Below are 265701 nucleotides of genomic sequence, written 5' to 3'. Positions count from 1 at the left end.
ATAATTAACATTCCACAAAATTCACTCATTTTAAATATTTTCAACTTTTATATGTTAACTTAGTTTTGAAAAATAAAAATGTAAGGTTAGGGGGTTCCCTGGTGGTCCAGTGGTTAAGACTCGGCGCTTTCACTGCGGTGGCCTGGGTTTGATCCCTGGTGGGGGAACTAAGGTCCCACAAGTCTCAGGGCGCAGCCAAAAACAAAACAAAAAAAACAAATGTACGGTTAAATTACGCGGTCTATTGACAGACTCCTAGACTAAACTTTAATTAGGCTCCTCTGACTAGAGACTCTTTTAAACTCTTCTAGACCTGGACCTTGGCCTTCTGTGCCTGTCCTGTCCTTGCCTGCCCTGCATTGTCCAGTCTTAGCAAAGAATCCTGCTAAGTCAGTTTAGGAGCAATCCCCCAATTCTTGTTATCTGATCAAGGTCCTCATCCCCACCCCACCTCCCTTTGACATCTAAGTCCTTGACCTCCCCTTAGCAAGAATCCCTTGAGATCTCCTCTTACAAATTTTCACCAACAAGCCCTTCTCTCTGCTGGCTGTAAATCCCCAGCTATCTTTGCTGTACTTAGAATTGAGACCCATCCCTCCCCACCTATGGCAGTAGAGTTGACCCTTATTACAAAAAAGTCTTGAAGGAAATCTTCCTTACCATTTTATCAAGTGTCAGAATAATTCTTTTCTTTAGCACTATTTTTTACAACTTGTGCATCTTTTTAAAACTTAGTCTGGTTTTTAACACTGTGAGCGATGATTATAAAAGTCAAGAAGAGTGGTTACTTTTGGGGGTGAGGGCTTGAGATTGGGAGGGGCCCCATGGAAGGGCAACAAAGTTTTGTTTCTTGAACTAGAGGGTGGTTACAAGGGTATTCGCCATTTAGTCCTTTTTTTGTTTTGTTTTGCTTTCTGGTTTTTTTTGGCCTTGCTGTGCAGCCTGCAGGATCTTAGTTCCCCGACCAGGGATCAAACCTGAGCCCCCTGCACTGGGAGCACAGAGTCTTAACCACTGGACAGCCAGGGAAGTCCCTCATTGCCTGACTTTAGAGCCCGAATTATTTTTTATTTTTATTTTTTAATTGAACTATAGTTGATTTATAATGTTGTGTTAGTTTCCGGTGTACAGCAAAATATATTCTTTTTCGTAGTCTTTTCCACTATAGTTTATTAGAGCCTGAATTACTTTTACAAGGCCATGCTTCTGTGCCTACTTTACTTATAGTTCCTGTCCAAGTGTGCATATAGAGTGTGTGCTGGTGTGTAAAGCTCCTGCTCCAGGTTGTGGGGAATATGAAGTGATCTTGAGAAGGCTATCACCCCATAGGGAATCATTTTCAGTAGAAAGATGTCCACATACACAACTATATATGGGGCATGCTCTGATATAGACCAGTGCTACTCTAAGTGTGGTCCGAGGACCAGTGACATAAGGTAAGTACAGAAATTCAGAGTAGGTATTTGGAAACTTACAGCAATTTGAGAAAGCTTGTCTGTTGCATCTAATAATGAAAAAATTAGATGCGAATTTTATGTCTATTTATATTTCTTTTTTCTAGTAATTTATTGTTATAGATTTGTACAACCAGATCAATCCTTGAAGGATGGGAAAGAGCACTGATAATCACAGAAACAAAAGTGATCCTTCACCAAAGGAAGCTTGAGAAGCACAGAGGCCTCATCAGTAGCCTAAGAACAATGAAGGGAAGAGACATATGCGACCCAATAACAGGTAAAAACTTTGTTTTTCTATCCTAACAGGGCTTTGCACAAGTTAGGATAAATTGGGAGATTGGGATTGACATATACACACTACTATATATAAAATAGATAACTAATAAGGACCTACTGTACAGCACAGGGAGCTCTACTCAATACTGTTATTACCTATATGGGAATAGAATCTAAAAAAAGAGTGGATATATGTGTATGTATAACTGATTCACTTTGCTGTACAGCAGAAACTAACAGAACATTGTACATCAACTATACTCGAACAAAAATTAAAAATAAATAAATAAAGTTTTAGAACAAGAATCAATCTCCCTTTGAATGACCTGTTTTCCATTGTGGTCCTACAGAGCTTTCCTCAGGTTCCAGTGTCAGTTCTTTTCTTTTCTTTCTTTTTTAAATTTTTCTGGCCTGCACCGCTTGGCATGTGGGATCTTAGTTCCCTGACCACGGAACGAACCTGAGCCTTCTGCACTGGAAGCTCAGAGTCTTAACCACTGGACCGCCAGGTAAGTCCCCCAGTGTCAGTTATGATCTGTATTTCAGTGTAAAAATTTAGCTAACATTACATTTCTAATATTTTTAAAGTTCTATTAAAATGATTGTAATTTGCAATAGGTTTTAGGAATACTAAATGATAGATGTTAAAAGCAAGGAGAAAACAAGGCCTCCACTAAAAAGAAATGACAAGTAAATGCAGTGCATGATCCCAGATTGGATCGTGAACCAGGAAAAAAAGTTGCTACAAGAGACATTATTGGGACAATTAACAAAAGTTGAATATAGACTATGGATTAGAAAATAATATTGTATCAAGATTAAATTTTCCAATTTTGATAACAATACAGTGGTTATGTTCTTAGGAAATACACTCTGGGACTTCCCTGGTGGTGCAATGGTTAAGAATCCGCCTGCCAATGCAGGGGACACGAGTTCGATCCCTGGTCCAGGAAGATCCCACATGTCGCGGAGCAACTAAGCCCGTGCGCCACAACTACTGAAGCCTGTGTGCCTAGAACCTGTGCTCCACAACAAGAGAAGCCACCGCAATGAGAAGCCTGTGCACCACAACGAAGAGTAGCCCCTGCTCACTGCAACTAGAGAAAGACCATGTGCAGCAACTAAGACCCAACACAGCCATAAATAAATAAATAAATAAATAAATAAAATTATTAAAAAAAATCACACACACACACAAAAAGGTAATACACTCTGAAACTTTTAGGGGTAAAGGGGCATAATGTCTGCAACTTCCTCCCCAATGATCATATGTATATGTTTATATATATAATATAATATACATATTATTACATGTACATGATTATGGAGCAAATAAGGGCAAATAAGGCAAAATGTTAACAATTGATGAATTAGGTAAAGGACATATAGCAATTCTTATATGAAAATAAAAAGTTATTTAAAAAATAAATAATAAAGCCTACTGCCAACAGATGTGGACAATTCTGATGTGCAGCAATTCCTCATGCTTCTCACGAGTCTTTGAGTTTTCTGATACAATAAGTCCCAAGACCTGTATCCTGGGGTTAAATTGTGCAACCAACTGATGGGTATGGTTATGAAACAATAAAAAGATAGAATTGTGAAATCATTGGCAACAGTTTCCCCACAGTCCCAATAAAAGTTAGCAGCTGTGTCCCAGGACTGGCCCATCCCTCTTGATAGTCATGAGCACTAGGATGCCCTTGTCACCATGTCCTCGAGCTCCCTTTCAGGAGTCTGAGATCTAAAAACAAATGCCCCAAGTGAGGCCGGCCTTAGTGGGGGGGAAAAATGACTTTGTTTTAAACACTCTGTCTCCTATCTTCTTTTGCCTTCACTATCTGGCAAAAGCAGCTGCTTCTTTGCAGTGTTGTTTTTTTCCCCTTCATGTTTGATCTAGGCCTGTTGTTTCTTCTTCATCCGGGCCCCTGGATTTAGCCCCCTCTGTCTTTATATCCACATCTGCAGCCGTGGTTCATATCTCTGAATAATCACAGTAGTTTTCTAGCTCAATCGAAGGTTACAACCAGATATGGCCAAAGGGCTATTTGTTTTGACAGTCACCATGTTGGCCCATCGGTGTCTTAAATTTTATATAATCAATGGAATTGTCAATATTTAATCAGGGGAATTTACAGAATCTGGATTTCCAGTTTCTCTTCAAAGATCAGAAGGTCTGGCCATGCCAGGGTAACAGTAGATCAGAGATATAAACTGGGACATTCTTTAGGCAGGTAGATTCTTCCAGTTGGCAACAATCTCCATCTGGTCCACTGCTCTTTTGACATGGCCTGCAGGCCCCACGAGAGATTTAAGTTTGCAGCTTCTGGGTCAGAGGGTCTCTGTGGTAATTTGATCACAGCCTCTCTGACTGCTCTATCAGACATTATCTGTGTGATGCCTCAGATTCCCTAGTCACCTGTCTGCAGAGCTCTAGTCTTCCTGTTTCACCCAGCTGCCCTGGCAGCACATCTGCTGCCCCAAACCGACTATCTGGAGTTTCTGGCTCCTCTACACACCTCTGCACTCACTGGAACAAAGCACCATGCTTCCTACGTGGCTGCCAGAGGCTGGGTGGTGCAACCCAGAGGGGCAGGCAAGTTCACTCCCCCGTAGAGAACCATAGTGCAACAGAGATCAGAGGAGGAAAAGAGCCAGTGAATAAATGGCCTCTCCTCCTTCTTCCCTCGGATCAACTATTTCAAGGAGTGGTTTCTCTGTATATAGCCTGTTCAGAGACATTCCACATAGTCTAGCGGGTCCACCTGCCAAGGCTGCTCTGAAGCTGTAGCCAGTGTGGTAACACATTACCTTGTGTTGCATCTCATCCTTCCTTTCCCTCTTTGCCTCTCCTCTCTCTCCCACTGTCATGGGTTTACCTCCCAAATAAAGAATGAGCACTTAGTCCTTGCCTCAGCCTCTATTTTCTAGCCCAGGATAAGATAATTATTTGTTGAACATGAAGAAATTACTCTGCAGCCTACCGTTGCCTGTACGTATTTCTTGAACTTTCTCTAACCGTGGATTTTGGGGAGGTCCTCTTAGATTTTCCTTTTAGGACCATAGGTCACAACTCATTCCCAATACAAGTCCCAGATTTGATACCTCTTTTGTAATGAAGTAATCAGTGCTTGCACTAGCTGAAGGAGTTCTTTCCTTCTAACAATTTCCACACCACTCTACCTACATCTAACTTATGACATTTATCTTTCTCTGTGTTATGACCCTTTATGGTCTGTGCCTTAACTCAGGCCCTCATATTTCTTTATTTAATTTAATTAATTAATTAATTTTATTTTTTTGTAGGGGGCATGCCATACAGCTTGTGGGATCTTAGTTCCCTGACCAGGGATTGAACCCAGGCCCCCAGCAGTGGAAGCATGGAGTCATAACCACTGGACCGCCAGGGAATTCCCAGGCCCTCATTTTTCTTGTGGAGATCACACTGAGGGGTCTCCTATGCTGTTATTTGGCCTCCAGTCCCATCACTTTTCTTCTCCCTTGTAGTGTTTTCTTCGCCCAGAATCTTCTTCCTTTGTTCATTTTTGCCCCCAGCAAACTTCTATTCCATTTTTTCAGGCCCTTTAAAGGAGTTCAACAATGGCCTCTTGGGGCTTCCCTGGTGGCGCGGTGGTTGAGAATCCACCCGCCAATGCAGGGGACACGGGTTCAAGCCCTGGTCCGGGAAGATCCCACATGCCGCAGAGCAAATAAGCCTGTGCACTACAACTACTGAGCCTGTGCTGTAGAGCCTGAGAGCCACAACTACTGAGTCTGTGTGCTGCAACTACTGAAGCCCGCGTGCCTAGAGCCCCTGCTCCGCAACAAGAGAAGCCACCGCAAGGAAGAGTAGCCCCTGCTCTCCTCAACTAGAGAAAGCCTGCGTGCATCAGTGAAGACCCAACACAGCCAAAAATAAATAAATTAAATAAATTTTAAAAAAAGAAAAAAAGAATGGCCTCTTGCAAGAAACTTTCCCAGACTCAGACTAGATTAGTGCTATAGACTGAACGTTTATGTCCCACCCCCAGCCCCCACCAAATTCATATGTTGAAACCTAATCCCCAAAGTGATGGTGTTTGGAGGTGAGGTCTTTGAGGTCTTTGGAGTGATTAGTTCATGAGGACGGGGCCTTCATGAATGGGATTAGTGCCCTTAAAAAGGAGACCCCTGGGACTTCCCTGGCAGTCCAGTGGTTAGGACTCTGCTCTACCACTGCAGGGGCCCAGGTACGATTCCTGGTTGGGGAACTACGATCCCTCACGATGCGTGGCCAAAAAAAGACTTCAGGGAATTCCCTAGTGGTCCAGTGGTTAGGACTTGGTGTTTTCACTGCCGTGGCCTGGGTTCAATCCCTGGTCAGGAAACTAAGATCTCGCAAGCTACCCAGCCAAAGAAAAAAGGAAGAGAGAGACTCCAGAAAACTCTCTTGCCCCTTCTATCCTGTGAGGACCCAGTGAGAAGACGGCCATCCATGAACCAGAGAGTGGGTTCTCACCAGACACAAATCTGCCAGCACCTTGATCTTGGGCTTCTCAGCCTCCAGAACCGTGACAGATAAATTTCTGTTTATAAGTTACCCAGTCTATGGTAATTTTGTTATAGCAGCCTGAACCCACTAAGACAGTTACCCAGCTCTCTTTGGGGCCCACACAGCACTCTTTCCAGCTCTGGTGGTGGGTAATTGAAGGTTTACTTATGTCTTCTCCAGACTTTGAGTTTCCTTAGGAAAGAGGTGATATTTATTTAATACAGTGCCTATAGGTTCACTATAGTTTAATGGAACAAATGAAAAAACTACAGATGTCTTATCGCTACTCGACTGGAAGTTCCTTTCAGTCGAGGATATATGTCTGATTCATGCTTGCATTCCAGTGCCAAGGGCAGGACCTGGTATAAGGTAGACGCTGAACAGTGTATTGAAAGAATGAATAAATTCATGAAAGAGAATTTGTCATTAAAGTCACCTGGGGGACGCTGGCTCCTTTAGGGAGGAGACACTCTTGGGCACAGCTCTAGTGAAGCTGAACAGACCCCCGAAGCAAGGGTCAGCCACTGTAGACATTGTCTGGTTTCACTTCCATTTATAAATTGTGTTGAATTATCATGGGAAGCAACTGTTCCCTCCACCTCCACCTGCCCACCCACGACTGTCTCCTCAAAGGCAATTCCAGTTAACCTTTGCTGCCCCACACTCTCTCCCCAACTCTTTTTTTTTTTTGGGTACGCGGGCCTCTCACTGTTGTGGCCTCTCCCGTCGCGGAGCACAGGCTCTGGACGCGCAGGCTCAGCGGCCATGTCTCACGGGCCCAGCCGCTCTGAGGCATGTGGGATCTTCCCGGACCATGAACCCGTGTCCCCTGCATCGGCAGGCAGACTCTCAACCACTGCGCCACCAGGGAAGCCCTAAAATAATATCTTTAAAATATATGTATGGCATAAAAAAATGATGCAGTGAATGTTCCCATATTCACTTGCATCCCCTCTCCCTCCTGTGACCCTCTTCCAATTCCATGTCCTTCTTTCCGCCTTACAGGAAACCACTCTCCAAAGTTTTTGTTTATGGCTCCTTTTTCACTACAGTTTCACCCTGCATGTTTGTATGAAATAAGACTGTATTACTTGCATTCCTAAATAATATTTTGTGTACTTTAGCATATTTTTAAACTTTTAGACAAGTGGAATCATTCTTTTTTTCTTTTTAAGGTTGAACTGTGTTGTTATGTGTAGCTGTAATTCTTTCATTATCCTCTGCTGTAAAATATTCTCCTCTGCACACATCCTCTCTCTCTCTAAAAAAAAAAAAAATCCACTCTTCTGTTTTTAGACAGGTTATTTCTGCTTTCTGCTATTAGGAACTGTGCTGCTGTATCATAGCCAAAACACTTATTAATTACAAAAGAAAAAAAAATGAAGTGGAGAAAATGGATACGACCTTAACAAGGTAGACAAAATTAATGTCACTGATAAGGTGATAAGGTAAGACAGTGTGTTCCTCCTGTGACAGCTGAGAAGGATGGTGTTCTAGTCCAAAGAGCTTAATCTGAATCTATTCATGAGGAAACATCAGAGAAGCCCCAGTGAAGGGCTTTTTATAAAATAACTGGACTGTGTTCTTTTTTAAAATAGATTTTCATTTTTAAAGCAGTTTTAGGTTTGCAGCAAGACTGAGTGAAAGGTACAGAGATTTTCCACATACCTCCCATCACTACATAACCACAGCCTCCCCGCTATCAGAGTCCCATACCAGAGTGGTATATTGAGTACAACAAACGAGGTTACTTTGACACATCATAATCACCCAAAATCCATGGCTTACATTAGGGCTCACTCTTGGTATTTCACATTCTGTGGGTTTTGACAAATGTTTAATGACATTTATCCACCATTATAGTATCACACGGAATAGTCTCACTGCCCTAAAAATCCTCTGTGCTGTGCCTGTTTATCCCTCTCTCCCCCCAACACCTGGCAGCCACTGATCCTTTTACTGTCTTCAAAATTTTGCCTTTTCCAGAATGCCATATAGTTGGAATCATACAGTAAGTATATAGCCTTTTTATATTGGCTTCTTTTAGTTAGGAAAATGTATTTGTTTCCTCTATGTCTTTTTTGCGGCTTGATAGCTCATTTATTTTTAGTGCTGAGTAATATTCCATCGTCTGGATGTACCACAGTTTATTTATTCATTCGCCTATTGAAGGACATCTTGTTTCCTTCCAAGTTTTGGCAATTATGTAAAAGGCTGCTATAAATACTTGTGTGCAGGTTTCTGTGTGGACATAAGTTTTCAATTTATTTCAGTAAATATCAATGAATGTAACTGCTGGATGATATGGCAGAGTATGTTTAGTTTGGTAGGAAACTGCCACAGTGTCTTCCAAAGTGGCTGCACCATTTTGTATTCCCACCAGCAACGAATGAAGAGTTCCTGTTGTTCTACATCCTTGTCAGCATCTGGTGTTGTCAGTATTTTGAATTTTGGCCACTCTAATAGGTGTGTAGTGGATCTCATTGTTGTTTTGGCCTGTATTCTTATACAGTGTCAATGGTATGACAAGAAAAGCTGAAGGTTCAGATTCCAGAACACTAAGTAGAAGAGATAGCTAGAAACAACACAGGATATTGGATCACATCCTGCCCAGGGGAAGAAAGTGCTGTAAAAGACATTATTATGGGGCTTCCCTGGTGGCGCAGTGGTTGAGAGTCCACCTGCCGATGCAGGGGACACGGGTTCGTGCCCCAGTCCGGGAAGATCCCACATGCCGTGGAGTGGCTAGGACCGTGAGCCATGGCCACTGAGCCTGCGCGTCCGGAACCTGTGCTCCGCGACAGGAGAGGCCACAACAGTGAGAGGCCCGCGTACCGCAAAAAAAAAAAAAAAGACATTATTAGGACAGTTGACAAAACAGGAATAGGGAATATAGATTAGTCCTCCATCAATGCTAAGTTTCCTGAATTTGATCATTGTCTTAGTTTAGTTCTTAGGACATACATATCAATACTAAAAGATTAAGGGGGAAGTGACCCCATGTATGCAATGTACTCTCAAATGATTCAGAAAAAAGCATAGAGATAAATATAGAGAAAGTAAATGTGGCATAACTTAGCAATTTGTGAATGTGGATGAGGGCTATATAGGAATTGTTTCTACTATCCTTTTAATTTTTCTGTAAATTATTTATTTGTTTTAAAAAATATTAATTTATTTATTTGGCTGCACCGGGTCTTAGTTGCGGCCCACAGGATCTTCGTTGCGGCATGCGGGATCTAGCTCCCTGACCAGGGATGGAACCCAGGCTCCCTGCATTGGGCGCACGGAGTCTTAGCCACTGGACCACCAGGGAGGCCCCTCTATCCGCATCTTTTTTTTTTTTTTTTTTTTGCGGTACACGGGCCTCTCACTGCTGTGGCCTCTCCCGTCGCGGAGCACAGGCTCCGGACGCGCAGGCTCAGCGGCCATGGCTCATGGGCCCAGCCGCTCCGCGGCATGTGGGATCTTCCCAGACCGAGGCACGAACCCGTGTCCCCTGCATCGGCAGGCGGACTCTCAACCACTGCGCCACCAGGGAAGCCCTTTCCGCATCTTTTGATGCACACATACAAGTTTCTCGAGCGTATTCTTTTATTTATTTATTTTTAAAAAATTTTGGCCGCACCGCACTGCTCCCGGGATCTTAGTTCCCCCACCAGGGATTGAACCCACGCCCTCAGTAGTGAAAGCGCCGAGTCCTAACCACCGGACCGCCATGGAATTCCCTCTCCAGCGTATTCTGAGGAGTGGAATGACAGTCATAAGGTGGTGTGCATCTTCAACTTGATTAGTTTAACAGTTTACAAAGCGCCACTGACATCCTTATTAATTTTATTTATGAATTGTCTTTCATTGAAATGAGGTCGTCGCAGTGCCATCAAAGTGTAGGCAGTGGACCCGCAGGATCAGTCTCACCAGGGTGCTGGTTAGAATCGCAGATCCTCAGACCCCCATCCCAACCAGACTTGCTGAATGAGAAACTCTGGGGTCACGGTCCAGGAATCTGCGTTTTCACAAGTCCTCTAAGAGATTCTAAAGTGTAAGCAGCGCTGATCTATGATCCATTAGGGCCGCGCCTGGCTTGCAGACCGCCCTCTTTATAAAGGAGCTAACCGTGGATCCCAGGATCACGGGTTAGATCGTGCAGGAACTAGAGGGCAGCGCCCCTCCCCAGGACACCCACTCCGCGCGGGCAGTTTCGCCCGGACCCCCGGATTGGGTGGGGAGGGGCAGCCGGACGGGGCGGGCCGGAGGCTGGCGTCCCCGCCTCCCCAGCATTCGGCTCGCCGCGTCGCTCAGTCCTCCCGCTTCCTTTCCTTCTCGCACCCCTCCTTCCTTCCTTCCTTCCGTCGGGAGCGATGGAGCCGGGGCGCCGTGCGGCCGCGGCGCTGCTGGCGCTGCTGTGCGCTGGCTGCGCGCTGCGCTCCGGACGCGCCCAGTACGAGCGCTACAGCTTCCGCAGCTTCCCTCGGGACGAGCTGATGCCGCTCGAGTCGGCCTACCGGCACGCGCTGGACCAATACAGCGGCGAGCACTGGGCGGAGAGCGTGGGCTATCTGGAGATCAGCCTGCGGCTGCACCGTCTGCTACGCGACAGCGAGGCCTTCTGCCACCGCAACTGCAGCGCGGCGCCGCAGCCCGAGCCCGCCGCCGGCCTCGCGCGCCACCCGGAGCTGCGCCTCTTCGGGGGCCTGCTGCGCCGCGCGCACTGCCTCAAGCGCTGCAAGCAGGGCCTGCCGGCCTTCCGCCAGTCGCAGCCCAGCCGCGAAGTGCTGGCCGACTTCCAGCGCCGAGAGCCCTACAAGTTCCTGCAGTTCGCCTACTTCAAGGCAAGTCCGCCTCGCCTCGCCCCGCCCCGCCCCGCCCCCAAGCCTAGGCCCCGCCCCGCCCCAAGCCTAGGCCCCGCCCCGCCCCAAGCCTAGGCCCCGCCCCTTAGGCCCAGGCTCTGTCCCTCGGTCCTGGGCCGCGTCCCAACGCTCTTTCTTGACTTAGTTCTTTCCCACCCCGCGCTGCCAAAGGACGCCTTCAAATCCTGTTCCCCCTATTCTTCATCTTCAATAGAGATGAAAATACTTTTCTTGAAGGGTTGTTCTGAGGCGGAGAACATACATAGAACGCCTAGCACAGTGTTATTTGAAGACAGACTCCTTTTTTGGTATATACGGTTAAAATCCCATTTCTCAAGTGAGTGGTGCCTTTCAGTAATAGGGCGGAAGAGGACCTGCGGAGCCGGCCGGTCCCTTTTAAAGAGGAAATTAAGGCCAGGAAAGGGCAGGGCTCCTTGGAAGGACACTTCCCTGCCTGGAGGAGAAGCAGCTGAGCGCTGTGATTCATCAGGGCTGGCGCTCTGGGCTGGCTGTCTTTCATCTAGAATGTAACACAGTTGTCTTCCTCCTTTTTGTGGCTGCTTACATTCTGCCTGTGATTGCTGGCTAAAAATAGCCACAAATTGCAGTCTCTGTCCTTTAAGTCCTTACTCTGGGGACCCACAAGTTTTAAGAGGGGCCGAATTCCCTGTTACTGGATAAACAGGTTTTAGCTTGGTGGATCTTCACCGGGTTTTGCCAATAGAGCCCTCTCAAAGTCTAGTTTCTACTTTCTCGAACCGAAAATGAGTTTTTAAACTTTGCTTTCAGTCTTTGGGCTGCAAGATCTGTTTTTCATATTTCCCTGAAACGGAGCTGCGTGTCTGTTGCATTCATATGAGCCATAAAATAGCAGAAACCCTAAATAGGAGAAAAGCTGGGTTATTTCTATGCCTGATTACAGCTTTATATAAGTATCAGATTTGTGAATGTTTGTCCTGGCAATAAAAAGACAATTTTAAAATAGAACGGGGATAAGATTAATACATTTCCAGGATGTATGAAATGCAGAAATAATGGCTGACTCATACAAGCAGTATTTTTTACGCTAAAAAGGACTCGTTTTAATCCTCTCTCTTTTTTGTAGAACTTTTGGCAAATACAGTCTGAGCCAATTTTGAGTCACATAATCGAGGGGAAAATGTTTTATTTTTAAACCTGGAGAATAGTGGAAGCTCTGATTTCTCTAATATACAGATGACTTTGAAACAAGTGCTGCAGGGAGGAGGGGACTGCAGTGCTACAATGTGACCGGAAGGCAGGGGTTTCCTCCATCCTGACATCCTCAAAGGTTAGGAAGTTCATAGCTTCTCTCAAAACCCTTTGTAGGTCTTGTAACAATCACTTACTTATAAGTCAGTATAGGGAATTCCCTGGCGGTCCAGTGGTTAAGGCTCTGCACTTCACGGCAGGGGGCATGGGTTTGATCCCAGGTCAGGGAACTAGGATCCTGCAAGCTGTGGGGTACAGCCAAAAATCAAAAGTCAGTATAATACCATCTGTCTTAGTATTTTGAGATCACTTACAGGGCAGGGAGAAGTTTAGAATTTTATAAATAAACCAGAACTTTCACTTAATTGCTTCAACTGAAAATCACTGAAAAAGTGATTTGGGGTGATGATATTGTATGGCTGATTTTTTTTTTTTCCTTAATGGAGTTTATATTTTCAAACTCTGTTTCTGGGTAGAGAGGAAATAATTGGTGACAGGCATATTCATTCTACCTGGCACCTGACAGCTGGCGACAGGTACTGGAGATGGATGGTGCTTCCTGCTCTAGCAGGATCTGAAACCACGGTAGGTTTCATGCCCCAAGCCTGACTTAGGTTCATGTCATGAGCTGTGGGTTCTCTCTTTGGCCGCCATCTCCATGAAATGCTCATCTTCCCCACAGGCCGAGGAACAGGTGGGCCCCAGCGCTTTATCAAATCCTTGATTACTGTTGAACTCTGAGCTGACAGAGCTGGCTGCCTCGCAGGCATGCTTACCCCCTCTTTGCCTGGACCTGGACTCTGTCCTTCCCTGGTTGAGGGGTGGCTGGTTTGGCAGGTGACTGGGAGCCTCTCATGCAGGTGGCTGTCTCTCAGGAACCCATGGCAGGGTAGGTTCCCCCACCCACTCCTTCTCTAAAACCTGCCTGGGGGCTGTCAGAGGTTTAGCTGTCAAGATGTGGCTCCATGCTCCAGCTGACAGAGCTGGAGTTAAAAATGAATAAAATCATCCTTCAGGAAGGGATTCCATTTTGTAAAACTCAGGTCCTGAGTGAGAGGCCTTAAAAATCCCACTCTGTGCCACTCTTTCTAAGTGCTCTTCTGAGAATCAGAGAATCTAATTTCATCGGCACATGCTTTAAAAAGGGCTGCATTCATACTCTTCCCTTCCTTCTGGCTGCCAGACTGGCCTTTTTCCAGCCAGGAGTATAAAGCTGTCTGTAGAACTCTTTCAAAGGCAGTTCTGGGAATTCTCTTGTGGTCCAGTGGTTAGGACTCTGTGCTTCCCCATCCCCCTTCCGCCCCCGCCCCAGCCCAGAGTTCCATCCCTGGTCCATGAGCTAAGATCCCACAAGCAGCCGGCAGCAGAGCCAAAAAAAAAAAAAAGGCAGTCGCACTCCAGGTCACTAGCTGGCATTCCGCAAATATCAACACTGGCTTCTGGGAGTCTGTCGTTATCACCACCCATCACTCCTCCAGGGCGGCCACTGCCATTGTCTCCAAATGACTGGGCTCCCATGCTGGGGCAGTTTTGCACAGGTATGTGCTATCCTTTGATTCTCAGAAATCCAGAGTGTGCCAAGTATCCCTTTATTTTTCTCTCTCCAAACTGAATTCCCTAATTCTTGCCCCAGAATGTCCCTCTGGATTGGCTGAAGGAGTCCCTGTGCACGAGATCCGGGGGCCTCCCCTCGCCCCCACCAGGTTGTGCTGTGATTCCAGGGCACCGAGGAGTCAGGACATCGCGGGGGGTCCTCTGTTTGCTGCTCGCATGTCCACACAGGGAGATGTCCCTGTCCTCGGCTGCCCACCGAGGGCCTCCTTGAGCCTCCCGCCCCCAGAACATCCCATTCCTCTCTAAGGACTTCTGCTCTCCTGGGCTCCGCCTGCAGGTGCCAAACCTGAAGGTCAAGGGCCACAGACCTTGCTGCCCCTGCAGACCCCAAGGGGGACGTTCTTCTGGCCTAGAGGGTTCCCCTTCCTCCCTCTTCTTCTTCCAGGCCAGTCAGCTTCTTCCTGCAGCTCCCTCTCCCATTTTACTCCTCTTCCCATACTTGCCAAGTTCTCTCAAGGGTACAGGGGCTTTTGTCATGTTTCTGTGTCCTGACCAGACAGCTACCTCCCATGAGGCAGTGAAACTCAGAATCAGCTGACCACCACCTAGTGGGGAGAAGAGAGAGAGGGGAAAATAGAGGGAAACATGAATTAATTTCATGAAAATATTATGCAGTGGTGATGTTACATCCAAATCACTGGTACTTACCAAGTCCTGCTTTGTCGCAGGAACTGTGCCAGGTACCAGGAGTGCAGACGTGAATGACACTGCTGGGTCCTTCAGGGCTCAGAGTCTGGAGGGGGAGACAGACACATTAGCTGAGACCACAAAGAGGTGTGAAAAGCAGGGAGACAGAACACAGGATGGCACAAAAGATGCTATCATCAAAAAATTCACAAACAATAAATGCTGGAGAGGGTGTGGAGAGAAGGGAGCCCTCCTATATTGTTAGTGGGAGTGTAAATTGGTACAGCCACTGTGGAGAACAGTACAGAGGTTCCTTAAAAAAACAAAAATAGAGCTACCATATGACCCAAAAAACCCACTCCTGGGCATGTATCTGGAGAAAAACACGGTCTGAAAGGATGCATGCACCTCAATGTTCATTGCAGCATTGTTTACAATAGCTGTGACATGGAAGCAACCTAAATGTCCATCGACAGATGAATGGATAAAGAAGATGTGGAACATATATACAATGCAATATTACTCAGCCATAAAAAAGAATGAAATGCCATTTGCAGCAACATGGAGTTGCTAGAGACTGTCATACTGAGTGAAGTAAGTCAGACAGAGAAATATCATATGATATCACTTATATGCAGAATCTAAGAAAAAAGATACAAATGAACTTATTTACAAAAATAATTATATACATTTTAATTATAATGTATTACATATATTACATTATATATTATATAGTGTATAAAATATATTAGTACACATATATCCATGAAATAGTAAAGTTACATGTCAACATGTCTATCTGCAAGTATTCACCTGTAGACCCATGTATATGATGTGTGGGTGTGTATCTGTATATATAGATAGAGAAGAGAGAGAGGAAATGAATCCATTTGGTACAGGTTGGGTCAGTTACTTGAAATAAACAGGTCATAAGGAGGCATGTCCCCCCACCAAAAAAAAAAAAAGAGGCTCTTGATCAAGGTTACGGAAATAGGGAGGGCTCACCTGCATGTCCAGTACGTAAAGGCAGGGATTCTTTCCCTGTTTTGCTCATTGTTACAGACCCATTTCCTAGAACAGTGCCTGGCGTGTAGGAGGCTTGCAACAAATATTTGCTGAGTGAATGGATGAGTAAGTGAGGAGGTGGTGGGAATCACTGAGAACAGTGAAGCCGAGATTCTGTGAGAGACTCTGGAAAGTATTGATACATCTGTCAAGGTTCTGGCAGAAAAGATGTGATATAGTCATACTGGGTAGTTGGAGGAACTTTTAATAAAGCAGGTATTTACAAGGGCTAGTGATAGTGAGGTGTGACACTCCCCCACCCAGGCCAGAAGGGGCAAGGGAGAGACCAATTGCTGGAAGCCAGAAGGAGAGATACCGGAAGGAGAGGCCCCCTTTGAGAGGGGCTGTGACCTTCAGTCAAGGGAGCGACCTTGCAGGGAGGGAACCAGGACACTAACAGCCCAGGCTTATTCTCTTCCCTTCCTTCAGTCTCCTGTTGGGTTCCTGTTGGAGCTCCTCATTGATGAACCCACTGGAAGCTAGGGGGCAAGGGAGTCCGCTGTGACAGCCTGTACACCAGCCTCCTGTGCAGGGCAGGGTAAGGTGGAGACTGCAGGGCGTAGATCAGGACAGGCACACGAAGGCCATCTACTCACCTGCAGCAAATGAACACTCTTCCAGAGTGGCTGGACCAGGTCTTGCTGGGTCTTGGAAATCACTGAACCCTTAGCTTCCAACATTGTGTAGAAACACAAAGTTGCCGAAGGACTGAACAGACGTTCACGCTCACCACCCACTGAGTAGCTTTTCTCTTTCTTCTTTGTACTTTAGGCAAATAATCTTCCAAAAGCCATCGCAGCTGCTCACACCTTTCTACTGAAGCATCCTGATGATGAAATGATGAAGAGAAACATGGCTTATTATAAGAGCCTGCCCGATGCTGAGGACTACATTAAAGACTTGGAAACCAAGTTGTATGAGGTATATTTGCATTTTTACACAGTGGTTATTTGCAATGCGAGCTGTCAAAGAAGCGTATCTCAGTGAACATCTATTGACATCAAAGGACTGCTAGTGATTTTTGATGACATTTAGTGAATATTATGACAATAGAAATGATTGCCTTTTTAACACCTAGTTGATCCATTTAAGAATGCAGTTTTACTTTCCATGATGATTTTAAAGCCACTTTCTTTTTAAATGCTACATTTTAGAAATATGGTCATGTGATGGTAGAATAAGATGGTAGAATAAAGACATGTCTTGGAAATCATCTGAAAATGACCAAGAATAGGAGAAACAGAAATATAATTCTCCATTTCTGATGAAGCTAGGAAACATATATATTAATACACACACACAACTTTATATCTTAAGTTGGAAAGGAAATAGAGGCGCTAGGAGGACTGACTTGACAGATTGGAGGCTACTTAAGTCTGCATCTGCAGAGCGGAATTCTGATGAGAATGAATGAGGATAATAAGAAGAGGAAGAATCTGAGCCCTTTGAGCACTTACTGTTGTCCGGCCCTGTGGAGCTCGGGCTCTGGGGGTGTGGGTACTGACTCCAGGGTTTCCTATCGTGGGACCAGATCTCAAGCTCACTTTTTCACTGGTGGTGACCCTCAAACATAGTGGGCGAAGTCTCTTTCCTGGAGCCCTTCAGTTTTCTAGGGAAGGATTCTCCAGCCTCATGCAGGGCTGGTGGGGTGTCCGTGCTTCTCTACTGGTGTCTGAGAGCCAGTCTCGGGAGAGGGATGGGGGTCTCACAGCTGAGTCTGAGACCTTACCTGCTTCCTGGTTTTCAGCCCATGCCTCGACTCAGCTCTGCTATGCCTGCTCCCTGGCCCCTCAGCCTTTATGGGTAGAGTCTCTAGAATAGACCACCAATCTCTGGCAAGGAGTGGCTTTGGGAGGTGTGGACCTTAGGTGAGCAGGTGGGCGCTGGTGGGCGAACCCAGGGTTCCAACAGCTCTTTCAGACTTTCAGCCCTGCTTTCTTTCCCATGCCTTGTGCCAGCCTCCGTGGTCCCTGGTGCCTGCAGGTGCCTACGAGTGTGTAGCTCACCTGCTCTGAGGTCCCTCCTCTCTGATAATTTGGTTTTTTGTCTTTCCAAAAGCTGTTGAAATCTCTTGTCTGCTGCTTGCTCCTTTCCAGTTCTCCCATAAAAGGACTGAAGTCTTTTTACTTTCTTTCCTGTCATTTTTGGGGTAGGGTTTGGGGAGCAGAATGCACTGTGCTTTACTGCAAGCAGCTGCACCCTTCTTGCCCTCTTTGGAGTCCTGCTGGGTGTGGCGGGCTGCCCCCTCCCCACCATCCCCACCGTGCCCAGGGGCTTCCTCTCTCTGCAGGGCTTTCTTGCTGCTGCCACGCTGCCATTTCTGCAGAGCCAGCGGCCTGGTGTTGCTGCTCTTGTACCCAATCTCCAGACAAAGCCCCTTCAGCTCTCTGCCTGTCTTGTTTCCAGGAGATGCTGCCTGCCCAGGAGGTATAAGGAGACCCACCTTCTTAACCTGAGGCCTTTAGTTGGGTGAAAATTTCAGGTCCCAGGGGTGACCCTCAAATACCCGCATACCAGAGCAACTGAAAACAAAACTACAAATGGAGAGCCCCATGCGTATTTCAAGACCTGTCTTGGCCCCTCCAATTTGGCAGGTTTCCGCATGCATCCAAGATCTCCACTTATTTCTTGTGAAACCAGGCTGCTTCCTCAGCCCTAATTATTTCTTTTACCTGCTCCAGGCAACAGTTAGCAGAAATTCCTTGACATTTCCAGTCTCTGGCACGCGGCTGCCCTCTCCAGGAACTTGTACTGATGTGTGGCACTCCTAGTTCATACTTCACTGTTAGGGGGAGGGGTATCTGACACTTGCTTAAGCTTTATCTTTTCCTTGAATCGATGTAAAACTTATTTACTAATTTTAAGTGTGTAATTCGATGAGTTTTGTCAAAGGTACCACCACAATCATGATGTAGAATATTTTCTTCTCCCCTAAAAAGTTCCCTCATAACCCTGTGCAATCCAGGCTTTGCCCTACCCCCGACTCCTGGCAGCCACTGCTCTGGTTTCTGTCACTAGAGTTTTCTCTTTTTCCTTTATTCAAACTTGATTTTATTATCAAGTGCCTGTTACTTTTTTTTTTAATTAAGATAAGACACACAATACTAAACAGTGATTTGAAAATAATCTGAATGAAAGAAAGAACATGGTATATCTCTCCATCAGTTTGTGTCGTCTTTGCTTTCTTTCATCAGTGTCTTATAGTTTTCTGAGTACAGGTGTTTTACCTCTTTAGGTAGGTTTATTCCTAGGTATTTTATTCTTTTTATTGCAGTGGTGAATGGGATTGTTTCCTTAGTTTCTCTTTCTGATTTTTCATCATTAGTGTATAGGTATGCAAGAGACTTCTGTGCATTAATTTTGTATCCTGCAACTTTACCAGATTCATTGATTAGCTCTAGTAGTTTTCTGGTGGCATCTTTAGGATTCTCTATGTATAGTATCATGTCATCTGCAAAGAGTGACAGTTTTACTTCTTCTTTTCCACTTCGTATTCCTTTTATTTCTTTTTCTTCTCTGATTGCCGTGGCTAGGACTTCCAAAACAATGTTGAATAATAGTGGCGAGAGTGGAATCTTGTCTTGTTCCTAATCTTAGAGGAAATGCTTTCAGTTTTTCACCATTGAGTGATGTTTGCTGTGGGTTTGTCATATATGGCCTTTATTATGTTGAGGTAGGTTCCCTCTATGCCCACTTTCTGGAGAGTTTTTATCATAAATTGGTGTTGAATTTTGTCAAAAGCTTTTTCTGCATCTATTGAGATGATCATATGGTTTTTATTCTTCAGTTTGTTAATATGGTTTATCACATTGATTGATTTGCATATATTGAAGAATCCTTGCATCCCTGGGATAAATCCCACTTGATCATGGTACAATCCTTTTTTTTTTTTTTTTTTTGTGGTACGCGGGTCTCTCACTGTTGTGGCCTCTCCCGTTGCGGAGCACAGGCTCCGGACATGCAGGCTCAGCGGCCATGGCTCACGGGCCCAGCCGCTCCGCGGCATGTTGGATCTTCCTGGACTGGGGCACGAACCTGTGTCCCCTGCATCGGCAGGCGAACTCTCAACCACTGCGCCACCAGGGAAGCCCGGTATGATCCTTTTAATGTGTTGTTGGATTCTGTCTGCTAGTGTTTTGTTGGGGATTTTTGCACCTGTATTCATCAGTGATATTGGTCTGTAATTTTCTTTTTTTGTAGTATCTTTGTCTGGTTTTTGTATCAGGGTGATGGTGGCCTCGTGAAATGAGTTTGGGAGTGTTCCTTCCTCTGCAATATTTTGGAAGAGTTTGAGAAGGATGAGGTGTTAGCTCTTCTCTAAATGTTTGATAGAATTCACCTGTGAAGCCACCTGGTCCTGGACTTTTGTTTGTTTGAAGAGTTTTAATCACAATTTCAATTTCATTACTTGTGATTGGTCTGTTTGTATTTTCTGTTTCTTCCTGGTTCAGTCTTGGAAGGTTATATCTTTTTAAGAATTTGTCCATTTCTTCCAGCTTGTCTATTTTATTGGCATAGAGTTGCTTGTAGTAGTCTCTTATGATGCTTTGTATTTCTGTGGTGTCCATTGTAACTTCTCCTGTTTCATTTCTAATTTTATTGATTTGAGTCCTCTCCCTCTTTTTCTTGATGAGTCTGGCTAAAGGTTTATCAATCTCATTTATCTTCTCAAAGAATCACCTTTTAGTTTTATTGATCTTTGCTATTGTTTTCTTGGTTTCTATTTCATTTATTTCTGCTCTGATCTTTATGATTTCCTTCCTTCAGCTAACTTTGGGTTTTGTTTGTTCTTCTTTCTCTAGTTCCTTTAGGTATAAGGTTAGATTGTTTATTTGAGATTTTTCATGCTTCTTAAGGTAGGATTGTATTGCTAGAAACATTCCATAGGTTTTAGATCGTTGTGTTTTCGTTGTCATTTGTCTCTAGGTATTTTTTGATTTCCTCTTTGATTTCTTCAGTGATCTCTTGGTTATTTAGTAACATACTGTTTAGCCTCCATGTGTTTGTGTTTTTTACATTTTTTTCCCCTGTAATTTTTTCTAATCTCATAGCATTGTGGTTGGAAAAGATCCTTGATATGATTTCAATTTTCTTAAATTTACTGAGGCTTGATGTGTGACCCAAGATGTGATCTATCCTGGAGAATGTCCCATGTGCACTTGAGAAGAAAGTGTAATCTGCTGTTTTTGGATGGAATGTCCTATAAGTATCAATTAAATCTATCTGGTCTATTGTGTCATTTAAAGCTTGTGTTTCCTTATTAATTTTCTCTCTGGATGATCTGTCCACTGGTGTAAGTGAGGTGTTAAAGTCCCCAACAATTATTGTGTTACTGTTGATTTCCTCTTTTATAGCTGTTAGCATTTGCCTTATGTGTTGAGGTGCTCCTATGTTGGGTGCATATATATTTATAATTGTTATATCTTCTTCTTGGATTGATCCCTTGATCATTATGTAGTGTCCTTCCTTGTCTCTTGTAACATTCTTTATTTTAAAGTCTATTTTATCTGATATGAGTATTGCTACTCCAGCTTTCTTTTGACTTCCAGTTGCATGGAATATCTTTTTCCATCCCCTCACTTTCAGTCTGTATGTGTCCTTAGGTCTGAAGTGGGTCTCTTATAGACAGCATATATATGGGTCTTGTTTTTGTATCCATTCAGCGAGCCTTTGTCTTTTGATTGGAGCATTTAATCCAGTCACATTTAAGGTAATTATCAATATGTATGTTCCTATTACCATTTTCTTAATTGTTTTGGGTTTGTTTTCATAGGGCCTTTTCTTCTCTTGTGTTTCCCACTTAGAGAAGTTCCTTTAGCATTTGTTGTAGAGCTGGTTTGGTGGTGCTGAATTCTCTTAGCTTTCACTTGTCTGTAAAACTTCTGATTTCTCCATCGAATCTGAATGAGATCCTTGCTGGGTAGAGTAATCTTGGTTGTAGGTTCTTCCCTTTCATCACTTTAAATATATCGTGTCACTCCCTTCTGGCTTGTAGAGTTTCTGCTGAGAAATCAGCTGTTAACCTTATGGGAGTTTCCTTGAATGTTATTTGTCATTTTCACTTGCTACCTTTAATAATTTTTCTTTGTCAATTTGATTACTATGTGTCTCGGCGTGTTTCTCCTTGGGTTTATCCTGTATGAGACTCACTGTGCTTCCTGGACTTGGGTGGCTATTTCCTTTCCCATGTTAGGGAAGTTTTTGACTATAATCTCTTCAAATATTTTCTCTTGTCCTTTCTCTCTCTCTTCTCCTTCTGGGACCCCTATAATGTGAATGTTGTTGCGTTTAATGTGGTCCCAGAGGTCTCTTAGGCTGTCTTCATTTCTTTTCATTCTTTTTTCTTTATTCTGTTCTGCAGCAGTGAATTCCACCATTCTGTCTTCCAGGTCACTTATCCATTCTTCTGCCTCAGTTATTCCGCTATTGATTCCTTCTGGTGTATTTTTCATTTCAGTTATTGTATTGTTCATCTCTGTTTGTTTGTTCTTTAATTCTTCTAGGTTTTTGTTAAACATTTATGACATCTTGATCTTTGTCTCCATTCCTTTTCCGAGGTCCTGGGTCATCTTCGCTATTATTATTCTGAATTCTTTTTCTGGAATGTTGCCTATCTCCACTTCATTTAATTGTTTTTCTGAGGTTTTATCTTGTTCCTTCATCTGGTACACAGCCCTCTGCCTTTTCATTTTGTCTGTCCTTCTGTGAATGAATGTGGTTTTCGTTCTGCAGGCTGCAGGATTGTAGTTCTTCCTTCTGCTGGCTGCCCTCTGGTGGATTGTGCCTGCTAGTTTTTGAATTAAATAAAATAAGTGTACCACTGTGAACAGGGTAGAAAAATCTAGATATAGGTAAGTTACTGATTGGTTTCCTATTTATAATTAAGAGTGAGCATGGTTTCTCCAGAGCTAATGAGAGTAGGGCTTGATGATGGTCTGATTCCTTTCAGGAGGACAGATCTCTCTCCCTTCATGTCTGGACCTTCCTTGGCTTCTCTCTGCTTTCCAGAGCCTGCTTTTTGTTTGTTTGTTTGTTTTTGGTTTTTTTTAAATTGAAGTATAGTGGATGTACAGTGTTTCAGGTGTATAGCAGAGTGATTCAGTTATACATGGAATATATATATATGTATTATTTTTCAGATTCTTTCTATTATAGGTTATTACAAGCTATTGAATATAGTTCCCTGTGCTATGCAGTAGGTCCTTGTTGTTTACCTATTTTATATATAGTAGTGTGTATCTGTTAATCCCAAATTCCCAGTTTATCCCTCCCCTACCCCTTTCCCCTTTGATAACCATAAGTTTGTTTTCCTACTTTGTGAGCCTATTTCTGTTTTGTATACAAGTTCATTTGCATCATTTTTTAGATTCTACATATAAGTGATATCATATGGTATTTGTCTTTCTCTGTCTGGCTTACTTCACTTAGTATGATCATCTCTATGTCCATCTATGTTGCTGCAAATGGCATTATTTCACTCTTTTTTATGGCTGAGTAATATTCCATCTTCTTTATCCATGCAACCTGTTGATGGACACTTAGGTTGCTTCCATGTCTTGGCTATTGTAAATAGTGCTGCTATGAACATAAGGATGCATGTATCTTTTTGAATTTAGAGTTTTCTCTGGATATATGCCCAGGAATGGGGTTGCTGGGTCATATGGTAGCTCTAGTTTTAGTTTTTTGAGGACCGTCATTACGGTTCTCCATAGTGGCTGTACAAATTTACATTCCCACCGACAGTGTAGGAGGATTCCCTTTTCTCCACATCCTCTCCATCATTTATTATTTGTAGACTTTCTGATGATTCCAGAGCCTGTTCATCCGAGCCGTGCGGGGGTACAACGGTGAGAACTGGAGGACATGCATCACGGACATGGAGCTGGCCCTTCCTGACTTCTTCAAGGCCTTTTATGAGTGTCTTGCTGCCTGTGAGGGCTCCCGGGAGATCAAGGACTTCAAGGATTTCTATCTTTCCATAGCAGGTTAGTGGTGGGTTGTGTCCTCGACATAAATGGCATAGCTGCCCCTGTGGGTTCTACATGCCTTCTAGGTACTTGAGTGGCCTCTGAGGAACTTTTGAGCTTAAATAAGAAAGGGTAACTGGGGTGGCTGACATATGTATGGATCAGCCTCTGGTTTGGCGGGAGCTTCTGGAGAAACAGTGAGTATGGTGTCTAGATACAGGCCAGCAGAGAAGGTCTGTCTAATCAACCCTACTTGATTACAGATTCCCACAGGCTTTTGGAAAAATTAAAATGGGCCCCAAAGCAACTCATGCCTCACCTTAGGGAGATAACTTTGATGATGGCAATTTTTCAGCACACATCAAGATAAAATGAAGAGTATAATGAACCTCTAATTAGTCATCACTAAGATAACTTTTGGGAAAAAAATTTTCTGACTATAAAATAATTCATGCTTATTATAGGAAGTCTAGACAACACAGGAAAGAATGAAGAAAATTGAGGACTTCCCTGGCAGTCCAGTGGTTAAGACTCTGTGCTTCCACTGCAGGGGTCGTGGGTTCGATCCCTGGTCCGGAAACTAAGATTCCCACATGCTTCACGGTGCAGCCAAAAAAAAAGAAAGAAAAACAACTGAAAACACATAAATAGCCCTAGGGTGTCTCCTTAACCAGTAGTGGGCAGCAATGCTCCAGAGAATGGGAAATGGCCAAGAGATGTCCCTAAGTGGTTTGGGAACACGGATGCTCAAACTGCACCTTGCAGGAAGGGGACCCAGGTCAGATAGGTCTGAGATTGGCCTGAGCACCGTCTGCCTCTTGGAGTCTCTGTGCCCTGTGATGGTTAATGGCTCTCAGAAACCCTGGGGTAGGCAGCTCTTTTACAGTTATTGAATCCAGGATGGTTTTCGTTTTTGTTTTTTATTTATTAATTTATTTTTGGCTGTGTTGGGTCTTCGTTTCTGTGTGAGGGCTTTCTCCAGTTGTGGTGAGCGGGGGCCACTCTTCATCATGGTGTGCGGGCCTCTCACTATTGCGGCCTCTCTTGTTGTGGAGCACAGGCTCCAGATGCGCAGGCTCAGTAGTTGTGGCTCACGGGCCTAGTTGCTCTGCAGCATGTGGGATCTTCCCAGACCCGGGCTCCAACCTGTGTCCCCTGCATTGGCAGGCAGATTCTCAACCACTGCACCACCAGGGAAGCCCTGTTTTTGCTTTTTAATCACTGTTTTGCTCATGGATCTCTTTTTCCACAGAGTACCTTTATTTTTCTTAACAAAAACCTTTTTATTGTGGAAAATTTCAAACATATACTAAGAATAGAAGAGTGTAAAGAAACCCCATGTCACCATGATGCAGCTTCACTATTGTCAACTCAGGGTCAACTGGGTGTCATCTAATTCCCACCCACTTAACCTCTTATATTATTATTTTAAAATTTTATTTATTTATTTATTTGGCTGTGCCAGGTCTTAGTTGTGGCATGTGGGATCTTCGCTGCAGCATGCGGGATTTAGTTCCCTGACCAGGGATCGAATCCGGTGCACCTGCATCAGGAGCTCGGAGTCTTAACCGCTGGACCACCAGGGAAATCCCTCATGTTATTTTGAAGCAAATCCCAGATGTTGTTATCACTTCATTTGTAATGTTTCAGTAGGTACCTCCAAAAGATAAGAACTCTTTTTTTTTTCAACCACTGAACCATCACACCTAAAAGAATTTTAACAACAGTTCCTTGATCTCATCATCAAATATCCAGTGTCCCAGTCATCTCAGAAATGTCATAAATGTGTGTTCCTTAAATTTATAATTTGTTGGGTTTTTTGTGTGTTTTCTTTTTGGCCCCACTGCGCAACTTGTGGGATCTTAGTTACCCGACCAGGGATTGAACCCGGGCCCCCAGCAGTGAAAGTATGGAGTCCTAACCACTGCCAGGGAATTCCCAATTTATTGGTTTGAATCATGTTCAAAATAAGTTCCACACATTGCATTTGGTTATCTTCTTAAACTTTTATTTTGAACAAAACTTTACTATTTTAACCGTGTGTAAGTGTACAGTTCCATGGCAGTAAGTATATTCACATTGTCGTGTAGCCATCACCACCATCCATCTCCAGAACTTTTTCATCTTCCCAAACTGAAACTCTGTACCCATTAAACACTAACTCTCCATCTTCCTCCTTCCCAGTCCCTAGCAACCACCATTTTTCTTTCTGTGTCTATGAATTTGATTACTCTGGGTACCTCATATAAGCAGAATCATACAGTATTAGTCCTCTTATGACTGGCCTATTTCACTTAGCATAATGTCCTCAAGCTTCATCCATATTCTAGCAAATTGGTTATCTTTTATTTTTTTAATTTTTTAAAAATTATTTATTTATTTATTTTTGGCTGTGTTGGGTCTTCGTTGCTTCGTGTGGGCTTTCTCTAGTTGCAGCGAGCGGGGGCTACTCTTCGTTGCAGTGCACGGGCTTCTCATCGCAGTGGCTCCTCTTGCTGAGGAGCATGGGCTCTAGGCATGCAGGCTTCAGTAGTTGTGGCACACGGGCTCAGTTGCTCCGTGGCATGTGGGATCTTCCTGGACCAGGGCTCAAACCCATTTCCCATGCGTTGGCAGGTGGATTCTTAACCTCTGTGCCACCAGGGAAGCCCCTGGTTATCTTTTAAATCTCTTAATCTATAAATCCTCCCACCATTTCTTTTTTCTCTCCTTGTTATTGCAGAAACTGTGTTATTTGTCCTATAGAGATTCCCACAGTCTGGATTTTGCTGGTTGTATCCCATAGTTCTCTGTCCTCTGTATTTTTTTTTTTTTTTAAGCCCAATTTTTTTTTTTTTTAACCCCTCCACACGGCTTGGGGAATCTTAGTTCCCTGACCTGGGATTGAACCCACGCCCTCAGCAGTGAAAGTGAGGAGTCCTAACCACTGAACCACCGGGGAATTCCCTCTTTCACTTTTTTTTTTTTTTTTTTTTTAAATTAATTCATTTATTTATTTATATTTTTGGCTGTGTAGGGTCTTCGTTTCTGTGCGAGGGCTTTCTCTAGTTGCGGCGAGCGGGGGCCACTCTTCATCGCCGTGCACGGGCCTCTCACTGTCGTGGCCTCTCTTGTTGCGGAGCACAGGCTCCAGACACACAGGCTCAGTAGTTGTGGCTCACGGGCCCAGTCGCTCCGTGGCATGTGGGATCTTCCCAGACCAGGGCTCGAACCCGTGTCCCCTGCATTGGCAGGCAGATTCTCAACCACTGTGTCACCAGGGAAGCCCTCACTTTTTATTTGTATACTTTTTTCTTACAGTGAAAATCTTACATCTCTATAACTTAGAATATTTATTTATTTGCTTTTCTTACAATGAACATAATATGGTCTCAAATGTATCACACCAATATAAATATTAACAATAAAACTTCTGGGGACTTCCCTAGTGGCTCAGTGGGTAGGACTCCGCGCTCCCAATGCAGGGGGCCCGGGTTTGATCCCTGGCCGGGGAACTAGATCCCACATGCATGCCACAACGAAGATTCCACATACCACAACTAAGACCCAGCACAGCCTAAATAAATAAATAAATATATTTAAAAAAAAAAAAAAAAAAAACAATAAAACTTCTGAGTGACATTTGTGATGTCTTTGAAGTTCTTTTAGTCCTTAGATCTGTGCCGTCCAGCATGGTAGCCACCAGCTGATCATGGCTGCTGAACACTTGAATGGTGACTGGTCCAATCTGAGACGTGCTCTGAGTATAATGTAGATACTGGATTTTGCAGAATTAGTACAAAAAAAAGGATAATGAATATCTCATTAGTAATTTTTTATATTGATTACGTGTTGAAATGATAATATTTTGGACATTTCTGGGTTAAAAATATGTTATTAATATTAATGTCACTTGTTTCTTTTTAGTTTTTTTTTTAATGTTGCACTAGAAAATTAACAATTACATATGTGGCTCACATTGTATTTCTATTAGACTGTGCTTCCTTACACTATATCCCACTAAGAATATTCAGTTACTGTGATCTGTGCTTTTCTCTGTGTGGTACCAATTGGATATACATCTAGGTTTATTTTAGTGTGTTTTCAATCTGGAGGCTTGCTTGATTTTTCCTTTTTATTGTTTAGTTTTTTTTGAATATATAGAATATTCATCTGTTTGAGTGAAAACTATTTTAAAAAGTCACACTCAGAGAAGTCTTGCTTCCATCCACATCTCTCCTATTCATCTCACTCACCCCCAAAGGTAACCTTTCTTTATTCGTTTCTTTGATATACCTTAGATAGATAGATATTTAGGGATTTTTTTAGTTTTATTTTAAAATACAGTTGACCCTTGAACACTGGAAAGCACCTTAACCAAATCCTTAAAAATTAATGTCACCAGGACTTCCCTGGTGGTCCAGTGGTTTAGAATCCACCTTCCACTGCAGGTGATGCGGGTTCGATCCCTGGTCAGGGAGATAAGATCCCACATGCCGCAGGGCAGCTAAGCCTGTGAAGGGCACTGACCCTCAGTGCTGATGAAGATCCGAGTATGACTTAATAGTTTGTCCACCATGTCCTTTGTTCCTCTGTATCCATAATTCCTCCGAATTCATGGTTCTACATCCAGGGATTCAACCAACCAAGAATCGTATGGTACAGTAGTATTTACCATTGAAAAAAATCTGCATGTAAGTGGACCTATGCAGTTCAAACCCGTGTTGTTCAAGGGTCAACTGTAATTTCAAAACTGTAGAGAAGTTACAAAAGTAGTACAAAGAACTCTCACATACTCCTTACCCATATTCACCAAGTTTTGATCTTGTGCACATTTACTATCATTCTCTCTGTATGTGTGTGTATATAGTTATTTTTATTGCAGGACATTTTGAGAGCAGGTTGCGGACATCACGACGCTTTACCCTATAATCTTTCAGTGTATTTCCTAAGAACAATATTCTCTACATATCCACAGGATAGTTATCAAATTCAGGCAACTTAACATCGATACGATACTTTTGTTGGCCGTATGGCATGTGGAATCTTAGTTCCCCGACCAGGGATCGAACCCGGTCACCCTGCAGTGGAAGCTCGGAGTCCTAACCACTGGACTGCCAGGGAAGTCCCAACATCAATACAATACTTTTATCCAATCTACAGTCCATATTCCAATTTTGTCAATTGTCACAATAATGTCCTTGCTAGCAACTTTTTTCCCTGGTTCAAGATCTTGTCCAGGATCACATTTCCTATTTATTTGTCATATTTCTTTTTTGTTTTGGTGGCTTCAGGTCTTAGTTGTAGCACATGGGATCTTCGTTAAGGAATGCGGGATCTTTTCTTGTGGAGCGGGCTCTTTGTTGTGGCACGCGGGCTTCTCTCTAGTTGTGGCGTGAGGGTTTTCCCCTCTCTAGTTGTGGCACCCGGGCTCTAGAGCATCTAGTTGCAGCACACGGGCTCTCTCGTTGAGGTGCACGAGCTCAGTAGTTGTGGCTCACGGGCTTAGTTGCCCCGCGGCACGTGAGATCTTACTTCCCCTACCAGGGATCAAACCCGCGTCCCCTGCATTGGAAGGCGGATTTTTTACCATTGGACCACCAGGGAAGTGGTGACGCTAAATTTTAAACATTTGGTTGAGGTGCTTTCCAGTTTCTCCACAATATAATTACTGTTTTTCCTTTTTAAATTAATAATTTGTGGACAGGTGCTTCCAGACTAGGACAACTTGCTGTCCATCAAACTCTGCCCCCCTCCCCACCCTACCCCCACTGATTTAGCACACTGTTGAGAATTCTTGCCTGAAGCATTTTTTTCTATAAAGGTTGTGTGAATATCAAACTACTTTCCCTAGGGATTTCCCTGGTGGTCCAGTGGTTAAGACTTTGCACTTCCACTGCACTGGGCAGGGGTTTGATCCCTGATTGGGGAACTAAGATCCCACATGCTGTGCAATGCAGGCAAAAAAAAAAAAAGAAAAAGAAAAAAAAACTACTTTCCCTTTATTTATTTATTTATTTTGCGGTACGCGGGCCTCTCACTGTTGTGGCCTCTCCCGTTGCGGAGCATAGGCTCCGGACGCGCAGGCTCAGCGGCCATGGCTTACGGGCCCAGCCGCTCCGCGGCACGTGGGATCTTCCCGGACCGGGACCGTGTCCCCTGCATCGACAGGCGGACTCTCAACCACTTCGCCACCAGGGAAGCCCAACTTTCCCTTTATATTTGTGTCTGCTTCTTTCATACAGAATAGGTACCATACGTTAAACACTATTCTATGTTATGCTTTTTCCACTTAACAATATATCCTAACTAGTGCGTAGAGATTGTGTCATTCTTTTTATTACTGCCAAGTGCTCCACGGAGGGTTGGGGGAGTGATGTACTCCAGTTTATTCAACTATCTGATAGATATTTGGGCTGTTCCAATCTTTTGCTATTACATCTAATACTGCAATGGGGAATTTTAGTGGGTTGTTGTTGTTTGCTAAGTATGAAAGTGTGTTTGCAAAGTCAACATCAGTGGGATTGATAGTTCAGAATAAAGGTTTACATAAATTATTTGGTATTTTAAGGTACCATTTTGCATTCCTACCAGTAACGTGGGAGAGTGCCTGTTCCTTCAGTCTTGCTAGCAAAATGTGTATCATCATGCTGGAGTCTTTAGCTTCTGGCTGAATGAAAGGAGAAAAGGGAGGGGCCAAGGGGCACCTGGAAGGTTGTTAGGGACCAGCCCCAGAAGTAGTATTCATCAGCTGTTACTGCCCACATTTCATGGCTCACTTAGTCACATGGCCCCAACCTAACTGCAAAGGAGGCTGGGAAATGTAGTCTTTGACATCTTTCTATGTGACTGTATTTAGGTATTTTTAAAATTTTATTTTATTTTATTTATTTATTTGGCTGCACCAGGTCTTAGTTGCGGCACTTGGGATCTTTAGTTGTGGCATGAGAACTCTTAGTTGCGGCATGCCTATGGGATCTAGTTCCCTGACAAGGGATCGAACCTGTGTCCCCTGCAGTGGAAGCGCAGAGTCCTAACCACTGGACCTCCAGGGAATTACCGAGAATATGTGTATTTTAACCTTTGATAAATTGTACCAAATTGTACTCCAAAACATTTGTTCCTATTTTGCTCCTACCAACAGAACATGAGAGCATGAGTCTCACTATTCTCTTCCTATCACTGGACATCATCAGATTTTAAACATTTTGCCAATGTAATAGCTTACATTATTTTAGGTAGAATTGTATTTCTTAATTTCAAATGTGGTTAAGATCTTTTCACAGTGTTTATTAGCCCTTTTTATAATTTCTATTAACATCCTTTTGGCTATTCTTATAGTGGACATTTGTCCTTTTCTTACTGATTTTAGGAAACTTTGTGCGTGAAAGATTTTAACCCTTTATCATAAGTGTTGTGAATATTTTACTTTTATCATTTATCATTTTTACCTTGATCTTTTGGGGCAGTGGGGCAGAAGCGGCATTAAGGAAATAATGGACACACTGCCTGAAAATTTGTGTGTTCTTTCAGATCATTATGTGGAAGTTCTGGAATGCAAAATACAGTGTGAAGAGAACCTCACCCCAGTCATAGGAGGATATCCAGTCGAGAAATTTGTGGCTACCATGTATCATTATTTGCAGTTTGCTTATTATAAATGTAAGTAATCATCTTCTAGGAGATCTGAGCAAGGTGCTAAGACTTAGCTTCCACATCTGCAGAGAGTACTAACCTCCTAAGATGGTTGTGAGGATTAAATGAGTTGATAGACGTGGAATGCTTAGGAAATTCACACACTGGCACATGGCAAACTCTATATAACCGTTTTTTTGGTGGTTGCTGTTGTTGTTTCGGCCACTCTGCGTGGCATGCGTGATCTTAGTTCCCCGACCAGGGATCAAACCCATGCCCCCTTGCAGTGGAGGCGCAGAGTACTAACCAATGGACCGCCAGGCAAGTCCCTTTTTCCTTTTCTTTTTTTAAAAAATATCATTATTTCCCTTCTTCCACATCATTGGCTTTACTTTTCAGACTCTTAGAATGTCATTGCAGTTGGTCCTGCCTTGGCCTGAAATTGGAGCTTATCAATCAGAACCTTCCAAGTGGACAAAGGGGACACATGGGAGAAAGAAAGGAACTTGGAGTTCAGACTTCAGAGCCTGAATTTCCTGGCTTTCCCTCTCTCTCTGTAGCCAAGATTGCTGGGTGCCACTCGCGTGAGCAGCGTGTATCTTGGCAGTCGGTGACAAGCATGGGAAGTTACTAGGGTCATTTACCCCAGCAACAACTCTACCCTCCTGATGAAATGTCTGGGTCTGCTGGCAGGTGTCTGGCTAGCTTCCCCAAGGCTGCCCTTCAAACTCAGGGGCGGCTGGTCTTGGGGACTCAGGGATATCCTGGAGGAGTGCCAGGTGACCTTGTCTTCCACAGCCCCCCTTCCCCGCTGTGTCCATCCTGTTCTTTGTTGGGTTCCCTCTGCTTCAGCAGCCACCTAACCCGCCTACCTTTTAATCCCATCTCATCTCTCCAGGACACACTGAAAGCCTTGCCTGCTGAAGGTTAAAAAAGGGAAAAAAAGAAAAGAAAAATATTTTCCTTCTCTCCCTCTCTCTTTTTAGTTTTTAAATTAAAAATATTTAAACTTTTGCCATTAATCAAGATGGCTTCTTTGTTCCTGAAAATTCTCTGATGCTGACATTTATACCATGTTTTTCTGAGGAAGGTAACTGGCCTCTCTCAGCAGTGAACCTGATCTTAGAGCGGCCTGAACCTCATCTAAGGATGCAATGAAATGTACTGAAATGTCCCTTGGTTGGGACATTTCTGAGATCAAGAGGAGGTTGAGGTGTGTGTTTAACAGGTGTCCTTCCCAGAAGTCCCCTTTCATGGAGGGAAGGATGAGATTTTATTTGCTACTGTCACCCCAGCGTGAGCTGTCTGGTAAAGGATTATTTAGCGTAGAGGACAAGAGTCTAGTTCTATATAATGTGTGAACATGCTTTCCTATGAGGCAGCACTGAGCTCACAGCATGACGCCAGCAAATATTTATTGACCACATTCTGGTGTGGAGGGGACAGTTTTCCACCAGGCAGTGTCTTTGCTTATGAAGAGCCCTCTTTTCTAATATAAATAGCTGATTTAATGTAAGTGTTTTTTTTCAAAAAGGCTTATAAGAGAAGCTTATTGCAGTGAACCAAACATCTCAGAGACGTACAGAGAAACATCAAAAGCAAACAACGCGGGCTTCCCTGGTGGCGCAGTGGTTGGGAGTCCGCCTGCCGATGCAGGAGGACGCGGGTTCGTGCCCCGGTCCGGGAGGACCGCGTGCCGCGGAGTGGCTGGGCCCGTGGGCTGTGGCCGCTGGGCCTGCGCGTCTGGAGCCTGTGCTCCGCGGCGGGAGAGGCCGCGGTGGTGAGAGGCCCGCGTACCGCAAAAAAAAAGCAAACAACCCATCTCCATCCCCCTCCCTGCTCTCCCCCAACCCCAGTGTTAACTGTTGGCTTATATTCAGCCACACTTGGAAGGACCCTGTTTTAATGAGAATTATGAAAAAATTATGTACATGTTTTATTTAACTTCTGGAAATTTAAAAACATATATTAGGGGCTTCCCTGGTGGCGCCGTGGTTAAGAATCTGCCTGCCAATGCAGGGGACATGGGTTCAAGCCCTGGTCCGGGAAGATCCCCGGAGCAACTAAGCCTGGGCACCACAACTACTGAGCCTGCGCTCTAGAGCCCACGAGCCACGACTACAGAACCTGCGTGCCACAACTACTGAAGCCCACGTGCCTAGAGCCCGTGCTCTGCAACAAGAGAAGCCACTGCAATGATAAGCCCGCGCACCTCAATGAAAAGTAGCCCCCGGTTGACCGCAAGTAGAAAAAGCGTGTGTGCAGCAGCGAAGATCCAACACAGCCAAAAAAAAAAAAAAAAAAAAGAAAAAAGAAAAACCAAGGTAATTAATAAAAGCAACAACATATGTTGGAGAGGTTGGTATAATGATCTCTAGGGTGCCCATCACCCAGTTTCAACTTTTATCAACACATTGCTGATCTTGGATTCAGTTTACAGATGTTCTGTTGGAAGAAAATATAGCCCGTGTTTTTCTTTCATTTTCATGAGAAGCTGTGCTGACACTTCACTAAACTACCCCGTGAATGGACATTGAAACATGGATCTTCCAGCCACTAAGTAGGCTTGGTTCAGTGGGAACACGCGAGGACACTGGAGTTTAGAGGTGTTCTGGACACTTCCAGGCCCTGGAAGCTCACTGGTCAATCCTCTGAAATCCTGACTAACTCTAAAAACCAACCAGAATATCAGAAAATGTGGCAAAGACATAATGGATAAAACACCAAAACTTTCAGCTTTTCTTGCTGCTCCCCAAGAAATCTTTGCTTTCTGGATTACAGGTAAATAGTGTGAGTAAAATTTACGTCTTGAAATTGGCCTCTTGAATCCTCTTGGCCCTGTTTTGAATTCTTTTTCAATCACCTACCCCAGGACGTTTCTTGAGGACAGGTGTCATTTCCAACCCCACAGGCCTTGTGACTAGACGTGCCCATCAGCAGTGATTTAAAGTTGTTGTTATGGGAAACGGCCACAAGGCGGCAGCATTTCTTCATGCCCAACTTGGATACTTGGGTAACCGGAACCTTAGGAAAATCATGTTCCTGGGTTGTCAAGGAGGGCGTAATGTGCCAGAAGAAAGGCCCAAGGGCTTGTGTCTCATTCCTTCTTCCCCCTTACCCTTCACCCCACAGAGAAATCGCAGCCCCAGCAAAACCGCTGCACTGAGGGCGCTGTCGTCCCTGGGTGGGGCGATTCTAAGGAAGGAGGATGGAGGTGGGAACCCCACCACCAGGAGACGTGGAGACCAGGTGACTTTTCAGAGCTTCTCCAGGCCAGAGGTCCACCCTTTCTTGGGTGCACTAGGCTTGGCTTAGCTTTGGAAGGGCCCACCTGGATCTGGAGATGGCAGTCTCATCCAGAGGGGACCCGGCACTACAGGTCCAAGGGGGGCTCGTTTGATGGCATATCCTCCCCAGCTCCTTCAGCCCCACGAGAGTGCAGCCTTGGGACCCAAGCCTCCTTAGGCTTCAGGGATGTGACCCCAGCCCCAGTTACCAAGCCCTGAGGGAAATATGGCAGGTACTACTGTTTTTTAATTGAATTTTTCTTTTATACGGACTATAGTTGATTTACAATGTTGTGTTTGTTTTAGGTGTACAGCAGCTTGATTCAGTTATACAGACATATAGAGCTATTCTTTTTTGGATCTTTTTCCCATATAGGTTATTACAGAGTGTTAAGTAGAGTTCCCTGTGCTACACAGTAGGTCCTTCTTGATTATCCATTTTATATATATGAGGGTGTATCTGTTCCTCACAACTTTCTAATTCATCTCTACCCCCCCCAATTTCCCCTTTGGGAATCATAAGTTTGTTTTCTAAGTCTGTGAGTGTCTTTCTGTTTTATAAATTAGTTCATTTGTATCAATTTTTAGATTCCAACTGTAAGTGATATGATATTTGTCGTTTTCAGTCTGACTTACCTCACTTGGTATGATCATCTCTAGGTCCATCCATGTTGCTGCCAACGGCATCATTTCATTCTTTTTTATGGCTGAGTAATATTCCATTGTATAAATGTACCACATCTTCCTTTTCCGTTTGTCTGTTGATGGACATTGTGGTGGCTTCCATGTCTTGGCTGTTGTAAATAGTGGTGCAGTGAACGTTGGGGTTCCTGGGTTTTTTCGAATTCTGGTTTTCTCCAGATGTACACCCGGGAGTGGGATGGCCGGATCGTATGCTAGCTCTGTTTTTAGTTTTTTAAGGAACCTCCACACCGTTCACTGTAGTGGCTGTTCCCAATTTATATTCCCACCAACAGCATAGGAGGATTCCCTTTTCTCCACGCCGTCTCCACATTTATTGTTTGTAGATGTTTCGATGATAGCCATTCTGAATGGTGCGAGGTGATACCTCGTTGTAGTTCTGATTTGCATTTCTCAAATAATAATGATGTGGAGCATCTTTTTTTAAAATATTTATTTATTTATTTTATTTTTGGCTGTGTTGGATCTTAGTTGCAGCATGTGGGCTCTTTGTTGCGGTGTGTGGGCTTCTCCCTAGTTGTGGCAGTGTGGGCTCCAGAGTGTGTGGGCTCTGTAGTTGTGGCTCAGGGGCTTAGTTGCCCCGCGGCATGTGGGATCTTAGTTCCCCGACCGGGGATTGAACCTGCGTCCCCTTAATTGGAAGGCAGATTCTTTTTTTTAAAATAAATTTATTTATTTTAAATTTTTGTCTGTGTTGGGTCTTTGTTGCTGCGCATGGGCTTTCTCTACTTGTGGCGAGCGGGGGCTACTCTTCGTTGTGGTGTGCGGGCTTCTCATTGCAGTGGCTTCTCTTGTTGCAGAGCACGGGCTCTAGGCGCACGGGCTTCAGCAGTTGTGGTGCGGGGGCTGTAGAGTGCAGGCTCGGTAGTTGTGGCACATGGGCTTAGTTGCTCTGCAGCATGTGGGATCTTCCCAGACCAGGGCTCGAACCCATGTCCCCTGCATTGGCAGGCAGACTCTTAACCACTGCGCCACTAGGGAAGTCCTGGAAGGTGGATTCTTAACCACTGGACCAACAGGGAAGTCCCAGCGATGTGGAACATCTTTTCCAGTGCTTCTTTTTTATTTTTAAAAAGTGTGAGTGAAATTTACCTCTTGAAATTGGTTTCTTGAAAGTCGGCCTTGTTTTGAAATCTTTTTCAATCACCCCAGGACATTTCTTGAGGACGGGTGTCATTTCCAACCCCACAGGCCTTGTGACTCGGAAGTGCCCATAAACAGCGGTTTTACAGTTGTTGTTATGGGAAACTGCCACAAGGCGGCAGCATTTCTTTATGCCCAACTTGGATACTCGGGCAGTCAGAGCCTTAGGAAAGTCGTGTTCCTGGGTTGTCAAGGAGAGCGGAGTGTGCCAGAAGAAAGGCCCAAGGGCTTGTGTCTCGTTCCTTCTTCCCCCTTACCCTTCACCCCACGGAGAAATCGCAGCCCCAGCAAAACCGCTGCACTGAGGGCGCTGTCATCCCTGGGTGGGGCGATTCTAAGGAAGGAGGGTGGAGGTGGGAACCTCCCCACCAGGAGACGTGGAGACCAGGTGACTTTTCAAAACTCTTCCAGCCCAGAGGGTGGACCCCTTTTTTGGGTGAACTAGGCTTGGTTTAGCATTTGAAAGGCCTGCCTGGATCTGGAGATTATGGTTCCCATGCAGAGGGGACCAGGCACTGCAGGTCCAAGGAGGGCTCATTTGCTGGCATGTCCTCACCAGCTCCCTCAGCTTCAGGACAGTCCAGCCTTGGGACCCAAGCCTGCTTAGGTTCCAGGGCTGTGACACCAGCCCAGGTCTCCAAGGCCTGAGGGGAATATAGGTATTTCTGCATAGGTCTCTGCCTAAAGAGGAACTTCTTCTGTTTTCCAAACTGGCCTCCACGTTCCCATGGATACCCTATCTATGACCTTTTCACCCTGGGAAGATTTCTTTTGTCTTTGCAGGTATTCCGAAGGAGGGTCTGTGGAGAAGGGGCTTGTTGGTGATCTTTCTCTTTTTGAAGGTGTTATGAAATGGAGGGTGGGTCGGGAGAGGTTGGCTGATTTCCTGTTGTTGTCTCCTTTGCCTTCAGTGAACGACTTGAAGAACGCAGCCCCCTGTGCAGTCAGCTACCTGCTCTTTGACCAGGACGATAAAGTCATGAAGCAGAACCTGGTGTATTATCAGTACCACAGGGACAAGTGGGGGCTCTTGGAGGAGCATTTCCAGCCCAGACCAGTACGTGCCAGTGCACCAGCCATCGCGTTTCCTGTTCTCTTCTTCATCCCACTTTCAGGAAGCAGCTTCGCATCTTAAGAGACAGGTTATTTCAGAAAGGAAGGGAAACTCAGGTTTTTTTTGTAGCTTTTTTATCTTTTAACATTTTACATCTTTGTTCTCGCTTCTAAATCAGTAAGCACTCTACAAATTTTAAACATTACAGAAATGATTCACTTAGGAATTGAGACTGCTGCTTTTTTTTTTTTTTTGCGGTACGCGGGCCTCTCACTGCTGTGGCCTCTCCCGTTGCGGAGCACAGGCTCCGGACGCGCAGGCTCAGCGGCCATGGCTCACGGGCCCAGCCGCTCCGCGGCACGTGGGATCTTCCCGGACCGGGGCACGAACCCGTGTCCCCTGCATCAGCAGACGGACTCTCAACCACTGTGCCATCAGGGAAACCTGAGACTGCTTCTTAATCCCATATTTTCTCTTTCTCATCCTGCCCTATAGCTATGCATTTACTGTATATGCAGCATGTAACTATCAATTTTTACAAAAATGGGATCTTACCTACTGTTTTGCAACTTGCTTTGTCTTTCTAACAATTTCATCATGAACACTTCCCATGTCGCACCCATACCACCTACTTTTTTTTTTTTTTTAACAGCTCCATGGCAGGCTTGTTTATGGATGAATATCATTTAATTCCCTTGATGGATGCACTCAGCTTTGCATGTGTTCAGGGAAACCTATGGATTATATATCACTTTCAGAAGATCTTTTCTAATTTGCCCTTAACTTGTATTTTCATTGAGATTTGTGCGTGCTGTCCTGGTTTGCCATACATACATCTTCCTTCAACTTCACTGTCCAGCCAACACACACACACACACACACACACACACACACACACACACACACACTTTCATTCACTCAGGATTGGCTACTCTTTTTTTCAAATTGAGATATAATTCATATACTGTCAAATTCATGCTTTCAAAGTGCACAATTCAGTGGTCTTAGTATAGTCACAGAGCTGTGCGACCGTTACCACTATTTAATTTTAAACATTTTCATCACCCCCCGAAGAAAGCTCATACCCTTTCCCCACCTGCCACCAGCCCAGTTCTCCCCTTAAAAGGTTGGTCATATAAACTGTTCTCTGTTTGTGTCTGAACAGGAAGCAGTTCAGTTCTTCAACGTGACGACACTCCAGAAAGAGCTACATGACTTTGCTAAGGAAAACATAATGGATGATGATGAGGTAAGTTTTCCTGTTTAGCACACGTCTGGCTAAGAGAAAATATTACTCACAGCTTTGTTAAAAATCATTGGAAGGCCGAGTCGCCCCTGAAAGGAGAAACAGAAGGGGCCTTGGGAAACAGAGTTTCTGTGGGCGTTTTTATGTGTCAGAGCACTGGCCTGGGCAAGAAGGGTTTTCTAGGAAACCCAGGCTGAAGCACCACGTTTCCTGACAGAGTACAGAGCCATCCTCCAGGAACCCATCCCAGGAGCCATCCAAGCATCTTTTTTTTTTTTCTTTTCCTGCACCGTGTGGCATCAAGCATCATTTTTTAACATTATAAAAACACACTGAATTTTAGCACTCTGAAGACACTGGGAAGCCCACATTCCAATTTTTCTGTCAGTTTGTTTTGTTTTGTTTTCTGTATATTAGGCATTTTATCCTTCTCTGGGGTCGCTTGAAATTCCTGATTAAGTCTTACTTAGCTGACTTCTTTATTGACGGTGGAGACTCTGCTGGTTATGGAGCCGTCATTCTGTGGTGGGGCAGCCTAGTCACAGAAAGGCCATCATTAGGGGTAGCGTTTAGAGAGATGCGTTTGGAACAAACCATCAAACTCTTTCTAAGACAGCTGTGGACTTGCCAGCCATCGGAGCTGGGAGAGAGCTGCGGGTTTGTTCTCGTCTGACCCCTCACTTTACAGCTGAGGAGCTTGGACAGGAAGGTTCCGGGAGCTGCTAGGCCAGACCCGGCAGCCCTGAGCCTCCATGTCTGCTCTTTCCACTGCCCCAGTTTTCAGTGAAGCACCTGTAAATAAGACATCATTGTGGAGTTTGTTTTCTATGCATGAATTTGCATGAGATGGATCGACCACTAGCATGCATTTAGCTCCCCTGAGCCTCAGTACTTCATCTGTAAAATGGGGCTAATAACATTGACCTCACAGGGTCGGAAGAATGAAATACCACTTTGCACATCGAAGTGCTTTACAAACTAGGAAGTGACCCATGTGCCATATGTCTTGGCTTGAGTTCTCTTGAAGCAGAGCCTGTGATATGACTACAAGGATGCTGAAAAGGAAGGAATGCTGACCAGACACAAACAAGGTTGACCGCTATGGTTTGTAAAGTGGAGAAAAATATATTTATTTACTTATTTATTGGCTGCACAGCACGACATGCGGGATCTTAGTTCCCTGACCAGGGATCGAACCCACGTCCCAGGCAGTGGAAGCATGGAGTCTTAACCACTGGACCGCCAGGGAATTCCTGAGAAAAAAGTATTTAGGAAAAACGGGACAGTAGAGTTCCTGATTATCTAGAGGCAAGCTACTATTGATATTTTGGTATTTATGTCTCCAGTTTTTTCTATATATTTCCAATATATATTCACTATAAACTTGACTGTAATTATATATCATGGCTTTTCCATTGTAACACTGTAGTTTGAGCAATTTCCCTGGTTATGTTTTTCTAGAACAGTTTGATTGAGATATTCTTCACATATTGTACAGTTCTCCTTTCTAAAGTATACAATCCAGTGGGTTTTTTTTTAGTATATTCATAAAGTTATGCATTCAAATTTGAGAACGTTTTCATCACCCAAATGAAAGCCCAGGGACTTCCCCGGCAGTCTGGTGGTTAGGACTCCATGCTCTCACTGCTGAGGGCCGGGGTTCCATCCCTGGTTGGGGAACTAAGATCCCGCATGTCATGCTGTGCAGCCATAAAAAAAAAAAAACCAGATGAAAGCCCAAACCCATTAGTAGTCACTTTCCATTCCTTCCCCTCTGCCCACCCCGACCCTTTCCCCCAGCCCCTGGCAACCACTGACCTACTTTCTGTCTCTGGATTTACCTGTTCTGGATGTTTCATGTGAATGGAATCATGGTTTTTGGTCTTTGACTAGTTTCTTTCACTGAGCGTGATGTTTTCCGGGTTTAGCCATGTTGTAACATGCATCACGTTACATGTAAAAATTCCTTTTCATTGCTGAATAATATTCTACCGTGTGGATATACCACCTGTTGTTTATTCCTTGGTTGATGGACATTTGGGTTGTTTCTACTTTTCGGCTACTTTGAATAATGATACTATGGACATTTGGGTACAAATTTTTGTTTGGGCAAAAATTTTCAATTCTCTTATACCTAGGAGTATATATTTAGGAGTAGAATTTCTGAGTCCTATTACTCTATATTTAACTTGTTAAAGAACTGCCAGACTGTTTTCCAAACTGGCTGAATCATTTTACAGTCCCACCAGCAATGTATGAGAGTTTTAATCTGTTACATCTTCCTTGACACTTATAGTGTCTGTCTTTCTTTTTTTGTGTGTGTGTATGTGTGTGTGTCTGTCTTTTTTATTATAGCCATTCTAGTGGGTGTGAAGTGGTACCTAATTATGGTTTTGACTTACGTTTCCCTATTGACTAATGGTGTTGAGCATCTTTTCATATGGCTATTAGCCATTTGTATATCTTCTTTGGAGAAATGTTGATTCTATTCAAGTCCTTTGCCCATTTTTAAATTGGGTTGCTTGTCTTTTCATTGTTGAGTTGTAAGAGTTCTTTATATGTTATGGTTATAAGTCCCCCGTCAGATATATGAATTCTAAAAATTTCCCCCCAATCTGTGCATTATCTTTTCACTTTGTTAACGGTGTCTTGAAGCTCAAAAGTTTTAAATTTTGATGAAATCCAACTTATCTATTTTTTCTTTTGTTGCTTGTGTTTTTGCTGTCATATCAAAGAAAATATTGTCTTATCCAAGATCACTAAAATTTACTGTTTTTTCTAAGGTTTTTATAGTGTTATACACTTACATTTAGGTCTACAATCTTTTTTTTTTTTTGTTAATTTAACATATGATGTGAGATAGTGGTCCAGTTTCATTCTTTTGTGTGTGGAAATACTGTTGTCCAGCATCATTTGTTGAAAAGACTTTCTTTCCCTATTCAATTGTCTGGGTACCCTTGTAAGAAATCAATTGACCTTAAATGTGAAGGTTTATATCTGGACTCTCAATTCTATTCCATTGATCTAGATTTCTATCCTTATGCCAGTACTGCATTGTCTTGAATACTGTAGCTTTGTACTGCATTTTGAGATTGGGAAGTGTGAGTCTTCCAACTTCTTTCTTCTTCTTCTAGATTCTTTTGGCTATTCTGGGCCCCTTGCCATTCCATATGAAATATGGGATCAACTTGCCAAATTCTGCAAAAGGCAGCTGGGATTTTTATAGGAATTGTGCTGAATCTGAAGATTGACTGGCATCTCAACAATATTAAATATTCCGATCCATGAATATGGGATATCTTTCTACTTATTTAGGTCTTCTTTAACTTCCTTCAATAATATTTTCCCAAGTTTTGTTATTCTTGGTGCTATTGGAAATGGAATTGTTTTTCTTATTTTGATTTTCTAGTTGTGCGTTGCTGGTGTATAGAAATACAGCTGATTTTTGTATGTTGATATTGTAATCTCGCAAACTTATTGAACTTGTTTATCAGTTCTAAACTTTTTTTTGATGTGTATGGATTCCTAAGGAGTCTCTGTATACAAGATCATGTTATCTGTGAATAGACATGGTTTTATTTCTTTTCCAGTCTGGATGTCTTTTGTTTATTTTTCTGGCTAAAACCTCTAGTACAATGTTGAATAGAAATGGAGAGAGTGGAAATCCTTGTCTTGTTCCTAATCTTAGAAGGAAAGCCTTCTGTTTCAGCATTAAGTACATTCTTAGCTGTGGTAGGGCCCTTTATCAGGTTGAGGAAGTTCCTCTTCTATTCCTAGTTAGTTGAATGTTTTTTATCGTTTGACAAACGAGGAATTTTTTCAAATGTTTTGGTGTTGAATTTTGCCAAATGTTTTTTCTGCACCTATTGAGATGATTTTGTGGTTTTTGTTAATCTTGTTAGTTAATGTTCATTATAAAGACAATTTTTTTTTTTGCGGTACACGGGCCTCTCACTGCTGTGGCCTCTCCCGTTGCGGAGCACAGGCTCCGGACACGCAGGCTCAGCGGCCATGGCTCACGGGCCCAGCCGCTCCGCGACATGTGGGATCTTCCTGGACTGGGGCACGAACCCGTGTCCCCTGCATCGGCAGGCAGACTCTCAACCACTGCGCCACCAGGGAAGCCCTAAAGACAATTTTTTAATGACTAATATTCCATGGTGTGGATTTTTTAAGTAAAGCTCTTTTTATACGCATTTCGGTTGCTTCCCACTTTTTGCTTTTATCAATAACACAGCAGTTACTAAATCTTTTACCTTTTCTCTGATCATTTCCTTAGGATAAATTCCCAGAGGTGAATTCCTGGTTATGAACCCTTTGAAGACTTTTAACATACAAAAACAATGCATTTAGAAAAAAAAATCATAAATGTTAGAACAAGAAGAGACCCTTTATGAGATTCAGTAAAGCTGTCTCATGTCACAGATGAGGAAACAAACTCAGAAAGGTAGAGTGACTTACTCAAAGTCACACGACTGCTTAGTAATCATCTAGTGAATAGACCAGGCTTATTCCAGGCTTTAAAATTCCTAGGATTCTTAGACTTGGACCTGTCAAGATAACAGGACTCCATTGAAGTTCCCAGAGTAGTTAGGTTATTAATCAAAGCTTTAGAATGTTAAAAGAATTTCTAAAGAATGAGCTATTTTTAAAATTATCTATCAAATTATGGCAAGTAATAATTTGAAATAAACTGTAACCAACACAATAAAATTCTTAGTTAATCCTTAAAAATTTCCAAAGGACAAAATGCTACTTCGAAACAAAGCGTCAATCTAGTCTCCTGATATTTGTGGTATCCTTCTTTATATCTTTCTGGGCTTGAAATATGTGTAAGAACTCCTGAAAGTTTGCACACTGGTTAAAAATTTTGCAGAGGCCCTGTTACAGTTTCAGAACGTTTATAAAGCAAGCTGAAATAGATGCTCTTGGGTAGGAAAGGAGGTGAGGGGCAGGGGAAGGAGCTACGCACGCATGTGGTCTCACCTGCAGTCAGGTTATCCTGATCCTGCGGGGAGCTCCGGGGCATGCATTGTATCACAGAGCTCCTTCTGCCTTTTGTCATCCCCTTTCTCAGTCCCTCACTAGTTGTTGGCAGCCCGGAGCGGGTGGTGTATAAGCTCCCTGGCAGGGCTGCTCATTTTGGCCAAGATCAGTCATGCAGAGAAGGGATAGGTATAAGCCATTAGCAGCGGCACTCCCAACAGCTAGGGGATGGGTGCCTGGAAAATATCGATAGATCTGAGGGCGACACCAGTGACCTCATAGGAGGATGTGTTTCTTTAATCTCTATTGCCGGGGACACTTAGTAGTGAGCTAAAAGCAAACAATGCTATCATCCCCACCTCACAGTAGCCCCACAGCAGGAAACCGTAACCCTGGGAACAGATGTCATGGCCATATATGTAATCCTCTACCATACCCTGTTTTCCTTTTGGGGTCCAGAAAGCAACTGAAGAATGTCATTTATTCAAGCAGCGGTCTTCCACTCCCATCACTTGAGTTCCTAATTGCAGGCATGATGTGTAGAAGCATTTGTTAAAAATAATAAGATCCCTTTTGTGTCTCATGTACTTGATAGATTTTCTAACTATTCTCAAGTGCTGAGAGACCTTTTGACTCTCTCTGTGTTAAAATATCAAAAGGAGCAAATTGGCTCTTGGCCTGGGAGGGAGGCCTCCGTGAGGGGGGCCAGGCTTTAGCAGGGGGTGGTCACCATCGGTGGGGCTGCCTGTACTGACCTCGGGGGAAGGGGCTTGGCCTTCTTGGTGATTCACTCATTCTCTGCAGTAGAGGGAGTGGGTGTCATCAGCTGGTGGGTCAGGTGTGTCATGGGAGTGGAATCAACGCAGAGAAGGAAATCAGAAAGTATGCTGGGCTGTTTCAGGTAGAGCCTTAAGGCTCATTGCAAAAGGAGGGAGCAGGTGGGCTCCTGTACTACCCAAGCGTCTCTTGTTTGAGTGGCCTGATTGCTTCAGTCGCACCAGCAGTTACACGCCTACACACAGTCAGCCATCCCCTAGCAGGTTTACTGAGACCTGTGTGTGCCAGTTTCTGCAGAAGAAGGTCCTGGTCCTTGAAAAGCTCGTGGTCTGGTGATCAAGGCAGAAAGGGAACAGACAGAAAGTCTTCCTGTGGGGTAACTGCTAATGGGAGGGGAGTAGGGCTGGGGGAGGGATGCACAGAAGAAGGGCACTAAACAGGGTCTTTCAGAAGGGGCTGGACTGCTCAGTTCACACAGACCATCTGGGGGTCTTGGAGCACTTGACTCCAAGTTCACATGGTGTGGAAGCCAGGTCCCTCCCAGGGAGAAGTCAGACCCTTTGGGCTCGAGGGAGGAAAGGCTGCTCCAGCCTAGGGGTGGCTGGCAGTTGCCTCTTGGAAACAGTCTCTGCTCACCAGCACTTTGAAGGTCAGGTACCTGCTTAACAGAGGTGTCTTATTGTCTCTTACAGGGAGAGGTTGTGGAGTATGTGGATGACCTCTTGGAGCTGGAGGAGACCAGATAGCCCCCAGCAGCCAGAGAGACTTCCTCTCGATGTTCAGGAAACACAGATTCTTTGTCTTCCTTTTCCTAATAGTACAAGTTGTTGATACCTCAGAGCCTTCTCTTTACTCTGTGAAGTGAAAGGGAAGCCCCCATCTCTAACTACAGCTAACCAGGGGTGAGCCTGGTTTCCACGTGTCCACACCTGCCCCCCCTTCACACCTGCCCCCGCTCTTCACACCTGCCCCCCATCTTCACACCTGCCCCCTTCACACCTGCCTCCCCATCTTCACACCTGCCCCCTTCACACCTGCCTCCCCAGCTTCACACCTGCCCCCCCACTTGCCCCCATCTTCACACCTGCCTCCCCTTCACACTTGCCTCCCCAGCTTCACACCTACCCCCCCCCACACTTGCCCCCCATCTTCACACCTGCCCCTTCACACCTGCTTCCCATCTTCACACCTGCCCCCCTCTTCACACCTGCTTCCCATCTTCACACCTGCCCCCTTCACACCTGTCTCCCCCTCTTCACATCTGTCTCCCCCTCTTCACACCTGTCTCCCCATCTTCACACCTGTCCCCCATCTTCACACCTGCCTTCTCCATTTTTATACCTGCCTTCTCACCATTTTGGTTAGAAGGACAGTTTTCCATGGATAGTTTTTTTCTTTTCCCAGAAAATCAGTATTATTTTTTAAATAAGAAAAATACTCCTAAAAGGTGGTAATTATAAAAACCTACTCTAGCCTTTCTGCTTTTCCACATTTTGGTTTTGTTTCTCCCCATCCCCTGATCCAGCAAAGATGGTGAGGACAAAGGCTAAACTTCTCATGATGGTCTGTACACGGTCTGACCAGCATTTTTTCTGGCGCCCATTGAAAAAGAAGTTGGGTAGACAGGGTCGAGTACAGAAATGTGGGTTTTGCCCAACCCTTTAACATGTCCAAAGTCTTACAATGGTTGGTAGATCCCATCTGAGGACAGTGCTCAGCCATTAGTCTCAGAGTTGGGAATGGAAGGAAGCAGAGGGAAGCTAGTTTCATTCACTCTTTCAACAAATATTTACTGAGCACCTACTACGTGCTAGGCTTTGACCTGGGCACTGGAGATACTGCACAGAAAAACAGAAAAAAAAAAAGTCCCTGCCCTCATGGAGCCTACATTCCTCAGGGAAAGACAGACAACAGATAAACAAAAATAAATATGTACAAAGCATCAGAGGGTGATCATTGCTATGGAGAAAAATTAAGCAGGGAAGGCGGTAAGGAGGCCTGGAGATGCTTCAGTTTTTGTTTTGTGTTTTGAATTTTTTGGCCGTGGCGCATGTGGGACCATAGTTCCCAGACCAGGGATCAAACCCGGGTCCCCTGCAGTGGAAGCATGGAGTCTTAACCACTGGACCACCAGGGAAGTTCCAAGGCTGCAGTTTTAAATAGAGTGGTCAGGGAGAGCCTCAGCAAGGTGACAGCAGAGCAGAGACCTAGGGAAGTGGGTCTCAGGGCAGAGCATTCCAGGCCAGAGGGGGCAGCGTGTGCAGTGCCCGACAGTGGGGATGTGCTTGTGTGGTCTGGGGACAGTAAGGAGGCCCAGGGGAGGCGTGGGCCAGGGGCAGAATGGAAGGAGGTGAGGATAAGTGTGTGGGTGGGAGGGTGGATGGCTCAGCCTTGCCGGCCAGTGTAAGGCCACTGGCTTCTACCCTGAGTGGGGTGGGAGCTGTGGAGCAGAGCGGAGACTGGGCTGACTTGCGTTTTACAGGGAGCATGCCAGCTGCCATCCTGTGAGAAACATGGAAGCGAGCAAGGGTAGAAGCAGGAATACCAATTAGGGGATGGCTGCAAAAATCCAGGCAAGGGGGATGCGGGCTCGTCCCCGGGCGGTAGCAGGAGAGACATGGTGAGGAGTGGTCAGATTGTGGATTATTTTGAAAGCAGGGCCAATAGGATTTGCTAACAGATTAGCCGTAGAGCGTAAGAGGAAAAACGAGAGAGGCTCGAGGTGACCTCGAGGTTTGGGGCTGGAAGCACGGAAAGGATGGAGTTGCCATTTCCTGAGATGGGGAAGATGGCTGGGTGGGTAAGTAAGGCATTTGGTGCCAAGCAGCTGTCTGAGGCTGGGATGCCATGTTCAGGCTGCAAATAAAATTGGAGCGTTTTCTCAGGTGAGGTCATTAGCCGAGCCTAAGTCAGGGATCCAGTGGGGAGTGGGTCCCAGGGCGGGACTGCAAGGCAGGCGGGGCCCGTGTGTGGGTGCCCTGCCCCAGGACCCCATCAGTGGAGGCTCTGGACCCGCACACACTTGAGCCTCCTTGAAGCTCCAGGCTGCGGCTCTTCCCGGCTGTACGAGGACATGCAAGGAGGCCTGACCCTGTCCACCTCTCTGTGCCCACAGAGCTTCCCTGTGGTCCTCCTCCTTGAAGCCCAGGAGAACTTTCTGTGGGTGAGGATGTTCCCCACGGGGTTGCCTGGTGGTGGGCAGAGGTTCTCCTTCACTGTCTAAGGTTGGCCTCTTTTCACTGGGGACTGAAAGCGCCTCCACCCCCATCCTAGCGGTGTCTCCTGGGAAAGAAACCCTGGGGACAGTAGGATCAACACTGTCAGCACTTTGCTTTGCTTGAAGGCTGTGGAACCAAATTACTCAGTTTTTACTTCGAAAGAAGCCAAACCAATTAAATAAATAAAAAAAAAAGTGGGGCGATTCTTCCAAACCCACCATGAAAAAACCCCAGCTCGGAGGCTGCATTCAGCGACCTCAGCCCAGTACCTCCCTGAGCGGGTTTTCTTGGAAGAACCTAGAAGAATCCTGGATTGAGACGTCGTGGGTCTTTTGAAAAAAACAAAACAAAACAAAACACATTTGTAAGCTTTGTGGGAGTTTCCAGACCGAGACTAGGATGCCTTGCTTGTCCTCTGACCCACCTGCACGCAGCCCCACGGGTACTGTTAGGTTTCCACCCAGGGAGGCTGCCCACCATGGGGCAGGGGGTTCTCTCCAGCCCCAATGCCTCTCAGGCAGCCCAGGCAGGGGCCTACACTGGGGAGGGTCTAAAGGCACCCCCTGCGCCTCTGTTAATGTTCACACTTTACCTTAGCAGGGAAGGGCTGGGGGCAGGTTTGTGTGTACATAAAGGTTTAAAAGCCACTAATGGACTGAAATGTTGCACATACCACGCTATTCAATGTACTAATATTTTTCTGAGTTTGAGGCTTTCTAATTACTGCCACTAACCTGTTGTGCTCACCTCTGGGATCCAGAACCACTGTGTCCGTTGCCCACAAATGCCGCCTTTGGAAACGTTGCTTTTAGGAGTTCTCACTAAGGGAATGTTAAGAGCACAAAAATTTTATTGAACCAAACTCAGTGGCAAACAGAAAATGATTTGTTAGATTGTCAGTGGGCAAGAGTTTATATTATGACTGCTGGTGGAATCAACAGTGGCCCGTTTCTGCCAACATTGATGGAAATAACGTTTTTAAGTTTTAAATGTGAGATATAAACCTAAACTACTTCAGTTTTTTTTTAAAAATTCAATACTTAAACTGTGGGGAGAAGGTGGATTGGAGCCAGAGAAAACATTCTCATTTAATAGTGTTTGCACATGGAACGGCCGCACAGTTTGTAGCGAGGCTCTGAGAAAAACCCACAACTAATCCTTCATCGCAGCTGTCCGAACTCTTGACCATCTGCCATCTCCCAAACAGCGACTTCTTTTTTCTGGTGACTCCAGGCTTGAATGACCTAGTGTGGAGAGTTTAAACTATATACAAGGAGGGGGGTGGAAAGGGAAGGGACCTTAAGTCAGCCTCAGCCAAAGTTTTTGTGCATAGGACTTCCTGTGCCTGCAGCCCGTCCCCGGGGCATCTCCCTGAGAGGGAATTCACCAGGATGGCCCAGCTTCGCCTTCGCTGACCCACTCCTACCCCAGAAACAAGTCAGGAGCAGCCGTGGAATGTGCCATAGCAGAATGTTCTCTCTCGGAGGTGGGCACAGTGAGCATACTCTAGGCCTAAAGTGCGCCCCACCTCAAATCCGGCTTTGGTGGCTTGTTGAATGAGTCGACTGGCTATCCTCTTGGAGCTGATAGCGTGAGATTGATGGTGCCTCCTTTTACAAGAGAAAGAGTGGGAAGAAATGAAGCAATTTCTTAACTGTACCAACAGAAACAAGATGGGCCCACTTTAGGGGCGTGGTCAGCAGGCCACACTACAAAGGTTGTTGCCGATATCTTTTCCACTTCCTCTCCTTGGGTCAGGGCAGTGGGTACAATTTCACTCTGTGGGAAATTAGAATCACATTAAATGTTTTACTTTGCTTCCTTTTTTTTTTTTTTGACCACACAGCATGCGGGATCTTAGTTCCCTGACCAGGGATCCAACCCGTGCCCCCCTGCAGTGGAAGCGTGGGGTCTTAACCACTGGACCAGCAGGGAAGTCCCTTACTTTGCTTGTTTTTTTTTTTTTTTTTTTGCGGTACGTGGGCCTCTCACTGTTGTGACCTCTCCCGTTGCGGAGCACAGGCTCCGGACGTGCAGGCTCAGCGGCCATGGCTCACGGGCCCAGCCGCTCCGCGGCATGTGGGATCTTCCCAGATCGGGGCATGAACCCGTGTCCCCTGCATCGGCAGGCGGACTCTCAACCACTGTGCTACCAGGGAAGCCCCTTTTCTTGTTCTTTACTGCTTTCTTTCTCAGTCTGGTGGTGGGGCTGTCTTAACCGGACCCAGTCATTCTAGGACGCGTGTTGTAATGAGCGGTTTTCTCAGGTCTGTGAGGTTTCTGATGTGCATCTAGTGAAGCAGAGCCCTCACCCCAAGGACTGTTGGCTGTCACGCAGGGGGGGATTCCTTGCCAGCCATGGGTGGGCCCAGAGCCTTCAGGAGATGCAGGCTCATTCCTCTCCCCAGGAAGACTCTCTTTCAGAGAACTGGGATCTCGCTAGGAAAACACTGGGAATCCAGGGCTTGCTTTGGATCTGATGAGCTGGTCCCTTGCTGCCAAGGTCTGAGAAGTGATAAAGCATTTACTGTTTAATGAGGACCAAAAGCCTCCAGGCATGACAGCCAATAGCTACCGTGCTCCAGGCCTATCACCCAAGGACCAGCAAGGAGAAAGAAAAGTGTAGAAGGAGGCAGGTGGAAAGAGTGAGGAACCAGCCAGGGCAAAACTAGACCTATGGGCCAGAGAGTTCACACACATCGGCTATTGGAAGAGGTGGTGGAGGACACGGATTCTGTTGATGTCAGCCCAGGAGTTCTGGAGGATACAGGGGAAAAGTTTGGACGGAGCAGGAGTGGCGGTGTAGGCAGTAAGAGTTTACCCATCAATGGACGTCTTAAGTCCTGATCTCTTGAAGCAAAGCGTTGTGCGAGTGATGGGGTGCTCTCAGGAGAAGGGAAGCAGGAAGGAGCTGGAAAGGGTGTGGTCTCCTTGGAGACCAGCCTCAGCATGATCCCATGGGAGCTCTCCCACCTTGAGGCAAGGAGGCTGGCCTTCTGTGTGCTTGTGTCCATAACTCACTGGCTGCATGCAGGCTGCCGCATGGGTGGAGGGGTGTGAGGGGCTAATTCCTGGGTGAGGGAACTCCCATTAGGCTGAGGACAATTCTCTGGGTGAGAAGGGTACGTGTATGCATTTATGAGCATTTTAGCAGCCAACAGGGCAGAAGGAGGAGGGTTCACCTGCCCAGTGAAGGGGATCTGGGTGGACACCAACAGTGTCCACAACATTGGGTGGCTTGGGAGGGGCCATAACCGGTGTTTGCAGAGGTAAAGAGGGACGTGAGGCAGGTGGGACTGGTGCTGACGGTCTCTGAGCTGGGTTACTCCATTCACACCTCCAGATCTGTTGTCCACCTTGCCCTGTGCTTCTGGGTAGACATTGCCTGGACTCCCTCACCCTCGACTGCCGCTGACCGCAGCTGGGACTTGCTGGCAAGGGACTGCAGACTGAGAGAAGAGGTCCAGGCCTTTAAAAACCCTGCCTCTCTAGGCCACCGCTGGACAGGGGCTGTATTCTTCTTGAGGTCAGAGCCCTTGTCCCTCGGGGGCTTTTCTGTTGCTGAAGCTCTCATCTGGGCCCCTAACAGCCCTCCACCACACCTTGATGGTTCTCTTAACCCTCCCCAGGCTTTCCTGACCACCTACCCCTAACTCTATTGATTCCTTTGACTGTCCCATCAGTTAGGAGAAGGGAGGCCATTGGTTCTGGTCTCTTAGGCCAGTGCTTCTCAAACTTGACCGTACACACCCATCACCTGAGCATCTTGTTAGACACAGAGTCTGAGTCAGCAGGTCTGGGGAGGGGCCTGAGATTCTGCATTTCTAACAAGCTCCTAAGTGGTGTCTGTGCTGCTGGCCTGGGAACCACACTTTGAGTAGCAAGGCCCTGGGCTTTTTGTTTTAGTGAGAGGCATGGTCTCTGGTTGGGGTGAGGAAGATGGAAGGAGGGAGGAGGGGGCAGGAGCTCTGCAGACTCCCCAAAATCCTGCTGTGGGAGGTCACATGGCTGAGAGTTAGGCTTAGAGAGGGTGATCTTAGATCCAACAAGTATTAAGACATAACTTTCAAGACTACTAGAGAATCCTTTTTAAAAAAAACCACTGTGATGTAACGTAGATATAAAATACACTAAGTAACTGGGGGAATAATTATTTATTTTAAAAATGTCAGAAGCTTTGTGTTAATGGATCCCCACCCCCAAATTTTTGTGAGCAGTAAACATTTACCAGTCTCAAAACACACATGATGACATACAATTTAGGTTTACAGTGGTTTTTTTTGGTTTTTTGTTTTTTTTGCGGTACACGGGCCTCTCACTGCTGTGGCCCCTCCCGTTGCGGAGCACAGGCTGCAGACGTGCAGGCTCAGTGGCCATGGCTCACGGGCCCAGCCGCTCCGCGGCATGTGGGATCTTCCCGGACCGGGCCACGAACCCGCGTCCTCTGTATCGGCAGGCAGGCAGACTCTCAACCACTGTGCCACCAGGGAAGCCCGGTTTACGGTGTTTTTAAGCATTCCGTTTCTACGTGCATTTTTAGATCCTATAACATTAATTTAGATGACACCAAATCAATAAAAACTTAAAAACTGATGTGTTGGGTTTATTTTGCAGTTCTATCAAATAATACATTTGCATGTATTATTTATTTGTGATAAATTTATTAATACATTTGTATTAATATTACCTATTTTTGAGTTGGAAGTGATGTTTCGGCAGCCTCAAATGCTATCCAGGGGCACAGCGATGCCTGACCTCCGTGCAAGACAGACCTCAGGTGTTCCTCATCGGTGCCTCCAGAGCCTCAGCTGGCCTCAAAGCTCAAAATTTATGTGCTTGTAAGCCTGTGGTTCAGTCTTGAGCGTGCATCAGAATCACCTGGAGGGCTAGTTAAAACACAGATAGCTGGGCCCCACTCCCAGGGTCTCCACTTCATCTGGGGTGGAACCAGAGAATTTGCACCTCTAGCAAGTTCCCAGGTGATGCTGATGCCACTGGTCTGAGGAGCATGCTCTGTCACCATAAGCGAGAATGCTGAGTCACCATAAGATGATTGAGACACCGTGAACTGGGTGCACAACAGCCATGCGGAGTCCATCCTGCACTCAGACTGTTTCTAGAGGGCTCACAATCGCCACAACAGGGTAAAGTACAGATCGTCACAGATCATTTCATATTCTTTTTCAATTCCTCTGCTTCTCTATCAGGTAGGTACCCATGCTTGATATCCTAGCCCTTGGCCCTCTTGAAACATTTTTTCCCTCCTAGCTCATTCTCTCTTCCTGGAGTTCAGAGGAATGGTTAATCCTGAGAAAGGAAACCGAGGACTGAGTTTTGTTAGTCCTGGCAAAAACTCTAAGACATTCCTAGGCTCAGACTGGTCAAGGACAACCAGGCCACTGCTTCTGAGAGGAAACGGTGCTTACTGGTACAAAACAAATCTTGTTTTTTAAAAAAACGATGGGCTGTCCCACAGGATGGAGGGAACAGGGTGGATGTGTGTCCCACCACTCCTCCCCTCCCCTCCCAACCAAACATCTGTCGTAAATTCTTTCCAATTTCAACAAACAACTTTTTAAAAATCTCAAAGCTTCTAGACTATGTCCTGGTTCTTGGCTCATATGCCCTCAGCAACGTCACAGCATTAAAAGGAAATAACCCATTATTCTTCCATATCCCACTCCCAGCAATTAAATATCTATATCCGAAATAACACTGCTCTCAAATGCTCTGTACATCACATCTATTTTGAAAATTTCATGTTGCAGTCTCAGTCATTTTCTTTCTTAAAAAAAAAGAAAAGACAACTGTATGATGAAGAGGTGAGTTTTGACCTCTCACTGGAATTAGGAAGCACAGGTCTGGGATTAGTGCAACAGGTTCCAGGGCAGATGGTCAAGGGGATGCTGAGGTGTGTGAAGATGCCACCAAAGCCTCCCTGCCCTGCCAGGTGCCTCCAGAGATGCTTCTCAGCCTAGAAAACAAAGACCTGAGAAAAAAAAGACGAGCCCTACTCCACTTGTTTCGTGCGCTAGTGAATTGTCAGTGTTTCTCAATGTGATGTGTCACAGTTTATCTTCCTCCCAAGGGGCTTCGGGCGAGCCCCCCAAGGTGGCTAGACCTTCTCCATCTCAATCTGCTGGTGGTAGTGACCAACGTGCCGCTGGCCAACATTCAGCTTGTACTCGGAGCTCCTGTGCTGGCACCTGCGGTAACCCCACACGGCCCCCATGCCTGCCAGGAACAGAAGCAGGCACAGGACCGTGACAATGGTGGCAATGATGGGGCCCCTGCTGAGGCTGCGACATTTATCCCCTACGCAGGACTCCAAGGTTGGAAGAAGCTCCTCGCTTGCACCTGGGCCGGGGACTTCCTGTCCCAGGAAGTCCTCAGACAGCAGGTATGGAAAGGTATCCTGGACCTCAGGGGAAGTGATTTCCACTGGAGTCCGGGTGGCCGCCGTGACAGTTGAGGGAATGAGGTTCGACGTCTTGTGGATGGCGGTTGTCACCGTCTCCAGGATAGAGCTGGTGAGCTCATAGGGTAGGGTGGACATGGGAGGCTTCTCTGTGGCATATCTCCAAGGAACAGTTGACTGGTCCCTGGTCAAGTCACCATCCCCCTTGCTGGGACTCTCAGTTTCAGACACACCCATGGGTCTGAGAGCCAAAGCTTCTACATCTAGAGTTTGAGTTGGAAGAACTGAACGGTTGGTTGTGTCCTCACTGAGTGTGAGAGTGGTACTCCTGGGCTTCTTAACTTCCACAAGAGCAGGCTGATTGGGTGTAACTAGGAAGGTTTCTTCCAGCCCTACTGATCGATTGCCCTTGTCCTTCTCTTCCTCCTCTTCTGCCTCTGTCTTCCTCCAAGCCCCATCGGTCACAGGGTAGCCATCTAACCAGGACTCATCGCTGCTGCTCACCATTGGGTCACCTGCCTTGCTGTCATTCCTACCCACAAATGGCCCCAAGGGACCATCAGTGCTGCTGTAGATGACCCTAGTTTCTTCTGGCTCACCTGGGGCCAATGTGGTGCCACTGTGGTTGTCTCCAGCAGGAAACTGCTTTTTGGTGTCCTTTTCCATCTCCTTTTCCAACTCAGGCTTGTGGAAGGTCTCATCAGGAAACCAGAACATGTACTTCTGGTTTTGTTGGGATCCTGGCAGGTCTGTGGGGACACTGCTCCCAGTGCTGGGCAAACCTGTGGTTGGCGCAAAAGCTGTATCCTGGGCTGTGTCTTCTCTCCCCACAGAAATAGAGACCAGATGGTCCTGCTTTGGAGCCTCCTCAGAGGCTTCTCCCTGACCCCTGTCCTCCTCTGCCTCTGTCCGGGAATCCTCCATGAGCTCTCTGAATGACACAGATCTGTCATCAGGAAAATTATCTTCATAGTCAATATGTACCTCACCCTCATCTGGAAGGAAAGAGGGAAAAGCCTCATTAAGTCCGAGGTCACAGAGCCAGCGTGGAACACAGAAAGGAAAACCAAAAGCATAAAGACTGGAACAAATGAAATAAAACTGTTATTCTCAGATGCTATGACTGTATCACAGATAAACCCAAAGAACCTATATACAAAGTGTTAAACAAATTAACAGGCAAGTTTATCAAGGAAACTGGGTCTACAGTCAACATAAAACATCAACTGTATCTCTATATACCAGCAATAAACAGAAAACAAAAAATTTAAAAGATACTATTTGCCATAGCATAAAAAAATCCCAGACTCCTAGGAATAAATCTAACAAAAGATGGGTAAGATTTCTACATAGAATGGTACAAAGTATTTCTGAGCAAAATTAAAGAAGACTTAAGTAGTGAAGGGCTATCCTATGTTAGTACAATGGAAGTGTAATTGTTAAGCTGTCAATTCTGCCCAAATTGACCTATGTAGATTTAATACAATCCTAATAAATATCTCAGACATTGACAAGCTGATGCTAAAATTTATGGAAATGCAGAGGGCCAAGAATAGACAAGGAAAAAGAAAAGTTGGGGCATGCAAACTACAAGATTTCAAGATTTACTATAAAACTGGAGTACTTTTTAAGACTGTGTGTGGTATTGGCACAAAGACAGACAACCAAATTACATTAACTTTAAGAACTTCTGTTCATCAAAAGCCACCACGAAGAGAGTTAAAATGCAAGCCACAGAGTTGAAGATAATTGCAACACATATAGCCTCCAAAGGGTTCCAGAATTTATAAAGAACTCCTACAAATCAATAATAAATAGGCAGGAACTTCCCTGGTGGCATAGTGGTTAAGAATCTACCTGCCAATTCAAGGGACACAGGTTTGATCCCTGGTCCGGGAAGATCCCAAATGCCGCAGAGCAACAAAGCCTGTGCGCCACAACTACTGAGCCCGAGCTTTGCCGCAACTACTGAAGCCCGTGCGCTCTAGAGCCCGTGCTCCGCAAAGAGAAGCCACCGCAATGAGAAGCTCACACACCGCAAGGAAGAGTAGCCCCTGCTTTTTGTTATGCATAACAAGTTTCTTTGACCATACCTGAGTTATGTTAATGAGGTGATTCTGTGGGCCCCTAGAGAGTTTCAGGTTGGGGGCTGGTTGTCAGAGGAACCAACCACGTGATTAGAGGGTTGGACCTTTCAGCCCCACCCCCACCTAGGGAGAGGGGCTGGAGATTGAGCTGATCGCCAAGGCCAATGATGTAACCGACCATACCTACGTAATGAAACCTCCATAAAAACCCTTAAACTACAGGGTTTCAAGAACTTCCAGGTTGGTGAATGTGTCCAACGTGCTGGGGAGGAATACACCCCAGGTTCAAGGGACAGAAGCTCCCGTCCTCGGGATCTTTCCAGACCTTGTCCTATGTACCTCTTCATCTGGTTATTCAACCTGTATCCTTGTAATATCCTTTATAATAAACTGGTAACTATAAGTAAAGTCCTTTCCTGAGTTCTGTGAGCTGTTCTAGTAAATTGTCAAACCTGAGGAGGGGGTCGTAAAAACCCCCAATTTATAGCCAGTTGGTCACAAGTCCAGGTGATCTGGATTTGTGATTGGCATGTAAAGCAGAGGCAGTCTTGTGGGACTGAGCCCGTAATCCATGGGTTCTGCACTAACTCCAGGTAGGTAATGTTAGAATGGAATTGAACTGTAGGACGCCCAGCTGGTGTCCAGAGATTTGCAAAATTGGTTGTTGGTGTGAGGGATCCCCCTCCACTGCCCCCCACCTCACCACATTTGGAGTCAGACGTGTTCTGCAGGTGGAAACAAAGCTTAGGAGTTTCCCCCTACTTCACTCTGCACCTTAAAAAGGGCAAAATGCAAAGATCTCCAGCACCAAGGTCTGGATGGAATGCTGGGGTGTGGTGTGTTCCTGGGCTCTGAAACTGGATTAGTGGGCATTTGGTTTATTTCTAATAAGTCTCCTTATCTTGCTTATTTAATGACTTGCAGAGTTATAAACACATTTAAAAATCCTTTCTGAACTGCTCCTAAAATTTAAGCCCATTCATTTTACTTTTCATTATTATATTTGTGATCTTTGATGTTACTACTATGACTCGATGAAGGCTACTTTGTAGATACTAAAACCCCCAGCAGGTGGAAGAAGTTAACTATATGGTGACCAGGCTGTAGCCATGACATAAGCTGCCACAATTCTTAGAACTGGCCTCAAAGAAATGGGAACAAACCGACCCTGGAACTGAAGATTAACTGAACCTAAAACAATCAAGATGATGGTGATCAGACCACCGCCTGACCAATTTCAAGAGTACGGTCAGAGCTGACTGTGCTGTTCCTGAACGTAGTCCCCACCCTCTGCCTATAAAAGCTCTTGCCCACTGATTGTCAGTGGGGGGAGTCGGTCTTTGGACAGGAGACTGGCCTCCCCTCTCGGTTGCTGGCCTTTGAAATAAAGCAAACTTTCCTTTCCGTCAACCTTGCCTCTTTATTGGCTTTTGAGCGGCGAGCAGCTGGACCCACTTTAGGTTAAGTATTTGGCTCCCAACCTGAGGCTGGGCTCTCGCGATATCTGGCTCCCGGGTTTTCCCGACCAGAGCCGCCGCCATGAAGACTCGCAGGGACGGCTGCGAGGAGCTAGTTGCTCGTGACTCGCTGGCCCTGAGATGGGGTTTGGAGGGACGTTCATAGCAGCTGTCGAAACTATTTGTTTCGGGGATTCTCCCTGTTTCTTCCCAGCTCGGCACTGGCTGCCAGCGTATGCTTTCCCTTGGTGGAATGAAAAGATGCCTCTGGAAGAGCTGACGAGCTCCAAGACCGAGGTAAGTTCACTGGTGTGCACCCGGCAAGCTTCTCTTTTGAGCACCAAGTGCTATTTGGCATTTTGCCAATTGGTTCTGACGTGTGTCTGAGGTTGAGGACCGTCTGTGTTGGGAAGTGTTTGTTTGGGACTCCATATTGGTCATCCTCTCAGAGTATTTATGACAGTTCTGTCTTCTGGTGTGTGGACAAGTCCTCTCTGCCTTTGTGTCCCCAGCACTCAGCGTGGTGCCTGGCACATAGTAGACACTCTGGAAATACTTGTTGAATGAATAACCACGTGAATGAAGAGGTGAACGAGTGATGGAAGCCCGTTTTGATCAAGCTTGGTTCAGTCTGGAAGTCCGTCAGCCAGGGCATTATTTGGTGCATATGACAGTAGCAAAGAATGGTAAACAACCTCTTAGTCCTAGTACTGAGCATAATCAATGTGGGCTAAATTCCTTCTCCCATGTAACCCAGCCCATGAGCTTAAGAAGTCAAAAGGCACCTGGAATATGGGCAGGACGTGAGCCATTTTCTCCTCCCCCATACCTTCTTGTGCAGGAAATACTGGCCTAGCGTATAATGTTAGAGCTGGGGGTTTGGGATAGGTCAGCCCACTCTTGCCTGGTGGGCCTGCCTTGACCAGGACCCTTATGGCCAGTCTGAGCTGTGTGTGCGTGCGTGTGTGTGTGCGTGCGTGCGTGCATGTGTGTGTGTGTGTGTGTGTCTGCCTGTCTGTCTGGAGGTTCTGCCTTCAGAGCTCCCTGAGCCTAGAGCATCCCTGGATGGCAGCCCAGGGACCAGAGCCAAGCTCTTCCTCTCTGTCCAGGTTCTCAGGTCAAGGTCTGGCTCAGAAACAGGCTCTCACTGTGTCACAGTTTCGCCAAAACCTCAAATGAAGACACAGACACCAACTGTTTACAAAGAGTCTACTCATGACAAAATATCCCAAGCCTGTTTTTCCCTTCTTGAGTAACAGTAAAGTTTGTTGCTCACTGAATGTCAACCCAAAATTACACTCTGCCTCAAGGTGGGGAACATCAGCCCTTTGCCTGCTGAGGTGTAATTTCTCTCCCCTCCCTCTGCTCCCCTGAGTCTGCGCTCTCCTTAACCAACCCTCCAGCCCTCTCCTCCCCCACGCTCTCCTGAAAGCTGGGCTGGCACAACACTGGGCCTTCTGATTTAGACCAACGGGTCCAGGAAATGTAAACTCCATGGGCTCTTTTGGCAAAAACCAAGTCATACCCTGTGTGTTTAGATTTAATCGTTACTTTAGGAAAACCAAAGACTACACATCAATAGAAATCAGGAGTAAAAAGAAAAGGGTCGCCCAGGTCGTGCCTTTATCAGGGGCAGAAGTATACAGGCCGGGGCCCAGAACCCTGGGCTCTCCCAGTGCTGCCATTTTTCATGTTGTTGCATTTATGGAAGCCCACGCATGCCTTCTTTTTCCCTCTGGTCTTGGCTACACAGCCTTTAAAAATAGTAATTTTGAAAAAGACAACCAGACAAGCCAGAAATAACCACTGGTTCAATGAACCTCTGAACAAATATGGCAATATTGACAAAGAAATTCTAAATTCAGTCCAGTCTCTGGCTTTTACTCTATGAAGGAAGTCTAGAAGATGGAGAAAAACAGACATGGAAGTTAATTTAAGAAAACAAAAGATGGGCTTTAGAAATGAGGGAAAATAGCAAAGGAACTTAGTGAGGGAACAGCTAGTTTACAAAGCAAGCCCTGATGCTTTTTAGAGGCCCCTGGAGAAGCACACAGCCATCATAAAGATGTTGGAATGAGATGTGCCTGGTTTTAATCTTGGCTCTGCTTTTTTTTTTTAAATAATTCTTTTTTTATTTTTGGCTGCCTTGAGTCTTTGTTGCTGTGCATGGGCTTTCTCTAGTTGCAGTGAGCGGGGGCTACTCTTTGCTGTGGTGCACAGGCTTCTCATTGCGGTGGCTTCTCTTGTTGTGGAGCACAGGCTCTAGGCGCGCGGGCTTTAGTAGATGTGGCATGCAGGCTCAGTAGTTGTGGCTCACGGGCTCTAGAGCGCAGGCTCAGTAGTTGTGGCGCACAGGCTTAGTTGCTCTGCGGCATGTGGGATCTTCCTGGACCAGGACTCGAACCCGTGTCCCCTGCATTGGCAGACAGATTCTTAACCACTGCGCCGCCAGGGAAGTCCCTTGGCTCTGCTTCTTTCTGGCTGTCTGACGCAGGAAGTTACTGAACCTCTCTGTCCCTCAGTTTTCCCATCTATCAATTGGAGCTGGCCATTTCTACTTTCAGACTTGTGAAGATGAAATGAGATAAAGTGTATAAAACTCCTCTTACAGAAAGGAACATGAGGAGACTTGGGGAAGATGAAAATGTTCTGTGTTTTGGTTCTGGTGGTGGTTTCATGGGTGTACAGATCTGTGACAACTCAGAGACTTTTATATTTTAAATGGTTACTGTTTATTGTATGCAAATTAAACCTCAGGAAACTTGTTAAAAAAACAAAACAAGAACAAAAAACAACTCCCAAAACAGAGATGACATGGAACAGGTTTGGCATGGTTTATGACAGCTCTTTTCTCAGTGCCCAAATGGGGAATGGGTCTTGTTTCCATAGCTGCAACAGACCAGGGAAGGGAAAAGGAATAGCTGTCCATTTGTTGTTGGACTCAGAGGTGGCAGGGCTGGTAGAGTGAGGTCAAGCTTGGTGTCACTCACTTTCCTGATACTACAGACCAGAAAGCACAAACAGAACCATGGAGCTCGGAGTGGAAAATCTTAAAGGCTTTTCAGAGCCTGTCTTGGCAGATACCCTTTGTCAGGGCAAGTTGTCTTTTTTTTGGCCACACCATTTGGCATGTGGGATGTTAGTTCCCTGACTAGGGATTGAACCTGTGCCCCCTGCAGTCGAAGCTCAGAATCTTAACCGCTGGACTGCCAGGGAAGTTCCCAGGGCAAGTTTTAAAGGAGGATCAAGGGGCAAGTCAGAGAGCAAGGGTCTATGAGTCTCTCCCAGAGCTGTTGAAGGCAGTGAGCACCCAGGACAGCAAGTAGGGGAGTGGTCAGTGTGCCCAGGGAAGCACGTGTGGCACCATGGTCACATGGCCAGGGGTGGCCACTCGGAGTGCTGGGAGGTCAGAGACCATCTAGGGTACAAGTGGCCAGAGATGGATATGGCCTTGAAGATATGGGACTTGGCATAATAAGAAGCCCAAAGACAACCAAATATAGCATGGAAATCTGCGCACATGCGTAAGGAGCAAAGCACCAGGAGTTTTCTATAATTAGGGCAACAGCCAACCATAGTTGGATACCAAGAACATTAGAGAGGTATGACAAACATTTCGTGCTGCCCAACTGGGAATGGAAACCAACTGTGGATTCGGGTAGGAGAATGGGAAACAAAATGGCCAGACCCAGACCTGGACTCTAGGAACCAAAGCTAGAGAAATACCAACATGCAGAGGGGAGAAAATGGCAGTTTAAGAAGTCCCCACCCATTCAGTTTGATGGTCAAGGCTAAAGTCCCTGTGCTAAGTGAGAGATTTCACCAGCACCACTTGAGGCTGGACCATAAGGTCGAGGTGAACATACAACCTGGGTGGGCAGTGTGTGCCTGAGGCACCCTCCTGCATTGGCCACTCACTGACCACCCAGGTGGGTGTGCCCCTGTGCATTCATGCCTGCTTACCATTCAAAGTTTAAATTTCATCATGCTCATTCAGGTAGTCCCCACTTTACTAATTTTTCTTTAAACCACTGCTCTCCGGAACTGATGCTTTAATAAGCAACTAAGTTCTCCACTGTAGTGGATGCTGTCGGTGCTTGTGTCCCCTTTCCCAGACCAGTGCACCCATCCCCCAGCTGCTGTGAGCGACGGCAGCTGAGGGTTCACAGCTGCCACTCCTCTGGAGGACTGCCCTTGGAGGAATGGGAGCCTCAGTTAGGGCGGTTGCAACCCGCCTTGCCCTCCGTGCACAGCAGCCTGCAGCCAACGACAGACTAATACGGAGGAACTTAGGCCGGTCCCCTTGCTTCCAAGTGGGACCAACCCTGTGGTGCAATTCATGCTCCCCAGCTCCCCAAGGGATCAGGCAAAGCAAGGATCCAGCTGAGGCCACATCCTTAACTCCTCCCTCTCACCTTCCCTGCCTCCCTTATTCCCTTTCTCCCTCAACAAGCCATGGACATCTGAACAGGCTCTGCTTTTAGAGAATCTAACCCAAGTCATCTAGCCAGTCTTCAAGATGCCCAAACAGTGACAAATTTGAGTAAAACAGTCTTCCTAGTAGCCCTGAGCTCCTAAGCTCCAGCTCATTCCTGTGCTCGCTGCAGTTCCACCCAGGTGCATCCCACTCCCCAGCGACACACTGAAAACATAAGGCTACCAGAACCTTTGTAGGCTGTGAAACCAGTGCACACTTTTTAGCTTCCATTGACTGGACCTGTGCAGCCTTTGAGTACTTTTCCCACCTGGGAACACACACTTCCTTTAAAATTTCACCTGGGACACCTCGTTTTCCAGCTTTCCCTTTTACCTCATCATCTACTGCTTCTCTGTCTCTCCTAAGGTATTCAGTTTACTAGTTTCCTTTAGGGTTGGGACAGTTTTGCTCAACGTTGATTACACAGTACCTGGGACCCTGCCAGATGAAGGGAGGGGGACAGAGTGAATGAATGAATGGCCAGTAGGCCGTAGAAGGAATGTTGTTGTCCAAACCAAGATGGGTCCAACTCCAAAACCCTTGTTCGGCCCACCCTCTCAAGATGACTTTTCTCCAACTGAAGCAGTTCCTTAATCAAAACAAGTTGGTGTTCACTGGAAAAATACATGTAAGGTGGAGTCAAACACCTGGTGACAATGTTCTTGTAACACACACACACACACACACACACACACACACATTTATAATAACACAGATACTTTAAACGTTAAATCTATAGAGTAATGAAAACTATAACGGTCTGTATATTCAGCTAAGTGTAGAAACCAGAATTTCTGCCCAGCAGCTGAAAGCTCCAACGACTCTGCTTTGCGGTGAGAAAGCGAACACCATTTCAGACACACAAAACCTTCATTTAGTTCTCATTCTACTGGGGCCAGTAAACAACCCCTTTGAGTGGTGGACGTGCCTCGTGGGATGGTGCAGCCTCGGTGCCTCACCAGAAACACAGCCAGCCCACTGACACCTCAGGGTGAGCCTGGGTCTGCTTTGAGGCGACACATGCAACAAGCAGGAAGTCAGGTCTTATGCCTCTTTTCTCAGACAGGTGAATCCATCGGAACTGGCAGCAGCTCCTGCCTGTCACAAAGCAGCAGCAACAGAGGAAAGTTCTAGAAAATGGCTCAAATTGTGTTTCAGGGACTTGTCCCACTCTGTAACTTTGTTATTAGTATGTGACAAGCAAGTAGGAAGTTTTTAGAAGCTTTTGTAACAATTTGACAGGGGAATTTTATGTCTATTTAAGGAAAATTTTTATTTATATCTAGAATATCTTTCCTTTAGTTTTATGCTAACTCATTTTTATTGCATTTTTACTAATGTGTCAGTCTATCAATAACAAGAAAACAAAGTTTTAATTGTGCACAGAGAGTTTGAGACAACAAAATCTCACTATTCATCAAAAAACACTCCAAGAGGAAAAAATAAGCCACAGAATGAGAGAGAAAATTTCAACACATTAAGAAAGTTTTCGTAAAAAAGAAATCCAACATTAACATAAATAATCAAATCAGTTAGAGAAATGGGCAAAAATCTTGGACAGACACTTACTGAGTAAATGCTCATAGTATCTGATTAGATAAGTGCTTGGGTAGAGACATGGGTTTTACAGGTCACCATGGAGTAGTCACCAGATTGGTGAAAAGGTAAAAAGTCTCACAATCCTGAAGGTTGGTGAGGATGCTGGAACAGAGCTCTTATACACAGCTGGTGGGAGAGTAAACTGGTCAAAACACTTTAGAAAACTCTCCACGTAAGCTGGACACACACCTACCCCATGGGCAGCAACTCCACTGCCAGGAACCAAAAGAAATGTGTTCACATGTGAAACGAATGATGTGGAGGAAAACGATCACCGCAGCGTAAATTTTCGACAGTCACAACCCGAGAACAAGCCAAATGACCACGAGCAGAAATAATGGGTGGTGTATTCAAACTATAGATAGTAAACTGCAATGAACCCAAAAAACCACAGCTCAGGCAACAACATGGATGAAGCTCACAGACAAGACAGCACCCTAGTCTCATCATGGTTCTCCCATAGGATCTGCTGGACATTCTGGGGACCAACCGTCCTATAAATTCAGTAACATTGTGGTGCTGGAGTCATCCCCCTCTATAGCGGCAACCTCCACTTGGGACCCAGAGGTCATGGGGGATCAGGAAGGTGGGCTCTGGAAGGAATCTTGGGGAGAAAGGAACCCTGTGAGGTCAGGGAACAATTCAGGGTCTGGCATGAGGTCCATGGTGTAGGAGTCATAGGAGAGAGTGATTTCTGCCATTGGGAGAATTCCCAAGGGGGCTGGGCAGGGGTGGGATGCAGAAGCCTCGCCCCCAGGCATATGATGATGATGGAATGGGGACATCTGGGGGAATCAGATCAAGTTTCGGGAGCTAAATGCCCAACAGGAGTCTTTTTAACCTCAGCTATAATTTTATTCAGACTCACGGAGCAGCCCAGGGAGTATAGCAAGACAGCAGGGCAGCAGCAGCAGAAAATTCCCATCAAGAGGAGCGGTCCATACAGCTGTCCTGGAGTTATTTTCCTGCTTACCTTTCCCGCAGGCCTGGACCAGGCCATACCACTCCCCGCAGCTGTTGCACAGCAAGGTGAAGGCTGTTTCGCGCCGGCCCGTCACGTGGCCGGGGGCGCAAAGGTACAGCAGCTCGTCCCCCATCTCCAAGCCCGTGTGGCCCTGCAGGATGGTGTGTGGGAAGGAAGGTGGGTCTCCACACGGCTTCTCTGAGGACAAGGAATCACAATAAGTTTTCCCAAACTCTGCAGAACTTTTTCAGCCTGGGAGGAAAAAACAAACTTAAAAAACAACCCCTTGAGACTTCCCTGGTGGTCCAGTGGTTAAGAATACGCCTTCCAATGCAGGGGACGTGGGTTCGATCCCTGGTCGGGGAACTAACATCACACATGTTTGGGGGCAACTAAGCCCATTAGCTCTAGAGCCCACGCACTGCAAAGATCCTGCATGCTGCAACTAAGACCGGATGTAGCCAAGTAAATAAATACTGAAAAAAAAGAAGCCAGTAGAGGAAGTAAAATGGAATAATATAAAATATTGGGTTAATCCAAAAGGAACGGAACAATAGAAGAGGAAAAACAAAAAGCAACCCCCTCTCCCCCATGGGTGTTGCCTGCACCTTAACCTGAGATCTCCTTCACCCTGGCATCCCCAGGACATGGCAGAATGCCTGGCGCAGATGAAGCACTCAAAAAATACTTGTTGAATGAATAAAAGTGCTACAACTTTGTGTTTTTATTTATTTTTTTAAAAAAGATTTATTTATTTATTTAGCTGCATTGGTCTTTGTTGCAGCACTCGGGTTTCTCACTAGTTGTGGCATGTGGGCTCCAGAGCGTGTGGGCTCAGTAGTTGCGGCACACAGGCTCTCTAGCTGTGGCCCACAGGCTTAGTTGCCCTGCGGCATGTGGGATCTTAGTTCCCCGACCAGGGATCAAACCCACGTCCCCTGCATTGGAAGATGGATTCTTAACCACTGGACCACCAGGGAAGTCCCACAACTTTGTATTTTTAAATTGCCAGGCAATATTATCCTCTAATGTCTCCTTGAAAGGCGGACCCAGAGACACTGCCCAGCAGCAAGTGGTACTCTTTGTGAAATGCTGAAATATTACAGACTGTAGAGTAGAGGATGCCTCTCCCCTCCCCCAACCTCGACCCTGATGGTAACACTGTTACCGGTTTGGTATTTACAAATAAATACTGATGGAGATGCACATAGGTATACTACATATGTAGCTGTGTGTGTGTGTGTGTGTGTGTGTGTGTGTGTGTGTATTATTTTTTATTGGAGTAGAGTTGCTTTACAGTGATGTGTTAGTTTCTTGCTGTACAGAAAGGTGAATCGGTCATACATATATCCACTCTTTTTTAGATTTCTTTCCCATTTAGGTCACCACAGAGCATTCAGTAGAGTTCCCTGTGCTATACAGTAGGTTCTCATTAGTTATCTATTTTATACATAGTAGTGTGTATATGTCAATCCCAATCTTCCAACTTATCCCACCCTCTTCTTCCCCCCTTGGTAACCGTAAGTTTGTTCTCTACATCTGTGACTCTGTTTTTGCTTTGCAAATAAGTTCATCTCTACCATTTCTCTAGATTCCACATATAAGCGATAATATATGATATTGTGTGTGTGTGTTAACATAAAGAGGATTATATATTTATTACCGAGTGCCTGCTTTTTAAAAAAACTAAGTTTTTTTAAACTAATAAATTAAGTTTTGGAGCAGGTTTAGGTTCACAGCAGAATTGAGTGGAAGGCACAGAGATTTCCCATGTTCCCGTCTCTACCCAGGCACAGCCTTCTCACTATCCTCTACCACAGTGGTACATTTGTTACAATCCATGAGCCTACATTGACATGTCATTATCTCTCAAAGGCCACAGTTTACATTTGGGTTCACTCTTCATGTTCTACAGTCTATGGGTTTTGATTGTATAAACCCAATCTATGGGTTTTGAATATATAATTACATACATCCGCCATTGTAGTATCATACAAAACAGTTTCACTGCCCTAAAAATCCTTTGTGCTACACTTATTCATTCCTCCTAACTCCTGGCAACCATTAATCCTTTTACTGTCTCCATAGTTTTGCTTTTTATAGAATGTCATATAGTTGGAATCATACAGTACATAGCCTTCTCAGACTGGCTTCTTTCACTTAGTAATAAGCATTTGTTTCCTCCATGTGTTTTCAAGGCTTGATAGCTTATTTCTTTTTAGCACTGAATAATATTCTATTGTCTGGAAGTGCTAACAGTTTATTTATCCATTCACCTACTGAAAGACATCATGGTTGCTTCCAAGTTTTGGCAATTAGGAAAATAAGCTGCTAATAAACATTCATGTACAGGTTTTTGTGTGAACTTAAGTTTTCAGCTAATTTGGGTAAATATCAAGAACTGTGATTGCTGGATCGCATGGTAAAAGTATGTTTAGTTTGGTAAGAAACTGCCACACTGTCTTCCAAAGTGGCTGCACCATTTTGCACTCCCACCAGCAACGAATGAGAGTTCCTGCTGTTCCACATCCTTGTCAGCGTTTGGTGTCATCAGTGTTCTGGATTTTGGCCATTCTACTAGATGTGTAGTGGTAAATCATTGTTTTTTGTTTTTTTGTTTTAAATTAATTTATTTGGCTGTGCTGTGTCTTCGTTGCTGCACGTGGGTTTTCTCTAGTTGCGGCGAGCAGAAGTTACTCTTCGTTGCAGTGCACGGGCTTTTCATTACGGTGGTTTCTCTTGTTGTGGAGCACGGACTCTAGGTGTGCGGGCTTCAGTAGTTGTGGCTTGCGGGCTCTAGATCATAGGATCAGTAGCTGTGGCGCACGGGCTTAGTTGTTCTGCAGCATGTGGGATCTTCCTGGACCAGGGCTCGAACCTGTGTCCCTGGCATTGGCAGGCAGATTCTTAACCACTGCACCACCAGGGAAGTCCCTCATTGTTGTTTTAATTTGCATTTCCCTGACGACATATGATGTGGAGCATTTTTTCGTATGCTTACTTGCCATCTGTGTATCTTCTTTGGTGGGGTGTCCGTTCAGGTCTTTTGCCTATTTTTAAATTGAGCTGTTCATTTTCTTAATGTTGAATTTCAAGAGTTCTTTGTATATTTTGAATAATAGTCCTTTAGTAGATATGTCTTTTGCAGATATTTTCGCCAGTCCAGGGCTTGCCTTTTCATTCTCTTGACACTGTCTTTTGCAGAGCAGAAGTTTTCAATCTTAAGTAAGTCCAGCTTAACAATTACTTCCTTCATGTATTGTGCCTTTGCTGTTGTATCAAGAAAGTCATCACCATAAACAAGGTCATCTAGGTTTTCACCTGTATTATCTTCCAGGATATTTGTAGTTTTGCATTTTACATTTAGGTCTGTGATCCGTTTTGAGTTAAATTTTGTGAGGGGTGTAAGGGCTGTGTCTAGGTTCTTTTCTTTTGCATGTGGATGTTCAGTTGTCCCAGCACCTATATTAAAAAGACTATTTTTGCTCCATTGTATTGCTTTTGCTCCCTTGTCAAAGATCAGTTAACTATATATATTTATGTGGGTCTATTTCTGGGCTCTCTACTCGATTCCATTGTTCTTTCACCAATACCACACTGTATTGATTTCTGCAACTTTATGTCTTTTAAAATTTAATTTTAAAAAGATTTTATTTTATATTGGAGCATAGTTGATTAACAATGTTGTGTTAGTTTCAGGTGTACAGCAAAGTGACTCAGTTATACATGTACATGTATCTATTCCTTTTCAGATTTTTTTCCCATTTAGGTTATTACAGATTATTGAGCAGAGTTCCCTGTGCTACACAGTAGGTCCTTGTTGGTTATCTAATTTAAATATGTGTATATGTCGATCCCAAACTCCCAATCTATCCCTCCCTCTAGGTAAGTCTTGAAGTTGAGTCATGTCAGTCCTCCAACTTTGTTCTTCTTGAATTATGAGTTAGCTATTCTGGGTCTTTGTCTCTCCCTATAAACTATAGAATTAGTTCATATCCACAAAATAACTTGCTGGAATTATGACTGAGATTGCATTGAATCTATAGATCAAGTTGGGAATAACTGCAGTGGGATTATCTGGGCTGCCCAGCAGCTACTCGAGCCCCCAGGGATGTTCCAAACCCAACTCATTCTCTGAAGCACTAGGACAAGGGCTCACCCAGAGCTAGTCTCCCCAGAACCACTGGTATCTCAGATTTGTAGCCCGTGCTCCAGCTGTTTTCTCTGCAGTGTCCTCTTCTCCTTTCCCTAACCATTATCCCCACAGAACAAAATCCTTCAAATTCCACCTCAGCTGCCACTGCCTCAGGAAGTCTCCCTTCCTCCTCTGTGCCATGGAAACTCATTCATCTCTTACTTGTCCTTATACACCATCAACTCTTTGAGGGTGGAGAGGAGTCCTCTCTCTCTCTCTCTCTCTCTCTCTCTATCTATCTATCTGAAGCACCCACAAGTCTGAGCCCTGCTTTGCATTACCCTGGACAAATAAATGAAAAATTGGCCAGTGCCAGGTCAATGGCAATGAGTGCAGACTCTTCCACACTCCCTCAGGAGACCCTGAACTGGATAAGTTCTATCAGCTGCTCAAAGCATTGCAGTTCATTGGTTCCAGTCTCCCATAGTTGCTGGAATTTCCCCAAAGCTGATCTTGAGGCACAGCGCCTCCTCAAGCAGATCTGGGAGGTGGCTACTCTCAAAAATTCCTGCTCACCTGAGAGGTGAGCATTCAGTTCTCTCTTAATTTTTGGCCACACTGCAGCTTGGGGGATCTTAGTTCCCTGACCAGGGATCGAACCTGTGCCCGCTGCAGTGGAAGTGTGTAGTCTTAACTACTGGACCACCAGGGAAGACCCTCACCTCTCTTCTTGAAGACATAAAGGAAGGGAATCATTCCATTTCTATTTTTAAGGGAGATACAGGTAGGAGTAACGTATGCAGGGGAGGTGAAATACAGTGCTAAGAAGGTGAGGTGGGCTGGCGGGGAGAGCAGCCAGGCCAGCCCTGGCTTAGACGGGGAGAAACAGAAGCACACCCTTAGTGAGCCTTGGGTGCTACAGGGAGAAGGTGAGAGGAGACCTGAAGCCTCCAGACCCCACGCTGTTGACTCCACAGACAAGCTGCCAAGAGAAGCAGAGCCAGAGAACCCAAGTGGAGGCAGCTCATTTCATCAGCATCCAGTTGGTTAAAAATAATTTCACTTATTAAAGTGAGGTCACCACAGGGCTGGAAATTCACTGTCAGTGAAACAAAAATACTGAAAGGAAACAGAGAAACGCCTACATTCATGATGAACTTTATTTCAAAAGAGAAACACAGGAGGCAGCTTCCTGAACATTCCACAGACTGTTTTCCTTCTGGGCTCTTTATGAGGCACATGTCTGCCATTTTTGGAGTTAGCACCCTTCATTCTTCCTGTCTTGCCAAAGAGAAGCAGCAGCCCAGGGCTAGGTGCAATGAAGCATCATCAGGAAAAAGGCAACCCTTAGAGGTGATACTGCACCTGGGTGTCTGCTGAACCAGACCTCACGTGCACTCCCCAGGGGCCTCTGCTGAACCAGACCTCACGTGCACTCCCCAGGGGCCTCTTCTTGGCTTCTTAACCTTCCTTTGGCACACAGATTTCCCTTGGTGAAGTATAGTTGCTTTACAGTGTTATGTTAGTTTCTGGTGTACAGCAAAGTGATTCATGTATATATATATATTTATATATATATACACACACACACACACGTATACAGTAGGACCTTGTTGTTTATCTACTTTATATGTAGTAGGTTTTTAAAAAATATTTATTTATTTATTTGTCTGTGTTGGGCCTTAGTTGTGGCATGCAGGATCTTTCATTGTGGCGTGTAGGCTTCTCTCTATTCGTGGCGTGCGGGCTCCAGAGCACGCAGGCTCAGTAGGTGCAGCGTGCGGGCTTAGTTGCCCCACGGCATGTGGGGGTCTTAGTTCCCCGATCAGGGATCGAACCCGAGTCCCCTGCATTGGAAGGCGGATTCTTAGCCATTGGACCACCAGGGAAATCCCTATATGTAGTAGTTTTTATCTGCTATTTTATATATGGCAGTTTGTATATGCTAATAATCTCTAATTTACCCCTCCCCCACCCCCCTTCCCGTTTGGTAACCATAAGTTTGTTTCCTAAGTCTGTGAGTCTGTTTTTATTTTTGTAAATTAGTTCCTTTATATCATATCTTAGATTCCACATATAAGTGATATCATATGGTATTTGTCTTTCTCTGTCTGACTTACTTCACTTACTGTGATAATCCCTGGTTGACTGTCTACAAGGCTCCCCTGAGGAAAAGTGAAGAGCCATTTGGGAGCCATTTACATGCTCTTTCTAAAGAAGGAAAGGCAGAGGAACAGGGACAGGGCTGTCTCTCTGAGGGATCATGGGGAATCCATCCTGCTTTTCTGGAAAGTCCGAGAGAGAGCAGCCCTCTGACCCTAATCCCACCTCGGCATGCATTCCTGAGCCCCTTCATCACCCATCTGAAGCCTCCTCACAAGTTAGGCCCCGTTGGACCAAGACTCCAGTTTTCCCCACGCAAGCTCTCCATGTTGACCTGGAGGGGAGGGGAGGGGGGCAAGCTAGGCTCAGGCAAATTGCCCTGGATGCGGGGCTCTTGAGCGCTTTGACTCAAAGACACCCACACAGGGCTCACTTGCTAAAATGGCATCAGTCCTTACATAAGCTGATAGGCATCATGGATTTGCTTCATGTTTTTGTTTTTGCTTTGTTTTGTTTTGTGCTTTCCTGTTGTTGTTGTTGTTTTGGGAGGAGTATGTAGATCATTTGGGGGGAAATTTTCATTTTCATATAATTTCAGAGTTACAGAAAAATTAAAAAAATAAGGAACTCCCATAAACCCTTTATCCAGATTTACTAATGTGTGTTCATTTTGCCCCATTTGCTTTACCATTTTCTCTCTCTAGATAGATATAGATATGTATATATATATATAGAAAATATATATCGTACATAAACACATATGTGTATGTATACATATATGAATATGTATATCTATAATTCTTTTTTTTTTTTTTTAATTTTGTCTGCTCTGGGTCTTTGCTTCATTGCAACACACAGGCTCTTCATTGCAGCACACGGGCTTCTCTAGCTGCAGTGTGTGGGCTTAGTTGTCCCACGGCATGTGGGATCTTAGTTCCCCAACCAGGGATCAAACCCATGTCCCCTGCATTAGAAGGTGGATTCTTAACCACTGGACCACCAGGGAAGTCCCTGTAATTCCTTTCTGAACCACTTGAGAATGAGTCGTAGATATGATGTCACTTTGTCCCTAAGAACCTTGGTATATATTTCCAAGAACAAGGATATTGTCTTACATAACTGTAGTAGTTAGCAAAATCAGGGAATTGAAGCATTGATACATTACTATTATCTAATTCAAATCCATATTTAGATTTCATCAATTATAGCTGTTTTCTCCTGGTCCAAAATACAATCTAGGATCACAAATTACATTTAGTTGTCAAGTCTTTTTAGTCTATTTTAATCCAAAACAGTTGCCTTGCCTTTCTTTGTCTTTTTTTTTTTTTTTTTTGGCTGCACCACGAGGCTTACAGGATCTTAGTTCCCCAACCAGGGATCGCACTTGCCCCCTGCAGTGGAATTGCGGAGTCCTAACCATTGGACAGCCAGTGAATTCCCTCTTTCTCTTTCCTTTTTTAAATTTAATTTATTTTTGACTGCATTGGGTCTTCGTTGCTGCAGGCAGGCTTTCTCTAGTTGCGGTGAGTGGGGGCTATTCTTCCTTATGGTATGCAGGCTTCTCATTGTGGTGGCTTCTCTTGCTGTGGAGCATGGACTCTAGGCGCACGGGCTTCAGTAGCTGTGGCTCGCGGGCTCTAGAGTGCAGGCTCAGTAGTTGTGGTGCGCGGGCTTAGTTGCTTCACGGCATGAGGGATCTTCCCGGACCAGGGCTCAAACCTTTGTCCCCTGCACTGGCAAGCGGATTCTTACCACTGCACCACCAGGGAAGCCCTCCTTGACATTTTTAAAAGAGTATAGGCCAGTCATTTTGTACGATGTTTCTCAACTTGAGTTTGGCTAAAGCTTCCTCATGGTTAGATTCAGGTTGCACATTTTTGGCAGGAATACTACTGAGCTGAAGTTGTGCTCCTCTGAGTGCAGTATATCAGGAGGCACATCTTATTGGTTTGGCAATAACTCAGTTTTGGGGTCACTGTCATGGTTTTAAACTTGGTGCCCTATAGGATGTGAACAGATGTTTCCAACCTCTGGCTTCATGCACTACAGTTGTGGGCAAAGGGGCACACACTTGCATACACAACAACCTGTTTGAAGCCTGTGAGGTGGAAAGCCCAGGATCTCCTGTTGTATGATGAGGAACACATGGCTCAGTGCCTGCCCCCTACCCATCACCCCAGTCAACATCCAGCCAACACCCAGAAGCAAGGCCCCTACCCAGCAGCTGACTGCGGACTCGTGAATGAGCCCAGCCGAGGCCAGAAGAATAACACAAATTTTTCCCCTTTCCCCAAAATAGTGAACTAAACAAACAGTTGTTTTAAGCCACTGCATTTGGGGGTGGTATGTTACACAGCAAAAGCTAGCTGCTACCTCTTGTTCATGGGAGGAAAGAGATCAGACTCAGAAGCTCCACATATCCATTTGAGATCACTAAAGAAAGAAGGTCATGCTGGTTTTCCTCTGGCTCTGTCCTGTCTCCCTCAGGGATCTGAACCTTTCCTATGTTTGAGATTCAAAGGATCGTTTTCATTTACTTATGTGTTTTTTTTAAAAAACAAACCATGGATGTTGTTCTCCCCAGGGCTTTCCATGGCCACATCTTTCAGTTGCTTGACTGCAGTCAGCAAATGTAGAACCCTTCCTAGAGGGAGATGTCATGGCAGCAGAGAAGCCTACCGCCAATAAACATCTAACAAGCACCAGCCAGGGCTGTGGGGTTCACTGTGGCTCTTTGATTTACCAACTCCTCTGACCCCTTCCCTGGAGATTGGGATTTGGTGCCTCTGGGATGTAGCCTGAGGGTTTGCATTTCTAATAAGTTCATCTGGTATTTCTCATCATCAGAGAGCTTTGGGAAACTCTGCATTAGAGAGCTAATTCTCAAACTGGGCTACATGTTATAGTCACTGAGCAGCTTAAAAAAAACCCAATGTCCAGAACATTTATATCCGAATCTCTAGGGCTGGCACCCAGGTATCAGTAGTTCTTAAAACTTCCCAGATGAGACCAGTGTGCAGCCTGGCAGTTCCTGTGCTGATTTCTATGACTGATGAGTAAGCAGCTCGCTTTCTCCCCATTTTCACGGACATTCCCTTTCAGCAGCATATATTTCTGATAACGAAGGTGTACTTTTTCCAGTGCACATGAAACGCTGCCCTGGACACTCCCTTATGGTTTTCTCCTCACCACTCAGCTGATTTCCCAGAAGGAAGCTGTATTTTTCTTTCTAGGAGCAGTTTCCTAAATCCTATAAATTTCCTTTCAGGAAAAAAAGGATTTTTTTTCTTTTTAGAAAAATTTCCACCATGAAGACAGACCAAAGGGTAAGTGGTATCAGCAGCTGCAGCACATGCTGTCAGGGGTCTGCCCGTATCTCCGAGATCCCTTTACCATTCCCACGCACAGGGGCTCTGGGTGATCATCTGTGCATCTTTGTTGGAGGGTGACTCAGCTATCATAACCCTTTGTCTGAGCACACTGAAAACCAGAAGAGTCTGGGAATTTATATCTCCCTGAAGCAGCCCTTAAACAATGACTGACAAGTTCAGTGGTATCAATACCCCTGTTCTCTCACCCCTGATCAGGAAACCGTGGTGACCTGTGGTCACTGTCTCCAGAGATTCCCTGCAGGATTGAGCCAAAGTTACCCCCCCGCCTCACGGCCACTGTGGACTTTGCTTAGTGCTGCACCATTGCCTTCCCCCTTCCTTTCCCTGTCCACGTCCCCACTGCCGTGTTGGCTTTTCTTTGGAAGTCTTCTTGATTCATGATGTTCAGTGAATCCTCATCTTAAGGTCAGTTTCTAGGACACAACCTAAGAGGTCAGCCCCCACGAGCACACCCTCTGAAACCTTTACAAAGGCTCTGGCACTGACCTTCATCCTTAATACACAGGGCATTGTATGTGCCACCAGGAACTGGGTTGCTTTCAATTTGCACATCGACAGCTCTCATGATTTGCTGTTCACCACTCCCCTTGCTACACATGGTTGTCCTAAAACAGACAAAGAAGACACTGGGTTAGGAGAACTAACCAAAACTGGGAAAGAATTCTTTTCTGCTGTCAGCTCTGAATCAGCAGAGGTTTTCCTGATTCAGGAGTTTTGGCTGAAAGTACCATATGATAAAGTATCAATACTCTCCCCAGAAGTCTAAAAGCAGGAAGTTATAGGTGGTGCTTGAGTTGAGGTCACATAGATCAATTAAAGATTAAGGGGCAATACATTGTTGATCTCTTTTAGTATATGCTTGGTTTTTATTTCATAAAATTGTCTTCTCTTTATTAGTTCTCTTCTTTTTGGGGGGTTTGTTTTGCTGTTATTTTCGGATTTCTTAAGATGGATCATTGGTTCATGAACCTTCAGCCTCTTTGCTTTTCTAACACAAGCATTTAACACTTTACATTTTCCTCCAGGTATAGCACTAGTGGTATCCCATGAGTTTGAGTATGTTATATTTTAGTATCATTCATTTCTACATATATGTGACTTTCCATTATAATTTATTTTTGCCCCATGATTTAAGGATATCTTTTGTAAACAGCAAATAGTAGAACTTTAAAAAATCCACCTGATGGTCCTTGTTTTCTAATTAGAGCATCACATCTGCTTAATTTAATAACATCTCTTTGAATTTAAATCTGCCATATTTCTATTAGTTCTGCCCATTCTTCTTCCTTTCTTCCTCTCTTTTCTTTCCCATATTTTGATTGTTTGAATTCCTTTTTGGCAATCTCTTTTTCTTCTGTATTGGTTTGGAAGTTATATGTTCTTTTACTATTCTTTTAGTGGTTACCACAGAGGTTATAACACTCTTCCTTGACTTATTAAAATTTAATGTTAACTTTTTTTTTTGCGGTACATGGGCCTCTCACTGTTGTGGCCTCTCCCGTTGTGGAGCACAGGCTCCGGACGCACAGGCTCAGCGGCCATGGCTCACGGGCCCAGCTGCTCCGCGGCATGTGGGATCTTCCCGGACCGGGGCATGAACCCGTGTCCCCTGAATCGGCAGGCAGACTCTCAACCACTGCGCCACCAGGGAAGCCCTAATGTTACTTTTACTCTCTTTCCTAACAACACAATTTAAAATACTATGTATTAACATACTTAAAACACTTCCTGACTGATATACCATTTTTTAGTGTTTAGTATTACTGTTACTGCTTTATATAATTATAGATCTTCCTCAACTTACAGCAGGGTTATATCTCCAAAAGCTCATTGTAGGTTGAAAATATGGTAAGTCAAAAATGCATATAACACACAAAACCTACTGAACATCAGAGCTTAGCCTAGCCTACCTTAAATATGCTCAAAACACTTACTTTAGCCTACAGCTGGGTAAAATCATCTAGCACAAAGTCTATTTTACAATAAAGCATTGAATATCTCATGTAATTTATTCAATGCTGTACTGAAAGTGAAAAAGCAGAATGGTTGTCTTGGTACAGAATGGTTATAAGTGTATCAGTTGTTTACTCTCATGATCACATGGCTGCCTGGGGGCTGCAGCTTACTTCACTGCCCAGCATCATGAGAGAGTATCAGACAGTATATCACTAACCTGGGAAGAGATCAAAATTCACAATTTGAAGAACAGTTTCTGTTGAATGCATAATGTTTTTGCACCATCATAAAGTTAGAAAAAATTGTAAGTTGAACTACCGTAAGTCAGGGACCATCTGTACATAATTCCAATTCACCCTCATATTTACTTTTTCCACTCATCCCTTTTGGCATCTCCAGCCATCCACCTGCAATTATTTTCCTCCTGCCTGAAGAACACCCTTCAGTGTTGGGTTTTTTTTTAGTGCAGATCATGTATGATGAATTCTCTCACCTTTTGTCTGTCTGAAAATTCTTTATTTTACCTTTATTCTTGGAAGATATTTTCGCTGGGTATAGAATTCTAGGTTGGCAGTAATTACCTTTCAGCACTTTGAGGGCCTCATTCAGTAGTCTTGGGGCTTTCACTGTCAGTTTATTGTTGCTCCTTTGAAGGTACTCTTTCTTATTATTACTTTTAATAGTTTTTCTTCATATTTGATTTTTAACAGTTTTACCATGTCGTTCCAAGTCGTGAAATTATTTTATGTATCCTACTCGGGCTTTGTAGGGCTTCTTGAATCTGTGCGTGGATGTTTTTCCACGGTTGTAGCTAAGTCTCATATTGCTTTTGCTTTGTCTTCTTTCTCTTCTCCTTTTGGAATTCCAGTTACATGCATCTTCTTTGCCTTGTACCCTTTCTTCTATATTTTCATCCTTTTTTCTTCTGTTCTTTATTCTGGACATCTTCCTCTGAAATACCTTCCAGTTCATTAATTTTCTCTTTGACTCTTAAAATCAGCTGTTAGATCCATCCATTAAGTTCTTAATTTCAGCTACTGTATTTTTCATTTCTAGAGTTTTCATTTGGTTATTTTTATACTTTTCAATCTTCTGCCAAAATTCTCCTTTTTGTCTTTTGTATCTTTGACCATTTTAAAGAGTTCTTTTAAAGTTTGCATCTACCAGTGTTAACATCTAGAGTTTCTATTGGCTATTTTTATCTTGTTGCCTTGTCTCCTTATGTGACTGGTTATTTTATTTTGCTTGACAGATCCTATATTTGCTAAAATAGTTTGTGGAAATAAATTGTCTAGGATAATATTATTTTCCTCCAGAGAAGATTTTTAAAATCAGTTCTGCTACCTATCTGGAACACTGCAACTCTAGTATCATCTCAATCCAAACTCATGGCTTCAGAGGATTCGACACTATGCTGCAGCTCCTTTGAGGGCCTGTGTACTTGTTCCAGTTTACTATGACTCCTAGGGTACAGCCCTTCAGTGTTCCAACCCTAAGCAAAAGGATTCCCTTGGCCCCCACATACATAAAACCTGAATTCAAATCTCTGTTCTCCTAGTCCTATGAGGCTATATAAGTCGCTTCTCAGCTTTTCAAACACGCTTTATGAAATCTGTAAAAGCTCCCAGAAGACAAATAGCCCCGAATTCTAGATTCACCATTCTAGATCTCCATCTTCTAGATATATGTATGTACTGAATATAAAGTCATGGAGATACAGATCAGATCTATGTAGCTACTATGCCATCAATTGCAAGATGCGCCATGCATTTAATAATTAGTTTTTGGTGGGGAGGGGAGATAGCTGTGCAGGAAAGATGCACAGTGAAATGTCCATACTAATGGTCGGATACTTCTTGGTTCCAGAAACATTAACATGGAACACTATTTTAATGTCATGTAGTAAATATATCAAGTAAGTGTGTTTACTTTAAAGAAATAGCGTCTAAGGGAATTCCCTGGTGGTTCAGTGGTTAGGACTCCACGCTCTTACTACTGAGGGCTGGGGTTCCATCCCTGGTCAGGGAACTGAGATCCCATAAGCTGTGCGGTGTGGCCAACAACAACAACAAAAATAGCATCTAAGCAAGTTAGAGATCCACTAACATGTCTTAACACCTTACAGGAAACCCAGAGAGGATAAACCTTTCCAATGACTCAGTTTCAATTTGTAATGCCTGGGAGACCTAAGCCTGGCTCCAAGCTGGCTCTTTAGAGTCTTTAGAATACCCTGGTTATCTGATATAATGATAGTGACAGAGTTATGAAAAATATCCACACTTGACTACGTTATGGAAACATGCATACGTGGGACATATTTTGTCTATTTAGGAACTTGGATGTGAAATATAAAGCAGAGAGGGCTACAATTGCAGATTCACTGAAAAGCTTTGGAAGTAACCTCATTTGTTCTCTATTCAATTGCTGCCTTTACATGTGGCACCTTTGGAGATGTGAATCAACATGGTTGCATGTGTTTTCTATGGCCATCTCCCAGCCAGACACCTTCAGGGTCGTTATCAAGCAAAGTAGTTTTTGGAGCCCATTTGTTCTTTCACATTCCTGTGGCATGAAGGAAAACGTGGAGTGGCTCCTGCCTTCTCTGTTTATGACTAATGGAGTAGTTAACATCACTAATGGGATGTTTTCTCCTAGCTGGCCACAGAATTACTTCTCCACAAGGATTCCATGGGTCAGGAATTCAGATAGGGCACAATGGGAAAGGCTTGTCTCTGCTCTGTAATGTCTAAGGCTGAGCTGGAAAGACTCACAGGCTGCCTAGGTCAATAGCTGGGGGCTAGAATCACCTGGAGGCATCTGCACTCACATTTCTGGTAGTTAATGCTGGCTATCGGCTGGGACATCAGTTGGGGCTATTGGTGAGAGTACATACATAAGGCATTTCCATGTGGCCTGGGCTTCCTAGGTCTTCATAGATAGCATCTCAAAAGTAAGTGTCCCCGGAAATCTGACCATGGGTTTTTCCGACCTACCCTCAGAAGTCACACAGTATCACTCCTGCTGTATTCTACTGGTCGAGGCAGTACTATGCTGTCCCTGATTCATAGGGAGTGGACATAAACCCCACTTCTCAATGGGAGCAATGTGAAAGAATTTGTGGCCATATTTTATTTTATTTTTTAAAATTTATTTAAATTTATCATTTTTTTAAATTGATCTGATGACTCTCAACTTTTATTTATTTGGCCACGCCACAGGGCATGTAGGATCTTAGTTCTCTGACCAGGGATCGAACCCGTGCCCCCTGCAGTGGAAGCGCGGAGTCTTAACCACTGGACCGCCAGGGAAGTCCCTCGTGGTTATATTTTAAAACCTCAATACCATCTTCCTCTTCCTATGGATGCAGATGAATATCCACAGAGAAAAAGAGATAAGGAATATATATCAAATAGTTAAGAGTCATTACCTCTGAGGTGGGGAAGAAGAGAGAAACTCACTTTGCACTTTATATATATCTGTATTATTTGAAATTTTTACAAGCATTTTTTTCTTTTGTAACTTAAAAGGAAATTCAGAATAACAAAGAGGAAAAAACTGTGACAGAACTCCAGAAAAATGTTTTTATTAACATTTTTGTTTTTATATTTTGTTTAACATTTTGTTTTTATATTTAACTCAAAATAAGAATATACTGGAAGCCACAGCCCATTGCACTCTGTCTATCCTGGCACCTCTATTGAGCCCCGTATCAGCCCTGATGGCAAGGTGGGGTGAGTTGGCAGGAGAGCCCCCAGGTGGCCTGACTTACCCCAGGCTGCCGTCCGCCAGCCAGCCCGTGGTGCACACGGAGAAGGCACAGTCCCGCACCACCTTCCGCAGCTCGTCCGCAGACACCAGGTGAGCGCCTCTGCTCTTGCAGGAAAGCCGAGCGGCCTCTAGTTCCAGGCCCTGAGAGCCATTCTGAGACTCCAGCACAAAGAGCTTCCCTGTGTGAGGACAAGCATGGACACAGGCTGACTCTAGGATCCACGGGAATTTAGTCTCAGCAAACTCACCCTCTGGTAGATGCCCATCAGAACTGTAGTTTCCCACTTGCCTAAAGATACAAGTGCAGCAACTACCTCACTGCATTTGTCCCTGGACTGTGATGACAGTTACACTGGTGTTTGAATCTATTTTTACCTGTTAACTTAAAAAAAAATTTAACTGCCTGTTCTCGCATGTTTATCTGGATAAGCCCTTCAAATCTTCCTTTTAAAAAGATGTTTAGCAGCATTATTTACAATTGCCAAGACATGGAAACATCCTCAGTGTCCATCAACAGATGAATGGGTAAAGAAGACACGGTATACATATATATAGTCTCAAGATAAGAGTGAACAAGGATAAAAAATATCCCCTTCCCTTATTCTCAAGAACTGTTGGATGAGCTGTCTTGGTGCTAGGAGGCCAAGTGCTAATCCTGATTTGGAATTGTAGTTCTAACAAAAATTTATGTCTAAGACACTTCAAGCCATGGATTTAGCTTAAAGTGGCCTGAGACTGACATTTATTCAGACACCTGATAGGAAAAATTGTAACTAACTCCTCTCTGGAGAAAAAAACCCCTTCATTTTATGCTTCAGGAGATCCCATACAAATACTTATTCAAAGGCTATGACCACCGAAGTAAAAAACAGTGAAGTGTACAAGGAAACAAGGCACCATGAGTGAGAAGCAACAGATACCACATGTAGCAGAAACTGACCTAAAAATAAGTCCAATACTGGTATTAACAGGCACAGATTGTAGAACAGTCATGATTACTATATTTAAAGAAATAAAAGACAAATTTGAAAATATCTGCAAAGAATAGGAAATGATAAAAAGTGCTTAGCTGATCTGAGAAAAGCACAAAATAGGACTTCTAGAAATTAAAAATACAATGATAAATTTAAAATGCAATAAATATTTTTGGCTGAATATCAGACACGTTTAAACAAAGAACTTAATCTTGAAAAAGAAAGCAGAAGGGGACTTCCCTGGTGGTACAGTGGTTAAGGCTCCATGCTCTCTATGCAGGGGGCCCAGGTTCGATCACTGGTCAGGGAACTAGATCCCACATGCATGCCGCAGCTAAGAGTTCACATGCCACAACTAAGGAGCCCATGTGCTGCAACTAAGGAGCTGGCAAGCCGCAACTTGTGAGCTGCAACTAAGGAGCCCACCTGCTGCAACTAAGGAGCCCACTTGCCTCAACTAAGACCCAGTACAACCAAATAAGTAAATATTAAAAAAAAAAAGAAATCAGAAGACATCATCCAAAATGTAGTAAAGAAGCAAGAAAAGATGGAAAATATTAAGATAATAAAGAGACATGAAGGAAAGAATAAGGATTTTTTAAAAATTAATTAAATTTTGGCCACGTTGGGTCTTTGTTGCTGCGTGTGGGCTTTCTCTAATTGTGGCAAGCAGGAGCTACTCTTTGTTGCAGTGCATGGGCTTCTCATTGCAGTAGCTTCTCTTGTTGTGGAGACGGGCTCTAGGCGCATGGGTTTCAGTAGTTGTGGCACGTGGGCTCAGCAGTTGAGGCTTGTGGGCTGTAGAGCACAGGCTCAGCAGTGTGACGCATGGGCTTAGTTGCTCTGCAGCATGTGGAATCTTCCCAGATCAGGGCTCAAACCCGTGTCCCCTGCATTGGCAGGTGGATTCTTAACCACTGCACCACCAGGGAAGTCCCAAGAATAAGGCTTAACATATACTTTAATCAGAATTCCCAGAGAGGAGAGAAAAAACTGAGGTGGAAGTGATATCTGAAGACAAAATGCCTGTGAATTTTATAGAAATGATAAATATTCCAATACATAGATTGGATAAGTTCAACAACAAATCCCAATATGAAAAATATCTATAAGTATATATATATACCAGTGATGCTGCAAAATGGTAAAGACAAAGAAAATATTATCAAAGCAGATAGAGAGAAGGGAGAGAATACTTTCAAAGTAGCAGCAGTTTGGCTGCTGTCTTCTAAAACAATAGCAATGGAAGCAAGAATACAATTACTAGCAAAAAATAGCTGCAAATTTAGAATTCTATACTCGCTGAAAATATATTTCAAAGAACAAAGATGAAACAAATGTATTTTTTCAGATAAGCCAAAATCAAGGTGGTTTGCCACCACCAGATCCTCCTTGTAGGAAATAGTAAAAGAAGTATTTCAGGCAGAAAGAAAATTATTTGAGAGGCAAGATGGAATGGAAAGGGGGAAAAAAATCAATACACAGTTAAATAAAAGTGAACATTGATTGTATAAAATGGCACCCAACAGCAGCAGAATACACATTCTTCTCAAGTGCGCGTGGAACATTCTTCAGGGTAGACCATATGCTAGGCAATAAAATAAGCCATAATAAATTTAAAAGGATTATAATTGTACAAAGTATTTTCTCTAATTACTATGGGGTAGAATTAGAAATTAATAACATAAATAAATTGGGAAATTCATAAATAAATAGAAATGAAACCAAGCACTTCTAAATAACTGATGAGACAAGGAGAAATCACAAAATTAGAAAATATTTTGAGATGAATGAAGGCAAAACATGCTAAACCTTATGGGATGCAGTTAATACACTGCATAGAGGGGAATTTATAACTATAAATGCCCACATTAAAATAAGAAAAATTATCTCAGATAAAAATCCTATCACACCAGTCAGAATGGCCATCATCAAAAAATCTACAACCAATAAATGCTGGAGAGGGTGTGGAGAAAAGGGAACCCTCATACACTGTTGGTGGGAATGTAAATTGATACAGCCACTATGGAGAACAGTATGGAGGCTCCTTAAAAAACTAAAAATAGAACTACCATATGACCCAGCAATCCCACTACTGGGCATATACTCTGAGAAAACCATAATTCAAAAAGAGTCATGTACCACAATGTTCACTGCAGCTGTATTTACAATAGCCAGGACATGGAAGCAACCTAAGTGTCTATCAACAATGAATCGATAAAGAAGATGTGGCACATATATACAATGGAATATTACTCAGCCATAAAAAGAAACGAAATTGAGTTATTTGTAGTGAGGTGGATGGACCTAGAGTCTGTCATACAGAGTGAAGTAAGTCAGAAAGAGAAAAACAAATACCGTATGCTAACACATATATATGGAATCTAAAAAAAAAAAAAAGGTCATGAAGAACCTAGGGGCAAGATGGGAATAAAGATGCAGACCTACTAGAGAATGGACTTGAGGACACGGGGAGGGGGAAGGGTAAGCTGGGACAAAGTGAGAGAGTAGTAGTGTATATATGGACATATATACACTACCAAATGTGAAATAGATAGCTAGTGGGAAGCAGTCGCGTAGCACAGGGAGATCAGCTCGGTGCTTTGTGACCAGTTAGAAGGGTGGGATAGGGAGGTTGGGAGGGAGGGAGATGCAAGAGGGAAGAGATATGGGGATATACGTATATGTATAACTGATTCACTTTGTTATAAAGCAGAAACTAACACACCATTGTAAAGCAATTATACTCCAATAAAAATGTAAAAAAAAAAATCCTGACCTGTTGGAAAACACTGGAAAAGAAGAGCAAACTAAACCCAAAGCAAGCAGAAGAAGGAAATAATAAGAATTAAAGCAAAAATTAATGAAATAGAGAAGGAAAAACAATAAAGAAAATCAGTAAAACCAAAAGTTGGTTTTTGGGAAGGTCAACAGAATTGACAAACATTTAGCTAAAATGACCAAGAAAAAAAAAGAAGACTTGAATTACTAAAACAGGAATGAGAGGGCAGTTATTACTCCAACCGTATGGAAATACAAAGATTATAAAGGACTACTATACGCAACTGTATGCCAGACTTCCCTGGCTGTCCAGTGGTTGGGACTCCGTGCTTCCGGTGCAGGGGACGCAGGTTCCATCCCTGGTTGGGGAACTAGGATCCCACATGCCACACGGCATGGCCAAAAATCCCCCCCAAAACCCCCAAATAACTGTATGCCAAAAATTAGGTAACTCGTATGAAATGAAAAAATTCCTAAAAAGACACAAACTACTGAAATTGACTCAAGAAGAAATAGAAAATCTGAATAGACGTTTAACAAGTAAAGAGATTGAATTAGTAATTGAAAATTACCCACAAAGAAAAGCACATGTTCAGATGGCTTCACTGATGAATTCTACCAAATAGCTAAAAAGAACTTGATAACAATTCTCTATAAACTCATCTAAAAAATAGAACAGGAGGGAACAACACCTCCCAGCTTTTTCTATGAGGCCACAATTGCCCTAATGCCAAAACCAGACAAAAGACACCGCAAGAAAAGAAAACTACAGGCCATTATCTCTTATAAATATAGACAGAAAAGTCCTCAACAAAAATACTAGCAAACTAAATCCAGCAGCATAAAAAAAAAAATTATATACCATGACCAAGTGGGATCTATCCCAGGAATACAAGGTTGGTTTATATCCCAAAATCAATTAATATAATACAACTTATCAGTAGAATAAAGGACAAAAACTACATGATCATCTCAATAGATGCAGAAAGGCACTTGACAAAATTCAGTACCCTTTCATGATAAAAAAACGTTCAACAAACTAAGAAGGGAGGGGAGTATCTTCAACCTGATAAAGAGCATCTACAAAAATTCCACAGCTAACATCACACTTGGTGGTGAAAGACTGAATACCTTCCCCTAAGATCGAGGATGTCTGCTCTTGCCACTTCTGTTCAACATTGTACTGGCAGTTCTCTCCAAGGCAAGTAGGCAAGAAGATGAAATAAAAGCCATCCAGATTGGAAAGAAGTAAAGCTATATTTGCAAATGACGTGATCTTGCATATAGAAAATCCTAAGAAATCCACTAAAAAAACTACTAGAACAGTTCAGCAAGGTTGCAGTAAAACATTTTTACTTAAGTGACAAAAACCTGTGCAGAAATTAAGTAGGTCATCTCTTCTCATTGTAAAACTTTTCCCTAGGATTCCATTTACACACATGGTTTCAAAGGCCATCTTGACATGGATGACTCACATTTTTCTTTTCAGTCCAGACCCTTTCCATTCATCCCATCCTCCTCTCCACCCCCACCCTCTCTCACCTGCACAAGTGAAATAGCACCCTACATGGTCTCTCCACATCCAATCTTGCCCTAGTGCCATCCATTCTTCCTACTCTCAGGGTGAGCTTCTCAAAATGCAAACCTGATCAGTCTCTCTTTTTTGGATTAAAATAAAACTTGGCCCCATATCAGTTTCCCCAGCATCATCTCAAACTACTTCTACCTTGGACTCTGGGCTCCAGTCACTCTGTTTCTTAACACATGTCCCACTTTCTCTGCCACTCATAGTTTCTCTGTACATGTTATTCTCTATCCAGATCCTCTTTCTTCCCCCCTTTGCCTAGTTAATTCTTATCTTTCAGATCCTCCTATGCCAAGTCAAAAATCTCCTAATATATGCCCTCATAATACCTCCGTCCTTTAATCTTATCACTTATCAAAATCGCAAGTTCACATTTCATTCATATAATTATTTGCTTAATGACTCTCTCCCCCATTGGAGTTTAAGCTCCCTGATAGCAAGGACCTGTTTCTCCTCACTGCTCTATCCTCAACAGCAAGGACAGTACCTAGTATATGGTAGACACTCAAATTATCTGTTGAATTAATGAATCTTTTCCTGCAGTCTTTACCCAAACACAGTTAATTTGCATTCAGTTAATGCGAAGATTTTTCTGTTTCAAAAGTGTTTTAAAATTACAGTAGCAGGTCTTTTTTATGTATAAGATACACATCTAATTAGTCCAATGTAAAACTAAATGTTTTTCATTTGAGTTTGACTTATTTTTGAATAAGTCTATGGAATTTTTAATAACTCCAAATTCTCTCTTCAAATGTCTTAACACATCAGTTTAGTTGCACATTTCTTCTTCCTCCTTCCATCACTGTAGCACATAAATACCTAAATGTGAAAAGTGGTAGTTAAGCATATATTTAGTAAAGAAAAGAATCCTTTCATAAATAGGTTCTAATTCTTCAATGGCTCTATTATAAAAGTTGGAGCTCAGCAAATGGAGTTTCTTGAAAGCAAATTTACCTATAGTTCTCCATTGCGGAAGAAGGGAGAAGGAAAGGAGAAGGGAGAAACGGAGGCACTTCTGGCCAAGTGTTAACAAGAAAATATGCCTGGTGCTGTCGTTACTTTCTCCTTATCCAACGATATTTCTGTCTTAAATTTTCTATGACCCACATCAAGCCAGATAGACATAAAATATTGATCCATATCCATCTGGCATTCCACTTCAGCAGTTATAGTGGGGTGAAACTCTAAAGCCTCATGGGTTGCAGAGATATTTCTTTAAAAGGAATTAAAATTGGTACAATAGTATACATTGTTCAAAGGTTAATACTAGCTCCAATTTATTCTACTTGCATTCTTTAAAATCAGCTTAATTTTCATGACTCAATGTCAGGCCAAAAAGTACTACAGTAAAGAATTAACAGGGACTTCCCTGGTGGTGCAGTGGTTAAGAATCTGCCTGCCAGTGTAGGGGACACGGGTTCGAGCCCTGGTCCGGGAAGATCCTGCATGCTGCGGAGCAGCTAAGCCCGTGAGCCACAACTACTGAGCCCGCGCTCTAGAGCCTGCGAGCCACAACTGCTGAGCCTGAGTGCCACTACTACTGAAGCCCGTGCGCCTAGAGCCCAGTGCTCCGCGACAAAGAGAAGCCACCGCAATGAGAAGCCTGTGCACCTCAACGACGAAGTAGCCCCCACTAGCCTCAACTAGAGGAAGCCCTCACACATCAACGAAGACCCAGTGCAGCCAAAAAATAAATAAATAAGTGAATTAAAAAAAAAAGAATTAACAGTGGATTGGCGGCTACTAGGTATGGGATTTCTTTTTGGGTGATGAAAATTTTCAGATATGAGAGAGTGGTGATGGTTGATGACTGTACTAAAAACACTTGGATCGTGCATTTTAAAATAGTAAATTTTACATGAATTTTATCTCAATTAAAAATTAACAGTGATCACTAGGAGCCTTTAAAGTTAACAGTGTTTTCCCCTCTAACACTCTCTCTGAGCATATGGAGAAATAAGACAGTCATCCTTAATTAGGAGGAAAGAGTTCTACAAGCTGGCACTTAGGACAAAGAGAACCCAAAATTCTAAGCTACTATCTGGAGGTTTTTCCCTTGCTTTCTCCTTTCCCTAACCATCATGCTTCTTATTGTCAAATCTTCTCTCTGCACCCAATATTGTTTGCTAAATAGCGATGACATTTTAAAATATACAAAGCATCCTAAATCAGCTGAGGGTTTTTCTCCTTCATCAATCTAATTTGTCCCAAGCTTGGATTTACTAGTAACCCCTCATGGATGTGGGAACATGCTAGCTTCTTTTCTTTTAGATCCTTCTGCACCAAGTCAACGGGGTTTTGTTCCAAAATCAAAACACAGCTGAATTAGCTTTTTGAAACTGAGCTGATCTAAGGCTGTGATCCTGCTAAGTTTAGGGAAGTATTGAAAGCTGAATTCAGGTTGAAAAAACAAACAAAAGATGGGTCAATTCTCAGAACCCGCAAAAATCTGGTCCTTACCTATTTCCTCTAGCTTTTTAAAAATGTTTTTTGTTTTTATTATATTTTAAATGTATTTATTTCATTTATTTATATTTGGCTGTGTTGGGTCTTCGTTGCTATGCGTGGGCTTTCTCTAGTTGCTGAGAGCGGGGGCTACTGGGCTACTCTTTGTTGTGGTGCACGGGCTTCTCATTGCGGTGGATTCTCTTTGTCACAGAACACTGGGCTCTAGGCTTGCGGGCTTCAGTAGTTGTGGCCTGCGGGCTCTAGAATGCAGGCTCACTAGCTGTGGCACACAGTCTTTGTTGCTCCACAACATGTGGGATCTCCCCGGACTGGGGCTCGAACCACTGTCCCCTGCATTGGCAGGCGGATTCTTAACCACCGCGCCACCAGAGAAGCCCTGTCTAGCTTTTTGTCAAAGGAGAGCCTCACCTTGAACTTTCCGCTCCAGCCACTCTATCATTTATCCCATTTCCCCTGTGACTCACAGGACCTTTGCACGTGCTATTTCCTCTCCCCAAGACCCTCTCCTCTCTTTTGCCTAGCTGATTTCCACTCATCTTTCAGATCTTCCCGGACCAAGCCAAAACGCCAAGGGAATCTTGTAATCACTGGCCTTGCCATTCGGAGCACATTTAATAGACGTGGGGAATTATGTCTCGGCAGAGGAGGTTCCAGGGCACCCTAGACGTGATTTCATTTTAAAGACCTTTCAAGGAGATCTTGGAAAGCTAGAGGTGGGCCTGCAGGACCAAAGCACAGGCTTTCTCTTGTGCATTAAGGAGTGGTTCAGGGGCCCTGTGGGGGCGTTTGGGCGCGCGGGGACTCGGTGAGCTGCAAGAGGGAGGCGGGGTCGCAGGACAGCTGCGCTCCTTGTTTCCTCCCAGGCTGATAGTGTTCCGGGCTCGTCCGAGGGGGCAGCCCCGGCGAGCTTCACTTTCCCCACTGAGAACCCACGCGCCACCCCGGGCCTGCCGCCTCGCGGGCACTCCCCAGACACTCACCCTCCGCCCGCACGGAGAGCCCTGGCAGGCCGAGCAGGAGCAGCGCCGCCGCCCAGAGCCGGGTGCGGGAGCCGGGTCCCTTGGCAGACATGGTCCGGGCGTCCATGGGCGGGTGGCTGGAGCGCGGGCTCTGGCTGCGCCGCAATCGGGGGTGCCCGCGCCACTGCGCCGCGCACGCCACTCGGCTCCGCGTGCTGTGCTCTGTTCGCGCGTCGCAGGCTTCGCGCCTGGCGCGCAGACAGGGAGGAGCGCGGGGAGCCAGGGAGGCTGGGGATGCCAGATCCGCAGCGCTGGGGCCCCGAGCTCCCAGGGTGTCTAGTACTCGGCGCCGGGGAGGCGGCTGTAGCCGGGCTCCGCCTTCGTGCTGGGCACCTGGGGGCCTCGGTGCCAAAAGAGGCTGAGCCGAACGAACGGCGAGCTCCCTGGGTGCCTCCGGGGCAGAGGGGAAGGGCGCGTGGAGGCGGGGAGAACGGAGAGCCCGCTGCAGGGAACCCCCGCCTGCCTGGGGACCCTCTGCGAAAGGGTGACGCAGTCTGAGAGGCCAACCCACCCCACACACCCCCGCTCCGGGAGGACCGTGAAAAAACTGATGCCTAACTCTGTGCTCTGACTCTTGACTTTGCAGCTCGCGTCCTCCTGTAGAGGAAGAACATTTTTACGAAAAAGGAAGCTCTAACTTGCCAGCCTCACTCTGAGGAGTGAAACGCACGGAATAGCGAGACTCCCCTTCCCTAAAAGGCCTGACAATCATTCACATGTGAGTGTAAATTAATTTACTTAACTATTCATCTTGCAACAGCTAGCTGGTAACCTGAGGAGTGAGAATTCACATGTCTGGGCTGGAGGGGACCTTTGAAAGCCTGGTTATTGCTGAGAATGGAGGGGAGGGGGCAGAAGGCACCTTCAGGAACTACGCATTGATTCCTTCAGGAGCTGTGCCTACGATCGCTTTCAGAATAGTCAATTGGATATTACTACCGAATTCTAATGAAATTTTAAAGTTTGTCTTTATTCAGACCCGTCCTGCCCTGTCCTGATTTGGAGAGATAGCACGCTCTAAAGGTTTATTTGGTACAACTGCTTTAGAGAACTGTTTGTCTGTTTCATATAAAGTTAAAAATACACCTCCTTGAAGACACAGAATTCCGCTCCTGGGTGTATATCCAAAAGAAATGAAAACGTATGTGCACAAAAAGATTTATACCCAAATTTCATAGCAGCTTTATTCCCAATAATTAAAAACTGGAAGCAACCCAAATGTCATCAAGCAACGAACAGAAAAATAAACGGCGTCATGTTTATGCAATAGAATACTCTTCATCAGTAAGAGGAAGGAAATACTGATGCACTCAATAACGTGGATGAATCTCAAAAATATGATGAGTGAAAGAAGCTTTAGTAAAAGAGTTCATACTGTATGATTTCCTTTCTCTCTCTCTCTCTCTCTTTTTTTTTTTTTTTTTTTGCCACACCGCATAGCATGCAGAACTTCCCTGACCAGGGATGGAACCCGCTCCCCCTGCAGTGGAAGCGCCAGGGAAGTCCCTGTATGATTCCATTTTTATATGAAGTTCACAAAGGGGCAGAAATAATCTGTGGTGGAAACAATACCGTGGTTGCCTTTGAGGAGATGGGAACACACTTCTGATGTAATGGGAACATTCTGTATCTTGATGAGGATGGCTGTCACCCGAGTGTATACACTTCTCAAACCTCACTAAACTGTACACTTAAAATCTGTGCATTTTGTTGAATGCTATTTATACCTTAATTACACATATTTCACGAGTAATGAGTTCAGTTCTTGCCCTGAAGAGTAAATAAGTTTAACAGAAAAGAGTTTAATGAAAGGACCACAGACAGAAACACGGGCAGGGTTGAGAGAACCAATAAGGGACGGTAAAGCCCTTGGGACTGTCAACAGCAGGAAGGGTTACCACCATGAGGCCTGAAGGTATGAGGGGAGTTGGAGGTGTTATCAAAATCCAGCAGGAGCATGGTCATGAAAGGGGCTACCTGAATGGAGAGGTTAACCACAGGTAGAGGAACACAGTTGCTGCCAGTGGTATGGTAGGGAGGGAGGGAGGAAGAAATACCCCAGTCTCTCTCTCCTTCTGCCCTTTAGATTCCTCCTGATGCCTCCTGGTGGCTGAACCATTTGACAGCTGGACGGCAAAGGAGCACAGGTGCCACAGTCCTCAGAGGTCATTCTCCCAGGACGCAGAGTCACGCAGGGGAGGGTAGAGTGGATCTGGAGAGGCAGTTGGAAAACAACCAGCACATTCCATTTATTCTCTTCTTTCATTTGGATGAACATAATTTGGAACAAAACAGAGGAAGCACAAAGTTCTGTCAGTTTCTGTATGATCTGGGAATATGTCAATTCAAAGTCTCACTTGGAGCTAAAACAGTAATATTAACCACTATCACTGGTTATTTTCACTTAAGTGCTGTTTCACATAAAGAGAAATGGCGAAAAGTAAACCCTTATCATAAAATATAGAAACCACAATCCTTGCTCCCGTAACTGGCCAAGAGGTATTATTTGATAATCATTGCAATATTTCCCTTCCACCCTCAGAGCACCTTGGCCGACATGACTTTTTTTAACGGGTGCGAGGGATCCAAACGTTCATTCCTTCTGAGGACCTATCTTTATCAGTTTGCCATGGTTTCTCATTGGCTTGCTATTGGACAGATTCCTGGGATCTAGACATAGTCATCCATACGCGCGTTTTGTAGAAGCAACCCACTTTCCCCTTGGTAATCAGGATCAGTCACCAGCCAGTAGAGTGACCTTCTCTTCTGTTGGAGAGCAATATTAGCTTCCAATTTACTGGCAGATGCCTGTGTGTTTACTGGTGGAAGTATGTCTCCCTTGCCCACCCAAACCTTCCAATTCACCAATCTAAAGGTTGTAGGGATGGCATGCAAAACTTTGGTAGGTGGGTTATTATATGTAATAGAAGGAAGGTCATTCCCACTTCCATTCGTTGGTTCTTAGACGGTGTATTCTGTCTATAAGAGAAATGACACCATATATTGGCTGCTGGCTTAAGGCATATACTGTATCCTGGGCCAGTGCCCTAACCTCTCAGGGTATTGGCTCAGCTAGTACCCTGTGACCTCACCTTTCTATCAAGCCATCTGCTTCTGGGTGATGGGGCATAGAGTAAAACTCATGGGCATGATGCCATTGCCATACTGCCTTTGCTGAAAAATCAGTTTCTTGGTTATAGATGATGTAATGTGCGATTCCATGGCAATAGATGAGGCATTCTATGAGTCCATGATATCATGCTGGTAGAAGCAAGGCAGGCAAAGAAGGCAAAATCGTATCTAAAGTAAGGATCTATTCCAATGAGGACAAATAATTGTGACCCCTGTGAAAAAAAAAGGGATCCCATATAAACAACTTCCCCCCACATAACAGGAAGGGCCAGCTAGGGAATGATGTCTTGTGGGGACTCATGGTGGCCTCTGCTGTTGGCACATTGGATGCTCAGCAGTGGTGGTAACCAGATCAACTCTGAGGAAGAAGAGAAGTTTGTGTTATTGCATTCCTGCATGGCCTCCATCTCTGCCACCATGACCCCTGCGTACATGGTTCCATTACACAAGTGCAGATGTGGCTGGGGACAGAGGTACCTGACAGCCAGAGAATGGGTCCAGTCCTCCAAGGTGCCACCTGATTATTAGGGGTAACTTCTTCATTGAATTCTTCTTGTTGGGGGGTGGCATAGGCTACATACACATTGCCAGGCTGCTCATTCCAAGATGTCCAGACTGACTTTTTTTTTTTGGCTGTGGGGCGGCATGTGGGATCTTAGCTCCCTGGCCAGGGATTGAACCCGTGCCCCCTGCAGTGGAAGCGTGGAGTCTTAACCACTGGACCTCCAGGGAAGTCCCCCCATACTGACATCTTATTCTCAGTTTTTCAGTGTTGAAATAGCTGTCTCTGACCAGCTATTTTAGGCATTATCCATAAATTAGTACAGATCCATGAATAAGGCCATCTCTCCTTTCATGTAAACCAAAGTTCCACACATTGGGAAGATCTTCTTTTGCTCCTGGGTTTTTCATTGTGGTAAAATATACATAACGTAAAACTTACCACTTTAACCATGTGTAAGTGTATGGTTCTGTGGCATTAAGTACATTCACATTGCTGTGCAACCTTCACTCCTGTCCGTCTCCAGAACTTTTTCATCATCCCCAACGGAAACTTTGCCCCCATTAGACACTAACTCCCATTCCTCCGTTCCCTCCCTCCAGCTCCTGGTAACTTCTTTTCAACCTTCTGTCTGTATGAATTTGACTATTCTAGGTACCTCATATAAGTGGAATCATACAGTGTTTCTCCTTTTATGTCACGACAGTTTTTTAGTTCTGTACCAGAGTGGAGATGGCTAGTGCCACGCCATGGACACTCAAGTACAGAGCAGGCCCAAGTTTTTCCTTCCTGTGTTAAGTAAAACTCCCCATGAGTCCATAGATGTGGGTTGAGGTACAGGTAGCAAAGCAGTAGAAGCAAGTGCCCTGGAATCTGAGCCACCTGCTTATGTAATTTACTTGTTCCTTTCAGGCCTGCTCTTGTATACTCCATTTCCATTTGACAGTGGAATTCCGCTCTGTAGTTCAAAATGCCCCATTCGGGTAAGGTCTCATACTCACATGGTCAAGCAGTCAGTCTCTACCAGGGCCCAGTTGCGAGGTAGGAACTGCTTATCAAATGGAGAATAGATGATTATACTCTAAAACTCTAGGGATCTACGTCACCATTCTACTATGTGGTTTGCCCATGCTTCATAAGGCATCCCCACCTACATTTAAAGTATTGTGTCTTTTATGGCATGAGGCCAAAGTGGCAACACAGTTTGCTCTGCAGCCTGGATACTGCAGAGTTCCCTATTGCTATGGACTGCTTTCAAAACTGTAAGCCTTATGAGTTTCCACATAGTAAATGGTCCCTAAACCATTGTATCTTCTTTTTGCAAAATTTATTTTACTGAAGTATAGTTGATTTACAATGTTGTGTTAGTTTCTGGTGTATAGCAAAGGGATTCAGTTATACGTATATATATATATATATATATATATACATTCTTTTTAATATTCTTTTCCATTATGGTTTATCACAGGATATTGAATATAGTTGTTCCTGGTGCTATACAGTAGGACCTTGTTATTTATCCATTCTATATATAATAGTTTCCATCAGCTAATCCCAGCCTCCCATTCCATCCCTCCCCCAACCCCCCACCCCAGCAGCCACAAGTCTTTTCTCTATGTCTGTGAGTCTGTTTCATAGATAAGTTCGTTAGTGTCATATTTTAGATTCCACCTGTAAGTGATATCATATGATATTTGTCTTTCTCTTTCTGACTTCACTTAGTATGATAATCTCTAGGCCATCCATGTTGCTGCAAATGGCATTATTTCATTCTTTTTTATGGCTGAGTAGTATTCCATTGTGTATACATACCACATGTTCCTTTTTTATTTGGACCGCACTGCACAGCATGTGAAACTTCCCCCATCAGGGGTCAAGCTCTTGCCCCCTGTAGTGAAAGCACAGAGTCTTAACCACTGGGCCACCAGGGAAGTCCGTACCATAACTTCTTTATCCATTCATCTGTCGATGGACATTTAGGTTGTTTCCATGTCTTAACTATTGTGTATAGTGCTGCTATGAACATAGGGATGCATGTATCTTTTTTGAATTATAGTTTTCTCTGAGTGTATGCCCAGGAGTGGGATTGCTGTATCATATGGCAACTCTATTTTTAGTTTTATGAGGAACCTCCATACTGTTCTCCATAGTGGCTGTACCAACTTACGTTCCCACCAACAGTGTAGGAGGGTTCCTTTTTCTTCACACCCTCTCTAGCATTTGTCATTTGTAGACTTTTTTAATGATGGCCATTCTGACTGATGCGAGGTGGTACCTCATTTCTCTAATGATTAGTGATGTTGAGCATCTTTTCATGTGCCTGTTGGCCATCTGTATATCTTCTTTGGAGAAATATCTATTTAAATCTTCTGCCCATTTTTTGATTGGGTTTTTTGTTGTTGAGTTGATGAGCTGTTTGTTTATTTTGGAAATTAAGTCCTTGTTGCATCTTTCGCAAATATTTTCTCACAGGCGGTAGGTTGTCTTTTTGTTTTGTTTATGGTTTCCTTTGCTGTACAACTGTTGTATCTTCTTATCCATGGTGGTAGTACGTGGCTATCAGTTTCTCTCTAGATAAAGTCCTGACATAAAACAGTGAAAATGTGCTACTATTCTTGCTGGCTGAAGGAATGAAAAATGAACCATTTACTGGGTTAATAACAGGTGCCAAAGCCTGTATTTATGTATTCTAGTAATGACAATATACCTGGAAGAGCAGTTGCAACTGGCATCACCACCTGATTAATTTGAAGATAAGCTACTAATATTTTCCAATAATTCCATAATATTTTCCAGCTTTTGCTCTGGCAAACAGGAAAGAAACATTGAATGACCAAAAATCCTGTTTTATACTTCCTGTTTACACCTGTTGTCCCAGGGTCCCATCCATTTTCATACCTGACCCAGATTTTTCATTTTCTAAAGAAGTGTTTTTAACACTAGAATTAACATAAGCCAGAATGGTGGTCCTCAATTTTGCACTCCTAGCTTCTGCATGTTTTCATTTAGTAGTGGGTGAGATGCATGTGCAATTCTCACTTGAAAACATGAACGATAAGCAGTGACCCATCTCATTTTCCCTGATCGTTTTCTGATGCCACGTAACCAGCTTCTCCCTTTGAAGGACAGTATGCAGAATGATCAGTGACATAAATCAAGTGTGCTCAGACACAAGGAGCTAGGGACAGCTCACTCCTTATGGTCTCTGGTCGTGGTGGGAAAAGTATTCGAAGCCTTGCCAACCACTCAATTTACTAGGCAGTTTTTCAGTGGCCTGTAAGATCCATGAGGCCAACAGTCAGCAGGTCAGGGAGAAAAGTGAGCACTTAGTAGGTAGTTTGAGTGCTTTTGCTACATTCTGTGTCTGGGTATGAGAAAGAAACTATAAGTAACCACTCGAACACCTTGTGACTATACAGTGTAGGTCACTGTGTTGTGATTATATTTATGGGTTCTTTCCTTTTCCCGGAGAATAAGTTTCCAGAGGGCAGGGGCAGTGTCTCACCATCTCTTTATCCCAGCGTCTACCACAGCCCCTATCCCAGTGCCTGGCACATAATAAGTCCTCAGTGAATGTCTGATAAATGAACGAGTGCATACTTTGCATGGTATTGTGGGCACTCTGTTTCCCTCAGCCCACGTCCTTGAATGCTTACTCATCTTTCTTGACTCAATACTAGCATCATCTCCCTCTGAGAAGTCTTTTTTGTGACTAGTCCAGTCTCTCCACTGACGATTCTCTCCTTTGTGCTCCCCATGTACCCTGAAGAGTTGCCTCAGCAATCATGGTTCTTTAATGGAACAGTTGTTCTACAGATCTGTCTCTCCCACTTGTCTGAATGTCCTTGAGGACAAAGACCATGTATTTTCTGTGTTTTTATCTCTGGTGCCTTAAGAAGTGCCTGGTTCATGGTGGGTTCCCAACCTCTGTTTGATAAGTTCATCATATACCAGACCTGTGGGGTTAACTCATCCAAGGACCCCAAGCAGAGAGCATGTCAAGGGCCATGGAGATGGTCTCAGTAAAACAAGGAACTTGCCAAGGGATTGCATGGATCTCTTCTTAACATCTTTTCAGGGCAACCATGTCCATTTGTGTTCTATCTTTGGTAGCTAGTACAGTGCCTAGCATATAGGGGGCATTTAATTAAGCTTCGATGAGCAGAAGGATGAATAAGTGAGCCTCAAAAGCAATATATGCCAGCCAATGTAGGTTTAAAACTTGATGGATCCAAAGCAGTCTCACAAATCATCTGCCTCCAGTCCGAAGCCACATAACTGAAAAGTCACTGCATAATGTAGCGTTTACACGCAGGCTGCCTTCAGGGCTATGGAGGTTGTGGGCTGGGTCCTGAGTAAACACAGCCTACACTGAAAAGCCACTGTGGGCTCTGGGAGTTCTTTCAAGTTCCTCTGGGTTCTGAACTTGATTTGCAGCTGGAGCCAAGTCTCTACGAAGTACCCCCCTCTTTTCGGCAATTGAATTATTAACTAAAAGAAAACCATCCAGTGTAGCAGTTAGCAGAGGGCTGCCAGTGGTAGAGAAATTTTATTTTGTTTACTCAGAGTGTTTGCACCTAATCTATTGAAGAGTAGGAATGAGCCCTCAGAAAGCAATTCAGAAGACCTGGTTCTGAAGGAAGACAGGCTTTGGACTTGGTAGGGAGGCAGTTCAGGGCAGCCAAGGAGTGGCGCTGCAGTGCTACCCCTCAGGACAAGACTGATTTCCAGGTGGGTGTTATCCACAGCTTCCTTCTGTGCTGGCTTTTCAGGGACCCTGGGAGGGCCCCAGGGCTCCAGTCTCCCAGATATCTCCTGCAATCCCTGATTTGAATTCTGCATCATTCACTGAAGTCTTTGGTCCTTGTTGAGATGCAAAGGCACAGAGAGGGACAACTCTGGAAAGGAGTCTGAGTTTAAGTCTGACTTTTGCAACTAATAACCCTATGAATACATCACTTTACATCTCTGGGCCTCGGTTTCTTTACCTATAAAATACAGATGAAAGTGCTACCTAACATACCAGGTTTTTGAGATTGGAATTACTTTGTTTTTGTTTTTGTTTTTTTTTTTGGCCACACCCTGCAGCTTTTGGGATAAGTATACTGCAGTCTTCTATCATGTCTAACCTTAAGATCCTCACTTCTTTAAACCTCACAGAGTAACCACTGAACTCTGTCCTTTGCTTTGGGAAAGCAGGGCAAACTGACCATCTCTGCTGAATTCCCTGTGGAACTCTCAGCCCTTAAACATGATGACTGCTATTCCAGGGACTGTTCATCCTAGATCTTGCTCAGGTAGCCCATGTATTAATAGTAGGCAGTCCTGTTATGCCCATTGGTATACTTGTACTTGTCAGGCAATGTACCCAAAACTTCATTTCCAGCAGAATGGTCATCATGTACATGAGACATGGTGAGAAGGCACAAAAACCCAACGCAATGATGTGACATGTTAAATATCCCTCATCTTAGCCCATATGTTGATTTTGCTTTTTACTGAAGTATAACAAAGACACAGACATTTAAAAATTTACTTTGAGGAGTAGTGTGATAGAAGGGCCCGAGATGCTTGGCTTCTTCTCTTAGTCTGTCATCAGCCTATTGGACTAATCATTCCTTTGCCTTCCATTTCTCATTCAGTAAAGCCCAGCAATGAAGAGATGGCTTATAAGGAGACTTCCATTATTCTCTTTGGCTCCAGTGGCCCCTTTCCTCATGCATGGCTGTTTTCTGTGTTTAGAATGCCTTCTGTTGGCCAAGCTGGAGTCTCTACCTCACACTCCAAATTTACCAGAGCATGGGACCAAATGCGGGCCCTGCTGGAAAGAGGGTTGGATGGGGTTGTCTTGGTCCTGCCACACAGGGCTCTCTGGAAAGGGCAAGAGACGCCAGCAGGAAGAGGAAAGAGGTTTATGTAAGCTGCCCAAGGGCTGTGAAAAGAGCTATAAAGGGTCCCAAAATAGAAATGCATCCACAAGGGACACGGGAGCTCAAACAGGTGGAGGGGAGAAGACTTAATGCCAAGCAAATTTGTGCATTTTGATTGCTAAGTGTCTAGTGCCAATTTCTGAAACAAAACTGTGTTTGCAAATTTAAGTGGTAGTGGGACCATTACCTTGAAGTGGGAAGAAAATCCATGGACCCACTAGGAGTTTGGGGAAAGGGATGATTATCCCCATGAAATAATGTTCAAAGGAACAGTGGAAGGTAAAAACAAACTTGTGCTTTGATCACAGTCCACGTATCACCTTTGTTCAACATGCCAACTCATATGCTTTAAATATAGATTTTTTAATTCATTTGGAGCCTCAGTTTACTGTCTGAAGATATATATCAAGCTGTGTGCAAATATTTTCCCTTTTTAATATTATGTACTGGAAGCTAAAACCACTCACTGCAGAGTTAGCAAATCAACAGCAATTAGGTTAAGGCAGCTACAAATAACAGTAGGAATGTACACAGGACAATTTTCCAGGCACTTAACTAGAATTGACTTGGACCCAGATAGGTAGTGGGGAAAAGGGGAGAGTTATATTTAGTCTTTCTCCTCCATTCCCTACAGTGGGTATCAGGGTGGTGAACAGAAAAACAAGTGGGTTCTGCCACCTGGTAGTACTGTGAACGTGGGCAGATTGCTTAGCTCTCATTCATTCAACAAACAAGTGATGGGGAAACAAGAAGTTGAGAAGCAGTCTCAAGGAAAATTCAAGTTGGAGGAGGTTGACAGCTGAAATCTAGGGATGATGCTGGGTTGTGATCAAGAGAGGGCAGCCAGAGCACATGGGAGATGCTACATAGGCATATAGCCACTGAGGGACCCACCAGACATTGAATTAATGCCAGAAGGGCATCCCTGCTCTGGGAAGACTTGCATTATCTGCATTTTGTGTTGCTAGGCATGCCATCTGCTGCCTTAGTGCCTGTTTACTTTTTATGTCATCCATAAAAAAGGTGGTCAAGCTTGCTTTAATTTATTTTTAAAAAGTAGGAATAGCCTTGGGAGAATAATTAGAATCCCACTGTTTTTTGTCAGCATATTTTCCTGTCTACTGACTTTTAAGAGGGCCCTGCCAAATAGTCTGTGTAAGAGTAAATGAACAAATAAAAGGATTGCTCTGTAGCTATTTGGACTTGGTTTTTAAGGAACTTTATCTTCCTTCAGATGAAAAAATAAATTTTTAACTTCAGCTTCTCCAGATTCAACAAAAATGCACAATGTCTGCCTGCAGAAGCAAAAAGCGGAAAAAGATGGAAAGAATGACTCAGTATTCAGGGGAAAAGGTTCTGTTATGTGAATAGAGGGCATTGTATGGATTGATTAGGTGGTGATATTGACCAAATTGTTAGGGAAAAAAATGGAGTAGTAGTAGGATCTTTTGAAATACTGCAGAGGAAAAGCTACGTATCAACACAGTGTGTTAAAACTAATCCCTAAATGCCAAAGAAGTTGTCTAGCAAAATGATACTCGCTTATCCAGAGGTCTTCTGTTCTTATTCCAAAATGTCCTTTTCATCAGTATAACTCTAATAATTCTTGAAATTTAAGATTACACGAGTCAAAACAAGTTCATTCACTTATGAAAAATCAAAACATTATATAAAAGCCAAAGTATCCTTTGACTGCCAACTCTGTGAAAGACAAACCCTCACCCTAACCAGAGATATCCACTGTTATGAGTTCAGTGGATACTATTCAGAAAAGAATGAGGCAGATCTATATGTTCTATTAATATAGAAGTCTCAACGTACTGTTGAGAAAACAGAGTTACTGAGTATACATTATACTGTTCTTGTAAAAAATAAAATACACTCGAGACAATACTATATTGTATCTATATATCTACAACATATCTATGTAGTTCTCTCTATTTATGTCTATACTATCTATATCTATATCTAAATCTAAATCTCTACATCTAGTGAGTAGAAAAGGTTTAAAGGAATTTTCTCTTCTAGTCATGGTGAAATAGATTAGTTTCTTCTTGAGGATAAGGGACATTTAAAAACCTGTGCAAAATTTAATAACATGTACTTAAAGGCATTAAGCACCCAATAAGATAGTGAATAATTGTTAGACTCTGATCTGTGGAAGAGCAGGTGCTCAGAGATATCATAGAGATTAAGACCTTTTTCCCCCTGGGGGATTATTTACTCATTTTAGAGGGGGCTGCTGAGAGGATGAGAAACTGAATTGTTGTTTTCATAGCATTGTCAGGCTAAGGAAACTGGAAAATGACACACTGCAACCATGAAGGGGTGTTTCTTTGCTTTGTGTTGGGACCTCAGTGCTTCACATTAGTGATAAGATTATACAAAAAAAAGGCTGGTTCTTGCAGAAATTGCAACTCAGCTTTGAATAATCTCAGTCATGAATTTGGTTTAAAGTAAACTCATGTTACTTGGGCATGCATGTGCCTACCAGAAATAAATATATGTTCTCTGGAGGAAGAATACTTCATTCCGGGGAACAAATTAGTCTACAAACAATTTTGCAAGTAGATATCTGATCTACAATTAAAACAGGCACATGAGAGACAAAAAGGAAAAAAAAACAATGAAAACCAGCAGAAACAACAGATGATGAGAAGAAACCCCCAGAGAAACCAGATATTGGAGCTATCAGATTCAGACTTTAAAAAACCTATTCATTGTATTCAGGGAGATAAAAGACAAGTCTGAGAAATATGGCAGAGTACTAGAAACTATAAAAATGTAAAGTCTCCAACTAAAAATTATAATTGAAAAAAAAATAATGAATATTTTCAACAGAAGAGTAAACATTGCTGAACAAAGATTTAGTGAACTGGAAGATATGTTGGAAGAAAATATCTAGAATGAAGCATAAAGAGACAAAAGGAAGAAAATATAAGATAAAAAAGAAAATAATAGATACAGAGAATTCTGTGTGAAGATCAATCATATGATACCTTAAGTGAGAGAAGGAAAAGAGAGGAAGAATGGGGCAGAAAAATATTTTAAGAGATTATGGGGAACTTGCCTGGTGATGCAGTAGTTAAGACTCTGAGCTCCAAATACAGGGGGCCCAGGTTCAATCCCTGGTCAGGGAACTAGATCCCACATGCATGCCACAACTAAGAGTGTGCATGCCACAACTAAGGAGCCTGCCACAACTAATGAGCACACATGCTGCAACTAAGAAGCCTGTGAGCTGCAACTAAGGAGCCTGCCTGCTGCAACTAAGACCCGGCACAACCAAATAAAAAAAAAAGAGAGAGAGATTATGGCTGAGAGTTTTTCTCAGTTGATAAGATACCAAGGGGAGTTCCCTGGCAGTCCAGTGGTTAAGACTCTGCACTTCCACTGCAGAGGACATGGGTTCAAACCCTGGTCAGGGAACTAAGATCCCACATGCTGTGTGGCACGGCCAAGAAATAAAAAAAAAAAAGATATCAAGCCACAGATCCTAGAGGACAAACAAAGCCATGCAGGATAAACACAAAGAAAGCTATATCCTAACCCTAACTCCTAATGTGATGGTGTTAGTGGGATTAGTGCCCATATAAAAGGGACCTCAGAGAGCTTTCTCACCCTCTACCCACCATGTGAGGATACAGTGAGAAGACAGAAGTCTGCAACCTGGAAGACAGCCCTCACTAGAACATGACTGTGCTGGCACCCTGATCTCAGATTTCTAGCCTCCACAACTAGAATAAGTAGAAATAAATTGTGAGAAATAAATTTTTGTTGTTTATAAGCCAGTCAGTCTATAGTACTTTGTTGTAGCGCACCCAAACTGATGAAGAAGACAGCGGGGAGGAGGAACTATCGCTAAAATTAGACTTTGAGGACTACTTTCTTTTCTGTCTTCTTCTTCTTATTATTATTTTGCCTGCACTGAGTGTTGCCAGGGAAGTCCAAAGACTTTGAGGACTTCTGATGCTGACCAAGATGGAGTATGCCTCCTACAGTCTACCTGTGTTTTATTGCAGTAAAATACTGTGGACAGGGACTTCCCCAGTGGTCCAGTGGTAAAGAATCTGGCTTCCAATGCAGGGGATGCGGGTTCAATCCCTGGTCAGGGAACCCACATGCTGTGGGGCAACTAAGCCCATGCGCCTCAACACCAGAGCCGGGGTGTGGCAAAAACTACAGAGCCCATGTGCTCTGGAACCCACACGCCGCAGCTACAGGGCCCACGCGCTCTGGAGCCCATGCGCCACAACGAGAGAGAGAAAACCCCCATGCCACAGCTAGAGAGAAGCCCTCGCACTGTAGCAAAGATCCTGTGTGCTGCAACTAAGACCCAATGCAGCCAAATAAATAAATAAATAAGAACTAAAAAAAAATACTGTGGACAGAATAGAAAAAGCAAGTATCAGAGAACTCTGGGAAAGCACTGGACAAAATTCAATACACATTTAGTAAAACAAGACAAAACAAAAACCCCCAAAACCTCCCCGCAAATTAGGAATAGAAGGAAAGTTCATTAACTAAATAAAGCTATGAAATCTCTACAGCTAACATCATGCTTAATGATGAGATATTGAATACTTTTCCCTATAACTCAGAAATCCCAGTCCTGATTATCTGTCCAAGTGAGTTGAAAACTAATGTTCACACAAAAATCTGTATGTGAATGCTTTTAGCAGCTTTATTCGGAATTGTCAAAGACTGGAAACAACCCAGATGTCCTCCAACAGGTGAATGGATAAACAAAACTGGGGTATGTCCACACAATGGAATACTACTCAGCAGTAAAAGGAATGGATTATTGATTCACATAATGACATGGATGAATCTTAAATGCACTCTAAGTGAAAAATCCAAAAGGCTATATACTGTATGATTCCATTTATATGACATTCTTAAAATGGCAAGACTATAGGGATGGAGAATAGATCAGTAGTTGCTAGGGGGTGGATGTGGGAGAAGAGGTTGACTATAAAAGGGTATAACGAGGGAATTTGGGGGATGATGGAACTGTTTTATATGGTTCTGTGGTAGATATACAATTTTATGTATTTGCCAAAAGCCATAGAACTATAAATCAAGAGGAGAAAATTTTACTGTGGGCAATTATTTTAAGTCAACCACCAACATGGAATTCAGAGTATGACAAATGAATCTAATTCTATATAACATATTTATTATATTCGACATAACCACACTGAATTGGGTGGGTAAAAAAAGTTGCTTACCTGTGTAACTTTGGAAAACAGTGTTTTGAATGAATACTGAAATACTCAAAGACAAAAAGAACTGTAGGAAAAACTATACTCTAGTTGGTAAATTTGTTTCTTACAGGGATGTGTATTCATAATCCTGAAACTATTTTACATGTATACTAGAGTTGAAAAAATAAGTACATGTCTTGTAGATAATGATAACCAAGTTTCTCACTGCTGGAGAAAGAATTTACTGTATGCCAAGGAAGAATGTCTGTGGTGCTAGACTGAAATCCAAAGCATCAGTATAAACTCACGGTTTCTTTTTATACATATACAGGGAGGTAACACAGAGTACATGGGTTAGCACACACACAGACATACCTCATTTTCACTTCGCTTTATTGTGAAGGTGTTCACAAATACTGCATTTTTTACCAATTGAAGTTTTGTGGCAACCCTGCCTTGAGCTAGTTGCTCACTTCATGTTTCTGTGTTACGTTTTGGTAATTCTCGAAATATCTCAAACCCTCCAACAATAAGATTATGACTCACTGAAGGCTCAACTTATGGTTAGCATTTGTTAATGATAAAGTACTTTTAAACTAAGGCATGTACATTGTTTCTTTAGACATTATGGTTAGCATTTGTTAATAATAAAGTACTTTTAAACTAAGGTATGTACATTGTTTCTTTAGTCATACTGCTATTGCACACTTAGACTACAGTATAGCATAAAAATAACTTTTATATGCATTGGGAAACCAAAAAATTCATGTGACTCACTTTATTTCAATATTCACTTCATTTGTTACACTTGATTAACCAATGTATTATTATTAACTAAAGTCCATAGCTTACATTAGGGTTCACTCTTTGTGTTGTATAGTTCTATGGGTTTGACAAATGTATGTCATGTATCCACCATTACAGTATCATACAGAATAGTTACTGTTTTAATAATTCCCTGTGCTCCCCCCTCTCTCTCCCTTCACCTCTTGAGTCCCTGGCAACCACTGATCTTTTTACTGTCTCTACCTTTTGCAAAATGTCGTATACCTGGAGTAATATAGCATGTAACTTTTTCAGATTGGCTTCTTTTACTTAGAATAGACATTTAAGGCTTCTCCATGTCTTTTCATGATTTTTAACTCATTTATTTTTATGCTAACAATATTCCATTGAATGGATGTACCACAGCTTATCTGTTGACCTACTGAAGTACATCTTGTTTGCTTCCAAATTTTGGCAATTATGAACAAAGCTGCTATAAACTTTGTATGCAGGTTTTTCTGTGGACATAAGTTCTTGACTCATTTGAGTAAATACCAAGGAGCACAAAATGCTGGGTCATATGGTAAGAGTGTGTTTAGTTTTATAAAAAACTACTAGCCTGTCTTCCAAAGTGGCTTTACTATTTTGCGTTCCCACCAGCAAAAAAATAACAGTTCCTCTTGCTTTACAGCTTCACCAGTGTTTGGTACTGTCAGTGTTTCGGATTTTAGCCATTCTAATAGGTATGTAATGTTATTTCATTGTTTTTTAAAATTAATTAATTAATTAATTATATTTATTTTTGGCTGTGTTAGGTCTTCATTGCTGCATATGGGCTTTCTCTAGTTGTGGCGAGTGGGGGCTGCTCTTCCTTGCGATGCACGGGCTTCTCATTGCGATGGCTTCTCTTGTTGCAGAGCACGGGCTCTAGGCGCGCGGGCTTCAGTAGTTGCGGCACACGGGCTCAGTATTTGTGGCTCGTGAGCTCTAGAGTGCAGGCTCAGTAGTTGTGGCACACGGGCTTAGCTGCTCCGTGGCATGTGGGATCTTCCCAGACCAGGGATCAAAGCCGTGTCCCCTGCACTGGCAGGTGGACTCTTCACCACTGTGCCACCAGGGAAGTCCCTATTTCATTGTTATTTTAATTTGCAATTCCTGTATGATATATGATGTTGAGCAGCTTTTCTTTCTTTTTTTAAAAAATAACTTGAGCATTTTATTATCTAATTCCGGAGATGTTTGCCGTACTTTAACTTGGTCTATAGAAGCAAATAAGGCACAGAAAACTTGAGTAGCTTATTTTTTAAATTTCATCATGATAGAAGGGTAGTAGCCCCTATATCCAAGTACGTATTCATAATTCCATTTCTAGATTTCTGAAATACCAAAAGCTCTGAAAACCAAATGTTGGTTTTCTTTACTTTTGTTTTTTAAATGTTTGGCATGAAAACTAAGTTGGCAGCAAAACTTGACCCAAACAGACAGGGTAATTTTACTCCTCATTTATCACACTGTGACCATTCATATATTTCACTGCAGAAATATTAATTTGTTGAATTACAGGGGGCTGCTGCAGACCCCACTCAGAATGTATATATACATACAGTATACTGTCAACAAACAGAAAACTAAACATAGACACACTTTCTGAATTCCAAAAAGTATTAGTTTAGTTATAGTTAACAAACTTCACATATGAAAATTCATATCTAAAAAAATATAAACTAAGAGGTGATTTAAAGAACCTCCATACAGTTCTCCATAGTGTCTGTACCAGTTTACATTCCCACCAAAAGTGTAGGGGGGTGTCCTTTTCTCCACACCCTCTCAAGCATTTATTGTTTGTATGTAGATTTTTTGATGATGGCCATTCTGACCAGTGTGAGGTGATACCTCATTGTAGTTTTGATTTGCATTTCTCTCATAGTTAGTGATGTTGAGCTTCTTTTCATGTGCTTTTTAACCATCTGTATGTCTTTGGAGAAATGTGTATTTAGTTTCTCACCCATTTTTTGATTGGGTTGTTTGTTTGTTTTGATACTGAGCTGAATGAGTTGATGTATATTTTGGAGATTAATCCCTTGTCGGTTGCTCTGTTTGCAAATATTTTCTCCCATTCTAAGAGTTGTCTTTTCGTTTTGTTTATGGTCTCCTTTGCTATGCAAAAGCTTTTACGTTTAATTAGGTCCCATTTGTTTATTTTTGTTTTAATTTTCATTACTCTAGGAAGTGGATCAAAAAAGATCTTGCTGAGATTTACATCAGAGAGTGTTCAGCCTATGTTTTCCTCTAAGAGTTTTATAGTATCTGGCCTTACATTTAGGTCTTTAATCCATTTTGAGTTTATTTTTATGTATGGTATTAGGGAGTGTTCTAATTTCATTCTTTTACATGTAGCTGTCCAGTTTTCCCAGAACCACTTATTGAAGAGACTGTCTTTTCTTCATTGTATATTCTTGCCTCCTTTGTCATAGATTAGGTGACCATAGGTGCGTGGGTTTATCTCTGGGCTTTCTATCCTGTTCCATCCATCTATAGTTCTGTTTTTGTGCCAGTAGCATACTGTTTTGATTACTGTAGCTTTGTAATATAGTCTGAAGTCAGGGAGCCTGATTCCAAAAGTTCAGCATTTTTTTCCTCAAGATTGCTTTGGCTATTCAGGGTCTTTTGTGTTTCCATACAAATTGTGAAGTTTTTTGTTCTAATTCTGTGAAAAATGCCATTGGTAATTTGATAGGGATTGCATTGAATCTGTAGATTGCTTTGGGTAGTATAGTCATTTTCACAATATTCTTCCAATCTAAGAACATCTTATATCTCTCTATCTGTGTTATCTTTTATTTCTTTCATCGGAATCTTATAGTTTTCTGAGTACAGGTCTTTTGCCTCCTTAGGTAGGTATATTCCTAGGTATTTTATTCTTTTTGATGAGATGGTAAATGGGATTGTTTCCTTGATTTCTCTTTCTGATTTGTCATTGTTAGTGTATAGGAATGCAAGAGATTTCTGTGTATTAACTTTGTATCTTGCAACTTTACCAAATTCATTGATGAGCTCTAGCAGTCGTCTTGTAGGGTTAGCATATGATCCAGCAATCCCACTCCTGGGCATATATCTGGAGAAAGCCATAATTCGAAAAGATATAATTATTTTATATAATACAAAAAGGCACATACACACCCCGACGTTCATTGCAGCACTGTTTACAATAGCCAGGACGTGGAAGCAACCTAAATGTCCATCAACAGAGGAATGGATAAAGGAGATGTGGTACAGATATACAAGGGACTATTACTCAGCTATAGAAAAGAATGAAATAATGCCATTTGTAGCAACCTGGATGGACCTAGAGATTGTCATACTGAGAGAAGTAAGTCAGACAGAGAAAGACAAATATCATATGATATCACTTATATGTGGAATTAAAAAAAAAGGTACAGATGACCTTATCTACAAAACAGAAAGAAAGATGTAGAAAATAAACTTATGGTTACCAGGGGGTAAAGGGAGGAGGAGGGATAAATTGGAAGATTGAGATTGACATATACACACTACTGTATATAGAATAGATAACTAATTAGGACCTACTGTATAGCACAGGGACTCTACTAAATACTCTGTAATGGGCTATATAGGAAAAGAATCTTAAAAAAGGGTGGATATATGTATATGTATAACAGATTCACTTTGCCGTACACCTGAAACTAACACAACATTGTAAATCAACTATACTCCAATAAAATTTTTTAAAAAAAGAGGTGATTACTTACTGTTCAACATGTAAGCATTTATCTAATCCCTCTGTTTTCAGAAAGGGGTCCTACCTGTTTTATCTTACCTCCTACTCCTCCCCAACCTGTTTTACCTTCTCCAGGTAATAAACCTCCAGGCTTCTCTAAGGGGTGGGCAGCTACCTGACTGTGTGGAGTTTGTTCTTTTCTTTTTTATTGAAGTATAACTTACTTACCATATTATGTTCTCAGGTGTACAACATAGTGATTCGATATTTTTTGTATATTACAAAGCAATCACCATGATAAGTCTAGTTACTGTTACCATACAAATGTATTATAATGTTACTATATTCCCCAAGCTGTACATTATATTCCTGTGATTTATTTATTTTACAACTTGAAGTTTGTACCTCTTAATCTCCCTCACCTATTTCACTCATCCCCCCACACCACTCCCCCCTGGCAGTCACTAGTTTGTTCTCTGTATCTATGACTCTGCTTCTGTTTGGTTATGGTAATCTGTTTTTTTAGATTCCTCATATAAGTGATATCATACAGTATTTGTCTTTTTCTGTCTGACTTATTGTTTCACTTAGCATAATACTCTGCAGGTCTATCCATGTTGTCCCAAATGTCCAAGATTTCATTCTTTTTTTTTTAATAGCTGAGTAATATTCTATTCTCTCTATATACTACATGTTCTTTATCCATTCATCTGTTGATGGACACTTAGATTGCTTCCATATCTTGGCTATTGTAAATAATGTTTCAGTGAACATAAGAGTGCATATATCTTTTCAAATTAGTGTTTTTGTTTCCTTCAGAAGAATTCCCAGAAGTAGGATTGCTGGATCATATGGTAGTTCTATTTTTAGTTTTTTGAGGAACCTCCATACTGTTTTCCACAGTGTCTGTACCAATTTACATTCCCATTAACAGTGCACAAGGGTTCCCTTTTCTCCACATCCTTGCCAGCACTTGTTATTTGTTGTCTTTTTGATAATAGCCATTCTGACAGGTGTGAGGTGATATCTCATTGTGGTTTTGCTTTATATTTTCCTGATGAGTAGTGATGTTGAGCATCTTTTCCTGTGCATTTTGGCTGTCTGTGTGTGTTATTTGGAAAAATGTCTATTCAGGTGCTCTGCCCGTTTTTTTTTGTTGTTTTTTTTGTCTTAATTGGGTTGTTTGTTTTGTTGATGTTGAGTCGTATAAGTTCTTTGCATATTTTGGATATTAACCCCTTATCAGATACATGTTTTGGAAACTCTTCTACCATTCAATAGGTGGTCTTTTCATTTTGTTGATAGTCTCCTTTGCTGTGTGCTTTTCAGTTTAATGTAGTCCCATTTGTTTATTTTTGCCTTTGTTTCCTTTGCCTAGGGAGACATATCCAAAAAACCATTACTAAGACCAATGACTAAGAGCTTACAGCCCATGTTTTCCTCTAGGAGTTTTATGGTTTCAGGTCTTATATTTAAGTTCTTTTTAAAATTTTTTAAAAATTAATTAATTATTTTTGCCACACTGCGTGGCTTGTGTGATTTTAGTTTCCCAACCAGGGACTGAACCCGGGCCCTTGGCAGTGAGAGCATGGAGTCCTAACCACTGGACTGCTAGGGAATTCCCTTAAGTCTTTAATCCATTTTGAGTTTTTTTTTTTATATGGTGTGAGAGAGTAGTCCAGTTTGATTCTTTTGTATGTATCTGTCCAGTTTCCCCACCACCATTTATTGAAGAAGTTCTCATTTTCTCATTGTATATTCTTGACTCCTTTGTTGTAGGGCAAGTTATTAATTTCCCGTATAAGTGTGGGTTCATTTCTGGGCTCTTTGTTGTGTTCCATTGATCTATGTGTCTGTATTTGTTCTGGTACCATACTGTTTTGATCACTGTAGCTTTGTAGTGTAGTTTGAAATCAGGGAGCGTGATTCCTACAGCTTTGTTCTTCTTTCTCAAGATTGTTTTGGCTATTTGGAGTCCAGGGGGCCCCGGCTCTGTTGCCAGCCTGCTGGTGGGTGGGTTAGCCCCTGGAGATAATAGGGTCCCCAACCTTACTTGTTACATAAGTAAGCAAGTTTTTGCGACCCATTCTGTGTCACTGAAATGTGCTGCCAGTGGTGACTGTTTTTCTAAAAGGAATCTCTGGGGCTTCCCTGGTGGCGCAGTGGTTGAGAGTTCGCCTGCCGATGCAGGGGACACGGGTTCGTGTCCCGATCTGGGAAGATCCCACATGCCGTGGAATGGCTGGGCCTGTGAGCCATGGCCGCTGAGCCTGCGTGTCCAGAGCCTGTGCTCTGCAATGAGAGGCCACAACAGTGAGTAGGCCCTCGTACCGCAAAAAAAAAAAAAAAAAAGAAATCTCTGGAGCGGCTCTCATAACTCAAAAACTCTGGCCAGTGATCTACATTTAGAGAGCCATCTCACTTCTGTGTTTAAGAGAAGATGTGTGTGCTCTGCGTCCATCTCCTCACAGAGCTGTGCAAACAGATGTGAGTTAAGGGCATGTACTTTAATGTACACGCAGTCAAACCTCTCTGCTAATGATAATGTGTATTTGCAGCCGCTCCCCAGCGTTAGCATCACTGCCTCACCTCCACCTCAGATCATCAGGCATTAGATTCTCATAAGGAGCACGCAATCTAGATCCCTTGAATGCACATTTCACAGTAGGGTTTGCATCCCTCACATGCGCAGTTAACCGCAGGGTTCGTGCTCCTATGAGAATCTAATGCTGCCGATGATCTGACAGGAGGTGGAGCTCAGGTGGTAATGCAAGCAATGGGGAGCAGCTGTAAATACAAATGAAGGTTTGCTTGCTCACCCGCCGCTCACCTCCTGCTACATGGCCCCATTCCTAACAGGCCGTGGACTGTTACGGTTCTGTGGCCCAGGGGTTAGGGACCCCTGGGCTGGAGGGAGAACTCCAGAATGGTGCTTGCATCAGTGTCGTTGTGGTAGGACAAGCTCCCCCAAATGGCTACTAGCAACATCTGTGTCCCTAGGAGGTGTCTCAGTTGCTTTCTGCCTCTTTGGGAGGTTCTCCAAAGTCAGCAAATGGATCTGAACCAGGCTCCTTTGAAATTCCTGCCTCTCAGCCGAGTCTTGGAGTATGTGAGATTTTGTGTGTGCCCTTTAAGAGCAGAGTCTTTGTTTCCTACAGCCCTCTGGCTCTCCTACGCAAGCTCCACTGGCCTTCAAAGCCAGATGTTCTGGGAACTCGTTTTCCTGGTGCAGGACCCCAGGCTGGTGAGCTCAGTCTGAGGCTAGGATCCCTAACTCCTTGGGAAGAACCTCTGTAATTATGATTATCCTCTCATTTGTGGGTTATCTACCTGAGGGTATGGGTCTTGGCTATATTGCATCTTTGTCCCTCCTATCCATCTCATTATGGTTCTTTTTTCATATCTTTAGTTGTGAAAAATCTTTTCTGTTGGTCTTTAGTTCTCATAGATAGTTGCTCTGTAAATAGTTGTGATTTTGGTTTGCCCATGGGAGGAGGTGAGCTCAGGGTCTTCCTACTTTGCCATCTTGGCCACCCTTGATTATCTTTTCATATGCTATTTGCCATCTGTATATCTTCTTTGATGACGTGTCTGTTCAGATCTTTTGATCATTTTTAAGTTGGGTTGTTTGTTTTCTTATTGTTGAGTTTTAAAAGTGCTTTGTATATTCTGGATACAAGTTCTTTATCAGATATGTGTTTTGCAGATACATTCTCCCAATCTGTGGCTTATTTTTTAATTGTCTTAATTAAACTGCCTTCATTTTTACTACTTTTTTCTTCAACATGTGACACAGCTGTGGAGAAATTGGTATCCTTACACACTGTTGGTGAGAATATGAAATGGTGCAGCCACTTTGGAAAGCACTCTGGCAGTACCTCAAATGCTGAAACAGAATTACCTTATGACCCAGAAATTTTACTTCTAGATATATACCCTTGATATACACCCGAGAGAAACAGGAACACGTGTCTGTATGAAAATGTATTCAGGACTTCCCTGGAGGTCCAGTGGTTAAGACTCTGTGCTCCCAATGAAGGGGGCATGGGTTTGATCCCTGGTCAGGGAAGATCCTGTATGCCACATGGCACGGTAAAAAAAAAAAGTGTTCATAAATATTCATAGCAGCATTATTCATGACAGCCAAAAAGATGGAAATGACCATCAGTGAACAAATGGATAAGCAAAACTGTGGTATATCCTTTCAAGGAATATTATTTGACCATAAAAAGGAATGAAGTACTGGTACATGCTACAACTTGGATGAATATTAAAAATGTGCTAAGTAAAAGAAGCCAGTTTCAAAATCCTAATTATTGTATGAATACATTCATATAAACTTTTAGAAAGGGAAATCTATATATTATACAATGGAGTGTTATTCAGTGTTTAAAAAGAAGAAAATCCTGCTGTTTGTGACATGGATGAACCTTGAGGATACTATGCTAATTGAAAGAAACTGGACACAAAAACAAATACTGCATGATCTCACTTCTATGTACATTCTAAAATAGTCAAATGCGCAGAGGCAGAGAGTGGAATGGTGGTTACCAGGGGTTGGGGGTAGAGGGAAATGAGGAGATGCTGGTCAAGGGGTACAAAATTTCAGTTATGCAAGATGAATAGGTTTTGGATACCTAATGTATAACAATGTGAATATAGTTAACAATACTGTTTTGTGTGCTTGACATTTGCTAAGAAGGTAGATCTTAAGAGTTATCACTGAAAGAAAGAAAGAGAAAGAAAAATAGTGGTAACTATGTGAGGTAATGGGTATGTTAACTGAATTGTGGTCATTATTTCACAATGTATACATATATCAAATCATCACGTTGTACACCTTAAATATGTACAAGTTAAAATTGTCAATTATACCTCAGTAAAGCTGGGGAAAAAAGAATAAATGGATTCAAAGTGAAAAGTTCCAAAGAGGGATATATCATATTGATACAAAGACAAATTATCAAGATTAATTAAAGTTGAGAGTATGTATGAGCAACAACATAGCTTTAAAAAAAAACACAGCTTGGGCTTCCATGGTGGTGCAGTGGTTAAGAATCTGCCTGCCAATGCAGGGGACATGGGTTCGAGCCCTGGTCCGGGAAGATCCCACATGCTGCGGAGCAACTAAGCCTGTGTGTCACAACTACTGAGCCTGCACTCTAGAGCCCACGAGCCACAACTACTGAGCCCGCGTGCCACAACAACTGAAGTCCGTGTGCCTAGAGCCGGTGCTCTGCAACAAAAGAAGCCCGCACACTGCAACGAAGAGTAGCCCCCACTCGCCACAACTAGAGAAAGACTGCATGCAGCAACAGAGGCCCAACTCAGCCTAAAATAAATAAATTAATTAAAAAATTTATAAAACAAAACAAAAAACCACACAGCTTTATTGAAATATAACTCACATACTATGCATTTCACACAAACTGTACAATGCAGTGGTTTTTAGTATATTCATAGATGTGTGCAACCATCACCACAGTCAACTTTAAATTTATTTATTTATTCATTTATTTAATTTTTGGCTGCAGTGGGTCTTCGCTGCTGCATGTGGGCTTTCGCTAGTTGCAGTGAGCAGGGGCTACTCTTTGTTGTGGGGCGCAGGCTTCTCATTGTGGTGGCTTCTTTTGTTGCAGAGCACAGGCTCTAGGCGCGTGGGCTTCAGTAGTTGTGGCACACGGGCTTCAGTAGTTGTGGTTCGTGGGCTCTAGAGCGCAGGCTCACTAGTTGTGGTGCACGGGCTTAGTTGCTCCGCGGCATGTGGGATCTTCCCGGACCAGGGCTCGAACCCGTGTCTCCTGCATTGGCAGGCGGATTCTTAACCACTGCGCCACCAGGGACTCCCCCACAGTCAACTTTAGAACACTTTCATCACCTCAAAAAGAAACCTCGTACCCTTTAGTTATTATCTCTTCCTCCACCACTCCTAACCCAGCTGTGAACAACCAGTAATCTACTTTCTATCACTACAAATTCTCTTCCTCTTCACAGGGCTTTCTGGTGTTGATTGTTGAGGGCTACAATTGTCCATTTGTTTAGGGAGAGTAAGAAACTTGGATCAAAAGTCTTATTGGGGCTATATTTAAGTGTGGGATGTCTATTAGACATTCAGGGGGAGATGACAGATCCGCTGTTGAGTATGTCTCTTCATAGATTTAATGGGCTGGACTTGAGGATATCTAAAGTTCCTGTCAACCATATTAAAAACATCCAACAAGTTGTTGAATGATTTAATAAATTAGAGTATACATACAATACTATGACATGAATTGGCGTGCAAGGATAATTTTTTTTTTTTTTTTTTGCGGTACGCGGGCCTCTCACTGTTGTGGCCTCTCCCGTTGCGGAGCACAGGCTCCGGACGTGCAGGCTCAGCGGCCATGGCTCACGGGCCCAGCCACTTCGCGGCATGTGGGATCTTCCCGGCCAGGGGCATGAACCCACGTCCCCTGCATCGGTAGGCAGACTCTCAACCACTGCGCCACCAGGGAAGCCCAAAGATAATTTTTAAATTGAAAAAAGTAGATAATAAAAGTGCGTATTGTTTGCTTCCATTTCCAAGAATACAACGTGTTATAATAATATACATTTTGTTGCGGGCTTGGAAGCAGATAGACTAAAATATAAGCAGTGGTTATATCAGGTGCTGAGATTTGGTGTGGTTTTATTCTTTTTAATTCGTTATTGTTTAAAATGTCTTCAGGACTTCCCCGGTGGCACACAGGTTAAGAATCTGCCTGCTAGTGCAGGGGACACAGGTTCGAGCCGTGGTCCGGGAAGATCCCACATGCCGCGGAGCAACTAAGCCCGTGCGCCACAGCTACTGAGCCTGTGCTCTAGAGCCTGTGAGCCACAACTACTGAGCCCATGAGCCACAACTACTGAGCCTGCATGCCACAACTACTGAAGCCTGTGTGCCTAGAGCCCGTGCTCCGTAACGAGAGAAGCCACCGCACTGAGAAGCCTGTGCACCACAACAAAGAGTAGCCCCGGCTCACCGCAACTAGAGAAAGCCCATGTGCAGCACGAAGACCCAACGCAGCCAAAAATAAATAAATAAATAAATTTAAATAGATAAATAAAATGTCTCAAATAATCATGTGTTACCTGTGTAATCAAGGTAACTTAAATAAGGTTTCTTAAATAAGGTAAGTCCATAAAGGCCTTTCCCGTCAGGTCAGGGTCATCTGTCAGGTGAAGGATGTCAAGGTGATCAGGGTGATGAGGGACAGATGCAAAGGCAGAAAGCCAAAGAGGCCCCGCCCAAGAGCCGAATCGTGGGGGGCGGGGGGCGGTCCAAAGGCACCGCCCCTGCGCGTCATGTGCTGTCCGGCAGCCAATGGCCGCCTCTGAGCCCACCTAGGGGACGGGGCGGGGCGCCCAGTTGGCGTCACCAGGACAACGGGCGTTGCCGGCGCCGTGTGACTCTGGGCTGTGGGCGCGCCTGTGGCTCTTCGGCCATGGTGAGTTTGGGCCCCTCGCAGCCCGGCCGCCTGGCCCTTCCCCGCCCGGGCTGGGTCGCAGGGCGGTCGCCTTCTGGGCTGGGGCGGGCGGCGCCGGGGTCGCAGAGAGGCCGGGCTGCGGCCTGCGGGGCTCCCGGGCAGGGCAGGACTTGGGCGGACCCGCGGGAGGGGGACCCCTTGGAGAGCCGGAGCGCCCGCCCGCTGCCCAGGGCCGCGTTCTCACCTTTGAGTGCCTGGCTGGGACCCCCAACCGGCCGGTCGCCGGACAGCGTGACGCTGTTTGGCCCCGGCGAGCCTAGGAAGCCACTCAGAGAGGGTGTGGTTAGAAAAAAATAAAAAAGGATATGTATGAATATCATATGCCATATATATTCATACCAACGCTATATTGTAGTCTACGTGCTTCCTGTCTTGTTTCTATGCAGTTATGTTAGTAATATACAAATAGGTATTTCTTTGAAATTCATTCTGACAGGGTTTTTAGCATGTGGAAATTTAAATTTTAATTTTGGAGATTCCTCCCTCCTTTTTAAAAATGGGGACATAAAGCTGGAGTTTTTTCGTGCATGCAGCACCCTCACTCAGGGATTCAATTCATAATTAGTGCGTGGTAAACGTCTTAAATCATTACCTTTATTCAATAAACTTGAGAGTGAATGGACGTTCCCACCTGGTCCCCATTAAGCACGTTTTTTTAAAACCTAACCTGAAGACTCAGCTCAGATATTGGCTTGAATAGGCAGGATTCAGGGGATTGCCAACCAGATGTGTGAATTCTCCAGAAGCCTCCAAAGGGTGTGAAAGAAGAGAGGGGCTGGATTCTCTGCTTGGGGACACACCTTTGGTATAGAATATTTGAGAGGGAGTGGGGGTGGGGAATAAGAAAATGCCTAGTTCGAGAAACAGTTTCTGTAACTGTTCGTAATTTCGTGTAGATTTGCTCCTTATCTGCAGGGGTTAGTGGAAGAGCTAATAAGCTGAGGATGCAGGGTGCTCCCCAAGTGGCAGTCAGCCTTCTGGAGAGAGAAACTGCCCATTGGAATCCTGGCTAGCTCTGTGTTTTCTTAATAATTAAGGTAGTAAGGGAATGTGGATGATCTGTATCTCATTGACTCTGGAAAAACAACCACCAGGTGTGTGGCCTGTTGATAGCAGGAAAAAAAATCACCCACAAATTAACAGCAGTGCCTTTATTTTGTGTATGTTTCTTTCAAATTCTGAATTGCTTTAAGTGAAAATTAATGGAGCCAGCAAGAGTTTCAGGAAATGAATTTTACAAAAATCTGTTTTAAATGTTGCAGTGCCTTGCTTTTACATGTTATCTGTGTGAAAAGCCCTTATGATTATAGGAAGGAGAAAAAGAATGTTCAGGAGTTACATATTCACAGCTTTCTCTGAAGTCTCATATTCCTCCTGTTGTCCATTTTCCTTTTCTTCTCCTTTGTCTACCCCTTGCATCCTGACCCACAGTCCACCTTGATTCACTATTGTAAATTTTAGAGTTTTATTTACTCTAAAATAAAAGCATTTTATTGTACTTATGTACTAGTGGTTGCTTTGCTAAACTTAGAAATGCTTTGCTTTTTGTATATCTTTAAGCATTAAGAATTTAATTCATGGAAGGGATTTAATTGGGTGGTAAGATGATGTCTGGGCTCCAGAGGAAAAGGGGAATGGTTGGTATAGCAGCGGGGATGAGGAGGCTGCTTCTGTAATCCCCAAACTGTATTCGAGATCATAACATAACCCTTCATTAAATGCTTGAATCTAAACATACAGCTTTAGCATTTGATATTTATGACTTTGCACATGAATTTTGGAACTCTGCTTAGCTATTTCTCAATGAAAGTTTCTTCAATTAAGCCACTTGTTTCTATTGCCCTTAAATAATAATGAGAGCTGACATTTATTTTGTGCATTTTATGTGGGACATTTTTATAAGCACCTCACGTGTCTTAATTAACCATCACAACCACCTTATGAGGATACCTTTCCCCATTTGAGAGGTGAGGAAATTGAGGCACAGAGAGGTAAAGTAACTTGCCCCAGTCACCCAGCCAGATTTCAAAACCAGGCGTCTTGTCTCAGAACCTGCTTATGGGACTTCCCTGGTGGCGCAGTGGTTAAGAATCTACCTGCTAGTGAAGGGGACATGGGTTCGAGCCCTGGTCCGGGAAGATCCCACAAGCAACTAAGCCCGTGTGCCACAGCTACTGAGCCTGCGCTCTAGAGCCTGCGAGCCACAACTACTGAGCCTACGTTACCACAACTACTGAAGCCCGTGCTCCTAGAGCCCGTGCTCCACAACGAAGAGTAGTCACCGCTCGACACAACTAGAGAAAGCCTGTGTGCAGCAACAAAGACTCAATGCAGCCATAAATAAGTAAATTAATTAATTAAACAAAAAAGAACCTGCTTATGGTTTTGGATTATAATGTATAGTGTATCGTTATATGTTCCTCAATGTATATGCTATTTATATGTTATGAAATTAGTTTTCTCTCTTACTTGGATTTTAATGTTTTGAGCACTTACGTATACAAACACTTACTTGTATTTTGTTTTTTTTGGCACTGGCCTGGACGCTGTAGAACAGAGTAGGCACTCCTAACCTTCTCTCCTCTCCTCTTTCACACAGATGAGATGAAGAGGCATCAGTGAAGACAGATTATTGGATTAGGGTTCATACTCATGGCTGTAATAGCATTTAAAGTTTCTCCTGTCATCTCAGTTTGTGCTCAGGAATTGGCACCTGCTTTTGTGAATCACAAAGACCAGCTTTTTTTTTTTTTAATTTTATTGACGTGTAGTTGATTTGCAGTGTGGTGCCAATCTCTGCTGTACAGCAGTGACTCAGTTATACACAAACATTCTTTTTTTTAAATATTCTTTTCTATTATGATTTATCCCAGGAGATTGGATATAGTTCCCTGTGCTATACAGTAGGACCTTGTTGTTTATCCATTCTATATATAATAGTTTGCATCTGCTAACCCCAAACTCCCACTCCATCCCTCCCCTAACCCCCTCCCCGCTGGCAGCCACAAGTCTGTTCTCTGTGTCCGTGAGTCTGTTTCTGTTTCATAGATAGGTTCACTTGTGTCATGTTGTAGATTCCACATATAAATGATATCATATGGTATTTGTCTTTCTCTTTCTGACTTCACTTAGCATGATAATCTTTGGTTGTATCCATGTTGCTGCAAATGGCATTATTTCATTCTTTTTTTTTTTTTTTTTTGCGGTACGCGGGCCTCTCACTGTCGCGGCCTCTCCCGTTGCGGAGCACAGGCTCCGGATGCGCAGGCTCAGCGGCCATGGCTCACGGGCCCAGCCGCTCCGCGGCATGTGGGATCTTCCCAGACTGGGGCATGAACCCGTGTCCCCTGCATCGGCAGGTGGACTCTCAACCACTGTGCCACCAGGGAAGCCCTATTTCATTCTTTTTTATGGCTGAGTAAGTAGTATTCCATTGTGTATATGTACCACATCTTCTTTATCCATTCATCTGTCAGTGGACATTTAGGTTGTTTCCATGTCTTGGCTATTGTGAGTAGTGCTGCTATGAACATAGGGGTGCATGTATCTTTTTGAATTATAGTTTTCTCTGGGTATATGCCCAGGAATGGGATTGCTGGATCATATGGTAATTCGATTTTTAGTTTTCTGAGGAACCTCCATACTATTTTCCACAATGGCTGCACCAACTTACATTCCCACCGACAGTGTAGGAGGGTTTCCTTTTCTCCACACCCTCTCTAGCACGTGTTATTTGTAGACTTTTTAATGATGGCCATTCTGAGCGGTGTCAGGTGGTACCTCACTGTAGTTTTGATTTGCATTTCTCTAATGATTAGTGATGTTGAGCATCTTTTCATGTGCCTACTGGCCATCTGTATGTCTTCTTTGGAGGAATGTCTATTAAGGCAATGGTCCCCAACCTTTTTGGCACCAGGGACCGGTTTCATGCAAGACAGTTTTTCCACTGGGGTGGGGGGTGCAGTGGGATATGATGGTTCAGGCGGTAATGCGAGTGATGGTTAGCGGCATATGAAGCTTCGCTCACTTGCCCACTGCTCACCTTCTGCTGTGTGGCCGCGTTCCTAACAGGCCACGGACCTGTAGTTGTCCACGGCCTGGGGACCCCTGTATTAAGGTTTTCTGCCCGTTTTTCTTTTTTTAAAAAAGATTTTTTTGATGTGGACCATTTTTTAAAGTCTTTATTGAATTTGCTACAGTATTGCTTCTGTTTTATGTTTTGCTTTTTGCCCACGAGGCATGTGGGAATTGTAGCTCCCTGACCAGGGATCAAACCCGTACTCCCTGCATTAGAAGGTGAAGTCTCAACCACTGGACTGCCAGGGAAGTCCCCTTCTGCCCATTTTTCGATTGGGTTGTTTGTTTTTTTGTTGTTGAGTTGTATGAGCCGTTTGTATATTTTGGAGATTAAGCCCTTGTTGGTCTCATAATTTGCGAATATTTTCTCCCATTCCATAGGTTGTCTTTTCTTTTCTCTCTTTCTTTTTTTTTTTCTTATGGTTTCCTTTGCTGTGTAAAAGCTTGTAAGTTTATTAGGTCCCGTTTGTTTATTTTTGTTTTTATTTCTATTGCCTTGGGAGACTGACCTAAGAAAACATTGGTATGATTTATAAGGCCAGCTTTTAATGTAAAGCCATTTAGAATTGGGGGATGAAACTATTTTTAAAAGTAAAATTTTATTTTCTGAGATTTTTCCTAATAAAAAATTTCACATTTATTTTAGTTGTATATGCTAAAACTGTTATAAAAAGACATCAAATAACTATTTAAACTTTAATTCGTATGGATTAAAATATACGTTGGGATACCTCTTGTCATCAGGTCTTTGTTATTGCTTACCACTTTAGCTTGTAAGGCAGATTTATTTTTTGGAAATAATAAAATAACGTATCATACAGTTTTCCCATTTTAATTCATTTTATTTGGATTTTCTCCCTATTTTGGCCTTTCCTTTCTGTATTTGCCTGTGGTTAGGACTTCTCAGAGGATTTGAGAAACACAATAAAATATATTTTATTTTACAGGCAGTTTTGGTCTCTTTGCCATCACATGGTATAGTTAAGAGGGATTATATAATGAGAGCTGTGTTAATAGATATGACAAGACGTTTCTCTATGTATTAATTTTTCTACTCTTGTCAAAATTTGGTCTCGCTTTTGGCTGCACTGGGGTGGGGACACATAATTTTTAGTAATTATAACAGTAACTTGCTTTCATGGAACCGTTCCACTGTGCCCAGTTTTAGGCTGATCACTTCACGTTTATCTCATTTAACCCTTCTAACATCGCTATGAGATTAACATCATTGTACCCACTTAACAGGCCTAGTTGATTAGGCAGTTTGCCCAAGGTCACATAGTTGGTGAGTGGCAGAGCCAGGATTTGAACTAAGCTAGTCTGTCTCCAAAGTCTGACGTCTTAACCATTGCACCATGGCTTCTTCCCAAACTAAAGATTGTACCCAGTGCCTGGCATGAACATACTACCCCAAGAATAAGAGTCTTGGTGTCTTGTCAGCTGAGCCAGCAAGCTCTTTTTCTTTTATGACAGATGTTATGATGTTGTGTAATGACATCCTGAAGGATTTACTTGGGTGTTTTTTTTTTTTTTTTTAATAGTACAGCCCACCAAAGCTTAGATATGGGCAGCCATAGTTTGGGCTACACTTTTACTTCTGCCTTACCTGCCTCATTTTGTGTCTCACCTCTACCCTGTGTAGTGTCTACCTCAGCCACTGCCACTTCCAGCACTGGGGTGGTTGGAGCAGAGGGGTCTGGGGGAGCAGAACAGGGCAGTCATTGGGAAAGCTTTTGTGGGGTCACACTCATGGTTCAAACCCAGCTTTTCCAGTTCTCAGTGCTGCCCGTGTAATTGTGTCTTTCTATTAAATTTCTGTCTCATGGTTTTCTAGCCAGCAAATGTTTGTCCCACTATGTGCCAGTCACTGTTTTAGGCACTGGGTATCCAGTAGTGAATGAAACAGGGAAGCCTCTGCCCTCATGGAGTTTATGTTCTAGCAGTGGGAAGACAGATAATAAACATACAGATAAGGTGATGAAGAGTGCTTTGGAGAAAAAGAAAGCTGAGTAAGAGAAAGGAAGTTTTGCAGGATGGGTGAGTGGATGAGAAGTGGGAGGACTTGCTTTTTATGTAGGTGGAAGGGAAGGCCTCTCTGATAAGGTGACATCTGAGCAGAGGATATGTCATGGGAATGCCTAGAGAAGGACCATTTCAGGAAAGGACACAAGTGTAAAGGTCCTGGGGCACTGCCTGGTGTGTTGGAGAAACAGCAAGGAAAACAGTGAGGCTGGAGTGGAGTAAGACATGGCAAGAGGGAAGACCAAGGTAGTCAGTGAGACCAGATCGCCTGGGATTTATAAGCCATTTAAAGGAGTTTGCCTTTCCCTTTGAGGGAAGGGGAAATGATTGGTAAAGTTTAAGAAGAATGACAGAATATGACTTATATTTTATAAAAGGACCATTCTGTCTGCTATGTGGAAAATACATGTGGGGTAGGAGGGAGGGGAGAAAGGACAAGAACAGAGGAGACCAGAGAGGACATTATTATGGTACAGTCATCCATAGTATTGGCTGTGGAATAGAAAAGAAAAGGAAGTCAAGGGTGGTTCAGTGATTTGAGCCTGAGCAATAGGAACAGGTTGTCATTTGCTGAGATGAAGACTATGGGAGGAGTAAATTTAGTGTAGGGATGAAGAAAGGAGTTGGTTTTGGACTTGATAAATTTGTGACCCTTATTAGACATCTAAAATTGAAAGGCACCTAAAGATACACAATTATGTTTTCAGAAACAGTGGGATATTTTAAAAACACAAACTTAATTGAATCTTGAAATAATTAGATTTGGAAGAGACTTTTGAGTTTCTCTAGTACAGTCCTTTCATTTTACAAATTAGAAATACTGAGAGGTTAAATGCCTTCCCGAGAGTCAAATAGCCCTTACTACCTGTTGTGCAGTACAAAGAACCCTAGACTTGGAGTCAGGAGATACAAATTTATACTGTAGTTTTTCTGGGGTTTGTTTTTTTTTGGTTGTTTTTTGTTTGTTTTTAATGCTAAACTTTGGGCAAGTCATTTATCTGCTCCAAGTCTGTTTTTCTTCTATCAGAATGGATAATAAAGACTTCTACTTTCTGTTAGGACTTGGAAAGTTGCAAAAATTAGACATTGCTGTTTCTACCCTAACAGTGGGAAAAGATAGAGAAGCTAGAAGATCACAGTTCTTTAAAAACCCTCTAGAGAGCTGAGGACACAAAGAAATCTAAATGAATTAAAATCCAGGATGTAATGTGCCCTTCCCAGAAAAAAGGAGACACATAGGTAGCTTTCATCCATGGTGGGGACAGCAGGAGGAAGAAGACTCTGCTATAGACAGCTTGGAGAAATCAGCCAAACTTTTACTGCATGGGGGCGGAATGACATTTGGAACCCTGAGGAGCCCCAGCCGCAGAGCTAGGCTGCACCTACCTCTCTTTCCCAGGGGCCTTCACTGAGTACATGGATGTAGACCTGTGCTGGAGGCTGGGGCCAAGGAAAGAGAGCTGAGAACATCCTTGAGGTGGGCGGAGCCTTCTGAAGGCTTGGGGCAGGGCAGGAGAGTCAGCAGAAACCTCTCTGAGGCGCTACGGGCTTTCGCCAAATGTAAGGCAGGGCCACAATGGATGGGGCCCACGGGAGAGCTAAGAAATGTCCCTCTATGGCTATCCAGGTTTTCAATCAGGACAAGGCAAAAGGCTTTCAGACGGTGGAGTTAGAGTAACAGGGCAGAGAGAGAGCTCCTTAAGGAACGGACAGTAGAGGGTGCCTCTGCAGAGCGAAGTACTCCCCAGCTGGCAGCCAGAATGTAAAACAGAGAGTGCTCACTAGCAGCCTGGTTGTACAGCTCAAAGAGATCTGTGAAGTTTTACTAGTGCTCAGATCCGAACTTCTCTTGAAGATGAGCTTCTGATGTCACCCTAAAAAAATTTTAAACCATTCTTGAACTGAATCTGACTAATGCTACAACAAATCTGAAACCCAGGTCAACTAGAGATTAAAAGGATTCAATACCCGCCCCCGCCCCCCCGCCCCCCAGCAACCTAATTGAAGGAGGAACTGCCCTTTATGGAGGTAAATTACTTTAAAAAAATTCAGGTGTAATTGACATATAACATACTAGTTTAAGCTGTACAACAGAATGATTTGATATTTGTATATATTGTACAGTGATCACCACAATAAGTCTAGTTAACATCTGTCACCATACATAGTTAGAGAATTTTTTTTCTTGTGAGGAGAATTTTTAAGATTTACTCTTCTAGCACTTTCAAATATGCCATACAGTATTAATCACTATAGTTACCATGCTGTATATTACATCCCCATGACTTATTCATGTTATAACTGGAAGTTTGTACCTTTTGACCCCCTTCATCCATTTTGCCCACCCTCCCATTCCCCACCTCTGGAACCATAAATCTGTATATATACGAGCTCATTTTTTTTTATGATTACACATATAAGATTATTTGCCTTTCAAAGTGTTTGTCTTTCATTGTGTGACTTATTTCACTTAGCATAATGCCCTCAAAGTCCATCCATGTTGTTGCAAGTGTGAAAATTTTCCTTCTTTTTTATGGTTGAATAATATTCCATTGTGTATATCTACCATATTTTCTTTATCCGTTCATTTATCAATAGACATTTCAGTTGTTTCCATATCTTGGCTATTGTACATAATGCTTCAGTGAACATAGGAGTGCCTATATCTTTTGAAACAATGTTTTTGTTTTCTTCAGAAAAATACTCTGAAGTGGAATTCCTGGATCGTATGGTAGTTCTGTTTTTTAATTTGTTGAGGAACCTCCATACTGTTTTCCACAGTGGCTGCATCAATTTACATTCCTACCAACAGTGCATAAGGGTTCCCTTTTTTCCACATTCTCACCAACACTTGTTATTTGTTGTCTTTTTGGTAATAGCCATTCTGACAGGTGTGAGGTGGTATCTCATTGTGGTTTTGATTTGTATTTCCCTGATGATTAGTGATGTTGAGCACCTATTTATGTACTTGTTGGCCATCTGTATGTCTTTGGAAAGATATCTACTTAGATCCTTTTCCCATCTTTTAATTGGATTTCTTGTTGGATATTAACTTCTTATCAAATATATGATTTGCAAAATCAGTAGGTTATATTTTCATTTTGTTGATGGTTTGCTTTGCTGAGCAGAAGCTTTTTAGTTTGATGTAGTCCAACTTGTTTATTTTTGCTTTTGTTGCCTTTTCTTTTGGTGTCAAGTCCAAAAAATCATCTCCATAACTTATGTCAAGGAACTTACAGCCTGTTATTTTCTAGGAGTGTTATGTTTTCAGATCTTATATTGAAAGCCTGTCATCCATTCTAAGTTAATTTTTGTGTATGGTATAAGACAGGGATCCAGTTTCATTCTCTTGCATGTGGCTGTCCAGTTTTCCCAGCACCATTTATTGAAGAGACTGTCTTTTCTCCATTGTATATTCTTTCTTCCTTTGTCATAAGTTAATTAACTATAAGTCTGTGGGTTTACTTCTGGGCTGTCTATTCTGTTCCATTGATCTGTGTGTCTGTTTTTCTACTAGTACCATACTTTTTGATTACTCTAGCTTTGTAGTATACTCTGAAGTCAGGGATCATGATTCCTCCAGCTCTGTTCTTCTTTCCCAAGATGGTTTTATTTATTCGAGGTCTTTTGTGTTTCCATACAAATTTTGAGATTATTTGTTCTAGTTCTATGAAAAGTGCCCTGGGTATATTTTGATAGGGATTGCTTTGAATCTATAGATTGCCTTGGGTAGTATGGTCACTTTAACAATATTAATTTTTCCAATACAAGAATACAAGGTATATCTTTCCATCTGTTTGTGTCATCTTCAATTTCTTCACCTTATAGTTTTATAGTCTTAATGTCTTACAGTTTTCTGAATACAGGTCTTTTACCTCCTTAGGTAGGTTTATTTGTAAGTATTTTATTCTTTTAATGAGATGGTAAATGGGATTGTTTCCTTATCTTTTTTTTCTTGTAAGATTTAATTTTATTTATTTTTGGCTGCGTTGGGTCTTCATTGCTGCACATGGGCTTTCTCTAGTTGTGGCAAGTGGGGGCTACTCTTTGTTGCGGTGCGTGGGTTTCTTGTTGCAGTGGCTTCTCTTGTTGCGGAGCACAGACTCTAGGTACGCAGCTTTCAGTAGTTGCAGCATGCAGGCTCAGTAGTTGTGGTGCATGGGCTTAGTTGCTCTGCAGCATGTGGGATCTTCCTGGACCAGGGATTGAACCCGTGTCCCGTGCACTGACAGGTGGATTCCTATCCACCGCGCCACCAGGGAAGTCCCTGTTTCCGTATCTTACAGTTCGTTGTCAATGCATAGAAATGCAACAGATTTCTGTATATCAGTTTTGTATCCTGCAACTTTACCAGATTCATTAATAAGCTGTAGTAGTTTCTGGTGGCATCTTTAGGATTTTCTACACTTAGTATCATGCAAACAGTGACAGTTTTACTTCTTCCTTTCCAAATTTGGATTTATTTCTTTATCTTGTCTGATTGCTGTGGCTAGGACTTCCAGTACTCTGTTGAATAAAAGTGGTGAGAGTGGGCATGTAATTAACCCACCTAAATGCTTTCAGCTTCTCACTGTTGAGTATGATGTTAGCTGTGGGTTTGTCATATATGGCCTTTAGTATGTTGATGTATGTTTCCTCTAGGCCCACTTTCTAGAGAGTTTTTATCGTAAATCGATGTCGAATATTGTCAAAAGCTTTTTCTGCATCTGTAGAAATAATCATATGGTTTTTATTCTTCAGTCTGTTAACGTGGTGTATCACATTGATTTTGAAGATATTGAAAAATTCTTGCATCCCTGGGATAAATCCCACTTGATTATGGCGTATGATTCTTTTAATGTATTGTGGGAATCAGTTTGCTAATATTGTGTTGAGGATTTTTGCATCTTGTCCATCAGTGACATTGACCTGTAATTTTCTTTTTTTGTGATATCCTTGGTTTTGGTATCAGGGTGATGCTGGCCTCACAGAATGAATTTGGAAGTGTTCCTCCCTCTGCAGTTTCTTTTTTTGGGGAGGGAAAATAGTTTGAGAAGGATAGGTGTTAACTCTTCTGTAAATGTTTAGTAGAATTCACCTGTGAAGCCATCTGGTCCTGGTCTTTCCTTGGTTGGGAGTTTTTAAATTACTGATTCAATTTCATTACTGGTAATTGGTCTGTTCATATTTTCTATTTCTTCCTGGTTCAATCTTGGGAGATTGTACATTTCTAAGAATTTGTCCATTTCTTCTAAGCTGTCCATTTTATTGGCATATAGTTGTTTGATCACTGTTGTCTGTGATCCTTTGTATTTCTGTGGTGTCACTTGTAACTTCTTTTTCATCTCTGATTTCATTGGGTTTTCTTGATAAATTTGGCTAAAGGTTTATCGATTTTGTTTATCTTTGCAAAGAACCAACTTTTAGTTTCATTGATCTTTTCTATTTTTTTAGTCTCTATTTCATTTATTTCTCCTCTGATCTTTATGATTTCTTTCCTTCTACTAACTTTGGGTTTTGTTTGTTCTTTCTCTAGTTTCTTTAGATGGAAGTTTAGGTGGTTTGAGATTTTTCTTGTTTCCTGAGGTAAACTTGTATTGCTGTAAACTCCTCTTAGAACTGTTTTTGCTGAATCCCATTGGTTTTGGATCATCGTGTTTTCATTTTCATTTGTCTCTAGGTATTTTTGATTTCCTCTTTGATTTCTTTAATGATCCATTGGTGGTTTGGTAGCATATTGTTTAGCCTCCATGTGTTTGTGTTTTTTGCATTTTTTTCCTTGTAGTTGATTTCTAGTCTCATAGCGTTGTGGTTGGAAAAGATACTTGATATTATTTCAGTTTTCTTAAATTTACTGAGGCTTGTTTTGAAGCCTAACATGTGATCTATCCTGGAGAATGTTCCATGTGCACTTGAAAAGAATGTGTATTCTGCTGCTTCAGGATGGAATGCTCTTTATGTATCAGTTAAGTCCATCTCATCTAATGTGTCATTTCAGGCCAGTGTTTCCTTATTGATTTTCTATCTAGATGATCTGTTCATCAATGTAAGTGAGGTGTTAAATTCCTCTACTATTATGTTACTGTTGATTTCTCCTTTTATGTCCGTTAATATTTGCCTTATATATTGAGGTGCTCCTGTGTTGGGTGCATATATATTTACAATTGTTCTGTCTTCTTCTTGGATTGATCCCTTGATCATTATGTAGTGTGCTTCTTCATAACAGTCTTTATTTTAAAGTATGTTTTATCTGATAAAAGTATTGCTATTCTGGCTTTTTTTTGATTTCCATTTGCATGGAATGCCTTTTCCATCCCCTCACTTTCAGTCTTTTGTGTCTTTAGATCTGAAGTGAGTCTCTTGTAGGCAGCATATATATGGGTCTTGTTTTTGTATCCATTGAGCCACGCTGTGTCTTTTGATTGGAACATATAGTCTGTTTACAGTTAAGGTAATTATTGATATGTATGTTCTTGTTGACATTTTGTTAGTTGTTTGGGGTTTGTTTTGTCTTTTTCTTCTTCTTTTGTTCTTCTCTTGTAATTTGACTATTTTTAGTGTTATATTTGAATTCCTTTTTCTTTTTTTGTGTGTATATCTATTTTTGATTTTTGTTTTGTGGTTACCATGAGATTTTTATATAGCAATCTATATATATGTGATTAAGTTGCTGATCTCTTACTTTCAAATGCGTTTTAATAACCCTGCCTTTGTACTCTTCTCCCCTCACGATTACTGTTTTTATATTATATCTTTTGTCTAATTGTTTCATGTATCCCTTAACTGCTTAAGTGATTTTGATAGTGATTTTACTACCTTTGTCTTTTAACCTTCCTACTCACTTTATGTGTGGATGATTCCCTACCTTTACTGTGTGTTTGCCTTTACTGATGAGCTTTTTCATTTAATAATTTTCATGTTTCTCATTGTGGCCTTTTCTTTTTTCACCTGGAGAAGTTCCTTTAATATTTGTTGTAAAGCTGATTTGATGATGCTGAACTCTTTTAGCTTTTGCTTGTTTGTAAAGTTTTTGATCTTTCTATCAAATCTGAATGAGAGGCTTGCTGGGTAGAGTATTTCTTGGTTGTAGGTTGCAGGTTCTTCCCTTTCATCATTTAAAATATATCATGCCACTCCCTTCTGGCCTGCAGGGTTTCTGCTGAAAAATCAGCTGATAGGCTTATGGGAGTTCCCTTGGATGTTATTTGTTGCTTTTCCCTTGCTGCTTTTAAGATTCTCTCTTTATCTTTAATTTTTTGTCATTTTAATTACATTGTGTTTTGGTGTGTTACTCTTTGGGTTAATCTTGTATGGAACTCTCTGCCCTTCCTGGACTTGGATGACCGTTTCCTTTTCCAGGTTAGGGAAGTTTTCACCTGTTATTTCTTCAAATATGTTCTCAGCTCCTTTTTATCTCTCTTCTCCTTCTGGGACCCCTATAATGTGAATATTTGTACACTTGATATTGTCCCAAAGGGCTCTTAAACTGTCCCCATTTCTGTTTGTTCTTTTTCCTTTTTGCTGTTTAGTGGCAGTGATTTCTACTACTCCATCTCTCAGCTTGCTGATCCATTTTTCTGTATCATTTAGTCTACTGTAGATTCCTTCTAGTATATTTTTCATTTCAGTTATTGTGTTCTTCATCTTTCTCTTGTTTTTTATGTTTTCTCTTTGTTAAAAACTTTTAACTTCTTACTCTGTGCATCCATTCTTGTCCTGAGTTCTTTGATCATCTTTATGATCATTACCCTGGACTCTTTCTTGGGTAGATTGCGTGTCTCCACTTCACTAAGTTCTTATTCTAGGGTTTTATCTTGTTCCTTCATTTAGAACATGTTCTTTTGTCACCTCATTTTGCCTAAGTTGCTGGGGGTTTTTTTTTTTTTTTTTGCGGTACACGGACCTCTCACTGTTGTGGCCTCTCCCGTTGAGGTGCACAGGCTCCGGACACGCAGGCTCAGCGGCCATGGTTCACGGGTCCAGCTGCTTCGTGGCATGTGGGATCTTCCTGGACCGGGGCACGAACCCATGTCCCCTGCATCGACAGGCGGACTCTCAACCACTGTGCCATCAGGGAAGCCCCGCTGTTTGTATTTTTATGTATCTGGTGGGTTAATTACGTTTCCTGACCTTGGAGAAGTATTCTTCTGTAGGAGATATGCTATGCACCCTAGCAGTGCAGTCCCCTATCGTGGCCAAACTGTATGTTTTAGCAGTTCCCCCTATGAGGGCTGCATGGTTCCTTCTGTTGTGGCAGGCTGACTATGTGGACAGTCTGGTAGCGTTGGTTGGCCCCTACTCTGGTTGGTTGCCAGGCCATGCTTTGGCCGTGCTTTGGGAGGCTGTTGGCTACTGGTTGGTGGAGCCTAGTCACGAGGCAGCTGACTGCTGTACCCCAGGGGGCCCTGGGGCTAGTCCTGGCTCACTGGTGGGTGGAATCAGGGTCCAGAAAACTTTGGGGCTGTTGCCAACCTACTGATGGGTGAAGCCAGGTCTTGGGATTAATGCCGGACTACTAGCAGTCACAGTTGGGTCCTGGAGTCTGGCTGTAGTACCCAGGGTTCACAGAGCTGGTGTCAGATAATTGGTGTGTGGGGGTGGGGGGTGGGGGCGTTTCCTGACACAGTTGAATATGGGGTCCAGGGTGTTGGGAAGCTTGTTTTGGCCTGCTAGTGGGAAGGATTGGGGCCCAGCTGGTCCCAGGGTAGGGTCTGGCCTGCTGTGGGCAGGCTGGGTCTGCAGGCTGTGGGATTGTGCCTTTCTTACGTCTGGTGCCTGCCCCCTGGTGGGTGAGACTCGTCCAATGGCTAGAGCAGCCTTCTGGGAGGGCAGGGCTCGTGCCTGCACATTGGTGGGTGGAGCTGGGTCCTAGCCCTCCGGTGGGCAAGGACATGTTCAGAGGCAAGTGTGGGCTCAGGAAGTTTTAGGCAGCCTGTCTGCTGATAGGTGGGGTTGTGTCCCCATCCAATTAGTTGCTTTGCCTGAGGCATCCCAGCACTGGTGCCTACAGGCCGCTGGATGGGCCAGGTCTTGGTGCTAATGAGCTAGAGGGAGGGTTCCACAATGGTGCCTGGCAGCACCATTGTCCACGCAGTAGAAAGAGCTCCCAAGATTGGCTGCTGCCAGTGTCTGTGTCCCCAGGGTGAGCCACAGCTCCCCCCCACCTCCCTCCAAGGAGACTCTCCTAGACCAGTAGGTAGGTCTGGTCCAGGCTCCTATCAAATTACTGCTTTTGCCCTGGGTTCTAGAACATGTCAGATTTTGTGTGCACCTTTTAAGAGCCAGGTCTTTGTTTCCCCCAGTCCTTTGAGCCTCCCAAAGTTAAGCCCTGCTGACCTTCAAAGCCAAATGCTCTGGGGGCTTGTCTTCTTGGTGCTTGACTCCTGGGCTGCAGAGCCCGATGTGGGGCTTAGAACTCTCACTCCTGTGGGAGAACCTCTGCAATATAATGATTCTCCAGTTTGTGGGTTGCCCACCCCGTGGTATGGGACATGATTATATTGAGAGTCTGCCTCTCCTACCCATCTTGTTGTGGTTCCTCCTTTAATTGTAGAAGATCTTTTTCTGGTAGATTCTGGTCTTTTTCATTGATGGTTGTTCTGCAAATAGTTGTGATTTTGGTATGCTCGTGAGAGGAGGTGAGCTCAGTGCCTTTCTACTCAGCTATCTTGGCCAGTCTCTCCTCCCTTTCTCTGTCAATTTTTTCTTTTCAGAGAAACATCTCTTAGTTTCATTGATCCTTGTAAATTAATTATTTTTTTATGCACAATATTTGGTGTGAAATAACAAATTATGAGACATGGAGAGAAACAAAGAAATGTGACCCACGGTCAGGAGAAGAGCTAAGAGAAACAGTCAGTGATGGTCCAGATGTTGAACAGTTGGAATGGATGAACAGTTAGAAAATTTTAGCAGGAAGATGGAAGACTATAAAAAGACTGAACTGGAAATGCTAGAAGTGAAAGTATGAATCAGACATTAAATATTCATTTGATGGGCCTAATAGCAGACTGGACATAGCTGGCAAACCCCAAGCAGAATAAGTACAAAGCTGAGGAATATTGCTAACTTAACACTATTAAATCTTCCAATTCATGAACATGGGATGTGTTTCAGTTTATTCAAGCCTTCTTTAATTTCTCACAACAGTGTTTAGTGTGAGTTTTCAATATATAATGTCAGGCCCTTCTTTAGTTAAATGTATTCCTAAGTTGTTTTTTGTTTTGGTTTTTTTTTGGCTGTGTTGGGTCTTTGTTGCTGCACGCAGGCTTTCACTAGTTGTGGTGTGCAAGCTTCTCATTGCAGTGGCTTCTCTTGTTGTGAGGCACAGGCTCTAGGCGCGCGAGCTTTGGTAGTTGTGGCACACAGGCTCAGTAGTTGCTGCATGCGGGCCCTAGAGCACACAGGCTTCAGTAGTTGTGACACATGGGCTCAGTAGTTGCAGTGTGTGGGCTCTAGGGTGCGCGGGCTTCAGTAATTGTGGCGCGTGGGGCCAGTAGTTGCGGCTCTCGGGCTCTAGAGCACAGGTTCAGTATATGTGGCCAACGGGCTTAGTTGCTCCACAGCATGTGGGATCTTTCAAGACCAGGGATCGAACTCATTGTCCCCTGTATTGGCAGGTGGATACTTAAGCACTGCGCCACCAGGGAAGCCCCTTTTTTTTTTTGATTGAGGAACATTTTAATAATACCCCTTTTTTTTTTCTGTAGGTTTTCTCAAATAATGATGAAGGCCTTATTAACAAAAAGTTACCCAAAGAACTTCTTTTGAGGTAAGTGTAGATAAACTTTAAAGATTTCAGATATGATTCAGTCATCAAGTTCCAAGACAATCTTCTTTCTCACTATGAGTCCATAGCTTAGAAAAACAGACAGAATTAGCCTAACTGACTTTTTGTTTTTGTTTTATAGAATGCTGTTCAGCTTGTTGTTAAATTTTACTTGGTCTAATCCAGAATGTACTAAGTATGTACGTAGCATTGGTCTGGATTCTTTTTGTAATGTGGTAAGTATTGTAATAATCCTCAGTAGGTGCGGCTGTTTGGGTGTTAGTAGGTTATCTCAATGTAGTCAGTAACACGAGGAGAGATTATTACGGTTGTGAGCTCCTGAAGTCATAGACATTTAGATGTTTTTCTGATCAATAATTACACTATATGTTCTTACTGAGCACTTAAAATGCTATCAGCCCAAATATTGATGTTTTTATTCACTTTATGAGAATTATGTGCTAAGTGACACTGCTATAGAACAGGCTTTTTGTGCTTTATTTTTTAGCATTACTGAATATACAGTTAATGGTATTTTGCTTGTCGTTTTGGGAAGTAAAGCTATCAGCCAACATTTGTTGAACCTGAGGCACTGCAGTTTCCTTTAGTACTCTGCAAGCATCAAGCAAATCTTACTTAATTTTGGATGTTCTATTTTAATTGTTAACAAACAATACACGTACACATGGTAATCTTTGAGTGGCATTTCCCAAACTCTTCATATCACTGATATTTCACAAAACAAAACAGAAAAACAGGTTTTGTGATCAAGTAAGTATGGGAAAAACTGGGTTAACAAAACCAGTTTCTTTACCACATAACCTCTCAGAGCCCTAATAGGCTAATATGCATGGTGATGCTCCCAGATGAATAGTTGTGGCATTTCAGATTTACTGACCATGGAACACTTTTAATATTCCTTGGAAAAATTTTTGGGAAATGCTGATATATAGTAAGAGATTGAGCAGCTTACTCTGTTCCCTGGCTGTGCTAAATCTCATTTTAACATTTAGGGGATGAGTATGAATGTGTGTTTTGTTTATATGTTGGAGTCCATCACAGAGTTGCTCTATAAATGCCACGGTTTGCTCACCTTTTCCACCTTGTATGTTAGACTTTTGTTCTCGAGTCAGGAATGGGGTGAAGGCTTAGGGTCTTTGTGGTGGTGATCACATTTTAGGGGCTTCAGGGTGGCATTTCATTAGTCATCAGGTGTTGTTTGACACTGTTGCCATGAGCTCATTCTACTCAGTTAATAAAGAAGAAAATTAATTCATGGCAGGATCACATGAAAAATACAGCAGTTATGTTTTATTTCAACAAAATAAATATTTGTTTAGTTAAGAGAGAATATTCTTTGGCATTTTAGACCATTTTAAAGTTAAGAAAGTGGTAACAAGGAAGGAATGATATGTTTATCACATAAACCCAGAGGGTCTTAATCAAGCACCGTAAGCTGTTAGAACCAGCGTGGTTAGGGTGGGCTGGCTGTTACTATGCAGCGGTCGGCGATGCCATCCACACCAGACCACAGAGTGAGTGATGTTTCCCAGAATTGTGCAATGTTTCATTCCTGGTCTGAACATTTTTCTAGCACAGACATCAAACTGTAATGTGAATATGTCATTTTTACCCTGGGGACTCATAACCAGCTTCAGACCGACCCATGTTAGTCATTTAACACTGGAGTGTGATTAAACTCCACCCTTCTCCTGAATACTGCTGCTGTTTTGACTCAAGGCTGCTAACTTAATATTCTTTCCCTTTTGGTAGGGTTAGCTTTTATACTGTACTCAGCCATGGTACTGTTTCTACCTACTGACCAAAAAGGGCCGGTGGGGGGTGGGGCGGGTGTTGGAATTACATCACTTTCCATGCTAGTGTGATTTTTGAACTGCCGTTTTAGAAATATTAGTTCTTTTAAACATCCATGATGGACCCAGCTTTCAAAAATCCTGGAGTTATAGTTTTTGAATTATGCTAAGGCTCATACATAGATCAGTTTTAAAAAAGAATTGTCATTTGGGAGCAAATGTTCATAGATTTGCATTCCCACTTCTGTTCTAATTTTGGAGTCTGTAAAGGGAATTTAAATTTTAAAGTACTGCCACAACAGGTCTTCTCTGACTCTTCCTTCTCAAAACTAACTCTAGCCAGATATTAATTTTTGTTGGTCTTTAAATCGTTTCTGCCATTTTACTCTCAGACTTTCTATTCTCAATAGTAGCAGCTCTCCCCTTTCCCGGCTACCCTTTTTAAGCAAAATTTTGAAGAAGGGTTTGAGCCAGGTTACCAAAGCAGAACATCTTCATCGTTCGTTAATTCCACAACAAAGTGAGTGAGTGCTACAAATTCCCCACCTCATGGAGCTTAAGTGTTGATTGGTTTTGCTAAGATAAATGATGTCTTCATACTTTCAGTCTGTCTTAGGCTTACATTTTTACTTCATATAGTAGACTTCTTTGTGACAGAGCAGACTGTTGTTCCTGTTCTCGTTGAATTTCTATTTACTTTCAGTCTTACTTCATCAATAGGTGTGAATTCCTTGAGTGTACGATAATCTTATTTGCTTGCAGCCAAGGTCACTTTCTCTTCTGCCATTTTTTACTGCATCTGTTACCACCCTCTTAAATTCTCTGCTAGCTTCCATTACTGATCATATCAAGTGAAGCTTCAGCTTACCCTCTGGCACCGTTAACAAACCTGGAACTATGTGATTTTTTTATTTTTTAATGTTTGTTTGTTTGTTTATTTATTTATTTTGGCTGATCCTGGTCGTAGTTGCGGCACTCGGGATCTTCGTTGCGGCATGCGGGATCTTTTAGTTGCAGCATGCTGACTTCTTAGTTGTGGCATGCATGCGGGATCTAGTTCCCCAAACAGGGATCGAACCCAGGCCCCCTGCATTGGGAGCATGGAGTCTTATCCACTGAACCACCAGGGAAGTACCTGGAACTATGCACTTTTCATCTCTCTATATCACTTTGAATCCACTCAGAAAAAATCTGAGTTTTTTTATCTGATCATCTTATTGCTAGTTTTAAGACTACCCGGTATTATTAATTCACAGGTCCCTTCTGCTACCCATTTTTAGTTTGTTACTTAACAAGCTTTTACATTTGCTTTTTCTATCCAGCTTTCACTTATAAATTAAAGATATTTGAGTTCTCCCTCTCTACCTTTCACTCTCCCACAGTTCAACAAATAGCTTGTAATTTTACTGTTCCTAGGGAGTCACTTATATAATGCTTATAACAATGGGAATATATAGTTTGTTGTAATGTCTATATCTGTTAGTGAGTTGGGTTCTCCTTGCATGTATTTGTCCTCATTGTCATTGTCTGTAGTTTGGAGCTAAACTTGCTTGAGATTTCAGCTCTCCCCATTTACTAGTTGTGTGACCTTAAAGTGACTTCACTCTCTGGGCCATAATTTCCCATATCTGTAATAGTAATAGTTCTTACCTTAGGGGGTTGTTGGCTGGCTCTGAGTACCTGGCGTTTAATAAATGTTAAATAAATGTTATCTCTTATTATTTTTTAAAAATATTTATTATTTATTTATTTGACTGCGTCAGGTCTTAGTTGCAGCATGCGGAATCTTTTGTTGCGGCACGTGGGCTTCTCTCTAGTGGCGGCACGTGGGCTCTCTAGTTGTGGCACGGGCTCTAGAGTGCACAGGCTCAGTAGTTGCAGTGTGTGGGCTCATTAGTTGCAGCACATGGGCTTAGTTGCCCTGCAGCATGTGGGATCTTAGTTCCCCAACCAGGGATCGAACATGCGTCCCCTGCATTGGAAGGTGGATTCTTAACCACTGGACCACCAGGGAAGTCCCTCTTATTATTATTAATTAATATCAATTTTGGATCTCTGAATACTTAATAAACACTGTTGACAGTGCAGTTGGTTTTAATACAAACAACTGAAAAAAGCAAGCTGTCCTGATACGGATCTTAACATATGCTACTGATAACAGTCTCAGTAAAATACCTGATTATTAAGTAAGTTAATGTAGCCCGGTGCTTCATTTCATCAACCTACACTAATTCAGTCTCAATGGAAATTGCATACTACCATCTGACATTAAACTGACAACTACTGGAGCTTGAGCAGAATAGTGGTGGTATTATGACAACTGTTAATTACTTTGTATTATAAAAAAGGCAGTCTCTTGGAAGGAACCATTCCTCTTTTGAGAAAAGTCTTATATGAGCAAATATTAGCTCACAACTCAGATTATAAATTTTAATATTAATTTGTTTGACCTTAAGTTTTTACTTCTGTTATGGTTGCTCTCAGGCGCTAGTGATGAAATGAAAATGCATGTAAACTTCATAGGAATAGGGAGTGCTACATGCAGTAAATATTTTAAAACGTTCTGAGAAGACATGGCTTTTGTTAGTAATAAATAATAAACCTCTTATTAGACTTTTTTTTTTTTTTTTTTTTTTGCGGTATGCGGGCCTCTCACTGTTGGGGCCTCTCCCATTGCGGGGCACAGGCTCCGGACGCGCAGGCTCAGCGGCCATAGCTCGTGGGCCCAGCCGCTCCGCGGCACGTGGGATCCTCCCGGACCGGGGCACGAACCCATGTCCCCTGCATCAGCAGGCGGGCTCTCAACCACTGGGCCACCAGGGAAGCCCCTAGACATATTTTTAAAAACTAACTCACCATTATCTGTATAATTGTATTTCCTTTTAAAATGCATTTGGGGACTTCCCCAGCGGTCCCGTGGTTAAGACTCCGAGCTTCCAATGCAAGGGGTGCAGTTTCGATCCCTGGTTGGGGAACTAAGGTCCCACATGCCGTGCGGCATGTCCAAAAAATAAAAAATAAAAAAAAGTATGTGGATCCATGACAAAATTAAATCCTGATCATGTTTGTTGGCTTGATGAAGGAAGGTTTGATTGCCTCAAACAGGAGAGGTGAGGCTAATCATTTCGGGCAAATGGAATCAACTACATAATTACCTATAATTTGGCAGTTTTACTAGTTTGCTAGGGAAAATTATAAAATGAAGTAAAATTACAAGCTATTTGTCGAACTGTGTGAGAGTGAAGGATAGAGAGGGAGAACTCGAATATCTTTTATAAGTAAAAGCAGGATAGAAAAGGCAAATGTAAAACTTGTTAAGTACAAACTAGAAATGGGTAACAGAAGGGATCTGTGAATTAATAATATCGGGTAGTCTTAAAACTAGCAATAAGATGATCAGATGAAAAAAAAAACTCATAGATTTTTTCTGAGTGGGTGTTCTTGCCTGCTGGTTGGTTGCAGCACTCCATGGACTTTTTCAAGGACTGGTACCTACACCTCCTGCTGCCTGTGATGCCTTATATATATTCCAAGGCAGCCTAACAGGTAAGATGATCTTTTGGGGGTACATATTACGAATTCATGTTTAAACATCTATGCAGACTTTTCTTTTTTGTTAAAGAGGTTTTTTTGGTTTGTTCATTTTTATTGTTGTTATTTATTTATTTTTACCGTGCATGAGGACCAAATTAACGTGTGTTGAAATCAGATGCAGAAGCTTAAAGGCCCTTCCTCTGTATACTATTATGTACTGTTTTAGGGTTGACATCTAAGTCCAAATCATGGCAGAGGCAAATCTTCCTTAGTCTCGGTTGGGGTTATGCTTATACATTAGAACTCTGATGATGCCTTTGGATTTTTTTTTTTTTTTTTTTTTTTTTTTATGCGTTACGCGGGCCTCTCACTGTCGTGGCCTCTCCCGTTGCGGAGGACAGGCTCCGGACGCGCAGGCTCAGCGGCCATGGCTCACGGGCCCAGCCGCTCCGCGGCATGTGGGATCTTCCCAGACCAGGGCACGAACCCGTGTCCCCTGCATCGGCAGGCGGACTCTCAACCACTGCGCCACCAGGGAAGCCCTGCCTTTGGATTTTTAAATGTACATTGAGGTGGCATGAAACACCAGTAGAGCTCCACAGATAGGAAGGATGGATCTAGTACATTCTACTCCAGAGCTTTATCCCTGGAAAGTTATGTTAGAGACCTTTAATTTAAAAGCTGTGAATTCAGTAGTTAAAACAGAAAAGATTGGGAAGTTTGATTCTTTGAATAGTAAAATATGGCAAAATATACCATACCAAAGATAAATAGCATAGTAGTAGGTGAAATAATTCGAATACACGTTATAAGCAAAGGCTATCTTCTTCAACAGACACGCGCGCGCACACACACACACACACACACACATACATCAGTTCTTAAAAATTATTAAGAAAGAGGTGGATTAGCTCTTAGAAAAAGTTTGAAGAGGGTCTGAACAAAGGAAGAAATATAAATGGCCAATAAATGTATGAAATTCCACTCGCTCCGAGTGGAATTGCTGGGGGTCATAGACTGTACAAGTTTTTAACTTCATATAGTAATGTTGTTTTTCCAAAGTGGTCTTATCAATTTGCCTTCATACAGACAATGGCTAAGAGACTCAGTTGAGTTGTACCTTTCAAAAATTTAGTGTTTTTACATGTCTTAAGTATAGAATAGCATCTCATTGTGCTCTTTTTTTTTTTGCGGTACGTGGGCCTCTCACTGTTGTGGCCTTTCCCGTTGCGGAGCAGAGGCTCCGGACGCACAGGCTCAGCGGCCATGGCTCACGGGCTCAGCCGCTTCGCGGCATGTAGGATCTTCCCAGACCGGAGCACGAACCCATGTCCCCTGCATTGGCAGGCGGATTCTCAACCACTGCGCCACCAGGGAAGACCCCCTTTCTTGTTTTTAATACTACTGTATCATCTACATCTTTTCATCCAGTTTTTTCAAATAGTGTCTCCATTTAATAATCTTTTTAAGAGGATAATTTGGTGTTTTAATGATTAAAACAAGTATTTTATTCACTGCGATTATTATTGCAACTTTCTATTAATTTCTTTTTTATCTTACTAATTTTGCTTCTCTCCTCCTTAAAACCTTTCCTGTTGCCTTTAGTGTAAATTCCATGTAAATTGTTATGACTTAAATTATTCTCCCAGAACTGTCCACTTATTATCTCTTACTCTATCTCATCTCTCACTCTTTTCCAACTTCCTTGTAAACTCTGGCAACTCTGAGTTATTTCCAGTCCCTGAAAATGTCATTCTCTAATTTGTTCTCTCCCATGTTCATTCTCCTTCTTGAAAGTGCCAATTTTTTTTAAAATTTATTTTTTATTGAAGTGTAGTTGAATTACAATGTGTTAATTACTGCTGTACAGCAAAGTGATTCAGTTATACATATGTGTACATTCTTTTTAATATTCTTTTCCATTATGGTTTATCACAGGGTATTGAATATAGTTCCCAGTGCTATACAGTAGGACCTTGTTGTTTATCTATCCTATATATAATAATTTGCATCTGCTAATCCAAAACTCCCACTCCATCCCTCCCCTCCCCTCGGCAACCACAAGTCTGTTCTCTCTGTCCCTGATTCTGTTTCTGTGTCATAGATAGGTTCATTTGTGTCATATTTTAGACTCCACATATGTGACATCATATGGTATTTGTCTTTCTCCTTCTGACTTACTTCCCTTAGTATGATAATCTCTAGTTGCATCCGTGTTGTTGCAAATGGCATTATTTCATTCTTTTTTATGGCTGAGTAATATTCCATTGTATATATGTACCACAACTTCTTTATCCATTCATTTGCTGATGAGCATTTAGGTTGTTTCCATGTCTTGGCAATTGTGAACAGTGCTGCTATGAACATAGGGCTGCATGTATCTTTTTGAATTGTAGTTTTGTCTGAATATATGCCCAGGAGTGGGATTGCTGGATCATATGGTAATTCTGTATTTAGTTTTCTGAAGAACCTCCATACTGTTCTCCATAGTAGCTGCACCAACTTGCATTCCCACCAACAGTGTAGGAGGGTTCCCTTTTCTCCACACCCTCTCCAGCATTTGTTATTTATAGAGAAAGTGCTAATCTTTTGCTCACCCCTTCTTTCACCTAGTTCAACCTAAGACTTTCCCTATGTTTAGGGCCATGTTCCCTCCCTCTTGAGTATGTATATAGGTTCTTTAAGCATGTTATAATTTCTTGTGTTTGTCCTGGATTTTATGTTGCATAACACAGTAAATCTAATCTTTTGTTAAAAAAATTGAGATTTTATATATATATATATATATAATTGATGTAGGTGTATGATATAATGATTTGATATTTGTACATACTGCACAATGATCACCACAATAAGTCCAGTTAACATCTGTCACTGTACATAGTTACAGAGCGTTTTTTCTTGTGAGGAGAACTTTTAAGATTTACTCCCTTAGCTTTGAAATATGCAGTACAGTGTTATTACCTATAATCACCATGCTGTATGTTACATCCCCATGACTTATTCATGTTATAACTGGAGGTTTGTACCTTTTGACCCCCTTCACCCATTTTGCCCACCCTCCCACCACCTCTGGCAACCACAGATCTGTTCTCTGTATCTATTAGCTCAGTTTTTTTTTTATCTAGATTCCACATATAAGTGAGATCATATGGTATGTGTCTCTCTCTGTGTGACTTATTTCACTTAGCATAATACCCTTGAGGTCCGTCTGTGTTGTCACAAATGGCAAGATTTCATTCTTTTTTATGGCTGAATAATTTTCATATATGTATCTGTATCTCACATTTTTTAATTCATTCATCCATTGATAGACACTTAGGTTGCTTCCATATCTTGGCTGTTGTAAATAATGCTACAGTGAACATGATAGTGTGTATCTTTTGGGTTATGTTTTCATTTTCTTCAGATAAATACCCACAAGTGGAATTGCTGGATCATATGGTAGTTCTGTTTTTGAATTTTTGAGGAACCTCCATACTGTTCTCCATAGTGGCTGCACCAATTTATATTCCCACTAATAGTACCCAAGCGTTCCTTTTTCTCCACATTCTCGCCAATACTTATTTCTCGTCTTTTTGATAGTAGCAATTCCGGTAGGTGAGAGGTGATATCTCACCGTGGTTTTGATTTTCATTTCCCTGATGATTAGTGTTGTTGAGCATATTTCATGTACCTCTTGGCCATTTGTGTGCCGCCTTTGGAAAAATGTCTATTTAGATCCTCTGCCCATTTTTTAATTGAATTTTTTTTTGCTATTGGGTGGTATGAGTTCTTTATAGATTTTGGGTATTAACTCATCAGATACATGGTTTGCAAATATTTTCTCCCAGTCAGTAGGTTGCCTTTTCATTTTGTTGATGGTTTCCTTTGCTGTACAGAATATTTTTAGTTTGATGTAGTCCCACTTGTTTATTTTTGCTTTTGTTGCCTTTGCTTTTAGTGTCAAATGCAAAATATCATCTTCAAGACTTAGGTCAAGAAGCTTACCCTCTATGTTTTCTTCTAGGACTTTTATGGTTTCAGGTCTTACATTCAAGTCTTTTCATCCATTTTAAGTTAATTTTTGTGGTTGTAAGACAGGAGTCCAGTTTCATTCTTTCACATATGGCTGTCCAGTTTTCCCAGCACCATTTATTGAAGAGACTGTTCTTTCCCCATTGTATGTCTTGGCTCGTTTGTCATAAATTAATTGACCATATATGTGTGGGTTTGTTCCTGGGCTCTTTATTATGTTTCATGGATCTGTGTATCTGTTTTTATGCCCAGAACATTGTGTACATTAGTATATATTTGTGTATGGCAGTATGTGTATTGGGCATGTTTATTTGTATATGGGAATGTATCTGAATGTATACTTATGTGTGTGTATGCATATGTATGCCTGTGTGTGTGAGAACATTCAAGGCAGAGGAAACAGCTTGCAAAAAATCATGCTGTATTTGGGAAATCTTGCACAGTTTAGTTTCCTTCTACTCTTGGCCCATATATATATTTATTTGTGCTTAGTTGGAAGTGCTTGGAACGTAGCATTTTCCTCTGAGCTTTTTCCTACCTAACATTTAATGATTACTCTTCCCTATTACCACATACTCTTCATAATTACCACTTCAATGGCTGCTTAATAGTCCATGGAGTTTATGTCATGATTTACTTAACCTTTTTGTTGCTTTTTAAAAATTTCAGATAATGCTGAAATAAAATTTTGGATAATGCTGAAATTAAAATTTTTTGTTTTGTTGAATTATTTCTTTATGATAACTTCCTGAAGAGGAATTACTGGATCAAAGGAGGAGAACATTTTTACAGCTCTTGATAAAGCCAGTGCTTCCAAAGGTGGTAATAGTTTTTAAAAAATATATATTTGTATTTGACATATAGCATTGTATGAATCTAAGGTGTACAACATGTTGATTTGGTACATTTATATATTGTAATATGATTGCTGTTGTAGTGTTAGCTACCTACGAACACCACATAATTATCATTTATTTTTTGTGATGGGAATAATTAAGATCTAGTCTCCTAGCATGTTTGGTCTTAATACTACAGTATTGTTGTCTATAATCACTATACTGTTTATTAGATCTCTAGGACTTATGTATCTAGTAGTTGCAAGTTCGTATCCTTAAACAACATCTGTACTATTCCCCCTCCCCCCAGACCCTGGTAACCACCATTTTACTCTATTTTTATGAGTTTGTCTTTTAGGTCCACATATAAGTGATATCGTACAGTATTTGTCTTTCTCTGACATATCTTACTTGGCGTAATGTCCTCAGAATCCATCCATGTTGTCACAGAGGGCAGAATTTTCTTCTTTCTCATGGCTGAGTAATATTTCATTGTAAGTATTACTACATCTTTATCTGTTAATCGGTTGACAGGCACTTACGTTGTTTCCATATCTTGGCTCTTGTAAATGATGCTGCAGTAAACATGGGAGGCCATATATCTCTTCAATATCCTTTTTTTATTTCATATGGCCAGAAGTGGAATTGCTGAATCATATGGTAATTCTATTTAAAATTTTTTCAGGAACATTCATATTGTTTTCTGTAGTAGGTGAACTAATTTACATTCCCACCAACAGTGTACAAGCGTTCCCTTTTCTCTGCATCCTCTTGTCTTCTTGATGACATTGGTTTTATTATTTTCTTTTTTCTTTTTTAACGATTTCCACTCCTAGCTTTTTAAATCCCATTCTTTGTCTTTCTTTGGGTTAACTGTGTTTTCTTTAGCTTGCCTAAGTTGGACATTTAGCTAGTTATTTTTCAGCTCCCTCATCTAATAGTAGATAAGTTCTTTGAGCGATAGTCTCAAAGCTCTACTTCTGTTGAATTTCACAAGTTTTGAAGTTTAGTGTTTCTTTTTACTATTCAGTTTCAAGTATTTATCAATTTCCATTATTGCTTCTTTGAAACATTTTTTTCTTAAAAATGTTTTTATTATGAAGTATAATATATAGTTGGAGAACCACACAAAACACAAATATTAGACAAATACCCTAGCCATCACTTAGGTCAATAAATAAAACTTTGCCAGTCACCAAAGAAGCACCTCCATTTCTCATCCAAATGATAACTGCTTCCCTCTCCAGAAATAACACTTTCTTGACTTTTATAGCTTTCACTGTATTTTCATTTCTTTATAGATCTATCATCCATATGTGCATCCTTAGTCATTACAGTTTAGTCTCGCCCATTTTTTTTTTTTTGGCGGTTCTATAACTTTATTTGACAATCAACAGTTCTCATCCATATCAACTGTCTGTAGATTTTTGAAAATGGTGACAAGTATGTAGGTAACCAACATGTAGAGCTTGTTTGGTGAATCTTCATCTTCATTACATTTTTCTGGACAACCGCACACAGATATGGTATGGGACAGTCCTTATTCCTTTGGCCCAGACAGCTTTGTTGAGCCTGGTGTCAGTGTGTACATCTGGAGTTCCCATCTCCTTCATGATGAATTTTTGGATTTCTTTGAGTGCCTGAGGGGCACGCTTCTTGAAACCCACTCCATGGATGTGCTTATGAATGTTGATAGTGTATTCTGTGGTCACCACCTCGTTGATGGCAGACTGGCCCTCCTTCTTCTTGCCACCCTTCTTTGCGGGAGTCATCCTGCTGGGCTCCAGTTGGAAAAAACAGCTAGTCTTGCTCATTTAATAAATCTTTAAGTCTCTAATAATCAACAGGTCTCCTGTCCATCTCTTTCTGTTCTACACGTTTTATCTGTTGAAGAACTTGGGTTATTTGATATGTATTGTGGAAGTTCCCACAGTCTGGGTTTTGCTAATTGCAGCCTCATGGTGCAATTTCAGCATGTTTCCTTTATCTGTATTTCTTGGAAATTGACAGCTGGATCCAGAGGTTTGATCAGACTCAGGTTCTATCCCTTTAGTAAGACTATGTGGTGGTGTGTTCTTTTATTAGGAGTTACACAATGTTTGGTTTCCTTTTTTTGTGCTGGCATCTATGTATGCTTATTGCCTAGATCATTAACTTATTGGGGCTGCAAAATGACGATATTCTGATTCTTTTTCTTCATTTATTAGTTGGACTGCTTAAAAAATTTTTTTTTATTGGAGTATAGTTGATTTACAGTGTTGTTAGTTTCAGGTGTGTAGCATAGTGAATCAGTTATATACCCACTCTTTTTTTTTAGATTCTTTCCCATATAGGCCATTACAGAGTATTGAGTTCCCTGTGGTATACAGCAGGTTCTTATTAGTTATCTATTTTATATATAGTAGTGTGTATATGTCAATCCCAATCTCCCAAATTATCCCTACGCCTCTTATCCCCTGGTAACCATGTTTATTTTCTACATCCATGACTGTACTTCTGTTTTGTAAATAAGTTCATTTGTACCCCTTTTCTTTAGATTCCATGTATAAATGATATCATATGATATGGAATGCTTTTATAAAGAATTACTTCACTTCTGTTTGATTACACAGTGATACAGTTTATGTAGAAGAAAGGCAGGATAAATGCTTGACGTTCTTTTCCTTTATTTACCAGTTTCGAAATAATGAGATATGTGAAGGTATGACGTGAGAAACAAAACGTTTTCATAGTTTAAACTAATCTCCCACAAGATATATATTAATTGCAGAGGGAAAAAATATAATTTTATAATGGGGCACTCCAGCAGAAATCATCTTAACCAAGTGATCAGAGTTGGCATCACCACTAATAGGACAAATGTACACCATATGCCTCCCGATGTAATGCACAAGAAGAGCACAATGTCATTTCTGTGGCATTCCTGACAAAAATTATAACTTGAGTCTAATCGTGAGGAAATATTAGACACATGGCAGAACATTCTACAGAGTAACTGGCTATATGCTTCAAAAGTAGCAAAGTCATGAAAGATAAAGACTGAAAAAATGTTTTAGATTAGAAGAGACTAAAGAGACGTGGCAAATAAATGCAATATGTGATCCTGGGCCGGAAAAAAAAGTTTTTCTTTTGTTTTAAGGACCATTAATGGGACAATTGACAGATTTTGAATAAGATCTATAGATTATAGTATTGTGTTGGTGTTAGTTTTCCTTGTTTTGTTAATTGTACTGTGTTTCTGAAAAAGAACGTCCTTGTTTTTAGGAAGTATGTGAGTATTTTAGGGGTAAATGAACATCGTGTCTACAACATACTCTCCAACATTTCAGACACAATTACATATATATAATTACTACATCAGACCCAGATGATTTAATTGGTGAATGCTACCAAACATAAGAAAGAAATGATACTAATTCTCTACGTTGTCATCCAGAAAATAGAAGCAGAATAATTCCTAACTTATTCTGTGAAGCTAACATTACCCTAATACCAAAACCAGAAAAAGATATTATAGAAAGGAAAAGTACAGAACAATATCTCTCGTGAACACAGATGCAGAAGTCTTCAAAAAAAAGTTAGCAAATCAGATTGAACAATGTATAAAAAGAATTATACACTATAACCAAGTGGGATTTATTTCATGCATGCAAGGATGCCTCAACATTCAAAAATCAACATAATCAATCACATCAATGATCTAATAAAGAACAAAATCATATGGTCATATTAGTAGATGCAGAAAAAGTATTTGGCAGATTTTAACACTCATTCATGATTAAAAGTCTCATCAAACCAAAAATAGAGGGGAACTTCCTCAACTTGATCAAGAATATCTACAAAAAAACCCCTAAGGCTAACAGTGTACTTAACGGTGAGAAACTGGTTGCTTTATCCCCAAGATCAGGAACCAGAAAATGATGTCCCCTCTTACTACTCCTGTTCATCACAGTACTGCTGAAGTCCTACCTAATACAATTAGGTAAGAAAAGAAAAGAAAAAGTGTACATTGGGAAGGTATACATTGGTTTTGTTTGTAGATTACATGATTGTGTATGTAGAAAATCCAAAAGAATTGACAAAATATTCCTGTAATTAATAAGCAGTTATATAACGTTGCACGATACAAGGTTAATATGCAGAAGGTAATTGCTTTCCTATTGCCATTTCTGGTATTGTTCACCAGCAGTGAACAACTGGAAGTTAAAATAAAAAACAATACCACTTACATTAGCCTCAAAAAATGAAATACTTAGGTATAAATCTAGCAAAAGATCTATATGATGAAAACTCCAGCTCCAGTGAAAGAAATCAAAGAAGGTCTAAATAAGTAAAGAGATGTTACACATTCATGGATAAGAAGACTCAATATTGTTAAAATGTTAATTCTTCCCAAGTTGATCTATGGAGTCAACACAATGCTGATAAAAAATACCACCGAGTTATTTTGTGGATATTGACAAATCTATTTTAAAGTTTGTATAGAAAGACAAAAGACTCTGAAAGGCCAATGCATTACTGAAGAAGAACAGAGTTGGAGGACTGATACTACTGACCTATGAGGACTTAGTTTAGAGTTTTAGAAATCAAGACAGGGACTTTCCTGGTGGCAGTGGTTAAGAATCCACCTGCCACTGCAGGGTATATGGGTTCGGTCCCTGATCCGGGAAGATCCCACATGCCGTGGAGCAACTAAGCCCTTGCACCGCAACTACTGAGCCTGTGTTCTGGAGCCCACAAGCCACAACTATTGAGCCTACGTGTCACAACTACTGAAGCCCGCGTGCCTAGAGCCTGTGCTCCGCAATAAGAGAAACCACCGCAATGAGCCCCTGCTTGCTGCAACTAGAGAAAGCCTGTGCACAGCAACAAATACCCAGTGCAGCCAAATAAATAAATAAATAAATCTTAAAAAAAAAGAAATCAAGACAGTGTGGTGTTGGCAAAAGAATAGACAACTCAGTGGAGCAGAATAGAGAGCTCAGAAATAGAGCCACACAAAGTCAGCTGATCTTTGACAAAGGAGAAAAAGCAGTTTAATGGAGAAAATATATATTTTTTCAACACATGGCATTGGAACAATTGGACATTTATATGCAAAAACAGAATGTAAACATAGACGTTACACCTTTCGCAAAAATTGACTCAAAATGGATCATAGGCCTAAATGTAAAACCCCAAACGATCAAACTTTCATAAGAAAGCATAGGAGAAAATGTAGGTGACCTTCGGTTTAACAGTGAGTTTTTAGATACAACTTCAAAAGCATGATCCACGAAAGACAAAATTGATAAGTTGGACTTTATTAAAATTAAAAACTTCTTCTCTGAGAAGAGAATGAAAAGCCAAGCCACAGATTGGGAGAAAATATTTGCAAAGACATGTATGATAAAGGACGGATGTCCACAATATACAAAGAACACTTAAAATCCAACAAGAAAACAGACCAATTTAAAAAAATGGGCAAAAGGTCTGAATAGACACCTCACCAAAGAACATATACAGATGGCAATGAGCATACTGAAAAGATGCTTGCTATCATGTCATTAGGGAATTGAAAACTAAAATAACAATGAGATATCACTCTATGTGTATTAGAATGGCTAAAATTTAAAAATTGAACAATATCAAATGTTGGCAAGATTCAGAGCACAGGAACTCTCATTGCTGGTGATTCAAAACGGTATAGACACTTTGGAAGACAATTTTGCAGCTTCTAAACTTACATGATCTAGCACTCAGCACTCCTAGGTATTTATCCAACTGAGTAGAAAACATATTCACCTGCATACAAATGTTTATAGCAAGATTATTCATAATCACTCAAAACTGGAAGCAACCAAGGTGTCCTTATATAAATGAATGGATAAACAGTGATACATCCATATAGTGGAATATCATTCAGCAATAGAAAGTAATGAGCTATCATGCCACTAAAAGACATGGAGGAACCTTAAAGGCATGTGCATAGTGAAGGAAGCTAATATGAACAGCTACATACTTATGATTCCAATTATATGACATTCTGGAAAAGGAAAAACTATGGAGACATTAAAAAGATCAGTCGGGACTTCCGTGGTTGGCACAGTGGTTAAGAATCGCCTGCCAATGCAGGGGACACGGGTTTGATCCCTGGTTCAGGAGGATCCCACATGCCGTAGAGCAACTAAGCCCGTGTGCCACAACTACTGAGCCTGTGCTCTAGAGCTCACAAGCCACAACTACTGAAGCCCGCGTGCCTAGAGCCCGTGCTCTGCAACAAGAGAAGCCACCGCAGTGAGAAGCCTGCACACCGCAACAGAGTAGCCGCTGCTCACCGCAACTACAGAAAGCCCGTGTGCAGCAACAAAGACCCAACACAGCCAAAAATAAATAAATTAATTTATTTTTTAAAAAAACAGTCGTTGCCAGAGGTTCATGAGGAGGATAGAAGGGATTAACAGGTGAAGCACAGGTGATTTTTAGGGTGGTAAACTATTCTATATGATACTATAATGGTGGATATATTGTCAAATCCATAGAATAGTACAATACAAAGAGTGAACCTTATCATAAACTGTGGATTTTAGTTAATAACAGTGTGTCAGTCTTAATTTATTAATTGTAACAAATGTGCCACACTAATGCAGGATGTTAATAATAGGGGAAACTGTGTGTGTGTGTGTGTGTGTGTGTTATGTGTTTCTCAAAATGGCGTAATATACGGGAACTCTGTACCATCTGCTCTTATATTTAATATGTTTTTAAAAGGGGAAATAAGCAAATGTTAAAGAGATGTTGTTAAAACCATGCGTGTGCAAAGCTGAGGTATTTTATAGCGTGTAACAAAGTAACTTTAGAAAATTTAAAAGGCAGGAGGAAAACCCTATAGTAAACATTGTAATCAGTGATTAGAGTGACAGCTTTTTCTGAGATGGGAAAGAGAAAAAGATGTCTTTCATTACAATTATTGGTACTAGAGAAGATCACAGCCACTTCAGTAAGGCAAGAAAAAGAATAAAAAGTATAATTATTGGAAAGGAAGGAAGAAAATTGTCATTATTCTCAAATGTATTGATTTTGTTTGTAGAAAATCACTAGAATATATAAATGAATTTGGAAATGTTGCTGTATGCAAGACGTAGTATATGAAAGTTAAGTATATATACTAGGAACAATTAGTAAATGACATTTAAAAAATGCCATTTTAATAGTAACATCATCAAATAACCGGGGGGGGGGGGGAATCTAAAAATGAACAAAACATCTGTGTGGAAAACTACAAAAATTACTGTGAGAAATTAAAGAAGTCCTAAATAAATAATGGAGTATATCATGTTTCTGGGTTGGAAGACTTAATATTGTCAAGATCTCAATTCTCCCCAAAGTTTCTATAAATTCAACATAATTCCAATAAAATTTTATAAAGTTTTCTTGTGTAAATTGATATGCTGATCCTAAAACATAAGTGGAAATTAAAAAAAAGAGTAGCCGAGAATAACCAAGGTAATTTTGATGAATAAAAACAAAGTTGGGGACTTCCCTGGTGGTCCAACGCAGGAGGCCCAGGTTTGATCCCTGGCCAGGGAACTAGATCCCATATGCGTGCTGCAACTAAGAAGTCCACATGCCACAACTAAGAAGTATGCATGCTGTAACTTAACATGCTGCAGTGAAGATCCCACGAGCTGCAACTAAGACCCAGGGCAGCCTAAATAAATAAGTAAATAAATAAATAAATATTTTTAACAAAAGAAAAACAAAGTTGGGCTTAACGTTACCAGACATCAAGAGCTTAAAGCTTCATGATAAAAACCGGGTCTTATTGGCACAGAGGCAGACAGACCAGTGAAGCAGAATGCACAGTCCAGAAGTACGGGCTTCCTTGGTGGCGGAGTGGTTGAGAGTCCTCCTGCCGATGCAGGGGACACGGGTTCGTGCCCTGGTCCGGGAAGATCCCACATGCCGCGGAGCGGCTGGGCCCGTGAGCCATGGCCCTGAGCCTGCACGTCTGGAGCCTGTGCTCCGCAGTGGGAGAGGCCAAAACAGTGAGAGGCCCGCGTAACGCAAAAAAAAAAAAAAAAAAAAAATCGATTCCTATATACGCCTGTGTGTATTTATTTATAACCAAGTTGCAATTTTAGTGCTTTTCTGATGAAGGGTGAAGTTAACACATTTGAGGTAGGAAGCAATTTCCAGGAAAAAAACAAAAAGTTTTGGAAGGGCCAGAACCTGATTTCTGACTACTCTTATTCCTTTAGCTATCTCTGTTTCTATTACCAATGTTCCAGGCTCTTGTCATTCAGGGTGTTTATTTTATTCATTGGAACATGATTTGGGAATTTGGCTTAATTTGGCAGTTTGGAGTCTTATCACGCCTATTTAAAAAAAATATATTTATTTATTTATTTGGTTGTGCTGTGTCTTAGTTGTGGCAGGTGAGCTCCTTAGTTGTGGTATGTGAACTCTTAGTTGCGGCATGCATGTGGGATCTAGTTCCCTGACCAGGGATCAGACCTGGGCCCCCTGCATTGGGAGCACAGAGTCTTAACCACTGGAGCACCAGGGAAGTCCCTTGTCATGCTTGTTTAACTTGTGCACATTCAAGTATCTGTGTATGTGTGCTGGGGGGATAATGTAAATAATGAAGGCAGTCTACTTTTTCATTCAGTAATCATAATGTTGGGTAGTAAGCATGAGATGAGAAATGTAAACTTGTGTTCCAGCTATCGATTCTCACTTGTGTCCGAATGTGTGAGCATCTTGTTTGAGTTAGTGTGATTCTAGTGTTTAAAGAGACATGTGTTGGGAATTCCCTGGAGGTCCAGTGGTTAAGACTCCATGCTTTCACTGCTGAGGGCTTGGGTTCGATCCCTGATCAGGGAACTAAGATCCCACAAGCCACACAGCTTGGCAAGAAAGAAAGAAAGAGAGAAAGGGAGGAAGGGAGGAAGGAAGAAAGAGGAAGAAAGAAAGAAAGAAAGAAAGAGGAAGAAGGAAAGAAACATATTTTCCATACAGCATGCTCACTCAACACAGACTGCTTCATCTGCTGTGCAATTGAAGAAATAGATTCTAGTCTAATCCTGAGGGAACAACAGCTGTGTTAAACTTTCTAGGGCACTTTATGTAGGGTCATGGGCTTGGGCTCTCAAGCCAGACCACCTGGGTTCAAATTCTGGCTCCGCTCTTCCTATCTGTGTGGCCTTGGCAGGTGCCCAGTGTTCCTCTCTGTAAAATGGAGATCGTAATAGCACCTCATGGCATTGTTGTGACAATTAAAGAGTGACAGCTAGCACATGTAAGTGCATAATCAGTGTTAACTATGATTATCAGTATTGTTATTATTACTGAGAGGTGACAGAGTATGTTGGTCTCCAAGATGGTACATTCTTGAGGGATTTTCAAGGGAAACTTAGTTAACTCCTTTCTACCTTCAGCTTATACTTTAGAACCCAATGCCAGTGTGTGATATGATTCTGCTGTACCATGCTCCTTTCTCTATCTGGTCCTTGGTCTTTTCGTGAGCTGACGATCAGTTGTGGCTCATTGTGGAATGGTTGTATGGCACAGAACACAGACATTTGTGGTGGTGGGGCAAGATGTATTACCACAGAAGCAATGTAGATATGCAGACACCCTGAAATATGTTTAATATATATAAGTACACATTTCCAGCCATCGGCATTTTCCTATGTACAAAGTTCCATTGAGTCTTTTAAGAGCAGTGCAGCCCTTATGCTTCTGTCCTTTGCTTTTCTCTAGAAAATGATTGGAGCCTATATTGCAGAACAGTATCTATGCTGTCACTGGCCCCATGGTGCTGCCTGTGGGTGCTTTATTGTAGGGTGCAGTGCTCTGGTGTTTTATGGATCTACTATCTTCTCCAAGCCCATGGATTTTCCATGCACTGCTGATTGTTACCTTTGGAGAATTTTGGAGAACTTTTTAGGTGGCTGTTTGCCGTTTCACCTTCCACACAGGCACAGACGCTCATATTTACCTTCCGGTACTATGGGGATTGAGACCCTATTGTTGTCCCTGACCTCGTCCCCATCCACTCTTTGTCTCTCAGGAAAGCTGCTCTTTGTTTTCAGCTGTGACTGCGGAGCGCTGAGGCACACACAGCTATTTGCCACTGTGCTATCATCAGCAGCTCATCTCCACTGCCAGAATGTCAGAACCTCCCTCTGACCCTGCCATGCTGACAGCTACTGCTTCCACTGGGGGACTGCTGGTGTCAACTAAGCTTTTGTTTGCTTCTCTCTGCTTTTCTTTTTCCCCATCTTCTGTAACGTCTTGGCTTTTGCTCAGGAAATGAGCTCCATCTTTCTGCCCTGTGAGTAGATAGATAAAAGGTGAATGGGTTTTATTGTTGAGCTTTTCTTGGCCATGTTATTTGAGGCTCAGGCACCTGAGCCTGTTTCATGCATCTACCACCAAAAGTGGGGTTTGCATAGGAATTAGAATGATTTAGCCCTCACTAGGCTCCATGCCTGGGAGGTGAGAGATTGGTCTTTTTTTTTCTTTTTTTTAAAGTTGTCTCCTACAGCTCACTGATTGATGTTGTGTTCATCTATTTATTTATTTGGTTGCACGGGGTCTTAGTTGCGGCCAGCGGGCTCCTTAGTTGTGGCAGTTGGGCTCCTTAGTTGCGGCTCACCAGCTCCTTAGTTGTAGCATGTGAACTTTTAGTTGCGGCATGCATGTAGGATCTAGTTCCCTGACCAGGGATTGAACCCAGGCCCCCTGCATTGGGAGCTCAGAGTCTTAAGCACTGCGCCAGCAGGGAAGTCCTGAGAGATTGGTCTTTGAATAGAACAGGTTATGATCTACTGTTCCATGTCCATGACTTAGAACAAGGGAAATAAAAGTTTAATGAATTCTGGGTTAAGGGGATTTGTGTAGTGTGTCTAAAACAGCTTTGGAATGTGCAAACATTTAATATGTCATAGTAGTGATGAACAATTATAGTGCACTTGTGTATTACGAATTGAGGAATCTTGAAAAAGTTATGAATATCCAAATGGCTCATTAGATTTTATCTTTCAAGTTATAAATATTCTAAAATGTTAACACCATCTCATTTTTGTGCTTTTTTCCCCCTTTCTTCCTAGAATATTTTCCTTCTTGGATATAGTAACTTTGTGCCGATGTGCACAGATTTCCAAGGTAGAGTATTAACCAAATTTGTAATGAAGAAATTCAAGTTTTATTAGAATGAGGATGAGTTCAAGTTAAAAATTAAAATGTCATCTTTTATATGTAACATAACACAATGTTATCATAATTCCACATTTGATTATCAGCTTAATGTCTATCATGAATAAACATTTGGAAATATAAAGGTTGAATCAAGACTTTCTTTAACAGTCGCAATAAATATATCTTTTTCACCCTAATCTCTCCCAACCTCCCAGGCTTGGAATATCTTAGCCCTGGATGGAAGCAACTGGCAAAGAATAGACCTTTTTAACTTTCAAACAGATGTAGAGGTAAGTTAACCTTGTTTTAGACAAAAGACTTTTTAAAAAGATAAGTAAACTGCTCACTCTTTCCTGCCTTTTTATTTTGCTGCATTTAGATTTAATATGAAGTTGCCAAGGTGGAATAGAGAGGAAAAAAACCTGGCAGATATTTGCATACTTCAAGACCAAAATTCTGTTTGCATTTTACTTTTTAACTTTTATCAGTAACAGACTTCTACTTTTCCCCCTTGATCATGTTTATAATCTAAGTTTTACCACTCAGCTTTTCAAAGCCTCACACCTGTATCATTAACACCTGGTTCAATGCTTATCTTAGGAGACTCTTGACAAATATTTATTGATCTGAAAACTCCATTGAGAATTCTAATTCAGCATCAGGAATGGAGAAATGGCAGAAGCAGGGACTCGGGAATGAGGCTGGAATTATGAGATATAACTCCAGCTCAGCCACTTAAGACATTTACTCTCTTAGTGCCTCAGTTTTATTATTTATAAAATGAAGAAGTGAAATAATCCTTAGAGCCTTTATAATTCCAGGATTCTGGTGTATTTATCTGGAAATATGTAAATATCCTCATTTAAGAGTGGTAAACCAGGTCAAATGAGAAGAGTTTTATTTTAAAACAACTTTAATATTAAATACCAATTTATAACCAAAAAGAAACAGGGAAGTAATAAAGAGCATTGTACATAGTAATTGTTGGGAGTGCTGTTTTAAGGGTCTGGGGATGTTGAAGTTCATTATCTACCCAATGTTAGTAAAACCTTATTGATTTCTAGTTTAGCCAACTCAGTTACAATTGTATTTTTTTTTTTTTTTTTTTTGCGGTACGCGGGTCATTCACTGCTGTGGCCTCTCCCATTGCGGAGCACAGGCTCCAGACGCGCAGGCTCAGCCGCCATGGCTCACGGGCCCAGCCGCTCTGCGGCATGGGGGATCTTCCCGGACCGGGGCACGAACCCACGTCCCCTGCCTCGGCAGGCGGACTCTCAACCACTGCGCCACCAGGGAAGCCCTGGAATTGTATTTTAATTCAGTTACTCACATAGCATGTTTATCACTTTTTTTTTTTTTTGTGGTACATGGGCCTCTCACCGTTGCGGCCTCATCCCGCTGCGCAGCACAGGCTCCAGACGCGCAGGCTCGGCGGCCATGGCTCACAGGCCCAGCCGCTCCGCGGCACGTGGGATCCTCCCGGACCGGGGCACGAACCCATGTCCCCCGCATCGGCAGGCGGACTCCCAACCACTGCGCCACCAGGGAAGCCCTATCACTTGTTTTTATTGAAGTAAATTCTTTGTATCTTTTTTAATGGATAAGGAAATGAATGTGTTTAACAGTGAGATGGGCCCAAACAATTTCCTGTGACTCACTTAAGCTGGTGTTACCTACAAGAACTGATGGCCAGTGGTGGAGGCCCTTCACCTCCTTCTCTAGGTTACTTGCTGCTTGCCAGGCTCTGGTCCCATCTCAAAACAGTGGAGCAGAATCCCCTACAGGAGGTGGGGCTGAGCACAGCATTTCCCACTGCTCAGGTTGCTGTGCTCTGAGCTTGGAAGCTGGCAGGGGCCTCAGGGCTTCTCACTCCCTGGAAAGATAAGCTGTAGCTCCTGGCTTGGACTCTGGTCCCTAAATCAGGAATTCTTTAATGCTCTTTCCAGACTTCACGATTGCAACAGTGCCCTTCCCAAACATGCTGACGTGTAATTCCCCTTCAAACTGATAATCTGTAGTTCATGGTTCATTGTGTTACTTAGTGATGTTGAGGAGAACATTAAATTCCAAAAATTGTGGTCATTTCTTCTGGCCAAAGAGTCATTGTTTTAAAAAAATTTTGTAAAAAAATTCTTTTCTGCGGTTTTTTAATTGTCTCCTCAGTTTTCTTTGATGATTTTTCCAAACTACAACTTTTTGGAATGCACATAAAAAACTTTTAAATTCAGATATTAAAAAATACTATTTCAGGACTTCCCTGGTGGTCCAGTGGTTAAGACTCCATGCTGGTTTGATCCCTGGTCGGGGAGCTAAGATCCTGCAAGCCACGCAGTGCAGTGCGGTCAAAAAAAAAAAAAAAACTATTTTAAGTAAATGTCATTACCTTGTGCATTATTTGATTTCACAATTTTAGCTGACTGCTGACTACACCTATATAAACACATTGCAGAAGTACTTGAGTACTTCTACCAACGACAGACCAGTTTATGGTTTACCAGTTACGTAGAGAACTACATGTGAAAAATATAGTCTAATACTATTTAGTTCCCCCTTTGGGCTACCACTTTGAATCCAGGTTGATTCTGAACCAAGTGTGGGGCCTCCCATAGACACTAACAGGACCCTCTGGATGTTTATACTGGGAAGCATCCCATGGATAAACTCATGGTCTCAAATTCATTTCTTTGGGACGAAAGTGGTGATTTATGGATCTGTTGAGAGAAGAGAAAAGGTGCCAAGGATCAGGACTAAGAGTATTTACTGTGTGCCAGGTACTCTTCTGAGCACTTTTTGTATATTAATTAATTTAATCCTCTCAAAAACACCATGTTGAAGAAACTGAGGCACAAAAAGTTTGAGTAACTTACCTGAGGTCCCTCACCTAGTAAGAAGAGAGAGTAGGTACCTTGAACAGTGGGTTTCTTGACTTGAATTTCAAAGAAAAGGCAGAATAGCACATGCAGGTGACTAATGTGCATTGGGCCTCTCCTTGAGCATCACTCTCTCCTAAGTAAACATCAGGTTTCCCTGATGTTTAGGCATTTTCCATGCCTTTAAAAGTTGAACATTTTGTTGTTAGTCTTCATGGTCATTAAAGATTCTGTGGGGCCAAAAATGAGAAATAACCAAGTAGTATGTTATCTAAAACTCATAAGTCCAAGGGTCTCTCCATTAGGCCTTATTTTTCTGTAAAGCCTTTCTTTCTAAAATGCATACCTACAACATACTATCTAATAGATGTTACACAGTGTCATTTGCATTTGAAAAGCATTTACTCATTTTTTTCTCTTAGTTGGAAACAGTGGAACAGAAAATTCTGAATGTAATTTTTTTATTCCAGTACAAAAACTTTTACTCTAAAAAAGGAAGAATAGGAAGTTTGTATAAACGTGACTAACTTGAAATGGAGAATATAGATGGTGTGCTCTATTTGTAGACATTGGTGTGGAATTGTTTTTGCTGTTTTATTTAGTACTTAAATATTTATCTTGGATTTCCAAGTCATAATGTTTTTCCTCCCACTGACAGAAATTTATTTTACAGGTGTCTGGAGTGTTGGTTCAAAAACTAATATTTATTTTTTATTTATTTATTTTTTTTGGTATGTGGGCCTGTCACTGTTGTGGCCTCTCCCGTTGTGGAGCACAGGCTCCGGACGCGCAGGCTCAGCGGCCATGGCTCATGGGCCCAGCCGCTCCGCGGCATGTGGGATCTTCCCGGACCGGGGCACGAACCCATGTTCCCTGCATCGGCAGGCGGACTCTCAACCACTGCACCACCAGGGAAGCCCCAAAAACTAATTATTAACTTAGATAAGACTCAAGAAAGCATAGATAAAGTCACCAGCAATATCAGAGTTTGGATTTTCAACTTAATTATTAGCCAGATATAATATGTGTGAGCCCTGCTTCTGTGATACTGTGGTTTGATGTGTCCTAGTGAATTGTTAGTGCTTAGAGTTCAGTGTCAAGATTGCTCTTTTATAAAGTGAGGATAATAAGTATTAAAAATGAAACAAAATGGCCTTTTCAATGTTTTCTCCCTTGTGGAGGTGGTAATTGTGCAGAACATACAGCTTTTAGAGTCAGTTAAACCTGTTATAAACCCCAATTCTACTACTCACTAAAGTGTAACCTTGGCAATTTAACCATTTAATTTCTTTATGTGAAAAATGAAGATAATGGATCCAATCTGTATTAGTCAGGATTCTCCAGAAAAACAGAACCAGTAAGATACGTGCGTACTATTTACAATAGCCAGGACATGGAAGCAACCTAAGTGTCCATCGACAGATGAATGGATAAAGAAGATGTGGCACATACATACAATGGAATATTACTCAGCCATAAAAAGAAACGAAACTGAGTTATTTGTAGTGAGGTGGATGGACCTAAAGACTGTCATACAAAGTGAAGTATGTCAGAAAGAGAAAACAAATACCGTTTGCTAACACGTATATATGGAATCAAAAAAAAAAAAAAAAAAGATTCTGAAGAACCTAAGGGCAGGACAAGAATAAAGACATAGATATAGAGAATGGACTTGAGGACACAGGGAGGGGGAAGGGTAACCTGGGACAAAGTGAGAGAGTGACATTGACATATATACACTACCAAATGTAAAATACATAGCTAGTGGGAAGCAGCCGCACAGCACAGGGAAATCAGCTCGGTGCTTTGTGTCCACCTAGAGGGGTGGGATAGGGAGGGTGGGAGGGAGACGCAAGAGGGAGGGGATATGGGGACATATGTATACATATAGCTGATTCACTTTGTTGTACAGTAGAAGCTAACACAACATTGTAAAGCAATTATACTCCAATAAAGATGTTAAAAAAGTGTATATTAATATAGACATAGAGATTTATTATAAGGAATTGGGTCATGTGATTATGGAGGCTGAGAGGTCCCAAGATCTGCAGTCAGCAAGCTGGAGGCCCGGGAGAGCTGATATGTAGCTCCAGTCTGAGTCAGAAGGCCTGTGAACCAGCAGAGCCAGTGGTGTAAATTCCAGTCTGAAAGCTGGCAGATTCAAGATCCAAGAGGAGTTGATGTTTCAGTCCAAGTCCATGGGCCAGAAAAGACCAATGTCAGCAGTCAGGCAGGAGTTCTCTCTTAATCAGCCTTTTTTGTTCTATTCATGTCTTCAGTTGATTGGATGAGGCCCACCCACACTAGGGAGGGCAGTCTGCTTTACTCAGTTTACTGATTCAAGTGCTAATCTCATCCAGAAACCTTTACAGACACAGCCAGAATAATGGTTGACCAAATGTCTGGGCACCCTGTGTCGCAGTCAAGTTGACACATAAAATAAATCATAAGTTCACCCTTTGTCAACTTGGCACCCATAGGCATGTCCTTTAACCATACTTAATTTCCAAATAAAGACGATAACAAAGGTCATAATGCCACCTAATATGATACAGCTATCCAGCGTACAACCCGAAAGACACTCAGCCCTTCCTCAGAAGAGGAGGTAAAGTCCTAGAGTCAATTTCACTCTTTGGTATTCTGTGCCTTAAATACTTTGATGTAGAATTGACAGTACTTAAATACTTATGATATAAAGTCAGTACATGTTGTGTCACATGATACGGGGATAAGAGAGGGAAAAAATACATATTTGTACCACACACACATGCATTCATAATAAAATAGGGAGAAAATACTTATGACAATTATAGTCCTAATTTCTGTAACTGGTCATGTGGTCAGAATTGGTATTTATAACTACCTTCTGCTTCCCATTCTGTATTCTCTTTGTCTTCAGCAAGCACCTCAGCTGGTCGTGGTTCCTTACCTGGTAGAGTGACCCAAACCATCATTCCTGAAGCCATGAGTAATCTCCTTGGATTGGCTTTTAGTTTTCCATTGACTTTAATCAGAGGGCATATTAATACTAAGAGATATCCTAAGGGATTTCCTGTATTCCATACATAGACTCTTCCTTATTTCAGTGTGGAGCAGTAGTCCATGTGGTTGTTGTGAATATTAAATGAGCCATAGCAGGTACAAGAAAGTGTTAAAATCATGCCTGAAAAAATAGAAGTGCTTAATCAATGTTCATCTTCTTTTTTCTTCCCCTAATGTATCTGCCAGTACCAGCCAAAGTTCCCATTTTTAAAGCAAATGTGTTTAAATAGGGGATTGCTAGGAAGAATAAGGAGTAGATTTTATGATACATCTTCAAATTTTTAGAGTGGTAATGTTTAGCTAAAATAGAATTTCTTTTTTTGAGCAACATTGTTTTAGATCTCTGTGTTCCCAGCACAGCAGTGTTCCCCAAAAGCTTGACCTCAGAAAGCCTTGTAATTGATGGAGTAGCCATGAGCCCTGGCTAGGGAAGGCCTAACTCCAGAGTCAAGGCTTTCAAAAAATAGTGTGTGATTTAAAAAAAATACTTAATGTTTTCATTGAAAACATTTTTTCAGTGCTTGCAGCCCCTTTATACACTAGGAGCAGAAGTGGGATGTTGGAGGAATGTTCCAAAACACCTTCTATTACACCTGGAAATACATATTCAGTTCCTAAATTTCAGGTTATTTTGCTGTTAGATAAGCAGCATGAAACAAGATTTTTTCCAACTTTCTCCACTGAAGGGTCGAGTGGTGGAAAACATCTCAAAGCGATGCGGTGGATTCCTGAGGAAGCTCAGCTTGCGAGGTTGCATTGGCGTTGGAGATTCCTCCTTGAAGTAAGTCAGTCCACTGTGACTCACTCTATTGTGGCAGCTTGTAGCTGACATTTTCATCAGCAAAAATAAACCAAGCATATTATTTGCTTTTCTTCTGTTAAAATCTTTCTATGGTAATTTGCATAGAGTAGTGAGAATATCATGATTTTGGAGCCAACAGGCCTGACCTAGAAACCGAGCTCCAGTGTTGTCAGGGATGTGACCTTGGGACAAACACTTGGTTGTCAGTTCTGTCTTCTGCAAAGAGAAGGCAGTTATAGCTCTTTCATGAGAATGTCCTGGGTATCACATGAAATAACACATACGTAGTACCTGGCACATAATCATATTATGATATTAGTTCACCTCTCTTCCTTTCTTCACTTTCCCATCTTCCTAGGTTCCTTCTCATAATCGTGGCTACCTTCTTGTATAAATTTTACTAATTAACAAAATAATTCTTTCAAAAAATTCCTTAGCATAACCTGGGATTTTGCTTAACCATCATGGGTTGTGATTATCACATTCATTTTATAATAGTTTATAATAGTTGGATATACCCTATGCAACCAAATGCTTGCCCACCTCTTACTGGATAGCCATTATTTATTGGAAATGTTATCACTCCACTGTTAAGGACATGTGCTTTGAGCTTTTCTGGAGACAGGACATAATTAATACCTTTATGTCTTTATCCTTGTGGCCTCTTGTATTGCTTGAGGTTGGCTAAATTAGGACACGCACTGCCCCTAGAATCTTGGAGCGGACTGCCTCTTGGAGACTTAAGCATACCACAGTATAATCAGTCACAGACCTCCAGTAAGAATGTGCAGTGTACAGTGATTTCAGACAGTAGAATTTGTAATTGAAACATCTGCACCATTGCTAAGAAAATCAATTCATAATATCAATATCTTTTAAGGATCAAAACATTCCCTCTGTGTTATGCAACACAGGGTTTTTTTTTTTTAATCAATTCAGGTCATCAGAATTTTCTGATACTTGAAAAACTTTGTAAACCAGTGGAATATATTGATTCTGCTTTAACAGGAAGCTTAAATGTACCGAATAGGTCCTAAGACGACTTGTAATAGAGAACATAAATCTAATAGTGGTTCCATTAAAGAAACTAAAATAAATGTGAAGATATGGATTGTCAGTGAGGAATATCAAAGAAACACATTCTCATCTTGGCACTTGGAATAGAGCCAAGATGAGGAAAAAACTATCCTATAAAGTGAAACTATAACAAAACTATCCTGTAAAGCTAAGAATGTTATTGGTTTACCATAAATTTTAGAGCCGAAATCTATGTTAATATCTATATAAATTTTTAATATGTGAGGCCAGATTACTGTGAGAAATAATGATAAGCATAATCACGGAATCATGATTCAGAGAGCCCCGGCAAGCGGGGGCTACTCTTTGTTACGGTGCATGGGCTTCTCATTGTAGTGGCTTCTCTTGTGGAGCATGGGCTCTAGGAGCACACGCTTCAGTAGTTGTGGCTCGCAGGCTCAGTAGTTGTGGTGCACAGGCGTAGTTGTGGTGCACAGGCCTAGTTGCTCTGCGGCATGTGGGATCCGTGTCCCCTGCATTGGCAAGCAGATTCTTAACCACTGTGCCACCAGGGAAGCCCTCAATGCCTTTTAAAAAGAATTTTTATTGGCGTATATTTGGTTTAAATATAGTGTTAGTTTCAGGTGTACAGCAAAGTGATTGAGTTATACATATATTCATTCTTTTTCAGACTCTTTACCCATATAGGTTATTACAGAATAATGAGTAGAGTTCCCTGTGCTATATAGTAGGTCCTTGTTGGTTATCTATTTTATATATAGTAGTGTGTGTACGTTAATCCCAAGCTTCTAATTTATCCCTCCTCTCCACATTTCCCGTTTGGCAACCATAACTTTGTTTTTGAAATCTGTGAGTCTGTTTCTGTTTTGTAAATAAGTTCATGTATCATTTTTTTGGTTAGATTCCACATATGAGTGATACCATGTGATACTTGTCTTTGTCTGTCTTACTTCACTTAGTATGATAATCTCTAGCTCCATCCATGTTGCTGCAAATGGCTTATTTCATTCATTTTTATGGCTGCGTAATATGTCATTGTATATATGTACTACATCTTCTTATCCATTCCTCTGTCGATGGACATTTAGGTTGCTTCCGTGTCTTGGCTATTGTAAATAGTGCTGCCATGAACATTGGGGTCCATGTATCTTTTCTAATTATGGTTTTCTCTAGATATATGCCCAGGAATGGGATTGCTGGGTCATATGGTAGCTCAATTTTTAGTTTTTTAAGGAACCTCTATACTGTTCTTCATAGTGGTTGTACCAATTTACATTCCCACCAACAGTGTAGGAGGGTTCCCTTTTCTCCATACCCTCTCCAGCATTCCTTGTTCGTAGACTTTTATTATGGCCATTCTGACCACTGTGAGGTGATACCTCGTTGAGGTTTTGATTTGCATTTCTTTGATAATTAGTGATGTGAGCATCTTTCCATGTGGTTTTTGGCCATGTATATGTCTTCTTTGGAGAAATGTCTATTTAAGTCTTCTGCGAATTTTTTGATTGTAATGTTTGTTTGTTTGTTTTATTTGTTGTTGTTTTTTTTTTTTTGTAGTACATGGGCCTCTCACTGTTGTGGCCTCTCCCGTTGTGGAGCAACAGGCTCCGGACGCGCAGGCTCAGCGGCCATGGCTCACGGGCCCAGCCGCTCCGCGGCATGTGGGATCTTCCCGGATCAGGGCACGAACCCGTGTCCCCTGCATCAGCAGGCGGACTCTCAACCACTGTGCCACCAGGGAAGCCTTGTTTTTGTTTTAAATATTGAATTGTATGAGCTGTTTGTATATTTTGGAAATTAATCCCTTGTTGGTCACATCGTTTGCGAATTTTCACCCATTCCATAGGTGGTTTTTTTGTTTTGTTCATGGTTTCCTTTGCTATGCAAAAGCTTATAAATTTGATTAGGCCCCATTTGTTTATTTTTGCTTTTACTTTTTTTTTTTTTTTGCGGTACACGGGCCTCTAACTGTTGTGGCCTCTCCCGTTGCAGAGCACAGGCTCCGGACGCGTAGGCTCAGCAGCCATGGCTCACGGGCCTAGCCGCTCTGCGGCATGTGGGATCTTCCTGGACTGGGGCACAAACCCGTGTCCCCTGTATCAGCAGGCAGACTCTCAACCACTGCGCCACCAGGGAAGCCCTGCTTTTACTTCTTTTGCTTTGGGAAAATTATCTGAGAAAGTATTGCTACAGTTTATGTCAGAGAATGTTTTGCCTATGCTCTTTTCTAGGAATTTTATGGTGTTATGTCTTATATTTAAGTCTTTAAGCCATTTTGAGTTTATTTTTATGCATGGTGTGAGGGAGTGTTCTAACTTCACTGATTTACATGCAGCTGTCCAGCTTCCCAACACCACTTGCTGAAGAGAGTGTCTTTTCCCCATTGTATATTCTTGCCTCCTTTGTCGTAGATTAATTGACTGTGGGTATATGGGTTTACTTCTGGACTCTATTCTGTTCCAGTGATCTCTATGTCTGTTTTTGTGCCAGTACCACACTGTTTTGATTGCTGTATCTCTGTACTATAGCCTGAAGTCTGGAAGGGTTATGCTTCTGCTTCCAGCATTGTTCTTTTTCCTCAGGATTGCTTTGGCAATTCTGCGTCTATTGTGGTTCCATATAATTTTTAGAATTATTCTAGTTCTGTGAAAAATGTCATGGGTATTTTGATAGGGATTGCATTAAATCTGTAGATTGCTTTGGGTAGTATGGCCATTTTAACAGTATTAATTCTTCCAATCCAAGAGCGTGGGATATCTGTCCATTTCTTTGAATTATCTTCAGTTTCCTTTATTAATGTTTTATAGTTTTCAGCGTATAGGTTTTTCACCTTCTTGGCCAAGTTTATTCCTAGGTTTTTTTTTTGATGCAATTTTAAATGGAATTTTTTTAGTTTACTTTCTCTTTTTGGTATTTCATTGTTAGTGTAAAGAAATGCAGCAGATTTCTGTATATTTACCTTGTATCCTGCTACCTTGCTGAATTCATTTATTAGTTCTAATAGTTTTTATGTGGCGACTTTAAGCTTCTCTACATAGAGCATCATGTCATCTGCAAATAGTGATGGTTTTACCTCTTCCACTCCAATTTGGATACCTTTTGTTTCTTGTCTCATTGCTGTGGCTAGGACTTCCAATACTATGTTGAGTAGAAGTGAGAGTGGGCATCCTTGTCTTGTTCCTGAATTTAGCAAGAAGTCTTTCAGCTTTTCACCATTAAGTATTATGTTGGCTGTGGGTTTGTCCTAAATGGTCTTTATGTTCCCCGTATACCCACTTTGGTAAGAGTGTTTTATCATGAATGATGCTGAATTTTGCCAAATGCTTTTTCTGCATCTTTTGAGATGATCATGTGGCTTTTGTCTTTTGTTGATGTGGTGTATCACGTTGATTGATTTGCATATGTTGAACCATCCTTGTAACTCTGGAATGAATCCAACTTGATCATGGTATATAATCCTTTTTATGTGTTGTTGGATTTGGTTTGCTAATATCTTGTTGAGGATTTTTGCATCTATATTCATCAAAGATACTGGCCTGTAATTTTCTTGCGTAGTTGTTGAATTTGTTGGCATCTAACTGTTCATAGTATTCTCTTATGATTTTTTATATTTATGTGGTATCAGTTGTTATTTCTCCTCTTTCATTTCTTATTTTGTTTATTTGGGTTCACTCTTTTTCTTCTCGGTGACTGGCTAGAGTTTTATTGATTTTTTTTTTTTTTTTTGCGGTATGCGGGCCTCTCACTGTTGTGGCCTCTCCCGTTGCGGAGCACAGGCTCCGGACGCGCAGGCTCAGCGGCCATGGCTCACGGGCCCAGCCGCTCCGCGGCATGTGGGATCTTCCCCAACCGGGGCACGAACCCGTGTCCCCTGCATCGGCAGGCGGACTCTCAACCACTGCGCCACCAGGGAAGCCCAGTTTTATTGATTTTTAAAATATCTTCTCAAAAATCTAGCTCTTGGTTTTATTGATCTTTTCTATTTCTTAAAAAAAATTTTTTTCCCTTGTGATGAGAACTCTTTTTAAAAAAATTTATTCATATTTATTTTGGCTGTGCTGGGTCTTAGTTGTGGCATGCGGACTCCTAGTTGCGGCATGCGGACTCTTAGTTGCAGCATGCATGTGGGATCTAGTTCCCCATCCAGGGATCAGACCCAGGCCCCCTGCATTGGGAGTGTGGAGCCTTAACCACTGGACCACCAGGGAAGTCCCTGATCTTTTCTATTTCTTAAAAAATCTGTATTGTATTTATTTCCTCTCTGATCTTTGTTATTTCCTTCCTTCTTCTGGCTTTGGGTTTTTGTCTGTTCTTTTTTTTTTTTTTTTTTTTTTGCAGTACGCGGGCCTGTCACTGCTGTGGCCTCTCCCGTTGCGGAGCACAGGCTCAGCGGCCATGGCTCACGGGCCCAGCTGCTCCACAGCATGTGGGATCTTCCCGGACCGGGGCACGAACCCGCGTCCCCTGCATCAGCAGGCGGACCCTCAACCACTGCGCCACCAGGGAAGCCCTTGTCTGTTCTTTTAAAAATTCTTTTAGGTGGTAGTTTAGTTTGCTTATGTGAGATTTTTTTTGTTTCTTGAGGAAGGCATATATTACTATGAACTTCCCTCTTAGAACTGCTTTTGCTGTGTCGCATAGATTTTGTAGGTTGTGCTTTCATTTTCTTTTGTCTCAAGGTATTTTCTGATTTCTTTATCTTATTGTTGACCCACTTTTTTTTAGTAGCATGTCATTTAATCTCCATGTATTTGTTCATTTATTTTTTCTTTCAGTGGTTGATTTCTAGTTTCTGGTTGTGGTCAGAAAAGATGCTTGAAATAATTTCTATCTTCTTAAATTTGTTGAGGCTTTTATTGGTGACCTAGTATGTAATCTATCCTAGAGAATATTCCATGCACACTTGAAAAGAATGTGTATTCCTTTGGGGGTGTGTGTGTGTAGTATCCTGTAGATATCAATTAAGTTCTACTGTTCTGTTGTGTTATTTAGGACCTCTGTTTCCTTACTGATTTTCTGTCTGGATGGTCTGTCCATTGATGTCCAGGGTGTTAAAGTCTCTTACTATTATTGTATTATTGTCCATTTCTCCCCTTATGTCAGTTAGTATTTTATGTATTTAGGTGCTCCTGTGTTGGGTACATTTATGTTAAAGAGTGTAATATCTTCTTGTATTGAACCCTTTATCATTATATAATGTCCTTCTTTGTCTTTCTTTATGGCCTTTGTTTTAAAGTCTATTTTGTTTGAAATGAGTATGCTACCCTCACTTTCTTGTCGTTTCCATTTGTATGAAATATTTTTCCATCCCCTCACTTTCACTCTGTGTGTGTCTTTTGCCCTGAAGTGAGTCTCTTGTAGGCAGCGTATTGTAGGTTCTTACATTTTATCCAATCTGCCACTGTATGTCTTTTGATTGGAGCATTTAGCCCATTGACATTTAAAGTAATTATTAACAGGTATGTATTTATTGCCATTTTAATTCCTGTTTTCCAGTTTTTGTAGTTCTTCTTTGTTCATTTCTTTTGTGGTTTTATGTTCTTTTGTAGCATGCATGAGTTCCTTTCTTTTTGTTTTTTTTCGAATCTCCTGTATATTTTTGATTTGTGTTTACCCTGGAGTTCAAGTATGCTGACCCATAACTATATCTACTTGCTTTAAACTAATAGTCATACAAGTTCAAACACATTCTAAAAGATTTACTTTTTAATTTTAATTTAATTTTTTTGGCTGCGCCGTGCAGCATGTGGGATCTTAGTTCCTGGACCAGGGATCGAACCTGTGCGCCCTGGCTTGGAAGTGTGGAGTCCTAACAACTGGACCGCCAGGGAATTCCCAAGATTTACATTTTTATACTCCCCTCCCCCACATTTTGTGATTTCGATGTCCTATTTTACATCTTCATGCTTATTCTTTTACTATTTATTGTATTTATAATTGCTTCTACAAAATTTTTTGATTGTTTTTTAATCTATGTACTAATCTATTTAAGTGATCTTCAATCTTTTTGTATATTTGCCTTTCCTATTGTGATTTTCTCTTTCGTATAGCTTTCTTGCTTCTCTATTTAGAGAAGATCCTTTATAATATTTCTTTTAGAGTAGGCTTAGTATTGTGAATTCTTTCAGTTTTTGCTTGTCTGGGAAATTCTGTATCTCTCCTTCTATTCTAAATGATAAGCTTGGTCAGTAGAGTATCCTAGGTTGCAGGTTTTTCCCTTTCAGGATTTTGAATATATCATGCCATTCCCTTCTGGCCTGCAATGTTTCTGCTAGAAATCAACTGATAGCCTTATGGGGTTTCCTTTGTAAATGACTCTTTATTTTTCTCTTGCTATCTTTAGAATCCTCTGTTTAACTTTTGCCATTTTAATTATATGTATTGGTGTGGGTCTGTTTGGGTCCATCTTGTTTGGGACCCTCTGTGCTTTCTGGATATCTGTTTCCTTCTTTAGGTTTGGGAAGTTTTCAGCCATAATTTCTTTCTTTCTTTTTTTTAATTGAAGTATAGTTGATTTACAATGTGCCAATCTCTGCTGTACAGCAAGGTAACTCAGTTATACATACATATATATGTATGTATATATATATATTTTAATATTCTTTTCTTTTTTTAAAATATTCTTTTCTGTTATGGTTTATCCCAGGAGATTGGATATAGTTCCCTGTGCTATACAGTAGGACCTTGTTGTTTATCCATTCTAAGTGTAATAGTTTGCATCTACCAACCCCACATTTCCAGTCCATCCCTCTCCCTCTCCCCCTCCCCCTCCCCATCCCCCTTGGCAACCACAAGTCTGATCTCTATGTCTGTGAGTCTGTTTCTGTTTTATAGATAGGTTCATTTGTGCCACATTTTAGATTCCACATATAAGTGATATCATATGGTATTTGTTTTTCTGACTTACTTCACTTAGTATGATAATCTCTAGTTACATCTATGTTGCTGCAAATGGCATTATTTCATTCTTTTTTATGGCTGAGTAGTAGTCCATTGTCTATATGTACCATGTCTTCTTTAGCCATTCATCTGTTGATGGACATTTAGGTTGTTTCCATGTCTTGGCTATTGTGAATAATGCTGCTATGAATATAGGGGTGCATGTGCCTTTTTGAATTATAGTTTTCTGTGGGTATGCCCAGGAGTAGGATTGCTGGATCATATGGTAATTTGATTTTTAGTTTTCTGAGGAACCTCCATACTGTTTTCCATAGTGGCTGCCCCAACTTACATTCCCACCGACAGTGTAAGAGGGTTCCCTTTCTCCACACCCTCTCCACCATTATCTACAAATAACACCATTTGTTATTTGTAGACTTTTTTTTTTTTTTTTTTTGTAGACTTTTTAATGATGGCCATTCTGACTGGTGTGAGGTGGTACCTCATTGTAGTTTTGATTTTCATTTCTCTAATAATTTGTGATGTTGAGCATCTTTTCATGTGCCTGCTAGCCATCTGTATGTCTTCTTTGGAGAAATGTCTGTTAAGGTCTACTGCCTATTTTTTGATTAGGTTGTTTGTTTTTTTTGTTGTTAAGTGTATGAGCTGTTGTATATTTTGGAGATTAAGCCCTTGATGATTGCATCATTTGCAAATATTTTCTCCCATTCTGTAGGTTTTCTTTTTTTTTTTTTTTTTTTTTTTTTGCTGTGCTAAAGCTTGTAAGTTTGATTCAGTCCCATTTGTTTATTTTTGTTTTTATTTCTATCGCCTTGCAAGACTGACCTAAGAAAACATTTATGTCAGAGAATGTTTTGCTTATGCTCTTGGTGAGCCTGGCCAGAAGTTTTATGGTGTCATGTCTTATGTTTAAATCTTTAAGGCATTTTGAGTTTATTTTTGTGCATAGTATAAGGGTGTGTTCTAACTTCATTGATTTACGTTCACCTGTCTAACTTTCCCAGCACCACTTGCTGAAGAGACTTGCTTTTTCACATTTTATATTCTTGCCTCCTTTGTCAAAGATTAATTGGCCATAGGTGTGTGGATTTATTTCTGGTTTCTCTGTTCCATTGATCCATATGTCTGTTTTTATACCAGTGCCACGCTGTTTTGATTACTATAGCTTTGTAGTATAGTCTGAAGTCTGGGAGAGGTATGCCTCCTGCCTTTTTTTTTTTCTTTCCCCCTCAGGATTGCTTTGGCAATTCTGGGTCTTTTATGGTTCCATATAAATTTTTGGATCATTTGTTTAGTTCTGTGAAAAATGTCATTGGTAATTTGATAGGGATTGCATTAAATCTGTAAATTACTTTGGGTAGTATGGCCATTTTAACAATATTTATTCTTCCAGTCCAAGAACATAGGATATCTTCCATTTCTTTGAATCCTCTTTAATTTTCTTTATTATGTTTTATAGTTCTCAGTGTATAAGTTTTATATAGTTCTCAGTGTATAAGTCTTTCACCTCCTTGGTCAAATTTATTCCTAGGTATTTTTTTTTTTTGGTGTGATTTTAAAAGGTATTTTTTTTTTTACATTCCCTTTCTGATATTTCATTGTTAGTGTAAAGAAATGCAACCGATTTCTGAGTGGTAATGTTGTATCCTGCTACTTTGCTGAATTCATTTATTAGATCTAGTAGTTTTTGTGTGGAGTCTTTAGGGTTTTCTATATATAGTATCATGTCATCTGCATATAGTGACAATTTTACCTCTTCCCTTCGAATTTGGATACTTTTTGTTTCATCTTCTTGTCCGATTGCTGTGGCTAGGGCTTCCATTACTATGCTGAATAGAAGTGGTGAGAGTGGGCATCCTGGTTCCAGATTTTAGCAGGAAGACTATCAGCTTTTCACTGTTGAGTATTATATTGGCTGTGGGTTTGTCATAAATAGCTTTTATTATGTTGAGATATGTTCCTTGTATACCCACTTTGGTAAGAGTTTTGTTTTTTAAAATATTTATTTATTTATTTTTGGCCGTGTTGGGTCTTTGTTGCTGTGCGCGGGCTTTCTCTAGTTGTGGCAAGCGGGGAGTATTCTTTGTTGCAGTGCGTGGGCTTCTCATTGTGGTGGCTTCTCTCATTGTGGAGCATGGGCTCAAGGCACGTGGGCTTCAGTAGTTGTGGCACGCGGGCTCAATGGTTGTGGCTCACAGGCTCTAGAGCACAGGCTCAGTAGTTGTGGCACATGGGCTTAGCTGCTCTGCAGCATGTGGGATCTTGGCGGACCAGGGATTGAACCCGTGTCCCCTTCACTGGCAGGTGGATTCTCAACGACTGCACCACCAGGGAAGCCCCTGGTAAGAGTTTTTATCATGAATGGATGTTGAATTTTGTCAAATGCTTTTTCCTCATCTATTGAGATGATCATGTGGTTTCTGATTTTTTTTGTTGCTGTTAATGTGTATTACATTGATTGATTTGCATATGTTGAACCATCCTTGTGAACTTGGGGTGAATCCCACTTGGTTGTGGTGTATGATTTTTTGTGTGTGTTGTTGAATTCGGTTTGCTAATATTTTGTTGAGGATTTTTTCTTTTTTGGTGATACCTTTGTCTGGTTTTGGTATCAGGGTGATGGCTTCATCACAAGTTTTTGGGAGTGTTCCCTCCTCTTAAATCTTTTCAAAGAGTTTGAGAAGAATTGGTATAAATTCTTCTTTGTATGTTTGGTAGAATTTGCCTGTGAAGCCATCTGGTCCTGGACTTTCCTTTTTAGTGAGGTGTTTTTTTTTTATTACAGATTCTATTTCAGTTCTAGTGATTGGTCTGTTCAAATTATCTGTTTCTTCTTGATTACATTTTTATGGGCTGTATGTTTCTAGAAAGTTGTCCATTTCTTCTAGGTTGTCAAATTTATTGGCATATAATTGTTCATAGTATTCTCTTATGAGTTTTTTGTACTTCTGAAGTGTCAGTCGAGCTTTCTTCTTTTTCATTTGTTATTTTGTTTATTTGAGTTCTCTCTCTTTTCTTCTTGGTGAGCCTGGCCAGAGGTTTGTTAATTTTGTTTACCCATTCAAAGAACCAGTTCTTGGTTTTATTGATTTTTTTAATCTATATTTTATTTATTTCCTCCCTGATCTTTATTATTTCCTTCTTTCTGCTGACTTTACGTTTTGTTTGTTCTTCTTTTTCTAATTCTTTTAGGTGGTAGGTTAGGTTGTTTATTTTAGATTTTTCTTGTTTTTTGAGGAAGGCCTGTATCTCTATGAATTTCCCTCTAATAACTGCTTTTCCTGCATCCCACAGATTTTGTGTGGTTGTGTTTTTATTGTCATTTGTCTCAAGGTATTTTAATTTCCTTTTTGATTTCCTTGTTGATCCATTGGTTTTTTAGTAGCATGTTGTTTAGTCTCCATGTAATCATTTTTTTCTCATTTCTTTTCCTGTGGTTGATTTCTTTTCTTTCTTTTTTTTGTTTTTTTGAGGTTAATTTGTACCTTTATTTGCCAGTATAATTTAACTACAGTGGCCTGCAAACTGTTCTGATCTAAAAAATACATTTTACATCACAATCCAACAAACACACATACATGTATAATATGTATACTTAAAAGTGAAAGAAATGTTTTGCCAAAAAGGTCTACCCTGAGTGTTAATTTTTTTTGAGACTTTTTTTTAACACAGTTTTGGTTTACAACAAAATTGACAGGAAGGTACAGAAATTCCCCATATACCCAGTCCCCTCACATGCATAGCCATTATCAACAGAGTGGTACTTTTTTTAAAAAAAAAAAAAAACAGGGATGAACTGCATTGACACATCATACCCACCAAAGTCCACAGTTCACCTTAGGGTTCACTTTAATGAAGTGAATAATGTTGCACATTCTATTTTGGACAAAAAGTATAATGACATATATCCATCATTATAATGTCATTCAAAGTATTTTCACTGCTCATAAAAACTTATACGCTTTGTGTATTCATCTCCCCTTTCTCCCAAACTCCTGGCGACTGTTGATCTTTTTATTGTCTCCATAGTTTTGCCTTTTCCAGAATGGCATATAGTTCGAATCTATTGTTCTTTTTTCTTTCGCCTTGAAAAGAGAGGTTCAAAGCCTTTATGTTTATAAGACCACTCGTGACCTGCCCATACATGAACCACGGCTCTAGGTGGCAAACTCCCCCACTAAATACTGTAGCTTTTCTTCCAGTATTGAGCCCTGTCCCACTGGTCCTGCCCAGCAGCCACATGGAGGTGCAGGGGAACACATGTTTGGTATTTGTTCATAGGAAGGCCACAAGTTTTGTGCCCCTTGTCACAGTGAAACCTGTGGTCGATTTCTAGTTTCATGCCATTGTGGTCAGAGAAGAGTCTTGAAATAATTTTTTTCTTTTTTTTTTAAGGGTGAGAGGCTTGTCTTTTTTTTTTTTTAAATATACATTTATTTATTTATTTATTTATTTTGTTGTGTCGGGTCTTGGTTGTGGCAGGCGGACTCCTTAGTTGTGGCTCACCAGCTCCTTAGCTGCGGCACATGGGCTCCTTAGTTGTAGCATGCAAACTCTTAGTTGCGCCACGCATGTGGGATCTAGTTCCTGGACCAGTGATTGAACCCAGGCCCCCTGCATTGGGAGTGTGGAGTCTTAACCACTGTGCCACCAGGGAAGTCCCTTGAAATAATTTCTATACTCTTAAATCTGTTGAGGTTAGTTTTGTGCCTTAGTATGTGGTCAGTCCATATGCACTTGAAAAGAATGTGTTCTGTTTTTTGTTTTTGGATGTAATGTCCTGAAAATATCAATTAAGTCTGTTTGTTCTGTTCTATCATTTAGGACTTCTGTTGTCTTATTGATTTTCTGTCTAGAAGATCTGTCCATTGATATGAGTGGGGTGTTAAAGTCTCCTACTGTTATTGAATTCCTGTCAGTTTCTCCTTTTATGTATGTTAGTATTTGTTTTATGTATTTGTATGCTCCTATATTAGGTGCATATATGTTGACGAGTGTAAAATCCTCTTCTTGTGTTGGTCCTTTTATCAGCATGGAGTGTCCTTCCTTATTTTTCTTTATAGCCTTTGCTTTAAAGTCTATTTTGTCTGATATGAATATTGTAACTCCCTCTTGCTTGTTATTTCCGTTTGCATGAAATATCTTTTTCCATCCTCTCACTTTTTTTTTTGCGGTACGCGGACCTCTCACTGTTGTGGCCTCTCCCGTTGTGGAGCACAGGCTCTGGACGCGCAGGCCCAGTGGCCATGGCTCATGGGCCTAGCTGCTCCGCGGCATGTAGGATCTTCCTGGACCGGGGCACGAACCCATGTTCCCTGCATCAGCAGGCGAACTCTCAACCACTGCACCACCAGGGAAGCCCATGCTGTCTGCTGTTTTGATTGGGTAATTTCCATTATTCTATCTTCCAGATCACTTATTCTTTCCTCTGCATTATTTATTCTGCCATTCAGTGCCTTTAGCTCAGTTTTCATCTTGGCAAATGAGTTTTCTAATTTTTCTTGGCTCCTCCTCATAGTTTCTAGTTCCTTTTAACAGTAATGTGCATTTCTGTCAGTAGCCTTTCTTGATTCCTTCAGTATTTTCATTTGCTCCTTTTTGAACTCAGTGTCTATTAGACTGAAGAGGTCTGTTTCATTGTTTGTTCCTTCAGGGGAATTCTCTGGGTCTTTTAACTGGGAATCGTTCCTCTCCTTCATTTTGCTTATATTTCTCTTACTTTGTGAGTTCAGGAGAAACAATTATCTACTGTAGTCACGGAGGGCTGTTTATATGCAGGAGCATCCCTGCATAGCTTGTGTAGGTTCAGTATTTTTTTGCTTTGAGGGCTGTTTTTGGTTTGGATGCTTGCTGTCTCTTTCCTCCACATGTGCTGGTTGTTATCCCCTTGATAGGGGGTGTGCAGGTGCATGTTCCATTCATGCTTCCAGGAAGGCAGGGACAGTGCTTGGCTCTTGGTCGCGGGACCCTTGGTGGCAGCGGTGGCGGGCTGCATTCGCTCCTAGGGAGGGGAGGGCAGTGGTTGGCACTGGGTTGCGGTACCCTCAGCGGTGGTTGTGGTTGCTCCCAGGGAGTTGGGGGCAGGAGTTGGTGCCTGGTCACAGGACCCTCTGTGGCAGCGGCAGTCTGCGCCTGCCTCTGGGGTCTGAGATGGCAGTGCGGTGGCTCACACCAGCCCCTGGAGCTCGTGTAGGTGGTGCCCTGCTGCCTGAGGCGCTCATGGAGCGCCTGCCCTTTGAGTGCCCCCCAACAGTTGTGCCCTGCCTCTCTGGTGGGCCCAGGCCTCCTCCCATACTCCATTGGTTGTGTCTCACCACACCCTAGCCCCCTCAGGGTGTCTTCATGCAGCCAGCCCCAGTCCTCTCCTCCAGATTTGACCTCCGAAGCCTGAGCCTCTGCACCCAGCCTCTCCTGCCCCAGCAGATGAGCGTCTCAGGCCAGGGAGTGCTGGGCGGCACTGACCTTTTGCGCAGGTCTCTCTCCGCTTTGCCTTCTGCAAACCAATTGCTGCGTTCTTCTCCAAGGCTCTGAAGCTCCCCCTCTGTCCCAGCTGATCTCAGTGAAGGGACTTCCCAGTGTGTGGAAACCTTTCCTCTTTCACAGCTCCCTCCCAGGGGTGCAGGTCGCGTCTCGATTTTTTCTCTCTTTCTTTTTTTTCTTTTGCCTTACCCAGGTACATGGGGAGTTTCTTGCCTTTTTGGAAGTCTGAGGTCTTCTGCCAGCGTTCAGTAGATGTTCTGTGAGAACTGTTCCACATGTAGATGTATTTGTGGGAGAAGGTGAGCTCCATGTCCTACTCCTCCAACATCTTGATCCAATCTCCCATAATTTCTTTAAATACATTTTCCATCCCCCTCTCTTTCTTTTCTCCTTCCAGAACCCCTATTATGTGTAGGTTGACATGCTTTATATTATCCCATAGATCTCGTATGTTGCTTTCAGTTTTTTTCATTTGTCTTTCTGTCTGCTCTTCTATTGGGTGATTTCCATTATTCTGTTTTCCAGAGCACTTATTTATTCTTCTGTGTCTTTTAGTCTGCTCTCCATTGTTTCTAGATTGGTTTTTCTCAGCAATTGTCTACTTTTGAGTGGTTCATCTTTATAGTTTCTAGTTCCTTGTTACAGTGACCTTGCTATATATTTCTATTGCTAATCCTTCTTGATTCCTTTGTCTTTTTTATTATCTCCTCTTTGAACTTGGGGTCTAGTAGACATTACTTGTTCTTTCAGGAGATTTCTGTCACTGTTTAATTGGTAGTAGTTCCTCTGCTTTTTCATTTTACTTAACTTTCTTTGTCTCTATGAATTTAGGAGAAACATCTACTGTGGTTTTTTTTTTTTTTTTTTTTTTTTTTTTTTTGCGGTACGCGGGCCTCTCACTGTTGTGGCCTCTCCCGTTGCGGAGCAACAGGCTCCGGACGCGCAGGCTCAGTGGCCATGGCTCACGGGCCCAGCCGCTCCGCGGCATGTGGGATCCTCCCACACCGGGGCACGAACCCGTGTCCCCTGCATCGGCAGGCGGACTCTCAACCACTGCGCCACCAGGGAAGCCCTCTACTGTGGTTTTGAAGGGCTGTTTTTATGTGGGAGCATCAGTGTGTAGACAGTTTGTGTCCAGTGTTTTTGGTATGAGGGCTGGTTTGGGTATGGATGCCAGCCACATCTTTACTCAGAGTGTGCTGGGTGGTATACCCTTGATAGGGTACAAATACAGATAGGGGCTGTGTTTGGTGGTGTAGGGTATTGAGCTTGTGCTGGATGTGAGGCGGGGCTTTCTGTTTGCTGCATCATTGTCACTACCCTGTCGAGGGCAGGGTCTGCTCCCCGGATGTTGGAGTAGAAGCTCTGAGGGTCAGGTTTGATCAGGCTCCATTGTCCTTGAGGGCATGTCCTGCGCCAAAGGAGCTTATTGCTGAAGCAGGTGAGGCCTGTGTGGTCACAGCAAACCTGTGTAGGCATCGGCAGTCCCGCTCTGAAGCAGCCCAAGGTTACATCCCTTTCTCTGTTGTGTTTATCCCAGATCTAGCGCAAGGCCATGGTGTGGAGTAGGCTGGGGCTTGGGGCCAGGGCACTGTGGCTGCAGGAACTGAGGTGGCTGTGCTGCCACCTGAGATCTGGGCTGCCTCTGTGGTAGTCTTCTCACGGGACCTGCCTGCCCCAGGTCTAGGGCTAAGCTAGAGGTGGAGCCCTTGGGTGGAGTCAGTGCTCTTGCTGGAGAATGAAATGCTGCCCCCTGCTGCCCGGGGCCTGTCTGCCTGGGATGCAGCACTTAGTTGCTGCACGCGCTCGTGGTGCTCCCCCGTGTGCACACATGCAGGGTCTGCCGCAGCTAGGCCCGCTGCCCTGTGTGGATGTTGACAGTGGTCTCTGCCGCTCTGCCTGGATCACACCCTAGGTGTGTGTCTGCATAGCGAGACTGAATCTTTGCCCAGATCTCACACCAGGCTGTGGCGTGGAGTGAGCAGGGCCGAGGTGTTCGCCCCTTCAGGTTGGGAAGTGCAGCAAGGCAGCAGCCGCCAGTGCAAGGCTCTCTCCGCCCTGTTAGCAAGCCAGGACGTGCACACTCCTCACAAGTAGAGACTAGGCTACCCCAGCCCTTCTGTGCCTCAGTGGATGGATTCCCAGCAGGCAAGGGGGCTTGTCTTCCTTTGCAAGACCCCAGGCCTGGGATGCCCAGATGGTGAGTCGACTTGCTCCCTCCCCAGGGCAAGGGCCCACCAGCGTACACTTTCTCTTCCTTTCAGATCCTTCCCAGGGGTGCAGATCCTGACCTGATGCCCTCCCCCCACCCTGTGCCCCCTGCCTTTTTTTTTTTGTCCTACCCAGTTACATGGAGATTTTTCTTGCAGCTTTGGTTGTTTAGGAGTTGTGCCAGTTTCTAGTTCGTTTTCTGTGAGAATTTTTCCGCATGTAGACGTATTTTTGATGTGTTCATGGGGGGAGATGAGCTCCACATCCTCCTACTCTGTTATCTTGATCCCCCTTCTTCCTACATTGGTTGATGTTTGAATGTTAAACCAACCTTCCACCCTTCAGATAAGTCCCTCTTGAGTTGTCATGTACTGTATTTTTAACATGTTGTTGGATCCTGTTTGCTAAAATTTTGTTAAAATTTTTTACCTCTGTGTTTGTGAGGGATATTGTTCTGTGGTTTACTTTTCTTGTGATATTTTTGTCTGGTTTAGGTATCAAGGTACTACTGGCCTTATAGAATGAGTTGAAATGTGTTTTCTCCTCTTCACTTTTTTTGGAAAAGTTTATGTAGAATTTGTATTGTTTTTCTTAAATGTTTGGTAGAATTCACCATTGAGGCCAGCTGGGCCTGCATGTTTCTTTTGTGAAAGGGTTTTAACTGCAAATTCTATTTTTCTAATATATATAGAACTGTCCAGGTTTTCTTTCCTTCTTGAGTAAGCTTTGGTGTAGTTTTTACCTTTCAAAGATTTTGTCCATTACACCTAAGTTCTAGAACTTTTGGCATAAAGTTGTGAGTAATACCCTCTTACTATCATTTTAATATCTGTAACATCTGTAGTGAAAGCTCCTCTCTTTATTCTTGATTTGGGTAATTTTGTTTGTTTGGTTTTTTGTTTTTGTTTTTACTATATGAAAGTAGTTGTCACGTCTAATAAAAATCACAATGATTGTATAGTGCCTATTGCAATATATATATTCTTTGAATTTTTTTACTGACATTGATGCCAATTTTTAAAGAGTAAAGATGAGTAAATTTCTCTGATATTGGTAATTTTTGTCTTTTTTTCCTGGTCAGTCTACCTAGGGGTTTATTAATTTTATTGATATTCTCAAAGAACCAACTTTGGATGTCATTGATTTTTTTCATTGTTTTTATGTTTTCTACTTCATTGATTTCTTCTCTGGTCTCTATTATTTACTTTATTTTGGGTTTCATGTCTTCTTTTTTCTAGTTTCTTAATGTGGAAGCTCCTTCTTGTAACATATATATATATATTTTTAAATTAATTATTTTTGGCTGCATTGGGTCTTCATTGCTGCGCACAGGCTTTTCTCTAGTTGCAGCGAGTGGGGGCTACTCTTCATTGCAGTGCGTGGGCCTCTCACTGCGGTGGCTTCTCTGGTGGAGCACGGGCTCTAGGTGCACACACTTCAGTAGTTATGGTGTGTGGGCTCAGTAGTTGTGGCTTGCAGGCTCTAGAGCACAGGCTCAGTAGTTGTGGCCCGCGGGCTTAGTTGCTCCACAGCATGTGGGATCTTCCTGGACCAGGGCTCAAACCCGTGTCCCCTGCATTGGCAGGCGGACTCTCAACCACTGCACCACCAGGGAAGCCCATAGGTTGAGTATTTTTTATGATTACATTTTATATCTTTTTTTTTGCGTAGTAGCTATAACTCATTATTTTGTAATCTTAGTGGTTACTTTTGAGTTTATATTATAGATTTTAAAGTGATTTTAATCAATCCTAAAATTATATTACATCTTCCATTTTCCTTTGCTCAGCCTTCATGCTGTTATTGCCATACACTTTAAAATTCCAAATATGGTATGAAATCCACACTAGATTGTTAGTATTTTTGTTTTAACAGTCAATTTTTTTATCATTATTATTATTTTTTGTGGTACGTGGGCCTCTCACTGTTGTGGCCTCTCCTGTTGCGGAGCACAGGCTCCGGACGTGCAGGCTCAGCGGTCATGGCTTACGGGCCCAGCCGCTCTGCGGCATGTGGGATCTTCCCGGACTGGGGCACGAACCCGCGTCCCCTGCATCGGCAGGCGGACTCTCAACCACTGTGCCACCAGGGAAATCCAACAGTCAATTATTTTTAAAGAGATTTAAATAATTAAAAAATTGGCTCTCTATACTCAAGTGGTTACTATTTCCAGTATCCTTCATTTCTTTGTGTAGACACAAATTTTCTTATGTCATTTTTTTTTTTCTGCTTGGAGAATATTCTTTAAGATTTCTTGCACTGCATATCTGATGAATTTTTTAAGGACTTATGCCTGAAAAAATGTATTTTCCCTTCAGTTTTGAAAAATATTTTTGCTGAATATAGAATTCTGTGTTGAGTTTTTTGTTTTCAGTATTTTAAAGATGCTGCTCCTCTGTTTTCTTTTCTGTTATCGGTGAGAAATCTTCTATCACCCTTATTTTATTCCTCTGCATTAGGCATATCTTTTTTCTCTGGGTGCTTTTAATGTTTTTTTCTGTCACTGGTTTTGACCAATTTGGTTAAGCTATGCCTTGGTGGATTTTCCTTCATGTTTCTTGTGTTTGGAATTTTTTGAGTTTCTTGGACTTGTAGGTTTATAACTGTCTTGTCATAAAACTTTTGACCTTTATTTCTTCAGATTTCTTCCCCCCCGCCCCACTCTCCCATTCTTTAGGGACCCCACTTGCATGTTCATTAGGTTGTTTGAAGCTGTCCCACAGTTCTTTCATGCTCTCTTCTTTTTTTCTTGTTTTCTTTCCATATTTCATTCTGGATACTTTCTCCTGCTGTGTCTTTAAGTTCACTAATCTTTTCTTCCTCAATGTCTCATCTGCTGTTAATCCCATCCAGTAAATTTTCATCTCAGCCATTGTGGTTTTCATATTTAAAAGTTTAATTTGTATCTTTGTATATCTTTCATGTCTCTATATAACGTGTTTAATAAACATAACATGTTTAATAAACATGAGATGTTTAATGTAACATCTTCACTCTAGCTTCATAGAACTGTATTCTACAGAACATAGTTATGATAACTTTTAATGCCTTTGTCTGCTATTTCTAGTTTCTGGGTCAGCTTTGATAGATTGAATTTCCTCCTCATTATGGATATATTTTTCCCTCTTCTTTGAATGGGTGGTAATTTTTTGTTCAGTGCCAGACATTGTGAATGTTACTTTGGGTGCAGAATATTTTTGTATTCCTATAAATATACTTGAGTTTTGTTCTGAGATGCAGTTGAGTTACTTGGATGTAGTTCCTTTGAGATCTTTTTTTTTTTTTTAATTTGTTGGGTTGGACCAAAGCAGTGGTTAGTCTAGGGATAATTGTACTCCACTCCTGAAGCAAGACGCTTCTCAGTACGCTACCCAGTGCCCCACAAATTATGACATTTGTCACTGTTGTCTGGTGGGAATGGGTACTTACTATTCACGGCCCTGGGTGAGCTCTGGCTGCTGTCCCCTCTGATGCTGCTTGTTGAGTCTTTCCCTGGCTTTGGGTAACTTCCTCACATGCACACTCTGACTAGTACTCGACTGAATTCCTGAGGGGAACGCTCCGCAGATCTCTGACATTTTCTCCATTCTTGTACTCTTCTCTGATACCTCTGATTGCCTTGCTCAGACTTTTGGCTCCATATCCTCAGCTCAGGGAGTCCACCAGGCTCCAGCTGAGTTCCCTTTCCCTGTACCGTAGCAGAGCAGAAGTAACAGGTAAGAGTGACATCTGGTTTGAGGCCAGGTTTTGGAGACTTAGGGGTATGCATGGAAGCATCAGGATTCAGTCCTATAAGATACTGCAGAAGCCATATTTCAGGAAAATGCAGATGACCTGAGCCAGTCCTTGCTGAATATGTTAAGGAATAAGTGGTGAGTAAGGGATGTTTAATTTTCTGCTCTGGCCTTGCTGCCAGCCCACAAATCATTGAGGACATCACCCTTCATGGCTCAGTGTCCTCATCAGTAAATGATGGTTCTTGATACTGATCAATTACTGACCCTGTCGGTGGCCGGAGATGGCTTCTCCAGAAGGGCCCTGGGGTAACCAAGTGACAGCATGGCACAAGACTCAAGCCCCCTTGCTGCCAGCTGATTTTTCTACAGAGGAGAAGGAACAGGGAGCCAGACCTCTACTCTCAGATGACCGCCAAAATCTGAGTGAAGAAGAGTTTCAACTGATGTGTAGTCAGTCTAGGGCTTTGCTTTCCAAAGTGGTGTCCCCAGAGTAGCAGCACTAGTATCGCTCGGGAGCTTCTTAGAAATGCAGACCACCAAGCAATTTGCCTGGATCTACCATCAGATTCTGCGCTATGAGAAGAACCTCAGTTGTTTCAGGTGCTCATCAGAGTTTGAAGAACACTGGTAGCTGTAGTCAACAATTATATATTATACACTTAAAAACTTGTTAAGAGGGTAGATCTCACGTTAAGTATCCTTTCCACAATAAAATAAAAATTTGAAGAGCATTGTTCTAAATGTAAATGGTTATACATGCCCTCTAGTGGCTGCCTAGCAACTTGCAGGGAGTTTTAAAATGTTTTCTCATTTTAGGACCTTTGCACAGAACTGCAGAAACATTGAACATTTAAACCTCAATGGGTGCACAAAAATCACTGACAGGTAAGTAGTGGAAATTACTTTGGTGACTGGTTGGCCGTGGGAAGAGTGAGGGGAGAGAAAGGTGGTTGAAAATACCTTTAGTGCATCTGATTTTTTTCAGCACGTGTTACAGCCTTAGCAGATTCTGTTCCAAGCTGAAACATCTGGATCTGACTTCCTGTGTGTCCATTACAAACAGCTCCTTAAAGGGGATCAGGTAAGAGTACCTGTTGTTAGTGGTCATGAGAAATACCCAAAGCTCTGAGCATTTTGGTGTGTCTGAAACCTTTCTCACGGTCCCATTGGAGCAGGAAGTGGGCGACTCGGGTTACAGAGGTCTCTCTCCCCTGAACTGCCTGTGGGCTGCTAAGCTCAGTTGGTCCTAAAGTCTCCGTGGGACGGACTGCACATGTGTGGTTTTGTTTCCTGTTCTCCAGTGAGGGCTGTCGGCACCTGGAGTACCTGAACCTGTCATGGTGTGATCAGATCACGAAGGATGGCATCGAGGCCCTGGTGCGGGGTTGTCGCGGCCTGAGAGCCCTGCTGCTGAGGGGCTGCACGCAGGTACCGGGAGTCCTCACGGCCTGGCTTGTCTAACGTGTATCTAATGTTAGGTGTGCGCACGTGATTATGGAACCTGTGCCCCACTGTCCCCTCACCTGGTTCCATCTCTTTTTTGTTTTCTCCATTCACTCAGCTAGAAGACGAAGCTCTGAAACACATTCAGAATTACTGCCATGAGCTTGTGAGCCTCAACCTACAGTCCTGCTCAGTAAGTAACATGCCTTTTACGTGAGCTCCCTCCTGTTCCTGTTCCCTCCGTCAGGAACCTGCTGGGGCCCTGCTGGGAAGCAGCCCAGGCAGGTGGGAGGATTGCCACACCCTTATGTCACATCCTGTGTCCTTATGTGATCTCCCAGTTTCCCACAGAATGGAAGAACAGCAATCTAAACAAAAAGGCCAATACAAAGCCATGGGCACTTCCCCTAAAAACAGCATAGATCAGGGTCTTGGTTTATTTTAAGACATCAGGAATGCTGTGAACTAGTCATTAACCTAAACAGTTCCTGGTAAGGTCTCAGTGTCTTGTCTTTACTTATAAACTGGGGGTGATGACACCTCTCATGGTGTCTCAGTGGATAAAATGAAATAACAGATATGAAAGTGCTTTGAAGTATAAAGGGCATATTCAAGAGCAAGGTGTGATTTTCATCAGTGCATTATTAGCCTGTGAAGGATGGTTTTTCTTCACTGCCATTGTAAATATTGGTAATTGGAGAGGGTGCTTGCTATGGCCAACTGGGTTTCTCAAGGAGAATGTCAATTTTGAGAAAAGTAAGAGAAATCCCTTGTATTTGGCATTTAGTAAATGAATCATAAACCTAGGGTCCCTAATGGTGGGAGGTAAAGCAGAAACTATCTTCTGGGCAAATATTGACCTTACGGGGCTGCACTGTTCAAAAATAGGACCTTGAATTGCATGTAGGGTAGCACTGGCAGGTGGCTTGAAGTATGATATAAATGTATGTTTATTTCTGCATAAATTAGCATATTCAAATAAAGATTAATTTGAATCTTCATGGCTAAATTCATAGAATCCTAAGCCATTTATTAATAATTTAGTGATTTACTTAATTTTGCTATTTTCTAAAACATTTCAGACAACATAAAAATACATGTATATGATTTATATAGTAGATATCTAAAGCATTAATATGTAGAAACTCAACCAAAAATTAATGTCACTTAAGCAAGTCTCATGAGCTGTTCATTAAATCTGATTTTTAACACAAGTTTATATTTCCTGAAAAAAAAATCAAACGATTCTGGGTAGAAAAATGGAATTTAAAAATTTTACTCTCCATTAGTAATGCTTGAATATTTTAAAGCTGTTCAGAAATAACATAAATATCTGTCTTCCCTGTACTTCACCTTATTTTGATGAAATTATCAGGATAAAATGCTAGTAACTGGCAACCTAAACTAGTTGACTAACAGGGGACTCCATTTGTCTGCGGCTCCCATTTCACTGTTGCCCGTGCCTTCTGATTTTCCTTTCTGCTTTGGTTCTCCCCAGCGCGTTACGGATGAAGGCGTGGTGCAGATTTGCAGGGGCTGCCACCGGCTGCAGGCCCTCTGCCTGTCTGGCTGCGGCAACCTCACGGATGCCTCCCTCACAGCCCTAGCCTTGAACTGCCCAAGACTTCAGTGAGTGCACCACGCTTTCAGCTTTGCAACTCAGAGCTTGGGGCTGACTGGGAGGGCTTCCTGCAGGAGGAGAAAGGCCTGGCAGTGGGTTGAGGCGGAGGCAGTGGTTGTGTTGTTGGCTTTTGTCAGATGTATTGGGGTGGGACACTGTAATCTAGTTCATTTAAGGCTGTGTGGAGAGTCCCACACTGTCCACCACCAGGGAATCTGAGCCTTAGTTTCCTGATGGACTTCACTCATGTGCCCACCTGATCTGCCTCGCCCTGGTATTACTTTTCTTTTTTAACATCTTTATTGGAGTATAATTGCTTTACAATGGTGTGTTTGTTTCTGCTTTATAACAAAGTGAATCAGCTATACATATACATATATCCCCATATCTCCTCCCTCTTGCGTCTTCCTCCCACCCTCCCTATCCCACCTCTAGGTGGTCACAAAGCACTGAGCTAATCTCCCTGTGCTATGCGGCTGTTTCCCACTAGCTATCTCTATTACATTTGGTAGTGTATATATGACCATGCCACTCTCTCACTTCGTCCCAGGTTACCCTTCCCCCTCCCCGTGTCCTCAAGTCTACTGCATCTTTATTCCTGTCCTGCCCCTAGGTTCTTCAGAACCATTTTCTTAGATTCCATATATATGTGTTAGCATACGATATTTGTTTTTCTTTCTGACTTACTTCACTCTGTATGACAGTCTCTAAGTCTATCCACCTCACTACAAATAACTCAGTTTCGTTTCTTTTTATGGCTGAGTAATATTCCATTGTATATATGTGCCACATCTTCTTTATCCATTCATCTGTTGATGGACACTTAGGTTGCTTCCATGTCTTGGCTATTGTAAATAGAGCTGCAATGAACATGGTGGTACATGACTCTTTTTGAATTATGGTTTTCTCAGGGTATATGCCCAGTAGTGGGATTGCTGGGTTGTATGGTAGTTCTATTTTTAGTTGTTTTTTTTTTTAAATTTTTGGCTGCATTGGATCTTTGTTGTTGCATGCGGGCTTTCTTTAGTTGTGGCGAGCAGGGGCTACTCTTCGTTGCAGTGCGCGGGCTTCTCATTGCAGTGGCTTCTCTTGTTGTGGAGCACAGGCTCTAGGCGCACGGGCTTCATTAGTTGTGGCTCGTGGGCTCTAGAGCACAGGCTCAGTAGTTGTGGTGCACAGGCTTAGTTGCTCCATGGCATGTGGGATCTCCCTGGACCAGGGCTCGAACCCGTCCCCTGCATTGGCAGGCAGATTCTTAACCACTGTGCCACCAGGGAATCCCCCATTTGTTTTTGTTTTTATTTCCATTTCTCTAGGAGGTGGGTCAAAAAGGATCTTGCTGTGATTTATGTCAGAGTGTTCTGCCTATGTTTTCCTCTAAGAGTTTTATAGTGTCTGGCCTTACATTTAGGTCTCTAATCCATTTTGAGTTTATTTTTGTGTATGGTGTTAGGGAGTATTCTAATTTCATTCTTTTACATGTAGCTGTCCAGTTTTCCCAGCACCACTTATTGAAGAGGCTATTTTTTCTCCATTGTATATTCTTGCCTCCTTTATATAAAAATAAGGTGACCGTATGTGTGTGGGTTTATCTCTGGGCTTTCTATCCTGTTCCATTGATCTATATTTCTGTTATTGTGCCAGTACCATACTATCTTGATTACTATAGCTTTGTAGTATAGTCTGAAGTCAGGGAGCCTGATTCCTCCAGCTCCGTTTTTCATTCTCAAGATTGTTTTGGCTATTCGTTGCCCTGATATTACTTTGACATGTGAGCAGACAGATAGCCTCATGTCCAAATGGCACCAGGTTCTCCTCTAAACCAGCTGCTAAATGGACAGAAGGAGGAAAAATCACAGCCACCTTATTTATCATTTTTCCCTAGCAAGAAGAAAAGTTTTAACAAATAATGATTTATTTTCTGATTCTCCATGTAATATTGTGAATATTAAAACTTTAATAATGGCACCAAAATACTAATCATGCTTAACATCAGTTGAACTCATATATGTTCCAGGCTCTTTGTTAGCACTTTCACAAGCATTGTCTCACTTAGTCCTCACTGCATTGCTAGGAAGTGTAGGTATTGTATTCTCACTTGTTTTGCAGAGGAGAAACTGAGACTCAGTGAAAAGCACATGGGGCTTCCCTGGTGGTGCAGTGGTTGAGAGTCTGCCTGCCGATGCAGGGGACACGGGTTCGTGCCCCGGTCCGGGAAGATCCCACATGCCGCGGAGCGGCTGAGCCCGTGAGCCATGGCCGCTCAGCCTGCAGGTCCAGAGCCTGTGCTCCGCAATGGGAGAGGCCACAACAGTGAGAGGCATGCGTACCGCAAAAAAAAAAAAAAAAGAAAAGCACCTAATTTATCCTGGGTCACATGATAAGTAAGAAGTAAAACTAGAATTTGAACTTGTAGAGTTTGATTTTAGAACCAGCAACCTTAACCCCTACAAAAGAGGCAGAAAAAAGATACTTGTTTTGTTACTCTTTACTTATCAGTGAAACTGATCCATTTTTCATACACCAGTTAGATATCTTTTTTTTTTTTCCTTTGGCTGCACCATATGGCATGCAGGATCTTAGTTCCCTGGGTGAGGATCGAACCCATGACCCCTGCAGTGGAAGCGTGGAGTCCTAACCACTGGACTGCCAAAGAAGTACCCCCCCGCCCCCCCCCCCTTTTTTTGGTTATATACCTTCTGAGGATTGTCTTATTTTGCCTTTTCCCCATTTTTCTTACTGTTGAATTAGGGAAGATTCTAGAGAATTTTGATGTTTCTGCATGGTAGAAGGAATATAGGTGGTCAAAACTGGTCAGAAAGGAGGTCAAAATTATTGCTGTAAGGGAGTAATTTAACTTAAAAATATTATTTAAGCATCCATCCCTGTTAAGCATGGATGTTTTCATTGGCTGTGAATTTTTAAAATTTCCTTTAGGGTGACTGGGAATTTCAATAAATGCAGTATATCAAGATGATTTTGTTGAGCGAAAGTACATTTTAATTGTTTAGAAGTCAACACATATTAGAATAATATCTAAAAACAGCAACCATGTGCTGGTATTGTGGGAAGATTCCTGGATTTACGGACCAAGTTTGGGATGGGACTTTGGGCAGGTCACATTCCTCCTGAGCCTCATTTTTGTGTCAGAGTGGAATAAACTCGAGCACTGTAAAGTACGCTTTTCTGTTGTTAACCAGTCGCCACTTTGTCTTCTGTGCACTCCTTATCCCAGGATCTTGGAGGCTGCCCGATGTTCCCATTTGACTGATGCAGGCTTTACACTTTTAGCTCGGGTAAGACAGAGGTTTTACAAAATCAAACCAAACTCTAATTCACCTCCCTAGTCAAAGTGAATTGGAGTGGTCTTGGAGTGTGCAAAAAACTACCTTCAGAAATGACAGGCAAAAAAAAAAAAAAAAAAGAAATGACAGGCACCAAGTAGAATAGAGTCCTTGTGGGGGGTGTTCTGAATTTTCCCCAGCAGGCTGGAAAGCTAGGCAGGTCCTGTACCAGGCGTGGACCTCACTCTCAATTGGTCAGGTGGGACCCCAATGAGAAGGGCCTCCTCCCTGCCAGGAGATGCCCTTCCTCACACAGACCCCGACTCAGCCTCTCAGTAGCATCCCTCAGCTGGGCTGGGCTCTGCCTCTGCCCTCTCTTTCCACACTGCCCTGCCAGTGCCAACCACTGTGGGGCCCCTGTGGCCTGCTGCCCAGAACCCATGTCCTCCTGGGGATGCTGATACACTCTTCCTCCTACCCCAGCCCTCCACCATCCCCACCGTGGCTGAGCGCCCACCCCCACAACCTCCCAGAGCCCATTCCATGGCTAAAATCTCTGTGCTGATACCTGTGAGCCACTGGGAAGGCGCAGACAACTGCCTTTCCAGGATGAGAGAAGGAAATGCAGCCCTAATGCCCATTTCCAAAGTGAATATGATTCAAAGGGCACCTGCTCAAAAGTGCTGGCTCACTGGGTCACCTTCGGAATGGGGTGTCTTATGGACTCTTATGGACTTTTCCAGAATTGTCATGACCTGGAGAAGATGGATCTCGAAGAATGCATCTTGGTGAGTGGACTCCTGACAGCTCTGCAGGGCGCCCCTCAGCCACTGACAGGCGTAACCAGAGATGCCAGCTGGCCATTGTCTGGACCCTCCTTGCCCCAGCATAGGTGTAAGGGCTTGGGAACCTGTGAGGGCCACGGGAGGGGGGTGCATAAACTTTGGGCTGTTCTCAGTCATCAGAGTTACAGCCAAGTTCAGGATAGCACCATCTTTTGCCAAACATTAAAAAAACAAAAGGACTCATTTTCACAAAACTTAAGGGAGAAATAAGCTTGCATGTCCAGTGATGAGGTGACTCTACAGAGAAGAATCTTGGGGGACCCTCTTTGTCCCTTTGTCCCTCGGGCTCCCAGCCCGTGTGTGCTTGAGATGAGTTTTTAATTCTCTTTTGCACCTTTTGATTCTTGTATTCAGGAGAAGCAGGATTAGGTATTAAGTTCTGGTGTAGAAGCCACACTGACACCACGTGTTTCTCTCCAGATAACCGACAGCACACTCATCCAGCTCTCCATTCACTGTCCTAAACTGCAAGCCCTGGTGAGTCTGAGCTTTTTGTTACGTTACTCACCTCTTAGGGATGAAAGAACCCCCGTACTACAGCAGGAGCCTTCCTTTCCATAGGGTGTCATCATTCTTGGTTTCAAAGGTCTGTGCGGTGGGCTCACTTGGGAGGCAGGGTATCTAAATGTCACTGCTTTCATTTTAGGGTGTGAACCTAATACAGGGACCAGCGTCCTTACTCAAATTCATGTTCATCATGTCAGGTATAGTGAAAGTTAGCACGGTTAAAATGAGGCCATCCTTATATTACATTTCGTATCTGCTCAAATATCTACAGGGGAGGGAATTAGAATATACTGAAAGATCTAGAATGAGCAATGAAAAGTGTCATTGACACTCTCAGCCATGCAGACGTCGCATGCACGTTTCCCATCCGGCTGCCATTTGGCTGCCTGCTCCCACCAGATACACTGACTCACTGAATCCCAACACAGCCCTGTGATGCGAGCACCATGGATATCCCTATTTTATCAGTGAGGAAGCTGAGGCTCAGAGTGGTTAAGAAGCTTGCCCAGATTTACACAACTGCCCAAAGGACCCAGATCTCGTGGCTTCCATGGGGTCTGGTCTTTCCACTGCCCTGAGATACACAACAGATTTTTAAGCCAGCTCTCTCTATCCCCTTTGAACTTGCTCTGTCAGCAAGGGCTAGGATTTTATAACATCATTAGAGCTCCATTTGGCCTTGAGTTACTCTCCCCACCAGTTTTCCTTATTTCCACATTCCTTCTGGATGCTTCTCCCTCAGGCACAAGTGTGCTGGGCTTTGGACAGCTCTGGGACTTTGAGTTTGGTGTCAGATTTCAGAGATAGTCAGAAACCTACCTGTTTCCAGATTCTCTGCAGAAACTGTTTTCCCTCTACACACCTGCAGATAATTTTGTCGTTCTAAAGTCTTTACTCCCAAATTAGTTCTGATCTGGTTTTATAATTGATAGAACCAGTTGTCTGATGGGCTTTCTCCACCCCTTGTCCCTGTGTCCCTGAGATGGCCTGCTTCTCAGAGGTGTGGGGAAGGTTAGGAGCCCTGTGCTTTGTTTCCTGTTTTAACCTCCCTCCTCCCTGTTGCCCAAGGGCTCTCTCCCCGACTCGGAGATACCCTGGACTTGGACTCCCACCCCTTGGGCAGTGTCGTCTCTTGTGTGCACGGGACAAGGCCTTCCACCAGCTCCCTAACTCCTGCTTCCTCAGGAGTGCAGGCCCACCTCAGCGACGGGTCAGGAAATGTCTTCCAAATAGTGTTCTCCCCAGCGGGGATCCTGGTGACTGAAATCTTCTCCATCTTCCCCGATATTCATACAAGCTACTTCCAGAAAGGGGACTTAGAGTAAAAGATAAACTATAATAAAACCCAGAAGTCCAAGATAAGAGCCTCAGATGAAAATAAAAAAGAAAAATACCTGGAGGATTATTAGCAGAAAAGCAGGGAAACAGTTGCAGTTGAAATCTAAACTTAGCTTTGGAGATGCCTAGTAGCCCACACAGAAAAGGGAAATGCTGTGGATTAAATCTGATTATATTCATCAAATTCACTCTACAAACACCTCTTGAGGAGCACTACACGCCGGGCACTGTTCTAGGCACTGGAGAGTGAAAAGATCATTCATCAGGAGAGACAGACTTTATCGTCACTCAGAAATTGCACAGCAGTGTGTGTCTGGATCCTTGTTAACGGATACTCCAGGGGCTCTCCCTGCTACGGACATGGTAGCAGCGCCTCTGTCAGCCCCCAGGTAGAGCCAAGGGTGAGTGGAAGCTCAGGGTTGTTGGACGTGCGTTTCTGCCGCTGCAGGTCTCACAGCACAGATGCAGTCTTGGTGCGGGGCAGCCCAGGTGCGCCTGGGACACGCGCATAGGAGCAGCTGGTCCCCACCTCCCTGGGGGAGGGCCAGACAGTGCTCTCCATGCTGGAGCCTGGGGTCCACCCCAGGGAGTCCTCCCCCAGCCTGGGGGAGCTCAGAGGAGCCAATGCTATTGGGGCAAAGCTCCATAGATTCAGAATTTTGAAATCTGGTTTTTAGGTTTTACTAAAGGTCTGCAAGCAGGAAGAAATGAGGGAAGTGACCACTAGCCCTGAGCCAGGTAACTATCACACCTCATTTGCTAAACTTCAGTTCCCCGGTTCTTCTTTACATGTGAAGGAGGCAAGTGTGCACATACCCCACCCCTTCCAGGAGCTGCTCTGTGATCCTCAAGGGAGGAAGGGCCTTGTACTCTCACAAAAACCAAATCTAGAAGGCCATTTTGAAAGGGAAACGCATCATGTTTCTTTGAAAATAAGTCAAATATAGTTGCAAACAAGGGGAACTCCAGATTCAAAAGAACACAGAGGAGTTCATGAAGTTTGTTCAAAGGAGGTTAAGGATCCTCTTTGTTACTTCAGTTTTTAGTTTGTAGGATGTCATCAGCAGGTTCTATTGATAATTGGGGGGCTGGTTTCCTCTTCAGTACCAGAGCCAGTTTTTTTGACTTTTAAAATATTAATGCAGCTCATTGGTCCTAGAAGCTATCTAAGAATTTCAGCTATTATATTAAAGAATAACAGCCAATAAAGACTGTATTATTTTCTTGATGCCACAGAGTTTTATCTTTCACCCTGATTTATCACAGCCTTTACCAGTGAGATTTATACCTTCATATGTTTTCTTGTTACTAATTAGTGCCCTTTTCAGCTTAACAAAGTCCCTTTAACATTTCTTGTAAGGCAGGTTTAGTGATGATGAACTAGTTTAGCTTTAGCTTGTCTGGAAAACTCTCTCCTTCCGTTCTTTTTTTGTGGCCATGCTGTGCGGCTTGCAGTATCTTAGCTCCCCAACCAGGGACTGAACCTGGGCCCCAGCAGTGAAAGCGCTGAGTCCTAACCACTGGACTGCCGGGGAATTCCCATCTCTCCTTCAGTTCTGAATAACTTTGTTGGGTTTAGTATTCTTGGTTGGAATTTTTTTTCATTGCTGTCAGCACTCTGAATATATTGTGCCCCTCCATTCTGGCCTGCAAAGTTTCTACTGAAAAGCCTGCTGATAGTCTTACGGGGAGTTCCCTTGTATATAACAAGTTGTTTTTCTCTTGCTGCTCTTAAGATTCTTTAATTTTTGACATTTTAATTGTAATGTGTTTTGGCATGGGTCTCATCTTATTTGGAATCCTCTGGGCTTCCTGAATCTGGATGTGTCTCCTCCCCCAGGCTAGAGAAGTTTTCAGCCATTATTTTCTCCATTAGCTTTTCTGCCTGTTTCTCTCTCTTCTCCTTCTGTTACCCTCATAATGAGGATGTTAGTCCACTTGATATTGTCCCATAAGTCTGTTAGGGTATCTTCTTTACTTTTTCTCGTTCTTCTTCTCTTTGCTGCTCTGATTGGGTGATTTTCACTGCCATGTCTTCAAGTCCCTGACCCTTTTATCTGCTTCATCTAGTCTGTTCTTGAAGCCTTCTACTTTATTTTTCAGTTCAGTTGTATTCTTCAGCTCCGTGACCTCGGTTTGGTACTTTTCCCAGACAAGGGCATAAACTCCTGTCTGGGGGGATACTGGCCAGGGAGAGTGCAGAGATGGCATGTACCTGCACCTACCTTTGCTGAGAGCACATCTGTAGGCCTCTAGATGTGTACCAGACCTGAAGCCCGCCCTGTAAGCTCCAGGACAAGCAAATAGGCCTCTTTCCCAGAAAGGCTGCGGGTGTGTTTCAGCCTGATGTCTGTAAAGTGCCCTGGGGGTGGTAGCCTGCCAAGAACTCTTTCATGTTAAAGTCCCATGGGACCTAGGAATACAAGCCTTCTTTGGCCATCAGGGCCAGGTGAGCAAGGAGCATCCCATGGGCACCTTATACAAAGACTGGGGCACCAGAAATAGAAACCAGGTCACCAGGCAGATGTAAAAGCTCCCCTCTGGGAGATACTGGTACTCTGGAGCATGGCAGAGGGGAGAGCAAAGACAGCATCAGCCTCCAAGGTCTCTAGGAAGGATTACAGTCAGCCCTTGGATGTGTGTTTAATGAGAAGCTTGTGCCCCTGGCTGCAGCTGTGAGGACAAGCTCCTAGTCCTCCTTTTGAGAAAGACGACTCCTGGGTGTTTTCTCTTGCTGATCCCGGGACGTGGGAGCCACTTAACAATCTCTCCATTGGTTACAGTCCCGTGGGACCCTGCAGGCCAGGAGATGGACGTGTCCCCTGGCAACAGCTGCAAAAACTGGGGCACCAGACACACGTGAAACTCTCCCCCTGAGAGAAACATAGAGACAGAGAATGAGGATGGCACTCTGGCGCGAGGCAGAGGCAGGGCCAGGAGAGGATGCGAAATAGTGCTCACCGGGAAGGAAGAAGCCCAGAATTTAAAAAAGAAAATGTCATCCAGTGGCTGGAGCTCGGCAGAGGGAATGTGCAAAGATGGCCCCCGCCCATCTGTAGGCCCTGCGGGCACCCCAGCAGGCCCCCCAATGTGTCACCTAGCAGGCGAGCCTCCCACACCCAGGCTGGGCTCCCCTCCATCAGCTGGGCCCTGGGGGTGGGGAGGGCCCGGGCGTGAAAGTCCTTTGAATTCCTCCTCACATTGCTGTGGTCTCTGGGTCTCCGGAGGTCAGCGGGTTGGTTTTTCCAGCTAGACGTTCAGGTGCCTGATGTGGGGTTAAACCGTTCTAAACCATTCGCTCCTCAGTGAGAAGCTCCAGGTTATGAGTTCCCTCCTGCCCGGGGGTCTCCGCGCTTGGGGTGGGGTTCATGACAGACTGTGGCCCAGCCTCTCCTTCCGCTTCCAAGTGGGCCTTCTCTCATCTGCCCAACGTGGAGAGTCGTTCAGCCAGTTTTTATGTTTTTTTCTGGAGGAAGCTGTTCCGTGTGTAGCTGTAGATTCGCTGTTTACGGGAAGAGGTGAGTTCAGGATCCTCACGGCGCAGACCGCCCTCTGCAGTGTCGGTTCCCATCTTTACCTGGCGGGAAGGTGAGAGAAGCCGCTGACCATGGGCCCACAGCTTTGTGCTCCATCCTCCCGCTGCTCAGTGGTTCCCAGGGACGCTGCCTGGGCCGGCTTCCCTGCTCTTCCTGGGCCGTGAGCCTTGGAATGAGAGGGTCCGGCAAACATCTGTGCTTCCCCTCATTCCAGAGCCTGTCCCACTGTGAGCTCATCACGGATGATGGGATCCTGCACCTGAGCAACAGCCCTTGTGGCCACGAGAGGCTGCGGGTGCTGGAACTGGACAACTGCCTCCTCATCACTGACGTGGCCCTGGAGCACCTGGAGAACTGTCGTGGCCTGGAGCGCCTCGAGCTGTACGACTGCCAGCAGGTCACCCGCGCGGGCATCAAGCGGATGCGGGTAAGTGTCGGGCAGCAGCCACACCTGGCAGTTTCTCAGCCAACGACAAATACACCAAGAATCAACATCCATTTTCTACATTCTGTCCTGGGCCAATAGTTACGCAAACTATCCTCTTAGACTCCTTCTAAATTTCCTTATTAGACCCCACCCTGGAAAGAGTCGACTTCTAGAATGGGTCTGGGTGGAGGTTCCATGTGGTCTGTTGATTAACAAACTTACTAGAAGGAAAGGGACTTAAGGCCGTTATCAGTAGGCTTGATCTTTGCTAATTTCTAGGTATAAAGTGTCTTAATAACTGTGGCGTTCTTTCCGCATGTAGTTCACCTGCATCGTTCTTGAATACGCTTTAAGTTTAAGCAACTTTGCACTTAGACCCCTAAGCAGCCCCAGGTGCTACAGCTGTTACATCTCTACTCGGTGTGCACACAGGGACAACGACCACCCCTTTGTCTTTAAAAGGTGCTGTCTGGGGAGACGTGCATGTCGACAGGAGCAGCGTTGGCGCACACCAGAAATTCTGTTGGGACTATCTGCCTAATGGTAGAATGAACTAGATTCTATAGGAGAACTGTGGGCTTTTCTAGGATTATGCCTGCAATCCGCAAACTATCTTATGACTACACTTTTCCTTTCTACTTTCAGGCCCAGCTCCCTCATGTCAAAGTCCATGCCTACTTTGCTCCTGTCACCCCGCCGACAGCAGTGGGAGGAAGTGGACAGAGGCTATGCAGGTGCTGTGTCATCCTCTGACAGCAGCTGCCCAGCCCAGGGCTTCATGAGGTGTCCCTTCCTCCCGAGGACCCGAGTCTTTCTGACGTACTCCACCATCATCCAAATCTGTTGATTCTCCATTGGGAAAGGCATTTACAGGTAAAAGACTTCTGCAGGGACTGCAGTAACTCTTGTGATAGTTTTTACCTTTATTCTGCTGTGATGCAATCAGTTCGAAGCCTTGTGTCAATTACCACGGGGAAAGAGTGGTCATAGTGCAGCCAGGACCGTGCAGGAGCCCTGGATCTCTAGAGGTGGGTGCCTCCCTCGGTACAGGACTCCTGCCCTTGGCTTTGTCAGCATTCCTCGAACAGACCATTAGTGTTAGCACAAATTGAGCAGAAAAGTAAGCTGTTGATTTTCTACCTGATACTTCAGCCAGTGGCCTACTTTTATTCATAACGATTCCATTTTGATTAGCAGGACTTTTCCACTTTGAAGATTAAATAGTAACTTTATCAAAGTGACTATACTGCAAATTCATAATGCCCGACAGTTTCCTATGTAGCGACTTACGTGGAAGGCAAGTTAATAGGTTTCCATGAGACACCAAAGAATGAGGACTCTAAACAGGGTGAAGCAAGGTCTTCACCTTTCTGTTTCTGTCAACTTGTCGTATATCCTTTTGGGGACCAAAAACTAAACAAAAGCAACTCAGTTTGTGTTGCCTGATTGGAAATCATAAGCTCTGGCGTAGGCTATGGCACATAATGTGTTGTTGTTATAGAAAAGCTGATCATGTCATGTCTCACAAACTTTGGGGGACCTTAAACAAAGAAACAGAATTAAGGCTCAAGTTATCTATAATATAATCAATTAAAAATAATGGATGCATGTAGAATGGGTGTGATTTTTTTCCAAGTTTATTTTAAAATCTTAGAAATCAAGTTACACCAGGACTGTTCAAAAATTTTACACACTTAAAACTAAAATCAGTAAAGTGTTGGCACCTTTGAGACTTACATAAAAATGAATAAACCACTGCAATGCTTAAGCCAGAGGGTTTTATTGCTATTATCTCATGGCAGACAAATCTGAGCAAAACCATCTTCCAAATTCAGGCGTTCCTAATGTTACCTGAAATCTGATAAGATGATCTGGTTTCTGCTCTGTGCTGTCCACATTTGTGACCTTTACTGCATCTCTGTGTTAATGGTAGCCAACCCTTCTTAGTAACCACTCCCCAAACTGAAGAGCCCAGAGCTCACGGGAAGCTGAGGGAAACAGCAAAAACGAGAAATTTCCCCATGACGAGCAATACTTCTAATTGGGTTATGGTTCTATTAGGTGGAGAGTTTTAGAAGCATTTAGGATACAAGGCCTCAGCTGCATTCCGGGGAGAGAAGGCAAATAGATGGATATACAACTCTATAAATCAATTAACAGGATTATCAGAATAAGCATTAAAGTCCTGATGATTTTGCTGCCTTATTGTGTGTATACCATAGCAGTTATCTAAATATACATTTACACCACTGTGTGGGGGAAAAAATGGCTGTTGCAGGAAGCTATGAATATAGTTTCTATTTTAAAAATTTAAATGACCATGGGCCTTCTATACATTATCTCTTTTGAGCCCGGACACAACCTCTCACGGCTACTGGACTCTGGCTGAATGACGTTGGACCACATCTACAAAACAGGAGAACCTCTGTTAAGAAAAATCAGGTTTGCTTCCCCTTTAAGTGTGGCACAGTCACTGGATAAGCTGTCCTCAGTTGCATCAGCTTTGAGGAAACAAACTGAAAACACACACTCCCATCAGCTCTTATAACAACATTGGGACTGGTGTGTACTCAGAACATACACAGTGAACTCCTTGATTCTATGACATGAGGTGACACACTGGCAGGAACTTGGATTTTAAATGAGACACACATTTGCAAAACAATCGGAAAACATTTATTATACTGAAATGTGTACATCCTACTATTAAAAAAACAAAGTAGCAAATCTGCTGGTGCCATAATTTAACCTGTTTCACTGGGACAGACTAATGTTCAATGCTGCTTGGTGTCATTTCAAGTTTGATGAGCTTTAATTATTTTTACCCCACTTGTAAAACCTGATGAGGAATTCAAAATAGCACACAGCATTAAAAATGACATTTATTGTTCCATAAATCTTGAGACTCAAAAAGGAATGCTAAATAGACAAGCAAAACTCTAAACAATTAATTAAGAGAGAAGCTCACTTCTTTCCCAAGGGACTGGTACAGAAAACATGTGGTCATACAAAAGCAAAGGGAAAATGACGGAAAGGAAAGCTCTCCTGCTTTAGGGTCTATACAAGTTATGGATATTTTCAAACCAAAGATGGAATATTTAGAGACATTACTTTTTCATATCAGATAACCCCCTTTATGAATAAAACATAAAATGCCAAAGCTTTCACCCACTGAAGTAGTTTTGTCTTCTGGGAGAGATTTTAAACTCAAAATTACCCATTCCTATTTCTGCCTGAACAAAGATAGATAGCTAGCTAAGGATCAAATAATACACTCAAAACCAAGACACTGGGTGAACGGACAGAAATGGTATAATTAAAATGGAATCGAAAATTGTGTCTAGTACACCACAGGCCTCAAATGCTTGCTGATGAATTTTGGGAAGGCTTCGGGTGAAGGGGAGAGATAATAATGATTGATTATTGATAGTAGAAAAAATTGCAAAAACAGTGATTCCCTTTGGAAAGTATACTGGCCAACAAGCATTGGTTTTGTGAAAGAGGCACTCTTTTTATAGAAAAAGAAGCTATTATGTGGTGTATAAAAAAGTCCCTAAATAATCACCAGAATGTTACCCGTGATTGTACTAAAGCTCCATATTAGAGAAATGTGAGGAATTTTGATGGTACAATATAGTGTTTGTGATGTCTAGTGTTCCACAAATAAATTTCAACTCTTGATAATGAAGACCCCTTAACACCAAGTCAGAAACTATCACACTGTTTTCTCCTGCTTAGGTGTATTTCCAATGTTGGGGACAGGTCTTTAAAAAAGTTTAACAACAGTATGGTGCAGGGTGGGGTGGGTAGTCAGAGAGAGGGAGGAAAAGGAGAAAGAAAACCACATGAGTTTAAAAGGCATTGGGGCTTCAAAAATGAAAACCAAAATGCTAAAAACGGAAGCAGAAGCAAAAAGTTTTTCAATAAATCTGTGACAAAGCAAAAACACAAAAGTCTTTGTACCTATTAGGATTTACACTGATCCTCTCACCAAGGTACTCTTGATAATGCAGTTTGCTTCACGCCCCTCTTCCTGGCTTGGGGCTTCTCCGATCTGGCATGATCACGGCAGATGCGCACCCTCAGACATGATTTTTTCCAAGAAGGCGCCAAGCCTCTCCCCTGACCACTGATCGGCCCGTATCAGCGCCGGCCTCCCTCTCCCCACACGTGGATTTGGCACTGGCCCCACAGTAGCCAGTGCCCCCCCCACCCCCACCCCGGTCAGCATAAGGTCCCGGCAGCAGAAGCCGAACTGGCCCAGAAAGGTAAATGCCCACAGTACGTCTTTACATTCATTTCCAAACCGCATACAGTGTAAAAAGACAGCAAAGGCTGCTTCTAGGGACTGTGTCTACTGGCCTCTCTGGCAGAGAAGCAGGCGGCCTACCTGCACCGGGGCCCGACGTGCTCACTGTCCCGGGGCGAGGCCGAGGCAGTGAAGCGAAGGAGACGTGCCTCTCATCCAGCTTGTGAGAAAGGTCATCCTGTGTTTTCAATATGAAACATTTCATACGGTAAAATCCAATCCCAAGACTTCTTGGATTCAGTCTTCACACACTTTTAAGCGTAACTTTAACTGGTGCTGAATAGAGTTCAGACTACGTCAAGACGTCACTTCAAAATTATGTGGACGCCACCGCCGTTTTCAGCTGCGGAAAAAAGAAAGGGACGTTAGGCGCAATTTTTTTACCAGGCTGGAGAATCAAGACTACGTTGAACACTCCTAGAACTCTACAACCCCCCGCCCCAGTTCAGAGGGTACCTTTAAATATTCTAGAGGAAAACAAGCTAACCTGCTCCAGTCCCTCTTGCCTACGGCAGCATCACATGCACATTCCCTTTGCCTGCCCCACTCCCCACCTGAGGGCAAGGCACAGGGCACAGACTAGCCAATGAACTGGGTGCTCACATCTACCTTTTCAGGAAATAATTTTTGAACTCCTCAAAAGTAGATCTGAAACATTTTAAAAAAACACATCACTACTTTTGCGCGATGGCCTAGTGTTTCTCGGGAGATGGCGAGAAGCAGCAGTACAGGCGGTCATCAAGGAACAAATGAATTTTTCCATAAGGACCAATGTCTGAAAACAGTACACTGAGCAGGGCGGGGACGTCCTGTGATGCCTGACACCAGAAACCCCACCGCCTTCACAGGACGCAGCCACACGTTCACTGTTCAAACTGCCTCTTTTATAGACAGTGTGAGTTTTGCAGAGTAAAAACTGCATTGTTTTGAGAACGAAAAATTGAGCCAGGACGGTACTAAACTAAACATGTCTGATAAGAAAAGATAAAGTGGGCCAGTTCACAGACTAAACAGCCCTGCACTGCAGGTTAACTTGGTGGCTTAGGAGACATGTCAGGCACAGGGTGAAGTCCTAACTTCAGCCCCTCCCTTCAAGGTGGGCTGCTCTCTTCCCAGGAAAGGGTGACACGCGACGCCGTGCTCTTTGAGGTGCAGCTTTAGATCTTAACTCATCAGACTTTTAAAGGTCTCTTCTCATAGTAACTTTACATTTAAAAAACCCCTCCTTTATCCAGCCCTGTAACTGGAACTCTACTGAACCCCGTCTGGGCCCGCTCTTCACATTCTCTCCCTCCATAACCTCAAGAATTTCTACCGCTTTGAATCACGGCGGACACACTGAAGGCTTCCAGGTTTACACCTCAAGCCCAGGCCTCTCTTGCCAGCCCCAGCCGGCTATGATTTCCACGTCCTAAAACAGAAGCCTTGGCCGCTTCCCCCAAGCCCGCCTACCTCTCCACCGCGACCACCGCCTGCCCAGCTGCTCCTGTGAGAGTCACAACCACTCCTCCCTCCAGTGTGGAGCCCAGCAGGGCCCTGTCTATCAGCGTCCAAGATCCCGTCACCTCTCATCTAGATGACATCTCCTGCCTCCAGTTTTCCCACCTTCTCATCTGTCTCCACAGAGTTGCGAGTGGAAGAAAAGAAAAATCTATTCACATTACTCGTCTGTTTAAACAACATCACTGACTTTCCAGTGCATTTCAAATAAAATCTAAACTCCCACCACCGCCAGGCATTGCCTACCAAACCCGCCTCCAGCTCTGCTCGTCCTCGCCCTGCACAGCAGCCACGGGCCCTCTCAGGCCTCCAGAGCAGCCACGCTCCTTCCTCTGCACCCGGCCCCGCGCCAGCTGGGGTGCTGCTCCTCGTGTGTTCGGTTCCCCCTCAGTCTCCAGGTCTCAGCGTTCGTGACAGCTCCTCAGAGAAGCCTCCACAGCTGCGTGGCCCCCTCGTCCACAAGCAACCCCACTTCCCCATTCATTCATGGCACCTAAATTACCTATTTGTAATCTGTGTGCATCTATGGACCAATTCTGGTTTCCTTTCCCCACTACAGGAGGGGAAGACCTTTCTAGCACCAACGGCATGTGTCTGACATGAGGTGCTCAGTAAAACGTTGGCTAAATGGACTGGGGTTTTTCTCCAGGCATCCAGAAGGACTGATTCCTCTTCCTTGCTTGCTAGTTAATTTCCACAATATTTCAGTCACTAGAAATATTTCCTTGATTCCTTTTTCAAACTTCTTAAAATTAGTAAAGCCAGCATTTCCAAAAGTAAATATGCAAGATGACCGCTGATTTCAGGCACACACTATCTTTCGTGATTCTCGCATTTCAAGACACACGTACCTTTTACTGTGGAGAATAAAAAACAACTCTCATCTTGAAAGTTCTGAACCATCTAGAAGGATAAAGCAGATGTATAATTAAGATCCAACTGTCTTTTCTTAACTGAGTAAAAGCAGTAAAAGAAAAAGGTCATAATCTATATATAGCTGCACAAGTACAGGACTCAGCAGCCAAAATGGTCCTTCAGACAGGCAGTGTGAGGCAGCAAGGGCTTACACCCGCTGTGCTGGCCAGCTCGGTGCCGGCCGTGCTGGCCCATGGGGCCCGGCGACCTGGCCAGTGCCTCCAGCCCATGGGGAGGCATTCGCCGCTGGGCTCTGTGATAGTGGCTAACAAAAAGTTGCTGCCAAAGTGCTCTTACTTGCTTGTCACTGAACACGGGGCGGCAGTGAACTGCCCTTCTAACCTCACAGCTTTTTAAAATCAGCCATCAAATAGTACAAAAAAGGAAAACACATTCAAATACCTTGCTAAGAAGGGCCAAAGGCTCGCTAACCCAGAGCCCCCCAGTGACCAGTGTTGGAGTTCAAAGAGGGGGGGATCGGAGCTCCGGTTCTCCTTTACCTGTATTCCTTCTACCACCCAGGACACCTAGAACTCTTGGTTATAAATTCTTCCCAATCTTGATTCCCAACTCTGAAAATGATTCTCATGAGTACTTGCCAAAGGAGTCACAGATTTTTTTTCTATAGCACTTCAGTAATACATATAAAAGTAAATATCAGTGTGAAAGGGAAAAGGGCATGCCAGTTACCTGATCGCTAACAAGAATGTGAATACCGGTGGGACCCTGTCTGTAAACCTGGTTAATTTGGTGGAAAGGAATATTAAACACCAACGCAAGTTTTCGAGCAACTTCTGAAGCAACCATTTCTTCTAAGTAGATTGCATGATAAACTGAAATAAAAAATAAGAACAGCATTTTAGCAGTAATCTTTGATCTATTTTCCACCTGATCTATTGGAAGATCACTCCTTTCAAAGTACTAAAGAAATAGAAGAATACTTCTCCCCTTACTACCCATGTGAATATAATAATACATTATCTATGCTCACACATAATTTAATTAACAATAACCTCTGTACAAAAGTATCTGAGGTTTTATCTTAAAAGCAAGCAGGAAGTGACTGCAGATGGGCACAGGTGATCATTCTGGAGTAATGGGACTGACACTGGATTGTGGCAATGGCTGCAAAACTGTAAACTGACTGAAGTATCGCTGAATTGTGCGCTTGCAGTGGGAGGACTTTGTGGTATGTAAGTTACACCGAAAGAAAGCCATTTTCAAAAATGCTATGTATTTCTAGCCATATATAAAAAGAACTCTAAAAAGGTCATAGTTTTTGATTCAGTAAACCTACTACTGGGAATTTATCCTAAAGAATAAAAAGCTACCTCTCCCCTCTTCCTTTCCCCTAAAGAATTAAAAACTGTAGAAGACGGCACACGAGAAGCTAAGGATGTGGACCACGAGGCCTCCTGCTTCTCTACAGAAAGCCCAGCTGTTTTTGGAACACCTGACGATGCAGCAGCCCTTGTCTGCAAAGCGTCAGGCACATCTGCAGTGAGCCTGAGTCTCGCAGGTCCTGCTCTACTACTGACTCAAGCCAAACACGGATCAGGAATATCAGTGCTTTTACTTTGCTTCTCCAAACAAGGGTTTTTTCATGTGTGTGAGTACAGAAACCTTTGCTTAGAATTTGGAACTACAATTAAGGTAAGACTACAGAGAGGCTCTAAAGCAGGGGTGCCATCCTCTGCCCTACACTTGTTCTTTTAAAATTAAATTTTATCGTAACAACAGCCGAGAAAGGCCACTGCCTCTCACCACTGCCAGGACAACCCGGTGGTCCCCACCAACTCAGAAGGACAGTGGCAGGAAGCCGAGTGTCCCGGCCCGCCCATACCCACCGTAGGGCGTGGCGGCGCTGCCGTCGCCCCCGCCACCCGCTGCCTGCTGCTGCCCCTGCGGCGCCGGCTGCTCGCGGCAGACGTAGAGGGTCAGGCGGGGCCGCACCGACCTGCAACCAGAAGACAGCGCTTGTGAGCCGGCAGGAGGGCCGCACGCGCAAGCGACAGCTACAAGAATCTAGGGTCTACTTCCTTAGGAGAACTTTACAACGTTACTTCATTATACGAAATAATTTACTAGGAAGAATATAAAAACACACACCTCACACCAACTATCACAGGTTATCACAGGTGGTCTAATCTGATGATCCAGACTCTAAACCATTGAGATGGTCGGTCAGATGCTGGTAAATTTAAGTTTCAAGATTATGTCAGCAATGTAACATCAGTAAAATTCAGTTTAATGGAATTCTCACACCACAAGTCTAGAAATACCAACGATAGTAAATGGATCTTAAAAGCCAGCACAGTTTACAGTTCTATCATTTTAATTCACAATTAGAAGTTTACATTTTTAATAACTGTTTAGTAGTGTCACATGACCTTGAAAACCATAGATTCTGTATAGCTCACCTAAATGAGAAGTTTGTTTTCTTGGCAACAAACCCAGTCGTCTTCCAGACCACAGTCCTGCCCATGTGCATTTCTAGTCTTACAGTCTACCTCTGCCCTCAGTGCCTGCATCATATCTGGGCCTGCCTGAAGGTGTACACAAAACAGTCTCCTCGTGAGCACGGCGGGCCAGCGGCCACAGCGCAAGGGCACACGCCGACGTGGCGTGGACACATCCTGCCCGCAGTCCCCACGCGAACAAGGGCACATTCTTATTTCAAGCAGAACAGTTCCTTTTAAACACGGTATTTTACCTTGACTTCAGTGAATTATAGAGCCGAATTCCATCGGCTGCACCACAAATTTGTACTAGATCTTCCTTTGTCAGTTTTAACAAGTCGGCACCTGGAGAAGAGCAAAAAGAATCTTCTCAAGGAAATGGGAGAAGACCCAGCAGTACGGGCTACTCTGCAGCATCTGTCTTCACAGTTTAACGTCCTTCGAAGCCATCGCCAGGTCTCCTGTGTATACACATACACATGAACAACACACACACACACATACCTGTCCCTCACAGCCAAAGAGAATGCTGGCTCTCCATGTTCTCTATCAAGAAGGAACTCAGAAGCCCAGAGGCTGGAAAATCAGAGCAATGAGCCAACAGCAAAGGGCCGACAGGAATGTCTCTTCCCAATACAGGATTTCAGTGCCTGCCTTATTCTGGCTGGGTGGAGCTCGTGAAGATGAACATGATTCTGACCCCAGACAGTTCACCTTGAGATGACCCAGACCAATCTTAATTTACAAAAGGAAGAAACGGAATTCAGAGTTTGGGGGACCTGCCCAAAGGCACACAAGTTGGCAGCAGAGCTAGGACTAGGTCTCTTATTTATTATTTATTTATTTATTTATGCGATACACGGGCCTCTCACTGTTGTGGCCTCTCCCGTTGCAGAGCACAGGCTCCGGATGCGAAGGCTCAGCGGCCATGGCTCACGGGCCCAGCCGCTCCGCGGCATGTGGGATCTTCCCGGACCGGGGCACGAACCCACATCCCCTGCATCGGCAGGCCTTCTCTCCACCACTGCGCCACCAGGGAAGCCCAGGACTAGGTCTCTTTATACTGTAACATGCTACATACAGTGCAACATTCTATAACAAACAGCTCCATCACAGCAGCCAGTTTTAATACAAAAGCATGACAGAGAATTGCATGTTATACTTAAGGTTTCCCCCAGAAGTATTTGGTGTGTAAGTGACATGGTATCTAGCATTTGCTTTAAAATAGGACAGAAAGGGAAGGTGGGGGGAGTGGGAGAGAACGACACTGATCTAGGCTGGTCTGATCTAGGCTGGTCGTCTCTGGAGCTGGGTGTGGTGACACAGGAGCTCATCAGACTCTTTCTTCTATGTTTTACGTTTGAGTGTGTCTACAATCCTTTGTTTTACCTTTTATTGACGCTCAAGATGTAGTTTATTGGGAGAATTAAGATGCCCTCTGGGATTAAAGCATGCCCTCCATATGGTAAATATCCAGTTACATATGTACCGAGATTAATGGAGTTATCTACTTTTGAGGGCTTGAATGTTAAGAGCCTAATCATCTTCTAGTTTGTAAAAGGACAAAGACCAGAGAAGCACATCTCCCATGAGGCACGAGCACTGTTGGAGCTGTTTATGGAGTCAGGTAAGCAGAGACAGACGCTGTCATCTCTACCAGGGGACCTTCCATACACACCTCTGCCAACAGGGCTCCCAGGAGCGACCAGAGATGTGTGTGCCCATCCTTCACTCACACACAGAGCTGGACAGACACTGCACAGCCCTCTCCAAAACATGACTGCCTAACAGGCTAAGAGAAAGAAGCCTCCCTCTTCTTGCCTTTCTACTGTTGGGAAGCTCACAGGGGAAGGAGAAGGCAGGAGGCCAAGCCACCGTGATCACCACTCAGAACTATAACACGCATTGTCTGACAGAACAGGAACCTGGGCCCTCGTGGCAGAGCCTTCCAACTGTGCAGTGCTCTCCCTGTCTCCCCTGTGAGCATCCAAGACGCGCCCCACACCCTGCAACACGCTGAAATTTTTAAATGAGTTTTTCACAGATAAAAGGCTTACTTAATCATAAAAATGTGCATCCCAGCTAGCCAACGACTTTCACCCAGCACTTTAATTTTAAAGAGACAAAGCGCTACCTGGGGAATGACTAACCATGACACAAGCACAGCAATAAAGGGCTGATGTAATAGAAAACCACGTTCTTTGTGAAACCAGGCTTTCCTCTAGGCCAGCTGTGTGCACACATGTTCTCTCCTCTTAAAAGGCTCGAGCTGCATTTGGATGGTCCCCCAACACCATGGGCTAAGGAGAGCCAGCTGCCACTTCACCGTGGCCCAGGAGGAGTTTGGCCAGGACATGTTACTAAGTGTTCTGTCAGGAAAGGGTCCCAGGGCCAAATATGTTTAGGAAATGATGCCCCTGCCCCAGCTGGCGTTATCTATTACTGTCCCTCCAAACAGGCTTCCTATAGCACCAGCTGAAGCAGCACCGCCCGGTCCTTTCTGAAATTACATCTAAATACTCCCTTAGCTTACTAGGCAAGAAAAAAACTTAAGTCTATAAAAACCATATATGAGTACATTCATACCCTCTAATGCTACATAGCAATAAAGAGGAACAAACTATTGATACAACATCTTGGATGGAAGTAAGGGCCTTATGCGGAGAGAAGAAAAGGTAACATACTGTATGATTCCATTTATGTAACATTTTCGAAATGACAAAATCATGGAGACAGAAAATACATTAGTGGTTGCTAGGTATTAGGGATCGTGGGGGAGGTGTAATTAGGGAGATCCCTGTGGTGATGGCAAGATTCTGCATCCTAACTTCGGTGGTGGTGGGCATACAATCTATACATGTGATAAAATGACACAGAACTATATACACACATAGCACCAATGTCAATTTACTGGTTTTGATACTGTACTATAAGTATGTGAGAAACTGAGTGAAGGGTATACTGGAACATATCTGTGTTATTTTTGCAACTTACTGCAAAGCAAAAATTATTTCAAATAAAAAGTTAATAAAATCAAAAAAATTGCATATAACTATATACACGTATACAAAAATGAGGGCATGTAAACCTGGTGAAACAGCATCGAGTTCCTGTTCTGATACTGCACCATAGGTCTGCAAGACACTACCACTCGGGACACTGGGCAGCTCTCTGTACAGGTTTGGGCAACTTCTTACGAATCTACATACAGTTACTTCCCCAAAATTTAATTACAGCTAATAAAAGTACAAAAACAAACAACGTGTGCATGTGTACACACAAACACAAACATACCTAAAAAATTGGAGAACAGTCTTGTGTAGGAAGAGAATCTGTTTTTGAGCAGCCATTGTTGTGTTTCCTGGATCGTGGCTGAAGGCTGAAGTTGCTATTAACAAAGAAAATGAACACAAACAGAGGAAACTATTAAGGCTTACAAAAAATAATCCAAGTCACTGGCATGTTATAAAGAACATTTAAACAAAACACAGAAATCCTCCAGGTTTAAAGTTTAAAACACCCACGAAGAGCACAGGTGTGATTATTCAGTGACCCAAACAATGACTCAAACCCCTGTCAGAGGCTTCAAAATGCAGGACCCTGAAAGCATGATAGTAAGACACTTACTTCACTAGAGGTCTGTGAAACTCCATCTCCTTGATGATTTGGGGAAGAAGAATTGCTGGGGAGAAGGAAGAAAAGAATGATTATTATGATATATATATTTTAATCAAGACATTAAAGGCTATTAAACTAGGTGAATTTAAAATAATACTGTGGGACAGAGCAATGTAACTATGGAAAAAGAGTGCACAACTGGTCAAGGAGTCAATATGTTGATAAGATTAAGATACAGAAGGGAATTCCCTGGCGTTCCAGTGGTTAGGACTTGGCGCTTTCATTGACATGGCCCATGTTCAACCCCTGGTTGTGGAACTGAGATCCCTCACAAGCTGCGCAGTGCGACCAAAAAAACCCAAACAAACAAACAAAAAAAGACACGGAGGATGGTTTAATTTGTGCCTTCTCCTCCTACATCTGTTCTAGTAAAAAAGTCACATTTCATGGCACAGAAGGGTTCCAATGATTTCCAGGGGTGCCAGGAAAATGACAGATACTTATTCATTTTAGTTAGGAAAAAAGTATGAGAATCAAATAAGATAATCAGTTGAAAATAACTGCAAAAGAATCTACTTTAATTATGAGCTACAAGAAATGATATAATAATCCTAAGCCAAAATAAAAATAATATCCCTTTAATGAATATATTTATCCATGATTAAACAGGGTGAAATTCAAGAGAACAAAAGAAACAAACTTGTGCCACTAACCCTGTGTTTCCAGGGGAAAATGAGAACAGCTGCTCAGGGAGTGCATCCACCTTTCTGGTCCCTTCTTAGCACCTATACCCCAGTTACTTAGGTTTACCATGTTGATTGTTTACTGTCCTCTGCCCACTGGAACTTGAGCTCCTTCAGACAGGGCTTTCTCTCACTCACATCACAGTACCCGGAACAGTGCTGGGCACCGTGGGCTCTCGGGAAATATCTGGTGAGCCTGTGTGTACACGAATTCACAGCTCCTCTCTGAAACTGTTGTCATTTTCTAGGATTATTCAGTCCCTGCATGGTAACATGCTGGTCCCAGAGTCCAGGAGTGTCCCCCTACCCTGAAGCACAATAACCTACATGGAAACAAGCTGCCTCTTGGTCTATCCATCGCCTCAGGGAAAAGGCATGTTCTCCTTTGTTTTCTCACCAGACCCTGCTACAGACTGAATGTCTGTGTCCCCTCAAAAACCACGGGTGGAAACCTTACCCCCAATGTGCTGGACAGTATTAGGAGGTGGAGCCTTTGGGAAGTAATGAGCATTAGAAGAAGCTGTGAGGACGGAGCCCCAGGAATGGGATCAGTGACTTTGTTCAGAGTCGTAAGAAGAGTCTGCCTCCTTCCCTCTGCTCTCCGCTGGGTGAGCACACAGGCCGGTAGCCTGTACCCGGAGAGAGTCCTCACCAGAACCCGTTCCGGCCAGCATCCAGCCCCTGGACACTCAGCCCCCAGGCTGGGAGAAATGAATTTCTGTTGTTTATAAGCCGCTCAGTCCCTGGTGTTTGTTATAGCAGCCCGAGCTGGCGTGACCAGAGTACAAAAATGAGAACCCTTTCCTTTTTTTTTTTTCTTTCTTTTCCCCGCACCCCGTGGCTTGCGGGATCTTAGTTCCCCGACCAGGGACTAAACTGGGCCACAGCAGTGAAAGGGCTGAGTCCTAACCACTGGACCACCAGGGAATTCCCTCCTTTATGGTCTTAACTTTCATAATTTTACTTCCCAGCAAGAAGTGTCATAACAGCGGGGACCTTCTGATCTGACTACTCAGCAGGAGCTCCTGAGCAAAGCCCCAGGAAGGACAATCTTCCTGGGGCACTGCTGACCAGCAGCTAAGAGTCAAGGCCAGAAAATAGGATGAACAGAGCCCACCATTCCATTTCTAAAACCAGAGCAAGTCTTTAAAATGGAAAGTCCTTCCTTTAAGTTTTAAAGACTTAATTAAAAAAAAAAAATTAGTGTCTTTGGGAGGGAGAAGAAATAGGGTAGAAAATAATCTTTGTTCGACATGGTGAGCATTGAAGTGTACTTTATCATAAACTCAATTGTAACATATCCAAGTCACAGTTTCACCTTAATAACTCACTGTCCTTTTCTCTATCCATGAAGCCCATTAATGCTGATTTTATCTCACAAAGACTATATCTTGAAAATGCAACCTTTTCTATAATTTCCACAGTTGTGAGTGTGTGAGGCACAAGGGGGCTAGGAGCAAAAAGGTGGGAAGGTGAAGAAAAGACAGTTTTGCCCTGCAGCAGGCTATTTGTAATTACCACATACCCCAGATACACACACAAAGAGGCTGCATAACTTGACAGGAAGGGACATAAAGGAGCACGGGCACTCGTCACGCACACCAGCTACCTGTCCGGGACGCTGCAAGCGCTCTGCTGCGGGGCCGTGAAGGTGGGCGCCGTGGAAGGGCTGCTATTCACATAGGCGGTGGGGGTGTCGGGCCATGGAGAGCACTGCGGACAGAAACAGAAATAAATTAACAGTTCGCTTCTAAAGTACATGGGAGTAATAGCCTTGTAATTCACTCTCTAGTCTGGCCAAATGCAAGATCGTGAAACACAAGACACCTAACATTCATCAAGCAACCTCACAGAAACGCATCAAACTGACTGGTGTGTGGCAGGGAAAATGTTACCTGCTGTGCGTGTCTAGACACTGATTACTCTCAGAGAGGACCTGAGGTGACGACAGCAGCAAACATTTCTACAGGTGTTTTAAATGTGTGTTTAAGTACAATGTGCTTTCAAGAACTTTCACCTCCCTCTTCATCCATTCCCCAGTAGGTACCTATCGAGGTTTAAAGAACAGCAGAGGCAAGAAAGGATTCAGAAGCAACATTTGACATCGCGTGGTGACAAGGACAGTAGATCTGTCCCACCTAGTGCTCTTTTCGCCCTCTTCCCCAAGGAGCAGCCTCACCGGTACCCATGTACTTCCCCGATCTCTCTAAGGTTCATGATCATCCCCAAGTAAGATGAGACAGGCCCAACATCAAAATACATCAACTGTGGATGGTACTGCCTGTAGCCATCTACCTACCTACCTACGTTTATTGTTTATACTTTCTAGAAGGAGCAGGGTGGACTTAAATAGTTTTCAGCACTTGGCACAATTCTGACCAAAAATAGAGCCAAGATACAAAGACACACTAACTATTCCAATTAGGAATACTGAAAAAGCTAAAGTCAAAACATGCTCAATAGGCCAGGGTGGCCTCAAGTGCTGAGGATGGAGGGAATTCATCTCACTCCACGGTGTTCTTTCTAAGACTGAGAACGCCCTGGGTTTCAAAGGTCCCCTTTCATAAGCACTCTCCTCCCATTTCACATACAGACGGCATCCTGTCTCACCATGGCTGTGGGGTGTGAGGCTCTGCCAAAAGCCAAGTTAAAGACCGTTCAAAGAAATCAGGGTAGACACTAAGAAAGTACACAACTCTAAAATTCTTCTCTACATCAGGGGGTTTTCAATTCTTTGCTTTCAAAATAATTCAGGAGGACATCTTGTCAGCTGACAGACACTGAAATAATTTATTAGATCATACAAAGAGAGATCATTGGAATTTCTGGCAGGTATCTCAGAAGGAGTTCCAAGACCTGAATGACACTGCTGAAAGAAAAAAAATTTATCTAAACAAAGTTGCTCTTACCTATAAAAAAATCTAGAATTTAAATATGTTCTACCCTGTCTCATCATTCAAAATGCATTTCCAATAACATTTCTATTTTTATACTTAAAAATTATTCATCAAAATTTGTATGATTTGTTGTTTTGATAAACTGGTAAAAATAATAAGTTTTAAATTCCTCAACTGACTTAAGTCTTACATGGTCACAGGAAATTTTAAAAATTAAATTTCAAATTATATTGTTTGTTGTAAAAGAGTAATTAAGGTGACCATTAAAAGATTTCCAGGCATGAAAGTATGTCCTATTTGGACAATATTATTTAAGGGGAGTGAAGGAGAAAACATGAGATGAAGAAGGAAGAGCAGAGTAAAATTTCAGACTTAACTGAAGTGATGGCTTCACCTTAAGTTGTAAATACAGATATTCAAGTATGTCAGAAAATTGTTTCCTTTGCAGCTATTTAAAAAAATTTTTATTGCAGTACAGTTGCTTTACAATGTTTTGTTAGTTTCTACTGTACAGTAAAGTGAATCAGCTATATGTATACATATATCCCCCCCTTTTTTTGAAATCCTTTGGAACTATTTAAATTTATGGTGAAAACTTTCAGATGTCAACCTAAAAATGTGCAAGGGAGTATATTCTTTTTCAAAATTCTTTTGAGTGAAGTCAAGACCACTAGTGTGAAGGACTCTGAGCTCAGAAACCAAGTCTCCCCAATGGTTACAGGAGCTTCAAACAGCGTGTCTGACACCCATCAACAGCATGGGTACAGGGCTTCCCCGGTGGCGCAGTGGTTAAGAACCCGCCTGCCAATGCAGGGGACATGGGTTCGAGCCCTGGCCCGGGAAGATCCCACATGCCGTGGAGCAACTAAGCCTGTGTGCCACAACTACTGAGCCTGCGCTCTAGAGCCCACAAGCCACGGCTGCTGAGCCCACAACCCACAACTACTGAGGCCCGTGCACCACAACAAGAGAAGCCACCGCAATGAGAAGCCCACACCGCAACGAAGAGTAGCCCCCACTCGCCGCAACCAGAGAAAGCCCACGCGCAGCAACAAAGACCTGATGCAACCAAAAATAAATAAATTAAAAAAAAAAAGCAGGGGTACAAAGAAAATAAAACAGAAATCCCATAATCTCAACATTCTTTACAACTACCCATTAGGTGTCCCCTCAGAAATGGGGAAAATGACTGCAGACTTAATGTTTCAACTATTATCAACTTTCAAAAAAGAAATCTAATTTGGCTGGAATGCATTGCTAAACCCTCTGTGCATGTTGTACCAACTTCACTGTAAGGGACATTTTACACAATGCCCATTCTTTTTAAACTAGGGTCTTTTGTTTTTCTTTCCAGTTTACAAAGTAGTACCTCCCCAGCTTATACAGTTTGAGGAACCCAAGATGCTGTGGGCCGCCTGGCAGGTCTCCTAACTTGCGGGTGTCACATGCTCACGGTCACCTCTACTACTTGGAAGATCTTCCCGCTACACCATTCTCCCCAGATACAAAATATTACAACACGGCATAACACGCACATCAAAACCGTATAGACCTTTCAATATCATCAAGTCTCCCCAGATCTGCTTTGGTAATTATTGCCAGCTGTTTGAGGAAATAAAGCCATCAAAAAGCTCCAAGTGAGCATGGCAGGTGATACAGCAAAGACACCAAATTTACTGAAACTCCATGAACATACCTATTTCACTTTTACACATCTAGATTCTTCTAGCAGTAGAAAAGCAGGGCTGTTTGACATCTAAAACTTGCCCAATAAATAGGAGACTCAATTCACAGAACACAGGAAAACTAGCATTCAATGAAAACTGGTCCTGTTAGGAGGCCTCTCCTTTTAGAAATGATGGATTCCAAGTTCTTCAATGGCCAGGCTGGATGAAACACCAAGACTCTCCCACCTGCTTTTTTCGTAAGTTTCTCTTACAGTCTTAACCCAGAAGAGTACAGGCATACCAAGGAATATTTTCAGTGTTTCTTCTACCTTGTCATTCTTCCCTGTCTTTAAAAGTAAGCAATGGTACTGATTCATCAAGGCTCTAGCGATATCTGGCCTGGACTTGTAGAGTCGCAGCTTTGGTACACTATGAACAAAGTCCCTCCCCAGGCAGATTAGAAAATGAGGACTCACTGCAGACTGTAGACACTGGCAACCCAGATTTGAGCCAATGAAATACAGCTCAGATGCAAAGACCAACAGAGACACTAAGGGTTTGGTTGTGCTGTGGCTCTTGGGAACCTACAGTGCTGCCTCTATTCAGTGCAGGACCATCTCACACATCGCCATGTAGCTTTGACAGGTAAGTCTGGATACCCTTTCAATTGAAAGCCAATTGTAACTATCAGAGAACTGTAAGAAATGCTGGCCTTCTTTTGTAGGTGCTTGAAGAAATATATAAAATGCTGCGGATTTTCTTTTTTAAGGGATTCATCTGTACCTTGCTTTTAATGAACAGGTTTCCAAGAAGACCTCTAACCACCCCTAGAAGTATCTTAACCAAACCAAATGCAGCCCTGGGAAGCAAGCAATGCACACCTGGAAGATGTGAAATCCCAGGCCAGTGAACTGCTGACGTTTTGCATACTTTAGACTCGCATCTTCGGATGAGCGCTAGGCTATAACAGATTTCTTTAATTTACAAATTATCAGAACCATTCCTTTTAATTAGTTTATAACAAAAGGGGAAAAGTGATTTGAATTACCAGTGTCTCCCCAAAAAAGTTTACTAAGACCCATTTGTGTCTTCAGCTGGGAAATTAGGAGAATAAAAAGATAAAACTGGAGGGGCGGGCGTTTTGGGGAAGGAGTATACAGTTGTTCCATACAACTTTTGATTTGAATCAAAAAAGCCCACTTAAAGAATATGCAACATGGTGTGCTCCCCTGCCCCTCAGAGAGGACATTTTCAGTTTTATTGCATATATTATTTAAATGCATATAGAAGTATTTAAAATATTTTCACTCAATGCTTTAATTTGGAAATAATGTTCCTGTGATAATGCCTGTGGCTTTCATAGTCTACAGATAATTACAGATACATGTGTAAGAGTGAAAACTCCATTTCTGGCACCTTGATAGTACAAACACTGCAATGATGAAACAGTAACCATTAATATGTATGATAAGTTATTTTTAAGAATTATTTAATGTTCTGTTTACATTTACTGCTGGTATATAGCTGATCTAAGTTTATATAACAAGATAACCCTTTGTCAACTGTTTGATGAAGAACTGTGTTATAAAATAAAGATCTGCTCTACTTAATAAGCTGGCAAAGTTCATATTCAACCAAAACCCCCCTGGACTACAGTGGGGAACCAGGGCTGAGTGTAGCAAGGTGTCCTATGCTGGCCTGAAGCATAAGGTCACAATGCAGGTGCCAAGAGGAAACACTAATGCAGTCAAGGATTGTTTTTCTACCAGTGCTGCCAATCAGGCTTTTAAAAGCAGACACGTTTTTATGCTCCATGCAGGGAAATGGGACACAAAGTACTGCGTATGTTAACGTCAAGCTTGCTGGCACAATTTCTCCAAATATCTGTGACACTTTCTTATCAGTTACACACACGAGAAAGCAAAAACCTTTTTTAATTACACAAAAATAACTATTTTACTAAAGAACGTATTTTCAATTAATTTCAGTGCTCGTAAAGCAAGTGTATGTGCAAAGGAGAGAGAGGGAGGGAGGAAAGGAAGGAGACAGGGAGGGAACACATTTTTGAGTGTCATTTGTTTTCTCTCCAAAACCACCCAATATGGTCAACTTTGTTTGAAAGTGTTAGATTTAGGAAATTTTCCTCAGTGAGGAACAAACAGAAAGCAGGAAGTCTAAACAAAAGCAAATTAAATCAAGACAAGGACATCAAAAACAAATTTGGCTTTACTTTTCAGTGGAAGTTGGTCCTATATCTAACACTGCACAAGGTTTCTTGCACAATGAAAAGAGAAGCAGAAGCCCTTACACTGCCTCGCTTTGCCAGAGAATCACCGTAGTCTGCTGGCAAAGTCCGCTTGCTGGACTTTTTCTGCTCATGTTCAACTGCATCTTCAATTATAGGCTCAAGCCTCATCTGGACAAACACCAAAGATTGGGATCAATGTCTTTTCATTATACAAAGAAAGATCTAATACCCTGTTTATGCCTCTGCCGTCCAATTAAACAAACGTATGACTAGCAGGATTCAAAGGTAAGGAAGATGCAAAACCCCAGCAGTGACAAACATCGGACATTCTGGGCCCCAACATAATTTCTATCAACTCCAAGGATTTTAAGGTCTGTTTCTGAGACCTGATTGGGATTTCAGCATCTTCGTCCACGATCCCACCCAGGAAACGAATCTATTAAAATCCCCCAATTTAAAGAGAATATTTTCCCCACAAATATCACCAGGAACATTATGTCAATCTACCACCCAATCTTCCCAGACCCTTTGCAGCCAAACTCATCCTCAGAGGTGGTGCCAGAGTGCACAGCTCGGCTTCTCCTCAGAACCGGAATGGTGCCCGCATTACCTCTGTGAGGACCGTGGTGTCATAGGACGGCTGGTACTTCTCCTTCTCATGAGCGGTTCTCTTCTCCATCTTCTCTCGATCAGTTTTTTGTTTCCTATCTGCACCTTTCGGCTTAAAAACAAAGTAGACTTTTTCATCTATCAGGCTTCAGACAAACACCTTTACCAGCAACACTGGGCCTCACTTCCTCAAAGCCTAGTTTCCATCTCTTACCTTAAAAACTTTGATTTGGCAGCTAGCTGAGTGTAGATGATCTGTGTATTCTCCATTTTCATTCTGCTTAAAGGTGTCAACCTGGATCCTAAAAGGCACTCCCTTTTCACCTCCGTGCTTCCGGGGAGTAAATTCTGTGCTGATGCAGTGTACCTAGAAAATGAGTCAGGCTGAAATGGATTCAAAGTCTTGTCCACTGATTACCCTTCTACTTTGCTCCCTTTCAGATGTTGGGCCACAGGTATAAATTCAAGATCTTTTAAAAGGAACTCCCACATATTACTCAGGTGTCTGTCGTGAATTTCTAACTGTTTTAAACATGTATGACTTTCCTTTCACAAATCCAGCTGAGCCCTCCTGAACTTTGTGGGAATGGGCTCTGCCCCATTCCAGTGCCCTCCTTGAAGGCAGGACTTGCTCCAATGATGAGCGCATCAGTACAGTAGCTTCCTGTGTCTGTCCCCTACCCCCACCCCAGACTGGACCCACGGTCCTCAGCCTTGCGTGGGGCTCAATCCACAGCAACCATCACCTCGTTACTCAGAGCCCCTGCTGTTTGCCTTCTACTGCCATCACCCCAACTCCAGCCAGCTAGTCACCTCACTGCTGTTCCTACGGTCATCAACTCGTGATCCTTCGCCTGGGGAGCTTTCGCAGTCCACCAAGCCCACTCCTCACTCCACCTGCATCCATGTGAACTCTCCTGTCAACGCTTCACAGTTCACAGAGGATCCTGAGGGCAGTATTCATTTTCCCACCACTTCTGCCCACTCTTGCAACAACACCATGGTGACAGCTCCAGGGCATGGCACAGTGTCATTAACAAGACCTTGGTAATTTCTGACTGCTACACACCCCCTCTTCTAAGGACTCAAGGTTAAAACTGATTTCTGCACCAAGACTGTACACAACCTGAGAGGTAAGGCCAGCTCTTCCATTGCTCTCATTCACCACATAACCAGTCGCCCTGTCAGATGAACAATATGAGAAAATATTCAACTAATATGAACCATGGCCCTACTGATTATTAGCTGATGGGTGATACTACTTGGAAGACCACGAAAATGCAAAATACTAAATTCTCTATAGTTCACACAAATCATAGCCTACTTCGGCCAGTCAGCAATTAACTGATTTTCCTTTTCTATATAAAGATTACCTACTCAGTAGTTTTCATTTCACCATTTACAAATTTGAACATACTATTAGAATTACTGTTGATTTTATTTTACATATAATAATACCATATCTGTTTTTCAAAAACTAATCTCTTAGGACAGCAGCCCCCAACCTTTTTGGCCCCAGGGACCGGTTTCATGGAAGACAATTTTTCCATAGACTGGGGGTGGGGTGGGGATGGTTTTGGGATGATTCCAGCGCATTACATCTACTGTGCACTTTATTTCTATTGTTATTACATTGTAATATATAATGATATAATTATACAACTCAGCATAATGCAGAATGAGTGGGAGCCCTGAGCTTGTTCTCACTTGCCACTCACTGAGAGGGTTTTGATATGAGTCTGCAAACAATTGATTTATTATGGTCTCTCTGCAGTCAAACCTCTCTGCTAACGATAATCTGTATTTGCAGCCGCTCCCCAGCGCTAGCATCACCGCCTCAGCTCCACCTCAGGTCGTCAGGCATTAGATTCTCATAAGGAGCACGCAACCTAGATCCCTCGCGTGCACAGTTCACAGTAGGTTTCGTGCTCCTATGAGAATCTGATGCCGCCACTGATCTGACAGGAGGCGGAGCTCAGGTGGTAACGTGGGTGACAGGGAGCGGCTGTAAATACAGATGAAACTTCACTCGCTAGCCTGCTGCTCACCTCCTGCTGTGCAGCCTGGTTCCTAACAGGCCATGGACACTAACAGTCCGTGGCCCAGGGACTGGGGACCCCTGTCTTAGGAGACACAAACTGAGTATTCATGGGTGAAATGAAATGCCTGGGCATTGCTTTACAGTATTCCACCAATAACCAAAAAGGGGAAACTACTAATAACTGTCGAAGCCAGGAGATGGGCACAAGAGGATTCATTATTATCCTCTCACTTTTGTGGGGGATTGAAAGTGTCAGTATTAAAATATTTTTAAATAAAGCTAGACAGAATCTTAAAACTACACTTTTTTCAATCATATCCTTTAAAACAGCAGGTTTTGTTCAAGAGAAATGCATCTTAAGAAGAATGGAAGTTTTGATTATTGTTACTACCAGTGGTAAAAGTGATATTTAAATAATGCTTTACATATTAAGATTGTCTTTACAGGTTAGTCTATAAATGATGAATTTAGTAGATTAACTTAACAGAGTGTGTTGTGTGTGTGTGTATAAAAAACATTACAAGATAGTTTACAAATAAGCATTTAAAGAAAATGATATCACGTATCAAGAATTCAAGCTCACCCACAGCCTCCTGAATGACGCTAGTATAACTCTAATAATGTAAGAATCCAAACCTGAATGAAAGCAGATGTGCGTTTTGCAGGATCCCACAGAAATTCAACTGCATTTAACTGGCTTGGATTTGTCTTTGTGTCAATTATTCCCACAGACATTGGAATATCTGTATTTTAAAAAGAAGTGACACAGAAACAAAACTATGAATGATTAAAAGGTTACAATCTACTATGATTCTGTTCTAATGAAATTATTATACCTCCCTGCTGAACTTTTCCCTTCAATGTTCTCCATGGTCAATCATTTCAACATAAAAACCCACCTAATGTGTATCATACTTTCTCCCACCATTTCTATTTCATTTTATTAAGAATATGATGGATGGTGCCAATCAAAAATGAAATAAATGGTTTAAAACTCATAAAATTCCTGGCTCAGTTTCGTTAAGCACCAAAAACAACTTCATTTTTAACTATAAAACAACTCAAATAGTATGGCGTTTCCTTAAAAAACTAAAAACAGAACTACCATACGAGCCAGCAATCCCACTACTGGGCATATTTCCTGAGAAAACCATAATTCAAAAAAAGACATGTGCCACAATGTTCACTGCAGCTCTATTTACAATAGCCTGGACATGGAAGCAACCTAAGTGTCCATCAACAGATGAATGGATAAAGAAGATGTGGCACATACATACAATGGAATATTACTCAGCCATAAAAAGAAACAAAATTGAGTCATTTGTAGTGAGAGGGATGGACCTAGAGTCTGTCATACAGAGTGAAGTTAAGTCAGAAAGAAAAAAACAAATACTGTAGGCTAACACATATATATGGAATCTAAAAAAAAATGGTTCTGATGAGCCTAGGGGCAGGACAGGAATAAAGACACAGATGTAGAGAAAGGACTTGAGGACACAGGGAGGGGGAAGGGTAAGCTGGGACAAAGTGAGAGAGTGGCATGGACATGTATACACTACCAAATGTAAAATAGATAGCTAGTGGGCAGCAGCTGCATAGCACAGGGAGATCAGCTCGGTGCTTTGTGACCACCTAGAGGGGTGGGATAAGGAAGGTGGGAGGGAGATGCAAGAGGGAATGCATATGGAGATATACGTATGCATACAGCTGATTCACTCTGTTATACAACAGAAACTAACACAACACTGTAAAGCAATTATACTCCAATAAAGATGTTAAAATACATACATACATAAAACAACTCAAGTCACACAGGTGACTAAAACTCTCTACGCAATCACCCATGGTGTGGTGCTAGCGTATTAACAGGTACAGCTAAACAACTGCCTCATCTCTCCGTGGTCTTCTGACTTGTACCTAAATCGAGGAGTCTGTCTCCTGGGCGATTCCACTTCCAACCTTCAAGTTGCTGATGCTCTGTATATTGGAGCCGTCTGTCATGGAATACAACTCTTATGATGCTCTATGGAATAAGTAGGGGAAATTAGCACTTTAAAATTGTTCCAGCTAAAAAGCACAAGTGTTTTCACTTCTTATGCATTAGCCTATAATAGAAAAGCATACAAAAACAAATTCTGGGGCTTCCCTGGTGGCGCAGTGGTTGAGAGTCTGCCTGCCGATGCAGGGGAAACGGGTTCATACCCCGGTCCGGGAAGATCCCACATGCCGTGGAGTGGCTGGGCCCGTGAGCCATGGCCACTGAGCCTGCGCGTCTGGAGCCTGTGCTCCTCAATGAGAGAGGCCACAACAGTGAGAGGCCCGCGTACCACAAAAAAACAAAAACAAAAACAAATTCTGCTTTAAACATTTTGTAAGTGTTTTACAAAACACTGTTTTGTTCTTGGATACCTGGGTATGGGTACAATTATTTGGTGCAAAGAATTATTACTATCATTTTTTTAAACTTTTTTTTTTTGATGTGGACCACTGTTAAAATCTTAATTGAATTTGTTACAATATTGCTTCTGTTTTATGTTTTGGTTTTTTGGCCATGAGTCATGTGGGATCTTAGCTCCCCAACCAGGGATTGAACCCACAACCCCTGCATTCGAAGGTGAAATCTCAACCACCGAACCAGCAGGGAAGTCCCGGTACAAAGAATTATAACTCAAAAATAACAAGAGCAAATAAAATGCATTCTTAGGTTAAATTTTTTTTTTTCTTTTGCGGTACACGGGCCTCTCACTGTTGTGGCCTCTCCCACTGCGGAGCACAGGCTCCGGACGTGCAGGCTCAGCGGCCATGGCTCACAGGCCTAGCCGCTCTGCAGCATGTGGGATCTTCCCGGACCAGGGCATGAACCCGTGTACCCTGAATCGGCAGGTGGACTCCCAACCACTGCGCCACCAGGGAAGCCCTCTTAGGTTAAATTTTTATTAAAAAATTTGATACTGTAATTCAAAATTAAGGTCCATGTCCATAAAAAATTAGTAAGAATTATATTTCTATAAAGAAAACATCAGGGAATCCCCTGGTGCCCAAGTGATTAGAGTTTTGCGCTTCCACTGCAGGGGACCCTGGGGTTCGATCCCTGGTCGGGGAGCTAAGATCCCTGAGTGCTGTGAGGCACAGCCCCGCCCCCCAGAAAAAAAAAGTCAAGGGCAGGGGGGTAAATCTGCCCACCACCCCCAAAAGAGAACCTATATGCAAAATTCATCCTCAACTATTTAACCTGCAAGTGAGATTATCTGAGGTAAGCAAGGGAAAAACAAAACAAAACAGATAAAACACAGGTAAACTTCATCCAAACACTCAGGTTCATTCCTAGGGAAGGCTTTAACTCTACTCCACAAACTCTAGGCCATTCTCTGCTCTCCACCCATCCCACCCTCACCTCCCACAGGTTTGGGCTGCCAGCTGCTGTTCCGTTCCAAGAACAGGATAACAGGTCATCAAAATGGATTCAGATACCAGATTTGCACTAATTAGTGTTTCTGACATGTTTATAAATAACTGTTTCTCAGACTATGATGCAGTAAGATAATCGTATTTCCAGTAGACACTCTGCTGGTTTGAGCAGGAAATAACTTGTTAGCGATACATATCAATACTATCTTTAGTGCCCCTGCCTTCCGCACCCCCAAAATGCTGTCCAAAACATAGCTGATAAATATTTTGAAGGGAACCATTTAAAAGTAGAAATACTGTAATTTGAAATAGTTTAAAAAGAGGCCAAGTCAGTCATTAGGACCTCTGTGGACGTCTATGAAGGCACAGTTGCCACTCTGATCCACACCCAATTGCCCACCAGCACCCACTTCACACAAGCGCCTGCTGGCAGCAAAGCCCTCACAGAGTGATGGTGCTTGAGCCAGCGGTGACTCCTGGTTCACAGTCACCAGCAGGTTGATCTCTCAGAAGTGCAGCACAGAAAATGTCATGATTTTGATCCTTCCATATTTAGTAAGAACCAGATCGAATCCACGAGTTCAGATGGAAATAGTATGAGAATACAGGTATTAGTTTTAAGTGCTTTACTAAACCCCATTCTAGGTCAGACTAAGACATAAGACAGTAAAATACGGAATATGGAGGACCACAGTTAAGAAATGGCAAGATATAAAAGAAAACCTCTTAAATAAAACTGGAAGGGGAAAAGCTGTTATCTGGAAGTTCTGACTAAAAGGAGACAATACACCAAGAGAATCAGCCACAGATAAAGGGGCCCTAACAATAAGACAGAAAGAGAACAATCAGAGAAGGCACTTCACTGAATATTTTAAGCAGGTCAAGAAGTTCCAGAGCACCTCTGATCAGCAGCATTTGATCCCGAAGACCCCCCCCCCACCACCTCAATAGCAGAGTCAAAGATCATGGGGCCGGGGAATTAAACTCTAGATGGCTGCAGAGTATTTTAGGGATCCTCTAGATGAAGAAGCATATGGTCTTTAAGAAAGTTATCCTGTAGTCTCTGGCAGTAGCAGACTGTAACTCTGAATCCCAGGCAAGCTCTCAGAATGTAACTGGATGTATTCTGGCACACCCACCAAAAATCAGACATGTGGCTTATCAAGTGGAAGATGAAACTAAGACTTCTTAAAAAGTAACCCTGTGACTTTCACAACGACAAAAGAGTTCACCCACATCTTCCCTTAAACAATATATTACTAGGCTGAATTTTAACCAGGTGTGGTACAATTTGGCAAAGATTTGCCGGGGTGCCCAACACTTGTCTGACAATGAATGACGAGCTGGGAGCAAGACATGCTGAGAGAATCTTCAACACTGCTAAGCCTTCTAGACTCTGAAAAATGGGAGCTGTTGCTCCTTGACCAAACCATAGCTATTTGTCACTAGCGTCCAGCAGAGCATAACCAATTCAATAGGGCTTGCTCACTGGGAACAGTGCTGATGCCTTTTTAAAAGGGTGAATCTAATTCGTGTTCAATACAGGTGAGAAAGCCAGTAGGAGGGAATAAAAAAAATAAGGCCATCTGACCCACCCTTTAGGGAAATGATCAAACCCACTGATGGAACACAGACATGACAGACTCCATGTTCAGATGGCACACGTGAGAATGGGTAAATAACCTCTCTCCTGTTCTGAGAATGTTGGGAGCCTCAGGAGTCAGAAGAAACCTGGGAGCTTACTCCAGGTTGGCAAGACAATGATCCACTGGGGACTAGAACCTCTCACAGGATTGGGAGCTTCCTGCCCCCAGGAGTGGGAAGAGTACTCCAAAGACTCTCAGGCCTCCAGTGCTGAGCAGCTGCTTTCTGGACAAGCCTAATTTGTTAGCATTAGTACTGCTGTCCACTCCCCCCACAGGCTGCCTTCCCCATGCTCGCCAGTCTGAAAAGGGTTGGGCCTTTCCAATGGAATGCCTCGCCACAATGAGGGCCCAGCAGCACTCGGGCCCCAAAAGGCCTCTCTGTAGGAAGATGGAAGGACCGAGAGAACTCATCCTGCTTCTCCCTTGCTAACAGCCGCAATGAAGTTTTCCCTTTTCCCAATTAAGCTTCTTCAGTAACCCTTACCCTGTAATGCTCTGGAGTTTATGATACTGTGTGGTGCGTGACAGGTAGAGGCTAGAAGGACCCACCTTGCATGACACTGCAGGGGCCAGGGATGGGTCTGAAGGCACATCCATCCTAAAAGGAATGGGTTGGCTGCGCCTCCTAGGCCTGGAATAACTGACTCTTCATTCAGACACACCAGTAGCGTGAAGAGATCAAATTTTACTTAGAGAAATTTTCAGAGGTGAAATAAAAGTTTCAAAGTAACACTTATATTTCCCCCACCCACTATCTTTTACTTTTAAAGAGAAACAAAGTTTCCACACTATCTTCTACTTTTAAAGAGAAACAAAGTTTCCACACTATCTTCTACTTTTAAAGAGAAACAAAGTTTCCACACTATCTTCTACTTTTAAAGAGAAACAAAGTTTTTGTTGTGGTAGTGAGTTTTTCTCCCTCCTTTAGCTGCAACTAACTTTTCTCTGGCGTCTTGTTTCCAGAGGGCCTTCACATTTACTTCACTCAGTAATTACTATAATTCCTATTTTACAGAGGAGTAAACAAAATATAGCTCAATAGAGTTTTAATATAGCCATTACTTTCTTAAAGTGAAATTAAATAATTTTTTAATAACTCCTGCAACAAAAACCAAAACTCTTGCAGTAAAACTGCTACTTTTTTGAGTCACTGTAGTATCTTTTAGGAGTTTAAACAGATGGTCCTTACCTTTACCAGTTTTCCAGTGATCTCAGGCACATCTCCCATTTTCCGGTTATCCAGCATGCGAATTTCGTAAGACTGACCTATTTTTAAAAATTGTGTATCAAAAACAATCCATATAAAGAACATCACTCTGTGTAACAAAAATTCAACTCAAACATACAACTGCCCAATATTAAATTCTAAAGAAGCAAACTCAGGTTAATCTTTCTCTTCCCTGCAAATCATATTTTCCTCCTTCCACTCTCAAAGAAGACTGAAGAGTTCCTCAGTCAGTTTACTTTCCTCTGTTATCCTCTCACACTCATTATCTGAGACCAATTTTTCATAACAGCTTTATTGAGGTATAACTTACATGCCATAAAATTGACCCTTTTAAAGTGTACAATTAACTGGTTTTTAGTAAATGCAGAGCTGTGCAGCCCAAACTGCTATTAATTTTAGAGCACCTTCATCATCAAAAAGAAAACGCATACCCGTGAGCAGTCCCTTCTCATCCACCCACCTCCACCCCCTCACAACCACTCATCAATCTACTTTCTTTCTCTTGGGATTTGGTTGCTTTAGACAGTAGATATAAATGGAATCACACAACAGGTGGCCTTTTGTGACTGGCCTTTTCACTTACAATGTTGCCAAGGTTCATCCAGGTTGTAGCATGTGTCAGTCTTTCCTATTTATGGCCAAATTATTCAACTGAATGCATACACCACACTTCGTTTATTCATTCAACAGCTGACAGACATCTGGGTTGTTTCCACTTTTTGGCTATTATGAATAATGATACTAGGAACATTTGTGGACAGGTTTTTGTGTAAACTAAGGTCAAATTTTAATCCTGGAGCTTTCTCCCTTGTGTCTAATGAACCCAACTCACATCTTGTCACTGCTCAATTAGGGTCCATAAAAAAAATACGAATAGAAACTCACACACCAATTTAATTAAGAAAATAAGCTGCTGCTGCCAAAAGTTAGTAATATGCTCCAAATCCACCAAAAAGATGTTTGGATTACCTATCATTAAATAATAAAAATGACAGCATAATTTGATATGCAGAAAATTAGTAGTAATTAAAGAGTGCTTCTAGTAACATATGAAGTTGAGGCTCTTTATAATAAAACTACCAATACCTTGCCCACACTCCACTGGGCTTACAAAAATATACAAAAGTACAAGATCATAGGGTCAAAACATAACAGTTACCAAAATACAACTAAATCACTCCAAGGCTGGTGAAGGAAAACAACTGCTGTATACACCACTAAGGAACAGTCAAATTCATTCAACACACTGAGAGAGATTAAACTAAAAACACCCTTATGGTAACAGAGATTTTTTTAAAAAGTTAAATCTGCAGCATACTTAACAATGGATCTGAACCTGGAAAAAGAATAAACAATAACTTCTTTAAAAACGGAAATGAATATCCAGGAGTGGTCACGAGCCCCTACTGCCACCCTCCCAGACCCCAGGGGTGGTCACGAGCTGCTGCTGCCCCCACTGCGTGCTCCGAGGGTGTGCCTGAGCCGCTGCCAGACCAGACACCAGCCGTGGCATCTGCACACCCCGCCCCTCTCGGGGGTAATGACCAGCACACACTGAGTAAAGAGGCAACAGGCATCCATACTAAAAACAGCCTCGTATCAAATATATTAAACACGTACAAGCTACACAGGGACACCCCCACATAAACAGCCCTCTAAGACCAAAGTAGGTAACTGTTTCTCCTAAACGCACAGAGTAAGATAGACACAAGTAAAATGAATCAGCAGAGGAACCACTCCCAGTTAAAAGACCAACAGAATTACCCTCAAAGAACAAACAATGAAGCAGACCTCTTCAGTCTAATAGACACCGATTTCAAAAAAGAGGCAATGGAAATACTAAAGGAACTAAGAAAGGCTATTGACAGAAATGCAGATTACTGTAAAAAAAAAAAACAGCTAGAAACTATAAAGATGAACCAAGAAAAATTAGAAAACTCATTTGCAGACGTGAAAGCTGAGATAAAGACAATGAATAGCAGAAAGAATAATGCAGAAGAACAAGTCAACTGGAAGATAAAATAATGGAAACCACCGAATCAAGACAGCAGACAGAAAGCCAAATGAAAAAAAAAAAATGAAAGCAACATAAGAGACCTATGGGATAATATAAAGCATGCCAACCTATGCATACTAGGAATTCCAGAAGAGGAAGAAAAAGAAAAGAGGACTGAAAAAATATCTGAAGAAATTATGGCTGAAAAGTTTCCAAACCTAAAGAAGGAAACAGATATCCAGGTACAGGAAGCACAGAGGGTCCCAAACAAGATAAATCCAAAACAGACCTACACCAAGACATATTATAACAAAAATAGCAAAACTTAAAAAGAGAGGATTTTAAAGGCAGCAAGAGTTCATTACAAGGGAACCCCCATAAGACTATCAGCTGGTTTCTATACAGAAACGTTGCAGGCCAGAAGGGAGTGGCAAGATATTGGGTTGGCCAAAAAATTCGTTCAGGTTTCCCCATACCGTCTTATGGCAAAACCCAAACGAACTTTCTGGCCAACCCAATATATTCAGTTCTGAGAGGGAAAAATGTGTAACCTAGGATACTCTATCCAGCAAGATTATCATTTAGAATAGAAGAAGAGATAAAGAATTTCTCGGACAAGCAAAAACTAAAAGAATACAGCAATACTAAACCCATCCTAAAGGAAATATTGAAAGGTCTTCCCTAAACAGAAATGAAGAATCTATAGGAAAGAGAAAATCACAACTGGAAAATAAATCATTTAAATGAGCTAGTACAGATTTAAAAAGATTAAAAAATTTCTGTGAAAGTGATGATAACCACAATGAACAGCAAAAGGATAAACATGAAGATGTAAAAGAGGACATCAAAATTGTAAAATGGGGGCATCCCTTGTGGTGCAGTGGTTAAGAATCTGCCTGCCAATGCAGGGGGCACAGGTTCGAGCCCTGGTCCGGGAGAATCCCACATGCTGGGGAGCAGCTGGGCCCGTGAGCCACAGCTGCTGAGCCTACACTCTGGAGCCTGTGAGCCACAGCTGCTAAGCCCACGTGCCACAACTGCTAAGGCCTGTGCACCTGGAGCCCATGCTCCACAATGGGAGAGGCCACTGCAATGGGAAGCCCGTGCACCGCGGCAGGGAGTGACCCCTGCTTGCCGCAACTGGAGAGGGACTGCCTGCAGCAGCAAAGATCCAACGCAGCCAAAAATAAATAATCAATTAATTAAAAAAATTGTAAAATGGGGGGCAGGGAAGAAAATGTAGAATTTGTTCTCCCTAAAATGTGCTTGAGCCTATATGACTATCAGTCTAAGGCAAGGAGATACAGGAAGGGGTTAACATACTTGAAAAACAGGGTTATCACAAATCAAAAACATAGAACAGATTCACAAAAACCAAAAAGAAAAGAAAATAAGTATAATATCAATACAAAAGAAAATAATCAGAACACACACGCACAAACACACACAAGAACAAAGAAAAAGGGACAGAGAAGAAATAAAAATCAATGGGAAAATAAGGTTTAAAATGGCAATAAACATTGGGTTGGCCAAAAAGTTCCTTTGGTTTTTAAGTAAAAATAAGATACGTTTTTCATTTTTACCCAGAACTTTATTGAACAATGTATTCACCATTTTCTTCCACTACCTTCTGCCATTTTTCAGGAAACTTCATAATTCCATCTTCCCAAAACTTTTTATCTTTTTGAGCAAAGAACTGTTCCAGGTGCCTTTTACAGTCTTCCAGAGAATGGAAGTTTTTTCCATTAAGAGAATTTTGTGAAGACGTAAAAAAATGGAAATCCGAAGTGCAGTGTCTTGTATATACGGCGGATGAATCAGAACTTCCCAGCCAAGCTGTAACAGTTCTTGTCTGGTCATCAAAGAAACATGCGGTCTTGTGTTATCCTGATGGAAGATTATGTGTTTTCTGTTGACTAATTCTGGACTCTTTTTGTCAAGTGCTGCTTTCAGTTGGTCTAACTGGGAGCAGTACTTGTTAGAATTAATCATTTGGTTTTCTGGAAGGAGCTCGTAATAGAGGACTCCCTTCAATCCCACCATATACATAATATCACCTATTTGGATGAAGACCCGCCTTTGGTGGGGTTGGTGGTGGTGGTTCATTTCGCTTACCCCACGATCTCTTCCATTCCACATTATTGTACAGCATCCATTTTTCATCGCCTGTCACATTTTGTTTTAAAAACAGAACGGTTGTGTTACGTTTAAGTAGAGAATTGCATACGGAAATCAATCAAGAAGTTTTTTTTTTTTGCTTAACTTACGTGGAACCCAAACATCAAAGCGATGAACATAACCAAACTGGTGCAAATGATTTTCAATGCTCGATTTGGATATTTTGCTTCTGTCGACTATCTGCTGCGTGGTATAACACTGATTGTTCTCAATGAATACCTCAATTTGATCGCTATCAACCTCAATCTCTCTACCTGACCATGGAGCAACGTCCAGCAAGAAATCCCCAGCACGAAACCTCGCAAACCACTTTTGACATGTTCAATCAGTCACAGCACCTTCTCCATACACTTCACAAATATTTTTTGCATTTCAGTTGCGTTTTTACCTTTCCTGAAATGATAAACCATAATATGCTGAAAAAGTTGCTTTTTTCTTCCATCTTCAATATTAAAATAGCTACACAAAAATTCACCAATTTTGATGTTTTTTTTTTTAATGCACACTGATATGATAGCTGTCACAACAGAGTCTAACAAAATTGTTTCAAATGAAGTTAAAGATAACTAAGCAATACTAAAGCCAGCTTACAGAAAAAAAGCAAATGAACTTTTGGGCCAACCCAATACATAGCTATCAATAATTACCTTAAATGTCAACGGACTAAATGTTTCAATCAAAAGACAAAGAGTGGCAGACTGGATTAAAAAATAAGAGGCTACAATGTGCTGCCTACAAGAGACCCACTTTAGGGCAAAGGACACACACAGATTTAAAGTAAGGGGATGGAAAAAGATACTTCATGCAAACAGAAATGATAAGAGAGTGGGGGTCACAATACTCATAGCAGAAAAAATAGACTTTAAAATAAAAGCCATAAAGAAAGATAAAGAAGGACACTATATAATGATAAAAGAATCAATACAAGAAGAGGATTTTACATATATGCACTTAATAAAGGAACACCCAAATACATAAAACAAAGACTAACCAGACATAAAGGGAGAAACTGACAATACAATTTAACATCACACTGACATCAATGAACATATCCTCTAGACAGAAAATCAATAAGGCAACAGAGATCCTAAATGACACAAGTTAGACTTAATTGATATTTTCAGGACGTTACATCCGAAAAATCCAGAATACACATTCTTTTCAAGTGCACATGGAACATTCTCTAGAACTGACCACATACTAGGGCACAAAACAAGCTTCAACAAATTTAATAAGAGTACAGGAATTATCTTAAGCATCTTTTCTGACAACAATGGCAGGAAACTAGAAATAAACAACAGAAAAAGAAATGAGAAAAATAAAACACGATTACATGGAGACAAAACAACATGGTACTAAAAAAATAGGTCAATGATGAAATCAAAGAGGAAATTAGAAAATACCTCGAGACAAATGACAATGAAAACACAACCATACAAAATCTATGGGATGCAGCAAAAGCAGTTCTTAGAGGGAAGTTCACAGGAATACAGGCCTTCCTCAAGAAACAAGAAAAATCTCAAACAACCTATCACTTAAAAGAATTAGAAAAAGAAGAACAAACAAAACCTAAAGTCAGCAGAATGAAGAAAATAATAACTATCAGAGAGGAAATAAATTAAGAAAAAATTAAAAAACAATAGAAAACAATTCAATAAAACCAAGAGCCGGTTCTTTGAAAGGATAAACAAGACTGACAAACTGCTGGCCAAGCTCAACAAGAAGAAAAGAGAGAGAACCCAAATAAACAAAGTAACAAATGAAAAAGGAGGCTTAACAACTGATACTGCAGAAATACAAAAAACCATAAGGGAATACTATGAATAATTACATGCCAAAAATTCGACAACCTAGAAGAAATGGCAAAGTTTCTAGAAACATACAGCCCACAAAAACTGAATCAAGAAAAAATAGATAATTTGAACAGATAGATCACTAGAAGTGAAATAGAATCTGTAATAAAAAAAAAACTCCCTATTAACAAAAGTCCAGGACCAGATGGCTTCTACCAAACATATAAAGAAGAACTCATACCTATCCTTCTCAAACTCTTCCAAAAAAACTGAAAGGGGGGAACACTCCCAAGTGCATTCTATGAAGCCACCATCATCCTGATACCAAAACCAAAGACACCACGAAAAAAGAAAATTACAGGCCAGTACCTTTGATGAATATAGATGCAAAAATTCTCAACAAAATATTAGCAAACTGAATCCAACAACACATAAAAAGGATTATATACCATGATCAAGTTGGATTCATTCCAGAGTTACAAGGATGGTTCAACATATGCAAATCAATCAACGTGATACACCACATCAACAAAAGACAAAAGCCACATGATCATCTCAAAAGACAGAAAAAGCATTTGAAAAAATTCAACATCCATTCATGATAAAAAAAAAACTTTTACCAAAGTAGATATAGAGGAAACATATCCCAACATAATAAAAGCCATTTAGGACAAACCCACAGCCAATATAATACTCAATGGTGAAAAGCTGAAAGCCTTGCCACTAAAATCTGGAACAAGACAAGGCTGCTCATTCTCACCACTCCTATTCAACATAGTATTGGAAGTCCTAGCCACAGCAATCAGACAAGAAAGCGAAACAAAAGGTATCCAAATTGGAAGGGAAGAGGTAAAACTGTCACTATATGCAGATGACATGATACTATATATAGAAAAACCTAAGGACTCCACACAAAAACTACTAGATCTAATAAACAAATTCAGCAAAGTATCAGGATACAAGATTATCATTCAGAAATCAGTTGCATGTCTTTACACCAACAATGAAATGTCAGAAAGAGAACGTAAAAAAAACAATATCTTTTAAAATTGCGACCCCCAAAATAAAATACCTATGAATAAACGTGACCAAAGAGGTGAAAGACTTATACGCTGAGAACTATAAAACATTAATAAAGGAAACTGAAGATGATTCAAAGAAGTGGAAAGATATCTCATGCTCTTGGATTTGAAGAATATTGTTTAAATGGCCATATTACCCAAAGCAATCTACAGATTAATGCAGTCCCCATCAAATTACCCATGACATTTTTCACAGAACTAGAACAAGTAATCCTAACTTGATATGGAACCATAAAACATCCAGAATTGCCAAAGCAATCCTGATGAAAAAGAGCAAACAGGAGGCATAACCATCCCAGACTTCAGACACTACTACACAGCTACAGTAATCAGTGTTGTATTGCCACAAAAGCAGACATACAGACCAACAGAACAGTGAGCCCAGAAATAAATCCACACACCTACGGTCAATTAACCTTCGACAAAGGAGGCAAGAATGTAAAATGGAAAAAAGGCTCTTCAGCAAGTGGTGTTGGGAAATTGGACAGACGTATGTAAATCAATGAAGTTAGAACACACCCTCTCACCATATGCAAAAATAAACTCAAATGGCTTAAAGACTTAAAAGACATGACACTATAAAACTCCTAGAAGAGAACATAGGCAAAATATTCTCTGACATAAATCATACCAATATTTCTTAGGTCAGTCTTCCAAGGCAACAGAGATAAAAATAAAAATGAGACCGAATCAAACTTACAACATTTTGCACAGCAAAGGAAACCATAAACAAAACGAAAAGACCACCTACAGAATAGGAGAAAATATCTGCCAACAATGCAACAGACAGGGTCTTAATTTCCAAAATGTACAAATAGCTCATAAAACTGAACACCAAATTTACAAACAACCCAATCGAAAAATCAGCAGACCTATAGAGATATTCCTCCAAAGAAGAAATACAGATGGCCAGTAGGAACATGAAAAGATGCTCAACATAGCTAATTATTAGAGACATGCAAATCAAAACTACAATAAGGTACCACCTCACAAAGGTCAGAATGGCCATCATTAGAAAGTCTACAAATAACAAATGCTGCAGAGGGTGTGGAGAAAAGGGAACCCTCCTACACTGTTGGTGGGAATGTAAGCTGGTACAGCCACTATGGTAAACAGTATGGACATTCATCAGAAAATTAAAATAGAATTACCATATGATCCAGCAATCCCACTCCAGGGCATATATCCAGACAAAACCATAATTCAAAAAGATAAAGGCACCCCTATATTCACAGCAGCACTATTCATAATAGCCAAGACGTGGAAACAACCTAAATGTCCACTAACAGACAAACTGATAAAGATGTGGTAAATAGATAAAATACAATACTACTCAGCCATAAAAAAGAACAAAATAATGCCACTTGCAGCAACACGGATGCAACTAGAGATTATCATACTAAGTGAAGTAAGTCAGAAAGAGAAAAACAAATACCATCTGATATCACTTACATGTGGAATCTAAAATATGACACAGGGGACTTCCCTGGTGGTCCAGTGGTTAAGACTTTGCCTTCCAATGCAGGGGCTGTGGGTTCAATCCCTGGTCAGGGAGCTAGGATCCCACATGCCTCGTGGCCAAAAAACCAAAACATAAAACAGAAGCAATATTGTAATAAACTTAATAAAGACTTTTTTTTTTTTTTTTAAATAAGAGCTCTGCCGGGTCTTTGTAGTGGCATGTGGGCTCTTTTAGTTGGGGCATGCAAACTCCTAGCTGTAGCATGTGGGATCTAGTTCCCTGACCAGTGATCAAACCCAGGCCCCTTGCATTGGGAGCATGGAGTCTTAGCCACTGGACCACCAGGGAAGCCCCAATAAAGACTTTAAAAAATGACACAAATGAACCTATCTATGAAACAGAAACAGAATCACGGACATAGAAAACAGACTAGTGGTTGCCAAGGGGGACGGGAGTGGGAGAGGGAGGGAGAGGGAGGGGTTGGGAGTTTGGGATTAGCAGATATAAACTAGTATATACAGAATGGATAAACAACAAGGTCCTACTGTATAGCACAGGGAACTACGTTCAATATCCTGTGATAAACCATGACGGAAAAGAATATGAAAAAGAATGTATATATATATATATATATATATATATATATATATGCGTGTGTGTGTATAACTGTATCACTTTACTGTACAGCAGTATTTAACACACTGTAAATCAACTATACTTCAATTTAAAAAGTTAAAAAATAAAAGATTTTAAAAAAGCAAATGAATAGCTATCATTGATAAATACAGCATTACATATCTGAAATTACACTCAACCTCAAGAATTTAGGACACAAAAATTAACAAAATGTTTGTGCTGATTATCAGATCAACAAAAAACTGTTTGAGTAATTTAAAAAATCAAGTGGGTAAAGATGGGGGAGAAATAAGCACATAAAATGTGGGGAAATGTAAACTGATAAACTGTTTTTGAAAGATAGTCTGCCTGCACCTGTTAACAAGTTAAATACTGCATCTTTTGACTCAGGGATTCTGATTATCAAGAGGGGGAATATTTGCACCTCACACTGGTCACAGAGGGCTAATCTCCCTAGTACCAAAGGAAAAGAACTCTTACAAAATTGCTAACAAATGCCCAACAACCCTAGCAGAAAATGAGCAAATGACATGAACATGTACTTCACACAAAAGAAGGAAAGCCAACAGTTCTTAAACATATTAAAAGACATTTGAGGGCTTCCCTGTGGCACAGTGGTTAAAGAATCCACCTGCCAAGGCAGGGACACGGGTTCGAGCCCTGGTTTGGGAAGATCCCACATGCTGTGGAGCAACTAACCCCACGTGCCACAACTACTGAGCCTGCACACCTAGAACCCAAGCTCCGTAACAACTGTGACTCGCCACAACTAGAGAAGGCCTGCGTGCAGCAACAAAGACCCAACGCAGCCAAAAATAAATAAATAAATAAATAAATTTTTAAAAAAGAAGAAAGAAAAAGACATTCGATGTCTGGGAATTCCCTGGTGATCCAGCAGTTAGGACGCTGTGCTTCCACTGCCAGGATGCCGGGTTATATCCATGGTCAGGGAGTTAATAAGATCCCGCGAGAAGTGACACACAGCCAAGAAAAAAAAAAAGACATTCAGACATTTGAACTCCATCAGAGACATGCAAGTTAAAGCCATACTGAAATGGCTTTTCACCTATCAGATTAGCATGAATCTCTCAGTTTGAGATGTCATGGCTAAAGGGAAACAGTCACTCTCCTCTATGGACAGTAGAGGTGGAGATGGTTTAAGAAGCAGTTGTCACTCTGGAGAGATTCTGAAGGTAGAGCCTATGTATTTTCTGGTATATTAATTAAAGTGTGAGAGAAAGAGCAGCTGAGGGTTACTCCAGATTTTTGGCTAAGGAACTTCCTGACATGGGGAAGATCACAAGAAGCAGATCTCAGAGAGAAAATCAAGGAGTGCGATTGCATACATTTTATCAAGTTGATTTATAAATCTGAGAACCCAAAGAAAAGCAGTCTGTGAGATGGGAGATGGACCAAATGCACAAGGAGGGAGGGAAAACTTCTCTCGCCAGGATTCCCTTGTGGTCCTCAAAAACTCAAAATTCTAAGGATTGAAAAAGATCAAAGGAAGAAATCTCAATGTGCCTTATCTTCTTTTGTATTATTTTTCCTCCTCAACCTTAGGATATTTCTGTGCTCAATATAAAGTTCAATCTGTTTCCACGAACAGATCTCAGGCTTGGCTGCTCCTGTATTAAAGCACTATAGATTTTTATTCTTCTGAAGTCAAAAGCAGGTTTTTTAAAAAGGCTCTGTAACACTTATTATGCTTCAAATGATTTCCCTGTTGGAAACTATATATGTCCTAGCTTTCTTCCTTCTTCAGTTTTATCCCATGTCTCCCACTATTTAGAAATCCCTCCCCACCAAGTTTTACTCAATGGCAATATCCATTGATATACTACCAGACTTTTATTGGTTCAATTTCTCCCTCTATTTGATCCCCCTCCATAATTCTCCTAATAAAACAACTTCCTGAAATGTTAGTCTAGGTTCCAAATGAAATATTAAAAAGGTCCCACTACCAACGAAGTATAAAGTTAACACAAACTGCAATACTCTAAAAGTTACTAGTCCTATTTTTAGCTTTATCTTCTGAATTTACCTGTCACATTTGGATTTGTTTACTCCTTTCTTGGCTTAGAAAAGCAAAAGAACTGACAGAATTGAAAAATGTAAGTGCTATGAGTGCATGTCCCCAACTACCTTTGAATATAGAGTGTAAGATGGACTCTAGAGCAAAATGGAGCCCAAGGTGTGACAGATCCACCTTGGTTAAGTTCAAAGCATTTATTTCTACGGTCCTAATACAGAACTTTAATCTATAACAAGAACCAAAGCTAACCTCAAGGAAATCTACCACAGTGTAAAATGAACTTACCAAAAAATATATTTTCTTTTTTGAAGCATCAATCATTTAACAGTATTTTTAATCCAATAGACATGCTACTTTATTTCCTAGACCTAAAACTTGTTTGCAAGATAGCTAATACTGGTTAATTAACAGGGTGCTCCAAGTAGAATTTGGCCTCCATATGAACAGGTATTTCTGATCTAATAGCAGCAATAAGCTGATCTGGAATAAATCAACGGTTTAAGATCAGAAGTCTCACTCATGGGACTTCCCTGGTGGCACAGAGGTTAAGAATTCGCCTGGCAATGCAAGGGACACGGGTTTGATCCCTGGTCCGGGAAGATCCCACATACCACAGAGCAGCTAAGCCCATGCGCCACAACTACTGAGCCCATGTGCCCTGGAGCCTGCGCGCTGCAACTAATGAAGCCTGCACGCTCTAAGGCCTGTGTGCCGCAACTACTGAGCCCATGTGCTGCAACTACTGAAGCCTGTGCACCTACAGCCTGTGGTCCACAACAAGAAAAGCCATTGCAATGAGAAGCCCACGCACCTCAATAAAGAGCAGCCCCCTCTTGCCGCAACTAGAAAAAGCCTGTGCGCAGCAACGAAGACCTGACACAGCCAAAATGTAATAATAAATTAAATAAATAAAAATGAATAGTGGGCTTCCCTGGTGGCGCAGTGGTTGAGAGTCCGCCTGCTGATGAGCCATGGCCGCTGAGCCTGCACGTCCGGAGCCTGTGCTCCGCAACAGGAGAGGCCACAACAGTGAGAGGCCCGCGTATCGCAAAAAAAAAAAAAAAAAAGAATAGTAAGATATTCCTATTAAAAAAAACCCAAAAAACAAGAAGTCATGTCACTCATATCATGGTGGGGAAGCATCATGGATTCAGCTACTGGGGCTACTGAACAAGGGGCAGCCTATTCCAGCCAGATCCCTGCCCAAAGGGATAGGCAACTGCTTACTCCCCTTTCTGTGGCTCCATATTGGGACTACAGTTTTTTTACTCCACAAAGTTAGAGGTTTAGGGACCTCCCTGGTGGTCCAGTGGTTAAGAATCTGCCCTCTAATGCTGGCAACGGGGTTCGATCCCTGGTCGGGGAACTAAGACCCCCACATGCTGTGGGGCAACTAAGCCCGTGCGCTCCAGAGTCTGCGCACCACAACTAGAGAGCCCACACGCCACAACGAAAGATCCCGCATGCCCCAACTAAGACCCGATGCAGCCAAATAAATAAATATTTAATAATAATTTTTTTTAAAGTTAGAGGTTTAAGTTTTCTCATTACCTAAGAGCTGAGACGGATAGCTGCCCAGGCATAACTAGAAAAACACAAATACAGCTTTTAAACTCTGTACTTCTATCATTAAAACAGTACGAAAACCGACACTCTAAAGCATCAGTACTTGTTCCAATTTCTACCTGAGATGAAGTTAAGACTACACAGGATTATTTTTCTTTACGTTGCACAATGGTATTACACAATGACAAATATTCTTTAGCAACAGCTGCTCCGGAGGCAGAAGGTGAGCAATGAGCTTGAAGGGGAGGCTAATAGGAGTGACCAAGCTATGGCCTAAGAATAGCTACAGCCCCACCTATGTGTCAACGCTCCTCTGAGGAAATCTGTCTACAAGAAGGGGTGGTGAGGGGACGCTCACATATTTGCCTGAATATTCAAAGTAATAAAAAGTTGAAGCATGGTCTCCAGACCAGCAGCATCAGCATCACTTGGAAACTCGTCAGAAATACAAATTCTCCAGCTCCGCTCCAGACCCACTGACTCAGAAACTCTATCAGTCATGTTTGACAAGCCTTCTAGGTGATCCCAATGCATGCTGTCGTTGGAGACCACTGCTCTGTGCAAAGCTACAAATATCCAGTCAGTCAATGCTGTTTCTAGCACAAAGCATTCGGGACCTTCTCCTGGGAATAACTTGTCTATGCCAAAATTAAGAACTAAGTCATTCTAAAGCTGTTTAAAGTAAATTACGTTATGATTCCTTTATAAGCAACCAAAATTCATTAAATAGTCATTTATTATTTGACAGGATTGTAAATCCTGTAACAGTCTAGGATAGCTCTCACTCCAATACACACACATGCTCCACAAATCCACTTATCCTCATATATGTTCATTACACATGTGTATACAGTCCATATATTTGAATATACATATATGTGCACATTTACACACACACACACACACACACTCATGCGTGCAAGGGCTCAGGGTTCATTAGATGCCCATTTCAAGACCCAGCTTTGACTGGGCCTTCAGAGATAAGCTAGGAGGCAGTAAGTACTATAGTATGCAGAGTGTTTCTGTCTACAATCTTAACAGTAAATGACAGCCACACTATGGAAACAGCTCTGATACACAACAGTAGCTCATTATGCACCACTTTGGAGATCATCTACATGGTACACATTTGCCTTGGTTGATGGGTTAGTTTCCTATTGCTGCTGTAACAAACTTCCACAAACTCAGTGGCTTGAAACTATGCAAATTTATTATCACACAGTTCTAGAGTTCAGAAGTCCAGAACGGGTCTAGTGGGCTAAAATGAAGCTGTCAGCAGGCTGCATTCCTTCTGGAAGCTGTAGGGGAAAATCTACTTCCTTGACTTATCTACTTCTTGCAGTAGCCTACATCCATTAGTTTGTGGCAGTCTTCCTTCATCTTCAAATCTCCCTCTGACTCCTGCCTCTCCTGCCTACTTCTTTCACTTTTAAGGACCCTTGTGATTTCACTGGGCCACCTGGATAATCCAGGATAATCTCTCCATCTCAACAGCCTTAATTAAATCATGCCTGCAAAGTGCCTTTTGGTATAAGGTTAAAATATTCACAGGTTTTGGGGATTAGGATACGAACATCTTCGAGGCACCATTATTCTACCAGCCACAGTTGCTAAGCAGTGCAAACATGTTATTTCTACAGTTCAAAACTCTGCTACAGGGGGACTTCCCTGGTGGTCAATATTGTTAAGAATCCGCCTTCCAATGCAGGGGACGTGGGTTTGATCCCTGGTCAGGGAACTAAGATCCCACATGCCACAGGGCAACTAAGCCTGCCCGCTCTAGAGCTTGCGCACCACAACTAGAGAGCCTGCATACTGCAACGAAAGATCTCGTATGCCACAACTAAGACCCGATGCAGCCAAATAAATAAATATTAAAACAAACAACAAACAAACTCTGCTACAGCCTTATTTAAAAGATTGTAGGGACTTCCCTGGTGACACAGTGGTTAAGAATACGTCTGCCAATGAAGGGGACATGGGTTCGAGCCCCATTCCGGGAAGATCCCACATACCTTGGAGCAACTAAGCCCGTGCACCACAACTACTGAACCTGCGCTCTAGATCCCACAAGCCACAACTACTGAAGCCCGCGCTCCTAGAAGCCATGCTCTGCAACAGAAGCCACTGCACCACAACGAACAGTAGCCCCGCCCCGCTTGCCGCAACTAAAGAAAGCCCACGCACAGCAACAAAGACCCAATGCTGCCAAATTAAAAAAAAAAAAAAAAAAAGATTGTAATCATACTTGCCAACAAACCTGGCAAAAATCCCGAGTCATTACACAGGTATCTAGTCCCAGGGTTGCATTCTAACCATCTGTAAAAGTTGCTCATCTATCTGCCATAGGAAACTAACACATTAGCCAAGGTCTAACCACTTGGTTTTCCAGTACAATCAGAAACCATTAAAGCTATCTAGTTATAAATAATAGTAACAGCAGCAAAGGCTAGTGTTGTGCTTCCTATGTACTGGCCACCTTATAAGTGCATTACACATATTAACTCAATTTAATTCTCAGCTACCTTAGGTGGGGGTTATTTTATTAAAGGAACTTGCCTGGACAAGCAAGTGGTGTAATGGGATCTAAACACAGGCAGCCTGGCCCCAGAGACAGCTAATGACAACCGCTCACTGCTGCCCTCTACCTCTCACCCCGCTACATGAAGAAAAACATTTAAATCACCAGTCACTGTAACGAGTTGACACATTTAAAAGGAAAAAAAAGGTATGTGAATAATGTGTGTAAAGACATCCCATATGCAGCAGAGGTGCATATATCCTGGGCAGTCCTATCTCATTCTTCTACCAGGCATTACTTTAGGGATGGAAGTTCTCTCTTAAATTTCATCCTTTAGTGACAAGATCATTATATTCACCACAACTATGCTTAAGCATATAATTCAGTCATCACAGAATAAGTTTATTGGAATAAATAAATTAATGATACAATATTTTCGTTATACAAAGGGTATCATTTAACAGGATTACAATCTTCTTAGGTGTCTAAAAAGGGTTCTAATTTATTGGCTACTTGGGGCCAGCGAGCAGAAGAGTTTTATTGTATACTCTTTCATACCTTCTGAACTTTGAACCATGTATATAAATCATTTAGTTACACTGTTGAATTTTAAATGGTGACCATTAACTGAAAAGTTAGAAAACACTGGAACTATTCTAGTAAAGAGACTCAGTGGTTAAGAAAATGAGATTTGGAATTAGAAATCTCTGGGTTTAAGTCCCTATAAAAAGCATGGTCAATCTAAAAAGATAACTGTAAGAAAAAATTACTCCCTCTAAAGCTTTAATATAAAGTGGGGATAACTGCTTTCACTGTCACTATTATTTCCAAGTAACAGACAAAAAAGTGACTGCTTAATTTCCCTCTCACTTACTATAATGAGTGGGGAAGCTTAAAGGAATTAAAACTTGTGCTAATGAAGAACAACTTCAAGTGCCCTATCTAATCCCTTCTTTATAAAGCTTTTGTATCCTTTTTTGATAAACAAGGCAACACTGCCATGATGAGTCATTTTCCCTTGGTGGAGCTGAAGAGTTCATTTGAAGATAAGAAAATTAACTCATGAGTAAATCTGAATAAAAATCTAACTCCTAAGAACAGGAAGACTAAAGAGTAAATTATGTCAATATTTAACAGTCACACTATCAAAGTTGATGTACAGATGATACTATACTAAAATGGGTCACTGAGACGCATTTTACATACTTTGCAGAAATTTCCCAGGGCAATGTCACCCAGCTAAAAAATATCCATGGAATTTTACTGGAATTCCTACATAAAAATCAATCATTTTTATTTTCCATATCTATGCCTGATTCTCTTTATATATTTCAGGAAAGGCTTCTGTAAAAAAAATCAAAACTATACATGCACTACTTAGAATGTTTCCTTTTGAAAAGTGAGTCTGATCAACTTAAGATACTCTGCTGGGGCATCAGATCAAGATGACAGAGGAGTAGGACGTGGAGCTCACCTTCTCCCACAAATACATCAAAAATACATCTACAACCTAGAGACTGTCCTACAGAGTGAAGTAAGTCAGAAGGAGAAAAACAAATACCGTATGCTAACACATATATATAGAATCTAAAAAAAAAAAAAAGAAAATGGTCAGAAGAACCTAGGGGCAAGACGGGAATAAAGACGCAGACCTACTAGAGAATGGACTTGAGGATATGGGGAGGGGGAAGGGTAAGCTGTGACAAAGTGAGAGAGTGGCATGGACATATATACCAAATATAAAACAGATAGCTAGTGGGAAGCAGCCGCATAGCACAGGGAGATCAGCTCGGTGCTTTGTGACCACCTAGAGGGGTGGGATAGGGAGGGTGGGTGGGAGGGAGATGCAAGAGGGAAGAGATATGGGAACATATTTATATGTATAACTGATTCACTTTGTTATAAAGCAGAAACTGACACATCATTGTAAAGCAATTATACTCTAATAAAGATGTTAAAAAAATACATCTACATGCAGAATGCTTCTCACAGAACATCTACTGGATGCTGGCAGAAGGACTCAGACTTCCAAAAGGGCAAGAAAATCTCCATGTAACTGGGTAGGGCCAAAAAAAGAAAAGAAAAGAAAAGAAACAGAAAGAGAGAGAAATGAATCGGGACAGGACCTATGCCCCTGGGAGGGAGCTGTGAAAGAAGAAAGGTTCCTGCACCCTGGGAAGTCCCCTCACTGCCTGGGAGATCAGCTGGGACAGAGGGGGAGGTTTGGAGGTTTGGAGCCTTGGAGGGGAGCACAGCAACCAGTTTGTGCAGGGCAAAGTGGAGGGAGACCTGCACAGATGGTTGGTGCCACAGAGCAGCACTCCCCAGCCTGGGACACTCATCAGCTGGGTCAGGTGGGGGCTGGGTGCTGAGGTTCAGGCTTTGGAGGTCAGACCGGGAGGTGAGGACTGAGGTTGGCTGTGTGGAGACGGCCTGAGGGGGCTAGGGTGTGGTGAGCCACAACCGAGGGAGTCGAGGAAGAAGCCTGGGCCTGCCAGAGAGGCAAGGCACCATCGCGGGGGGCACACAAGGAGAGGGGTGGGCCGCCACAGAAGCTTCTTTCTCCGTGCCCACTCTCAAGCAGCAGCGCACCACCTACACGAGCTCTGGGGGCAGGTGCAAGATGCCACTGCCATCTCGGAATCCAGAGGTGGACATGGATCGCTGCCGCCGCAGAGCGTCCTGCGACTGAGCACCAAACGCTGTCCATGCCTACCCAAGGAGCGTGCGCGACCTGCCACTGCTGCTGAGGGTCCCGCCACCGGGAGCCAACCGCGAGCCCCGCCTTCCTGGGAGTGTGTACAGGTTGCACATCTGCACACCCCCTATCAAGGGGATAATGGCCAGCACACGTAGGGGAAAGAGATGACAAGCATCCAAACCAAAAACAGACCTCGTGCCAAAAAAATATTAAGCCCACACAAGCTACACAGGGATGCTCCCACATATAAATAGTCCTCCAAGACTAGAGTAGATAATTGTTTCTCCTGAACTCAGAGTTAAGAGAAACACAAGTAAAATGAAGAAGCAGAGGAACCACTCTCAGTTAAAAGACCAAGAGAATTCCCCTGAAAGAACAAACAATGAAACAGACCTCTTCAGTCTAACAGACACCAAGTTCAAAAAGGAGGTGATGAAAATACTGAAGAAATTAAGAAAGGCTATTGACAAAAATGCACATTACTGTAAAAAGCAACTACAAACTATAAGGAGGAACCAAGAAAAATTAGAAAATTCATTTGCTGAGACAAAAGCTGAGCTAAAGGCAATGAATAGCAGAATGAATAACGCAGGAGAAAGAATAAGCGATCTGGAAGATAGAATAATGGAAATTATGCAAGCAAAACAGCAGTCAGCCAAATGAAAAAAAAGGAAAGCAATATGAGAGACCTGTGGGATAATATAAAGCATGCCAACCTAGGCTTAATAGGGATTCCAGAAAGAGAAGAAAAAGAAAAGGGGATTGAAAATGTATTTGAAGAAATTATGGCTGAAAACTTCCCAAACCCAAAGAAGGAAAAAGATATCCAGATACAGGAAGCGTGGAGGGTCCCAAACAAGATGAACCCCAACAGACCTACATCAAGACATATTATAATAAAAATGGCAAAGTTAAAGATAAAAAGAGGATTCTAAAGGCAGCAGGAGAAAAACTTAATTACAAGGGAACCCCCATAAAGCTATCAGCTGATTTCTCTACAGAAACACTGTAGGCCAGAGGGAGTGGCAAAATATATTCAAAGTCTTGAAAGGGAAAAATCTGCAACCTAGAATACTCTACCCAACAATATTATCATTTAGAATAGAAAGAGAAATCAGAATGTCTCAGATAAGCAAAAGCTAAAAGAATATAGCAATGCTAAACCTATCCTAAAAGAAATATTGAAAGGCCTTCTCTAAATAGAAAAGAAACCAGAAGATATAAGAAAGAGGAAACCACAACTGGAAACTAAATTGCTTAAATTAGCCAGTATCAAAAAGAAAACCTATTTGTGCAAGTGATGATAAACTCACAGAACAGCACGAGGATAAACATAAAGATGTAAAAAAGTACTCCATCAAAATCATAAAATGTGGGGCAGGAGAGTAAGAAAATAGATTCCTTTTTTTTTTTAATGGAATGCGTTTGAGCCTATATGACTAACAGCCTAAAGCAAGCAGATATAGGAAGGGGTTAACATACTTGAAAAACAGGGTAACCGCAAATCAAAACCATACAAAAGATTCACAGAAACCAAAAAGAAGAGAACACAAACATAAAATAAAAGGAAATCTTCAAACCACAAAAAGAAAAACAAAAAAAAAGGAACAAAGAAGAAACAAAAGAATCAACTGGAAAACCAGGTTTAAAATGGCAATAAATACATATGCCAATGGACTGAATGCTCCAATCAAAAGACAGAGTGGCACACTGGATAAAAAAACAAGAGCCTAGGGAATTCCCTGGTGGTCCAGTGGTTAGGACACTGTGCTCTCACTGCCAAGGGCTCAGCTCAGGTTCAGTCCCTGATGGGAGCTAAGATACCACAAGCTGCATGTCACAGCCAAAAAAAACCAAAACAAAACAGGAGCCTACAATATGCTGCCTACAAGAGACCCACCTTAGGACAAAGGACACACACAGATTGAAAGTGAGGGGATGGAAAAATATATTTCATGCAAACAGAATTGACAAGAAAGGGAGTAGCAATACTCATATCAGACAAAACAGACTTTTAAACAAAGGCTATAAAGAAAGATAAAGAAGGATACTATATAATGACAAGAGGATCAATACAAGAGGGTTTTACACTTGGCGACATATATACACCTAATATAGGAACACACAAAAACATAAATACTAATGGACATAAAGGGAGAAAGTGATGGGAATACAGTAATAGTAGGAGATTTTAACACCCCACTGACATCAATGGACAGACAATCCAGACAGAAAATCAGTAAGGAAACAGAGGTCCTAAATGACACAACAGAACAGTTGGACTGAATTGACATTTTCAGGACTTTATATCCAAAAAAACCCAGAACACACAGTCTTTTCAAGGGCACATGGACCATTCTCTAGGACTGACCACATACTGGGGCACAAAACAAGCCTCGACAAATTTAAGAGTATAGAAATTACTTCAAGCATCTTTTCTGACCACAAAGGCATGAAACTAGAAATCAACAACAGGAAAAGAAATGAGAAAGAAAAGATTAAATGGAGACTACACAACATGCTACTAAAAAAACAATGGGTCAACGAGGAAATTAAAAAGATACCTTGAGACAAACAACAATGAAAACACAACCATATAAAATCTATGGGATGCAGCAAAAGCAGTTCTAGAGGGAAGTTCACATCAATACAGGCCTTCCTCAAGAAACAAGAAAAATCTCAAATAAATAACCTAACCTACTACCTAAAAGAATTAGAAAAAAGAAGAACAAACAAAACCTGAAGTCAGCAGAAGGAAGCAAATAATCAAGATCAGTGAGGAAATAAATTAAACAGAGACTAAAAAATAGAAAAGAAAAACAATCACTAAAACCAAAAGATGGTTCCTTGAAAGGGTAAACAAAATTGACAAACCTTTGGCCAGGCTCAACAAGAAGAAAAGAGAACCCAAATAAACAAAATAACAAATGAAAAAGGAGAAATCTCAACTGGTACCACAGAAATACAAAAAGAATAAGAGAATACTATGAACAATTATATGCCAAAAAATTTGACAACCTAGAAGAAATGGACAACTTTCTAGAAACATACAGCCCATGAAAACTGAATCAAGAAGAAACAGATAATGTGAACACACTGATCACTAGAAGTGAAATAGAAACTGTAATAAAAAAACTTCCTACAAACAAAAGTCCAGGACCAGTTGGCTTCACAGGTGAATTCTACCAAACATACAAAAAAGAACTTATACTGATTCTTCTCAAACTCTTCCAAAGACTGAAGAGGAGGGAACACTCCCAAAGACATTTTATGAAGCTACCATCACTCTGATACCAAAACCAGACAAAGATACCACCAAAAAGAAAATTACAGGCCAATGTCTTTGATGAATATAGATGCAAAAATTCTCAACAAAACATTAGCAAACCGAATCCAACAACACATAAAAAAGATCATACACCACGATGAAGTGGGATTCATCCCAAGTTCACAAGAATGGTCCAACATATGCAAATGAAACAGTGTAATACAGTACATTAACAAAAGAAAAGTCAAAAACCACGTGATCATCTCAAAAGATGCTGAAAGAGCATTTGACAAAATTCAACATCCATTCATGATAAAAAACTCTTACCAAAGTGGGTATAGAATGAACATATCTCAACACAATAAAAGCCATTTATGACAAACCCACAGCCAATACAGTACTCAATGGTGAAAAGCTGTAAGACTTCCTGTGAAAATCTGCAACAAGACAAGGATACCCCAGGACTTGCCTGGCTGTCCAGTGGTTAAGACTCTGCGCTTCCAACACAGGGGGTGTGGGTTCGATTGCTGGTTGCGGAACAAAGATCCCACACACCACACAGCATGGCCAAAAACATAAAAAATTTTTAAAAATTAAAAAAAACACTCAAGGATACTCAATCTTACCACTTCTATTCAACATAGTACTGGAAGTCCTGGCCATAGGATTCAGACAAGAAAACGAAATAAAAGGTATCCAGATTGGAAGGGAAGAGGTAAAATTGTCACTATATGCAGATGACATGATACTATGCAGAGAACCCTAAGGATTCCACACAAAAACTACCAGACCTAATAAATGAATCCAGCAAAGTAGCTGGATACAAGAGTAACATTCAGAAATCGGTTACATTTCTTTACACTAACAATGAAATACCAGAAAGGAATGTGAAAAAACAGTACCTTTTAAAATTGTACCAAAAAACAACGTAGGAATAAATTTAACCAAGGAGGTAGGTGAAAGACTTATACACTGAGAACTATAAAAGAGTAATAAAGGAAATTATATCCCATGGTCTTGGACTGGAAGAATTAATACTGTTAAAATGACCATACTACCCAAAGCAATCTACAGATTTAATGTAATCCCTATCAAATTACCCATGACATCTTTCACAGAACTAGAACAAATAATCCAAAAATCTGTATGGAACCATAAAAGACCCAGAATTGCCAAAGCAATCCTGAGGAAAAAAAAAAAAAAAGCAGGAGGCATAACTCTCCCAGACTTCAGAATACTACAAAGCTACAGTAATCAAAACAATGTGGAATTGGTACAAAAACAGACATATGGATCAATGGTACAGAATAGAGAGCCCAGAAATAAATCCACACACCTATGGCCAATTAACCTTTGACAAAGGAGGCAGGAATATAAAATGGGAAAAAGACAGTCTCTTCAGCAAGTGGTGCTGGGCAAGTTGGACAGCTGCATGTAAATCAATGAAGTTAGAAAACACCCATACACCATGCACAAAAATAAACTCAAAATGGTTTAAAGACTTAAACATATGACACCATAAAACTCCTAGGAGAGAGCATATGCAAAACATTCTCTGACATAAATTGTACCAATGTTTTCTTAGGTCAGTCTCCCAAGGCAATAGAAATAAAAATTTAAAAATGGGATCTAATCAAGCTTACAAGACTTTTCATAGCAAAGGAAACTATTTTTTAAGAAAAACCATAATCTATGGAACAGGAGAAAATATTTGCAAATGGTGTGATGCCACAAGGGCTGAATCTCCAAAATACACAAACAGCTCATACAATGCTACAACAAAAAAACAAACAACCCAAACGAAAAATGGGCATAAGACCTTAATAGACATTTCTCCAAAGAAGACATACAGATGACCAGTAGGCACATGAAAATATGCTCAATGTCACTAATTATTAGAGAAATGCAAATCAAAACTTCCATCAGGTGTCACCTCACACAGGTCAGGATGGCCATCATTAAAAAGTCTACAAACAACAAATGCTGGAGAGGGTGTGAAGAAAAGGAAACCCTCCTACACTCTTGGTGGGAATGTAAGCTGGTGCAGCCACTATGGAAAACAGTATGGAGGTTCATCAGAAAACTAAAAATAGAACTACCATGTGATCCAGCAATCCCACTCCTGGGCATATATCCAGACAAAACTATAATTCAAAAGATAAGGCACCCCTATGTTCATAGCAGCACTATTCATAATAGCCAAGACATGGAAACAACCTAAATGTCCACCAACAGATGAATGGATAAAGAAGACGTGGTAAATATATAAAATGGAATACTACTCAGCCATAAAAAAGAACAAAATAATGCCATTGGCAGCTACATGGATGCAACTAGAGATTTTCATACTAAGTGAAGTGAGTCAGAAAGAGAAAGACAAATCTATCACTTATATGTGGAATCTAAAATATGGCACAAATGAACTTATCTACAAAACAGAAACAGACTCACAGACACAGAGATCAGATTTGTGGTTGCCAAGGTGGGAGAGGGGAAGGGAGAGGGATGGATTTGGAGTCTGGGGTTGGTAGATGCAAACTATTACATTTAGAATGGATAAACAAGAAGGTCCTACTGTATAGCACAGAGAACTATATCCAATCTCTTGGGATAAATCATAATGGAAAAGAGTATGATAAAAGAATGTATATATGTGTATAACTGAGTCACTTTGCTGTACAACAGAGACTGGCACAATATTGTAAATCAACTATACTTCAATTAAAAAAAAAAAAAGACACTTTGCTAAGTCCAGACCTTTGTTAACTTATCAGTTTAAAAGAGGTGGGGTGGGACTTCCCTGGTGGTGCAGTGGTTGAGAGTCCGCCTGCTGATGCAAGGGACACGGGTTCATGCCCCGGTCCAGGAAGATCCCACATGCCGCAGAGCGGCTGGGCCCGTGAACCATGGCCGCTGAGCCTGTGCGTCCGGAGCCTGTGCTCCGCAACGGGAGAGGCCACAACAGTGAGAGGCCTGCATACCACAAAAAAATAAAAATAAAAAAATAAAAGAGGTGGGGTGAAAGACACTCCAGCAACATTTCAATCAGGTTCAAACTTAGCCTGAATCTAGGAAAAGCTATGGATCCTCTCTTTAGAAAAATATACATTCATTAAAAATTTGAAAATGATTTAGGGGATTCACAAAAAATCTTGGGTTCAGAACCTTTTGTCAAAATATAATGCTAGGAGATAAATGCTAGGAGAGAAACCTGTGAAAGAACTGTCTGATATTCATGTAAGTTTAAAGTATTATAATTTCTTTTTAAAAAGTGTATAAAAGTAGAATTTCTCTATGGTTAGTCAAATGCGTTTTTAATGATTATTCAAATATATGTTTTCAAAAATGCAGCCTGTATATGCAGTTCACTTTTCCACTTTTTTTTCCTTAAAAGCCTGGGAGAAATTAAGAGGCAAATTAACACAATTCTACAACCAAGAACATACTCATCATTAATATTGCAGGGAGCATAGTCACATGCCAGTAAATCACTTGCACTTATTATACTGATTACCATAAACGTGGGTGTCAGCTGAGAGGGGGATACAAGGGAGCCTGCCAGGGTACTGGAAATACTGGACATAGGTAGTATTTTCAAGGGAATGATCTGTGTAAAAATTCATTGAGCTGTACACTTAAGACTTGTGGGGAATCCCCTGGTGGTCCAGAGATTAGGGATCCATGTTTCCACTGCAGGAGCCTCAGGTTAGATTCCTGGTTGGGGAACTAAGAGTCCACATGCCGGGCGGTGTGGGAAAAAAAAAAAGACTTGTGCACACTACTGTAGATATTCAGTAACTATTTTTTAAAATTTAAGCTTGACCAAACTGACATTGAGCAAGTCTATCAACTGCTCTAAGCTTCCGTTTTTAAAATCTGTAATGGATCAATAACACTTCTCAGGTTATTGTGGGAAGTGAGACAACATACATATAGTATTTAGTACACTGCTTCATACACAGTCAGCACTCTGTGAATGTAGGTCTAATACATTATCACTATAGATGGTGGACTGCAATTTTTATCAATGTGAGATGTCTTTATCCAGTTTAACAATAACAGTGGTAAGTTATGGATATTCCCCCAGGCCAACAGACAGACATATCCAATGTTCTTTAAACAGAGGGGGGTATGTGCACATGCTCATTCATCCCATGGTATACATGTAACTTATTCAACTATTCCCTAAGTAAGAGAAATTCTGGTTATTTCCTTTTTTTGTCATTAGAAATAAAGCTACACTGAATATTGTAGCCTTACCTCTACACTGCTTCTTCTGATACTTTTATAGCTAAAACAGATTACCATAGAGACTCTTAAGTTTCAGATTTGAAAGAACCTTAAGTCTCAAATTGAATGCCTACCCAAACAAATCCTAAAATAATATTAACAACAAAATTAGAGTGTTGCCATAGGCTACAAATTAGAATTACCTGAAGTAAAACCTCATAAATTCTAAATTAATATGTTAAACGAAAAGTTAGAAGCTATTCTTCCATATTTTGAAATAATCACTAGTAAGTAGTCTAAAATCTATAGTTCCTTCCAAAAGTTTGAGGAATTAAAGAGTCTATTTAATGACAGAAAAATAATCAGAATATACTCCTAAGTGAACAGATGTTAATTCCCATTTTGTTGAAATAAAATAAATATACAGACAAGGAAACACACCTAGGATGTTAACTGGTTCTCCTGAGGGGTATGTAATTGAAGTCCACTTTCAGCTTTATCCCTTGACATATTCCCCAATTTTTCTACTAAGTATATACTATTTTTATAACAATAAACACGTTCAATTCTTTTTAAAAATAAGAGTCCAACATGCTTTCAGTATAGGTCTCCAACAAATGAATTCCTGCATAACTAAGTACTTTTGTTTACATTGGTAAGTCACATTGGCCAGTGCCCAAACTGCTGAGAGCACCTCAAAAAAAATCCTTTCCTCTTTCCAACTGTATATCCTACCCTCACATCTCCGTTTTCCATTCTGCCCACTCTCGCTTTCATTATCACCGTAACATAGTATTCTCATTACGTGTAGACAAGATTTGACGCAGTTTACTTTAGCTACAGACTCCACCTTGCTGGACTCTATTACCAGCACAAACCTGCTTCGTTCCTGAGACCAAGTCCCTTGCTAGCTGGACTTCTGATTCATTCTCAAGTTCCACACTGAAACCATGTTCCTAAAAATAGCTGACATCCTTTATTACCTGCTCCTCCTTTGGATTTTGTCTAAAGAAATCCTGTAATAAATCTTGTTCCACAGACCCTCTTTGTGCAAATAAGTTTCCACAAACAATTGCTTTGTTGGCTCACACTAAAATTCCTACAATTTTACAACTAAAGTTGTAAAAATTGAGAAAAAGAATCTAATTTTCAATTATTACCATTAATCTAGGCTGCAATGCCAAAGCCCTACTTCAGATTTTTGTGAACTCTTAAAGTGTGATGCAGCCGTACCAACCTTGGTTCAAGTACGTGAGCGTTTCATCGTGCAGCTTCACAGCTGGTGACGTTGCTGCACACATCACATACTGGAAGGGTGGGTGTTTGGCTTCGTCATCCAATGGAAGGCTGGAATCTTCCTGCTTGAAAATTGGCAATGCCAAGACATCGCTGAAAAGCAAAAAAAAAAAAAAAAAATCAACACTGACCTTATTCTGTGTTTAAAACATTTAAAAACATAAAAATATTTAGGGGTAGTTTCTTTTAAGATCAGATATGATATGTAGAATAAAAAAACTATTAATGCTAATCTGGCTCCCCCAAAAGATAGTTTTAATAAACCATACCTCTAGTGTGAGTTAGGGGGGGGTGCCTACGATTAGGCAGAACATTAAAATAAGAAATATTTAATAGTTAAGTCCAAACTACTGACAAAGAGATCACGCTAATAATACATATGGTACAAAAAAAAAAAGTTATGTGAAAAAAATTAGTTAAAAACTTTAAACTCATTTCTATTAAAAAATAAATAAAAGCAAGAGTACATAGCCACCTGTTTTGAAAGGTAGGTCACACTGGTACCATAAAATCACAAAGAAGCATTTGATTAAATGGTATTTTACAAAAAGTTCCTTGCTGGTCCCAGCTAAATGCTGAGAGCATAATGCTTCATACTTAGTCTACAACAATGGCTTCTTCTGAGAAGCAAACAGTAGCAGTAGAAACAGCTGCTATTTTTCTCCCCAAGAATAACTTGGGTCATTGATCGGGAGGGGGATGGGGGGGTCTTCTGGGGTACTGTCTATATTCTGTTAACTTTGGTGGTTAAACACACATGGATGTGTCTGGTTTGCCTTTAAAAAAAAAAAGGAGCTGAGGTATAATTTACATACCACAAAATTCACCCTTTTAAAGTGTGTAATTCAGTGTTTTTTAAAATATATTCACAGAGTTGTACAGTCTTCACCACTATCTAATTCCAGAACATTTTCAGCACCTCAGATAGAAATCTCATACCCTTAGCAGTCACTCCCTACCCCCCAACCCTGGCAACCACTGATTTGCTTTGTCTCTATGGATTTGCCTATTCTGGATATTTAATGCAAAAAGAATCATGTGGCCTTTTGTGACTTGCTTCTTTTAGTATGCTTTCAAGTCCATTCATGTTGTAGCATGTATCAGTACTTCATTCCTTTTTAAGGCTGAATGATATTCCATTGTATGAATATACCACATTCTGTTTATCCATCATTGGATGGTGGACCTTTGGCTTGTTTCCATTTTTTTGATTATGAATAATGCTGCTATGAACACTTGCATGTATTTTTGTGTAGACATGTTTAATTCCCTTGGATATATACCTAGAAGTAGAATTGTTGGGTCATATGGTAACTCTTTACCTTGTTGAGAAACTGCCAAACTGTTTTACAAAGTGACTGCGCCATTTTACATTCCCACCATTAACATATGAAGGGTGGGTATTTCTTTTTTTGAGATAATTCACTGAGCTGTACATTTATATCTCGATGGTTTTTCTACATCCATTCCTCAATAAAAGGTAAAACAGCAAAATATCCAAATGAATAACTACTATAACAACAAGAATAGCAAAGGCTTGTCTGAATTGTTTATTTCTTCTTACAAGCTGTTAACTGACTCAGATATCTGGCTACCCGATTTTAATTAAATTCAATTTAAAAGCAAAATGTGGAAATAAATGAAATGAAAGGGAAACCCTGCATTCCCTCCTCCCACATACATTTCTATTAAAGCACCAGACTGATTAGTCAGGGACTCAATTACCCACTAATTCTCCTTCTCCTTTATTTATACCTAGGAACTGTCAAAACACTCCTAAGTCAAAAATATAACTGAGGAACACATAGTCAGGAATGGTCCCCAGCCTTCCTCCAGGACAGGGATAAAAAACCTTGGAGCAGATATAAAAACTTTTCAGGAAACTTACAAATGGTACTTTAAGATTCAGAGCAGCTCTCTTTATTAAAAACAACCACAGCAGTGAAAGTGGCTCCATGGTAGATGAAAATACATACATATTCTATGTCATATATATGTAAGCGTTTCAAGTTCTCTTCGTGAGAGAATTCCCTGGCGGTCCAGTGGTTAGGACTCCATGCTCTCACTGCTGAGGGCCTGGGTTCAATCCCTGGTCGGGGAACTAAAAGCCCACAAGCGACATGGTGCAGCCAAAAAAAAAAAAGTTCTCTTGGTGAGAAAGAAATAAAAAATGAGATGAGAGCTATAACTCAGATGCATTTAGTTAATTATACTAAAAAGTGACATGGAGAATAATTTTAAGATCTTAACACTAACTGCTTGGGTTGATCATTACATACAGGTCATCAAAATAAGACATCAGACTGCATAAGAATGGGTATTTGTAAGTAAACTGTTACAAATAGTAAATAAAATTTTATTTGCTTCAGATTCTATAAGGCAACCACCATTTTATTCACTTGGTTATAGGCTACTATGCTCATGGTAGGTGCTAAAAGACTCTTGAATAAACTTAACATATAAACACATAGAGATCATTTGTTAATGAAATCCCAATTAATTTTTTACTTAATTAGAAAGAAAATGCATTCTAACCAACACAGCAGCCAGAGAAAGCCTCTTCAAACAGAATTCAGATCATTTCATTCCTCTGAACTCTCCCCATCAGCTCACTTTCGAAACCAGGGTCCCTACAAGGTCCGACAAGGCCCTACTCAATCTGCTCTTCTTTCCTTTTCACAGTCTCTCTGCTTCAGCCAGACTCCTTCCCTGCCTTTTCCAGGGCCTCTCTGCATTGGCCCCTCTTCTGCTTGATGTCCTACTGGCTCATTTCATTCAAATGTCACCTTTCCAGTGACAACTGTAATCTTCCCATCTGTACTCCCAGTTTCCCCTTTCCTGCTCTATCCACAAAGCGTTTCATTTTCCAACAGTATACGAGACTTAAATTTGTAACCTCCATAAGTATATAACCACCCTCCAAATTGATTTCTCTTCACTGACTAAATCCAGTATCTAGCACAAAGAAGGAGCTCAAATATCTGTTAAATTGATGAATGAATTGTAGCACTGGTAATCAATTATTACTAAAATGAAAAACTAGGTCTCCAGATAATTTGTCATAATTTCTACCAGGCTGAACCATAGGAATTTCTGGTATTCATCTGATTTTGTCATCTCATATCCCAGACAGGTAGGCCACCCAGGGATCTGACAAGCAGATGAAAAGACTCAAGGCTTTGAATTATTCCAAGTAATTCTGAAATGCAAGTATCCAAAAATAACCAGGCACACAAAGACAACACGACTTTAGGAGCAAGAACCAAGAGAAGACTCTGTCTGTTGGTATTCATTTCTTTTCTGCCTTTGTTGCAGAGGGTTAGAGGCCTGAAAACTACATATACAAGACTTCTTGCCAGCTGGAATCTTCCTAGGTTGCTCCAAAGGGAAGAAGCACTGGTGGGAAATTAAAAGGGAGTGGGAAAGAGCAGAAGAGGCAACCATAGCTGCAGGAGCACTCAGGGCATCAGCAGCCATGCCTCCCGCAGCCAACTCTCCTCCCTGAACCCTTCTAGCACCTTTGCAATCAAATACTTCACTAAATCCTTCTCTGCTTGAAACATCTCAGTGTTCTCTCTTTTCCTGATTGGACATAGACCAAACCCACTGAAGACTTCAAGATGCCAGAATTACTGTACCCGTATGATAAAATTAAGCTTACTCTGTTGAAAGAAATAAAAGATAAGCCTGAAAAGATCTGCAAGGAACAGGAAATTTCAAGGGACAGCAAACCTGTAAAGGAACAAATAGAATTTTGAGAACCGGAAGATAAAATTGCTAAAATTAAGAACTCACATTTAATAACAGCTCACACAGAAATGAAGATATATAAGGAATCTGGAATATAGGTAAAAGAAGTTATCCAGAAGGCAGCATGGAGAGCAAAATGATAGAAAATGCAGAAGAGATGTTAAGAAAGAAAAGACAAAGTGAGAAGATTTTACATTGAAGTCTCAGAAAAGAATGGGGTAGAGGCAATATTTGAGATAAAGGCTAATAAGCCAATTCCAGAATTGATGAAATACACTAACTCACTGATTCAAGAACCCCAAATAACTAAAGAAACATAAATAATTTTAAAAACCACACCTAAATACACCAAGAAAAACTTATAAGCCAGTAGAGTCATGTGGAAGTTCAATTTTCTCAGTAAAGTACCAAGTATGGAAATCAACTGAAAGTAGGCCCTAGGAGGAAGAGTTGTGGGTCTGAGATGGAGCCACCCCATCCATACGGAGAGCTGGAAAGGAAATGGACTGGAGAGGGAATGGACAAGGGCACTGAGGTGAGACCACTGAGCAGCAAAACGATGCACTTGAGAGCTGAGGTCATGCACTTCCAGTGAGGCCCAATCAGTGCTTTCCTAGAGCCACATTCAGCTACCTAAGAGGTGAAGAATCAGATTTAATCAGGGTTATAGTTTTATTAAAATAAAAAATAGGAGAGGGGCTTCCCTGGTGGCGCAGTGGTTGAGAGTCCACCTGCCGATGCAGGGGACATGGGTTCGTGCCCCGGTCCGGGAAGATCCCACATGCTGCGGAGTGGCTAGGCCCGTGAGCCATGGCCGCTGAGCCTGCGCGTCCGGAGCCTGTGCTCCGCGACGGGAGAGGCCACAACAGTGAGAGGCCCGTGTACTGCAAAAAAAAAAAAAAAAAAAATAGGAGAGGGGAATAAAGCAAGAGGGGGGCAAGGGAGACAAAGGTATATGCAAAAAGTAATTACAATGATTGACCAGGGAAACTTAAACTGGCTGGGGAAGAAAACAGGAGTTCAAGAGGGTAAGGAGCAGTGAACTGAGAGCAGCATCAGTGACTGTAGATCTTAATGGGTTCAGTGATGGCAGGAGGAGGGTAATGAGGTAGTGAGTGAAGGGCAGGGGGCAGCAGGTGAACTCTGAATTTGAGATTACAGGTCGGCTGCATGACTGGTACTGCCAAGGTCTAACCTATGACCATAGGATTGAGCAGCTGAGATCATGTCATTATAAGAAAGATAATCAAGGAACAGAAGTGTCAGGTTACTGGAAGTCCCATTTAAATATCTTTTGAAATCACCAAGAATTAAGACAGTAGTAGTGGGGCTTCCTTGGTAGTGCAGTGGTTGGGAATCCACCTGCCAATACAGGGGAAGGGGTTCAAGCCCTGGTCCAGGAAGATCCCACATGCCACGGAGCAACTAAGCCCGTGTGCCACAACTACTGAGCCTGCACTCTAGAGCTCACGAGCCACAGCTACTGAGCCCATGAGCCACAACTACTGAAGCCCACGTGCCTAGAGCCCGTGCTCCGCAACAAGAGAAGCCACTGCAATGAGAGGCCTGCACACTGCAACAAAGAGTAGCCCCCTGCTTGCCGCAACTAGAGAAAACCCACGCACAGCAATAAAGACCCAGTGCAGCCAAAAATAAAATAAATAAATTTTTTAAAAATCTGGAACTTCTCCTACTCCTGACAAACAAGAATCAAGTGCACAAAAGGACTGGTCCAGTGTGCCCTAAAAAATGAGATACACGTCTAGGAGAGACTGATCAAAAAGAGACGGCACTGATCAGTATGAGTAAAAAAGATATAACTAACAATATAAAAACTAATAAGATGAGAATATTAACAACTTTATGCCAACATATTTGAAAATATGGATAAGATGAACAACTCCCTAGGAAAAAACACCAAAGCTTTCTTCAAGACTTAAAAAGCAGGACTTCCCTGGTGGCTCAGTGGTTAAGAATCCACCTGCCAATGCACGGGACACGGGTTCTATCTCTGGCCCTGGAAGATCCTACATGCCGCGAAGCAACTAAGCCTGCATGCCCCAACTACTGACCCTGTGCTCTAGAGCCCACATGCTACAACTACTGAGCCCGCGTGCCGCAGCCACTGAAGCCCACGTGCCTAGAGCCCGTGCTCTGCAGCAAGAGAAGCCACCACAATGAGAAGCCCATGCACCGCAATGAAGAGTATCTCCCACTCACCGCAACTAGAGAAAGCCAGCGTGCAGCAACGCAGACCCAAAGCAGCCAAAAAAAAAAACACATAAAAAGCTTTAAAAAATAATCCTACAGAGACTGATATTGTGGTTAATATTCCCCCAGAGTAAACTTTCACAGGCGAGTTCTAGCGAACTTTCAATGGCAGCTCTTACACAAACCCTTCAACAGAACAAAAGCAGAGGAAATACTTCTAATTCATTTTATGAAGCCTGTGCTCTGCAACGGGAGAAGCCACAGCAGTGAGAGGCCCGCGTACCGCAAAAAAAAAAAAAGTTTAGGTCATAAAGAGAAAGCTCTCCTGCTCACTTGAAGCTGATACAGCCTTAATGTTTTTTTAAAAGGACAGGAGAACCAAAAAAAAGAAAAGAAAAAAAAAGAAAATTGAGGACCAATCTCAGCTATAAACAGAGACAACCTATTTATGAAATTTTGGAAGCATTCTCTAATCAGTAAGAAGACTGAAGATTCAAGTTCTTAGTGCTTCTAAACAACACTGCAGTGAAGGCTAGACCACACACTAAGGCAAGAAAATGGAATGTAAAGATTACACAGGAAGTGGGACTTCCCTGGTGGTCCAGTGGTTAAGAATCCATCTTGCAACGCAGGGGACACTGGTTCGATCCCTGGCCGGGGAACTAAGATCCCACATGCCACAGCACAACTAAGCCCGTTCACTGCAATTACTAAGCCCACGTGCCACAACTACAGAGCCCACATACCACAGCTAGAGAGAAGCCCGCTCCCTGCAAAGAGGAGCCCGTGCACCACAACTAAGACCCGACGCAGCCAAAAACTAAATGTTAAAAAAAAAAAAGATTACACAGGAAGAAATAAATCTATAATTATTTAAAGATATCAACTAGGAAATGTGAGATCCTACAAATTATTAGAACTAATAAGTTCAGCAAGGTCCTGAAGAGAAGAAAAAGAGAATAAAAAAAGCGACAAGAAAAAAAAAATAAATTATATATATAGCATTCCCAACTGATTTTTCTCCTATCCAGAAAGATTATTTTCTTCTACTTTGAGAAGACTTCTCAGTTATTCATTGGTGGGCAGCAAAGGGTGCAATGGGAAGAAGTGGAGGTCAGATCCCAACTCTGGAGCTTCAAATCCCAGCTCTGCCCTTTGTTGAGTGACACCGGGACTCTCTGAACTCTAGTTTGTTTTTAATTTAATAGAAAATATTTTAAGTATCCAAACTCTAGGCACACATTAGACTAGAGATTCTCAAAGTGTGGTCTGTGGAATCCTGGGGAACCTGAGATTTTCAAGGGTTCAGGAGGTCAAACCTATTCTCAGAATAACACTGAACCATTATTTGCCTTTCTCACTCAGTTGACATTTGCACAAAACCGATGGTGGTTAAAACTGCAGGTGCCTTGGCATGAATCAAGGCAGTGGCACCAAGCTACACTAGCAGTCATTGTATAAAAAGTATTAATTTTATTAAATATTGGTCCTTGGGTAGGTATAAGGTATTTCTGCCGCACATCTAAGTGCAATGGTTGTCTCAAGGAAAAGTTTTTTATGAAATTATGATCTGTGAGCTGATCTAGCAGCTTCTCTCACAGAATATCATTTTTACTTGAAATAAATATTGACAAACTATGATTATTCATACCTGAGTAACTGACAGAAATTTCCTCAAAAATGAATAAAGCGAGCCTATCATTTCAAGGAAAACAACTGTGATTGCATTTGTTACCAATGATAAAATCTGCACCCTCCACCATGTACTTTCTCTGATGGGACAGTGGTGATACTAAGGAATATGATTTTTTGATACTGCATAGAAAAAAATGTCAACATTTAGAAGATCTGCATAATTCAAGAAATCATTATTTTCCAAATGACCAATGCATGCCTATTTCAAAATTACTCAGGGTAAGAGACCCAATCAAAGTTCAAAACAGACAAATTGATTCTAATGTAACAGTACAAAAAGTACATTGATACAGTTTCAGAGTCCACATTGTAACTTTAAGAAACTACCACTTTTCAAGTGCTGGTATATTATCAGAGGACTTTGCAAAATGGTCTGAAAGGGCTATTAAAATAATCTCCCCTTTTCCAAACACATATCTACGTGAGGCTGGATTTTCTTCATATATGTCAACCAAAACAATATATTCCGATAGCAGATAAGAGAATCCATCTGCTTTTCTACACCAAATATTAAAGAAGTTTGCTTAGAGGAAAACATAGGCAGAACACTCAATGACAAATCACAGCAAGATCCTTTTTGACCCACCTCCTAGAGAAATGGAAATTAAAAAAAAAAAAAATCGGACCTAATGAAACTTAAAAGCTTTTGCACAGCAAAGGAAACCATACACAAGACGAAACGACAACCCTCAGAATGGGAGAAAATATTTGCAAATGAAGCAACTGACAAAGGATGTATCTCCAAAACTTACAAGCAGTTTATGCAGCTCAATATTAAAAAAAAAAACAACCCAATCCAAAAATGGGCAGAAGACATAAACAGACATTTCTCCAAAGAAGATAATACAGATTGCCAAAAAACACATGAAAGAATGCTCAACGTCAATCATTAGAGAAATGCAAATCAAAACTACCACGAGGAATCACCTCACACCAGTCAGAATGGCCATCAACAAAAAAATCTACAAACAATAAATGTTGGAGGGGGTGTGGAGAAAAGGGAACACTCTTGCACTGTTGGTGGGAACGTAAATTGATACAGCCACTATGGAGAACAGTATGGAGGTTCCTTAAAAAAAACTAAAAACAGAACTACCATACGACCCAGCAATCCCACTGCTGGGCATATACCCTGAGAAAACCATAATTCAAAAAGAGTCATGTACCACAATGTTCATTGCAGCTCTATTTACAATAGCCAGGACATGGAAGCAACTGAAGTGTCCATCAACAGATGAATGGATAAAGAAGATGTGGCATATATACACAATGGAATATTACTCAGCCATAAAAAGCAACGAAATTGAGTTATGTGTAGTGAGGTGGATGGACCCAGAGTCTGTCATACAGAGTGAAGTAAGTCAGAAAGAGAAAAACAAATACTGTATGCTAACACATATATATGGAATCTAAAAAAAAAAATGGTTATGAAGAACCTAGGGGCAGGATGGGAATAAAGATGCAGACCTACTAGAGAATGGACTTGAGGACACAGGGAGGGGGAAGGGTAAGCTGGGACAAAGTGAGAGAGTGGCATGGACATATATACACTACCAAATATAAAACAGATAGCTAGTGGGAAGCAGCAGCATAGCACAGGGTGATCAGCTCGGTGCTTTGTGACCACCTAGAGGGGTGGGATAGGGAGGATGGGAGACAGGGAGACGTAAGAGGGAAGAGATATGGGGATATATGTGTATGTATAGCTGATTCACTTTGTTATAAAGCAGAAACTAACACACCATTGTAAAGCAATTATACTCCAATAAAGATGTTTTAAAAAAAAGAAATTTGCAAGTGTAAGACAATACCACTCTTCTCACAAAGTGTTTTGTTTCCGAAAAAAGTTTTTTAATAAAATATATTTGTGGTAATATATAATGGTTTGTAATTGTTATTTCAAATGAATTAATAAAATTTAAAAGTTCTTGCTTATGAAGAGACTACAAAGGACACAGCATACCATTCTATTCAGGTAGACTGAGACAAAGTAATCTATAAATGAATGACATCAACAGTGGTCCTACTCTACTCAAAATTGTTCTGCTGGGACTTCCCTGGAGGTCCAGTGGTTAAGACTCTACACTTCCAATGCAGGAGGCATGGGTTCAATCCTTGGTCGGGGAACTAGGATCCCACATGCTGCACAGCGTAGCCATAAAATTAAAAAATAAAATAAAATAAAAATGAGCCTTTAAAAAAATCATTCTGCTAAAATGACAGAGATCCTTTAAAAGCTAAATAGTATTCACAGGTATTCTATTGTTGCTTCCAAAAAATTTTTGTGTTTAAAAACAACGGTTCTGACCATTACATAGCAGAAGTGTTGGAGTCATAGAGAAGGAAAGACTAAGGAATTGTTGTTGAAGGAGGTAAAGACTAAATGCAATATGGGATCCTAGATTGGAACCTGGACTAGAAAAAGGGCAATAGAGGAAAAAAACCTGTGAAATTCAAATGAATTTTGCACTTTAGGTAACAGTTCTGCACCAAGGCAGTTTTGAAGACTGTATTCTGGTTATGGAAGTAGAAGCTGGGTAAAGGGTATATGTCAACAATCTACACAATCTTTTTAACTTGTAAACATAAACTCCTAACTCAGAAAGTTTAAAACAAAAAGACTCTACTACCAAGGTTCAACACAGCAGAATTTCACAACCATGTATCAGACATGTCCCAAAGCAAGCAAAATAAATATTACAGAACTTCTTTTAAATTCAGTCACAGAACTTACAGCAAAATAAGATGAACCATCAGACGGTATTTCCACCAAAAGTAAATGTTCAAGTTGTCCTAGCAAACTAGTAAGTGTCACTGTGATGAAACATATCACATTTATGAGACCGTATCAATAAACTACCAAGTTTCAAATAGCCCTGATTGAAGGGCATAAACTGTACTAAATCTTACTTAGTGCGGGGAGAGAACACCTGATTTTAAAAATTGAACACAATAAAATCTATGGACAAACAATAGGAGGTACATAAATTAGCTCAGCGAGTTCTTAGTCTACATAAAAATTATTTTTTGAATATAAGGTTTCAATACTCAGCAAATGTTTTTCCAAGGCAATCAAAGTATATTATTAGAATCTAGCCTTTACAGCAGGGGTCAGAAAGCTACAGCCCAAAGGCCAAACCCAGCTGGCCTGTTTTTGTACAATCAGGACCTAAGAATGGTTTTTACATTTTTTTAAAGGGTTGTAAACAAATAAAACAGAGTGACAGAGACCCTCTGGCCTACAAAGCCTTAAATATTTGCTATCTGGCCTTTTATAGAAAAGATTTGCCAATCCCTGCTTTAAGGTAATAACAAATATGGATACTATACTCTGAAGTATCTTTTTTTAATCAACAATTTATTAAATTCTTTCAAGATTAAACGCAGAATAAGTTTTTAAAATTTGAAATGAGAAATTTTATAGAAATTATTGCCAATTCTGGAAGCAGTCTCAGGTACCACCCTAATAAATTGTTCAAATTTCACTGATCCTGAAAATTTTCTATACTTCCAAGAAATGTCACCTACTCAAGGACATTCTGCTTTAGCATGAGACCCAAAGAAAATTATAAGCTATTAATAGCTGCATAATAAACCATATCCTTTGTCATCTTTTACTAACTTAACACTGATCAAAGTTAAAATTTTCCCATTACCTCAAAGGGTCTATAAACTGACATTTTAATCTTTCAATCAATATAGGAAATCTGTCTTCACCCCAAACCAGTTTTGATTTAGCAAATTATTTGTAAACTATGAATGTACCTCTCACTTAAGAATATGTGAAGTATACCTTTTGTTTCAAAACAGATGTATACCATAGTGAAGTTTAAGAGGGCTCAGACCAATGCCCTTTGTAAAGTAATAATTTAATATTAAAAAAGTTTTTATGCATAAAGAATTCACATTACTTTTATTTTTCAAATTACTCGTTAAATCCTGAAAGTTAACTTATTATAGATTATACATTTCATGTGAACACTTAAGATGGAAATAAATTTACCAGGTGGCCCAAAAGACCCTCCTAGGAGAGTTTTAATGAGTTTTACTTTTTCAAGTCCTTTGGTTATCTGCTCTTTACTTCACAAAACATGAATGACCCAGATTTCAAGTTACAATGGGTTTCGGCCTCCATTCAGTGAGGGGAAACTCAGTCCTCACTTGGAATGGTGGTGCCACTGACAATCGCTTTAACAGCTACAAACTTTGGTTTACACACTTACAAGAAAAGGATTGGTCTATTAGCTTTCTATGGTCTCTTCAACCATCTCTAGACTCCTGATATTGTAACTAAGATTTTAAAAAACATTAATGACCTGCCTCATTTCAAACAGAATCTGCAGCAGCCTATGCCTCACATACAAATGGGATACCAGAGTACACACAGAAGAACACAAACAGACAATGAGAATGAGTGTAGAAAAAAAAAGGGAAGCAAAGATTTTACCAGACATTAGCCTCATCATATCCCAATACTATCAGCCTACATCATTTAATGCAAATATATATTTCTAAATTGTCAGACTACTGAGAGAAACCACATGTTTCTTTCATGCTATCTTCCTTCAAAGCTGAAGAAATCATTTCCTAAAGAAGTCTTTAGAAATACCTCTTGGTTTAAGCCATACAAAAAGCAAATACAGTAAGCATACTTCCATTTGGGTTTTTTTTTTTTTTTTTTGGCTGCACTGCGTGGCAGGTGGGATCTTAGTTCCCCTACCACTCCGGCGCGGAGTCTTAACCACTGGACCTCCAGGTAAGTCCCTCAAGCATACTTCACTTTGAAAGAAAAATGGAAAGCTGCCTCCAGAGCAAATTTTTATCAAGACGTCACTTTTCCAATAATTTCAAATTTAGCGCCTAAAGTTTATTTCTTGAATTTGAGAGAACAAATGAAATAGACAAGAATCATGAGCCTTACTTCCCTGGAGCTCGGGAATGTCCCGCTTCCCCGATGCCTGAGGAAAGGAGGCCATTGCCCTTGCAGAGAGGAGGCTGGGCACTCCCCAGCTCCAGTGCCGGGCGTGGGAAGCGTAAGGGCCATCAAAGGAGGACTGCAACAGCCTAAAGCCTTCTTCAGACCTTCTTCAGATCAAGGCAATCTTGGAGTTTTCCTAAATTTGTATTTGAAATAATGGGCCTTGAATTTGCAACAGGCAAGTACCCTCCTGGCTCCTCTTGAGGACCCAATTAAGTACAAAAAACTAAATAAGCTCCTTAAAAATGGTATTTGCCTTCAACGACACTAGAAAATTCAGATTAAATGACACATACCATATAACCAATAACCAAAAACAATCAATGGAAAAAGTCCCCATGGAAAGTGTTGTAAAAAGACACAGAATTACAAAGATGTCAGAAAATACCTTTAAGGACAAGGTAATGAAAAGGTTTAATATCAAGATTTTCCTTCTAGACCATAAACAAAAGTTCACTAGTTGGCTGAAACACACAGAACTCGAGAAAAAAAAGTAAAAGCTCAAAATAACCCTCAGTAAGCAAAGCTCTCAGCAGCAAACCTTCACTTAACCATAATTGAGAAGAAACACTGAATCTGCCTCACCTGCCCTCTTCTGCCTTCACTGCAAGTCCAGGGTCTCAAGGAGCGGCATGGCCCTTGAGGCCCACACATGTTTTCACTGTGAATCAGTGCCTCTTGTACTGCCGACTGGGGTGACCTTATGACTTACAGTAGCTCAATTTCCTCAACACTAAGACAGTTGTTCTAGAAAATAAGCCACCTCATCCAGAGCCCTCAAGTTGCACAGCTGCAGAGAGAGGAAGTGCCAAGTTCAGGCAGACCAGCACAGACCCAATCAGGGTCAGAGACCGGCGACCTGAAGCTTTCATCCGTGTGCTTCCACACCCTAAGAAACATCTCCACTTTTCAGCTCAGAGTTTCTGTTTAAGATTTAAAAGCCAAATTATTTCAGGGAGCAGCCCCTACCATCCAAGGCCTGCTCTGACCCAGAAGTCGTTCTTCTTCAAGACTTTAATGCTCCCTGTCCTCCCCCAGAGCTGCAGTGAGAGGTATGAAAGCTACTGGGAAACTGGACAGCTCGTCAAAGACATCAGTCATTACTTTAAAGAGTCTCTTCGCAAAATCTCATTTAATTCGCATTAACGAAAAACTGACAAACCACTGAATTTTACACTTTAATCGGGTGAACGTATACTAAGTAAACTATATTTCCATAAAACTGCTAAAAAAATAAAAATACAGAGCTGCCAAACTGATAGGAAAAACCCAGTGTTCTCCAGGATAAAGGCGAGAGACTAAGTTCAGATCTGTTTCAACCTATCAAAATTTAAAAAAATGAATGGCTGCTTTAGTCTCAGACAGCTGAGACTAAACAAACTCTTGTTTGTGGTGCAATCAGTGCATCTTAAAGCCTTCTTCAAAAGGAAACAGCCTCAGAGGGTAGTCCCCCCAATGAAAAACTTCACTTTGAGACAATTAAAAAACCGAAGTTAATGTGCTTTTCCCCCCTGTGGCTACTTTCACTTATGATAATTACTATTGGAATATCAAGTGATTAAAATCTGCAACCAATAAAGACTACAATGTAGAACAGAATAGGAACTAATGCCAAAACCCTGGAGAGTGTTCTCCCAACACGAGTCCTAGCATTTCGTACACTGTATTCCAGCTCTAAGTGACTTGTAAATCACTTGCAAGGCAAGGAAGTCCCTTCCCCCAACTCAAGCCATCCTAACAGCGGGGCGTATTTTACAGCAAAAATGCAGCCCTCAGGGGCGGTCCCCGGGCCAAAGCTTGCGGGGCCGCCCTCCGTCGCCGGCCCCCGCCGTGGGCAGAGGCCCGCGGGGCTCCATGGCGCGGTCAGAGGCCCAGGGTCGTGCAGGCCCTTCCCAAGGAGACAGAGGCTTCCGCCAGCCCGCCCGCCCGCCCGCCCGCGCCCGGGCACTGGTACCTCATGCTGTAGGCGCCGGCGCCCAGCTCCTGCCCGATGCCCGAGAGGCTGGCGTCGAAGTCGTGCACCAGCCCGGACTCGATCACCTCGTCCATCTTGAGCACCCAGGCCATCTTCCGGCTTCGCCGCCGCCCGGCGCGCAGCGCGGCCTCCGCGAGCGGGGCGAAGAGGCCGGAGCTCCACGGGCGCGTCCTGGGGGAGGGCGCGGGTGAAGCCTCCGGCGGCGCGGCGAGTGGTCACCAGCGGCAGCCCGGGCGGCGGCCGGGATGAGAACAGCCAGGGCCCCGCGGGCAGGGCACGGCGAACCCGGCGAACAGCTGCAGCGGGAGCGGCCGGGCCGCGGGCAGCGCCTCCCTCCCGCGGACGCCGGCCCCGCGCCTCATGCCGCCGCCGCCCACCCCCTGCGCCGCTAGCGCTGCCGCCGCCACCGCCCGCCCCGCCCCGAGGCCCCCGGCCGCATCCTCCCCAGGACCGCGCGGGGGCGGGAGCTCAGCCCGCCCGTCACCCGACCCCCGGCCTCGATCCCCGGCCCGCTGCCCGCCCGCCCCGGCTCTAGCGCCCCGCCGCCCCGGCCAACCCAGCCGACGCCGTCCCGCCGGCCCGGACGCTGGCTTCGCTACGGCTCCGGCTCCAGCTCGCTCGCCGCTTCCGCCTCCTCCAGCCCCGCCCCGGCCGCGGCCCCGCCCCCGCGCTCGCACCGGGCCAAGCCCCCCTCTCACGGGCCCGAGGTTCGCTGCACTCCCGACGCTTCACGTTGAAGCAACTGTAGGGCCATGCAGCGCGGCCCCGCCCACGCGGCAGGTTCCCAGCCGCTGCGGCCTGGCGGCCTCCCTACACACCAGCCCAGGAAGAGGCGGTGCCAAAGGGCCCCCAGTTTCCGTCCATCCAGAAAGGCGCGCTGATTGACAGGCGATCTGAACAATAACGGCAAGTGCTTCGTCGAGGCTCCCGTGAGTCTCTGTGCCCCTGTGCTAAACAACCAGTCAAGATCTTCTTCCTTTTGGGCGGGCTCGAGGACTGAATTTGCTGCCAAAAGAAAGAGTTCATTGGACCGCACTGTAGGAAGCCGCCCTAAACGCCACTTCTGGAGGTGTTTTGATCCCGTGTGGTCTTTGCGGGTACTTTCTGGGTTTTGCCCACA

At 42.3% G+C, this 265701-nt stretch overlaps 4 protein-coding genes and 2 pseudogenes across 6 annotated transcripts; 2 read left to right on the top strand and 4 right to left on the bottom strand.

The window, feature by feature from the left end:
- Positions 1-10586: 10586 nt before the first annotated feature.
- On the top strand, positions 10587-45261 carry CRTAP (cartilage associated protein). Its single transcript, XM_065885373.1, has 7 exons — positions 10587-11096; positions 16422-16571; positions 23464-23635; positions 31130-31258; positions 37275-37420; positions 38583-38666; positions 45119-45261. Exons 1-7 carry the CDS (start codon positions 10626-10628, stop codon positions 45170-45172), a joined length of 1206 nt encoding a protein of 401 aa, XP_065741445.1. The 5' UTR covers positions 10587-10625; the 3' UTR covers positions 45173-45261.
- An 8498-nt stretch (positions 45262-53759) lies between these two features.
- SUSD5 (sushi domain containing 5) lies at positions 53760-90787 on the bottom strand. Its single transcript, XM_065885935.1, has 6 exons — positions 90727-90787; positions 88790-89302; positions 80002-80179; positions 74763-74881; positions 64656-64844; positions 53760-55057 (listed from the first exon to the last, which is right to left on the bottom strand). Exons 1-6 carry the CDS (start codon positions 90785-90787, stop codon positions 53760-53762), a joined length of 2358 nt encoding a protein of 785 aa, XP_065742007.1.
- Positions 90788-115500: 24713 nt separating this feature from the next.
- Positions 115501-195535, top strand: FBXL2 (F-box and leucine rich repeat protein 2). 2 transcript variants are annotated; one of them, XM_065884584.1, is made up of 15 exons: positions 115501-115569; positions 132396-132457; positions 153752-153806; positions 154055-154129; positions 160438-160532; positions 181736-181804; positions 181905-182000; positions 182221-182347; positions 182481-182555; positions 183861-183991; positions 187219-187279; positions 188011-188055; positions 188533-188589; positions 193708-193920; positions 194566-195535. In XM_065884584.1, exons 1-15 carry the CDS (start codon positions 115567-115569, stop codon positions 194671-194673), a joined length of 1272 nt encoding a protein of 423 aa, XP_065740656.1. In that variant the 5' UTR covers positions 115501-115566; the 3' UTR covers positions 194674-195535. The 2 variants fall into 2 exon arrangements, with proteins under 2 accessions (XP_065740656.1, XP_065740657.1); XM_065884585.1 differs by lacking the exons at positions 115501-115569; positions 132396-132457; positions 153752-153806; positions 154055-154129; positions 160438-160532 and having other exon boundaries at positions 181780-181804; positions 181886-182000; positions 194566-194673.
- Positions 144046-144427, bottom strand: LOC136128939 (large ribosomal subunit protein eL31-like; annotated as a pseudogene).
- Positions 172750-172824, bottom strand: LOC136130106 (small nucleolar RNA SNORA11; annotated as a pseudogene).
- A 2999-nt stretch (positions 195536-198534) lies between the features above and the next one.
- Positions 198535-264673, bottom strand: UBP1 (upstream binding protein 1). Of its 2 annotated transcripts, XM_065884973.1 has the most exons (16): positions 264561-264673; positions 249914-250065; positions 223170-223246; positions 218844-218949; positions 217563-217669; positions 215100-215252; positions 214887-214997; positions 214337-214444; positions 209074-209177; positions 206731-206785; positions 206398-206491; positions 203358-203448; positions 202492-202601; positions 201335-201477; positions 200581-200632; positions 198535-198572 (listed from the first exon to the last, which is right to left on the bottom strand). In XM_065884973.1, the coding sequence occupies exons 1-16, from the start codon at positions 264671-264673 to the stop codon at positions 198535-198537; spliced, it is 1614 nt and encodes a 537-aa protein (XP_065741045.1). The 2 variants fall into 2 exon arrangements, with proteins under 2 accessions (XP_065741045.1, XP_065741046.1); XM_065884974.1 differs by lacking the exon at positions 214337-214444.
- Between the last annotated feature and the right edge of the window lie 1028 nt (positions 264674-265701).

The sequence above is a fragment of the Phocoena phocoena genome, chromosome 10, assembly GCF_963924675.1.
Source record: "Phocoena phocoena chromosome 10, mPhoPho1.1, whole genome shotgun sequence".
Lineage (NCBI taxonomy): Eukaryota > Metazoa > Chordata > Mammalia > Artiodactyla > Phocoenidae > Phocoena > Phocoena phocoena.
This window is presented reverse-complemented; position numbering and strand designations above follow the sequence as displayed.

Coding starts and splice junctions, on each gene's coding strand:
- UBP1 (XM_065884973.1), bottom strand. CDS start 264,673: ATGGCCTGGGTGCTCAAGATGGACGAGGTGATCGAGTCCGGGCTGGTG. Junction 250,066..264,560: donor GCCGGCGCCTACAGCATGAG/GTACCAGTGCCC, acceptor TTTGCTTTTCAG/CGATGTCTTGGCATTGCCAA. Junction 215,253..217,562: donor GCACATCTGCTTTCATTCAG/GTTTGGATTCTT, acceptor CTCATTTTCTAG/GTACACTGCATCAGCACAGA.
- FBXL2 (XM_065884584.1), top strand. Junction 132,458..153,751: donor CCCAAAGAACTTCTTTTGAG/GTAAGTGTAGAT, acceptor CTTTCTTCCTAG/AATATTTTCCTTCTTGGATA. Junction 153,807..154,054: donor GATGTGCACAGATTTCCAAG/GTAGAGTATTAA, acceptor CCAACCTCCCAG/GCTTGGAATATCTTAGCCCT.
- CRTAP (XM_065885373.1), top strand. CDS start 10,626: ATGGAGCCGGGGCGCCGTGCGGCCGCGGCGCTGCTGGCGCTGCTGTGC. Junction 11,097..16,421: donor TGCAGTTCGCCTACTTCAAG/GCAAGTCCGCCT, acceptor TTTGTACTTTAG/GCAAATAATCTTCCAAAAGC. Junction 38,667..45,118: donor ACATAATGGATGATGATGAG/GTAAGTTTTCCT, acceptor TGTCTCTTACAG/GGAGAGGTTGTGGAGTATGT.
- SUSD5 (XM_065885935.1), bottom strand. CDS start 90,787: ATGCTCCTGCTGGATTTTGATAACACCTCCAACTCCCCTCATACCTTC. Junction 74,882..80,001: donor CTGGCGGACGGCAGCCTGGG/GTAAGTCAGGCC, acceptor TGTCTGTTTTAG/GACAACCATGTGTAGCAAGG. Junction 64,845..74,762: donor CCTGTGTATTAAGGATGAAG/GTCAGTGCCAGA, acceptor CCTTGTCCTCAG/AGAAGCCGTGTGGAGACCCA.